This window comes from Carcharodon carcharias, chromosome 18 (genome assembly GCF_017639515.1).
Source record: "Carcharodon carcharias isolate sCarCar2 chromosome 18, sCarCar2.pri, whole genome shotgun sequence".
Taxonomy (NCBI): Eukaryota; Metazoa; Chordata; class Chondrichthyes; order Lamniformes; family Lamnidae; genus Carcharodon; species Carcharodon carcharias.
The window spans coordinates 29,633,964-29,922,321 of NC_054484.1; the positions used below are offsets into that span (position 1 = coordinate 29,633,964).

General features: G+C 42.3%; 2 protein-coding genes across 2 annotated transcripts; both read left to right on the top strand.

The window, feature by feature from the left end:
- Positions 1-177,696: 177,696 nt before the first annotated feature.
- On the top strand, positions 177,697-178,476 carry LOC121290854 (oligodendrocyte transcription factor 2-like). The gene has a single exon (XM_041211860.1). The coding sequence runs from the start codon at positions 177,697-177,699 to the stop codon at positions 178,474-178,476; it is 780 nt and encodes a 259-aa protein (XP_041067794.1).
- Positions 178,477-251,153: 72,677 nt separating this feature from the next.
- LOC121290423 (oligodendrocyte transcription factor 3-like) lies at positions 251,154-251,804 on the top strand. Its single transcript, XM_041210862.1, has one exon. The coding sequence runs from the start codon at positions 251,154-251,156 to the stop codon at positions 251,802-251,804; it is 651 nt and encodes a 216-aa protein (XP_041066796.1).
- The last annotated feature ends 36,554 nt before the right edge of the window (positions 251,805-288,358 follow it).

The following is a 288,358-nucleotide window of genomic DNA, read 5'->3' on the forward strand; positions in this document are numbered from 1 at the left end:
AGAAGAACCATGGTGAGTTGAAAAAGAGTCAAGATGAGCCCCAAACATTAAATGCACATGCAGACAGGCTGGTCAGATAGCCTCAGGAATTCCACATGGCATATTATGAACCATAGGAGTGGGGAGAGTGTAGAGGTACCTGACCTGAATGCATTGTGGCCTGGATAGTTGTGGGGCTGAGGAAACATCTCAAACAGTAGCGACATTTGCCGTCAATCACAGGAGATTGAGAGGTCACATTATTGGCCTTCATTCCATAAGGAGGGGCATAAACTGGGTGGGCAGAAGGCAACATTTCCCCTTGGCGCAGGGATGAGTAACGTGGCGGCATTTATCTAAGTTGAGTGCCATGAGGTTCACAGCGAGGTGCTGAGGACCTTTTGGACAGAGTAATGTGGGGCTCACTGGCTGAAAGGGTGCTGGAGGTCCCCAAACCCCTAAGATGCAATAACTCTTTGGCAGTCCAGCAGCAATCCAATGGCACGTTAGACCATGGTGATAGTGGTCACAAATGGAATAAGGTGACTTTGGAAGGTGGTGGAGACGCGAATCCTCAAGGGGACAAGGGTCCCTTCTGTATGATCCACACATCAGAATGTCTCAGTTTGTGAATGAGCATTGTTTCAGCATTAACGATTGTAGCAACCATCAGTGGTTTGGATGGTGGGCAGACAGAGTGGATGGGACTGTGGACCTCAAGTACCTGCCCACCGGACCCCAGCCTCACCGCCCCCTGCTGACCTGACCTCCTGACTGCTGCCCAGGTCCATGGCCTGCTCTTCAAAAGGCGTGAGGTGCTGCAGGCAAGTGCGCCCACCTCCAGTCCTCTGGCGCTCCCGGGCATTGTGGTGAGTCTTTGCCTGCAAAACAGAGAAGAGGATTTATTGGGCCTGCTCGATCATGTAGTCTGAATGCGCATGCTGCACCCCAACCACAGTGGCCCATCTGAGGCCTCCAGCAGCTCCTGTCCACACCACTGGTGATCAGTCCCCAGAAGATAGTACGGCTGGTCCCAACCCCCTCCCCCAATGGACACCTTGGACACATTCGGTGTCCATCACTTTGAATATCACACGGGTCTTAGCGCCCATGGAAAGGAGGCGCAACTAGGTCCGACGCCAGTGCCACCAGATGGCACTTGCCCAAAACACCTTGAGGCACCCCTTGCACAATCTCATTACCATCAATATGACGTGTGTTGGAGTTCTGAGTATGTGTCGTGCGGCCTCCCCTACAGGTTGCCCCCAGACTACTCAAATGCCACAAAGACCAACATATGCTGCGGGGAGAACCCTTCTTCTCCTCAACCACTAAGGCTGGTGTAAGCATGGTCAGTACCCATTTGCCCACCCAGCCTGCGACAGATGCCCTCTGCAGTAACGACAGCAACACATGGTGGGGGGGGGCGGGGCGGGGCGGGGGGTCAAAGGCTAAGGTTACCTTCTGAGTCAAATGGCCAAGACAGATATGGTACTCACCAGTCCAGAGTGCAGCAAGTCATTGATCCGTTTCCTGCATTGTGTGCCAGTGCGCTGCACATTGTTATGGGCATTTACAGCATCACCTACCTCCTCCCATGCCTGGCTGGTGACGTGGGGGGCTCTCCTCCTCCCATCCTCCTCCCATCCTCTGGATACAGAAGTTGCCAACAGATGCCCACCTCTTGCAGGAGGACAGCAAGGCATGCATCGGAAAATCGGGGGGCACAGTGGCCCCCTGCTGGCCTATCCTGCAGCCTGCCCCCCTCCTCCTGCTCATGCTGCTCTGCACTCACACCTCCCTCCCTTTCTCCACAAGTGGCCATGGTGCACTGCCTCAAGCAGGTTGCCTGGCCATTCTTTATACAGACTGCCAGTTCATCATCGGAACCGGTGGTCTGAGGCCACCTGCACCCGTGACTATTTTCCTGTTCTCCATGAGGGTCGCTTACCCACAGTGCTGGCCTTAATTGGCCCGCCTGCGGAAGATGGCGGGTCGGCCCGTTTCTTCATCGGTAATCGGCCACACACCCGCTGCTGAGTCAGTCGGGCCCGCCTGCCCACCAAGCGGAAAATTCTGCCTTATTGCATTTCCGGTGGCTCTGATGTGCCACTGCAATTTCTAAGATTCAGAGATGATAGGGGCTAAATTATTAGGCACTTACAAAAATGTGAGTGAATCCCAACCAATCAGCAAGGTTTTTAAAAGGTACATTGCGTCTAACTAACTTTATAGAGTTTTTTAAATAAATGAGAATACAGATGAAGAAAATCCAGGCAGTGTGGTTTATATGGTATTTCAAAAGGCATTTGCTAATCTACGATATAAGTGAGTAGGTTTCTCTTGGAAGTTCCTAGGGCCTTCCATGGCCTCAAGGTACTCACACCAGCTCTCAGATTTCATGAGTTCAATTCAGGCCTTTTAACCATGGAATAGATGGAATTTCTAAAGGCCTGAGCAAATGGAAAGAATCCTAAAATAGCTGGGCTCTGCACCAATTCCTAGCCCTCCCCTGGCCAAAAACTTGTTTTTTGCCCTCTCTGCCTGTGGGAGTCTCTACCTTTGCTTTTTTAATGTATAAAAACAGGATAACATTCACATAATGGTGCAAAAAAAATTGTAAACCATCTGCCCGATTATTTCCTTATGTGACCCAGGGTTAAATTTTGTTTGATAACACCCCTGTGAAATGTATCACCCTTGATACATTTTACTACGCCACTCCAGTACAGTACTGTGGGAGTGCTGCACTGTTGGGAGTGTTGCACTGTCTTTTGGATGAGACATTATAACTGAGGCCCCATCTGCCTGTTTAGATGGATGTGAAAGATCCAATAATGCTTTTTCAAAAGAGAGCAAGGGAATTATCTCTGGTGTCCTGGCCAATCTCTCAATCAACATCACCAAAACAAATTATCTGGTCATTATCAGACTGCTGTTTGTGAGAGTTTGCTAAGTGCAAATTAGCTGCCGTGTTTCCTACGTTACAGCAGTAATTACATTCAAAAGGAACTTTATTCGTTGTAGAACACTTTGAGATGTCCAGTGGCCATGAAAAGCGCTATACAACAAGTCTTTCTTGTTATTCTTTTAAGGAGGGGCGGGGGGGTGGGTGTTGGGGGAGGGTGGGTGGCATGAACTAAAATTTAAGATAAACTTTTTTTTAGGGGAAATTTTTTGTTGCACTCTCAGTCATGGCTAAGTTGGAAGCACTTACATCTGAATTGCAAGGTTCAAGTCTCACTCCAGGTCTTGAGCTTAAAAACCAAGACTGACACTTCAGTGCAGTACAGAGGGAGTGTTGCGCTGTTGGAGGTGCTGTCTTTCAGATGAGGCATTAAACCTGCTTGGGTAGATGCAAAAGATCCCATGTTATATTTGGAAGAAAAGCAGGACAGTCATCCCCAGTGTCTTGGTCAATATTTATCTCTCAATTAACATCACAAAACCTGATTACCTGGTCATTATCACATTATTGTTTGTATGAGTTTCCTGTGCACAGATTAGTTGCTGCGTTCCCTACATTACAACAGTGACTACACTTCAAAAAGTACTTTGTTGACTGTAATGCATTTGAGTTGTCCATTGCAAGTGAAAAGCATTTTATGATTGCAAGTCTTCCTTTCAATGCATTTGCAGTAAGCTGGTGGAGCAGATGACCCACCTGCTTTAGAACCTGCCGGATTTTCAGTCCATTAATTTCAAAGGCCTGAAAATTGGACAGGTTTGATTAAGGTCTGGCGACCTCTATGTAGAATTTACAGCTTAGAAACAGACCATTCGGCCCAACTGGTCTCTTTATGCTCCATTAGAGCTTCCTCCAACCCTACTCCATCTAATTCTATCAGAATATGCTTCTATTCCTTTTTCCCTCAAATATTTATCCAGCTTTTCCTTAGATGCATCAATGCTATTAGTCTCAACTACTCCATGTGACAGCAGGTCCCACATTCTAAACACTGTGTAGTTTCTCCTGAGGTTTATTTTGGATCAATTAGGGACTCCCATATTTATTCCACCTAGTTTTTGACTCTCTCCACAAGTGGAAACATTTTCTCCACATGTACCCCAGTAAACCCTTCATAATTTTAAAGACTTCTATCAGGTCACCCCTCAGCCCTCTCTTCATTTTTAGAGAGGCAAAAAAGGTCCCAGCTTGTTCAGGCTTTCCTGGTAGTTATAACCTTTCAGTTCTGGTAATGTTCTTATAAATGTTCCAGCAGATCACTGCCTGTGCAGTGAAGGTGAAAATGTAATCCTACAGAGAAGAATCAATCACAACACCACTGAATATTATAGGCAGGATTTGTGAACTACTAATCCAGTTGAAACTAGGGGGATGAGTGAAGAAAACATGAGGGCATAGGGAAAAAAATAAAGCATTTTAGTTATCCAAAGTTACCAGGTTATATGTAAATACAATCACAGAAGTATGTTAATGGAAAATGTGTAAAATGAATTCAAGTAGTCCAAAAGATTAGGTTTTCGCTACATAATTGGTTTTGATTTCACACCAGCATGTGCTAATAGGGGCTTTGGATGTTAAACTGGAGTGTCCTCTATAATTAATCTAACAGCGTGCCGCATGCTTTATTGAAAGCTAAATGAAATTCCTCCAATAAAATTGTTCTAATCTGGTAGTGATTTAATTGGCACAATTGAATTTATTATGGTATCAGTCACTCAAGCTAATACTATTTAACCCCTCCTCTGCAAATAAATTAAATATGTTTCTAATTCACTTTAATTGTGCTGTCGAAGAATTGAACTGATTGCTGTTGGAAACAGCTGCATGTTAGTGGCAGATTCCTATAATTATCTGCTGCAGAGGTCAGAGCATTTATTGAATTCAGCAACACAATCAATTCAAATTGATCTTTTTTCCCTTCTTAAAGGCTGAAGTTATATATATTCCAAAGAGGTGGATACTGCATACCAGATATTTGACACAGTAGTGTTAGTAATGGTATGTTGTGAGTCACCAGCTATTGGAATTTAAGATTCAGTAACTACCACAAACGTAAGTTTCTTTTATGTTTTTGATTTACATATGAATTAAGAACAGGGGTAGGCCATTTGGCCTCTCAAGCCTGCTCTGCTATTTGATAAAATTGTGGCTGATCTGATTGTGGCCTCAATTCTACTTTCCTGTCTATCGGCTGTAATCTTTGGCTCCCTTGTTAATCAATCTACCTCTACCTTAAAAATATTCAATGACTGTGCCTCTGCTGCTCTCTGGGGAAGAGAATTGCACAGACTAATGACCCTCTAAGAGAAGAAATTTCTCCTCATCTCTGTCTTAAATGGGAGACCCCTAATTTTTAAACTGTATCCCCTATTTCTAGTCTCTTTCATAAGGGGAAACATACATTCAGCATCCACCCTGTCAAGTCCCGTCAGGAACTTATATGTTTTAATAAGATCACCTCTCATTCTGCTAAACTCCAATAAACACCTTTCCTCATGATTATCTTATCCCTTCATCACACAAATCAGTCAAGTGAATCTTCTCTGAACTGCATCTAATTCAATTATATCCTTACCTTACTTAATTAAGGAGACTAAAGCTGTACACAGCACTCTAGATGTAGTCTCACCCTGTATAACTACAGCAAAATTTCCACACTTTTATAGTCGATTCTACTTGCAATAAACGGCACCATTCCATTTGCCATCCTAATCACTTGCTGTACCTGCATACTAACCTTTTGTGCTTCATGTATCAGCACATGCAGATCTCTCTGTACCTCAGAGTCCTGCAATCTCTCCATTTAAATACTATACTGCTTTTCTGTTCTTCCTGTCAAAATGGACAAGTTCACATTTCCCACATTATATTCCATCTGCCAATTTTTTGTCCACTCAATTAGCCTATCAATTACCCTTTTCAGACTCATTCTGTCCTCTGCACAACCTACTTTCCTATCTCAAACAAAAATAAAAAATGCTGGAAAAGCTCAGCAGATCTGACAGCATGTGTGGAGAGAAAAACAGAGGTGACGTTTCGAGTATATACCGTTCTTCAGATGCTATCTTTGTGTCATCAACAAATTTAGCAACCATTTGCTTGTATTTTTTGTTATCAGTTTCGCTAAAGAATCAAAGAAACATCAAAACTTACACCATAGAAGGAGGCCATTCAGTCCATCATGTCTGTATTGGTTCATGAAAGAGCAGTTGTGTTTTGTCCCTACTTTTTGTCTCTAACCCTGTAAGTTCTTCATCCTAAACTCCCTGACCAACTCTCTTTTAAATTCATTTTTGGAATCAGCTTCAACCACCTTTCCATGACCTCTAGCTATTGACTCACTCACCAGAGGGAATGCTTTTTACTTATTTACTCTGTTGAAACCTCTCATCATCTTGAAATCTCGATCAAGTCACCTCTTAACCTCCTCTGTTCCAAGGAAAACAGCCCTAATTTTTCCTACCTCTCCTCATAACTGAAGTTCCTTATCCCTGGTTGTATCCTGGTAAACCTCCTCTGTATTCTTCCTAATGCCTTTACATCTTTCCTGAAGTATGGTGTCCAGGATTATACACAATACACCAGCTGAAACTTGACCAGTGACTTATGGGGCAGAATTTTCTTGCCGGTGTGTGGGGGTGGCTCCCACATGCTGATGCGTAAAATGATGCGCAGTGACATTGGGCATGCGTCCCGACATCACCCTGCGTCATTCCAATCTTCCTTTCGAACTGTCAAAGGCCTGTTAAGGCAATTTAAAAACCAATTAACATAATTAACAGGGCTGCCTGCCCACCTTAAGGTTGGTGGGCAGGCAAAGAGCTTTCACGTTTTTCATGAAACCTCATCCACGGGCAGGATAAGGTTTCATGAAGGGTTTAGTAATTAAATAAATATTTTCCCACACTTCATAAACATATCAAACAGGAGGCTTAGCGGAGATGTGAGGGAGAATTTTTTCATCCAGAGGGTGGTGAGAATCTGGAACTCACTACCTGAAAGGGTGGTGGAGGCAGAAACCCTCATAACATATAAGAAATATTTGGATGTGCACTTACGATGCCATGGCCTAGTGCTGGAAAATGGGATTAGAATAGTTAGGTACTTGTTTGACTAGCGCAGACTCGATGGGCCGAAGGGCCTTTTTCTGTGCTGTAGACCTCTATGACTCTATATCCCAGCTCGTGTGACACTGTCACATGAGGGAACATGCCTAAATGATTTTTACCTGTTTCTATTGAAAACTTTCATACTGAACTTAATCTCCCTGAGGCAGCTCTGGAGATGCTCGGCTCCGTGCCCGCTCCTGACCGACCCGCCCAACAGGGAGAAAGTTCTCCCCATGACGTCCAGCATGAGCTCTTTGCTTTTATATTCTATTCCTTTCTTTATAAATCCAAGTAGCCATTTGCCTGTTTAAACACCTTTACAACTTGCCTGCCGTCTTTAAGGATTTGTGGATATGGACACTTGCACTGAACACTTGAAATACCATAACATACAGGGCTACAGGCCAAATGCTGGGAAACGGGATTGGAATAAAGAGATGCTTGATGGGCTGGCATGGTCACAATGGGGCCGAAGGGCCTGTTTCTGTGTTCTATAACTCTATGACACCAAAGTTTCTCTTCTCTTTGCTTTTCAAAATTGTGCCATTTATAGTATACTGTCTTTCCATTGTCAGTTGGCTAAGACTTCACTCTATATTTTTATGAGTTATGCTTTTGGGTGCTTGATTGTGCTGCATGGACATTTTTGCAGCATTTTTGTGCTTTATTTTATTATTTGGAGGTCTGCAGCTCCCTGAGGCATCTGTCTGCCTTCAGGGAGCTCAGTGGAAGTGCTCAACAGTACCCGTGTTCACATCGGTGCCTGCCCTCATCCCGCCCCCATTGGCACTGCTGAGCCTTTCTCAGGGCACATTAATTGGCAACTAGCTTGACATCGTGGTCGGGGGCTGATTGTGATTGGGGGACCATTTCCCGTCTGCTTCCGGGCCCACCGATTGCGCGCGCCAGACGAACACAAAATTCGGGTCATGGTTTTGTATCGTGTCCTACCATTGCACAACCAATGGGCCAACGTGGTGAAGCAGTGTGTCTAACCAAGATTATTAATAGTTTTATTTGTTCTTTGAATATTCTTTTCAGCCATGGTAATTGTTTATTAACTGGCTGACAGGAGGTGTAAAGCTACCGAAATGTTCTTTATCTTTTCTGAAGTAGTTTCATCAGAGTTCAGCGTATGTTCCAGTAATTAATAAATAACAATTGGGCCCTGGGATCTTTTTCACATATTAATTCCATCTTTCTTGCTCAGAATATCTATCCTGAGAATCAACATTATTTGCTATTAAAGTAGCTTGTCTGGAATAATGATTCAAGTCCTCCTGTGCCCTGATAGATCCATGTCTATCAAGCAATCATTGTCGCCTGAACTCTGCAGTTTCCATCAAGGGTAAGCTTTGGGTCACTTATCTGAGTTAGGAAATTGGTGCAACTATCAGATTTAGTTAGAACCCAAGTTTAAAAACTTGAATGTCTGTTTGATGAACTCAGCAGTAGGCAATTACTGAGCAAGTCTACAATGCAAATCTATTGTCATGAGAACTGCAGATTTAAGGTACACATTACATAATCTCTAAGATGTAAAGTGATGTAAATGAGGAAACATGACTTGCCTTCGTTGATTCTATGTCCCTATAATTGTTGGGATAATATTATATTGAGGTATATTCCTAGAGCATAAACTAAAACAAAAGTTGGCTATAGGTTCAATTATTTTCACCCAGGCCTAATCCAAACCTAAATCAATTCAATCCTCTAGCAGGATCCTCCTTTGGACACTAAGAGAATCAAGGATTATGGGATAGGGCAGGAAAGTGGAGTTGAGGTGGAATATCAGCCATCTTATCGATTGCACGGCAGGCTCGATAGAATGTATGGCGTACTCCTGCTCCTATTTCTCGTGAAATATGCCAAATTCAGAGCGGTGTACAGGATGGTGGTGGTGTATAAAGGCATAAGTGGAAAGGGAGACCAATTTGGCATTCCCTACAGTGATGATCCATAGCCAATGGAGGAATAGAAGTTCTGATGTCGTACATAGGTCTAACTTATGTACAGTTGCTATTAAGAATTGTGAAATGGAAGTTTTTGGGAAGGGAAAGAGAAGAGATAGGTTTTTGCTAAAGAAAGTTATACTTCCAATGAGCTTTTCAAAGCTGTTCTTATAAATGTATATTGGATTTTTTACAATCTGCTCATTTTCCTGAAAGGTATGAAACCTTCTGAAAGCCAGGAGCATTTAGTGCTGGTATGACATGAAACAGACCATATCAAGCTTTTTAAAAAAAACTTGGCTTTTGGTCAGTGGGAGACAGTTCAAGACCATCTGCCCCATGCCCCCTGACATCTGTTCTTAGGAACGGAGTAGGTGAAGGTCAGGGTAAAGCAGTATCAACTGGCATGGGCAGACCACACCCTCAGCGAGGTGACTCCCTCAGGCCACTGTTTGTGGTCCACTCTGCAGCAGACCCACAGCAGGACAAGCACACGACCTCAGTCAAAGTTCAACACTCTGGCGAAAAGGACTGAGATGCAAAGCATGACCTGCAGAAAAGTTCAGCCCATTGTAAAAGAAGTGAGGAATAAAGTTACTTTTAGAAAGACTGCTGCTTGGTAAATGGAGCACCTGCTAAGCTTTGAGTGCATAAGGCTCTTAAAGATTTTTTTAGCAGACTAGCAGAGTGTATGGATAAAGCTGATATTATTATGGAACTCACGGATGAACTGTTCCCCTTTTAAGTGCAGGTTTTGTGTTTCAGGTCAAAAGTTTAGTCTGGGATCATTTGTCAAAAGATGTGTCGTATGATTTGGTTTTAGTTTATTAATCACGTTCAGTACAAAATAATGTTTGAATTTGTAACTCTGGGAATTATTTTTGAATATTTGATTGGATACATCTACATCTGACTATTTTAGCAACTACAAGTCTAAACAGCTTCAAGTATTATCTAGGGTTTGAAAGCTTTGATATCCATGTTTGGCTGAGGAACTGGGTTTTTTTCTTCTTTCATGGGATGTCGGTGTCGCTGTCTAGACCAGCATTTATTGCCCATTCCTAATTGCCCTTGAAAAGGATTTTGACCCAGTAACAGTGAAGGAATGGTGATACAAGTTCTAAGTCAGGATGGCATGTGACTTGGAGGGGAACTTGCAGGTGGTGGTGTCCCATGCATCTACTAATTTGTCTTTCTAGGTGATAAAGGTCGCAGGTTTGGAAGGTGCTGTCGAAGGAACTTTGGTGAATTGCTGCAGTGCATCTTGTAGATGGTACACACTGATACCACTGTGCTTTGGTAGTGGAGAGAGTGAATATTGAATGTGGTGGATGGGGTGCCAATCAAGCAGGCTGATCTGTCCTGGTTAGTGCCAAGCTTCTTGAGTGTTGTTGAAGCTGCACTCATCCAGGCAAGTGGAGAGTATCCCATCACACTCCTGACTGTGCCTTGGTGGTGGTGGACAGGCTTTGGGGAGCCAGGAGGCGCGTTACTCGCTGCAGGATTTCTATCCTCAGACCTGGTCTTGTAGCCACAGTATTTATATGGCTAGTCCAGTTCAGTTTCTGGGTAATGGTCACCACCAGGATGCTTATGGAGGGGGATTCAGCGATAGTAATGCCATTGAAATGCATGGGGAGATGGCTGGGTTCTCTCTTGATGGAGATAGTCATTGCCTAGCACTTGTGTTCTGTGAATGTTACTTGCCACTTATCAGTCCAAGTCTGAATGTTGTCCAGGTCTTGCTGCATTTGGGCACGGACTGTTTCAGCATCTGAGGATTTGCAATGGTATTGAACATTGTGCAATCATCAGCGAACATCCCTACTTCTGACCTTATGATGGAAGGAAGGAGGTCATTGTTGAAGCAGCTGAAGTTGGTTGGGCCTAGGACACCACCCTGAGGAACTCCTGCAGTGATGTCCTGGGACTGAGAGGATTAACCTCCTTCAACCTCAACTATCTTCCTTTGTGCTAGGTATGAGTCCAACCAGCAGAGAGTTTTCTCTCTAATCCCCATTGACTCCAGATTTGCTAGGGCTCCTTGATGCCACACTCAGTCACATGCAGCCTTGATGTCAAAGGCTTTCAGTCTCACCTCACCTGGTGAGTTCAGCTCTTTTGTCCATGCTTGGACCAAGGCTGTAAGGAAATCACGAGCTGAGTGGCCCCAGTATGAGACTGTCTTAAGCCTCCCTTGTACATTTCCCTTTCTCTGGTGCAAGGGGTTCCTTATCCTGTGCTCCCCTGCTCAGCAGTCTCTTCCGCATCCTCATCATCAAATGAAGAGTGGCAGTTGATGCAGTCCTCATTACTCATGGCCTCCCCCTCTGCAGTGCCAGATTGTGCAAAGCACAGCAGACCACCATAATATGAGAGACCTTCATTAAGGCATGCCAATGGGGTCCACCAGTTTGGTCTAGGCACCTGAATCTCATCTTCAGCAACCTAATGGTCTGCTTGGTGCTCACACAGGTGGACCCCTGGCAGGTATTTACCTCTCCCCTGCTGCAGTGTGAGGGTTCCTCAGAAGTGTGAGCAGCCATGTCTTCAATGAATAATCCTTCTCATTAAGAATCCATCCCCATAGTGCCTGGGAGGTAGGAAAAGCTCTGGAACCTGGGATTATCTTATTATGTAGGTGCATTGGCTGCTTCCTGGGAATCTGGCACACACGTGATGGATCCAATGGTCACAAACCAGTTGCACATCAATAGAATGGAAACCCTTTTTATTGATGAAGGCCAACTGGCTGGTCTGTCTCAAAGCCTTGAAGGCCTCATGTATGTAATCCATCACACCTTGCACCTGGAGGAATCCAGCAATGGCCTGAAGTCAATGGCCCTCTCTGTCTGACTGTCTGGGTTGATTTGGTAGCACACATAGTTATTGGCCCTCTTGTACATGGCATTGGGCTACAGCCTGGAAGCTCCCACACATGTCCCTTGTGGATCCCTGGAAAGATCCGGAGGTGTAGATGTTGAGAACCTCAGTGATTTTCAAGGCTACTGGCATTCAGTGTCCACTGAACCCCATGGGCATCAGCTCATCCTGAAGCATGGTGCATAAATCAGTGATGACCTGCCTGATTGGCCTCAGCCTGTGCTGACACTGTCATTCAGACGTCTATAGATGGTTCAGCCATGTATGGTTGACTCTATCCTGGGCATCGACCCTTCTATTTTGGAAAACATCGCTGAAAGTTCAATTTACGTGGAGGAATGTTACTCTTGACTGTGCAATAATTTTGCTTCTGCAGGGGATGCCCGAGTGGTGGCTGCAGCATGCCGGTTTCATTTAAATGATGCCCAATACCAAATTTGGCTCAGTCTCCAGGCCAGCATGGGTTGACATGCCAAACAATCACTTTATTTATTTGCCACCCATTTTGATGAAAAGTTCAATTTCTCCCACATTGTTTCATTTATTTCTAACGTTAAATAGATCCTGCTTTATTAATGATGTTTATGCTTTCTCCTATAAATTACCGGATGTCACTTGTTTCCACTAAATTCTCATGTGCACCATTTCCTTTGTTAGATAACTGGGATTTTACAAAAGCTCCATCCACTCACTGCTACTGAGCTGGGTTCCAGCATTTAGCACATAAATATCCCTCCTGTACCTCACCAGCAGAATTGTGGAGCGAGGTTTTTGTGGCTTTGAAGTCGAAGACTTGCACTTGTATAACATTTTTCCACCTTCAGAGCAACCTAAAGTGCTTTACTTATAATTACCGTGTATACGCATGTAAAAGTTGAGTTTCTAAAACTAAATCTTTAGCCAAGAACTAGGGGCTCGAGTAATATTTTGAGGGACTGAAATCCACCCACTCCCATCATCTCGCTATCGCAGGTTGGAGACTGCCCCAAAAGTAGAGCAAAAGGAGCCAAAAATTTATTATTGTATCTTTATTTATAATAATTAAAACCTCCATGGAGACCGATGTTAAGCTGTATAGAAAGTTTCCTCCAATCTCTAACGTTCTTCTCCAGCATTTTGAATTCTCTAGCTGCTGCACAATTATTTGTCTGATCTGCAATCTCAGTGTTTTTAAGTTCAAACTGGGCTGTGTGTCTGCTGTTCCTTTTTGATACCATGCTGCCACATTAGGGGGTGGAATTGCAGGAACACAGCACACACCAGTGAGGTGGTAGCCTTGACATCACATGTTGATGTGCGTAGACACAAGGAGCTGAACAGCTGCCTTCAATGGTGCACCATTCAATGAGTAGGTTTGCACCAGGGCGAGTATGACTTCAGCCATGAATGGATGTACAAAAAGTTCGGGTTTTTTGGCCAAAAGTCAGGGTTGACTTATATATGAAGTATACGACAAATAAATGATTTTTTGCCAAACGTCGGGGTCAACTTTTGCATGAGATTGACTATGACACTAGTATATATTTGAAGTGCAGTCACTACTGTAATGTAGGAAATGTGGCAGCCAATTTGCATGTTATAAGTCTGGAAATAATACCATGGCCCGAATTTTCCCCCTATCAGGCACCCTGGGAGCGGCCAGGAAAAGAGCCCCCAACCGTGATCGGCCCCTGACCTCGATTTTACAGGCTGGCCAATTAACGGCCAGCCAGCGTGAAACACATACTGATAAGCTCAGGGCTGCCCAGGTGGGGGTGGGAAGAGGGCGGGCGACAACATCACCGCGGGTGTGGGTGAGCGCTGTGGGAGAGCACCCTGAAGGCAGACAGGGAGCTGCAGACCTGCAAATAATGAAATAAAGCTGTAAAAAGTTGCAAAAAAATGTCCATGCATCACAATCAAGCACCTGAAAGCATACCTCATAAAAATGCTGTCCCCAGATATTTAGTTTTATTTTATTTCCTAACGGAGATTTCATCCACCATTGGATGAGGTTTCATGAAAAATGTAAAGGTCGCCTGGCTGATTCACCCACCTGCCAACTGTAAGGTTGAACGGGCCACGATAAATCACAGACAATTGCGCTGTTAGTTGGGCTAAATTGTCCCCTTAATTGTTGGCGGCACGCTTCTGACTTTTGCGCATGTCTGCTGAGCGAAACATTGCGCGAGTGTGCGATGACGTACAGGACGCTTGCCTGACGTCATCTCGCGCGATTTTACACCTGATCGGGTTGGGTGCGCGCCCATCCAAGCAACATAAAATTCTGCCCACTGGGTTATTTTACATCCACCTGAGAGAGCAGATGGGACATTAGTTGCACCCAAAACCTGACACCTCCGAGAGTACAGCAATCCCTCAGTACTGCACTGAAGTGTCAACCTGTATTATGTCCTCAAGCCTGTCACGCGGGACTTGCAACCTTTCAACTCGGAGGTGAGAATTCCACCTCTGAACTATGGCTGGCACTTGATTTAGAAGTGCATGTGATTGGAATTGGCTCAGAAATGCCCATCACCTACTACCCTAACTAAAACAGTGCCAATGTATGAAGAACCCCCCTTTATATAGCACCTAATCATATCCTCAGTATATCCCAATACTTTACAAGTGAACTACTTTTCAAGTGCGTACACTATTGTATGAAAGTACATATTGCCAGGCTACAAAAATGGCAATAAAAACATAAGTATATAACTCTAATCCTGCAATGCTGGTAGCTCCCACTGGCCCATCGACCAACCTGGTGATTTCCTGATTTATATACCTTGTTATAAACTTAGCATTTCTGTCATACCAATCAAGTGCAAATTCGCTGGTCTCTCTAATTGGGCAGTGTGATCACAGTCTCCTGATATAGCAATAAGAGTCACTATACAAAAAAATGACTGATTCTTTCTCTGACACAGCATGGCTTCCCTCCTCTCTTGGGACATGTACAAGTGATCAGAGTTTAGAGGCAGAAAATACATCTTTCTGTAACATTCCAATTTGAGGGAACTGGATCACGAGATGGAAAAAAAAATGTGAACTGTTAAAGTTTTGCTTTGAATTATGATATAAATGAACATAACGTTTCAGACCATTAAATTGATCCTGGGAAGGATGCAGCTCAATGAGATGTAAAGGACTGAAGTGAAATTAATTTGAGGTACAAAATCTAGCTGTTGTGAACTGCAGCAGATAATTAGCATTAATTGGCATCTCACTGAGAGGTCATAAGGAGTGCTGGAAATGCAAAAAATCAAACTGGTGCATGGGGTAGTTTTCTAAAGTTGGGGCCACTACGACCCAGGTTAGAAGAAGCTTTCCTGTACATCCAAACTTTTGCCAAGATTGACGTGGGAATATTTTAAGGTGAAACTAATGTTAGTTGGTAAATCCTTACTTGGGACTGTGTATTCTAATCTGCAATGCTACATTCAGCAGAGGTGCTTCATTTACATGCTGACTCTCAGCAGGGCACAGCCATGCGTGAGTAAAGTTTGTTTATTGAAGTTTGCAATTGTACAAATGTTGATGCTCCAGGCATTCTGACATTAGACTGTCAAGCGTGATGAGGTAGAGGCAATCAGAATAATTTACAAATATACCTACTCCTTTTCCATATGGCAATGATTACACTAGAAAATTATGTTATTCAGGATAAATTGCTAATTATAACTGAGCAATATACAAGGGGTTGATGGAGGGATTTGATAACATTGATTCCGATAAACTCTTTATTACCACAAGGATACTAATAATAATGGATTATAAGTTAAATATCAGAAGAAAGGAAAAAAATTAAAACTTTCTTACCCAAAGGTTGACAAGTTGCAGAGCAAGTACATCGGCGAGAACCATTGAAGCACACATAACAAACAAGTTCAAGAGATAATTGGATGTGTTATTGGAGAAAGGTAGATTGAAGGACATGATAGAAAGGCACAAATGTGAGATTGGTTTCTCTAACAGCGATGGATTTGTTCAGCGTTTTGGTATTTTCTGTTTTAAACAAACCAGTTTTTTAATACTATCTCTGAGAAGAAATTTGATACTGTGTTTCACAAGAGATATATGGTCTAAAGGAAATGTAGCAGCATAGATTAAGAATTTTTTGGACAAGAAACAAAGAGTTAGGGTAAATGGGCTCAGCCCAAACTGAAGGATGGTCAAGCCATGTCCCCAAAAGCCAATATTCAGTGCACTTTTGTTCTCAGTACATATGTATAAGCTTGCAAATGACACATATTTAGGAGGTTTGACAGGCAGTGAAGAGGGCTGTACTTCAGGAAGACATAGAGCGGGATTTTCTGGTCCCACTAACGATGATTCCCACCTCGGGAGGGACCAGAAAATCCCAGCCATAATCAGGTCAGTGTAATGGGCAGAGAAGCGACAGATGCAATTTAAAATGGATAATTATGAAGTAGTACATTATGTGGGAAAAAAATGAACGACGGTTAACAATTAATGGAAGTAGTCCAAAGGTTGTGGGTAAACAGAGTGACTTAGAATTCAACACACAATTCTCTGAAAATGAGAGGGCAGGTAACCAAAGATGCAAAATATAGAATTGGAGATTTATAAATAGTGGCATGAAGTACATAAGGATAAAAAAAATACACAAAGCATTGGTTTGGCCCCAGCTAGAGTACTTCATACAATTTTGGGTGCCAAGTGTAGAATAATCAGGATATTGTGACAGATGGAAAATTATAGTTATGGGGAAAAATTAGAGTACTTCAACTGAACAGAGAAGACTAGGAGGAGATTTAGTAGAGGTTTTTGATATTGTGAAGAACAGACTAAATAGAGAAAGATTATTTCCTTATAAGAGTCAGTGGTGAGCATCAATTTAAAATTATGATTCAGAGAGTGAGGGTGTGTTTGATTATGTTTCACCACCAGGAGTGCTGATTGCACCTTAAGTAAAATTGGAATAAATACTTGAATCAGAGGAATATATGGAGCAAACAGCTAGTAAAGTCATATTGGACTGGATGGCCCACTGTTTTGCTATAAACTTTTGCCATTCTATGTGGAGGGCTCTAATATCTCCCAATTCATGCACAATGAAAAATCACTAGATTCTCTAGCAACATTGGCATATTCATCACCCAAAGTTAAAATTAAACTTACCAGGATAATTATTTTTTTAGCTTCACACAAATTAATTGGATCCTCTGCGGATGAACATCTTACTAGCACAGAGAAATTAATACCATCAGTTGAATTAAAATCTCTTGAGTAGCAGAGACCTGAGCTACAAAATATGTTTTCAGAAGCTGATATGGAAATCTTTCATTTAAGAATACTAGACCATTAACAAGATAGTCATCAAATACTTGTGCACATACACAATATCAAAGGTAGGAGGATATTTTATCATCATTCATTAATTTGAATTGGATTGATGACCTGTTGAATGGATGTTATCCAGATCACTATAGTATGAGCTGCATATTCTCTGTGGCACATATACTGATATGGGTAGCAGCTCCAGTTAGTTGCCAGGAAAAGTTTGGTTAGAGAACAGCAATACCACGCAGGGTTGTTTCAACCAATTGGATAACAGTCTTAGAAATCAGGCTGGGGCAAACCTTGGGGCACAAAAGGCAGAGAGATTTATCTTTGATGATATGTAACTCAAGTGCATTATCCCCAAAGAACGTTGATTAGCTCGCATTTGTACTTTATGCCTCCATTTATAAATCACACAATGCCAACTACAATTTTTTATTCATTCACGGGATGTGGTGCCGTTGGCTAGGCCAGCATTTATTGTCCATCCCTAATTGCCCTTGAGAAGGTGGTGGTGATCCGCCTTCTTGAACGGTTGCAGTCTTTGTGGTGTAGGTACACCCACAGTTCTGTTAAGGAGAGAGATCCAGGATTTTGACCCAGTGACGGTGAAGGAACAGTGATACAGTTCCAAGTCAGGATGGTGTGTGGCTTGGTGGGAAACTTGCAGATGGTGGTATTCCAAAGTTGCCCTTCTAGATGGTAGATGTCGCAGGTTTGGAAGGTGCTGTTGATGGAACCTTGAGTTGCTGCAGCACATCTTGTACATGGTACACACTGCTGCCACAGTGCGTTGGTGGTGGAAGGAATGAATGTTGAAGGTGGTGAATGGGTTGCCAATCAAGCAGGCTGCTTTCCTCGATGGTGATGAGCTTCTTGAGTGCTGTGAGAGCTGCGGTCATCCAGGCAAACTTAGAATATTCTGTCACACTCCTGACTTGTGCTTTGTAGATGGTGGACAGGCTTTGGGGAGTCAGGAGGTGAGTTACTGCAGAGTTCCCAGCCTCTGATTTGCTCTTGTAGCCACAGTATTTATATGGCTGGTCCAGTTCAGTTTCTGGTAGGTGGTAACTCCCAGGACTTTTATTAACTGCTTTGTTAACCTGTCCTGCCAATGTCAGTAGATTGGTGCCCAAACACCCCTAGGTTAAGAGGAGATTAGATGAAGGTGTTCAATTTCATGAGGTGTCTAGACAGAGTAGATAGAGAGAAACTGTTCCCATTGGTGAAGCACCAAGAACAAGATAACACAAATTTAAAGGGATTGGCAAAAGAACCACGGGCGACAGGGGGGTAATTTTTATATGCAGCGAGTGGTTATGATCTGGAATACAATGCCTGAAAGAGTGATGGAGCTAGATTCAAATGTAGCTTTCAAAAGGTAATTCAATAAGCACCCGAAGGGAAATTTTTGCAGGGCTAAAGGGAAAGGCTGGGGTTGTGAGACTAGTCAAATTACTCTTGCAGAGAGCTGGATGGGCTCGGTTAGCCAAATGGCCTCCTTGGGTGCCGGAAAAATTCTATGATTTATTCCATGATTCTAGTTTTCTTTGTTCATGTACCCTCTTTAAAATTGTACTATTTAGCATGTGTTGTCACTCCTCATCCTTCCTACAAAAACATGTAATTTCACATTTTTGTGCGTTGATTTTCATCTGCTATGTGTCCACCCAACCCACCATAAAGGCAGGGGCCTTTATCCTCTTGAAGTCTCTTAATATTTTCCTCATGTTTGCTACACATTCAAGGTTTGTGTCACTTGCAAATTTCAAACCTGTGCCATGTACCCCCAAGTCACCAATGTGGACCAAAAAGAGCAGTGGCCCTAGTATTGAACCTTGGGGAACTTCACAACATACCTCCCTCCAGTCTGAAAAAACAGCCATTCACCACAATTCTCTGTTTTCTATCCCTTAACCATTTAAAAAAAATCTGTACTGCTACTGCTCCATTTTATTCCATGGGCTTCAATTTTGCTAACAAGTTAAATGTGTGGTACTTCCGAAAGAGCATATATCCAACATCATTTTGATCATCTACCCTCTCTGTTACCTCATCAAAAAACTCAATAAAGTTAAGCAAACATGATTGGCCCTTAACAAATCTGTGCTGGCTCTTCTTTAATTAGTCTATGCTTATCCAAGTGATTGTTAATTTTCTCCTGAATTATTGTTTATAAAAGCTTCCCACCACTGACATTAAACTGGCAGGCCTGCAATTGCCAGGTTTACCCTATTCTTCATTTTTTTGAATAAATTAAAAAAACCCTGTCATATCTCCCCAAAGCTTATTTTTCTCCAAAATGAATTACTCTAATTCTCTAAACCTATCTCATTAACTTAGTTTAGCCATCATCCTCATTGACTTGTTTTTGCGCCCCTTCTGGAAGCTTAATGTCTATTGGCAGATGCAGAAACCAAAAATAGGCACAAAACTTGAAGTGTAGCATTAACAAAGACCTAAGGCTTTGCCCTCAGTTTTGTACTTCATTGACACAATACGTTCTAGGAGTTGATTTGTCTTTTCTGTAGCTCCTCCACATTATTTGTCAACCTTTAACCATTGGCAAGTGATTAGCCTCAAGAGCATGTCCTTCACTGTTACTTTTAATGAGCACCTATGCATGGAATATATATGCCTTGAGTTGCTTAACCCCATGTTTAGAATATTTCTTGACATCAAATAACATTTATCATTTAGGAATCCATTCACTTATCTTATCCAAACAAGTTTTAGTTTAATAAGCTCTTCCCTATTGGCAATCTTTCGACATATTTGAATATTATCTGCAGGTTGATAATTGATCTCCTGTTCAAGAATATAAATAAAATTAAATAATAAAGACCAGCACAGAGTCCTGACAATTTTCATCCATTGCTAGCCCCAAATTCATAATTAATATTCTTGGTTTACATAATTTCAAGGAATTACATCATTTCAATAACAATTTTATGATGTGGAATAGTTTGTAACACCTACCTAAGCAGAAATTTATCAAAGACTTTTCAAAATAAATCGTAATAGGCAATATTCCTTCATCCACTGCTTTGGTCACGTTCTGAAAAATATATTAATCAAGTTACTGAGACATGACCTTTGCCTCTGAAAGCCATGTTGGGTATTAGAAATAACTCTGGCATCCTATGTTCCCAGCTTGGCCCAGTTGCAGCACTTTGGAGTCTGAGTCAGAGGTTGAGAGTTCAAACTGACTCCAGGATTTAGATGCTTAGGCTGGGGATTTAATGTGGGCAACTGTGTCTCGTCCATTGGTTGATGCCCTGCGCCACTTTTCTCCTGGAGCCCTGATCCTATTTAATTCCAATCAGGCACTTACCTGGAAAGCACCGGGCCTCCTGTCCAATTAAGTCCCCAGTAGGATGGAACTCCCACTCCCAAGAGCTGCTGACCAATCAGAGACCGGCATCTCTCCAATACTGGCAGTGTCACCAGGCAGGATAGGGTCACAACAAAGGTTGGGGGGAGGAGGATCTGAAACAAAGGCTTGGAAGTGGGTTCTTGCAAAGCTCCACTTCCCAATGTTGGGTCCATCAATTGGGCATAAGTGCCCCATGAATGAGGGAACATCCTAGTAGTCAGCAGGCAAAGCCAACAGGGATGGCAAGTCCCCCGTCTGTCGCTGGTTGAATACCAGTGGCCACATACAGATCTTGCCCCCTGGGCAGGAAAGCCATCCGCAAGCATTCCTACCCTGGACTTGATCAGAGAGAGGGAGAAGGATGACGGGATCTCCAACCCATACCCTCCCACTTGCTCACATGGCACCACCTGGATCCAAATGTGTCCAGGAAGGCTGTGCGAGGGCATTAAATTCCACCCATAATCTGGGCTGAGAGTTAATAACTTGAGAGGGTGTTAATGTTTTGATGGATGTAAAATTAAGAGACAATCTGCCTGTTCAGATAGACATAAGAAATTCCATGGCGCTATTCAAAGGAAAGAAGGTGGAACCTCTTGGCCAACATTTATCCCTTAACCAACACCACCAAAAAATGGAATGATTAATCTCTGTCTCAGGAGGTATTGTGGTAAAGTGGTCGTGTCCCTTCCTCTGGGCCAGGAGCTCCAGTTTCAAGTCCCGAGGGAACTTCAGGATTTGCTGACCATGGAAGGTATGTTCATAATGTGGCCAAACTGGTTGATTATCAGGCTGTAAATCCTTCCAATATTCTTGACGGCAGACAATAAGAGTAGAAGAGTTTCCTGGTCAGCCATACTGCAGATAGTAATGGCAAACTGCTGCAGCACTTTGCCAAACATAATCATGGAACAATCCAATGGAAGTCCATGGTCACCAATGCCCTCTTAGGGAATGGTACCTGAAGGAGGAATCTTTGTCTCATTGCTTTATGTGACACCTTTATTGTGCAAATTGTATGCTGCATTTGCCTACATAACCACTAATATCAGTGTTAAAAAGTAATTTACTAGTTATGAAGCACTTTAGGAGACCTTGATGACATGAATGGTGTTGCACAAATTCAACTTCTTTAAGGTATCAATATATAATGCTTTTTAATATCTTCACAACTGAAGTTGAGCCCACCAGGCTATATTTCCAATGGTTCAATTATTTTACTTCTTATAAGTAAAATGACACATGAGACACTTTCCAATTTTCACAACCTCATTCATGACCATTCACATTTCCTGAAGCATTCGATATTTCAGCACCATCAATCTTAGGTACATTAACTTTAATGTTACTTTCAACTTGCTTATTTGAACTGAAAACCCTTTTTTTCATTTCTTTACCTTTGTTTCTACCTCTACCAACCTTCCAATGGTCCAATGCAGTCCACATTTGTTGACTGTTATCTCAAATTAACTAAAAAGTGCTTTTGCCATTACAGTTATTATTTACAGATATTTAATTCCACATTGCCCTTCATTGTACTGCTTTTAATTATTACTTTTTGAAGACTGCTTTTTATAATATAATTTTTATAATTTTATAATTTTTATAATTACCGTTCTTGGTAATTTGGCATTTATGGAATCTCATTAGACTTATGTAATCATTAAGGCTTCCAAGAAAATAGAAATAATAGAAGATATATGACAAGAAGGGAGGTAATTTGGCAGATTGTGTCCGTGCTGGTCAATGATGAGCTACCCAGCCTAATCCCACTGCACTAGGTCCGTAGCCCTGCAGGTTACAGCTCTTCAAGTAGACACCCAAGTGCTTTTTAAATGTGAGTGTTTCTGCCTCCACCACCCTTTCAGGCAGGGAGTTCCAAGTGCCTAATACGCTATGGATGAAAAAATGTTTCCACATCTCCCATCTAATTCTTCTACCAATTACTTAAAATCTAAGGCCCCCAGGTTTTTGATTCCCCGCTAAGGCAAATAGGTCATCCCTATTTACTCTAACTTGGCCCCTCTTAATTTTACATACTTCAGGTAGAGACTGCCTGCATGTTTAAGAAGTTTACAAAAACAAAATACTGCAGTTCCTGGAAATCTGAAATAAAAACAGGAAATGCTGGAAATATACTGCAGGTCAGGCAGCATCTGTGGAGAGAGAAACACATTTAATGTTTGAGAATGAATATAACTTCTAAGAGTATTTTAAGAATGATCAACTCTTCCTCTATGCTGTAAAAATGATTACCCAACATGCCCTTCCCAAGGCTTCCTTATTGCCTTTAAATTTTGTTTTGTTCAAAGATAACTTTCAATGAAAGCAGTGAGCAAGTAAATCATGGGGAAGGGGTTTCAGGTGTGGCCCATGTTCAAATGGTGTGAAAGAACGCCAGGGCAAGGGAAGTCTAAACTTTCCTTGTTGGGCTCGGTGGAACATATCTTTTCTTTCTGGCCCCACAAGGAAAATTTAAAAAAAATGTTTTCTCCTGCTTCATTCTTTAAATTCTGTACAAATCCACTTGTCATCCACCAAGTACTCAGATCATAGTCTCCACTCAAGACCCAGCATTGCAGACAGTTACCTGTGTCAAACAATAATGGGATACAAGAACCAGACAAAAGAAAATAATCATGCATTGACATAGGGAATTTAATGAAAGTAATATTTTGTACATCTACAAAAGCAAAATACTGCAGATGTTGGAAATCTGAAAACAAAACAGAAATGCTGGAAATATTCAGTATTACAGACAGCATCTGTGGAAAGAGAAACTATTTAACATTTCAGGCTTATGGCCTACCATCAGAACTGGAAAATGTTCATGATATAATAAGTTTTAAACAAATACAAAGGATTGAGGAAAGGAGAAAGCAAAAAGAAAGTTGTGATAGACCGGAATTTGGGAGAGATTAAATGGCAAAAGGGATCATGGTGGAAGGCAAATGGGATGGTAACTGATCAAGTAAGGAGACAAAAGATGGAGTTAGAGGAATAGAAAATGGCAAAAGCAGAATCATTGACAACAATTGTCTGAAATTTTTGAAATCCATATTGAGTCCCGGTGGTTATAGGGTGTTTATTCCTCAAACTTTCATTAAGCTTCATTTGGACAGTGTAGGAGGATGAGGACAGAATGGTCAGAGTGAGTGGACAGAGAGTTAACATGACTGTCAATGAGCCTCAAGCCCCTGCTCATTGTGGTTATTAAGGAAGTGTTGCTTAGCCTCGAAAATGCATTGGTGGGTATCCTTTGCAATTTTTGGGTTTAACTTCTGTATGTAGTTGATGGTTTTAATCCTGTTGGATGATTACAGTCAGTTCCTGCTTAGATTGCATCCACCTCTCAATAATAATTAATGTCCAAATTTTATGTGCGCAAGATATACATGGGGTTGGAATTCAGCCAAAACCCAGTTTATTACTCAACTTACAGTATTCCTACATGTCAGAAAATGGGTGTTGAATCTACTGACACTGGGATGATTTTTCCCATAATCTTGGAATACTCTATACTATCTTGCTGCAGAAGCAAGCCTGCAATCTTCAAATAGATAACCAAGGTCAAGTTTCACCAAAAACAAAAAAGGGAAAGTATTTCTGCTGTTCGTGTAAACTAGTAACAACCAAGGGTTATACAAATTTTCTCTCATCCTGTAAATGAGTTTTTTAACAAATGAATTTAGAAACAAATGTTTAATTCTTTTGTGTCACAGCCTAGCTCTTTCTTTAGAATTCATTTGCACAGCCAGAGACAGAAGTTGACTCTTGAACTGCACATTGCCTGAAATCTTTATAATGATGGACAGGCCAAGCCAATGTATTGCATTTTTGGTAATTGTTGGTTTGAGTCAGGAGTCGCCTTCAAAAACTGTGTATTGGTAATGATGGACAGGCCTAGTCCATGTGGTTCTGCACAGCTGACTGCAGTTTATGCCATGCCTAATCATTAACTGAGGTCAACTGGCAGACAGGTGATAACTGTTTCAATTAGCAGTAACAGAATATTAAAGTGGGATTCTTTTCAGTGGTAAAAAATGTAAGTGGTGGGGAGGGGGAGAGAAACTCCAAGTTCAAGTCACTGTCAGCCTGAGAGGGATTAACTGTTAATATGCTGAGTCAGGTTTCACATCTTCAATTTTTTTTTGGAGGGCATTTATTCAAAACGTAGTTGGGCATTAAACCCAAATTTTTGCCTGGACCTCGTGACACCAGAATTATAAATTGAATAATTATGAAAGAATGAATAATACAAGGTAAAGCTAAACTTGTATATTATGCACCCTGTAATTTGTTTCCGTGCTCTTGAGAGGACTCAACAAGCTACATATAGACTGCATTTCCAAACATTTCCCAATTTAGTTAGAAAGGAGTGATTGCAGAATTTTAGAGCTAAAGTAATTGATTGTACTTGGTATGTGTAAGGTTCACATTATGTTGCTTGAGCAGTTGTTTAAATAGTTTTAGCAGTTTAATATTTTAAGTCAAATAGTGGATTGCCATGGTATCGTCTGGGCTCAGAGCTTTCCCAGGGGGAGGGGATGAAACTTGTTGTAATGATTCCATGTGAAATAAGTTTTTCCAATTGCAACTCATTTCCTTGTGGGCAATGAGTGAAAATTACAAAAGGCATTGGACGCCTGGGCCCGGATTCTTGGCGTGTTAGGCTGAGTCAGGAGGCCTTTAAAAATGGTTGGCAGGACAAGAAACCAAGATTTCTGCATCATTCCCATTTCTGGCAATTTTTGCTGGTGCGGGATAAGGGTGCGGGTAGTGAGCCCGCATGCGGCACTTCTACCCTTGCCAGCTCTATTGCGGGCATGAGCATTTCAAACATCCACCCCCCCTCCCCATTGCAATATTGATAGAGTTGTGCTGTTTTGTTTGCAGATGTGGTTCACAGCAACTGAGAGGATGCCGTGAACCACAGGGGAACCATAGTTTTGAGCTGAGAACCAAAAAAGAACAACCATTCAACATTCCCTTTGGAAAATTACCCTCTTACCTTCTGATAAAACTGTTTATCAATCACAGGCAGTGAAAGTCCCATTGAAGAAATCTTTAATCCACTTCACACCGCTTAATCTTGTGTTAATAAATACACAGACATCGAAAAAATAACTCTTCAAAGAAAGGTCAGGTCATTGCAAGGTAATAAAGATATCAGCCACACAAAGCTAGCACTTCCCTGCAAGCTGTGTCAACATTGCCTACAGGGCTGAATCCATTTCTATCCTTGGAGCTCAGCCAAACATTCATAATAAGGTGCTCTGGCAACTGTATCAACGAAAGCAGTTTGAACAGATGGCCAGACATCTGTGTTTTCAAATTTCAAAAGTCCTTGGTGAGATGATTTTACAGAGTAGAAGAAACTTTCCTCATTCTATGCTATTTTCTATTCAAAACTTTTGGTTTCCACCCCAATACTTATATTCTGTGTTTATGTTCAGTTATTTATTTCATTGCTTCATCAATAGATATTTAATATTTCATTTCACTGTTCTTCTGCTTAATTTAGTTCTGTTAGACATAACACCTAATTTCCTCTCTTTTTTAAGTAACAAAAAACTTTTAGTGATGTACATGGGGACAGAGCACATGACTAGCTTTACTAACCAGAGCAATGTGGTGGACAAAAACTAGAAAAATGGCCTTTTAATTTTTATAACAACACCTGGCATTTATATAGCATCTTTAAGGTAGTACATTATTTCTACGTTTGAAGCTCTGTGCACTTGCCACTTTTATGATTGATTGGGTGTTTTTTTACAGACTGGTATAATGGGAACTCCTTGGGGGCTATACCGATTGGCTGGCATCAATTTGTCAGTAGATCAGTGCCAACCCTGATTGGGCGATGTATCTGGGGTTTCTGCAAAAACTGTGACCATCAGATTGGAGAACGCCCAAACAAATTCTTGTAGCTTCTTAATGGAGGTTCAAGTTTGAGCCCTGAAATATATAATTTTAGTGTTTGGTCTATGGCCAGATGGGTGACATTTACAGAACACCAAGGCAGCTTTTCAAGTTGTGACCTTCAATTTTTTTAACGCATTCATAGGATATGGGTGTTGCTGGCTAGACATGCATTTATTGCCCATCCATAACTGCCCTTGAGAAGGTGATGGTGAGCTTCCTTCTTGAGCCACTGCAATCCATGTTGTGTAGGTACATCCACAGTGCTGATAGGGAGGGAGTTCCAGGATTTTGACCCAGCGCCAGTGAAGGAATGACGATGTATTTTCAAGTCAGGATGGTGAGTGGCTTGGAGGGGAACTGCCAGGTGGTGGTTTCCCATGCGTTTGCTGCCCTTATCCTTCTAGATGGTATCAGTCATGGGTTTGGAAGGTGCTGAGGAGCCTTGGTGAGTTCCTGCAGAGCATCATGTAGTGGGTGCGCATTGCTACCACTGTGCATCGGTGGTGGAGGGAGTGAATGTTTGTGGATAGGGTACCAATCAAGTGGGTTGCTTTGTCCTGGATGGTGTCAAGCTTCTTGAGTGTTGTTGGAGCTGCACTCAACCAAGCAAGTGGAGACTATTCCATCACCCTCCTGACTTGTGCCTTGTAGATGGTAGACAGACTTTGGGTAGTCAGGAAGTGAGTTACTCGCTGCAAGATTCCCAGCCTCTGACCTGCTCTTGTAGCCCCAGTATTTATATGGCTAGTCCAGTTCAGTTTCTGATCAATGATCAATAATGCACAATTCTCAGAAAGCTCCATTTTGTAGCTGTCAAATTGCACATTGTTGATATGTTTTTAGCTGGAAAATAATTTTTTCCTACATGAATATTGTTAATATTTATTAATATTATTTGCTGAAGAGCTTGATGATTGTGACTCTTTAAGACATGTTTCATTGTATTTGTTAGAATGGTGCCCCTTTAAGACATATTTCATTGTCCTTGTTAAAGTTTGTCCACCTGTTACATTTAATCCTTCTTAAAGCGTACAGTTAATTTTAAAAACAACTTCTAAAAATCCATTCATTTCTAAACCTATTGTAAGTAGTTTTTTCTATTTAAGTGAATCAATTTGCAATCCATGAAAACTTAGCTGAATGCTAATCTGATAATTGTTCACTTAGGTTGTTTCTTAGTATGTACTCAACTCCATCCAAGTGTCATTGTTGTACAATGTTCTGATCTTTAAATAGTATTAAACTTTACAATCTCACAGAAAATATTAAACATTAATCTAAATAACGTTTGTACCTCTCCAACATACAATATTTACATCTCTCTAAATTGGATGCACTCTGTTGTGTGAAAGAGAGACTTGCATATACATAGTGCCTTTCACAATCAGCAGACGTCTCAAAGCACTCTACAGATAAGTGCAGTCACTGTTGCAATGTGGGGTACGTGGCAGCCAATTTGCGCACAGCAAGAGCCCACAAACTGCAATGTGATTATGATCAGATAATCTGTTTTTCTTTCAGGGAATAATATTAGTGAGGACACAAGGGATAACTCACTTGCTGTTCTTTAAAATTGGCAAGGGATCTTTCATATCCACCTAAACAGGCAAAGGGGGCCTCGGTTTAACATCTCATCTGAAATATAGCACCTCACACTCCTTCAGCATGGCATTGGTTGTCAGTGTAGATTTTTGTGCTCGAACCTTGGGGAAGGACTTAAAACCAGAATCTTGTGTCTCAGAGGAGGGGGTGCTACCAACTGAGTCACAGCAAAACATAATTGTAGAAAATAAGTTACTCTCTAACAGGAGTGTTGCCTCTAGTGTTTTGTCAGCTCATTGTCAGCAGATACGTTAAGGCTTTGTTTACTTGGCAATGTTTCTTTATTCTAGAAAAGAGTATAATGAGGCAAATGTTGACGCAATGATCTTATTGCATCATCAGTCATATATGCCACTGTCAACATGTTTGTTTATAAAATATTTGTATTTTTACACTCTACTGAAAACATTGCTGGTGTTCCTACCATTGCACTGTATATGGCCACCTGTTCATAATGATATATTCTGAGCTATACACTGTGAGCTTGGCTTAGTGTTATACTTCTCATCTCTGACCTGGAAGTTTGTGGGTTCCTGCCCAATTTGATAATTTAAACAAATAATCTAGCTTGGGACTTCATTGAAGTACCGAGGGAATACTTTTTATTGGAGAATCTTAAGATACGTTAAACTGAGGTCATGTGTGTCTAATCAAGCAGAAATTAAAGATTCCATTACTATATTTGAAGAAGAATTCCCCTGATGATCTGGCTAACATCTATCCCTCAATTGGAATCAGAGAAACAGGTTAGTGAGTCACTTATTTCATTTGCTGTTTGTAAGGCTTTGCTGTGGTCAAATTGGTTGTCAATGTTGCCTTTATAAGAGCGACTACACTTCATGAATTATTCGCTATTGATTCCCTCTCCCCTTCCTTTTCAAAACTGTCATTATAATCCCCGTCCTCCAAAAAATTCACCATTCATCCCACAGACTTTATGAACTACTGGCCTATCTCCAATATCCCTTTCCTATCCAAAGTTCTTGAATATATTGTTACACCTTAGAACCATGTTCATCTCTTCCTCAACTCCATGTTTCCCTTTTTCCAATTTGGTATCTGCCTCTCAAACAACATTAAAACAGACCTAACCGTAGTCACAATCAACATTCTCTCCTACCACTGAGATGGGGTTAACTTCCATTTGTACACTGAAGACACCTAACTCCACCTATTAACTACCTCTGTCACCCCCTTAACTGTTTCTGTGTTGTCAGGCTGCTTGTACAACAACATCCAGTCTTCGATGAAATGCAGTTTTCTTCAACTAAACATTGGTAAAACTAAAATCATTATTTTTGACACACACCACAAACTCTCTACCTTTGTGACTGATTCATCCCATTCCTCAGCCACTGTCTCAGATTGAACTGCATTTTTCTTAGTTTTGGCATTTTATTCTAAAGCAAGGTAAGTTTCCAAACCTACGTTTGAATTCAAACTGCTTACTCCATCCTCCGCAAATTGTCTGCCCCTGCCTCAGTCTAGCCTCCACTTAAACCCACATCCATGCTTTTGCTAACTCCAGACTCCACTGCCCTGACTATCTTTCCATCCTCGACCCTCTTTAGCTGATTCAAATCTCTGCTACCTTTATTCTGTCCTAAACTAAGTTCTGCTCCTCCATCAGTCCTGTCAAGATGACCAAGATGAGGGATGAATTTGAGTTGAGTTAACCATTTCTCAATGGCTTAATGCACAGAACTCTGTAACATAAATTGCATCCATTGTATGATTATGAAAATATTGCACATGGCATTTCTCGCTTCTCAAACAAAGGTAAAAGGTTTTGCTGAACAAGTTGCCATGAAGCCTTTCCAGGAATGTGCAGTGTTAGACCTTAAATCACACTTTGAAACATCCCAGCTAGTCAAAGTTGTTACTTAAACAAAACTTAATTTTTTTTTCTAATTTTTTGCTTCTTTTTGTTTTGGCTTTGGGAGGTAACATAAAATGGCTCAGTTCCCTGTTTAAACACTTCTCTCATTGACTTTAATGAAAACAAATAAAGGGAGAACTGGAATAACCTTAAGTCAAAATCATTCCCACTGACTATTATTCGGCTCTCGACCCACAGGAACTGTCAACCATCAGATGCCTTACCCAGTAGGACAGGTGGTTAAGAAGGTGTAGGGATACTTCCCTTTATTGACCGAGGCCTAGAGTATGAGAGCCGTGAAGTTATGCCAGTACTGTATAAAACACAGGTTGGGTCACAGCTAACCTACTGTGTACAGTCTGGTCAACACATTTCAGGAAGGATGCAACTGTACTTGAGGGGACACAAAGGAGATTTGCGAGGATGTTGCCAGGAATTGAGAATTTTAGTAATGAGTGAAGATTGATTAGGTTGGGGTTGTTTTCTTTGGAAGAGAGGAGGCTGAGAGGAGATTTAATTGAGGTAAGTAAAATTCTGTGGGGCCTAGCTGGAGTGGATAGCAAGGACCTATTTTCCTTAGCTGAGATGTCAATCACAGGGACAAAAATTTAAAGTAATTGATAAAAGGATTAGAGGGGAGTTGAGGAGTTCATTTTCATCCAGAGGGTGGCAGTGGCCTGAAACTGGTAGAAGAAGAAACTCTCACTGTATTCAAAAAACACCTGGATATGCACTGGAGGTGCCATAACCTACAGGGCTTCAGATCAAGATCTGAAAAGTGGGATTAGGCTGGATAGCTCTTTCTGAACATAGGAACAGGAGTAGGCCATTCGGCCCATCAAGCCTGATCTGTCATTTAAGTAGATCGTGGCTGATCTGCTGCCTCAACACCATCTTTCTCAGGTGACACAAACATAATGGGACGGATAGCCCTTTTCTGCATCATAAAGTTATGTTTCTTGTGTGTGAGCCCAGAAAATGAGCATGGGGAGATAATTTGATCATGGAACTGAGCCTGACCCCACCCTGATTCAAGGTACACACATCTACCTTCCTACAGACATTGCTGAAATCCAGAATGAGTGCAGAACCTTTGGTGGACTTTGGCCCTTCCTAACCCAGGGACTAATTGTCAATCTACAATTGGTGAGCTACAGAGTCTGAACCACAACCAGTTGACTCAAAACAAAGTCTGTAATGAACCTGGTTGAAAACTATCTCTAAATAGCAAATTGTTGACTTTTTTTGGAAAACAACCTAATTTTAAATGAGGTGCGTTATTAGAATTTCATTATGGTTCACATATTTCCCTTTCTACTACATTATTTTAGATTGTTTTTTTGGCAGTTTATTTGTATAAGTAGAACTGGTAACTTTATACTCGATTCACAAATAATCAAATTATCCAGCTAATGAAGAGAATTGTTTAAAAATAGCTTCAAACTCTGCTTACTGCTTCATAGCTTCTTTGTTGCTTATGATTAATGAGAAATATAAACAGGTCTTGCAACATTTTCTTGCCTGGAAATATGACAGATCATTGAGCTAATGGCAACAACAAAATCTGTTTTGAATTAGATTAAGGATAGTGTTTCTGCTTTAGGATAGAATGGGTTAACTTTAGCTCCTGCAGCCACAATCCTACTACCCAACCCCCAGCCCCCACCTCTATCCCAACCTTCCACTGTTTCTCCAGAATCCCTCTATCCAGACGTCAAATCAGCAAACCCTGTTGCCTGTCAGAGAGTACAATGTCGGACCATTAGTATGTTAATAAGGTCTGAGGGTGACAGGTGGCCTACTAGACAGCTCAATTAAGCTGCTCATTAAACACACGCTAACGAACAGGCATGGTAGTGCCTGAACAGCACCATTCTGTAATGACATGATGTCAGAGTGAACAAACGAGAAAAATAACAAAAACATTACAGCAGTGACAGACGCCACTAATAAGGACCCTTGCACTACATCAGACCTCAAATCAATGAGCAACAGGATCAAAAAAACTCAATCGAAACTCCCTGAGGGACCCAAACTGGGAGATTTTCATGTCAATTTTTGCAGAAATTATCATAGAATAACAAGCAGAATTATTAATACAAACTGCCATCAGTCGACATTCAGTTTAGTTTCCCTGCACCAGTATAACACGCTATGAGTGACTTAAATTAAACTTCCCCAAGGGCAGATTTTGATGCAGTTCATTATTTAATGGTGTCATTTCCAAATTGAATTAATTCTTTTTTTCCGAGACTGAAGGCTGGCTTTCCTTGTTCTGTGTGCCAGCCCCCTATAGTTTGGGATCATAATTGCATCTGACAGCTCCCCGCACAATTACAAACTAAATGGCGTGTTTGTGTCATGTCAGGGAAGATTCTGATTCTCAGTGTGGTTTAAGATTGGCAGCTGGCAGCAGCTGACAAGTCAGCTCTTACTTAGCTCCAATACAGTGCTTACAGTGTAATGTATGTTGGTAACTGACAGTTGAGGAGTCGTTATATGACTAAACAGATAGGTTGGCTGGTTATTAAAGGGTCATGACCATAATTCGTCTTATCTGCCAAAACTGACTAGTGTTTGCTGTAATAGTGTACAGACTTGAGCGCCATATTGGACCTATTTCAATGAAATATTTACCAAAACACATGGTGAAGACTAGAGGGGAAATAAAACAGCCAGCTATCGACCTGTAAGTACATCACGAAGAACCCCTTTGCTAACAATGTTATTAAGGTGACACATGAGTTGGTATATATTCCTTTCAACTCTACAAGCCAGGCTCACATGATGATTTTCTGTACACATTCGAGAGAGCCTAAGAGTTTGGCCAGTCGCACTCCAATTCTACACAAAACTGTCAATAATTCAAAACAATTTGGCAATCTTATTTAAGGAAGCCACATAGACAACTTGTATGGTGAATGGAAACGTCACATTGATGCAATAGAAGATGCTATTCTGACATTGGAGCTAAAGTGCAAATTTACAGTGGTGTAAAAGTGTTACGTGACCTGTAAGTGCTTTTACTAACATTCAGAGTATAAGCTGAAGTGTTCCATTCTGCAGTATACAAAACCTTGGTGAGCACAAAATGCAACCAGAAAATAAAACTAAGCAGCAACAAATTGATTTATGTAGCACCTTTAGCATAGAAAAACGCTCAAAGGCATTTCACAGAGGTATAATCAGAACATATTGGATGAGGAGCCAAAGCGGGAAATATTAAGATGGGAGACTAAAGCTTAGCCCAAAATGTAAATTTTAAGGAGGGACAAAGAAGTGGGTGGAGGGTGTGGGTGGGTTAGGGGAGGAGGTGGGAAGGTTTAGAGAGAGAATTGCAGAGCATGATATCAAAATGACTGAAGGCATAGCTGCCATTGGTAGGGTAAAAGGGAGAATCTAAATTCAGAGCATTAGAACATTTAGGGCATGTAGAACTGGAGGAGGTTACAAAGACAGGGAAGGGGCCAGGGCATGATTTTAATTTTGAAGATGGGAATTTTAAATTGGAGGCACTAGGACACCAGGAATCAAAATAAGTCAGCAAGAGTATGGGTATTGTATGAACAGGACTTGGTGTGGAACACATTAGAGGTAGCAGAGTTTTGTAAGATCTGTGGCTTATGGAAGATGTATGATGGGAGGTAAGCTAGTGGAGCATTGCAATTGAGATGAAGTGATGAAGGCATGGTTGAGGGTTTCAATAGCAAACCTAGGCCCAACCTGTGCAAACTATAGCCTGTGGGTCACATCTGGCCCACTGGAGCTTGTAATATGGCCTGTGGCTGCACCAGGAAAAGTACACAACTACCAGTTAAGTGAGTTACTGACACCAACGAACCATAAGATGATACATCTGAGCCATTGTTTTCATTCTCCACTACAAGCTCTCTTACGAACTCCATCCCTCTCCCTGCCAACAGTCTGAGATTAAGCCCATCTGTTCGCAACTTTGGTGTCACATTTGATCCTGAGGTGAGCTTCTGACTTCATTTTGTGCCATCATTCAGACTGCCTATTTCAACCTCCATAACATTGCTCAGCTTTGTCCCTGTCTCAGTTCATTTCTGCTGAATCCCTCATCCCTGCCTTTGTTACCTCAAGGCTTGACTATTCCAATGCACTCCTGGCTGGTGTCCCACATTCCACCGTCCATAAACTTGAGGCCACCCAAAACTCTGTAGCTCAGGCCTTAACTCACAGCAAGTCCAATTCCCCTATTGCTCTTGTGCTTGGTGACTTTCATTGGCTCCCAGTCAGGCAATGTCTTGATGTTAAAATACTCATCCACGTTTTCAAATCCCTCATCCTTTTCCCTCATCCTTTCCTATTTCTGTAATCTCCTCCAGCCTCACATCCCTCTGAGATATCTGCATTCTGGCCTCTTGAGCATCCCCCAATTTTAATTGCTCCACCAATGGTGGCTGTGCCTTCAGTTGTCTAGGCTCTAAGCTCTGGAATTCCCTCCCTGCACCTCTCCATCTCTCCCTTTTTTCCGCCTTAAAAACACTTCTTAAAACCTACCTCTTTGACCAAACTTTTGGTCATCTAGCCTAATAGCTCCTTATGTGGCTCAGGGTGGAATCTCCCAGATTTGCACTAAATGCGGTGAAAAACGATGTTTTACCCGCAGGCCGTAATGGTGGGTTTTCGCGCCATATCACCTGCTCCCTGCCTCATTAAGTATCCAGCCACAGGAAACATGACATCTTACTTGGGACCGGCCTCAGAATTGCCTGACACATGATTACCTCACTGTTCCCTCACTCCAGGTGCCATACCTAAACTGCAGCCTGGCGCACAATTCTCAATTCTTGCAGCCCAGGTCTGCTCCAATGAAGACAGGGCCCTGAAAGCCAAGAAGTGTTCAGTGGTCCGTCCCTGGAATGCCTTTTGGAGACCGCCGTGATGTCCTCCACCCCTGCTCTGACCACAGGAGGTCTAGCAATCTCATCACTCCAGCTTGGGAGGCAGTCGCAGTGGTGGTCAGTGCCAAAGCTGCGCAGAAGAGGTTGGCCATCTAGTGCGGAAACAGGGTGAATGATCTCATCCGTGCCGCCAGGGTAAGTCAACCATGTCATCGCTCTCAACTCACACACTCACAAGACGATCACACATTCAATGGAATCTCACTCACTGCCAGCTCAAGGGACATCACCACTCATTCTCTCACACATACATACCCTCATATCTCCATCTGGCCTCATCTCCTCTGGAGACTGCCTCCTCATCCCTCACCATCCTGAGGCCACTGATCAACATGTGCCCACACACATCCTGGGATACCGCCCTTCCCCAGTTATGCCTCGCCCTGCAGCCTCTTTCCTTGCCTAAGGCCACTTCTCCTCCTTCCCCAAGCAAACCCTTGCCTCGTAGCCATTGAAAAGCCACCCCCCCCCACCACACCCCCCCCCCCCCCGCCCACCCCTTACGGCTGGTCTGTTTGGTAGAGACCTGCCCGTGAGCCCCTAAATGTGATGTGGTGCTGCCTGCAAGGCCTGGCACTGATGACTGTGAGTGCTGCCCAAAGCAAAGTAGGCAAACAAACCTCGAAGTCACGAGTGAAGCGCAGCTCGCCAGGCGCACGTTGCTTATGTAAAGTTGTGAAACATGTTGGCGTACAATCACGCTGATGTACTCTCATGATCCAATGTGGGGGGGATGACTCCATCGAGCAGGGCTTATAATGAAATGCTAAAATATTGAAATTAGGTTCCAGATGTGTGGTGTTGGGAAACATGGCCTGCCATTGACGGGTGGAGCAGATGATCGCAAACTGTTTTCACAACGGCGTAAAACCGCTTTTAGCTTCCCTGCCACATTGTCTGCTCAACCCCGCCATGATGTCTGCTGTCAATGGGACCAGATGATTCCGTGATCAGTGTCATACTTTACTTTATAATGCTCCTGTGAAGTGCCTTGGGACAGTTTATGATGTTAAGGGCGCCATATAAATATAAGTTGTTGTTGTTGTTGATATCTATAATGGACCTGAAATCGTAAAGCAGACATTCAGCTTGAATAGACTAGAAATGAATTGCACTATAACCACTTTTGGCTGGAGGGTTTCCTGCTAATATGCTTCAAATCAATTGTAGACACCAGTGGGAGATGAGAAATCAAACCACATAGGAAACTTACTAAATCTAAAAATAAATGCAAATCCAATGGAGAAACTTTTCCCGGTAGGTAGGAGTTGGCCTGACCATAGATCGGAGCCAGGCTTTTCTTGGGGCATGTGTGCAGCCACCATGTTAGAGGAGGCAAGCGTACATGGAGGAGTGGGATGAGCAGCCCAAAGTAAATATGCATTCAAGATTACTTGTTAGATTACTGCAGTTTTGTTTTGCATCTTGGTTTAGCAAGCATGTACATAGTAATTCCAAAACTTCAACTTTCACATAGGTTTTAACACTCTTTATGAAATGTCAAGTCAACTCTTCGATTGTTTTATTTCCCCATTTTTCTCATACCCTCCCTGGCTGCGGTCAGGTGCCGTTGGTGGTGGCAGCCCAGCTTTGAACCTGTGGGACATTCAGGTCTGCATAAGTATGGTAATACACCTTTACCTACAAGATTGGTGGTGTACCTGGAATCTATTAAAACATCTTGCTTCTGTATATAAGCCCTGCCCACTTTTTACATTATAAATCCCTAGAGCCACATGTGTAATGGTACCAGGGATGTGGTATCATTCTGGAACTTCAGTCAAGTGGGGAGATGAGAAAGCTGAGGTTGTTCTTCTTAGAGCAGAGAAAGTTAAGGGTAGCTTTAATAGAGGTGTCCAAAATCATGATTAGATGAATAAGGAGAAACTGTTCCTAGTGGCAGAAGGGTCAGTATACAGAGGACACAGGTTGAAGGTAATTTTCAAAAGCACCAGAAGGTAGCAGATTGGTAGACCCATCAAAAACATGATCTACAATTCTACGGGTAGGCAAGGGATTGCAATATCGAAGCATAAACGCTGCTACCTGCAGCAAGTTGCAAAATATGCATGATTGAAGGTCTCCACAAGCAAACTTGGTTCAACGTTTTGAGATGGGCATCTTAGAGATTTGTTGTTTATGCACTTCCACAAATTAGAATTTAAAAACATCTGTTCCTACCAGAATTGCAGCTAATAGGTTTAGATTTTTAGAAGAAGAAGAATGATGAATGTTATATAAAGTGAAGAGTGTGTGGTTCTAAGTTAGGGTTTTGGGTTTTGAGAAAATTGAAAATGAGCAACTAACAGATGTGGAACAGATTGCAGATGCACTTGGCAGCACCTCTTCTAAAATGTAATGTGCGATTATTAAATCCCATTCTGGGAATCAGAGGTAGAGAAAGGATACAGGTCACTGTATTCCCCACAAAGTATGGGGACTGCCTCTGAGGTGCCTTTTGGTCTCTCCACATTTTCTTTCTCTTTTCTTGGTGGTTCTTGCAACACTGTATTGTAAATCACAGTAAAGCAGCTTTTATTGGTGAGACAAAAGCAAAACACTGAGGAAATTGGAAATCTGAAATAAAAACAGAAAATGCTTGAAGTACTCAGCAGGTCAGGCAGCATCTGTGGAGAGGGTAAAGGAGTGACATTGGACTTTAATGCTATTGTAAACATACAAACATAAGAACAAGGAGCAGGAGTAGGCATTCAGCCCATCGAGCCTGCTCTGCCATTTAATAAGATCGTACTGATCTGATAGTAACTTGAAATCTGCAACCCACCTACCCCGATAACCTATGAGCCCCTTGTTTATCAAGAATCTATCCACCTTTGCCTTAAAAGTATTCAAAGATTCTGCTTCCACCACCTTTTTAGGAAGAGAATTCCAAAGACTCACAACCCTCTGAGTGAAAAAATTTCACCTCATCTCTCTTTTAAATGGGCGACCCCTTATTTTTAAACAGTGACCCCTAGTTCTAGAATTTTTCCACAAGAGGAAACATCCTCTTCACACCCACCCTGTCAAGACCCCTCAGGATCTTATATGTTTCAATCAAATCATCTCTTACTCTTCTAAGCTCTAGCGGATACAAGCCTAGCCTGCCCAACCGTTCATCAGAAGACAACCACCCATTCCAGATAGTAGTCTTGGTAAACCTGCTCTGAACTGCTTCCAATGCATTTACATCCTTCCTTAAATAAGGAGACCAGTACTGTTCACAGTACTCGAAATGTGGTCTCACCAGTGCCCTGTACAACTGAAGCATAGCCTCCCTATTTTTGCATTCAACTCCCCTCGCAATAAATGATAACATTCTATGAGCTTTCTGAATTGCTTGCTGTAAAGTGGCATGACCAATTGCATTATTCACTTTAAGCCAAGAGAGTGTGATAAGGAGTTTTGTTATTGTATGTAATGCATCTTTATTATGATATAATTAGCACAATAATAAATGTTTATCGCTGAAAAGAGAAACATATTGCTGAAACTTTTTGCCTTGCACTCATCAGGACAAACGCAAAAATGACAAATTTCAAATGATCACAACAACTTGCGATGAAGCATTAAAGGTTCAATGTTTATTAGTACCACAATTTATCTTCATGATAATTGTTCATTTATTGAGCAGTTATAGTTGGCCCCCCCCATGCAATTTCCATAACCAGATATGGCCCTCTGGCTGAAAAGTGTGCCCACCCCTGGTTTAGGCTGAGGTGGTGTTGGATGATGCTGTGGAGATGGAAGTAAGGATAATACACATTGGGCACAGTCACAGAAGATGTTGTTTTTGTGAATTTAATTACAACATTTCAGTACTGTGGCAGAGAGGGAAACTTGATTGGTGATATTCAAAGAGAGTTTTGTGGGAATAATAACTTAAGAGGTGACATCATGTTCATATTCAAAGCAATGCAACACCATCCTGAATGGGATATCAAAGTGCTGCACAACATATGATCACAAAGTTGCTACCGAGCCGCTCAAATCCTGTGGTGAAGTTTGACCATTTAACTCTGAGGTAAGAATATTGTCAACTGAGCAGTGATGGCACTAGAAGTTCTGGAAGAAGGTACATGGGACTAAGTATAATAATGGGTACACAAATACCTAGGGTGTGGTGCCTACCATGATTAGTTTGCAGAGAGGCAAGCTCTGCTGTAGTTACACACATCTAACTGGTGGAATCAGTGTGCCTGCACTGCGGTCTGGATGATGGCAACACATTCATGCATTTAATGGTGAATTATGCTACATATACCATTTGACTTCTGCATTTGCTGACAAAACAACTGACTATGCTTCAAAGGTAATCCAAAATTGATTCTGAATTGCTTTGGATTGTCCTGAGGAAGTGAAATACTTATATAAATACAACTTTTTTCTTCTTGCAAATATGAACAAACAATTGGAAAATATGCCCCCATCTTGCCATCAGTGCCCCTCTTGCAGCATCCACCTTGTATTCCACTGATTAGCATAGTATTTAAATGGCAGGCTGAGGAAGCAAGATCCCCAGTTGAATCTGCCAACAATACCGTTTCTGAGAATAGAAGCATCAAATAACTTCCTGAAATGCCTGGGATACTGGATAACTCCCAAATCTTATTCCCATGGATCTTTAACTTCACAAAGAGAGATTCAGCCTAACAGCTCATTCAAAGAATAGGTTCTATAAAAGCACTCCCCTGGAGCCTCAGCCTACATTATTTGTTCAGCTCTTGGAATGAGCTTTGGACTCAATATCTTTTGGGTCAGAGGCAAGAGTTCCTACCAACTCAGTCAAGGTGACACCTAATGTCTAACTTCATAAAATACTGAAGCTTTCTGAAATCTTTCCCTTAGAAAAGTTACTGTTTTCTTATGTGTTGAATTTATTGAGGTGGCTTTTATTTGGTAGTTTTTGTGCATCACATTACACCATTAAGGCAGTGGAAGTTCAAAATGCATGCTCACTGCTTCCTTCTCAACATTTGCAGAATAGTTTACCTTCTGTCAGTCTTTGTTACAATTATTTGCTTTGTTCTGGTCCACTTATTCCTATAATCAGCCGTGTTTATGTTCTCCTGATATTTATTGAAATAAATTATTTCTTCTCATATTTCTGTTTCCATTGTATTTCTGATTCTGCTTACTCCTATCTTGCTCTTGTCTTCATAACTCCTCTCTGTTATCCTTAATTTCTCTCTGTCTTTCTTTCTCTGCACCTGTTCCCACTAAAGAGATCCCCAATGTGAACACTGGCTCCCACTAGCATACACTCAGAGCCGAAGGTTCTGCCAATCCCCAATAGACCATATCACAACATATGGCATGTGCCATCTGACTTGCACGAGAAAATAAACATGGAATGGCTGAAGATAAATAAAAAAATGAGGATGAACTTAATTACATGTTATGTATTTTTTGTTGCTTCAATCAGGTTTCCTTGTTAGGCCCTGATGCCCTACAACAGAGCAGGTAGTCCATTTGGCTGCTTTCCGGCTGCTGCCAATGGAGCTCTAGGATGGCTCCCTGAGGTTATGAGAGTTGAGCCCTGTAGAACCATCCCATCCAATCTTCTCTCCCCAGAGGCAGAAGACTAGCTGCTACCTGGCATCTTGCTGTGCAGTGCAGCTGAGACCAGTAGTTTAGTGAAGCAGGGGCTTAATACTATATTTCTTCGATCCAACAAGCTGCATTAATACCTAGCCATGCAATACCACTGTGATATCAACATTAAGTTTTTTCTTAATGTTCACATATATTAGAATAAATGTTGGATTCCAATGATTTATTAGGATACAAAACACAAATGAAAAAGCCAAAGTAATTCACCCTATGCATTTGTCTTTATGCTATTGATCATTTATTTACTATAATCAACTTCTGGCTTGAGGTGCATTTTCTATATACTTGATAAAAATATATGTGGTTTTGAAACATTTACAGCTGAAGATATTTATTACACAGGGTGGAAAATAAGACCTGAAATTTCCAACCCAAAGCAGCCAACATACGGCATCACTTTTTTCCAGTGTCCGATACAGTTAAAATTTTCATTTATGTTAAAAATGGCAACTGTTGATTTCTACTGTATTTTAATTGTTCCTTTGAAGAGGTGGAACTAAAAGAGTTATGTTTTCTTGTCTGTTGGGAATACACTGCCTGTAAATTTGGACAGACACAGTCTGTATGAAGACAGAAGATTTGCTTTGCTGTATGCTGAAGGTATTTAATAACTGATAATATGAAAAGTGCTCAACAGGATTCTTATGGCATATCACAACATCTCAGTAACACATCTGTACTGTATGTTGTAGAGTACAAGCAGAACAATGCCAGTACAATGAGTATGGCGATGCCAAGGTTTCAACATGTTCTTGGAAGGTAGCAATTCTGCTACATTATCAGCAACATTTACAATTAAAAAGTATATCTAATTCTACATTAATTTTCCATTTATTCCTATCTACAAGCATGCAATTAGTTTTTGGTGGATTTGCCATGAACAGATAGATCATTAAATTGTCAGCTATATAATTAAGTGGCACTGATTTAATTCCTCTGGTGAGGAACCTTCAGATTCTCTTGGGAGTTACGTCAATGTAATGTCACCTGCATATTAGTGTCGGTCAAGAGCTTATTGAAGATATGTCATACATTGATATAGTACCCATCAGTGATACTATGGTGAAACTGCAATTTTCATGCTAAAAATACACAGGTAAATATTTTACTTCAAGTGGGGTAACACTGGGTATGCTGCCAGGCTGTTATTTTGGATATAGTTGGGTTGAATAGACATTTTCTGTTTTCCTATTCACCTGTACCTGATCCTATTTTCTACAGAATATATAATGTACAATTTTAAATGCAATAGACTCATTGCCAGATTCATCACTCCAAGGTAGAGGGCAGGTGGGACTGACTGAATTAAGGACTCAATTCCCTAATTGCACATATGTAACACAATATAATTTTGGAAAAAAATGTAATAAATTTACATTAAAAAAATAAAGCATAGCATTCCTTTAAAACCCTGACTTTCTGTTGACTGATGGCAAATGAGACAGCCACTAAACTATCTCAAGAATCTCAACTGAGTGAAATAGCTGCAAGTAAGATACATTTATCCCCATTGTTTTGGAGGTGCTCTTGCAGGAGGACAATGGAGTGCTTCCCTCTTCGGGGTTGAAGATGATCCCATTCTAAAGCAAAGAATCAAGCCCCTTGGGATGACATCAGCAATGAGTCAATCCTGTGCTCTAGATCAGGTGGGTCTGCGAACAAATGAAGAAAAGTTCTGTTACATCAGAAGTGTCAAGGTAAATACATTCGCTGAGACTTAAATTCAATCTGGTCCTCCATTCAAGATGTGTCCCAAATGTAACTGTCATTCTGCAGACCTCCTGAAAGACTATTGTCAACAATTCCTCACTGTACTGACACCTTAATATTACATTCCTTCATTGTATAGAAGCTACATTTTGCATGTCATCAAAAGGGGCGTGAGGGAGCAAGATCTCCATTAACAGGACTCTTCAAAGGACAACCAGAAAAGACAATCTGTGATTAAAGCAAAATGCTAAAATTAATGTGGAATCAAATGCCCTGTTTTCATTGCTCATTCACAAATTAACATGTTCATCAATGTGATCTATTTACAGGCCAACGCTGCCCAAAACTATTGGGGAATGAACGAGTTACTGGAAGTTGCCCAGCCCTACTGACATAATTAACAACTTATGAGAAGATGACGCTTAAGGAGAGCTGTAGAGGGAATTGGAGAATCAAGTTTGGAGTTAAGGTGGCACCATAAAAGAATCTTCCATTTGTATGATACTTATCACCGCTTTTCCCAACAAGATCAATATATATATTAAACGCTTAGCTGCATGAAACATTCATGTTTTTTGCCATATCTATTTTGGAAGCCATTGTGTGCAGGCTGAATTATCAATCTTAATCCTTTTTTTCTGGTCCTTCCTAAGATAATGAGGCCAGACTGAGTGATACCACTGCCCTGACTTCTCACAGAACATTGTGACAAGCATCAAGCTGCCCCCACCACTAGTACAGAGTCCAATCCCCAAAGAAGCACAATAAATGAGTTGGAGGAAGGTGCATTGGGTGAAGTACAGAGTACAACAGAGGAGGAACTAGTAGAGATGGCATGAGAGGAAAATGAACTCATTGACCAAGCTGCATGTCAGCATAGTCTGCCAGCAACATTGATAAGGGATTGGCATCCTACTGCTCTTGCCTTCAGAAGGAAATTAATGCAGAAGACTTTCAGAACTACTTCAGCGTTCATCTCCACAAATCTGTGTTATCTGTAAGAGAATGAGCAGCAATGCACCTCTAACATCACTGCAGTTTTGTGGAAGAATTTACTCAAATGCAAAGTACAATGAAATGAGTGGCATCTTCACAGTTCTTTGTAAGTAAGCCATAATCAGTGACAGATCAAGTGCGGCCGAGTTCTCTCATGCTTGATGTGGCTCAGGATTTGTTGCCCATCCCTAATTGCCTTTGAAAAGATGGTGAAAGTGAGCCACCTTTAACGGCTGCAATCCATCTGGTGCAGGTATACTGACAGGATGACTGGGAAGGGAGTTCCAGGATTTTGATCCAGCGGCAGTGAAGGAATGGTGATTATGTTTACAGGTTAGGATGGGGTGTGACTTGGAAGGGAACTTGCAAGTGGTGGTTTTTTTTAAATTCATTCACAGGATGTGGGCTTCGCTGCCCATCCCTAGTTGCCCTTGAGAAGGTGGTGGTGAGCTGCCTTCTTGAACCGCTGCAGTCCATGTGATGCAGGTACATCCACAGTGCTGTTAGGAAGGGAGTTCCAGGATTTTGCCCCAGCGACAGTGAAGGAACGGCGATATATTTCCAAGTCAGAATGGTGAGTGACTTGGAGGGGAACTTCCAGGTGGTGGTGTTCCCATCTATCTGCTGCCCTTGTCCTTCTAGATGGTAGTGGTCATGTGTTTGGAACGTGCTGACGAAGGAGCCTTGGTGAATTCCTGCAGTGCATCTTGTAGACGGTACTCACTGCTGCTACTGTGCGTTGGTGTTGGAGGGAGTAAATGTTTGTGGATATGGTGCCAATTAGGGGGGCTGCTTTGTCCTGGACGGTATCAAGTTTCTTGAGTGTTGTGGGAGCTGCACTCATCCAGGCAATTGGGGAGTATTCCATCACACTCCTGATTTGTGCCTTGTAGATGGTGGACAGGATTTGGGTAGTCAGGAGGTGAGTTACTCTTTGCAGGATTCCTAGCCCCTAACCTGTTCTTGTAGCCACAGTATTTATATGGCTAGTCCAGTTCAGTTTCTGGTCAATGGTAACCCCCTGGATATTGATAGTGGGGGATTCAGTGATGGCAATGCCATTGAATGTCAAGGGCCGATGGTTAGATTCTCTCTTGTTGGAGATGGTCATTGCCTGGCACTTGTGTGGCGCAAATGTTACATGCCACTTGACAGCCCAAGCATGGATATAGTCCAGGTCTTGCTTCATTTGGACATGGACTGCTTTGGTATCTGAGGAGTCACGAATGGTGCTGAATGTTGTGCAATCATCAGCGAACATTTCCACTTCTGGCCTTATGATGGAAGGAAGGTCATTGATGAAGCAGCTGAAGATCGTTGGGCTGAGAACACTACCCTGAGGAACTCCTGCAGTGATGTCCTGAAGCTGAGATGACTGACCTCCAACAACCACAACTATCTTCCTTTGTGCTGGGTACGACTCCAACAGGTGGAGAGTTTTCCCCTGATTCCTATTAACTCTAGTTTTGATAGGGCTCCTTGATGCCATACTCTCTCAAATGCTGCCTTGATGTCAAGGGCAGTCACTCTCACCTCACCTCCAATTCGTCTGCTACCCTTCTCCTTCTAGCTGATAGAGGTTGCAGATTTGGAAGATGTTGTTGAAAGAGTATTGGTGAGTTGCTGCAGTGCATTGTGTATATGATAAACACTGCTTGCTACTCTGCATTGGTGACGGAGGGAGTGAATGTTGAAGTTGGCAGATGGGGTGCTGATCAAGTGGGCTGCTTTGCTTTGTATGGTCTCAAGCTTCTTGAGTGTTTTTGGACCCGCACTCATCCAAATAGTGGAGAGTATTTCACTACACTCTTGACTTGTGCCTTGTAGATGGTGGACAGGCTTTGGAAGGTCAGGAAGTGAGTTACTTACCTCAAAATTGACAGCCTCTGACCTGGTCTTGCAGTAACTATATATTTGCTGGTCCAGTTCAGTTTCTGGTCAATGGTAACCCCCAGGATATTGAGAGTGAGGGATTCACTGATGGTAATGCCATTATCAAAGGGAAATGGTTAGATTTTCTCTTGATGGGGATGGTCATATCCTGGCACTTGTCTGGCATGAATGTTATTTGCCACTTATCAGCCCAAATTGTGAAGTCAGGTTGCACAAACTTGGTTTGGATTCCTTTAAATTTAGAAGTTTGAGGGGTGATCTAATTGAAATCCTTAAAATGCTAAAGCTATTCGCTAGGATAGATACAGGGAAACTATTTCCTCTGATGGAGACCCCAGAACAAAGGAACATGGGGAAGAATTTTCCGGTCGGCGAGTGGGGGGTGGGGCCTGCGTGCTGATGCGCAAAGTGACGCGTGGCGACATTGGGCGGGCGTCCTGACATCACCTCACGTCATTTAGATTGTCAGTTCAGCAGGCGCGCAGCCAAACTGTCAAAGGCCTATTAAGGCCAATAAGGAAGTAATTAAAGTTGTTAAGAATGCTGCCCATCCAACCTTAAGAATGCACGAAAGAGTGCAGGCCCCAACTCAGGGAATCCCCCCCGCCTGCACAGGGAGCGCACAGCGCTTCCGGGTGTGACCATCCACGTAAAATGGCAGCGTGCACCCGATTGGGGGTGCCGATTGGGTTCGCGCTCGCTCCCACCCGCCCCCCCCCACACAAGGAGGTTATTTAGGTCACTAGGTCATCACTAGGCCATTTAGGAGTGAAACTAGGAAGCACATTTTCACTCAAAGGGTAGAGGAAATTTGGAACTCTCTTCCCTAAAAGGCTATGCATGCTGGATCAATTGAAATTTTCAAGATTGAGAAAAATAGCTTTTTATTAGGTAAAGGCTTCAAGGGATATGATACATAGGCAAATAAATGGAGTTGAGATACAGATCACTCATGAACTAATTGAATGATGGAACAGACTTGAAGGGTTGAATGGCCTACTGCTATTCCTATCTTCCAATTTTTCTATGTCACTGAAATCATGGGCACCCATTTTCAGGACTCTGCCACTGGTAGTGCTTGACAAGACAGTGGGCTTCAGCTACATTGGATACATGCTAGGAACTCTTCTCATGCAGATCACAAGGTATCCAGCTGGGAAATATACTTTGTGGTGGTTAAGGGTTTCTAGTCCAGCATTTCCAACATTATTTTAATGCTGCCAGTAACCAATATATTTTAGACAGATTAATGATAGCAAAATAACAGTGATTAGAAAATTTAGGCTTTCATGTTTTATAAATGGAAAATAAACTAGGTAAAATAATCCATCAATTTAAGAACATTTCTCATAACAAATTCTCATGGTATCCACTGATTTTTGCAAACTGAAAATGTTACTGGGAATAGAATGACACAGACTGCTGGCCCATTAACGCATTCAAAAACACATAGATAGGTTCCTAATTCAGCAGAGAGACATGGACATACACAGAGAGCTGGAGCAAAATGACCTGCATGAGTCCTGAATTTGATCCTTAACAATGATGTTAGCTGCTGGGTAGACCATTAAATTATCTCTCCTTATTCCCAATTTCTACTGCTCCAGGTATGCTTTTCTGTGAAAATCTATTATTTTCTTCTTTAGCAGTAATGACTATATCATGAGCAAATTAAAGATTAGTGAAAACTGAATTATAACAGAAATGTATCTCAATCACATTGCTTGTTGATGAAAATGTTTTGTCATTGTCTGCTTTTTGCTTACAGCATGCTCAGCCAAGGGTACTTTACGTCAGAAGAAGAGAGAGAGCTTTACTGAAAAAGATATTTTGAAATGTACTTTTCTCCATTTGCTAACATTAACAAATAGTTCAACCTGTGTATAAAACAGAGAATCAACTGTTATGAAAAAGGATTTTGTTACCATCCAAATTATAAAGGCATTTATATACTTATAAGATCTGATTGGTCATTTTAAATCTATTTTATTGTAGGCTTAGGGTCTTTAAGATGAGGGTAAAATCCACTGTTGCTAGTTATGGTTCATAACTGCTTTTTGAGGAAACCTTGGTCCAAAGACTTCCACGGTGGCTGCAAAGACATTCCGATCAAAAAAGCAAAATAGTGCAGATCCCGAATATATGAGACAAAACTAGAGGGTGCTTGGAGACACTCATCAGGTCAGACAACATCCGTGGAGAAAACACAAGTTCATGGTGTTTCAACTTTGGAATTTGAGAAGGCTTAAACCTGAAACATCAATTGACCTGTGTTTTTTGTGACATGCTGCTTGAAGTGTTGGGCATCTTCAGTGTTTTCTGTTATTGTTGCAATGATGCTAATTGGCCTTGATATATCAGTATTTATTATTACAAAGCCATTACTGTTTACCTCCAGAATCATATATTGGTGGTTATCTACAGAGTTATCTGTCAATGGAATCTGGCTGATTCTCAGTTTGTTGTCCTGGTTGACCAAAGACAGATTATGTGATATCAGCCCCAACTGAACCAACTGTGAGAAACACCTGCACTTCTTGTGTTATTCATCTTTTCAGTTTCCAATCTTCTGAGTAAGGAAAAGATTGATACCGTTGAATAGGTATCTAAGCAGAAAGACACTGACAGCTTCAAGACTAATTGACAGTCCCATAGCTGGAAATTACTGATTTTCAAGACTTAATGAGAAGTCTTTTCCCTGTTCTTTTGGGATCATCAAGTTAGAGATGAGTGTATGAAGACTCTATGGTGGTGAGACAAAAGCTCATATATTGGTTTATGTCATGGACACTGACCTACATTTTTGTTTTTCTAAGAAAGTCAGCAAAGTGGCACAGCTTTTATTATTTTTGCACTCCTGATGAACTGTAAATTAAATATTCTGTAATCCAATGAAATTCGTTTTGCTACTGCCCAACTGTTGCTTTTACCAAACCTTATTCCTAATTCATTGGCTATGACACAATGGACTGGATTTTCACGGAGTCATAGAGGCCCCCAGCCCTTTAAAAATGGTAGGTGCAACGCGGATCCAGAAGTTCTGACCCAGTTTTCAACCAGGATGGGAAAGGGGGCGGGCTGTGATTTCTACATAAGGGAAATCAGAACTCAGCTGGGCCATTTGAATTCAGTGCTGAACTCTTTTTTGCTGGGGCAGTGTGGGAGCATGCATGGGATTTATAAATCTTTACAGACCTCAAACATGCTTTTGAAGGACAGATAAGTTCTGCAGAACTGTCAAGCTATCAAGTTATTTAAATGGCCATCCCTTTAAAAAATTGAAAAAAACTGCCTGTTTCTGTGAGAAACAAAATCTATTCTATCAGTTTCAATAGCTGTTTGTTGATATGACTAAGAGTTTTCATTATAGCATTAATAATGCTTGGCTGTTTTCCACAACCTATCATCACACTGTGGGTTTGTAAGTTCACAGTTTGATTGATAGCTCAAAGAGGTTATTAAAGGATTAGTTGTCTTTGATGTGGGGTTATGAATACACATGCTTGTTTTTATAAAGTATTAAGTATTTGAGGAGATTTAATTGTATTGAATGCACTTTCATGAATGGGACTTTTTTATGTAGTGAATTCTGTAATTTTTATTTAGATAATCACTGGGCATTAATCGCCCATTTAAGGACCTCAATTGATGGCAGGGCGACCACAGGACTTCCCGCCATGGACTTAATTGGGGTGGAGGTGGGAAGGTGGCAGAGTCCCCACCCATCACCCTTCCATCTGATTAATTGCCTGCCAACTGCCAAACTTGCCAGGGGGAGGTCATAAGATTCTGCCCATCATGTCCAGTTTTAGCACTTTTTGTTAGAGAAAATGGCAAGCAGTGGAAAGGTTACAGAAATGATTCACTGGAATGATACCAGAGATGAATGGCTTTCATTATCAAGAAGGGTGAGAGAAATTGTTGCCTTTTTTTGTTAGAGTAAGGAAGGCTAAGAGGAGATCTGAGAGAGGTTTTCATAATTTGAAATGTTCTGATAAGATAACTATGGAAAAGCTATTCCTACGGGTAGCTGAACAAGTAAATGGATACCATACCATTTGAATCATCACCAAAAGAATTACGAGTGAGATTAGGAGCATTATTTTTAAATGTAGACCATTGTTAGAACATTGGATAAAACCCTCTCAGAAATAATGATGGCAGCAGAATCCAAAATGCTTTTAAAAGGGCTGAGGAAAAATATTTGAAAAGGAAAGTGGTATTTGATTCCAAGGCAAGAATACTGCCAAAGACCCAAACTGACATTTCAGCACAATAAAAGCAGGAACTTAAAAAAGAAACAAAAAAATCAGGCTATCTGCAATTGTGTATTAAAACAACAGCAAGAAGTCTAGTCATACAATGGGGACTGTACAATAGATACTCCAGCAATAGCCTCAGTCTGCAGGGGGTTTTTTGCACTAGAAAGCTGGACACCGCCTTGTTAATTTCTGTGCAAGGTTATGTTATCTTTCGTTTTATTGTCACAATTAAACGAAAATTCACATAAAAGAAATCTGCTCCTTTACAGGAAGGAGTGTGAGCCAGTGAATTCTCCTGTTGGTATGTGCTGCCTGTTACTGGGGAAAGGGTACAGAGCTGGAAATAAGTTTACAATAATAGCTGAAAGGCAAATTGCTCCTCTCTTAAGTGGAGGTTGTTTGCCTCCGATTGCCAGTTTGTTTTTTGATTTTCCATGGTCAAACCCAACATTTACCAAAGAAAGAAAACATAAAAAGACCAGTTTTAACAGAACAGTAATAATAAACCATCAGGTATGAAGCTCTTCACAAACAGCTATAGTTCACACACATTTGCAAAAATGTCATAAAATATAGACTACTTTCCTGAGCCCACTTTTCAGGAAAATCATTGCTTTATTGCAGTTATTGATTTGTTAAGAAATTATTAACCCTCTACTGATAAACCCGATCAGATTTTAAAACAGAATCAGAGCTTTAATTACTAATTCAGTTACCAATGATTAATTTAATCTTGTAACAGAGTTTACAGCATTTCTGAATATTATAATCAGTTTGTTATTTTGCTAAAGATAATAGATCAATAGCACACAATGCTAATATGAGCTGAGATAGCAATCAGAAATAGTACAAATGGCACCCTTTAAGAATATAATTCAATCATTGTTTAAACTGTTGTAAAATGTAAACCATGTATATCTTATAACTACAAGCAGAGTGTGTACTTCCAAACCTTTGCATTGACAGCCAAACAACTTTCTTCTATAGAGTACATATTGTCTAATCTTCATACTACAAGGTTGCTGAATATTACAAATAAATGCTTGTAAAGGAACTTCATATCAATAGAATAATTAGTTTACATGATGCTTCCAGAACTAAAGATTTGGAAGTTAAATTTATTACTTTGATGCTTTTAGAAATGAACAGATCTCCGATGATATTGCTTATGTGTTTGAGACTGTGCTGTAATTATTATGGTGTTGGACAAGGTGGGGTGCTGATTGTGAAAGTGAGGAAAAGGTCGAATCTCCACTAAGAGAATTTGGAAAGAAGTCCAATATATGGCAGATGGAATATAACATGGGAAAATGTGAAGTTGTTCATTTTGACAGCAAGAATAAAAACAAAAATTACTTAAATGGAGAACAGCTGCAGAATTCCAAGCTGCAGAAGGATCTCGGTTTTCTAGTGCATGAGTCACATAAGGTTAGTATGCAGGTACAGCAAATAATTAAAAAGGCTAATGGAATGCTATCCTTTACTGTAAGAAGAATTGAACATAAAAATAAGCATGTTATGCTTCAGTTACAGAGAGGCATTGGTGAGACGACATCTCAAATATTGTGTGCAGTTTTGGTCTCCTTATTTAAGGAAAGTTGTAATTGCATTGGAGGCAATTCAGAGGAGTTTTACTAGATTGAGACCTGGAATAAGCGGGTTGTCTTATGAGAAAAAGTTAGACAAATTGGTCATGTTTCCATTGGAGTTTAGAAGCGTGAGGGATGACCTGATTGAAGTACATAAGATCCTGAATGGTATTGACATGGTGGACATGGAAAGGATGTTTCCTCTTGTGGGTGAGTCCAGAACTAGGGGGGCACCGTTTTAAAATTAGGGGTTGAACTTTTAGGACAGAGACGAGGAGAAATTTTTTCTCCAAGGATTGTGTGACGTTGGAACTCTTTGCTTTAGAAGGCAGTGGAGGCGGAGTCATTGAATATTTTAAAGGTGGAGATAGATAGATTCTTGTTAGGCAAGGGAATCAAAGGTTATCTGGGGCAGATGGGAATGTGGAATTCGAAACACAAACAGATTAACCATGATCTTAATGAATGGCAGAGCAGACATGAGGGGCCAAATGGCCTACTTCTGCTCCTATTTCGTATGTTTGATTGTCCGGGAACTTCTCAAATACAGCAACATATGTTACGAATGATTGATTTCTAAATTAATTGATAGATATTAAAGAGTTCTAGAAATGAGTTGGGGCTGGTTTTTGCACATGCTCAGTCTGTGCTGGAAGTGCATCGCACACCTTATTGTTGAGGACACGAAGTAGGTAGTGAGCCCATTGCGAATCAAAGGCCTGTCCAATCGCTAAGGTCCCTTAAACTAAGTTGCGATTGAGCTATCATGCTCCGTGCTGGCTACTTACTAGTTTTTGCAGGCACATAGTAGCCACATCAGGAGTCCTGAAAGGGACTGTTGGAGGCTGAAAATAAAAAAAAGGCTTGCATATATATTGCCCCTTTCAGGGTGTCTCAAAGTGCTTTAGGGCCAATGAAGTACTTTTGAAGTCACTCTGTAGGTAACATGGCAGGTATCACAACTCACTGGTATCAAGCCACACTGCTCCCCAAGCCGTGACAAATGTGAAAAGTTTGATCAAACTAACTTATTGTTTAATTTAGGTTAACAGAATATGAGCTCCAAGTTTGTAAACTTAATAAGTAAATAACTGTTTATTGAACAAATTGTCTTCAACCAGTGGCAAAGGAAAGAAATATGAACTGCTAATTTCTGACTCTACAACCTAAATTCTACCCCTACTTAAATGTCTATACACACACATACAAGACACGTAAGACGCACAAAAACATGGATTTTAAGGGTGGGATAAAACAGTTCAATAGCACCAATTCTGGAGTACAAGATTCAATGGGTTGATTTTGATCAATATCCTCCAAAGGTCCTTTCAGTTCTTTGTTGATGACATGAGGTGGTCTTCCCGGCACTTTCAGTCTTTAGTTCACTGGTTGAGCACTTGCTTTTCAATGTTTCTAATGGTGATTTTCCCCGTTTCCACTTGTCAGGGGTTTTTCAGAGATTGAGCAGGTTATAGAGATATGAGGAAAAAAACAGCTTACTATTATTGTAGAATTACTGGAATCTTACACATAGGAGAAAGAGGTTTTAGGTCTTTTCTCTTTTCAGGCTAGGAGTTTTTTTCCCCCTGCTGCGCTGCTCTCACACAAACCCTGATCACCTGGTTAGGAGCCAATTCAAATTTTGTTGCCAGGCAGTTCCCTGTTAGACCAGAATCCTCCTCAGCACCATCCTGTCTTTCATGGCACTCTCTGTTTCAGGTCAGCAACATTGTGGGCAGCATTTTCCCCCTGTCAGGGGGGTTTATCTAGATGTGGGCCCAAGTGGGCAGGTTCCTGATCAGCGCCCCCAGTTGGGGGCATGCCACCATTTTACATGGGCGGGCCAATTAAGGCCTGCCCAGCATGACGTCAGCCCAGAAGCACTCTGTGTTCCCTGTGCAGGTGGGGGTGGGGGGAGGGAGGGGGGAGGGGTTGGGAATTCCCTGAGCTGGGGGTGCGCTCTCTCATGCATGTGCACGAAAGAACACATAGATCTCCCTAAGGCAAAGTGCTGCCTCAGGGAGATCAGTGTTACTTATAAAAAGACAATAAAGAAGGAGAAACACTGTCACATGAGCTGGGACATGTCAATTACTTTTACTAAAAATGTAACACAAATTCTAAATCCCTCATAAAACCTCATCCCAAGTGCGCTGCCGAACTGTTAATCTAACTACGTGTGGTGACGTTAGGACACATGCCCGACATCACCTTGCATCATTTTACATGTCGGCGAGCGGGTCACGGCCCTAATTGCCAACCGTAAAATGTTGCCCTGTATATATCTCTCACACTGTTCCAGTAGACATGTCTTTCAAACTGCAGCCATTGTAATTTTAATCCAAAGTCCAACAGAAATGAAACGATATGCTCTTTATGGCAGTCCTACAGAAATAAAAAGATATGTTCCTTACGCAGCCAATTTTTTGTAAAGCAAGTTTTGACAAACTACAATGCGATAATGATTAGATTGCCTGTCTCTTTGATGTTTACTGAAGCACAAATATTGGCCAGGGCACTGGGAATCACTCCTCTGCCCTTCTTTGACCTGAGAGGGCAGATGGGACCTTGATAATGTCTCATCTGAAAGACAGCACCTTCAACAATGTAGCAATCCATCAGTACTGGAGAGTCAGTCTTGATTCTTGTGTTCAAGCCCTGAAGTGGGAATCTCCAACCTTCTGATTCAGAGGCATGGATGCTACCAACTGAGCCAGGGCTGACATGGTTACCATCAAAAGGTATGTCATTATTTTTATATGCTTGCCTGAAATGTGGAGACAGGTGGAGCATTAAAGCTGTAGGCTGCTGCCAACACATGCTTAACCCCTCACTTCCCCTAGAGAAACTGGCCGGGTTTCCCTATTGTTGGAAAACTCAGCTGACCAAGGTTAATGTTGTAAAGTAGAATAACAGTGACACTCGTAGCGTTACTATAATATTTAAAATTCCATCCAGCCCCTTTGCCATGGATTAGCTGCCTGCCCATCTCCTGGCTTCCATCAAAGCCAGAAACCAACAGTTTGGGAAACAGATTTTTCAGACGATATGCATGTTATCCACACCCCGTGCTCCATGCTCCGCGCCCCGCACCCACCCACCCCCTCCACTCACCCCAAACCAGTTTGATTTTTTAGCTTAAAATTCCCTCCACAGAGGCTAATCACTTTGTATTGTCAGATCTTAAGCAAATTGATATAGGGAGTGACAAGGTGTTGGAGGTGTTGGCAGGCTTAAAAGTGGACAAATCTCCAGGTCCAGATGATTTGTGTCCCAGACTGCTGAGGGAGGCAAGGGAGGAGATGACAGGGGCTCTGACCCAAATTTTTAATTCCTCTCTGGCCACGGGGGAGGTGCCAGAGGACTGGAGAACAGCTAATGTGGTTCCGCTATTTAAGAAAGGTTGTAGAGATAAGCCAGGGAACTACAGGCCAGTGAGTCTCATGTCCGTGGTAGGGGAACTATTGGAGAATGTTCTGAAGAAGAGTACCTATCTCCACTTGGAGAGGCAAGGTTTTATCAGCGATCATCATAATGGCTTTGTCAGAGGGAGGTCATGCCTAACAAATTTGATTGAATTTTTTGAGGAGGTGACCAGGTGTGTAGATGAGGGTAGTGTAGTTGATGTAGTTTATATGGATTTCAGCAAAGCCTTTGACAAGGTCCCACATGGGAAACTTATAAAGAAGGCAAATGCATATGGGATACAGGGTAATTTGATAAGGTGGATTCAAAATTGGCTTAGTTGTAGGAGACAGAGGGTGATGACTGAAGGATGCTTTAGTGACTGGAAGCCAATGTCCAGTGGCGTACCACAGGGATCTGTGCTGGGTCCCCTATTATTTGTCATTTATATAAACGACATAAATGACTATGTGAGGGGTAGGATTAGTAAGTTTGCGGATGACACAAAGATTTGCTGGATGGTTAACAGTGAGGTTGAGTGTCTTGGGCTACAGGAAGATATAGACGGGATGGTCAAATGGCCAGATAAGTGGCAGATGGAATTTAACCCTGAAAAGTGTGAGGTGATACACTTTGGAAGGAGTAATTTGACAAGTATCCAATGAACGGCATGACACTAGGAAGTTCTGAGGAACAAAGGGACATTGCCGTGTGTATCCATAGATCTCAGAAGACAGAGGGGCATGTTAGTGGGGTGGTGAAAAAGGCATATGGGACACTTGCCTTTATCAATCGAGGCATAGATTACAAAAGTAGGGAGGTCATGTTGGAGTTGTATAGAACCTTAGTGAGGCCACAGCTGGACTACTGTGTGCAGTTCTGGTCACCACATTATAGGAAAGATGTGATTGCACTGGAGGGGATGCAGAGGAGATTCACCAGGATGTTGCCTGGGATGAAACATTTAAGTTATGAAGAGAGGTTGGATAGACTTGGGTTGTTTTCATTGGAGCAGAGAAGACTGAGGGGCGACCTGATCATGGCGTACAAGATTATGAGGGGCATGGACGGGGTGGATAGGGAGCAGCTGTTCCCCTTAGTTGAAGGCTCAGTTACAAGGAGGCATAAGTTCAAGGTGAGGGGCAGGAGGTTTAGGGGGGAATGTGAGTAAAAATGTTTCTACCCAGAGGGTGGTGACGGTCTGGAATGCACTGCCTGGGAGGGTGGTGGAGGCGGGTTGCCTCACATCCTTTAAAAAGTACCTGGATGAGCACTTGGCATGTCATAACATTCAAGGCTTTGGGCCAAGTGCTGGTAAATGGGATTAGGTAGGTAGGTTAGGTCTTTCTCACATGTCAGTGCAGACTCGATGGGCCGAAGAGCCTCTTCTGCACTGTGATCCTGTGATGTCGTCAGTGGGAGGACCGTCGAGCTCCTACAGCTGATGACACTTCATAAATGTGAACGCTTCAAGATGCTTCACCTGCAGTCTTTGTTGCTTATTGTGATAAAGTTGGCTGGAAACTATTTACATGTTTACTAAATTCTGGTGGAAGGGTGGAGAACCAATGGCAAAATGAGTGAAAACTTTGTTACACAGTGAATGGTTACAATCTGGACGGCACTACCTGAGAGTGTGATGGAGGCAGATTCGATCATGGGATCGGAGGGAATTAGGGGGATCGATCAGGAGGGAATTAGATAAGCACCTGAAGAAAAGAAATGCAGGGCTATGTGGAAAAGGTGGGGGAGGGGGACTAGCTGAGTTGCTGTTGCAGAGAACCAACACAGACACAACCGGCTGAATGGCCTCCTGTGCTGTAGCCATTCTATGAGTCTGAGGTCAGATGGAATAATGGCTGGCATTCCAGTCTTTCAGTTTGAACCCGGAGTTAAAAGAAAACCAGGTTGAAGAGATTAAAATGTCCTCAGGGGTCGTACATGAAATGAGTTGTTGTAGTCTCAATGAAATTCTTGGACCCCCCAGTGCTGAGGGCAACTGTGGCACCCGAATAAGATCAGCCAAAACTACACAAACCAGAAATCAATGGTGAGACTTCCTGCTCCATTGAGATTAGTATTCCATCAAGGGGGTTACTCACTATGCCATCAGGGAAGCTTCAGAAGCCGTACATAGTCAAAAATTACTTCCCATGACAACATTTCATTGTGTCAGGAGGTTCATTATACTGGGAGTTTCATTCTCCCAGACGCTGGCTGACTGAGTGTTTTGGATGAAGCAAAGAAAGCAACAAGTCGCAATCCTGCAAATACATCGCAGCTCTGGACGTAGTCACACAGAAGCTTACTTTTGAACTGTAGCTGAACTTGAATTCACTCCGTCCTCAACTTCTGCAGCTTGACGTCATCTTCTACACAAAAACAAAGATGATCTTGAATGTGTTTTTAAAAGTGTAATCAGCCAATGTATAGATGCAGATTTCCACCTTACAGCATACAGGCTTTTGAAGTGTAATCTTGCTTCACCCAACTACCATACTCTTTTAAACCTTGATGGCATCTGCACAACCAGTCATGGTTATTTACATCAGTTTTTAAACAATCTATAGCTGAATGCATGGTTTCAATTTATCTGTCAGGTGTGCCTCACTATTTTTATATCACTGAATTGTTACAGTGCAGAAGGTCATCTGGGCCATCATGTCAGCTCCGGCTCTCCAAACGAGCAACTCAGCTATTGCCATTCCCCCACCTTCTCCCCATAACCCTGTACATATTACCTTTTCAGGTAACAAGCTTTTGAATGCTTCAGTTGAGCCTGCCTTCACCACACTGTCAGGCAATCCACTCCAGACCCTAACCACTCACTGTATGAAAATGCTTCTCCTCACTTCACTTTTGCTACTTTTACTAATTACTTCAAATCTGTGTCTTCTTGTTCTCAATCCTTTCATGAGTGGGAAGAGTTTCTCCCCATCTGCTCTGTTCAGACCCCTCGTGACTTTGGATACCTCTATCAAATCTCCTCCCAGCTTTCTCTTCTCCAAGGAAAACAGTTCTAATTTCTCCAATCTACCTTCATAACTGAAGTTCCTATCTCTGGGACCATTCTTGTGAACCTTTTCTGCACCCTTTCTAATGCCTTTGTATCCTTCCTAAAGTGTGATACCCAGAACTGGACATAATACTCTAGCTGAGGCCGAAATAGTGACTGATTCAAGTTCAACATAAGCTCCTTGCTCTTCTACTCTATGCCCTTAATAATAAAACCAAGGATTCAGTATGTTTTATTAACTGTTCTCTCATGTAAACACTAAAATTTTCACAAGATATGAGCATTAATTTCATTATAAGACATAGGAGCAGAAATTAGGCCATTCGGCCCATCAAGTCTGCTCCAGCATTCAATCATGGCTGATAAGTTTCTCAACCCCATTCTCCCGCTTTCTCCCCGTAACCTTTGATCCCCTTACCAATCAAGAACCTATCTATCTCGGTCTTAAATACACTCAATGACCTGGCCTCCACAGCCTTCTGTGGCAATGAATTCCATAGATTCACCACTCTCTGGCTAAAGAAATTTCTCCTCATCTCTGTTCTAAAAGGTTTTCCCTTTACTCTGAGATGTGCCCTCAGTTCCTAATCTCTCCTACTAATGGAAACATCTTCCCCATGTCCACTCTATCCAGGCCATTCAGTATTCTGTAAGTTTCAATCAGATCCCCCTCATCCTTCTAAACTCCATCGAGTATAGACCCAGAGTCCTCAAATGTTCCTCATGTGTTAAGCCTTTTATTCCTGGGATCATTGTCGTGTACCTCCTCTGGACCCTCTCCTTCCTGAGATACGGGGCCCAAAATTGCTCACAATATTCTAAATGTGGTCTGACCAGAGCCTTATAAAGCCTCAGCAGCACATCCCTGCTTTTACATTCTAGTCCTCTCGAAATAAATGCCAACTTTGCATTTGCCTTCCTAACCACTGACTCAACCTGCAAGTAAACCTTAAGAAAATCCTGGACTAGGACTCCCAAGTCCCTTTGCACTCAGATTTCTGAATTCTCTCCCCATTTAGAAAATAGTCTATGCCTCTATTCTTCCTACCAAAGTGCATTACCTCACACTTCCCCATGTTGTATTCCATTATAATAGATTAATAGTCTATTTGAATTTAATATTAAGTTTTCACTATAGACAGAAGCTTTTCCATATGATCTTATTGGAAATAAGTTGAATATCAGAGGCAGGGACCAGGGCTGAACTTGTGTTCAACATAAATCCTGAAACTTGGACAGCATCATATTTTACAGACTTTTGAAATTGATTTAAATTTTTGTCATTGTATCTGCTGTAGTTTTGTTTCAATTGAATGTTAATTTTTTTGACTTGCATTTATATAGCACGAAACTTGAAGGTGTGGCTGACAGTGATCATCCAATCAACTGCAACAGGGCATAGATAGGCTAGCAGAATGGGCAGACAAGTGGCAGATGGAATTTAATAAAGAGAAGTGTGAGGTGATGCATTTTGAAAGGAGGAATACAGACAGACAATAGAGACTAAATGGCAAAGTTCTAAAGAATGTACAGGGACAGAGGACTCCATGTGCATACCTCTTTGAAGGTGACAGGATATACTGTAGGAGCAGATAGCAAAGCATATGGAATCTCAGGCTTTGTATATTAAGGTATTGAGTACAATAGCAGAGAAGTTGTGCTAAACCTGTATAAAGTTCTGGTTAGGTCACAACTAGAGAATTGCACCCAGTTCTAGTCACCACACTTTAGGAAGGATGTGAGGGTCTGTAAGAGGGTGCAGAGGAAATTTACCAAAATAGTTCCGGGTGAGGAATTTTAGCTACAAGCTTAGATTGGAGAAGCTGGGGTTGTTCCCCATGGAGAAAATGGAGATTTGATAGAGGTGTATTGGAGCATGACAGGTTTAGATAAGATAGACAATGAAAGGTTAATCTGATTAGTTTATGAGGAGGCGGTGCCATAGAGGTAATGTTACTAGACTAGTAATCCAGACACCAATGCTCTGGGGATATAAATTTAAATCCCACCACGGCAGCTGGTGGAATTTTAATTAAATTAATTAAATAGTCATTTGATAGTACAGAACTTGGGTATTGCTGAGAAAAGAGACACCTCAAAGCTCTTTATCTTGCATTCATCAGGACACTTCACAAGAATTCCAGTATAAGGGGAAAACAACAATTTATACTGTATGTGAAGAGAGTGCTGATTGATTGGCAAGTGGAGTCTGATTGGTAGAGGCATTGCCATGGCGACTGACAGCCAATCATTGTTTGAAATTTAAACCAAGCAGCTTGATCCTGATTAGTCAAGGCATTGCCCTGAGGAATGAGCCAGCGAATGGCTGTCACTTATTTTGTTTAGTGAAACAGGAGCAATGCTGTACATGTTCTTTATGTCTGTAAAGAACAGGACCCTGTAATATGTGTAGTTTCCAGTGCACGCAAATGTGCCACATTGTGATCCCAACTGACAATCTTAAATTGATTGTCAGCACAATTCTCAGCACACTGAGGATTATTTAACTAATGTTTTGCAATTGCGGAATCACATCTAATGTTGGACACTGAGTTTTGGGTTTTGCAAGCATGCACTGGTTGGGTACGGTCTCTACCTTGCCCATTGCGAACAGCGGCTGGGACATGCTGTTTGATACGATCCGCCAGTCTTTGGGACATGCGGCCTACATACCTAGCATCACACTGGCACTGAAATTCATATACCACATTACTCGTTTGTGTGATAGGCAGAACATCTTTTCAGCTTGACGGCAGCATCCTGTTCGTGGTAAATATATTTGTGTTGCTACTGAATAGTAGCAGTGTGAAACAGCTAGCTTCACCTGTTGCTCAAATTTTTGAGATACCATGTCCTTCCAGGGCAATCTGAGGTACATTAGGCACTTCTCAGGGTCGAAAATGATGGCCCGTTCATGAGTTTGCGTGATATACAGTGCAAAATGATCTGATCAGGGTAGCCATTATCCTGCAGGATTTAAACACAAAATGCTGCAAGATCATAGACCTGAAACGTTCACGCTGTTTCTCTCTCCATGTATGCTGCCTGACCTCCTGAGTGTTTCCAACATTTTCTGTTTGTAACCTTTTTATCCTGATTCCATGTTAAATTTCTCATCATGCTTGTAAGTTTTTCAGCTGTCTTAAAGGGAAACTGTCCTTTTTTTAAACAAAAATTCTGGGAAATCTAAGAAAAAATTGTTTTGAAACAAACAACATATGGGGAAATATTTTCGATTGGTGCCTCAGGCCACCTATGGTGTCACTGCCGTAACAAAAATGATCTGTGGCTCTTCTTCTCAGTGCAGAGCTTGGCCAGAACCTTTTCATGAAGGCTTGGCCCCTTTAACAATACATAAAATGAAAGCAGGAAGGGGAAAAGGAGATATTTGAAAACCTGCTGAAGAATTGCAGAACCTAAAGAGTTAATTGTACTGTTCTCCCTCCCGAAGCCTTCATCCATTAAAATATATTGAAAGACAACAATAAATACTGCACAGACATCAAATCTTACAAAATGTTTGGAAAGTAAGTTTATCATTATTACTATGAAAGTAGAGCTGTACAGACTGCTGTGTAGTGGGCCATTTTACTGTACTTTTCTGAAGTTTCCTTGAAGCATGTCTGCACCGCCCAAATACACAATCCAGGATTAAACAGCTCAACCTACCACTAAGTTCTTACGCCCTCCCACAATCATTATCTTAAATCCGCCATCATTTCAGATTCATTTTTCCCTTATTCATCTGTCCAACTAATTCCTGCTGCATTCACTAAGCTTACATCTTAATCTTTTCTGTTACATAGAGAATACAAAATGAAAAGCTGCATTTTCTGGGTACATGCACACATTTGAAACGGATGAACCATATGTGAAGTGACATACAATACTGAATGGCGACTGAATGGTGTCCGGTGCTAAAGACAGTGCAAGCCAGGAACAAAGGCCCAGTGAACAAGAGGGCTGCAGTGGGGTTGCTTCAATCTAACACTAGGGGATTGGCCAGTAAAACATGGGTATAATTTCACTGTTTTCACTCGCACAAGCTGTGGGAAAAGAATCACCATCTGATGTTTGATTGTGGCAGATATTTTCCACCAGCAGCCCTAGTATTGCAGCTGAAAAAGAGAGAATGGGGCTACATTTGCCTCTTTGAATGCCACGTCTGGCAGAGGCACAGCTGATCGACTCTGTGACTTCAGGAGGTTGGTGGCGGCCAAAGTGGGGGCTGGGGGGGGGGGGGGGGGGGGCGTTGGTGGGGAGGGGTTGAAGTGGAGGAGGGTAGGTTAGAATATTAGACGATGTGTGTCGTCGATTCATTTGACATACTGAGACGTGATATGATTATTTAATCAGTAAATCAACCATTGTTTTAAGAGTTCAGTAAAAGTTTTGAGGCTTCCTTGTTGGAAGAACAGTCAAATCAGATGAGGTCACTGCTTCTCAGCAAATAGTGATAATTTAATCAAATGTTAGAATACTTGTAATTAGCAGGGTTAGCTTCTCTTTGTTTGTTTGTGTCTCTCATCCAGGTTATGAGAAGCAACTATTTTTTTCTACTTTGTCTTGATGTGTGTGTAAAATCCAGCCCTGGGGTCAGGCATCTTAAAACAGGTACTCATTTATCACACTTAATTCATCTATTTTTCACCGACAGAGATCGGCTTTTCAGTCTGTTCTTATCACTAAATAATAATTCAAATTTTTCTCTCAGATTTAATTGTGAAAAGGCACACGATCCTTTTTTTTGCGTTAAGTCTTCAGTCCATTTGTAGCGGATTGATGTTTCCTGATCTTTCACTTTTTTTATCTGTACTCTGGACGTTGATGGACAAAACAATTCCACACCCCTCGCTCCGCACCACCCCCCCCCCACCCCCACCCCCCAACGCCGACCGCCACCCCGCTGCCACTTTACTCCTGAAAATGTTGCCTTGTATTTATGTACAGTTCCATGGGTGCCGACTTTCCTCTGTTCCTCAGCCAAGTGACCATTTTCACACTCGAGCTCAGGAAGTGAGTGTTATCAAGTTGTTTGGTCATGGGGGTGGTGGGGTGTGTGGGGGAGTCACATTGGAGCTCAAGTCTAACCTTGGCTAATAGCCACAGGAATGCACATGAAACCAAAATCACTGGGTATCAACCAAGAAGCCCAGATAGTTATTTCCCACCCGCTACCACCGCCCAGCACCCCCCCACCCCCCCTCCGAACCCCCTCATGACCCTCCCACTCCTGCTGAGTTTCAGAGATGTTGAAGGTAAGTGTCCATTGCTACCACCCTGGCAGTTAATTCAACACAGACAATGCACTGAACCGGAGACTTTCTGGTCTGTAGGACATTGCCTTTACAAAATAGGCCTAATGTAGAGTTTAATATCACTTTAATACCCTGGGACTGAGCTGGGTGATCTTTTATTTAACAACTTTAGATACATCTTTTCAGCACAAGCCTTCTTTCTTTTTCCCTGGATGACATTTATTCCATCATCCATTTTTTTTTCCTTTATGAAGAAACCTGGGATTTCTCTTCATTAAAGACCCCTTATTGAAATGTATAAGATTCTGAGGGGGCATGACAGGGTAGATGTTGAGAAGATGTTTCCACTAGTGGGGGAATCTTGAACTAGGGGACATAGTTACAGAATAAGGGGACACTCATTTAAAACTGAGATGCAAAGGAATTTCTTCTCTCAGAGGGTAGTGAATATCTGGAATTCTCTAGCCCAGAGAGTTGTGGAGGCTAGATCACTGAAAGTATTTAAAGAGGTAGATAGATTTTTGAATAACAGGGAGATGAGGGCTATGAGGAGTTGGCATGAAGAGGAGTTGAGGCCTGGGGCAGATCAGCCATGATCTTATTGAATGGTGGAGCAGGCTTGAGGGGCTGAATGGCCTACTGCTGCTCCTATTTCTTATGTTCTTATGAGTGCAAGTTGTTGTTGTATGAGATATGATATACTCAAGCTTCTTAAATCAAGTTTTTCTGAGTAAAATTGTCAATTCTCCAGAAGACATTTTAATTTGAGTGGGTTTACAGTTTATTTATTTAGCACAACAAAAGGTAGAATTCCCCAGGCGGATGCATGTGCATGAAGGGAGCCCAATCCCCAAAAAAAGTGACGTTGGGTCAGAATTCAAATGTCATCCTGCCCTCTCCTGGGTTTCACTGAGACAGGATTAAAGGGAGGCGGGGTGCCCCATTGGACCTGACTGGTAAACATTCAAGGTGCTAACAAAGCCAATTAGGAACTGTTTTAACACTCAACTCTGGATTTCCCAACTAGGGCACTTGTTTCCCAACCCGTCAGCAACTTGCCAGCATCATGGAGGTGACTGCACAGCAGGAAAAGCTTCTTCAGTGAAAGTGACCAGCCAGGAAGGCGTTGAACAGTTACACTAAAGAGCTCCAGCCATGGCCAGTTGAGAGGCTGCTGCACAAAACACTTATCCTTTCACGGTGTGCTGGCTATCACTGCTCGATGGATGATTTTCAACTTCTTGGAAGGTAGTTCACTCGCCTTCAGCTGCACTTGCCTGCTGTCAGCTTTCATGGGAGCAGCATATGCAACTCTACCTTGCACCTCTGATGAGGGACAAGCAACACCAACACCAAAAGCACCAGCGTCAGCAGGAGTAACACCAGCTGCTTTCTCCTCAGCCATGGGCCTCTCCACAGGGCAGAGGTGCTAACATGGAAATTCAGCTGGAAGGAGGCGATACGCACTACATGGGGTTTACAGGCAGAGGTTCAGCTCACTCAACATGTGTGAGCATCAGTGCCTCAGGAGGCTCAGGCTGATTGTTGGTGACATCTGCAGCCTCCTGGAACAAGACCCCCTTTCCAAGTAGATGAGATTTAAAAAAATATTCTTTCATGTGATGTGAGCATCGCTGGTGAGGCCAGTATTTAATGCCATCCTTAATTGCCCTTGAGAAGATGTTGATGAGTGCCTTCTTGAACTGCTGGAGTCCATGTTGTGTAGGTACACACACAATGCTATTGGGAAGGAAGTTGCAGGACTTTGACCTAGTGGCAGTGTAGGAACAGTGATATAGTTCCAGATCAGGATGGTTAGTGGCTTGTGGGGGGGACCGTGCAGGTGTTGGTGTTCCCATGCATCTGTTGCCCTTGTCCTTCTAGATGATAGAGGTTGTGGGTTTGGAAGGGGCTGTCAAAAAAGTCTTTGTGAGTCACTGCAATGCATCTTGTAGATGGCACACACTGCTGCCATGTGCTCGGTGGTGGAGGGAATGTTAGTTGAAGGTGGTGCATGGGGTGCCAATCAAGCAGGCTACTTTGCCCTAGATGGTCTCAAGCTTCTTGAGTGTTGTTGGAGCTGTACTCAACCAGGCAAGTGGAGAGTTTTCCATCACATTCCTGACTTGTGCCTTGTAGATGGTGGAACAGACTTTGGGAAGTCAGGAGATGAATTACTCGCTGCAGAATTTCCAAACACTGACGTGCTCTTGGAGCTACAGTATTTATATGACTGGTCCAGGTCAGTTTCTGTTCAATGGTATCGTCTAGGGTGTTGATAATGGGTGATAATTGTTGAGCCTCATCTTCCAGTGAGTTGTTTAATTGTCCACCACCATTCACGACTGGATACGGCAGGACTGCAGAGCTTTGGTCTGATCTGTTGATTGTGGGATTGCTCAGCTAGCAGTTCTGCTGAAGGGTCATGAGGACTCGAAATGTCAACTCTTTTCTTCTCCGCTGATGCTGCCAGACCTGCTGAGTTTTTCCAGGTTATTCTGTTTTTGTTCTGTCTATCGCATGCTGCTTCCGCTGTGTGGCATGCAAATATTCCTGTGTTGGAGCTTTACCAGGTTGACATCTCATTTTTAGGTATGCCTAATGCTGCTTCTGGCATGCCCTACTGCACTCTTCATTGATCCCCCAGCTTGCTGGTTATGGTAGAGTGGGGGATATGTCAGGCCATGAGGTCACAGATTGTGGCTGAGTAAAATTCTGCTGCTGCTGATGGCAAACAGTGCCTCATGGATGCCCAATTTTGAGCTTCTAGATCTGTTTGATATCTACCCATTTAGCACACATCATGATGGATGGTACCCATCAATGTTGAAGGCATGACTTTGTCTCCACAAGGACTTGTGGTGGTCATTCCTGCCAATACAGTCATGGACAGCTGCATCTGAGACAGTAGATTGGTGAGGACGAGGTCAAGTAGGTTTTTTTTATTTGTTAATGGGATGTGGGCATTGCTGGCTAGGCCAGAATTTATTGCCCATCCCTAATTTTCCTTGTTCAGAGGGCAGTTAAGAGTCAACAACATTGCTGTGGGTCTGGAGTCACATGTAGGCCAGGCCAGGTAAGGATGGCAGATTTCCTTCCCTAAAGGACATTAGTGAACCAGATGGGTTTTTACAACAATCAACAATGGTTTCACGGTCATCATCAGACTTTTAATTCCAGATTTTTATTGAATTCAAATGTCATCTTCTACCATGGTGGGATTCAAACCCAGATCCCCAGAGCACTACCCTGGGTCTCTGGAATACCAGTCCAGTGATAATACCACTATGCCACCGTCTCCGCTTCTTGTTAGTTCCCTCACTACCTTCTTGTTGGCTCCCTCACTACCTACCACAGATCCAGTCTAGCAGCTATGTCCTACAGGACTTGGCCAGCTTGGTCTGTAGTGGTGCTACTGAACCACTCTTGGTGATGGACATTGAAGTCCCCCAACCAGAGTACCTTCTGTGTCCTTTCCACCTTCAGTGCTTCCTCCGAGTGCTGTTCATATTGCATACTGATTCATCAGCTGAGGTGAGGCAGGGTCCAGGAGGATGTGGGTTGGTGGGAGGGAGGGAGCGGTGTGTGGATGGTAATCAGCAGGAGGTTTCTTTGCCTTGCCCATGTTTGACCTGATGTGGTGAGACTTCATGGGGCCAAGGTTGATATTGAGCTTTCCCAGGGCAACTCCCTCCTGACAGTATACCACTGTGCCGCCACCTCTTTCTGGGTAGAACATACCCAGGTATGGTGATGGTTGTGTCTCGGACATTGGCATTGCCAGTGGCCAACCAGGTGGCTGGGTCTTTACCTCTTGCTAGGTCTTCTGCTCTATTCTCCTGCAAGCAGAGAAAGCAGAAAGGAGTGTGTGTTTGGCATGTGTGGAGAGAAGGTTGACTGTCATCCTTGAGGGCAATAGGTGAGGGTGTGTGTGAATGCTGGCAGTTCAGATGGGGGTATGAGGTACTGGAGAAAGAGGAATGAGCGGAGCTGCAGGGGTTGTTGTTCTGAGGAGCGCTGTGCAGGAAAATGCTGGCCAATTCAGAGTGTGGGGCTTTACACCCAAAAGTGTTATGTCCTCCTGAGGTCTTGGATCCTCGGTGTACTCTCCTTGGGTTGAAGGGACCACATATCTGTTGCTGACTTTCTTGGCGATTTCTGTCCACACTTGTTTGGTTAGATGGCTTGTCTTCTTCCTCCCGTCATTGAGCTAGTTAACCTCACTGCGGCCCCTCAGATCTCATCGGTGGACTTCCAAATAAGAGTGAAAGACCAGGGGAGCAGCTTTGTCAGGTCTCCTCTCCATTCTGGGTTGCTGCTGTGTCTGAAATCCAAGTGCTGGATGGATCCTTCAATTAGAAATCCTTCCTTTGAAAGAATGGGTGTGTCATCTTGCCCATGTTTCCTGATTGGTCTAGGAATCTGGATTTGGAATGATAATGTTGTGGCTCTGGGAAAGAACCAAACAAGGCCTGCCAATTCGTAACTTGAGTGCCTGACCCGAAGGTGGTCTCGTTGTTATGGCAGGGACAAAGTTCACAAAATTCTACCCAAAATCTCGGGGTTATGCAGAGAATACCAGATAGGCGAAAACATGTTAAATAAAGAACAGGTAGATGAAAAGTACTTAAAGTCACTTAATATGAATTACTGGATAACATGGTTTCAAATTATACCAAAATTTCCTCTTGTGCCATTTTAGTTCAAGAGTTTACTTTAAATTAATGGCTAATTCCATTTTGTTGTTGGGGGGTGATTTTGAATTCTCAAACATGGATTATATAAAGGGATTAAAGGATGAGTGACACATCTCATCCCAGCAAGTGTTTGTTTAGTCCAGATTATCTGATTATATCACACTGCTGTTTGTGGGAATTTACTTTGTGTAAATTGGCTGCCACATTTCCTACATTACAACAGTGTTTACATTTCAAAAGCACTTCATTGGTTGTAAACTGTTTTGGGATATCCTGAGATCATGAGAGGCACCATATAATCCAAATTATTTCTTTCTTTCCATATTTATAGGGATTGCTGAAGCATACATGTGAAATACACAAATATCTAGTTCAGATCACAAGGTGGTACTATTGTTATTCTAAATACTAACATATAAGTATATATGAGTCAACTCTCATAAATGACACTCAAACCAGTTACAGGAGGGACTCACACCACTCACCTTAAAGAGGTAGCTACAGTAGACCTGAATTGTAGCATTAGGATTGGTGGTAATATCGATTTCTCTTCCGTTTCTTACTTACAACCCATACCCAGGTTCTGTCACTCATCATGAATATAGTAAGAATGAGGAACTCACTACCACATAGAGTGGCTAAGGTGATTATCTTGATGTATTCATGAGAACTTTCAAAATCCCAACTATCTAGATTTAGGCTCTCTGCTTACCACAACTTTTCTACGGCTACTGATTTGCTCAACTGCACCCTTACCTCCACCTCGATGCCCTGGTCATAAATAAAACCAATACTCCCTCTCTTCTCTCTGACTGCTCCCCCTGGTATGGCCCTCATCTCCATTTGCTTAGGTCCAAGGGATGCAGATTTGAAAGGATATGGCCATCCACTGCCATTTTATCTCATCTGCTAAAACTGCTCACTATTCCAGGATCATCCTGGAATGCACAGATAACCCCTGGGCTCTTTTCTCTACTGCAAACCATCTCCTTAATCCCTTCTCTCCTATCCCTTTCACCATCGCCTCCAACAATAAGTATGAGATGCTCATGGGCTTCTTTGTCACTGAGATCGAGACCATTTTATCAGCCACCTCTACTGCATCCCCCCCTTCCCCTAGCCCTTTGGGCCAAACCTCCTATAATGCTTCCCCCGCCCTAACCATGAACTTACATCTTTCTCCAGTTTCTCTCCTACCTTTCCTCATGCTCCCTTTGAGCTCATCTTGCCCAGGAGACCAGTCTCTTTTTCCTTGATCCTATTCCCATAAAACTGCTGAGCACCCAGCATCCCATCTGGCTCCTATGTTAGCTGATATTGTAAACACTGCTCTCTCTTCAGGTGTTGTCCCTCTCTCCTTTAAATCTGCTGGTATCACCTCTCTCCTCAAAAAAAAAACCCTTGACCCACTGCCCTTGCAGATTACCATCCCACCTCCAACCTCATTTCCTCTCCAAAGTCCTTGAATGTGTTGGTGCCTCACAATTCTGTTTCATCTTTCATGGAACACTATGTTTGAATCTGTCCAATCAGCTTTCCACTCTGTCACAGCTCTTGTCAAAATCACAAATGACCCCCCAGGGAACTGTGACAAAGTTAAACTTTCCCTCTTTGCCTTTCTTGATCTGTCTGTAGCCTTTGACATGGTTGACCACGCCATCCTCCTCCAACGCCTCTACACTTTCTTCCAGCTGGGTGGAACTGCATTCATCCTGTTTCATTCTTATCTATCCAATCATAGCCAGAGAATCACTCACAATGGCTTCTCTTCCTGTTCCTGCACCATTACCTCCTGTTACCCCCAAGGATGTATCCTTGGCCCCATCCTATTGCTCATCTTTACACTGTCACTGAGCGCCAATCACCCTAAAGCACAGCATTAGTTATCACATATATGCTGATGCCACCCAGCTCTACATCAGCACCACCTCTCTCGAATTCTCCACTGTTGCTAAATTATTAGTACTGGATTATCAGAAATGTCTTCCAATTAAATGTTGGGAAGACTGAATTGCTTTTGCTCCCTCCTCCAAGCTCCGTTCCCTAGCTACTGACTTCATCCCTCTCCATGGAAACAGTCTGAGATTAAGCCAGTCTGCTTGCAGCTTGTTATCACATTTAACCTCTAGGTGAACTCCCGACTTTGCTGCCATCACTAAGATCATTTATTTCCACCTCCATAACATTGCCTGACTTCACCCATGTCTCACCCCATCTGCTGCTGAACCCTCATTCAGATCTTTGTCACCTCTAGACTCGACTATTCAAATGCATTCCTGGTTGCTCTCCCCCATTCTACCCTCTGTAAACTTGAGGTCATCCAAAGCTGTGCTGGCCAAGTCTTAATTCCCCATTCCCCTATCACCTTGTGCTTGCTGACCTACACTAGTTCATCGTCAGGCAACATCTTTATTTTAAAGTTCTCATCCTTGTTTTCAAATCCCTCCATGGCCTCAACTCTCTCTATTTCTGTAATCTCCTCCACAACCCATCAATATATCTGCAATCATCTCATTCTAGAATCTTGTGCATCCCAAATTTTAATTGTTCCATCATTGGTGGCCATGCCTTCAGTTGCCGAGGCCCCAAGCTCTGGGATACCCTTCTTACACCTCTCTGCTTCCCTACCTCTCTGTCCTTCTTTAGGACACACCTTAAGCCTACCTCTTTGACCACGTTTTTGGTTATCTGACCTAATATCTCTTTATGTGACTCAGTGGCATACTTTGTTTTATAATGCTCCTGTGAAACACCTTGGGACATTTTATTGCGTTAAAAGCACTATATTATTACAAGTTAGTGTTGTTGTTGAAGCTGGATACATACATGAGGGGGAAAGGAAGAAAAGACATGTTGATAGGGTGAGTTGGATATAGTGTATTGAAGTAAAGCAGGAGGAGGTTAAAGTGGAGCATAACCACTGTTATGGATACATCTGTTGGGTTTAATGACTTGTTTCTGTGCTGTAAAATTTTATGTAATCCTTGCTTATAGAAGTCTGAGATTACCTATTTTGAAAGCTTTATAGTGTTATCATAATAAAAGAAAATCTGCATTTATACATGTTTCATGTCTTTAAAATGTACCAAATTGCTTCACAGTCAATAAATAACCTTTGAAGTGTATTTGCCATTGTTATGTAGGAAAATGTATCAGCCAATTAATGAACGTAAAGGTTCACAATGGGGTAGATAAGCAATTGATATGTGTCTGATAAAAGTATAAGGGCAGGATTTTTAGGTTGGCTTGCGAGCCTGATTGGTGGGCCCGGAAGCGGCTGGGGAACGGACCACTGCCCACGATCAGCCCCCGGCCGCAATTTCACACTGGCTGGCCAATTAATGGCCAACCAGTGTGAAACGTGTGCTGAAATGCTCAGCGCTGCCAAGGTGGGGACGGGAGGATGGCGAGCGCCGATGTCAGCACGGGCATGGGGGAGCACGGAATTAAAGCTTCCTGAGGGCAGCAAGTTGCCTCAGGGAGCTGAAGGATTTAAATGCAATAAAAATAGATCTTAAGATCCGGAAAAAATGCCCACGCATCAAAATCACTCACCTGAACATATACAAGATGAAAATCCTGTCCATACATTTTTACCTTTTTTAAATTTAATAACAGAAGCCTCACCCACCCATGGATAAGGTTTCCTGAAAAATGCAAAGGCCGCCTGGTCAATTCGCCAGCCCACCAATCGTAACATTGGACGGGCAACGAAAAATCTCCATTAATTACAAATTTAATGGCCTTAATAGGCATCTTTATTGTTGGCGGGGCGTGCTTCCGACTCTCGTGCACACCTGCTGATCAAAATATCACGTGAGTGCGCAATGACATCAGGATGCTTGCCCGACGTCATCACGCGCTATTTCATGCTCGAGCGGGTCAGGCACGCACCCGCCACCAAGTGAAAAAGTCTGGCCCTGAATGTTAGACAGGCCACTGGAAGAACTTCCATATTTAATTTACTCATTGCTACTACACAACAATATCCCGCTCACTGATGCTCAGTTTGGGTTCCGCCAGCGCCACTCAGCTCTTGACCTCCTTACAGCCTTGGTCCAAACATGGACAAAAAAGCTGAACTCAAGAGGTGAGGTGAGAGTGACTGCCCTTGACATCAAGGCAGCATTTGACCGAGTGTGGCGTCAAGGAACCATGGTAAAACTGGAGTCAATGAGAAAAACTCTCCACTGGCGAAGTCACACCTAGCACAAAGGAAGATGGTTGTGGTTGTTGGAGGTCAATCATCTCACTCCCAGGATATCACTGCAGGAATTCCTCAGGGCAGTGTCCTAGTGTTATGACATAGCAGTTGGTAAAAGCTGAGTTATTTAAATCCCAGGTGGAAACTTGAACAACTGTCATAACCTATGTTTTCAAAATGTATGTTTGAGATGCAGCTCTGAATTCAGGAATATGACCACCAAGTCTCAATAAATTTTTTATATAAAACTAAATTAAACATTTATTAATTTAACAACAAATGAAACATATACACATGCCTACAAATTACTACCATTATAACTTTTAAACTAATCCCCAAATTAATCACTCCCAGGTGAATCTTCACCAAGGCAACAGTAACCCATAGACTTTAAACACACACCAGGCGAAGCACATTTGACCTTATGAATTCAAAATGAGGCTTCTTGCAATTTAGTTCCTTTGCAGGCAAAGTTGTAGGCTTACAGACTGGTTAGGTCTTAAATGCCCCTGCCTTACACACACAAACTCCTTTCTGTTTATACCTAGCTTTCCCTTTGAATGTAAATTTTCCATTGTATTACCAGGCTTTTAACATTACATCTCATAAAAATAATATTTTTTCATTCCACCAATTTTATTAGTAAGCTGAGAAAAAATAAACACATTGCTTGGCATCTTCTGACTAGGTGCAAGATTTTACTCTAGCTCTTGAATGCTCTATTCAACAAATGCAAATTTACACTTTACTTCTATCCTCCTTATGCTTATCTAATTAACATCTCAAAACTACTATACATCAAAGCACCCAGACGAGCTGGCTTTAATCCAATAAAGACACACACAGACACACACATATACACATTCCACACTACAATTCCATTTAAAAAATAATTTCCAATAACATTACAGACATTAATATCTCTTAGTGACACTAGGCCCAACCATCCTCAGCTGCGATCTTCCCTCTATCATAAAGTCAGAAGTGGGGATGCTCACTGATGATTGCACAATGTTCAGCACCATTGACAAGTCCTCAGACACTGAAGCAGTCCATGTCCAAATGCAGCAAGACCTGGACAACATTCAGGTTGGGCTGATAGGTAGCAAGTTATATTCTCACCACAGAAGTGCCAGGTAATGACCGCCTCCATCAAGAAAGAACCTAACCATTTCCCTTTGACATCCAATGACATTAGCATTGCTGAATCTTCCACTATTGACATCCTGGGAGTTATCACTGACCAGAAACTGAACTGGCCTCACCATATAAATAAGTGACTATAAGAGCAGGTCAAAGACTGGGAATTCTGCAGCGAGTAACTCACCTCCTGACTCCCCAAAACATTTCCACTATCTACAAGGCACAAATCAGGACTGTAATGGGATACTCTCAACTTGCCTGCAGCTCTAACAACACTCAGGAAGTTCAACGCGATCCAGTGAAAAGCAGCCCGCTTGATTGACACCCCATGCACCACCTTAAACATTCATTCCATCCACCACTGACGCACAGTGTTTGCAGTGTGTATCACCTGCAAGATACATTGCAGCAACTCACAAAGGCTCCTTCGACAGCACCTTCCAAACCTGTGACCTCTGCCACCTAGAAGGACAAGGGCAGCAGCTGCATGGGAACACCACCACCTGAAAGTTTCCTTCCAAGCTGCTCACCACCCTGGCTGAGAAATATATCGCTGTACCTTCACTGTTGCTAGGTCAAAATCCTGGAACTCGCTTCCTCACAGCACTGTCAGTGTACCTACACCACATGGACTGCAGCAGTTCAAGAGGGCAGCGCACCATCAATTTTTCAAGGGCAATTAGGGATGGGCAATAAATGCTGGCCTACCCAGCGATGCCCACATTCTGTGATAAAATGAATAAAAAGTAAAATCTTCAAACAGTACCATGGAGTCTTTCACAAGCACTCAAAGAGATAGATGGTGCCATGGTTTAACAACTCACCATTCAATAATATGGCATTCCCTCAGTAGAACTTGAATCCATAACCTAAGATAAAAGCAAAACACTGCAGATGCTGGAAATCTGAAACAAAAACAAAAATTGTTGGAAAAACTCAGGAGGTCTGACAGCATCTGTGGAGAGAAAGACAGTGCTAACATTTTGAGTCTGTATGACTCTTCTTCAGAACTAAAGAGATGTAAAAATGTGATGAAAATTATACTGCTTAAGGGGGGTGGGACATGTGAATCTGGATAGAAGGCCAGTGATAGGTGGGGGCAAAGGAGGGATTGCAAAAGATGTCATGAACAAAAGGTTGAAAGGGTGTTAATGGTGGTGATACTGGCTAAAGGAGGTGCTAATGGTGACAATAAGAGCAGAAAACAGGATGAGCAGGATGGCCCTAGTAGGGATGGGGTGGGGGGAGGGGACAGTGTGGGAAAAAAGATTGAAATAGGCTAAAAGGTGGGGATAAAATAATGAATGGAAATACATTTGAAAAAATAATAATAATAAAAATAGGTGGGAAAAAATATATAAAAATTTAAAAATAAATATTTGAAGAAAAGGGGATCAAATAGGGGTGAGGATGGAGGAGAGGATTCATGATCTGAAGTTGTTGAACTCAATGTTAAGTCCAGAAGGCTGTAAAGTGCCTTGTCGGAAAACGAGGTGCTGTTCCTCTAGTTTGCGTTGAGCTTCACTGGAACATTGCAGCAGGTCAAGGACGGACATGTGGGCATGAGAGCAGGGTGGAGTGTTGAAATGGCAAGCGACAGAGGTCTGGGCCATGCTTGCAAACAGACCGAATGTGTTCCGCAAAGCGGTCACCCAGTCTGTGTTTGGTCTCTCCAATGTAGAGGAAACCGCATTGGGAGCAGCGAATGCAGTAGACTAAATTGAGGGAAGTGCAAGTGACGCGATGCTTCACTTGAAAGGATTGTTTGGGCCCTTGGACAGTGAGGAGGGGGGAAGTAAAGGGGCAGGTGTTGCACCTTCTGCGATTACATGGGAGGGAGTTGAGGAGTTGAAGGTAATGGAGGAGTGAACCAGGGTGTCTCAGAGGGAGCAGTCCCTACGGAATGCCGTCGGGGGAGGGTGAAGGGAAAATGTGTTTGGTGGTGACATCATGGAATCTATAACCATTTGACTCAGAGGCTAGAATGCTATTACTGACCCAAGCTGACACGAGGGTCAGAATATAATGGGGAGGTGGATGGTTCACTTGCCAGGAAACAAAGTCGGCGTGGAGCCGACCTGTTTCAAGCCAGCCCACCCTGCAGCCGTATCACACTGCGGGTGGGTTAAATAGAGCAAGTGTGGGATTCCTGTGCCTCACTGGGGATGAAGTCCTGCTCTCGGGATCTGCCAGCCAATCTGATTACTTGGCAGCTCCATCAGTCCCGGCAGCACCATGAGCGCATAAATGGGCACTGCTGGGACTTCAGCCAGGAAGAAGAAGGTCCATGGATCCCAGAGCCAGGTAAGTCCAGGGTCATAGGCAGGGAGAGTTTGGGCAAGTTAGGGAGTGAGATGGCGGTGGGTAGGGTTGGTGTGTTTAATGGAGCAGGTGGTTGGGAAGAAAGTGGGGGGTTCTACCTTGGGGAGAGCTGGAACCAATCTGCAAAGGGCATCCCCAGAGGATAGTACCCCACCTTCCTGCCCTTTCAATTTTTTTTTAAAAGTGGCCTGCCCACTCCCACCTGACTGCCCACACCAATGATTTTATGGCATGGGCAGTATATTACCAGGGTCAACTGGCTTGTTAACAAGCTCAATTGACCCTTGATTAGTTATTTAAATATGACTTCCGCACCCATCCACCCCCATGCATTATGGAGGTGAGCTCGGGGGTGGGTGAGAAGGTGGTGGGGTGGGCCTCCACCCTATGTTATGTGCCCCGGCACTGGAAACATGCCCAATGTAAAATGCAGCCCTAGGCCCAGGAGCTCCTGATACTGGGTGAAAGGGCGGAATCGTCCCAGATTTTCACTAATTGCGGTAGCGGGCGGGAAAAAGGATGTTTTACCCACCAGCCACAATGTGGCGGCTTTTCAGGCTGTATCGTCCCAATCCCGCATCATTAATCATGCATTCCCGGGAATGGCAGGCAGGCTCCCATTTGCCCACCACATCCTCACCTCGCCGCATCCTCATGCCGGGTGCCATATTTAAAGTGTAGCCTCGTGCACACCTCTCAGCGCTTCCAGCCCAGGGCTGCTGCAAAGAAGACATGGCCCCAAAAGAAAAAGGACTGCTGCATCCCAGTTTGGTGACACGTCCCTCGAGCACCTTTTGGACACCATTGAGGCCCGCCATGATGTGCTCTAGCCCCGTTCTGCCTGCAGGAGGGGCATCAACATCACCAATCAGGCTTGGGAGGTGGTGGCAGAGGTTGTCAGTGCCAACGGCGTGCAAAAGAAAACAGCCACCAAGTGCCGAAAGAGGACGAATGATCTCCTTTCTTCAACCAGGTTATGTCACGCTTCTTATCACTCTCATCTCATCACACATCCACAGGGCCTGCACTCACTGCCAGTTCAAGGGATATCACCATTCACTCTCACACACACACCTTCATTGTCCTCATCCCATCCATGGTACCACTCGTTACCCACATATACCAGGCATACTTATCATCTGGCCTGGCAGGCATCCTGCTTACACTCTTGCCATCTGTCTTCATGCAGGACAAGCTGGCACACAACAAGAGGGAGAGATCGCAGACTGGTGGAGGAATGCCTGAAATCAAGGTCCTCATGGACTTTGAAAGTAGAGTCATCCAGCTGGCTGGCAAAAATCTGTACTGTTCCTGTGCTGATGGTGAGTTCAGCGGTGCTCAACCAAGTGAGGATCTAGCAGTGCAACATCCATCAGACAACCAAAGTGATGTGTCCTGTTTCACAAGCCACTGCTATGCACTAATTATCTCTCCTTGCTTCTGCAAGCACATCTGGGAAGCCATCGTGTGGCTCCACGAGCCAGGTCCACGATTCCAGCCCCAAGGACACCATGGAAGAGGAATCTACAGACCCAAACATTGAAGGCCCATCACAGCATTCACCCACACCCTCCACCAGCGCAGAGACAGACTCCTCGGCGGGACCTAGTTCTAGACTAGCTTTGGGGTTAAAATCTGGTGAGCACATTGCACTGTCCGATCCACAGCAGGCAGTGTCAGGGACATTCCTAGTTTCTGGCACTCGGAGGACTGCTGGAGGCCAGAAATTTGCTGAGTCTGAGTCAGCTGACGAGCCTCTGGACTCGGCCATGTCACGGCTGCAAAGGCAAGCTCAGGAACATCAGGAAGGGATATCTGCTGCACTCCTCAGGTTGCAAGGCACAATGGAGGAGTCCGTCCATCTTCAGCCTGAGGTGCTGGCACTGGCATGCCAACTCACTGAAGTTAACACCAGGAGAATGACGGCCACCATGGAGACCTTGGTCCAGGACATTTGTCCTGCACTGTTGCGTGGGCTGAACTCCATCGCTGCTACCATAATTGGCCTTCAACAGCGTCAATGCTTGAGGGGTGCAGTGTAGCTCAATCTTACTTCGGCTTCCCCTTCTCCTCAAGGAGTCAGCCAGGGGCCCTTGGGCACCTATAGGGAAGAAGATAAGCAGGTGTCTCCCTCTGGGCCATCCATCCAGGTGACTCCAGGAGCATTTGGCCCATCCAAATTCCCTCTTCCTGTGACCCCAGCAGCTCCAGCTCCACATGCCAAGGTGGGAGCCATTGCCACAGTGTCACAGGAAAGTTAAGAAGATGTAGTTGCATAGCCTGGGCACGGGTGTTAATCGCTTGTACATAATGTTCACTATTGTAAATAAACTCCCAAGAATTTCTCCTTTCCTATGGCTCCTTGTTATAAGCAGTGTTATTGGCACTCAGATGTGAAACCTTTCTGCACAAGGTAACAGCAGGTGTCTCAGTCCTGGGCCTCTTCCCGGTCCAATGTGTAACCTTCAGACCAAAGTGATGGTCCAGCCTCACACTCACTGGACACATCAGTGATGCCTGCAACTAGATGGTGCTTGTCATTGCTGCCAGAATGTCATGAGCAGGCGTCACAGAGTTCCATCATTCTCTCTGTGTGCTCTCAGCATCTCTAAGGTGGGGCTGGCCCCCCCATCTCTTCAGCATCTGTGACTGGTGATGTTGTGCTCCTGAAGGGGTCAGGTGCTGAAGGCTGACAAAAGACCAGGTACATTTAAAGTTTCACAACTGTGACTCCGTGATATGACCCTGATCACAGAGTGCGAGTGAGCTGCCCTCAGCTAGACAGGAGTCAGGTATTCACAGAGTCGGTGTGAAGATGTATGAAGTGTCCTCACTACATGTTGTCATCATCCTCCTGGAATCTAGCAACTTGTAGGGCTTCCACTGTGTCTCCACGACAGAAGCATTATCACAGAAGGTATGTGCGCTGTTGTCAGCCAGAATAGAGTCAAGCGTTCAAAGATGAAACGTGAGGGTGTTTGGTGTCTCCTTACTGCATTACATCATCATCTTCCTCAAATCGAACAGCGATGAGGGACTCCCAAGCGTACCTACCTCGTCTGGCCTGTGTGATGGCCTCATTGCCTTCATCGTCATCTTCAAGGACATCATTGCCCTCATCCATGTCAACGTTCTCTTCATTGGAGCAGATGTGTTAAATCTTCCATCTCCTCCTCAGCCAGCTCCTCTCCCTGTTGTAGTTGCAGGTTGTAAAGGGCTCAGCAGGTGACGACAATTCATGGCATCCTCTGTGGACTATATTGCAGGGCCCTATCAGACTAGCCCAGGCACCGGAAACTCATTTTCAACATCCCGATGGTTTGTTCCACTGAGGCTAAGTCGCAGCATGAGTGCCATTGTACCTTCTCTCTTCAGCACTCTGAGGCTGCCACAAGGGTGTCATCAGCCACATTCTCTGCAGGTAGCCCTTGTTCCTGAGGAGCCAACTCTGCAGCCTCTGTGGGGCCTGGGAGATGTCAGGGATCTGAAACTTGCTAAGGATGTAGGGGTCATGGACCCTCCCTGGGAACTGTGCATAGATCTGTAGGATGCATTTGTGGTGGTTGCACACCAGCAGCACATTCAACGAGTGGACACCCTTGCGGTTCACGTAGTTGACCGCTTGCTACTATGGAGATCTGAGCGCCACATGAGTGCAGTCGATAGCACCCTACATCTGTAGCAAACCTGAGATCTGGGCAAATCCCAGCGCTCTTGCATCCTGGCTTTCCTGGTCCTGGGCAAAATGCACAAAGTTAGCACTGTTAGCTTGAACCAGGGGGAGACTGGTATAAACTGGGATGATGACATTGCAAGGGGCTGTGAGCACCTCCAGCAGTGACTGCTCCATGGCCAGCTTTAGCAAGGAGATTGTACAATGTGTGCAGTCGTCCAACTGTTCTGCAGTCCACTAAAACCCTCATTAGTTTGCTGTCTGTGCCCGAGGAGTGAAGAGCTCTGGAGCACTTGGTGGCACTTTCATGCCTCTGTGTTGCTTGAGTGGGCAGATAAGGTAGAGGCCCGACTCCAAGCATGTCACCATGCTGCGTCTGAACTGTCTCAGCTGCGAAGGAATGGTCATTTTATAGAAGGTTTCCCTATTGCATGACCCCTTCCCTTCCACCCATCACCCCCCACCCTATCCCCACCCCCTCGGCACCGCACTGTCAGCCAGCCAGGAAAAAGTAACTTGTCTGTGCCCTTGCCTGAATGCACTGCGTCTCAACCTTGAGATCCAACAGGCCACCCTCACAGGTGCTGCACAACATTATTGTGCACTCACCTCCGAATTCCCATTAAAGTGCAGCTTGCCGGTTGCACGCCTTATAAATGCTTTCGTGAAACACACCAGCATCATCTCAGATGATCCGGTGTCGGGGGATGATTCCGATGAGTTGGGCTTATACTGATATGCAGATATATTACAATGAAGTTCCCGATATGCAGTGGTGGGAAATGCACCCCACCACTGACAGGTGGAGCGGAGGTTGCAAACATGTTTCACAACAGCGTGAAACTGACTTTTGGCCTACCCACCATATTGTCTGCTCACTCTGTCAAGCACGCCTGCCGCCAACAGGAACGGTCGATTCCAGCCAAAGGATCAGTGAAGATAATCCACTGATAATCAGCTCAGCACTTTGGATAGCATACTATAACTTCTCTCACACATCAAGCAGCTAGACGTACATATCATACCTTTAATCTTTTTGGTTTCTGTACATTCTTTCAAGAGGTGATTTCCCTTTTGTGAAAGTTCGTAATCACTGATCTAATGGGGATTTGTTCAACCAGACTGAATGATACTGTCGAGATTTACTGCTCCAGTCATCCATTTCATTCACTGGCGTTTTTTCAGTGCACAATGCATCAGTTTGACCATTGTAGATGGTATCAGATTTTGGAAACATCGAAGACATGTTTCCTGAATATTAAAAGGACTGCCAGTGCAGCTGCGTGCTTCTTAAAGAATCCATTACTTTCTGTTTCAAAGGCTTGTTTGTCTGAACCACCTGAGTGATTTTTGCTTTTGTCCAGCTCTTAAAGAGGTTGTTCAGTGGCTAGCTACAAAAATGTGCCATGAGTGATTTTGCTTTTCTCTCCTTGTTCAGGTGCATACGGAGACAAGTTCAAACACTGAAATGCCCATAGTGGGATACTTACACTTCAGATAAACAAACCATTTATACTACTGCAACAAAAAATGATTTTGTATTGCCTGATCTGATTTGTGTAGCTGAGCTGGCATGACCAAAGTGACATTAATTATTTTGTTGTTGGAGCTGGAAGCAGTACTAACAGGTAGGTATAGTAATATGTGGGAGTGCAATATTGCTACCAATAATGGTGCCTTATGAATAGCATTGTGCAGTAGATCATATTCATCAGGCACTATATCAACTCATTTCAACAAGGAACATTTCAGTTAGCCTATAGAAGAGGCTTTTCATATCATTAATCTGGTTGTATTTGACCCCAGAAAAGAAAGGTCAGTACAATACCACAAGTTACTTTTTATCCCAAAGGCCGTGTTAAAATGTTGGTCAGAAAGTTCTTGGAACAGCCTTACGTGAAAACTCAGTTTAAGTCACTCCAGCAGTAGTACTTGGCCATGTACTTGACAGTGAAGAGAGTAGCTGTTGTCTCCAGAATGATACCAATGGTTTGGTTGAGTGGGCAGAAAAGCAGCAAATGGAATTCAATCCTAAAAAGTGTGAGGTCATGCATTTGGGGAGGGCAAACAAAGCAAGGGAATATTTAACAAACGGGAAGATATTGAGAGAGGTTAAGGAAGTGAGAGACCTTGGAGTGCAAGTCCACAGGTCCCTGAAGGTGGCAGGACAGGTGGACAAGTTGGTAAAGAAAGCAAATGGAATGCTTTCCTTTACTGGATGAGGTATTGAATACAAAAGCAGGGATGTAATATTGGCATTGTATAAAATGTTGATTAGGCCACAGCTGGAATTTTGTGTACAGTCTGGTCATCACATTACAGGAAGGACATAATTGTTCTGGAGAGAGTATAGAGAAGATTTACAAGAATGCTGCCAGGGCTTGAAATTTGCAGCTATGAGGCAAGTTTGGATAGGCTAGGGTTGTTTTCTTTAGAACAGAAGAGGTTGAGGGGTGACCTAATTGAGGTGTACAAAATTATGAGAGGCCTAGATAGGGTAAACAGTAAAAACTTGTTTCCCTTTTCTGATTGGTAGAAGGATTAGAAGGAACATGAGGAAAAACTTTTTCATGCAGAGGGTGGTGGGCTTCTGGAACTCACTGCCTAAATTGGTGATTGAGGCTGAAATGCTCAACTCATTTAAAAGGTACTTGGATCTGTACCTGAAGCATTATAATCTGCAAGGCTACGAACCAGGTGCTGGAAACTGGGATTAAAATGAGCAGCTAGTTTCTTTTTCATCTTTTTCTGGCTGTCACAGACATAATGGGCTGAATGGCCTCTTTCTGCACCGTAGCTTTTCTATGGTTCTATGGTTCTAACTGTACCTTCAGTTGCCTAAGCTCTGAAATTCCTTCCTCAAACCTCTCTGCCTCTCTACCTCTCTTTAAGACACTCCTTAAAACCTACCTCTTTAACCAAATTATTGGCCATCTAACCTAATGTCTCATTATGTGGCATAATGGCTACATTACTAGGTTAGTAATCCAGTGCCCTAGAATAATGGTCTGAGGACATAATTTCAAATTCTATCATGGCAGCTGAAAAATTTAAATTCAATTATTTAACTAAATTTGGAATAAAAAGTTAGGCCAGGATTTTCCCCTCGGCAATTTGGGGTCGGGGCCCGGTCGCCGAGGGGAAGATGATGCAGGATGACGTTGGGAGGAACTCCCGACGTCATCCCGGTCCATTTAAATCTTTAGGAAGGCGGGCGGACAGTGAAATCAGCTGTCCACCCGCCGACCAGTCAATGGCCAATTGAGGCCATTGACAGGGTAATTAAAGGAATTAAAGACCTGCCCGTCCAACCTTAAGGCTGGTGGGCAGGCCCGGAGCCCCAGTGGGCTCCAGATTATTCATGAAACTTCATCCACTGGCGGGATGAAGTTTCATGTCCGCTTTGTGAAAAATTAATAAAGTTTATGTGTTCTTTATTAACACGTCCCATCTCGTGTGACATTGTCACATGAGCGGGACATGTTAATAATTTTTTAATGTTTCTATTTTTAAAGTTTTTTCCACTGTAAGTATTCCCACTGAGACAGGACTTTGCCTCAGGGGGAAGTGTGCTCTTTCGCACACGTGCGCTCCCCGTCGGGAATGCCGCTGGGCGGGCCTTAATTGGCCTGCCCATTTAAGATGGCGGCGGGCCCCATTTCAGTGGTGGGGGTCAGCTGGCTGCCCGCTGCCAAGCTGGTGGGACCCGCCCGCCATCCGAGGGCAAGATTCTGCCCTTAGTATCAGCCATGTTACCATGAAACTACTGGGTTGTCATAAAAACTCACCTGGTTAACCAATGTAATTTAGGGAAGGTAATCTGCTGTCCATACCCAGTCTGGCCTCCATGTGTCATGATAATATGATAATTTTCTATGGGCTGCTTCCAGAGACGCACACACATCAGCTACTGCAGGAGGACCATCGACTCGGTGAAAGATGCTCTTTGGTTTGCCTGAAATCTGCTGGTCTTCTGTTGCGAAGAGCTGTTGACAACTGAGTGTTCGAGACTGGCACATTCCAAGGCCTGGGACTAGGTGCTGAGGGACGCACTAAAGCTTTGGGCAGCCACAACAAAGTCTCAATAGGGAAAGGACACTGGCTACCGAGGGGCTGGAAACTGCGCAAAATCCTAAGGCTGTATGCACCAATGTGTGACAGAAAATGTACATTGTAAATATAACCTTTAATGGCAAATGTAGTGAGGCACCTCGTGTAATGCTTTTTTAAAATATTTGTTCATGGGATGTGGGAGTCGCTGGCTGGTCAGCATTTGTTACCCATTCCTAATTGCCCTTGAGAACTGAACTGAGTGGCTTGCTAGGTCATTTCAGAGGGCATTTAAGAGCCAAACACATTGCTGTGGGTCTGGGGTCACATGTAGGCCAGGCCAGGTAAGGATGGTAGATTTCCCCTTCCCTAAAGGACAGATGGGTTTTTACGACCATCGACAATGGTTTCATGGTCATCATTAGACTTTTAATTCCAGATTTTTTTACTGAATTCAAATTTCACCATCTGCTGTGATTCAAACCCAGGACCTGAATTTCACACACTTGGCGTGTGCGCCAAGTCAGCGGGAGCGGAAGCGGATGTGGAATCCTCTCCTGGCTGTGGTTCTGTTGCAAACGCGATTTCCCGCTGGATGGCCAATTGAGGTCCGCCCGGCGTGAAATGTGTGTTCTCGACGGTTGGGAAGGGCCTGGTGGGGGCAGGACCCTGTCGGGCGATGGGTCCAACTGGCAGAGGCAGCTCCCTGAAGACTGTCAGGGGTGAATCTTTGGAGTCTGCCCAAGAAACCATTTCATTTGAACAGTGACCTCTCCAGTGGCTGGAGACATCAGGCGGGAAGGCAGTTTGGGTGGGCACTTGGCCCCCCATTTCTCGGACAAGTGCCTCACGGTCCTTCTGAAGGTGGTCAGTGTCAGGGGGGACACTCTAGAATCCAGATATGGCAGGGAGGCCACCGCACCTGACCAAAAGGCATGGGAGGGGGTGGCTGCCGAGGTCAGCGGCCACAATGTTGTGTGATGCACATGGGTGCAGTGACGCAAAAGGCTTAATGATCTGCTGCGTTCGGCAAGGTTGAGTACCCAGTTGGCATGGATCAGTGTGGAGAAATGTTAAGGTCTGGCCATTCCCCCTGTGGAGTTCAGGGGCTCAGGGGTGTTAGAGTCTGAGTGCCAACTGTCACTGATACCAGTGCCGGCCAAGGGGGTGAGCCTTGGCTGCTTGGCCTGAGTGCCTTGTGGGTCGAGGGCCATGACTTGGATGTGTCCTACAAGGTGTTCTAGAGGTGGGGGGGGTCGGGGGGGCGGGGTGGGGGGGGGGGGGGGGGGGGGGGGGTGACACGGGTGGAGGGGTGGGGGGCTTGCCAGGCTGCAATGGAGTTGTCGATAGAGAGTGGACAAATCAATGCTCCTCTGTCATTTCAGGAGAAGAAAAGTCATAACACCAAGGTATGAATTAAGACAGGTGGAGGCCCCCCAAACCTCCTCATTCTGATGAGGTATGAAATGGAGCTGGAATGCTGCCACCCACCTTGGTCAGCTGGTCACGGAGAGGCAGGCGTCTCTTATGAAGGTAAGAAGGCAGTGCATAGAGGTGCGAGTGTTGGATTGTGCAAACATGTCGTCTTATCATTAATGGGAGCCTCAAACCTGGAAGCCCCATTGCTCATTGAAAGACGATGACACCATGATGCAGATCCCCATTATCTCACCAGGGTGCCTGGCATGCACAGTGACAGTGTGCTGACTTAAACTAATGACATTTCGTTGTTGTCCCCTATAATTGCCAGTTCACCCACAGGACCCTGAAGAGCAACCTTTGAGGTCAGAGGACCACTGGGTTTTAGATGCACCTGTGTCACACTGCCTCCCTGCACCAAGCACCAGCGCAGATACCAGCACCTCGGTGGGCATTAGATCGTCAGCTAGAATGTCGGTGCATAGGTGTGAGGGCACTTCACACTCGCTTGAGAAGCAGGCAGAGGCAGAGAGTGCCCAGGGCACCAGCAGCTGGAGGACTGCTGGAGACCAGGACAATGCTGAGTCGAAGGCAACTGATGAGCCTCTGGAGCTGTCCATTAGGCAGCTGATACTGGATGTCCAGCAGGATTTGCGGGAGGATCTGGCGGAGATCCATGAAAGTATGCGTGCCATGGTCTCTGTTGTGGAGGAGTCCATGCGTAGCATGAGCACTGCGTTGACCCTCACGGGGACTCTCGCCTGATGTCATCTTGTGCTATTTCACATCCATTCAGGTCGGGTATATGCCCACCCGCAAGATGCAAAATCCTGGCCTAGGTCCCCAGAGCATTCCCCTGGGTTTCTGGTTTACTAGTCCATAGACAATACCACTATGCCACCGTTTGACCTGCAGTGCATTTTATGTAATGTCAAATGTGAACAGTTGTGTAATGTACTTTTACAAATTTTATGAGTCATATATATTTTTTGAAAAAAAATGTGGCTCACCACCATTTCAAGGAAGTAGAATGAACAACAGATGCTGATCTTCCAGGATCACCCGTATAAATAAACTAATAGAGCATGTACTATGATAAATAACTGGAAGTACTCAACAGTTCAGGCAGCATCCATGACATGACACAGAGTTAACCTTTCTGCTTGATGACCCTTCATCAGAACTGAGGAAGGATAGAAATGTGAAAGGTTTTGAGCAAGTAAAGGGGTGAGAATGGAGGAAGAACAAAAGGGAAGTTTCATGATAGTTTGGAGGCAAGCGATATTAAATGGCAAAAGATTTCTTGATACAAAACCAAAAGGGAATGGTAATGGGTAAAGTAAAGAAACAAAAGATGTCCCCAGACAAGGTGTAAATGGCTGGATAGCAGCCACCAAATGCAAAGTGAAGGAATAAGAAAAGTAACTTGAAACAAAATGAAGACAAAGGTTGTGATCTAAAATTGTTGAACTCAATGTTGACTCCAGAAGGGTGTAGAGTACCGAGTTAAAAGATGGGGTGCTTTTCCTCATGCTTGCTTTGGTGCATGTGCTACTGAGTAAACATTTAACTTGTGTAGTTTAGGACTTTCCTTCCAGTTTGCTTTACTTTTATGGTAAGATACAATGTATTCTGGGTAATGCCAAAAATTAGTGCAGTGGCACCAGTCACACACATTTCATCATGCATCAGCCAAAGTGGTAGATCCCTTTTCAAATAGAACATGAACAGTTGTCAGGATCCTCCTGCTTGTCCACTATAACTTTGGTGGAAGAGCTGGACAATCTCAGGATTTTTAGTGACCTTCATGATTTACAGTGATTGAATGAGAGAACCCCCCTGCCCCATAGAAATTCGCCACCTCTGGAAGAAGCAAACAATTCCAAACAATTATTTCTACAGTTTAAAGTGTAGACAAGTTTCCCCAATCATAAATGACTTTTTCATTTCTAAACATAAATGGATTACATTATTTTCTAACAATGTCATGGTGAGTTCTGCATGATGTGTTGCCTCACTGGTGCCAGGGTAAAGGTCATCACGGAGAGGGTGCAGGATATTCTGCAGGGGGAAGAGAGTGAGCCAGAAGTTGTGGTACACATCGATACCAGCGATATAGGGCTGGATTTTACACACTCGCTGATGGCTTTGAAGGCAGGGGGCTCATTAAATCCAGTGGGCGGCCTGCCCACTGCCCTCATGACAGCCCCTGCCACCACCACAATTATAACAGTGGCGGGGGTGGCGTTGGCCTGCCAGTGGCCAACTAAAGCCCTTGTGGGCAGTTAATGCCCCCATAAGTGCCTCAATCTGCCGCTGCTGGGATTTAACCAGTGGCAGAAATCCATGCCAAGTGCCAAACCTGGTCAGTTTCCCTGCACAGGCTGGTGGTGGGTGAGGCCCCTGGGCCCATCACTGGGCCCCACCCCACCCAAGATTTACATCTCTCCGGGTTGCCCTACCCCATGCATCTCAGCCCCTCCCATCTTCCTTGCACTATCAACCTAACTACCAGGGCCTGCCAGCTTAGCACCCAATGAGACCCCCTGTACACCTACCCAAATCTTGATCCAAAGCCATCCAGCTCTGCTCCGATGCTCTGGACAGCTGCCAGACTCTGATTAGCTGACGGCTCTCTGAGTCTGGGACTTCCTGATCCAAAGGACGAAAGTCCTGTCTCAAGCCTATTAACAGCTATGTTAAATGGCTGTGGGGCAGCCAGTGTTATCCTTGAGGGGCTCCTCCTTGACTTTTTGGGGAGGAGGGTGGAGAATCCAGCACCTCAGCCCATAGAGGTAAGAGATGTTGAGGTCCTGCAGTCAGAATTTCAGGAGCTAGGGAGGAAGTTAAAAAGTAGGACTTCAAAGGCAGTCACCTCTGGATTACTCCAGTGCTACCTGCTCCCCAGAGTAGAACTTCGAAGATAGGGAGGGTCAATGTGTGGATTAAGGCTTTGTACAGGAAGGAGAGATTCAGATTCCTGGTGCATTCGGACCTGTTATGGAGCAGAAGCACCTATTCAAAAGGGAGGGGTTGCACCTCAACAGTTCACAGGGAAGTTCACTTTAAGATCCTGAGGGGTCTTGACGGAGTGAATGCTGACAGGATGTTTCATCTTGTGGGAGAATCTAGAACTATGGGTCGCAATTTAAGAATAAGAGGTCACTGATTTAAGACAGTGATGGGGGGAATTTTTTTTCTCTCAGAGGGTTGTGAGTCTTTGGAATTCTCTTCCTCAAAAGGCAGTGGAAGCAGAGACTTTGAATATTTTTAAGGCAGAGCTAGATAGATTCTTGATTAACAATGGGGTGAAAGGTTATCGGGGGTAGGTTACAATCAAATCAGCCGTGATCTTATTGAATGGCGGAGCAGCCTTGAAGGGCCGAGTGGCCTACTCCTACTTTAGTTTGTATGTTCGTATATATATATATATATATGAGGGATTAAATTAAATTGGCATGGGCTGGGCACCAGCATATAGAAGTAGAAAAGAGAAATGAGTTGCATAAAGTTAGCTTAAGAACAGAAAATAGCAAGTCAAGGTAAATGGTTGTTTTTCAGACTGGAGGATGGGTAGACTCTGATGTTCCCCAGGGGTCAGTGCTAGGACTGTTATTTTTTTGATATATATAAATGACTTGGATACTTGGATATTGGAATACAGAGTAAAAATTCAAAATATTCCAATGATATCAGACTTGAAGATGTGGCAGACAGTGAGGGTAATACAAATTGACTGCAACAGGACATAGACAGGCTAGCAGAATGGGCAAACAAGTGGCAGATGGAATTTCATAAAGAAAAGTGTGATGAAGGTGATGCATTTTGGCAAGAGGATTAGGGAAAGGCAATATAGACTTAATGGCACAGTTCTAAAGAGTTTTCAGGGACAGAGGGACGCATGGGTAATCTTTGAATGTGGCAGGTTATATTAAAGAGTAGTTAGGAAAGCATATAGGATCTTGGGCTTCATAAATAGAAGCATTGAATACAAAAGCAGGCAAGTAATGCTGAACTTTTATAAAGCAGAAGAAGCAGAAGCAGAAAAAGAGCTCTGGATAGACCAGAACTTGTATACAGCTCTGTCATCTTTAGGAAATGATGTGAAGGCCCTTGAGAGAGTGAAGAAGAGGTTTACCAGAATGGTTCCAGGGGCATTTTAGTGACAGGGTTAGGTTGGAAAAGCTGGAGTTGCTGTCCTTGGAGCAAAGGAGATTGAGGGGTGATTTGATAGAGGTATACAAGATTATGGGCAGAATTTTGCCCTTCATGGGCAGGCGGGCTCCACCAGCTCGGCGGCAGGCGGGCAGCTGATCGCCACTGCTGAAATGGGCCCTGCCGCCATTTTGAGTGGGCAGGCCAATTAAGGCCCACCTAGTGGGTCACCCGATGGGAAGTGAGGGATTCCCCAACTGTCAAACTCTTTGTCACATGCGCGAAAGAGCGCACAACACCCTGACACTAAGTGCTGTCTCAGGGAGAGCGCTGAAAGTGTTATAAACTTAAAAACTAGAAAAATGTCACACGAGATGGGACATCTTAATAAATATCACGTAAAGTTTATTAAAGTTTTTTAAAACAGACATGAAATCTCATCCCACCAGTGGATGAAGTTTCATGTATTATCAGAAGCCCGCTGGGGCTCCTGGCCTGCCCACCAGCCTTAAGGTTGGATGGGCAGGGCTTTTAATTGGCTTAATTATCCTGTCAATGGCCTCAATTGGCCATTGACAGGTCGGCGGGCAGACAACTGATTTTGTTGTCTGACCGCCTTCCTGAATATTTAAATGGGGCGGGATGATGTCAGGGGTTCTTCCCGACATCATCCCGCGTCGGTGAGCAGGCCCCGCCCCCAGCTTGCTGGCAGAAAAATTCTGGCCTATGACAGGGCTTGGATAAGTAGACAAGGGAAAACTGCTCCCATTAGCTGATGGCACAAGGATGACAGGGCAAAGATTTAAAGTTTTGGGCAAGAGATGCAGGTGGGAATGTGAGGAAGAACTTTTTTAAGCAGCGAGTGGTCATGAGCTGGAATGCACTGCCCATGGGGGTGGTGGACGCAGAGACCATTTATGATTTCAAAAGGAAATTGGATGAGCACGTGAAGGAAATTAAACTTACTAACTTAAACTGGGGATAGCGCGGGGGTGTGGGGCTGACTGGGTTGCCCCAAGGAGAGCCAGCATAGACTCAATGGGCAGAATGGCTTCCTTCTGCATTGTAATGATGCTATGACTCAATGTTATTTCATTTTTGTGCTAATGAGTATCCTTACCAATGTACTTTCTATGTCTAATGACTGACACAATTTTACTGATCCATTCTTAGGACAGCAAATGGTTTTCAATCAGGTGGGATGATGCAGTGCGATGAAATGGTGGAGCTGGTTATTGAAACCATAATGTTCTAATGCCATGACAAAACAGCAGACAAAAATACAAGTGGCCAAAGCAGGAGATTGTACCTACACCAACAGAAGTTTAATACAATAATGAAAATGACTTCATAGTGACATTTTATGGAAAAGGGAACTTAGATAAGCACAGGATTAATTCCTAGGGATAATTGAGTTTTTTCCACCAAATTAGCCTGGATTTTTACCTGTTTTTTCCCCTTTCCCAGGGTATCACATGGTTTGGGTGGGATGGACCGTCTTTGTACTTTGATACACCAGGTGTTCGGGACAGGATGAGTGACCAATGAGTCTTTGCCTGATTGTTTGTATGTTTGTAGCTCATTATTTTAAATAAAGAATCTTATTGAATAAAGTTGCATTGATTATGACATTTTAATATATATTTACAGGATGTGGGCTGGGCCAGCATTTATTGTCCATCCCTAATTGCCCTTGAGAAGGTGGTGGTGAGTTGCCTTCTTGAACCCTGCAGTCGCTGTGGTGTAGGTACACCCACAGTCCTGTTAGGGAGGGAGTTCCAGGATTTTGACCCAGCAACAGTGAAGGAACGGCAATATAGTTCCGACTCAGAATGGTGTGTGGGTTGGAGGGGAACTTCCAGGTGGTGGTGTTCCCTTGCACCTTATCCTTCTAGATGGTAGAGGTCATGTGTTTGGATGGTGCTGTCAAAGGAGCCTTGATGAGTTCCTGCAGTGCATCTTGTAGATGACACACACTGCTGCTACTGTGTATCAGTGGTGGAGGGAGTGAATGCTGAATGTTGAACATTGTGCAATCATCAGTGAAAATCCCCATTTCTGACCTTATGATGGAGGGAAGGTCATTGATGAAGCAGCTGAAGATGGCTGGGTTAGGTTGACTTCAAAATCCTTCTCCTTGTCTTCTATCCCTCCATGGACTTGCTTTAACCTTCCTTAGTGATCTCCCGTTTTATGTCTCCACATACAATCTGCTCTTTTAAAAATCAAGCTTTCCTTTTTACTGTGCTTCTTCTGCACCTCTAATAATGGCTATTCTATCAGACTATATTCTCTCTGGAACTCCCAGCCAAGTTCTTCTGCCACACCAGCTCACTCCCTACAATCGCTTTAATAGCCTTCTCTTTAACTGTGCCTTTGATCCACTACCCTAACCATCCTCAGTCTCCCTTTTTCCATCTTTCTGTTTGTGACCACTGTTTTTCCTTCCTTGATTTAAAGAACTGTGCACGTGGAGAATGAAGGGGTTAAGTTGTTTTTATGAGTATGGCTGGGTCACAGAGATAGTGTCATATTTGTAATGACTGGAAGCAGCCGTCTTTCGGGCACTGTGGACAAGTTGGAAATGCTCACCACTCACACTTAAATATCTTACCAGCGAACATGAAAGACAAGCTACTTGACAAAAACTAACTATGAGAGGTGGACCATTCACTTGAGTGCAAGTGACATTTCCTGCCCCTAATTAAATGCCATGAGTTTTGCAACATGTCCCAGATCAATGGGCATTTACCAGCATTGCTGCTTTCTCACATCTGCTGTGAGACTTGAATGACTTGCACAATGTGCTCTGTTCACTCAAACGAACGAAACACATGTGTTACCCCATTTCCATATTTAGAACTTGGAAACTTTGCTAATTGTATGATCAGGATTGCAGTGAGCCAACAAAACTGTGATGAAAGGAGAGGAGAGGGAAGAGGCATTGAAATAGGAATTGAAGGGAACAGCCACAGCGACAGAAGGTGCTTGAGGTTATGGCTGCCCAAATTCCAATTAAACATTTAAGGAAAAGAATGTCAAAGAAATCTAAAATATTTGGGGAGTAATTGCTCTAGCAGCCTATGGTAAGATAACTATTGCTCTGTCTTCATCCTCAGGTATATGTATATTTTTTAATTAGTGCTCTGTAATTATTGAAAAATTAATGCAAAACTAAAAGTTAAACAGTGATGAAAATGTCCTTTCAAAAAGCACTTTTCTATAACAAGATTCCATGAACTGAAATGGATGTGAAGTTGGCAAAGGAGTCACAACACCAGGAGTTGGAAGGCCTGAAACACTTTCAGTTCAGAGGTCATTTGAGTACCACTGGATGGTAAATAGACACCCTACTGCCACTCACTGTGTGTTGAAGGTTGGGAAATGACCAGGTTTCCACGTTGAGCCGGCCAGCATATCCGGAATGGGGAGTGGGAGATGATCCTGGGCTGCAGAGGTTGGAATTATTTGTGGGCTGCAGTGTAGCCTCTGTTATATGTTTTGCTGTGGGCCTGGGAGTAGCAAAAATCAATGAAAACTTTTCCGGCCTGTTCTGTGAACGGTCTCCAGAAATCAGTCCCCACAAGGACTACCAGTTAGACCACAAAATGCCTGATGTAACTAGACAGAGTATCCATGACACAAGCTCTGCCCATTTGCACCTGAAATTGAAAATGGGGTAGGCCAATTGGCTTTTGAGCCAGCTCTGCCATTCAGTTAAGACCATTTCCACTGTCTTGCACTATTCCTATATCCCTTAATTCCCTTAGCAACCAAAAATCAATCGCCCTCCCTCTTGAATATACTCAACAACTGAGCATCCTCAGCTCACTGGAGTAGAGAATTCCAAAGTTTCACAACTGTTTGAGTCCTAAATTCTAAGACTGTGATCCATGTTCTAGATTCCCCAGCCAAGGGAAACATTTTCTCAGCAGCTACCTGTCAAGACTCTTAAGAATTTTATATGGGTCAGTCAGATCACCTCTCATTGTTCTGAATCGCAGGGACTACAGGCCTAGTCTGGGCAGTCTTCAGGCACGGTGGGTAGCGTCTGGGCTGGAAGCTCTGGTTCATGGTTAGCTGTGGATGAAAAAGCAGTTCAGAAGCATACAAGCCTGTTGTGTCTGCTGAGTCCTCCCCAGTAAGGGATTAACTATAGAGGATAGGATTCGTCCCTGTGCAGAAGACAAGATCAGCCTCCCACAACAAGCCAGTGAAGGTGCATCCAATGTACATTGACAACATGCAGACAATGACTGTACGTGATCTATAATGTAGGAGCCTGCCTAGTCAATCACTAATTCTCTCTTCCAGGTACCAGTGAAAAAAGGTGAAGGATGTCCACCTCCAGATGACTGTGGCCCAGTCCCCAGACCACCTCAGATGAAGAAGCAGATGCCCTATTAAATGAAGACCTGTCACTGCGTTCACCTGGACCCTCCGCCAGCACAGGTATACACACCTCAGTGGGACCTAGTTCTATAGTAGGCTCAGGTTCACAATCTGGTGATCACCTCACAGACATGTGTCCACAGCAGGCGGAGACAATGAGAGTTGGGGCCTCTGACACTCATAGGACTGCTCGAGACCGGGCATCTGCTGAGTCCGAGTCTGATGTCGAGCCTCTGGAATGGGCCCTAGGACAAATGTTGGAGATACATTGAGAGGCAGGGGAACAACAGGCAGAGTTGTCAGTGTGGGTTTGGAGTGAGTAGAGGTTTCACTTACCCTGGCGGAGTGCGGCACTGTAGGGTGGCCCTTCTCTGGGTTCCATGGGCGCTAACCTTCCCAGTGACTTCCTCCCAGGTTGGGGTGGTTAGGTGGGAAGGCCTCCTGCTCAAATCCCTCCGAAAGAGGACCTCCTGCATTTCTTGGATGGACAGGAAGCAAATCCCCAGGGAGGCTTCGCTGAAATGTAGTGCCGACAGTTTGGATCTCAGTGCTACGGATTCCCTGTGCGACACAACACCTGGGCTGCAGTGAATGAATGTCTGTCCAGGTGTTTTTCAAATATGGCGCCAAGACCTTCGACCCCACGAGGTAACGGCAGGGTGGAGGAATCCCTGCCCCTCTCAGCCACAAGATTCGCTGAGGTCCTTGCTTATGCATAATTAATGAGCTGAAAAGTGGGAGATTGCGCATATTCAGCTGACCAGCCACCCAATGGGAGTCATGCCGACTTCTCTACCCGCCACCGCACTCAGGGACAGAATTGTCCCAGATCTGCACTAAGTGCAATAGTGTGCATGAAAAAAGATGCCTTACATGTCGGCCATAGTGGCAGGTATTTGTGCCATATTCCTCCCTTCCTGATGTGTCCCACCTCATTAGTAATGCATTCACGGGAAACACTCTGGATCGCTGGTGGGCTGCCTCTGATTCACCCACCTCGCCATCACCTCAGGCCTTCAGTAACCTGGGTGCCTTATTTAAAGGGTGCCCATGCACAGAGCTAGCAATCTCTAAGGCATCGCGGGCTGTTGGAAAGTCATGGCTGCCAGAGGGAGGAAATATGCTGCCCCCAAATTTAGTGAGGCCTCCCTCGAGCACCTACTGGATGCAGTGGATACCCGCCATGAAGTCCTTTACCCCCATTCTGGGCGATGACCAGTAAGCAAGGTGACAAATCCAGCATGGGAGGCAGTGGCAGTGGTGGTCAGTGCCAACACCCAACAAACGAGAACAGCCACCCAGTGCCGAAAGAGGATGAATGACCTCCTCCTTTCTGCCAGGGTAAGTCACTCTTCTCATTACTCTCCACTCACGCACTCAAACCCATCACACATTCACAGGGATCTCACTCACTGCTGGTTCAAGTGACATCACCAGTCACTCTCACACACACACCTTCATCTGGCCTGCGGATCATGTCCTCATGCTGTCCATGGCACCACTCACCACCCACACATTCTAGGCATCCTCATCATCTGGCCTGGCAGGCATCCTGCTTACACTCTCTCCATCTGTGCTCATGCAGGGCAAGCTGTCATATAACAAAAGGGAGATGTCGCAGGCTGGTGGAAGAATGCCCAACATCAAGGTCCTCACAGACTTTGAAAATAGAGTCATCAGCTGGCCGATCACAATCTGGACTGTTCCTGTGCTGACAGTGAGGTAGGCAGTGCTCAATCAAGTGAGGATCCAGCAGTGCAACATCCATCAGACAACCATGCTTTGAGTGAGCTCCCCTGTTCCTCAGTCCCCTGCCATGCACTAATTATCTCTCTTTGCTTCCGCAGGCACATCTAGGAAGTAGCCAAGGGGGCCCACAAGCCAAGTCCTCTACTCGAGCCCCAAAGTAACCTCGGAAGAAGAATCTGATGACACCCTCATTGAAGACCCATCACAGCGCTCACCCACACCCTCCACCAAAGCAGAGACATACACCTCGGTGGAATATAGTTCTAGAGTAGCCTCAGAGTGACAATCTAGTGAGCACATTGCACTGTCTGATCCACAGCAGGCGGATGCAGGGATTTCCCTAGTTTCTGTCACTTGGAGGACTGCTGGAGGTCAGAAATCTGTTGAGTCTGAGTCAGATGAGGAGCCCCTAGACTTAGACATACCTCAGTTTTCTGGAGCTGCAAAAGCAAACTCAGGAACCTCAGAAGGGGATATCCGCTGCAGCCCTCAAATTGCAAGGCACAATGGAGGAGCTGGTCTGACTTCAGCCTGAGGTGATTGCATCGGCATGTCAACGCACCGAGATCAACACTGGTAAGATGGCAGCCATGGTGAAGATTGGTCCAAGACATTAGTCCTGCACTACAACAGAAGCTGCAATACATCACTGAGGCACTTGCTGGCATCCATAAGTGACAACATGAGGGGGGGTGTGGGGCATCTCGAGCTCATTCCAGCCGCCCCTTCCTCTCAAGGAGTCAGCCAGGAGCCCTCGGGCACCCATAGGGAGGAGGATCAGCAGGTGCACACCATGGGGCCATCCACCCAGGTGACTCCGGGATTGTCCAGCCCATCTGAATCCCCTCGTCCTGTGACCCCAGCAGCTCCAGCTCCACAGGCCAAGGAGGGTGCCACTGCCACACAGCAGGCTGGGGCCCTCTGGAGTACACCCATCAAGGTCATCACAGACAGGGCGTAGCAGTCAGCAGGCTGCCTCCACCTCTGCTGTGGATGTCAGGGGAGTATCAAGACGTGGTGGCAGGGTTAAGAAGTTTAGGAAGATATTGTTGCACATGTGGGCACGGGTGTTAATCACTTGTAGTTAATGTTGACCATTGTAAATACGTTCCCAAGAATGTCTCCTTGTCTATGACTCCTTGTTATGTTAAGCAGTGTTCGTGTCAATCAGATGTAAAACCTTGGTTCCATCTCATGATAAAGGCAGGTGTCTCAGACAATGGCCTCTTCCCTGTGCAGTGTGTAACCTTCAGATCAAAGTGAAGGCCCAGCTTCACACTCACTGGACACGTTAGTGATGCCTGCACCTCAATAGTGCTTGTCATTGCTGCCAGAATGTTGTGGGCAGGCGTCACAGAGTTCCATCATTTTCTCTGTGTGCTTTAAAGTGGGGCTGGCACCCATCTCTTTAGCATCTGTGACTGCTGATGCTGTGCTCCTGAAGGGGACAGATGCTGAAGGCTGACAAAGGATCTGGTGCATTTAATGTTTCACAGCTGTGTCTCCATTATATGATCCTGATCACAGAGCACAAGTGAGCTGTCCTCAGCCAGACAGGAGTCAGGCATTCACAGAGGCAGATGTGAGGATCTATAGAGTGTCCTCACTGCATGTCATCATCATCCTCCTGGAATCTAGAAACTATTAGGGCCTCTGCTGCGTCTCCATGACATGAACCTGATCACTGAGGGTATGTGTGCTGCCATCAGCCACACAGGAGTCAAACCTTCACGGATGCAAGGTGAGGATGTCAGGACTGTCCTCACCACATCTCCTCATCATTCTCCACGAATCTTGCAGCTATAAGAGCCTCCTGAACACACCTGCCTCATCTGGCCAGTGTGATGGCTTCATTGCCGGTATCCTCACCTTCATGGACCTCATTATCATCCCCTTCGATGTTCCCTTCATTGGAGGAGACTTGCAGCTCCTCCATGTCCTCTTCAGCCAGCTCCTCCCCACTTTGCAGCGCCAGGTTGTGCAGAATGCAGCAAGCTAAGATGAGGCGCAACACCCTCAATCAACTGTATTGCAGTGCTTCACTGGACCTGTCGAGGCAACGGAACCTCATTTTCAAAATGCCTATTGTTTGCTCCAGCAAAGTCCGGGTTGCGCCATGAGCCTCGTTATATCGTCGCTCTGCTGCAGTCTGAGGCCACCACACAGGCACCATCAGCCACATCCTGTGTAAGCAGCGCTTGTCCCCGAGGATCCAAACCTGTAGCCTCTGTGGATTCTGGAAGATGTCAGTGATCTGAGACATGCTAAGAATGTAGCAGTTGTGGACGCTCGCTGGGAATCATGCAAGACTTGCAGGTTTGTCGTGGTCGCACACCAGCTGCACATTCAGCAAATGGAATCCCTTGTGGTTGATGTAGTTGACTGCTTGTTGCCACAGAGATCTAAGCACCACATGAGTGCAGTCGATGGCACCCTGCACCTGTGGAGAACCAGAGATCTGCGCAAATCTCAGCGGTCTTGCTTTCTGGCCTTCCTGATCCCAGTCAAATTGAACAAAGTTCTGTGCCTTTGTGATGATGACCTCCTGGACACACTTTTGGGTGGAGGATTGTGAGATCTTGCATAGGTCACCTTTAGAGCCCTGTAAGGAGCAACTGGCTTAAAAATTGAGCGTCGTGGTCACTTTCACGGTCACTGGCAGTGTATGTCCCCCATGTCCCATATCACCAAATCCTGCTGCAAGTGGCATATGTGATCAACCAGTTCCCTAGACATGCACAGTCTTCAGTTCTCAGTCATCTGCAGGAATGACAGGCGCTGCCAATAGACCCTGGGTCTAGCAAAGCACCTACGAGTGACGGCTCGCTGTGGATCTCCAGCTGCGTGCGCAGCAGACCTGCTGCCCCTTCATCTTGAGGGAGGTGCTCCTCCCTTTGCCTTGCCAAGTGCCTCCAGTGCTTTCTTCTTCTTCTTCTCTGTTCTCTGTAAGCCAGGAGGCATACTGCTAAATCACCAGGCTCCATAACCCTGATGTTCTCCTCCTTCAGGATTAAAGAGAGAGACCCATGGGTTAGCATATGTGCCCTAAGAACCTCTCTTGGTTAAGTCTGAATGCCCTTCGCGCATGCAGGAGAGTGCTGGCCACCATTTGGATGGTCAGTGTGTAGTGTGCTCATTGGCTGTCTGAAACCCCACCCACCTCCACCCCACTCCACTTGACCAATTGGCAGCAGCTTCAGCCACTGGACTGCATGCTGTGCTCTCAGCTGAGGCGCAGGCATTCTCCTAACCCGCACTGCAAGGCTGCACTGTTAGCTTGAACCATGGGGGAGGTTGGTCCAAACCTTAATAAAGACATTGCAAAGGGCTGTGAGCACCTCCACCAGTATCCTCGCCATGGCCACCTTTCACAAGGAGATTCTACAAATTGCCCAGTTGGCTAATTGTCTGCTGCCCCATAATCGCACATTTATTTGCAGTCTGTGCCCAAGGAGTGAAAAGTTCTGGGGCATTTGGTGGCACTTTTATGCTTTTGTGCTACTTGAGTGGGCAAAAAAGCTTCAGAGGCCCGACTCCAAGCATATCAATGAAGCAGCTGCTGAATGGTCTCAGCTGTAGAAGAACACTTACTTTCAACAAGCTTTTCTAAGCGTGTTGCTGCTTCCCTCACTGTGGTAACTATAGCTTTATGTAATGTGTAGTATACTTTTAAGAAGGATGTTATAAAGGAAGATCAGATAATCTTATGTAACCAATGGAGGAATAGCACTGGCTACCTCTGTAGTCAGTAGCCTGTAGTGAGTAGTTAGAAGTATGGAGATAGGGTTTGAGTTGAAAGCACACACGTGTAGCTGCTGAGTACCTTTGTAAATAAACAGAATGTGTTCCACCTAAGAAGTGTTCCATCTAGAAGAGCTGATCAACTCTATCTATTGTACCAACTTGGCTATCCCACAACAAGTGTGCAACCAGGATCCATACATCGCAACAAGTTAGTGACTAGGAGCCAACAAACTGGTGACGAGGAAAAAGCAAGGAAAAGGCAAGAAAAAAGTGAAGATAAAGTCAAGATACGATAAACTGGCTTTGAGAATAAAACAAGTTAACAGAAGAAATCAAGAGAAGCGAAATTGGGCTGTACCTCTTATGGTAATTATAAGTAGAATTTCTGTCCTAATCGTTGAAGCAATCCCCTCACAGAATGCTGCAACTTGAAAGAATTGATCCTTTCGATCCAGCCCTGGACGATTAGTCTCATTATATTGAATGTCTCATGTTCTTTTTCCAAGCGAACATTATGGGGGAAGAGAAGAGGCAAGCGATCCTCTCATCGACATGTGGGAATAAAATCTATGGCTTGATTTGAAGCTTGATGGCACCTGGTGCTCCAGATTCGAAAAGTTTTGTTGAATTGGTGGACCTCGTGAAGGGTCATTGCCCTCAGTAATGATGCAACGATTCGAATTTAATTCAAGAAATAGAGCCCCGGGGGAGGGAGTTGCTTATTATGTGACAAGTTTGAAACAGTTAACAGAACATTGCAAGTTTGGTTTGTCTTTAAATTACAAGCTCAGAGATCGTTTAGTGTGTAGTATGACTGAGGACACAATTCAGAAGAGATTACTTTCTGAAACAAATTTGGATTTTAAGAAGGCACTAGAGATAGCACTGGCCTTGGAAAACACAGTAAGGGATTCAAAAGCCATTCAGGGAGTGCAAAATGGCACCATCCTCCAGATTGGGTGGGAAGTCCCAGCCAAAAAAGGGCACAAAAATGCAAGATTCTGCCGAGAGGTGGGAAACAGCTACCACTAGCAGAAAATTAAAAAAGAAATGACTTAGCAGCGAAAACAATGAATAATTGCAACAGAGATGGAAACAAACCACCCTATAATGATTGGCAGTTTATAAAAATCGAATGTTTTCATTGTCATCGAAACAGACACATAATGAAACAGTGCAAGGAAAGAATCTGGCAGCCTTTCAAACAAGAGAAAAAAAACCCAGTGAGATCTACAATGTAGAAGAGCCTGAAGCAACAAATTCAGATATTTATTCGTTATTTAATTTGAAGGTTGGAAAGACAGAACCAATACATGTAACAGTGAAGGTAAAAGGCAGACTTATTAGAATGGAAGTTGGCACGGGAGATTCCACTAACATAATTGATGAACACACCTTCAAATATCTGAATTATGGTGAACAAAAATTAAAGTTGGAAGAAACTGATGCCAAATTAAAAACTTACATGAGTGAAGGCAACCAAGTCAAAGGCATAAACAGAGTTACTGTCCATTAGGGAAGCCAGTTGGTAAAACTACCCTTGATGGTGGTAGCAGGCGAGGGGTCAAGCCTCCTTGGATGAAACTGGCTCAAGGAGATTAAGTTTGAATGGGGCTGAAATTTTCTAGCTGAGAGCAAGTGGGTTACCAGAGCTACTACAAAAATACACCTCAGTCTTCAAGGACGAACTCGGGAAGATCCAGGGGTTGCAAGCAAAAATTCATGTGGATCCAGATGCAACCACCCTCCCTGATTCATGAAGGCAAGATCAATACCTTATGCACTGCAGGAAAAAGTCAACACCAAACTGGACAGATTAAAGAAACTGGGCGTTATACAGCCTGTGCACATCTCAGAATAGGCAGCACCAATAGTCCCCATCCTTAAACCCGACCAAAGCATTCGAATTTATGGAGACTACGACTGACAGTTAATTAAGTGGCTAAGCTGGACAGACACCTCATACCAAAAATCAAAGACCTGTACTCTAAGCTGGCAGGTGGAACTACCTCACGAAGCTTGATATGAGTTATGCTTATCAACAATTAGTGTTAGAGAAGGCCTCCTGGAAATTTGTCACAATTGATACACACAAAGGGTTGTACCAATACACCCATTTGCCTTTTGGTGTCTCCTCAGCCTGCGCCATATTCCAGAGAACAATGGAAAGTTGACTACAGGGATTGCCCCACGTTGTAGTTTATTTAGATGATGTTCTGGTGACAGGACTCACTGTAAGGGAGCATTTGGCGAACTTAGAAGTCTTAAAATGTTTCTTGCAGACTGGAGTGTGTTTTAAAAAAGAAAAGTGCGTGTTCCAAGCAAGGGAGGTAGCCTATTTGTGTCACTGAGTAGATTCACAGGGCCTTCACCCAGTTGAGGAAAAAGTGAGAGACATAAGAGAGGCACCTGCACCAAAGAACACCTCAGAGCTCAAATCATTCTTAGGGATGATCAATTATTATGGGCAGTTCTTATACAATTCATCTATAGAAATGGCAGCCCTGAATTATCTACAAGAAGAACCAGCCTTGGTCTTGGCAGACACCATAGAAAGGAGCTTTCATAAAGGTGAAACAATAGTACATTATAACCAGGGGAAAGAATTGGTGTTGACATGTGACACATCTCCCTATGGAGTGGGAGCAGTGCTCTCCCAATGAAGGGACGATGGCACAGAACGGCCAATAAAATATGTATCAACAACGCTCACCACAGCGGAAAAGGGATACTCACAGGTTGCAAAAGAATATCTGTCAATCATCTTTGGTGTCAAGAAACCTCAGCAGTACATACACGGCCGTCATTTTTAAAAAATTCATTCATGGGATGTGGGCCAACATTTATTGCCCTAGTTGCCCTTAAGAAGGTGGTGATGAGCTGCCTTCTTGAACCGCTGCAGTCCATGTGGTGTAGGTACACCCACTGTGCTGTTAGGGAGGGAGTTCCAGGACTTTGACCCAGAGACTGTGAAGGAACAGCGATATATTTCCAAGAGAAGAATTTTCCCGTCGGCGAGCGGGGGCGGGCTGGGCCTGCTCGCCAACACGTAAGTGATTCACAGTGATGTCGGGCGGGTGTCCCAACATCACCGGGCATCATTTAGATTGTCAGTTCGGCAGATGCTCAACCACGTCAGCTGCGCGCCCGCCGAACTGTCAAAGGCCTATTAAGGCCTGTTAAAAACTAATTAAAACAATTAAATGAGCTGCCCGTCCAACCTTAAGGTGCCCTTGTCCAATGTTAAGGTTGGGGGGCAGGCGAAGAGCTCAGGCGGCCTTCGCATTTTTATGAAACCTCATCCATGGGCGCGATGAGGTTTCATGAAGGGGTTGTTAATTAAATAAAATTTTTTGAAAAAATTAATGGACATGTCCCAGCTCATGTGACAGTTTCACATGAGGGGACATGTCCTTAAAATTTTTTTTGACCTTTATTACATTTTTCAAGACTTACACTAATCTCCCTGAGGCACCTCCGTTGGAGGTTTCTGCACTCATTCGTGCGCACGTGCGAAAGAGCCCAGGCCACGACTCAGGGAATCCCCCCCCGCCCACACAGGGAGCTCACTGCACTTCCAGGCGTGTGTCATGCTGGACAGGCCTTAATTGGCCTACCCATGTAAAACAGCGGCTCGTACCCGATTGGGGGTGCTGATCGGATTCACGCTCGCTCCTGCCGGCCCCCGCACAACCCTCCCCCCCAGAGGGGGGAATATTCAGCCCCAAGCAAGGGTGGTGAGTGACTTGGAGGGGAACTTCTAGGTGCTGGTGCTCCCATCTGTCTGGTGCCTTTGTGCTTCTAGATGGTGGTGGTCGTAGGGCTGGAAGGTGCTGTCAAAGGAGCCTTAGTGAATTCCTGCAGTGCATCTTGTAGATGGTACACACTGCTGTTACTGTGGGTCGGTGTGGAGGGCGTGAATGTTTGTGGATGTGGTGCCAATTAAGCAGACTGCTTTGTCCAGGATGGTGACAAGCTTCTTGAGTGTTGTGGGACCTGCACTCACCCAGGCAAGTGTGGAGTATCTCACCACACGCCTGACTTGTGCCTTGTAGATGGTGGACAAGTTTTGGGGAATAGGAGGTGGGTTATTTGTTGCACTATTCCGAACCTCTGACCTATTTATACGGCTAGTCTAGTTCAATTTCTGATAAATGATAACCCCCAGGATATTGATAGTGGGGGATTCAGTGATGGTAATGCCATTGAACATCAAGGGGTGATGGTTGGATTTTCTCTTGTTGGAGATAGTCATTGCCTGATACTTGTGTGGTGCGACTGCTACTTGCCACTTGTCAGCCCAAGCCTGGATATTGTCCAGGTCTTGCTGCATTTGGACATGGACTGCTTCAGTATCTGAGGAGCCACGAATGGTGCTGAACATTGTGCAATCATCAGCGAACATCCCCCATCTGACCTCAGGATATACCTGGGCAATTTTCCACATAGCCTCAGATGCCACCAGTGTTGTAGCTGTACCGGAACAGCTTGGCGAGGGGCGTGGCAAGTTCTGGAGCGCAAGTCTTCAGTACTATTGCAGGAATATTTTCAGGGTCCATAGCCTGTGCAGTATCCAGTGCCTTCAGTCATTTCTCGATATCACATGGAGTGAATCGAATTGGCTGAAGACTGGCATCTGTGATGCTGGGGACCTCCGGAGGAGGCCGAGATGGATCATCCACTCGGCGCTTCTGGCTGATGATTATAGCAAATGCTTCTGCCTTATCTTTTGCACTGATGCGCTGGGCTCCTGCATCATTGAGGGTGGGAATATTTATGGAGGCTCCCCCCCACAGTGAGTTGTTTAATTGTCCACCACAATTCACGACTGAACGTGGCAGGACTGCAGAGCTTAGATCTGATCTGTTGGTTGTGGGATCGCTTAGCCCTGTCTATCACTTGCTGCTTATGATATTTGGCATGCAAGTAGTCCTGTTTAATAGCTTCACCAGGTTGACACCTCATTTCTAGGTGTGCCCGGTCCTGCTCCTGGCATGCTCTCCTGCATTCTTCATTGAATCAGGGTTGATCCCCTGACTTGATGGTAATGGTAGAGTGGGGGATATGCTGGGCCATGAGGTTACAGATTGTGTTCGAGTACAATTCTGCTGCTGCTGATGGCCCACAGTGCCTCATGGATCCCCAGTCTTGAATTGCAACATGTGTTCAAAATCTATCCCATTTAGCACAGTGGTAGTGCCACACAACACGACGGAGGATATCCTCAATGTGAGGCCGGGACTTCATCTCTCCTACCAATACTGTCATGGACAGATGCATCTACGAGGATGAGGCCAAGTATGTTTTTCCCTCACCACCTGCCACAGACCCAGCCTAGCAGTTACGTCCTTTAGGACTCGGCCAGCAGTGGTGCTACCGAGACACTTTTGGTGGTGGATATTAAAGTCCTCCACCCAGAGTACATTTTGCACCCTTGCCACCCTCAGTGCTTCCTCCAAATGATATTCATTTAGCTTCCTCCAAGCGATATTCAACATAGAGGAGCACTGATTCATCAGCTGATCAAGGGCGGATATGTGGTAGTCAGGAGGAGGTTTCCTTGCCCATGTTTGATCTGATATCATGAGATTTCATGGGATCTGGAGTAAATGTTGAGGACTCCCAGGCCAACTCTCTCCTGTGTACCACATCTGCTGGGTCTGTGATGCTGGTGTCCTGCCGATGGGATAGGACATACCCAAAGATGGTGATGGTGGTGTCTGGGACATTATCTGTAAGATATGATTCCGTGAGGATAACTATGTCAGGCTGTGGCTTGACTAGTCTGTGAGACAGCTCTCACAGCTACCAGATGTTAGTAAGGAAGACTTTGCAGGGTCGACATTGCCATTATCATTTCCAGTGCTTAGGTTGATGCCAGGTGGTCCATTCAGTTTCATTCCTTTTTTGTGACTTTGTAGCAGTTTGTTACAACTGAGTGGTTTGCTAGGCCATTGCTGTGGTTGGTTGACTCACATGTCAGAGCAGGTAAAGATGGCAGATTTCCTTCCTTAAAGGACTCCAGTGAACCAGATTGGTTTTTACAATAATCGACAATGGTTTCATGGTCATCATTAGACTTTTATTCAAATTCCACCATCTGCTGTGGCAGGATTAAAACCCAGGTCCCCAGAGTATTACCTTGGGTCTCTGGATCACTAGTCCAGCGAGAATACCACTACACCATCGCCTCTCCACTATCATTTCAGACGACAAGCCATTGCTAGGATTGTTCAGTGAGTACCAGGCTATACCACCCATGGCCTCAGCAAAAATACAAGAATGGGCGTTGATCTGGCAGCATATGAGTAGACTTTCATCCATAGTCCTGGAAATCAAATTGCAAATGCTGATGCACTTGAGTTGTTTGCCCTTACAAGAGAATGATGAGGATGTTCCAGTTCCTCAAGAACTCATTGTATTGTTAAATTTCTGACAATCATCACCGGTGTGTGCTAGACAGATCAGAGACTGGACAAGTCGAGACCCAGTCTTATCTAAAGTACAAGAACAAGTGCTTCATGGTTGGTCATAAGTGCCTGTGTCTGACAAAATGAAACCATGCTTTAGCAGAAGATGTGAAATAACCAGCCAGGATGGTATCTTATTGTGGGGAGCACGAGTGTTTGTTCTTGCAAAAAGAAGAAAGCCACTGTTAATTGAACTACAAGGTGCATGTCCAGGAATATCCCGAATGAAGACCATAGCACACAGCTATCTATGGTGACCTGGGATGGATGGAGAAATAGAGAGATTAATGAAAAAATGCGTGCAGTGTCAACAATTTGAAAAAGTTACCTTCAACAGTTCCGTTACACCCTTGGAGTGGACAGAAAGACCATGGGTGCGGTTACATATTGATTATGTGGGACCTTTATTGGGAACAATATTTCTGCCTATTGTTGATGCCCACTCAAAATGGATGGACATATATGAGGTGAAGTCACCAATGTCTTCTGCTACAATTGAGAAGCTATGTCAAAGTTTTGGCATTAATGGACTACCAGAATTGATTGTATCAGTTAAAGGCACAACAGTTACGAGTGCTGAGTTTCAATGGTTTATCAGCCTCAACAGTATCACCCATGTAAAAACTTCACCTTACCACCTTTCCTCAAATGGACTGGTTGAAAGAACTGTTCAAACATTCAAGTCAGGCATGATAAAGTTAACTGGAGATTCCTAGCAGCCAAGCTAACATGCTTTCTTTTTCATTATAGGAACACCCCTCACACAACAACAGGTGTCACATGCAGAATTATTGATGAAACACTGTCTCAGGTGAAATTGTGCTTAATAATGCCGAATTTAGCGGGGGAAGGTGGAAAGGAGTCAGGGAAGTCAGGAAACTAGACACTACTGGCATAGTTGTGACTGGAGGTTTACTGTGGGAGAGACGGTATATGTGAAGAACTTTGGAAGAGGGCCAAAGTGGTTATCAGGTGAAGTAGATGTAGTGAGTGGACCTCTATTTTACCACATGAAGGTGGAATGCTGAGTCATACGGAGACACGTGGATCATCTAAGGAAGAGAGAAATGAATCACCAGTGCTCATGACTGGGTCAATGTTTCCTGTTGAGAGAACTCAACCTTGTATAGATGTGTCTGTTGTACCTGCAAAAGTTGAGGAAACAGATTTGTAGTTGCCTGTCAAAGAAACTGATGGTCAGACAACTCTAGAGAAGAAGGTTCCTGACAAAACACCTGAAGTTGTAGAGCTGAGATGTTCTCTACACATAAAGAAATCCCCAGAAAGACTTGAATTGTCAATTACTTACCTTTATAAATAATTTGCTATTTTGAGAAAATTGTACTTGTAAATGTAAAATGTGTTTCCAAGTAAAGGGGTAGGGATGTGGAGATTATGGTTTTATGTAATGTGTAGTATTCCTTTAAGAAGGATACTATAAAGGAAGATCACATGATCTTATGTAACCAATCGAGGAGTAGCGTGGGCTAACTCTGTAGTCAGTAGTCTGTAGTGAGTAGTCAGAAGTATGGAGATAGGGTTTGGGTTGAAAGCACAAAGTGTAGTTGCTGAGTACCTTTGTAAATAAACAGAATGTGTTCCACCTAAGAAGTATCTGCTGATCAGCTCTGTCTATTGTACCAACTCGGCCATCCCACAACAAGCAAGCAACCAGGATCCATAAGTCCCAACAAATTGGTGACTAGGATCCAACACTTACCAAATCCCCACCTCCCACCACCACCCCAACCACTAACCACCACCACCACTACCCCACCTTCCCCACACCCCGGCATGTGTTTGTATACTTCTTTCAGTCTGTGTTGCCTTGCCCCCCACAAGCCCCGCCCCCCCCCGCCCCCAACCCTCCCCTACTCCGGCCTGACCTGCATTGGAGCCCTTGCCCTGGCACTGCACTGAAAGCCAAGAAAAAGCGACTTGCCTGCATCTCCCACCGAATGCGCAGCACCTCTTTCTTGATGTCCTATAGGTGATGCTTGCGAGGTTGTGTGCACTCACATCCGCGTTCGCCTCAAAGTTCAGGTCGCCAGGTGCACGCCTTTTGAAGGTAGTCATGAAGCATGTCGATCTGAAGTCTTGCCTGCATGGACGGTAAATTTGACATGGGGCATGATTCCGGTGAACAGGGCTTATATTGAGATGCTAAAATATTAAAAGTAGGTTCCCAATGTGCGACGGTGGGACACAGGGCCTGCTGCTGATGGGTGGATGATCGCAAACCGGTTTCACGGTGGCATGAAACCAATTTTTGGGCTTCTTGCCATATTGTCTGCTCATGCCCACAATTGGGACTGGACAGTTCTGCTCTTAGTCTCCAGAATAGAAAAATCTGCCCAATATCTTTCTAATGTTTATAAAGCACTTGAATGCATACCTTTTGCACATTTTGAAGTATGTTGTTTTGTTTATAAGAATTGAATTCTCCATGTCTTTTACATTCAAGGATAAAAATTATTGGATTATTTCTGACCCTTTCCTCAAATACATGGCTTGATAGTTATTGCTGATCTACCAGCATATAGGAAAACACAAGCTTTGATTATTATCAATCAATAAGAATTTTTATTGCAACAATATCTGCTGCAAAAATTCAGATTGATTGCAATATTATGTGAAGATCGGGGTCAGAGTTTGTCACTCGGGTGATATCTATTTAAGCTGGTTATACTTTGAAATCAAAATGACTGAGATTTACTCCAGAAATGTGAGATTTTACAGCTTTACTTTTATGCCAAAACAGGTATCATTCACATGGCATTTAATGGCATTAAACTTGCCATCAGTTAATTTATCAATGCATATTTACAATTGCTTCTGAAGCAAATTCTGATTTAGTTGTAGTTTCTCAAAAACTTTAAAAGGATGATTTGTATTACATCATTTTAAGATTATATCAATCCAGATGCTGACATAAGAGCTTTGGATTTGTAGAATCGCTACTTTGGATTGCAGTATAGGCACGGAATGTAAAATATCACAATAACTTTGACGGGAGATCAGCAAAGGCCCAGGGAAACAATATACACATTTGTTTATGCCACTGTGGAAATTCTACTTCTTAGTCTTTCTTTGCATGTTTGTCTTCTTAAAATGTGTTCTTTTCTTAATGCTAAGTAATAAATTCCATTAGAAACCACTGTGTTTGACTTAAATGATACAGGCAACATCAAATACTGCCCTTCCATTGAATTCAGTTTAGTACTCTTTTAAAGATGAAAAGGAATAGTATTTGCACTTGTGTTTTTTTTTCCTCTTTTGCACAATGGCCTGAACATTAACAGAACAGGTTATGGAGGTGGGGGGACGAGTTTCAGAAGGGAAATATGAAAGTCCACGTGCTGTGGAGTTTAATTCCACAGTGTCTTTTGTCTTTGGTAGGTTCCTCGTCTGGATGCCAATCTGATTGTCAGGCCGGGCTTCCAGTTGGGCAGGGAAGACTCTGGAGCAGGCTGCAAGAGCAAGTCGCAGGAGCAGGTAGGTCTGACCGATAACCTGGGCAAGGGATGCCATCTACGACCCCAGGGGTATGTCCTGACACAGTGGTACAATCCCCAAACACAGTGGGGGGAAACAGTGTTTGATAGTGGTGGTCTCCTTTATGTCGGTATTTGGTCTGATTGTTTGTGTTGTTGGGTGGATGGAGAACGTGGTGTGGAGACTTGCGGAAGCAGGAAAAAACACCTCTCTTGGCCCAAAGGAGTGCTGTGGAGGCAGTTACCTTTACCCGGAAGCTGCTCTCTCTTCACCTAAGCTGCTAAGTGTCCTAAGACCTGGAAAACCCAGCTGCCCAGTGTAAAACTGTTAAAGCAGGTTGACTCAGAGGTTGCCATTCCCATTGAGATTCTTACATTGACTCCTATCCTAGCTGTTGTCCTGCCCCCTGAGTTAGAGAAGGATTGGGGTCGGAGTTCATGTTTTTAAACCTTTAACATCAGTCCTCAACCCAATCCATTCTAATTTCATTATTTCATTATTCAATACTACAGAAATTAAAAGCCGATGGTGTAGAGGGTAATGTATTAGCATGGATAGAAGATTGGCTGGCTGGCAGAAAGCAGAGAGTACACATAAATGGGTCTTTTTCTGATTGGCAGGATGTGACAAGTGGAGTCTCACAGGGGTCTGTACTGGGGCCTCAACTTCTTATGATTTACATCAATAACTTAGGTGAGGGGAGTGAAGACATAGTAGCTAAATTTGCAGATGACACAAAGATGGGTAGGAAAGTATGTTGTCAAGAGATCATGAAGAGGTTGTAGGTGGATATAGATAGGTTGAGTGAGTGCGCAAACATCTGGCAAATGGAGCTTAATGTGGGAAAATGTGAAGTTGTTCACTTTGGCAGGAAGAACAAAAAAGAACAAAAATGGAGAAAGGCTGCATAATTCTGAGGTGCACTGGGATTAGGTGTTCTAGTACATGAATCACAAAAAGTTAGTATGCAGGTACAGCAAGTAATTAAGAAAACTAATGGAATGCTATCCTTTATTACGAGAGGGATTGAACATAAAAATATGAATGTTATGCTTCAGTTACACAGGGCATTGGTGAGACCACACCTTGAATATGTGTGCAGTTTTGGTCTCCTTATTTAAGGAAGGATGAAAATGCGTTGGAGGCGGTTCAGAGGAGGTTTCCTAGATTGATACCGGGAATGAGTGGGTTGTCTTATGAGGAAAGGTTGGACAGACTGGGCTTGTTTCTACTGGAGTTTAGAAGAGTGAGGGGTGACCTGACTGAAGTGTACAAGATCCTGAACGGCCTTGACAAGGTGGATGTCAAAAGGATGTTTCCTCTTGTGGTTGTGTCCAGAACTAGGGGGCACTGTTTTAAAATCAGGGGTCGCCCTTTTAGGATAGAGATGAGGAGAAATTTTTTCTCTCAGAGTGTTGTGCGACTTTGGAATTCTCTGCCTCAGAAGGCAGTGGAAGTGGGGTCAAAGAATATTTTTAAGGCAGAGGTAGTTGGGTTCTTGTTTGGCAAGGGAATCAAAGGTTATTGGGGCTAGATGGGAATGTGGAAATCGAAACACAAGAAGATCAGCAGGCTCGAGGACCGAATGGTCTACCCTTGTTCATGGTTTCTTATGTTCTTATGTTCATTGTTAAATTTAATCCCAATGTGTCGCTCAGAATGAAACTCTAATTTGAAACCATGTAGTAAAAGAGCCATTGAATAAATAGATACGAACATATGAATGAGGAGCAGGAGTAGGCCATACAGCACTTCAAGCCTGCTCCACCATTTAGTAAGATCATGGCTGATCTGATAGTAATCTGAAATCTGCATCCCACCTACCCACGATAACATATCACCCCCTTACTTACCAAGAATCTATCCACTGCTACCTTAAAAATATTCAAAGACTCTGCTTCGACTGTCTTTTCAGGAGGAGAGTTCCAAAGGCTCAAGACCCTTTGAGTGAAAAGATTTCACCTCATCTCTGTTTTAAATGGGCAACTCCTTATTTTTAAACAGTGGCCCCAAGTTTTAGATTCTTGCACAAGAGGAAACATCCTCTCCACATCCACCCTGTCAAGACTCCTCAGGATATTTTAAAAATTCATTCGTGGGATGTGGGCTTCGTTGGCTGGGCCAGCATTTATTGCCCATCCTTAGTTGCCCTTGAGAAGGTGGCAGTGAGCTACCTTGTTGAATTGCTGCAGTCCATGTGGTGTGGGTATACCCACAGTGCTGTTAGGAAGGAAGTTTGCAGGATTTTGACCCAGTGACAGTGAAGGAACGGTGACATATTTCCAAGTCAAAATGGCGAGTGACTTGGTTAGAAACTTCCAGGTGGTGGTGCTCCCATCTATCTGCTGCCCTTCTCCTTCTAGATGGTAGTGGTCGTGGGTTTGGAAGGTGCTGTCGAAGGAGCCTTGGTGAATTCTTGGATCTTATATGTTTCAATTAAATCACCTCTTACTCTTCTAAACTCCAGCGGATACAAAGATAAAGGCAAAATACTGCGGATGCTGGAAACCTGGAACAAAAACAAAAACAGCTCTGAAGAAGAGTCATATGGACTCAAAATGTTAACTCTGTCTTTCTCTTCACAGATACTGTCAGACCTGCTGAGTTTTTCCAGTGGATACAAGACTAGTCTGTCCAACCTTTCCTCATAAGACAACCCACACATTCTAGGCATTAGCCTGGTAGATCTGCTTTTTAAAAATTTATTCTTGAGATGTAGGTTATTGTCTATCCTTACCTGCCTGTGTGCATTAAGAGTAAATTCTGTTGTGTGGAAGTGGAGTCATGTTAGATCAGATCATGTTGGGCTAGCAGAGTCTCTTCCCCAAAGGACATTAGCGAACCTGTTAGAATTTTAAAAATAATCCTGTAGCTCTCACGGTCACTTTTTTACTCTTGGTGCTAGCCTACAAATGACCCAAACATATTGCATTCAGATTTATAAATTGCCATGGCGGAATTTAAATTCTTAGAGTTGCAAAGACTCAGGGCAGATGCAATAAACAGTGGATGAGCAAAGAACTGCAGCAGAAGTACCCCACATGGTTTCAACTTGTGGTGATCCATTTTGGCTTTAGGGTGGCTAAACAGCAAGTGAAGTGCTCCAGCTACCTGCCCATCCAGGCAGTAAAGGGAATGGCCATGATTTTGAGGCCTTGATGTCATTTACTTCAATCAGTAAATTGTGGCATGCCAAACTGACAACCCAATCCAGATTGCTGTTGTGGCTGGCAGCAAGGTAAATGCAGGGAGGAATTGTTATTGTGGGGGTTGTGGGGGTAGGCATCTTCTAGAAGTGACCCACATTATTTTTATGGGGCCCAACTGAGTAACATTATACTTCTTGATCTCAGAAAAAAATAATTTCAAACTTAGCTTTGCTGGGCTTCTCCAGATCTATTGCCTGTGAAACTCATTGAATACTGCATGGAGTGCATTATAACTAGTTGTCTCCTGAAGTGATAATCAGGCTCCTATGCATACTGTGGGACCACTTGTTACATATCTAAAAAAAGGCCAATAGAGGCATGTGCTTCGATGGGTCAGGGTTAAGACTCTTCCAAGACACCGGTAGCTGCAATGGAGCAGGAACATAACCACATTGCCAATTTAACTGCCTTTATACCCAGTTTGCACCTGTGGCCTGTGTCAGAAGTGTTCGCATTTATGAAGGTAATGTTGTTCTAGTGTAGAAGTAAGCTAGCACATTTTGGCAGTGATGCTGTTGTGAAAATGTTGACATTGGTGTCCTGGCACTAAGGGAAATTGTAGAGTGGGGGATTCAGTAGGGCAAAAGTTCCAGCTTCCAATTGCTAGTCAGTGACCCTTACTAGAGAATATACGCATGTAGCTGTTCAATATGTGCATCATGAGGCCTAGCCATAATGTTCTCCATGTGAGTCATTTTTATTGGCCTCACACTTGAAGACTATATACTTGGGTGAGGTTCCAGAAGTCTGACATTCCCTCTGTGATCAATAGTCATCAATTTTAGAAAAGGAAGAAAGAAATAGGACGAAATGTGGAAAAGCCTTAAAACGAAAATGAACCCTACTCATATGATAATTCCTTACTAACAAAGCAGATCTCCGTAGCAAGCAATTTATTAAAGTGACCTAAGCATTGGCAAACAAATTGTTGATAAGAAAACTCCTTTAAAAAAAGAGAAGAAAATTCAAATTATGCTATTTTGGTTTTCAGCTAAAGAAACAAAAACAAAATCTCACTCTGTCTAGCTGAATTTGCATTATTGATAAATACCTAGGGCCAGATGAGATATTTTGCTGCATTTGCAGGGCCTGTTATTGTTGCTAAGGTTCCTAACAATGTTTTATTTATTGGTTATAGACAACCACACTATTAAAACATCTTCTGCATGCATAGGGTAAAGCATCTTGAAATACAAGGAAGTAAATGTTGTTATATTAATGTTAAAAGTATATCAGGTTATTGCTATAGTGTGAATGTGGGTTCTATTTTAAATATGCTTTCTAGAGAAGTAAATACAATTTTGCTGAAGCTGGTTATTTAATTAACAGAAATTGTCTGCAAAGAACTCCAGTCTCTTCAGAATTACCATCACAGAACTTCATTTAATCTTTCAGAGGTTTTTTTTGTCGGCTCTAAATGAGCACTAATATCTCATCATAAGTGAATGGGTCTGTGTTGATCATGTCTACAAAGGGGAGAATATTGAAAACACTTTGTTCTGCGTTCGAGGAGTGTGCACAACAGCAGGGTTTAACAGCAGGGTGCCCTACCTGCCACTGTGCAGCATGAGCCAAGCCTTGCATCTGCCAGCCTTGCACCACACACGACCAAAACAATGGCTTCTCAGTTGTTCTTCTTTTATTCAGCCATCGTTAGAAAGAGAGAGAAAAAAAACCTGATTAATTAAGACCTGTCAGATGTTGCCAGTCATAATGGTTCCAAAGTTGGTGTTCCAACTGTCACCATAGTGTACAGTGAGAGGACAAGAGCTTTCAATCAGTTAAAGGCTAGAAAGCAGCAATTCACGATAGACAACTGTTTATTTATCCCCATCTTCTTATAATAATAGCATTGTCTGGTGGTGTTAATTGCATTCTGTTTTCTGACAAACTTTGTACTGCTTGCAGTTGTCCTGAAGGACTCTAGGCATCCTCTTCAGTTAGAAGCAGAATAAGAAATGGAAGGCCATTTACTTATAATAAAATAAAGGAAGCGGCGGGATTTAAAATGCCAGACGTTTATTTTTGAATTTTAATTTGCTTCGCTGAAAGATTATAAAGCCGAGGTAATGAAGTGACAGCTAATAGGAGTTTTCTCGGTTATCACCTATGACCTGTTTAGCAATGTCTTGGAATTATTTTACCATTCATTTCAGAAATATAAACAGGCAACAAGTAAAAAGCATTCATTATATCAGATTGTCATTGCAGCTGCTTTGACATACGTAACTTCTTTTTCTTCTTCCCTCCTATCAGTTTTTTTTCTCTGTTCTGACGCTGGAAGCAGTATCATTTTCTGAGTAAAAGCACTGTTTGTTAGATGCAGCTGCCTGTCAAAGGTACATTGTTACCATTTAATTAATTTACATGTTTTTTTTAACAGAATAGCACATCGCTGAAGGAAACAAAATGCTTTTCTGCTTTTGGCATAGATGGGCCTACTTTCTTTCTGCCATTTACAACCCCAGAAGTTTTTTGATTTTTCATTTTTCCCCCTTCCCTAACTCCCTTTCACAACCAGCTCTGCTTTTGATGGCACATAGTATCACTGCCATTACCAGCAGAATCCCAAGCCAGCCAAAACCAGCAGCTGCTCCTATCATGCCTGCACTCAGCTAGGCTTATTCCCTTGACAACAGGCCCTTGTTTCAAGCGACTCTTCTTCAGTAAATCCTACCACTTTCATACATACTAACCCTGAAGGGAGGGGTGATGGGGGATGGAGTGGGGGTGGGGGGGGGGTGGGGGTCGGGGAAGAGAGGTTGAACTATAAATTACGCCTTCCATCTCTTATTGTTTTAAGGGAATACATTCTGCTGTGTTACGCGAACTCACCCTCTGCCCTGCCCATCCTTGGTGTTCAAAATGGAACACCTAGGTGGTCAAATGAAAACCCCTGACCTCTATATCCTGTTCTTTTCTCTGTGCTTTTCTGCAAGTGTTCTTGATAAAGGAAGAGAGTAAGAGATAATGAACAAAACACATGGCCTTCAAACAATAGAACAACTGGCCTTGGCCTGGAAGAAATTTATCCTGGTTTCTTGGAGAATTTTCTCCCATCAATCTTGCCTTTTTTTAAAAAAAAATCCATGTTGGTTGAAGCAATAGACACACCCCCTCCCTCCCCTGAGCAAATGCTTTATTTTTTTGCACACAAAAAGGATCGGAGGGGAATGCTGGCTGAGGTAGAATCTGGGTGGTATTGAATCCCAGCACAATGCCACCACTGTTTAGCTGGCACTAGCTTGTGTTTTACAACAGGGGAGGGGAAACGATGAATAGCCTGATGATGTGAAACAATCCTCACAATCCACGCTAACAAAAACATTCTCTGTTCTATAGTGATTTTAACAAAGAGCCAGAAAGAAAGAAGAGAATAGGACAAAACAAAACAAGGCGAATCTAAAACCTTCCTTATCCTGGATACATTTATCTAACATTCCTAGAATAAGGACGATTATGATCCCCAACCAAAAAAAAAAGGAGTAGGTTTCTCTCTCAGCCTTGAACACAGGGTCTGGTGGATTCTTTGTCTGAAGGGATAAACCACAATAGCCACAAGTGGTAACTTCTTCTGGATTGCACTTAAAAGTCTGCTGTGGCAGTTAAAAATGGTTGGTACGTGAGTATAAGAGGCATAACAATACCCATCCACTTCACGTCCTGTAAGAGGGCATTATAGTTAGGGAAAATATTTGTGTTCTGAAGATGACACTCTCCATTTTCTTAATAGCTCTCATCTCGTAAGTGATAATCACACTAACTGCACTCCTGTCAATTGTATTTTGGGTTACAATTAATGGAAATTGGGTGAAAGCCATAGCCCAGTTCCTTTAGAAGAGACAATCACATTGTGTTCACCTACTTTAGAAAATAAGGTGAATATGAGGGCACTCATTATTGCAAATTATTTTTAAAACCAACAAAAAAGGCCTATAATAAATTAGGAGTCAGTCTTTATTTCAACAGGGTTTGGGAATGGCTGGCAGGCGCTGACTTGAAGAAGTTCACACGTAAAATACTAAATCCCTAATTATTTTATTGCTTGAAGAAGATGCCAGAAAATCCCGCAGTAGATCACTGATTCAAAGAACTGAAATACTTAGGATCTCATCAATGCCTTCTGATGACAAGTTGCACTTGTCAATGCAGCATTTGTAAATTGATTTTTCTGGGGTTTCCTCCCAGCAGTTGAATGCAGGTACTTCTGCAAAGCACAGTGTTGGGAAAGATACCAAGCAATATTACCTTTTGCAGAGTCAGAAAGCTATGGATAGATTGTAAGTACTTGCTTTGAGTGCAGATTCACTCGGGTCTTCATAAAGGGACTGACGCAAAAGTAGAATACTGCAGATGCTGGAAATCTGAAATAAGAACAGAAAGTGCTAGAAATACTCAGCAGCAACTGTGGAGCGGTAAACAGAGTTAATATGTTTCAGGTTGATTGTCCCTAGTTCAGAAAGTGAGCTTGATATGTTTCTGTGAGTGAAGACATCTCAAGTTATATATGGTTGCTGGTTAACTGAGATTAGTAATATCAACCATCATCATGTCATGGCACTGGAGAGGAATTTCAAGGAAAATTGATGTCAGGTTCCCTTGTCCAAAAAAAATTAATGAACCAGTTGGCAGTTTACAACAAACCAACAACTCCACAGTCATTTTTACTGATATCACATTTTTTGCTTAGACTTTTAAAGAAGTGAATTTAAATTCATAAATTGCCATGTTGGGATTTAAACTGATGCCTCTGGATTACTGGCCCAGTAGCCATAAACCATTATGCGACCATAACCATTTATAGGAGTAGTTATTAGTGAAAATCCCATGTGAAATGAGTGTAAATTGCTGCACTGCATGAAACCGGATTCAGCTTTTAAATGACAGTTCAGCCAGTACACTGTAATAGCCTAGGAGCCAACCAGGTAAGTCAGGAGCAGTGCTTGGCTCAATAACTTGACTCTAAGACAACTTAATGTTTCATCAGTATTTGTTCTCATACTTTTCAAAAATGTATAGTAGGACCCCTAGGACTAAGCAGCCATACGAGGTCGCAGGGCTTAGTACATAGAGACGGAAGAATAGTACTGAATGTTCGTGATTTTGAACTTCCAAGTACTGCTCAAGAAAATTAAATTAAGAAGGTGCAGCCTCCTGCTTGTCTTTGTACCATCTCTAAGGAAGTGGCATTGAAAGAAAAAAAAGAAATATACAGGCCGAGTATCTGTTATCTGAAACCCTTGGGGCCGATTGCATTTCAGATTTCTGATAATTTTGGCTTTCAGATACCACATATAGGACTAGGCCTACTTACATTACAATAACCTAAGCCTAGGTTAGCTACAGTCTAAAATCAAGAAAGTGGCTAGAAAAGTAAGATGTATCACTTAATAGTAAATACAGGGTATCTGTAATAAATTCCCACCCATGGCACCATCTGCAATTCTGTTTGTAGAAGAGGGTTCAGAGTGTCTATGATCTCTGCGGGAGGCATTCCTGAATAGTTCTTCCAGCTTCATCTGCCTCAGCAACATTGGTTTTTGTTTCATAAGTTTGTCTTTTATTTTATAGATTAACATTACTTCTTGCTCACTTGTAAATGCATATTGTTCAAATGTATCTATTAACCTGTCACACATCTTAATAATATTGTCTGCGTGCACTTTCTCTGCCGTATTCATGATGTCATCCTTGTCATCACTGTTTTTATCAAGTTGATCTTCATGTAACAACATTTCTGTTATCTCCCCAGCAGTCAAAGAATGCATGATGGAAGCACTGTTATCAATGTTAAATATTTCCTCGATATCCTTGGTCTCCAGCATTTTCACAAATTCCATTGATATACCTTTTCCATACTCAAGGAGCTAGTCTGCCAGATCTTTTTGCTTGTTCACACGAAAATCTTCAAAGTCATTGTCTTCTATGAACATTGTTGTGGGCCAAGGGTTGGTCAAGGTGTCTTTATCAACAAGGCACCAGGCATTAGCAGATGCGTAGATGGCATCCTCAACTGTAAACTCCTTATGGAAGCCTTCCACTCTCCAAGCCTCTGTTCACAGCACCAAGTGTACTATTCAAGAAGGAGTCTTTATATTTATATTTCCTGGTCCGAAGAATGCCTTGTTCCACTGGCTGAATTAATGACGTTACTCACAAGGAGTTCAGCAGGCGTTGTGCTGAACAATTGTCCAGGAGCAATATGATTTTAGTTTTCTTCAAGTCCAGTTACCTGACAACGCGCACATGCCTCTGGTACAAAACAGTTGTGACAAACCAATCAGAAAACATGTCCCTGGTTAGTCAGACTCTCTTATTGGCATAATAGTGAACAGGTAATGTCCAAATATCCTTGAAGCACCTGGGGCATTTGCTCTTCCATTTTACAGCCAACTTATGTTTGTGTGTCAGCCACATTGGCACAACCAAGCACAGTCAACCTATCCTTAGCATCCTTAACACCCATTGGTGCACTCTCCTGAGCCATTGCTAACGTTTTCCTAGGGACATACCACCAGAACACACTAGTTTCATCAACACTGTAAATTTGTTCAGTCAAAAGGTTTTCATCTGAAATTAGCTTAGCAAACTCACCAATAATTTTTCAGCTGCACCATGTCTGCAGATGCTTTATCACCACAAATTTTCAAAAATTTGATATCATGACACTTCTTGAATTTCTGCAGCCAACCTGTTATGTATTCACAAGCACCTTCAAGCCTCAGTTCTTTGTGGTAGATCTTGGCTTACTGCATGATCAGTGGGCCAGTCAGGGGAAACCTTTCACTCCTGAGCTGATGAATCTACTCGATCATAACGTGATCATGTTCATCATTTTTTGACCTTTGCAAAGTTTTCCTTTAATTCATTAACTTTTGTGGCTTCAACAATTTGCCTTTCTGTTTCTTTAAACTTTATATGCTGGTGATAGCCATACATACTCCTCACTCAATTGCCTCAAAGACACACATGGTCAAGTTTCTGCAACAACTCTGCTTTCTTAGCAATTGATAACAAATTATGTTTCCTTTACTCATACCATAGGGTATCTGATGGTCTTTTTAACACTTTCACCACAAGAACGCAAGGTAAATAGTGCAGACAAACAACTAGAATTCCCTCACCAAAGGTAGGGTGCAGTTGGCAAAGTTCTTGTTGGCTCGGTTCATGTCAGCTGGGGTCAAGGACTTCTGTGCTAAAGGTCACGTGCAGTTGGTGAGGCTCATGTTGGCACGGGTCGCATCGGCTGGGGTCAGGGACTTCCTGCGCTAAAGATCGATGAGGTTCAAAAGAAGTGCGGTTTTTGGATTTGTTCGGTTTTTAGATTTACAGATAAAGGACACTCTACTTGTATTATATTTATATAACGCTTTTAAAATCTAAGGACATCCCAAAATTCTTTATAGCCACTTAAGGTCACTGTTGTAACATGCAGCCAAGATGCACGTAACAAGATCCCACAAATGACAATATGTGACCAGATAATTTGTCTTTAACTGTTGATTAAGGAATAAATATTGACCAACATTAAATGACAACTCTATCACCCCAAGAATTAGTGACCAACGCTGCAAGAAGTTCAACTCACAAGCGGGGCAGGGAAGGTAACTCTCCCTTTCGTTCTTTGCCCATCTTGGGCACCCACACATTGAAAACAATATTTGTACATCTACCTCATTACAATGTGCCCTGGTTATGGGAGGCTCTAACTGAAGAGATATTGTACAATAACTATTAAACTCCCATAACAATCACTTGTGTGCAAAATCCTAAAACCTCTTCCTCTACTTTAACAAACTGATAAATCCACATCCCTTGCTTCAGCTCTCTCATGCCACCTGGCAGACATAATGCAGCTGCTAATCATCCCCAAATGTAGTCAATCTTCATGCAGGAAAAATGAGTGTACAATAGGCACCAGAGGCAAACCATTTAAATGGAAAGCACCACCTTTAAAGCCCTCATCCTCTACGAGGTGAAGGCCACATTGCTCATGGTGAGGCATTCTGCTCTTGGAATGGGAGATGGTGAGATTGAAGACATAGCGTTGGTTTCAGGTTAGTGACTGAAAGCCTTCACTGAAACATTGGCATCCTTGTGAAGTACCGCACACAGGTAACTTTCAGCTGCTTCTCTGTCCCAGCACTGCAGCTTGGATTGTTCTCACGGTGAACAAGGCTATAATTGGAATAATTGCCTATAAGGTTATAGTATAGAGATGGTGAGCATTTGTTATTTTTTTTGAGGAATTACTAAAGTATAATAGCTTCTGTAAACATCTGTGTATGATACTACTGTTATTTATTTGCTTATTCAACTATTGTTCAATAAACCTGTTTGATAGTTAATGTCTGAAATGAGGCCTAATGTTGTGATGCAATATTGCATGTGGGGCATAAGATCATTCCCATAGCCAGAGAAAATTTGAGCAAGTGTATTTGGTTCCTGGGCATATCACCAAAATGTATCTAGATAGCAGAGATCGTGAAAGCGTTCTTGAGACTGCAAAGAACCAAGAATTGACCTATGCCAATAATTTTAAGGTATAGAAGGTAAGTTATCTAGGCTAAGAAGTTTGAAAAGATCTAAAAATAAATGAACCTGCTTCCATCTTCACTATATTCATGAAAAACTGTAACATACAGTAATAGAATTTCCCCTATTTGTAAGGGGATGAAATGATTGTTCGTCATCTGACTCCACCCCTTACGAACCCAGCTAAAATGGATACTCTTTGGTGTTCTTATGTGGTGCATGCAAGAACCTGGACATTACCCTGTACAAATGAACTGCTCTGAAAAATTGGACATGTCTTTCCAGTCAACCATAAGAACATAAGAACATAAGAAATAGGAACAGGAGTAGACCATTTGGCCCCTTGAGCCTGCTCCACCATTCAATAAGGTCATGGTTGATCCCCTTGGGTAGAATTTTCCCCCTGCTGGGGGGCTCTGCGGGGGCAGGCATGAGCGGGCACGGATCTGATCGGCATCCCCGATCGAGTCCGCACCATCATCTTATGTGAGCGGGCCAATTAAGGTCTGCCCAGCGTGATGTGCACCTGGAAGCGCTGTGCGCTCTCTGTGCGGGCAGGTGGGGGGGCCGTTCCCTGAGTTGGGAGTGTGCTCTTTCACGCATGCGCGCAAAACAGTGCAGAAATCTCTGTGAGGCACCTCTGCGCCTCAGGGGGAATTAGCTTTAAGTTTTAACAGTTTAATAAAGTGTTGAAAACATTTTTATGACATGTCCCCTCATATGAAACTGTCACATGAGCTGCAACATGTACATTAATTTCAAGAAAAATTTTTGAGAAAATTTAAAATCATTCGGGAAACCTCATCCCGCCCAAGGATGAGGTTCCATGAAAAATGCGAAGGCCACCTGGGCTCTTCGCCTGCCTGCCAACCTTAAGGTTGGACAAGGGCAGCTCAGTTAATTATTTTAATTGTTAGTTAAATGGCCATATTAGGCCTTTGACCGTTTGGCGGGCACGCAGTCGATTCGGCTGCGGACCGCCGAACTGAAAATCTAAATGACGCACACCCAACGTCACCCCACGTCATTTTACGCCTCAGCAAGTGGGCCCTGCACCCGCTCGCCGAGCCAAAGGTTCTTCCCTTTGTGTTTCGATTTCCGCATTCCCATCTAACCCCGTTAACCTTTGATTCCCCTGCCTAACAAGAATCTATCTACCTCTGCCTTAAAAATATTCAATGGCCCCGCCTCCATGGCCCTTCTAAGGGCAGAGAAGCCCAAAGTCACACAACCCTCTGAGAGAAAAAAATTTCTCATCTCTGTCCTAAAAGGGCAACCCCTAATTTTAAAACAGTGCCCCCTCGTTCTCGATTCACCCACAAGAGGAAACATCCTTTCGACACCCACTTTGTCAAGGCCGTTCAGAGTCTTGTATACTTCAATCAAATTATCCCTCATTCTTCTACACACCAGCAGAAGCAAGCCCAGTCTGTCCAACCTTTCCTCACAAAACAACCCACTCATTCCAGGTTTCAATCTAGAAAACCTCCTTTGAACTGCCTCCAATACATCCTTCACATTTTCCCACATTAAACTCCATTTGCCAGATCTTTGCCCACTCACTCAACCTATCTATATCCATATGCAACCTCCTCATGTCCTCTTCACAACATACTTTCCTACCTGTCTTTATGTCATCTGCAAATTTAGCTACCATGTCTTCACTCCCCTCAGCTAAGTCATTGATGTAAATCGTAAAAAGTTGGAGCCCCAATACAGACCCCTGTGGGACGCTACTCGTCACATCCCAAAATCAGAAAAAGACCCATTTATACATACTTTCTGCCTTCTGCCAGCCAGCCAATCATCTATCCATGCTAATATATTACCCACTACACCATGCATTTTTATTTTCTGTAATAATCTTTGATGTGGCACCTTATCAAATGCCTTCTGGAAATCCAAGTATAGTACATCTACAGGCTCCCCTTTATCCACTGCGCATGTTACTCCTTCAAAAAACTCCAATAAATTGGTTAAATGCAATTTTCCTTTCATAAAACCATGCTGATTCTTCCCAATTGCCTTGAGCTCTTCTAAATGCCCAGATATAACCTCCTTAATGATCAATTCTAATAACCCCCCCATGACAGACATCAAGCTAACTGGCATTTAGTTTCCTGTTTTTTGCCTCCCTCCCTTCTTGAATCGAAAGGTTATATTTGCTACTTTCCAATCTGATGGAACTTTTCCAGAAACTAGCGAATTTTGGAAAATTAATATTAGTGCATCGACTACCTCATTAGCCGCCTCTTTTAAGACCCTAGGATGTAGTCCATTGGGACCCAGAGACTTGCCAGCCTGCAGCTCCATCAATTCACTCAGTACCGTTTCTCTAGTGATTTCAATTGCACCAAGTTCCTTTCTCCCGTTCACCTCCTGATTTGCAGCTATTACTGGAATGTTTTTGTATCCTCTATAGTGAACAGAGAAGCAAAATATTTGTTCAGTTCTTCCGTCATTTCCTTATTATCTACGATTAACTCCTCACTGTCACTCTCCAGTGGACCAATATTCACTTTACTTACTCTTTTCCATTTCAAATACCTGTAGAAAGTCTTGCTATCTGTTTTTACATTTCTAGCTAGTTTCCTCTCAAACTCTAATTTCTTTCTCCTGGTTAACCTTTTAGTCATTTTCTGTTGTTCTTTATATTCTGTCCAATCATCTGTCCTGCGACTCATCTTTGCAGAGTTGTATGCTTTTTCCTTAAGTTTGATGCTTTCCTTAATATCTCTCGTTAACCATAGATGGTGGGTCCTCCCCTTAGAATTTTTCTTTATGGTAGGAATTTACTTATTCTGAATACTCTGAAATATCCTCTTAAGTGTCTGCCATTGCTTCTCTATTGATCTATCCTCTAGCCTAGTTTCCCAGTTCACTTCAGCTAGCTCAGTTTTCATCCCCACATAGTTGTCCTTATTTAAGTTTAAGATATTAGTCTTATACCCATTCTTCTCCCTTTCAAACTGGATGTAAAATTCAATCATATTGTGGTCGCTAATACCTATGGGTGCCTTTACTCTGAGGTCATTAAGTAATCCTGTCACGTTATGCAATACCAAATCTAATATAACCTGCTCTCTGGTTGGTTCCAGAACATGCTGCTCTAAGAAACTATCTTGAAAGCATTTGAAGAACTCCCCATGCAGGATACTACTGCCAATCTGATTTTTCCAGTTTATGTGTGGATTAAAATCACCCATGATTATTGTCATCCCTTTAGCACAAGCACACAGTATTTTCTCTTGAATACTTTGTCCTACACTGTGGCTACTGTTAGGGGGCCTGTAAACCACTCCCACTAATGACTCTTTTCCCCTATTATTCTTCATCTCCATCCAAACCGATTCTACATCCTGATCTCCTGAAGCAAAGTCATCTCTAACAATTGCACCAATGCCCTCTTTGATTAACAGTGCTACCCCTCCACCTTTGCCTTGCTTCCTATTCTTCTTGAATGTTATATACCTTTCAATATTAAGGACCCAACCTTTGTTGTCCTCCAGCCACATCTCCGTAATTGCGATCAGATGGGACTGCACTCGTCTGGTTTCATTTTTGTCTTTACAGTTGTAGCCAGAGAATCACCTGCAATGGCCTGTCTTCCCACTCCCACTCGAATACCATTACCTCTGGTATCCCCCAAGGATCTATCCTTGGCCCCCTCCTATTTTTCATTTACATGCTGTTGCTCAGTGACACCATCCATATATGCTGATGACACCCAGCTCTACTGGCTCTCTCGATGCCTTCACTGTTTCTAAATTGTCACATTGCTTGTCCAAAATCAGGACTGGATAAGCAGAAATTCCCTCCAACTAAATATTGGAAGACTGAAGCCATTATCTGATTCCCACCACAATCTCAGTCCTCCAGCAAGGCTATTGGCCCAGACAACATCCCAGCTGCAGTACTGAAGACTTGTGCTGCAGAAGTAGCTGTGCCCTTAGCCAAGTTGTTTCAGTATGGTAACAACACTGGCAATAACTCGACATTGTGGAAAATTGCCTAGGTTCTCTCCACAGAAAACTGCACAAATCACATGTGGCCAATTACCGCCCCATTGGTCTGCTCTCAATTATCAGCAAAGTGATGCACTGCTGGAATTCACCAAATCCCCTCAGACAGCACTTTCCAAACCCATGACTACTACCATCTAGAAGGACAAGGGCGGTAGACACAAGGGAAATCAACCACCTGGAGGTTCCCCTCCAAGCCACTCACATACTGACTTGGAAATATATCACCGATTCATCACTATCGCTGGGGCAAAATCCTGGAACTCCCTCCCGAACAGCACTGTGGGTATACCTACACCACAAGGATTGCAGAAGTTCAAAAAGGCAGCTCTTCACCTTCTCAAGGGCAATTAGGGATGGGCAATAAATGCTGGCCTAGACAGTGACACTCCCATCCCATGAATGAATTTAAAAAAACCTCATTTACAGTTCTATCAAGCAGCACTTGCTCACAAATGACCTACTTCTTGATGCTCTGTTTGGTTTCTTTCAGGGCCACTCAGCTCCTGACCTCATTGCAACCTTGGTCCAAACATTGCTAAAAGAGCTGAACTGAAGAGGTGAGGTAAGAGTGACTGTCCTTGACATCAAGGCAACGTTTGACTGGCATCAAGGAGCCTTAAAAAAATTAAAGTCAATGAGAATCAAGGGGAAATCTTTCCACTGGCTGCAGCCATATCTGGCACAAAGGGAGATGGTTCTGGTTATCAGAGGCCAATCATTTCAGTCTGAGGACAGCATTGCAGGAGTTCCTTAAGGTAGTGTCCCAGGCCTAACCACCTTCAACTGCTTCATCAATGATCTCACCTGTCATAAGGTCGGAAGTGGGGATGTTTTCTGATGACTGCATGGTATTCATTTCCATTTTCTCGACTCCTCAAATACTGAAGCAGCCTATGACAGCATGCAGCAAGATCAGGGCAACATACAAGCTTGGACTGACAAGTGGCAAATAACGTTTACGCTGCACAAGTGCCAGGTAATGACCATTGCCAAAAAGAGACAATCTAACCAACTCCCCTTAACCTTTAATTACATTAACATCACTGAATCCCCCAGCATCAATATCCTGAGGGTCACAACTGACCAGAAATTGAAATGGACCAGCCACATAAATATTGTAGCTACAAGAACAGGTCAGAGGATGAAGATTCTGCAGCAAATAACTCCACTCCTGCTTCTCCAATGCCTGACCACTATCTACAAGGCACAAGTCAGGATGGAATACTCCCCACTTGCCTGTATGAATGTAGCTCCAAGAATACTCAAGAAGCTCAACACCATCTGAGCAAAGCAGCTGCTTGATTGGCACCCCATCCATCACCTTAAACATTCACTCCCTCTGCCACCAATGCACAGTAGCAGCAGTGTGTACCATCTACAAGATGCACTGCAGCAACTCACCAAGGGTCCTTTGACAGCATCTTCCAAACCCACAACCTCTACTACCTAGAAGGACAAGGGCAGCATAGGAACACCACCACCTGCAAGTTCCTCTCCAAACCACAAAGCATCCTGACCTGGAATTAGATTACCGTTCCTTCACTGTCACTGGTCAAAATCCTACAATTTCCTTCCTGATAGCATTCAGGGTGTATCTATGCCAGATGGACTATAGATTTAAAAATAAAAACAAAAAAACTGCGGATGCTGGAAATCCAAAACAAAAACAGAATTACCTGGAAAAACTCAGCAGGTCTGGCAGCATCGGCGGAGAAGAAAAGAGTTGACGTTTCGAGTCCTCATGACCCTTCGACAGAACTTGAGTTCGAGTCAACTCTTTCTTGGACTCGAACTCAAGTTCTGTCGAAAGGTCATGAGGACTCGAAACGTCAACTCTTTTCTTCTCCGCCGATGCTGCCAGACCTGCTGAGTTTTTCCAGGTAATTCTGTTTTTGTTATAGATTTAAAAATATGGCTCACCATCACCTTCTCAACAGGCATTAGGGTTGGGCAATGAATGCTGGCCTTGCTATAAAAACCCATATTCCATGAATGAACAAAAAAAAAAAATACAAGTTGTTGTTATTGAAAACCACTTCACTGGACCGGCCTGGTGGTTATTCAATTTCTCAGTGCCTATTCAAGATCACATCTATGCTCTGTATCCTTTTGCTTATACTGTCATTCCTTTTCTTCTTGCTTATCATTCTGCTTTTTCATTCCTCCTATTTCTTCAAGTTTACACATTTCAGATTTATGAACATACTAGGTTTCCTCCATAGCTTAATTTTAATTCTAATAGCTGCTATTTGCTTTTGGTAAGTTACTTCAATTTAACCTTTAAATGGCATGTTAGTCTCATGGTGATTTTATAGTTGTAAACGATCAAGCCTTCATCCAGCATTTTTAACTTACACTCATAGCTGAGAGGAAGTTTTTGTATGAAGATCATTTTTAAAATATTCTTTCACAGGGTGTGGGTGTCACTGGCTAGGCCAGCACTTATTGCCCATCCCTAATTGCCCTTGAGAAGGTGGTGGCAAGGCACCTTCTTGAACTGTTGCAGTTCATGTGGTGTAGGTACACCCACAGTGCTGAATACATCACAAGTTAAAAAATGAATGAGTACAATGAGTGGAGGAACATGCCTCGAGCCTAATAATAGCCTCTTAATTACAATGCAACACACCGACATATAGGATGCCACGCTCATTCTTCTTCTGACCTGTCTGAATGACAGCAACTATCATGCTGCCACATCATTACATTCAGGCTAATACTAATAGTCCATTTTATTTACAAGTAATACACAGGAGCCATAAGATGTAGAAATTTACTGAATATCCAAATACTTAGACTTGTGATAAAAGCAAAGCTTATATTAGGTAGAAAATAAGAAACATATCTGTGTTTCAGATTATAAAGCTTGGAAAGAAAGGAGGAACTTGCATTTATACAATACATTTCACAACTTCAGGACACCCCAAAAGATTTTACAACCAATGAAATACTTTTGAAGCGTAAATTTGACAGCAAATTTGTGCACAGCAAATTTTCAGCCATTTTGATTGTGGGATTAGCTCGGATATTGGGAGTATGTCCTTGCTTTGCGTCATACAGTGTCATGAGGTGTTTTATGTCCACATGAGAAGGTGGGTTTTAACATTTCATCATAAAACACAGCACCTTTAACAAGTGAAGTGTCAACTTAGATCACATGGTCAATTCACTGAAGCAATACTTGAACCTACAACCTTCTGACTGGGTGGTGAGTGTCCTAGCACTGAGCTAAGGCTGACACTTAACTGCTTCAGACAAAAACGGACTTCTCTTGCCCAACTTCAAGTTGGCAGCTTTGAGGTAAACGGACAATGGGAGCAGCTCAGGTTATTTGATCTGCAATTTGTTTCAGCACAATATGCTCTACGGGGAGCCCCTACTGTAAGCCAACAAAAAGAGGTCTGCATTGATAGTAATGGGATCAGCTTCTGTAGTTTTACTGAGTGAAGAGGTATCTTGAGGAGAAACACATTGACCACAGTTAGTCAATTAGGCAAACCCAATCAGACAGCCCATAATCCCTAAATAGATCATGAAAAGTTAAGGTGTAAAACAATAAGATTTAAGAATAGTCCCATGCCATATTTCCCCCACACAATGGATAAACTCTAATGACTGTTAAATTTTGAACCCAATAAGATAAAGACACTAAGTTAATCATTAATACATTATTTTTCTTTGCTCTATCATTTATTGTAATTTTGCATTTTATTTTCAAAAACAACTGATTGTAATGTATATCTTAATTTGGCCCTTTACTGTGACAAAGGTTGATCTTAAATAAACCTTTGATGATGATGATGATAACATGGGGCAGAATCTTTAGCTTGGTGGGCGGGTGCGAGCCCTACCTGACCAAGTGTGAAATGATAAGTGTTGACATCGGCCGAGCGTGCCGATGTCAACAAGTAGTCGCACGATAATTCGATCAGTGGGCGTGCGCCAGAGCCAGCAGTGTGCCCGCTGACATTTAAAAGGCCTATTAAGGCCATTAACTAATCAATTGTCCTGAATTTTTCACTGCCTGTTCAACCTAATGGTTGATGGGCAGGCGACAAGGCCAAGCGGGCTTTGCATTTTTTTGGAAACCTCATCCAAGGGCAGGATGAAATTTCCAAAAACAAATACAAATGAAATAAAAACTTTAATTCTTAATTAAAAACATGTCCCTGTTCATGTGACAGAGTCACAGGAGGGGACATGTTTTATTATTTTTTTCTGTTGTTTAATAATGTTTTCAATATATTCTTCACCTCCCTGAGGCATCTCAGTGCCTCGGGAGATTTGTCAGCGCTCTTTCACACATGCGCATGTGCGAAGTGCACACTAGGCCTGCTCACCCTCCTCCCCCCACCCACACAGGCAGTGCTCAGCGCTGCCACTCACATATCACGGGCCAATTAAGGCCCGCCCACATTAAATCACGGTGCGCTGTCAATCGCGGGCGGCGGTAAGCTTCCCACCCGTCCCCCCGCCAATTCTGCATGCCAAGCAAAAAATTCTGTCCATAGACCTTCTTCCCACAGTTATACAGTTAGGAACTGTAAGTCTCTTAATCTCATTAAACATATTCAAGTATTCAGGGATCTTAGTGCTCCAATTCTTAGTTAGCCACATTATGGCCCCCACTCAAGTTATAGGCCTATTGATACCCCATTTATTGTTATCCCATTAGAGGTTTGCCACTGTAAAACCCGTCACCACCATTTCGTTTTTACAGTTGGGGATTTAGGGAATACAAATTGAGGGATACCTCAATCAAGTGTAGGATTCCAGTATCTCACATCTCACTGATCCAGTTAAATCCCACTGATCCGTTAATTACACCATGTCTGCCTATGTTATATATTGGGCCCTGCCATGTTCGTGGTTACTTATGACGCATTTACACTGCAAGCACAGGATTTATATGAAACGAAACACTCCTTGGAAGAGATGGTCTCACACTGTTTTGGTTTGTTGCTGCATGGGGCATATATAAAACTCCAGTGCCAGTTCAAATTTGCTTTGCGAAGCTCATGGCGGGGGTGGGGTTTCAGAATCTGAATGGCCATCACTTAATTTTTTAAAAGTGTAGATATTCTCTCTTTGCTGTTCTCTGAACATTTTCTCTGGATACTAAAAAGGTAGAGGTGGCTAAAATGGGATTTTAAACTGCAATGTTGGTTTAGTCTGTGTATAGTGCAAGATGCCATCATGATAAAGGGATTAAAGTCAGCACTAGTAATGGCTGCACTGAGGATCATTGAGAGACTGATTGACAATTATATTGTCTGCTAGGGCTCACTAAATAAGTTGCATGTCATTTTGGCAAATAATATTTCATTTAATGATCTCCTCTAACAGAGACCAGCTGAACAGAGATAAACTAGCCATTGCTGAAAATTTCAAGCACTACCTTAACTGTTTACTTGTTGTTGGAGGCTTGAAGATGACTTTTGATACATATCGGATACACAAAGCATCTAGGATACTTTGTCAAGACTTCATCATGGAAAGTCAACTTTGGCTATTTAGCCTCTCAAACCTCTTCCACCATTCAATGAGATCATGGCTGATTTGTGACCTAATTCCACACATCCACCTTTTCTCCATATCATTGGCTAACAAGTATTCATCAATCTCAGATTTAAAATTAACAATTGATCTAGCATCATTTGCTGTTTGCAGAAGAGAACACCAACACTCTTTCAACATTTATTCTGGAAATTCTGTGAGGATTTCACCTAAAAGAATGAGGTCTGTGCTACTTTCCCTCAGTGGACACATTATAGAACTCACGAGGAAAATGGGAGTGCTTGATCACCGACAACTTGCCAAGGGTTCTCCTTGGTCTGGATGAAGAGTGGGGAGAGGAGGTGAAGTCAGGCAAAGCATGACCAACAGCAGAGGGGAAAAGGAGGGAGGGATGGATGGATGGGGGTTACAGGATGTCCCTTTGCCTCTGGACCTCCTCCACCTGAACATCCAATGCCACATTCAAGAACATGTGTACCTTCTCCCATGGTCCTTGAACCATCCTGAAACCTGCTGCTGTGATGTCAGTCAGCCCACTCCATGCCTTCAGTGGAAGTGAGTTCTACTTGAACGCTAAACCTGCAGGTATCTGGTTTAGCACTTCCAGGCAAATTAAATGACAATAATCAGCAATTGGGACCAGCATTATATTGGAAAACCAGATTTTCAAACAGATGTGCCTTGTCAGCACAGCATCTATTTTGTGCCTGTTTTCACCAAACTAAACCCCCCAATTTTTAACTTTTAGGAGATTACTGTGATCAATCATTTTCTCAAGTGTGTACAGAGCTTTTTCTCAAGTGTGACAGCTCCAACCAGACGGGTCAAGCAATGTTGAGACTATGATTGAACTATTCCTACAGATCTCAGTTTTTTTTTGGAAAAATATACTTTATTCATAAAACATCTGAAAGAACACTACAAAACATTTCTAAATGGCCATCACAAAAAGTGCAATCAGATTCACGTTTTACACATGGATCACGAGGTGCTTCAATACAATCAAAGAACATTACAGTCATTTCCATATGGTTGTCACAGACACAGACAGTGCCATGGGATTGGAGTTTTCGACATACATCATGTTGCACTCTGAGGTGCTTCAATACAATTATAATACATTTAGTATTCACTACTTACATATATTGTGAGTTGTACAGCCCAAGGGTTCTATATAATTCCCAGTCCCTCGGTGCACTTTGGCAGAAGGGCCTTAGACAGCGACCTTTCCCCATTGCGCCTTTGTGGTGGCTGCCCCAAGCTTTAGTGCATCCCTCAGCACATAGTCCTGGAGCGTGGAATGTGCCAATCTGTAATATTCGTTCGGGGACAACTATTTACACTGGAAGACCAACAAGTTTCAGGCAGAACAAAGAGTTGATGATCCTCCAGCTGCAGTTGATGTTTGACTCAATGTGTGTCCCTGGGAACAGCCCATAGAGCACAGAGTCCTGTGTCACAGTTGTACCTTGACAAAAACCACTGCATCTCTCTTCAGACCTTCTTTGCAAAGGCACATTCTACAAGGAGGTGAACAACGGTCTCTTCATCGCCACAGCCACCTCGAGGGCAACGTGCAGAGGGGGTGAGACTCCTGGCATGTAGGAAGGATCTGACAGGGAGGGCCTTGCTCACCACCAGCCAAGCTACATCTTGGTGCTTGTTGGAAAGTTCTGGCGATGAGGCATTCTGCTAAATGACTTTGACAGTCTGCACGGGGAACCAGCCGACAGGATCCACCATCTCCTTTTCCCTCAAGGCCTGTAGGACATTACGTGTACACTGCCTGATGGACTTGTGGTCAAAGGTGTTACTCTGCATAAATTTTTCCACAAGGGACAGGTGGTACAACTACTTGGAGCATTCCATGGTAGCGTGGCCAGATTCATCCTTCGCAACACCGGGGACAGGTGGAACCTCAGCACTTATTGACACTTCGTGTTTGCCTACCGAGGGTCTACGCACAGCTTGATGCAGCCGCACACAAAGGTGGCCATCAGGATGACGGCGATGTTGGGCACGTTTTTTCCCCCTTTATCTAGAGGCTTGTACATCGCATCCCTGCGAACACGATCCATTTTTGACCTCTAGATAAAGTGAAAGATGGCTCGGGTGATCGCCATCGTGCATGAGTGAGTAATGGCCAGACCTGCGCCATGTACAGCAACAGCGAGAGTGCCTCACACCTGATGACCAGGTTCTTACCCGCAATGGAGAGGGACCGTTGCTTCCACATGCCCAGTTTTCTTTCCACCATAGACACTCGCTCCTTCCAGTTTCTAACGCATGGCCCGGTCCCTCCGAACCATATCCCTAGCACCTTCAGGCCGTCTGACTTGACTGTGAAGGGGACAAAGGATCAGCTAGCCCAGCTCCCAAAGAACTACTGATCTCAGAGTCACAATTGACATTGTCTACTTTTTACTGCCTGGCAGTGAATCTAACCTAGACTGCGGTAGAGAGCCATGCATCTGAACACACTTTCAATTCATTTACATTTCATGGCCTTTTGGGCAGTGAGCTCAAGATTTCCATTAACTTTTCTGTGAAAATGTGTTTCCTGATTTCACTTTTAAATAGTCTACTGTAATTTTAAGATTACACACTCTTGTTCTGGATTCTTCCACCAGAAGAGATAATTTATTTGCATCTACCCTATCAAATTGCTTAATTATTTTAAATATCCATCAACCTTCTAAACTCAAGGGAATGCAAGCCAACTTTATGCAATTTAACCTTTTGGCCCAAGTATCATTCTGGTCATTACCACACTTGGTTACACCATTCCTCCAGATTTTCCACAGATCTTACACCCAAAGTAATAGTGGGAGACCTCCAGTCATCTAATGATTAGGCATGACATCAGTTTTCCATTTATTCTGTGAATGACTTAAAAGAGAACTACCTTTACTTCACAAAAAAATCATGAAAAGGATAACTTATTCTTTTCTATCCGTCATATCAAGTCATGCATTTGTATAATTTTTCCCCTTTTGGCTCTGAGTTTTCTTTCAATCATGATGATGGTTTAATGGCTGATATTTTTATGGAGGGAGCTGTAGCTGGTTTGTTAAACTGGTCTTAATAATCTGAAGTCATGACTATTGAGTTATAGGAAATTTGTGCCTAGTTGAGATTGTATCAATGTCAATTCAGTCAGCAGGAGCCATGCATTATGTTAAAGGATAAAAGTGATGGCTGTGGGATATGTTGGTGCAATCAGCATATTCTTTAAAGGTAACAGTGGGCCATAGGGCTGTGAATAGTACTGGTGGCAACTTTAAAATGGGATGATTCCCAGATGCTCTTTGGAGGTCACAAGTATCTCAATAGGTAATTGTGGATACATAGAAGTTATAACAAGAACCAGGCCATCCAGTTCAACTAATCTCTGTCATCCTTAAACCACCATGTGAGCAAATATTCCTAATCACATTTACCTGTCCTGTTCCATTTCCCCTTTCCCTTCATCTACCTACCAATCTATGAATTACATTGGATGTTCCAATCAAATGTAACTGTGGTTTCAGGGGAGAGAACTGGTTGATAATCTCGCTGCTTCATTTTGCATCATGTTAATTGTTTCCTGATCAATACTTTGAATTTTAGATGTTTGCCAATTAATTTTAAGTCCCAATGGAATTGGTGTTGTCTCAACTGTATTGAGACAGTTCACTAAATGCTGCACCAAATACCTTAATCAACACTCCTGATCCTCATGTGACGCTGAAATTCATATCCTTGCTCTAATTATAAATGCGTTCCAATTACTTGTGTTTTATCTTTTTAATACAATGACTTGATTTCGCCTAGAGATAAAAGTACTTGCTAAATATCCTTAATCCTGTTATTAGGAAGAGAAATAGGAAGAGAAATAGATTGAATTAATAAGGCTGCTACATTACAGAGTTCTTTCTAGCCCTGCCATGCTGTCCAGATTCCGTTTTATGTCAAAAAAATGTTATTCTTCTATTTTCTTACTTTTTTTATTAAAGACCTCCCATGCATTTTCTTTCTAGATGACAAGAATGGTAACTAACAGGTAATACACTCACAAGCCTCTTCCTGTGCTTTTCCTGACCAGCAGTAAATCTATAAGAATATGCCAAGGTGGCTCAAATGTTGAAATTCCCCTTCTTTTCCCTGTGGGAATTTGCGAATCCTCAAGTCTATACTTGCTAAGTGTCACAGAATTGAATCAGTGTTCTTTCATTCAATAGCACTGAGATTTGAAGTATCTCAACCAAGTGGTGGTTCCTTATCTCCAATCGTTGATATGAGTATCAGCAGAATATTTGACTGTGGGGTGCATAATTGCCAAGCACAGACCAATCTTCATTTGCCATACATACGGACATGCCAGTAGTAACTTGACGGTGAACAGGAATAAGTACCCTAAACAAAAACAGAATTACCTGGAAAAACTCAGCAGGTCTGGCAGCATCGGCGGAGAAGAAAAGAGTTGACGTTTCGAGTCCTCATGACCCTTCGACAGAACTTGAGTTCGAGTCCAGGAAAGAGCTGAAATATAAGCTGGTTTAAGGTGTGTGTGTGGGGGGCGGAGAGATAGAGAGACAGAGAGGTGGAGGGGGTTGGTGTGGTTGTAGCGACAAACAAGCAGTGATAGAAGCAGATCATCAAAAGATGTCAACAACAATACTACAATAGAACACATAGGTGTTAAAGTTAAAGTTGGTGATATCTAAACGAATGTGCTAATTAAGAATGGATGGTAGGGCACTCAAGGTATAGCTCTAGTGGTTTTTTTTTTTTTTTTTTATTTTTTTTTTATTTTATATAATGGAAATAGGTGGGAAAAGGAAAATCTTTATAATTTATTGGGAAAAAAAAAAGAAGGGGGAAACAGAAAGGGGGTGGGGATGGGGGAGGGGACTCACGACCTAAAGTTGTTGAATTCAATATTCAGTCCGGAAGGCTGTAAAGTCCCTAGTCGGAAGATGAGGTGTTGTTCCTCCAGTTTGCGTTGGGCTTCACTGGAACAATGCAGCAAGCCAAGGACAGACATGTGGGCAAGAGAGCAGGGTGGAGTGTTAAAATGGCAAGCGACAGGGAGGTTTGGGTCATTCTTGCGGACAGACCGCAGGTGTTCTGCAAAGCGGTCGCCCAGTTTACGTTTGGTCTCTCCAATGTAGAGGAGACCACATTGGGAGCAACGAATGCAGTAGACTAAGTTGGGGGAAATGCAAGTGAAATGCTGCTTCACTTGAAAGGAGTGTTTGGGTCCTTGGACGGTGAGGAGAGAGGAAGTGAAGGGGCAGGTGTTGCATCTTTTGCGTGGGCAAGGGGTTGTGCCATAGGAGGGGGTTGAGGAGTAGGGGGTGATGGAGGAGTGGACCAGGGTGTCCCGGAGGGAGCGATCCCTACGGAATGCCGATAAGGGGGGTGAAGGGAAGATGTGTTTGGTAGTGGCATCATGCTGGAGTTGGCGGAAATGGCGGAGGATGATCCTTTGAATGCGGAGGCTGGTGGGGTGATAAGTGAGGACAAGGGGGACCCTATCATGTTTCTGGGAGGGAGGAGAAGGAGTGAGGGCGGATGCGCGGGAGATGGGCCGGACACGGTTGAGGGCCCTGTCAACGACCGTGGGTGGAAAACCTCGGTTAAGGAAGAAGGAGGACATGTCAGAGGAACTGTTTTTGAATGTAGCATCATCGGAACAGATGCGACGGAGGCGAAGGAACTGAGAGAATGGGATGGAGTCCTTACAGGAAGTGGGGTGTGAGGAGCTGTAGTCAAGATAGCTGTGGGTGTCGGTGGGTTTGTAATGGATATTGGTGGACAGTCTATCACCAGAGATTGAGACAGAGAGGTCAAGGAAGGGAAGGGAAGTGTCAGAGATGGACCACGTGAAAATGATGGAGGGGTGGAGATTGGAAGCAAAATTAATAAATTTTTCCAAATTTTCCAAATTTTTTGGAAAAATTTATTAATTTTGCTTCCAATCTCCACCCCTCCATCATTTTCACGTGGTCCATCTCTGACACTTCCCTTCCCTTCCTTGACCTCTCTGTCTCAATCTCTGGTGATAGACTGTCCACCAATATCCATTACAAACCCACCGACACCCACAGCTATCTTGACTACAGCTCCTCACACCCCACTTCCTGTAAGGACTCCATCCCATTCTCTCAGTTCCTTCGCCTCCGTCGCATCTGTTCCGATGATGCTACATTCAAAAACAGTTCCTCTGACATGTCCTCCTTCTTCCTTAACCGAGGCTTTCCACCCACGGTCGTTGACAGGGCCCTCAACCGTGTCCGGCCCATCTCCCGCGCATCCGCCCTCACTCCTTCTCCTCCCTCCCAGAAACATGATAGGGTCCCCCTTGTCCTCACTTATCACCCCACCAGCCTCCGCATTCAAAGGATCATCCTCTGCCATTTCCGCCAACTCCAGCATGATGCCACTACCAAACACATCTTCCCTTCACCCCCCTTATCGGCATTCCGTAGGGATCGCTCCCTCCGGGACACCCTGGTCCACTCCTCCATCACCCCCTACTCCTCAACCCGCTCCTATGGCACAACCCCTTGCCCACGCAAAAGATGCAACACCTGCCCCTTCACTTCCTCTCTCCTCACCGTCCAAGGACCCAAACACTCCTTTCAAGTGAAGCAGCATTTCACTTGCATTTCCCCCAACTTAGTCTACTGCATTCGTTGCTCCCAATGTGGTCTCCTCTACATTGGAGAGACCAAACGTAAACTGTGCGACCGCTTTGCAGAACACCTGCGGTCTGTCCGCAAGAATGACCCAAACCTCCCTGTCGCTTGCCATTTTAACACTCCACCCTGCTCTCTTGCCCACATGTCTGTCCTTGGCTTGCTGCATTGTTCCAGTGAAGCCCAACGCAAACTGGAGGAACAACACCTCATCTTCCGACTAGGGACTTTACAGCCTTCCGGACTGAATATTGAATTCAACAACTTTAGGTCGTGAGTCCCCTCCCCCATCCCCACCCCCTTTCTGTTTCCCCCTTCTTTTTTTTTTTTCCCAATAAATTATAAAGATTTTCCTTTTCCCACCTATTTCCATTATATAAAATAAAAAAAAATAAAAAAAAAAAAAAACCACTAGAGCTATACCTTGAGTGCCCTACCATCCATTCTTAATTAGCACATTCGTTTAGATATCACCAACTTTAACTTTAACACCTATGTGTTCTATTGTAGTATTGTTGTTGACATCTTTTGATGATCTGCTTCTATCACTGCTTGTTTGTCGCTACAACCACACCAACCCCCTCCACCTCTCTGTCTCTCTATCTCTCCGCCCCCCACACACACACCTTAAACCAGCTTATATTTCAGCTCTTTCCTGGACTCGAACTCAAGTTCTGTCGAAGGGTCATGAGGACTCGAAACGTCAACTCTTTTCTTCTCCGCCGATGCTGCCAGACCTGCTGAGTTTTTCCAGGTAATTCTGTTTTTGTTTTGGATTTCCAGCATCCGCAGTTTTTTTGTTTTTATTTTTGTTTTTATCTTAGGAATAAGTACCCTGATGTTCTCCAAACACCTCTCCCCACCATCTTCATCCTGGATGTTGTGGCCAATGATAACATTCCTTAACAGCATCCTTGCTGAGATCTGGCAATATCAGCACAGGCCAGAGTTCAAATATAGGGTCTTCCTGATCTTTATGACTTAGTACCACTTTGGCCATTGCATTCTTCCACTGAGGCATCCAAAGATATTACTTAGAATCACAATAGTGGACTCATGATTCTAGATCAACAATTGAAATAGCATTTTGTTGAAATGATTTTATCTTTGACGTTTTTTTCCCACCAATGATTTCATCTTGTATCAGAATTTCCTCTGAAGTACTCTAACTTTCAAATTTTGTCTGTCAATGAAAACAATGGCTTCCTGGATAGAACCTTGGTAGATAAATGCAAAAGTAAACTTGTTGTAGTTTCAAAGGTGGAACCCTTGCAGATTCTAATATTGACAGCCTTGCTTCTCTATATATTCACAGACTCCGATTAGCAAGAAATGTGTTGAGAATGCTGACATGTTTCCTCTTGTCACAAAATAAAAACTATGACATCTAATTAACTCTATCAAAAATATTTTGATTTAACTATTGTTTAGCAATCACATACACTTGCATATAATACCAGTGTTCATTCTGGTACAATATAACGTGGGTGAATGGAGTTGAGTTATAGATCAGCCATGATCTAGTTGAATGGTGGAACTGGCCTGAGGGCCTGAATAGCCTAATCCTATTCCTATTTCCTAATCGTGTTCTCCACCTGTTTGGATACAGTTATGTTAAATGCTCATTGTCGAATAATCACACAATGTAATTAAAGCCTGGACCAGACTGTAACTTCAGAAAGTTTTGTTAAATTCCTGTTATGTCATTTTTAGGTTATCAACTGAAAAAGTGACAATAAGATTGGAGAGGTAGAAACAAGATTTCACAGTTACATGATGCTACTTCCTTCATAACGCAGTTGATGCTAAAACAATTTAACAATAATAGTCATGTTACAGTTTTAAGGGAAATTCTGATTTCAACTGTAAGAAAAGAAAATTTGCAAGTGCTGGATGGTAAATGTACAAGCAGAAAACGTTGAAAATACACAGCAGTTTGTTCAAAATGGTGAAGCTTTCACTGGTCTCTCTCTTTCTTCTAGATTATCATTGACCTGCTGCGCACTTACAGTATTTTTCCTGGTTGCAGATGTTGTCAGAGAGGGCTGCTAAGATTTGCCAGTGTGAGGAGAAAAACAATAAACAAATCCAATGTGCATGGAAATTAGGCTGTTAAAAAAAATGATCAAAATTCAATGGACAACATCAAGAGATGATAAAGAACAAGGGTGTCTTGCAAAGCTTGATTAATTTTTAAAATCGCAGTAAACAGAGAATGAAAATAAAACAGAGGAATTATTTGCCTTAGGGGCTTACCTTCTTCAACACATCAACCATTTCTTACCAATCATTTAGGAAAAGCGAGGATGTCTATGTTAAAAACTGTAGCTATCCCATCTGTTTTTCTTTGCAGCCCCAGTTACTCTACTTTGAATTTATCCATCAAGATTTGGGTATACAATAAATATAAATGTGCTTATGTCATGCCACATACATTGTTTTCATATTCCAGATGCAATTTCTATAAAAATATATGATAAGGTAATGATTTTGAAAAACTCCTTTCCCATACTCAAACCTATGTGCTACTCTCTAAAATCCTTATTATTCAAGGAACAAAGTTTGCAGTACTGTCTATAATACAACCTAGAAGATCCATACGAACACACAAACATATGAATTAGGAGCAGGAGAAGGGCACTCGGCCCCTTGAGGCTGCTGCACCATTCAATAAGATCTGATCTAAATGTAACCTCAAATCCACATTCCTGCCTATTCCCAATAATCTTTCACCCCTCTGTTAATCAAGAATCTATCTAGCTCTGTCTTAAAAATATTCAAAGACTCTGCTTCCATCGCCTTTTGATGGAAAGGGTTCCAAAGACTCACAACCCTCTGAGAGAAGAAAATTCTCCTCATCTCTGTCTTAAATGAATGACTCCTTATTTTTAAACAGTGATCCCGAGTTCTAGATTCTCCCACAAGAGGAAACATCCTCTTCACATCCACTCTGCCAAGACCCGTCAGGATCTTAAAGGTTTCAATTAAGTCACCTCTTACTCTTTTAAATTCCAGTGAATACAAGCCTAATGTGTCCAGCCTTTCCTCATAAGACAACCTGCCCGTTCCTAGTATTTGTCCAGTAAACCTTCCCTGAACTGCTTCTAACACAGTTACATCTTTCTTTAAATAAGGAGACCAATACAGTAGAGAATACTCCAGATGTGGTCTCACCAATGCCTTGTACAACTGAAGCTAACCTTGCTACTTTTGTAATCAATTCCTCTCAAAATAAATGGTAACATTTTGTTAGCTTTCCTAATTACCTGCTGTATCTGCATACTAACCTTTTGAGATTCATGCACTAGGACACCCAGTTCCCTCTGAATCTCAGAGCTCTGCGATCTCTCATCATTTAGATAATAAGCTTCTTTTTTATTCTTCCTGCCAAAATGAATGATTTCACGTTTGCCCACATTATATCCCATTTGCCAGATCTTTGCCCACTCACTTAACCTATCTATGTCACTTTGTAGCCTCCTTACGTCCTCTTCAAAATTTACTTTCCTACTTATCTTTGTGTTGTCAGCAAATTTAGCAACCATTCCTTAGGTCCCTTCAGCCAAGTCATTTATATAAATTGTAAAAAGTTGAGCCCCAGCATTGATCCCTGTGACACACCATTCATCACATCCTGACAACCAGAAATAGACTAATTTATGCGGCCTTTCTGCTTCCTGTTAGCTAACCAATCTTCTATCCTTGGCAATACATTACCCCCTACAACATGAGCTTTTATTTTTTGCAATAATCTTTGATGTGGCACTTTATCAAGTGCCTTATGGAAATATAAGTACAGTACCTCCACTGGTTCCCCTTTATCCACAGCATGTGTGGCTTCTTCAAAGGACTCCAATAAATTGGTTAAACATGATTTCCCTTTTACAAAACTCTGCCTAATTGCCTTGAATTTTTCTAAATGCCCTGCTATAACATCTTTAACAATAGCTTCTAACATTTTCCCTATAACAGATGTTAGGCTAACTGGCCTATAGTTTCCTGCTTTCTTTCTCCCTCTCTTTTTGAATAAAGGAGTTATATTTGTTATTTTCCAATTTAATGAAACCTTCCCCAAATCTAAGGAACTTTGAAAAATTAAAATCAATGCATCAACTATCTCACTAGCCTCTTCTTTCAAGACCTTAGGGTGAAGTCCATCTGGACCTGGGGATTTGTCAGTCCGCAGCCCCAACAATTTGCTCAATACCACTTCCCTGGTGATTTTCCTGAGTTGCTCCCTTCCATTTCCAGGATGTTACTTGTGTCCTCAACAGTGATTACTGAAGCAAAATTCCTGTTTAGTTCATTCACCACCTCCCTACTTTCCATTATCAATTCTCCAAACGCTCTTTCTATAGGACCAACACTCACTTTGTTTACTCTTTTCTTATTTAAATATCTATAGAAACTCTTACCATCTGTCTTTATATTACTAGCTAGCTCTCTCATACTCTAATTTTCCCTCCTTATTAATCTTTTTGTCATTCTTTGCTGTTCTTTATATCCTTTCCAATTTTCTGACCTGCCACCAGTTTTTGCGTAATTATAGGCTTTTGTTTTAAGTTTGATAATATCTTCAGCTTTGTTAGTTAACCACAGATGGTGGGCCCTCTCCTTGGAATTTTTCTTTCTCATTGGCATGTATACATTCTGTGTATTCTGAAATGTCCCTTTAAATGTCTGCCATTGACATATCCCTTAACCCCATTTGCCAGTTCACTTCAGCTAGCTCTGCTTTCAAAACCAAGCTACCAAATGCTAAACTACTACAATTCCCAGATAGCAAACCCATCTGCTTGTGTGTGTGTTTTGTGCAGATTAGGATCAGAAATTCCTCTTTTAATCAAAATAAAACCGAGTAATACCTTTTTTCTCCATAGCTACTGTAAAATCATGAGAATGCTTGCTTTTGTTACACACAATGTCTTGAAAATCTGATTTTATCAGTAGGTTATTAATTACAGGAACTTGTTCATTAAAAGAAAAATTTCATGCTATTGAAATTCATTGATCCTGTGCTCCCAATGGAGAGTTACAGTCCAAGAGAATGCAGGGCAGAGCTAGGGTTAAAACACATTGGCACTCATTCTCTAAACTCATGGTGAATTTACTTTCCTAAATTAAGATCCTAATTTTAATTATTCTTGGGGAGAGACATACAAATACCTCTTCATTTGACGGGCGTGACAAAAATTAATAATAAACTATATCAAATTAATTGTATAAAGCTTGCTCCATTGTGTTCAGGCAAACTGTACAAGGCCACTATTGAAAAGTACCACCACATCTGAAAATTCAATAAAGGAGGAAGAGATGATAAGAGAGAATAACATCATGACACTGAATGGCTGCTCTGATCTTTGACTGGAGGCTAATGCAGAAATGCAGGCATCCTGCTGCCAGAGCGATGAGAGCTTAGTTATCCACATGGTGAAAACATACTGTTATATGAAGATCGTCATTAGCTTTAGAAATAGAGCCAGGTGCAACAGATGAGCTATACTATTACTCTTGACTAAAGTTATATTTTGGTAGACAACTGGATTACAGAACCATACTATCAGATTCAAGAAGTCAGAATGAAATTAAATGCCAAGGCAAAATTAGTATATTCTTTTCTAAATGGCTTGTCTGTACCTTTTAGGCTTAGGCTGTAAAGATGTGCGTTGCAAATGGCCCATTGCAATTCTGTTCTTGCTTTACTGGACGCAGGAGAATAACATTACATCCAGGATGATAGGCTTCACAGCACAATAGCCTCACTGCTGTTAACAAGAACACTAATCAAGATTGAAAAAGTGAGAATGCTAATAGCGCTGATTTACCCTAGTCTTGCCAGTGATTCTGAGGTAACATGCTGCAAAAAGTCCCCATAACTTTCACATCCAGATGAAATTTGAAGGAGAAAAATCAGTAAAGTCTATTCATTTTGTCTAATCAGTGCAAAGCCCTTGTAAGAACCTAGCTACAATTGTGCCGCTGGTAATTCTGTGTCACAACTAATTACTGCTTAATAGTCGTCATTGGGACAAAGCCTCCTGTTTTAAAGAGAAGTCTATTTCGCGCACCATTCAAACTTAATCTGACACTGAATAGTGGAGATTACATGAGGTAATACAGCGGTTATTTCTACCTGCTGTAGTTTATAAACTCCATCTCCAGCCGAGGCACTCCTTTACAAAGATTATTTGTCATTAAAATGCTCAGTAGCTTTTTAGATCTGGATGTTGCCTACACTTTCAGAGAGGTTTTTTTTGAAGGCAGATTAGCAGGATTAAGAAAGGCTCACATATGTTCGGTTTCACTATTGGTATTCAGGACATCACAGCGTTACCACCACCCAGGAAGCTTGTGGAGTCCCTGGGCGAAGTCTGAAATCTGTGACGAAGGGAAGCACTCAGCTAGTGAAAGAATTGCTTCATCAAATTCAACACTGAGACCTACGAAGGATAGGCTATTTGCCACTTCACCTCCCTGCTCCTCAGAAAAATTGCAGCTTTCTCTTCCCTTTTTTGGGGGGGCAGTCCGATTGTATTCGGTCTTACTGCAGTGTACAAATTTATTGACAGAACTACTTTCGAAACGTGTTGGAGCGGCTTAACTGGTTTTATGAAGTTGACCCCAAACTGACACAGATTTTGGCGGGGGGGATAAAAAAGAAAGCTTGTGTTTTAACAGTCTTATTTTACTTCTATTTTCTCCTATCTTGTCTCGGGATGTAATTGCCAGAGACGAGCTTCAGTGACTTTTTTTTTCAAATTCCAAAATTAATGAGGTGACAATGAAAAGGTTAGAAAATTGAACGCCTCGCTATAGGTTGTCTCTCATTGGGAAAGTCGACAGCCCAAGCTTATTGTTGGGGTGGGACTCGGGATGTCAAGGCAAACTCTCGCAAAGGAAAATACACACAAATCAGAAACATTGGGGGAACCAAAAGAAAAAAAAAATTGATTCAAATACCCAGTAACATGTCCGCCCAGAGATTGACATTGTCACAACTGCTTTGGAATTCTTGTGTTCAAATGTACAAGTGACACACTCAATTACAAGGAAGCATAATCGTTACTGCAATATAACTGTGTGAATTACATGTCCTTTAATGTAGTGGAATCAAGAGGTTTGTATGATATCACAAACAACCAAAATGAAGTAGCAAGTGCTTTATTTAGAATATTGGTTGATCTCCCTTACTATTGCAAATTAAGAGAAATTAATAAGTATATTAATAAGAACTTTGTCATATTTTTCTTTCAGTATTACAGTGAATGGGAACTATATAATTAATATATTCTAGCAGCATGAAATTGTCAATGAAGAGTAAGCCAAATGAGAAGAAAAATGATTCCGCCACAACGAAATGGCATGATTCAATTCTCAGGGGTAGCAACCATGCAATCAAAGCTGATCTCAGAGATTTACAAAGATGTTGCGAGGGTTAGAAAATTTTAGCTAAGAGGAAAGATTGATTAGGCTGGGATAAAAGCAAAGTGCTGAAACGAAAACAAAAAGTGCTGGAAAAACCCAGCGGGCCTGGCAGCATCTGTGGAAAGAGAAACTAGAGTTAGCGGCTGGGATTTACTGGCCCCGCTGTGGTGGGACCCGCCGTGGGCCAGCCATTGGCTTTCAGCAGGACTGGAAGAATGCAGTGGGCGGGGCCAGAAAAATCCCAGTCCACATTTCGAGTCCAACATGGAACCCAGATTCCGAAGAAGAGTCATATTGGATTCAAAACGTTAACCCTGTTTCTCCCTCCACAGATGCTGCCAGAGCTGCTGAGCTTTTTCGGCGCTTTCTGGTTTTATTGGATATGCTGGAGTTGTTTTCTTTGGAACATTGAATTCAATTAAAATCTGGAACTAAAAGTCTAATGATGACCATGAAAACATTGTCGATTGTTGTAAAAACCCATCTGGTTCACTAGTGTCCCTTTAGGGGAGGAAATCTGCTGTCCTTACCTGGTCTGGCTGACGTGTGACTCCAGACCCACAGCAAAGTGGCTGAATCATAAATACCCTCTGAACAAGAGCAAATAGGGATGGGCAATAAATATTGGTCTAGCCAATGATGCCTACATCCCAATAAAAAACACCAATGCCATTGGCATCATTCTGAACTACATGCTCGCTAACTGTGCTAACCAGCCCCCATTTGTTAGTATCCCATAGTATAATTACAGAGATTAAAGAATGAAAAAAAGCCTCTAAAATTGAGGAATCACTTCACCAATCTCAAAATGAATAATAATTTTTATGCTAACTCTCCCTTTTGATATTCAGTTGTGGAATCACACATGCCACTATGTTTTTGTCATTGTAATTCTGTTAATGTCAAATAGTAAGTAGAGAAGTAGACTGCTCAAGAAGGAAGCTTTTGTAGTTAAAAATGTTTAAGGACCTTGTTAGGAAATATGTATTCTGAAATTTGAGTTAATATATTCTTTTTGAAAATCCCTTAGAACGTATGATGGCTAAAGGTATAATGTCGCAAAGTTTCTCTGCCATAAAGAGATTTTTAAAGGCTTTCACTGAATCACAGAATCACAGTGCAGAAGAGGTCCTTCGGCCCATCGAGTCTGCACCGACACATGAGAAACAGCTGACCTACCTACCTAATCCTATTTACCAGCACTTGGGTCATAGCCTTGAATGTTATGACATGCCAATTGCTCATCCAGGTAGTTTTTAAAGGATGTGAGGCAACCCACCTCCACCACCCTCCCAGGCAGTGCATTCCAGACCGCCACCACCCGCTGGGTAAAAAAGTTTTTCCTCACATTCTCCCTAAACCTCCTGCCCCTCACCTTGAACTTATGTCCCCTTGGGGAACTAAGGGGAACAGCTGCTCCCTATCCACCCTGTCCATGCCCCTCATAATCTTGTACAACTCGATCAGGTCACCCCTCAGCCTTCTCTGCTCCAACAAAAACAACCCAAGTCTATCCAACCTCACTTCATAATTTTAATATTTCATCCCAGGCAACATCCTGGTGAATCGCCTCTGCACCCCCTCCAGTGCAATCAGATCCTTCCTATAATGTGGCGACCAGAACTGCACACAGTACTCCAGCTGTGGCCTGACCAAGGTTCTATACAACTCCAACATGATCTCCCTACTTTTGTAATTTATGCCTCGATTGATAAAGGCAAGTGTCCCATATGCCTTTTTCACCACCCCACTAACATGCCCCTCCGCCTTCAGAGATCTATGGACACACACGCCAAGGTCCCTTTGTTCCTCAGAACTTCCTAGTGTCATGCCATTCAGTGAATACTTCCTTGTCAAATTATTCCTTCCAAAGTTTATCACCTCACACTTTTCAGGGTTAAATTCCATCTGCCACTCATCTGCCCATTTGACCATCCTGTCTATATCTTCCTGTAGCCCAAGACGCTCCACCTCACTGTTAACCACCCGGCCAATCTTTGTGTCATCCGCAAACTTACTAATCCTACCCCCCACATAGTCATCTATGTCGTTTATATAAATGACGAATAATAGGGGACTGAGCACAGATCCCTGTGGTACGCCACTAGATACTGGCTTCCACTCACTAAAGCATCCTTCTGTCATCACCCTCTGTCTCCTACAACTAAGCCAATTTTGAATCCACCTTATCAAATTATCCTGTATCCCATGTACATTTGCCTTCTTTATAAGTCTCCCATGTGGGACCTTGTCAAAGGCTTTGCTGAAATCCATATAAACTACATCAACTACACTACCCTCATCTACACAGCTGGTCACCTCCTCAAAAAATTCAATCAAATTTGTTAGGCATGACCTCCCTCTGACAAAGCCATGCTGACTATCCCTGATCAAACCTTGCCTCTGCAAGTGGAGATAGATTTTCTCCTTCAGAACTTTCGCCAATAGTTTCCCTACCATTGATGTGAGCCTCATTGGCCTGTAGTTCCCTGGCTTAACTCTACTACCCTTCTTAAATAGCAGAACCACATTAGCTGTTCTCCAGTCCTCTGGCACCCCCCCCATGGCCAGGGAGGAATTAAAAATTTGGGTCAGAGCCCCTGCGATCTCTTCCCTTGCCTCCCTCAGCAGTCTGGGACACAAATTATTCAGACCTGGACACTTGTCCACTTTTAAATCTGCCAACACCTCCAATACCTTATCCTCCCTATATTAATTTGCTTAAGAACCTCACAGTCTCTCTCCCCGAGTTCGATACCTTCATCCTCATTCTCTTGGGTGAAGACGGATGTGAAGTATTCATTCAATACTCAAGAACACTCTAGCTATGTCCTCTGGCTTCACCCTTAGATTGCCCCCTTAGTCCCTTATGGGCCCTATTCTTTCCCTGGTTATCCTCTTTCCATTGATATACTTGTAGAATATCTTGGGATTTTCCCTACTTTTACCAGCCAGAGCTTTCTCATATCCCCTCTTTGCTGTCCTAATTGCTTTCTTAAGCTCCACCCTGCACTTTCTGTACTCCACTAATGCCTCAGCTGATTTGCTTCCCTTGTACCTGCTAAAAGCCATCGTAACCTGAATATCTCTGGTCATCCATGGTTCTCTGGGCTTGTTACTCCTTCCTATCACCCTAGAGGGAATATGTTGAGCTTGTACCCTCCCCGTTTTCTTCTTCAATGCCCCCCACTGCTCCTCTGTAGATTTCCCCACAAGTAGCTGTTCTCAGACTACCTTGGCCAGATCCCGCCTTATTTTACTAAAATCCACTCACCCCAATCCAAAACAATTTTTTGCAATTTGTCTATTTCTTTGTCCATTACAAGCTTAAACTGTACCATGTTGTGGTTGCTATCACTAAAATGCTCCCTCACCACCACCTCAGCCACCTGCCCGACTTCATACCCCAGAATTAGGTCCAGCACTGTGCCATCCCTTGTTAGACCTTCTACATATTGACCTAAAAAGTTCTCCCGTACACAATTCAGGAAATCCACTCCATCCAAGCCCTCAACACTACATCTATCCCAATTAATGTTGGGAAAGTTGAAATCACCAAATATAATCACTCTGTTGTTATTGTTTTTACACACATCCGCAAATTGTGCACGTATTTGCTCCTCAATTTCCAGCTGACTATCTGGGGGTCTATAATAAACACCTAACAATATGGCTGCCCCTTTTTTATTCCTAAACTCTACCCACAAAGCTTCATTCAATGTCCCCTCCAAGATATCATCTCTCCTTACTGCAGTAACTGACTCCTTAACTAATAATGCAGTGCCTCCTCCTCTTTTATCCCCTCCCCTGTCTCACCTGAAGATTCTATATCCTGGAATGTTGAGCTGCCAATCCTGCTCCTCCCTCAACCATGTCTCAGTGATGACTACTATATCACAATTCCATGTGTCAATCCTCACCCTTAACTCATCCGTTTTACTTGTAATACTCCTGGCATTAAAGTAGAGGACATCTAGCCTTGCCTTACTCCCTTGAAACTTAATGCAGCTGTACTCCCTCTGACTTGAGTGTTTTACTGTATTATGATGTGTCCCTATCCTGCTAACATTCTGTGTCCCTTCCCCCTGCCGAATTCATTTAAACTCCTCCCAACAGCATTAGCAAACCTGCCCGCAAGGATGTTAGTCCCGCTCTGGTTCAGATGTAGACACTTGTACAGGTCCCACCTTCCCCAGAAATGATCCCAATGATCCAGGAATCTAAAACCCTCCCTCCTGCACCAACTCTTAAGCCACGTATTCATCTGCACTATTCTCCTATTTCTGAGCTCGCTAGCACATGGCACTGAGAGTAATCCAGAGATTACAACCTGAGACTTCTTGCTTTTTAGTCTACTGTGTAACTCCCTGAATTCTTGATGCAAGACCTCATCCCTCTTTCTACCTATGTCATTGGTACCAACATGTACCATGACCCCTGCCTTATCCACCCTCCCCCTTCAGGATGCCCTGCAGCCATTCAGTGACATCCCAGATCCTGGCACCAGGGAGGCAACACACCATCCTGGAGTCACGTTGATAGCCACAGTAGCACCTATCTGTTCCCCTAACTATAGAATCCCCTATTACTCTTCCTCTCTTCCTCCCCTCCTGTACAGACAGGCTGCTTGTGGTGCCAGAAGCTTGACTTTGTCCGCACTCCCTGGAGGAACCTGCACCCTCATCAGCCTCCAAAATGGAATACCGATTTGCGAGCGGGACCCCAGGGGACTCCTGAACTACGTGCCTTTCTCTTCAACTGCCTGGTGGTCACCCATTCCCTTCCTTCCTCAAGTCCCTTCAGCTGCAGTGTGACTACCTCTCTAAACGTGTTATCCACAATGCTCTCAGACTCGCTGATGCTCCACAGTGTCCCCAGCCTCCGTTCCAGCTCTGAAACCTGAGCCTCCAGGAGCTGCAGCTGGACACACTTTCTGCACAAATGCTGGTCCTGGGCACTGGAAATATCCTCGGCTTCCCACATGGAGCACGAGGAGCACACCATGGCTATGAGCTCTCCTGTCATGACTTATCCCTTTAAATTAAACCTTTTAAATCAATTACTCTAGGGCCCTTCTTTTCTGATCCTCGTTACTATAGAATATACAAACTATAAACCACAAAAAGACCTTAAACTATAAGTGATTATAGTAGTAAATACTTACCCGACCTTACCCACTAGTTACCTATCATTCCTTACCCTTGTAGCCTCTATTGCTGCAGCAGAGCAAGACCACACTCTGAAGATTTAAGAAGTTGGATAGCAAGGAAAAAATGCAAAGAGCACCTCTTCCCTCAGCACCAAATTCCCACTGTGCACCAAATTGCCAATACCCACACTCACTCTGGCTGTGTCTCACTCAGGATGAGCTCTCTCCCCTGTTCATGTGCAAGCAGACTGTAGTGTATCATGTGTCAAATTTTCTTCAATGTGATGATCTGCAATGCTACTGATAAATTGTTTTAAATAAGTAAGTGTGGACAGAAAATAAAATAGCAATAGGAATAGAGAGAAGCATGCCTGATGATCCACAAGGTAGCAACAGTTTGCGGCACCATATGAATGGTGTGAGGAAAGAAATTTAGCCTGAGAGACATTACAAATTAAACATGCCCAAAGTATCCAAAATTTGAAAAAAAGCAATCTGGGTTTTTCATGTTGTGAATTGAACCCAATCTACAAGGCTGTAAAATAGCTCAGCAAACCAAGAATTTAGCCTGGGAGTGATGAATACAAGAAAAGCTCAATAAAATTTAACAGAAAGATCAATTAAATTTATGATCCTCAGAACCTTTCAGCTAAAGAAGAAGCATACCACAAACAAATCATTACTCAGTAATCACTTCCAACATTTTTGGCAGTCTTGAGAATCTGTTAAACATGTAATTGGAGAAAAGAGCAATTTGTAGCCAGCAGCCAACAGAATGAGATTTTGCAGTTATGTGGTTCCCACGAGCGATGGCCTTATTACAAAGTGATGCCACACCATAAATGACATGCTCAATGCTTTTAATAATATAGATGCATGAGCTTGTAGGCATCAGTTTTTACTCAGTGCTAGCACTCTCACCTTTGTGTCAGGAGGTGTTGGATTCACATAATCTAGGCTGACATTTCAGTGCAGTTCTGAGGGAGTGCTGCACTATTGTAGATGCTGCTTTTCCAACAAGATGTTAAACTGAGGCCTCCTTTGCCCTCATAAGTCCCATGGCATTATTGCCTTACCAGCAGTGGCCTTCAATTGTTCTTTTAAGGACCATTGACTGGGCCACAAGTAGCACGTTTCCCTGAATGTAGCCAACTCAGGCAGACCAATTTTGTAATGGCATTTCAAACATGCTTTAGGTCCGTCATTTGTATATGCAACCCATTGCATACCTGAAGAATGGGTGCAGTACCAATGTATTTCTAGGACCTAATGTTGCTGTGCAAAGATGATCAAGTATCTTCATTAGTTTTATTTGTTTTATGTCAACTTTCCCTTAAATTTTTAAGACTTCACACAAATTGGTTGCTGTCTTTTCTTGCGACTAATTGTCCTGGAATTTGCAATAATAATGACAGTGAGAAGAGCATTGAAATTGTATTGAGGCCCCTCAGAGAGGATCGTGCTATACAGAGAAAAGTTGAATTCTAAAGCATTTTCTGTAATTTTTCAACTTGAAGTGTTTTACCCTCAGGCTGCATGCCTGACCTATAATATATTGTAAATATCAAGAGTATTACATTTGTATAGAGGCACCTAGGAGTGGGACATACTGTATGGACATGTCTAATTTTATTGCACTTCCTGTAATTTTCAAGTTGGAATGTTTTAAAATGTATTTTTACAAATTTTATGAATAAAGTATATTTTGGGGGAAAAAGGTGACAGTGAGACTGTCAGCATTCGCTGTCATTACTCCTTTGAAATTGACAGCAACTGCAGGAGTACAGATATTGGCAGTTAAATGTAGAAATTCAGAAGATGCCGTCGGTGATTCTATGCTTGTCCAGAGGGTGTGCTATTGAGGCCCTCCAAAATGCCATCAATTAGAAATCAACTGAAGAGATCTTGCTCTTATACCCTTATACTTACTATAAAAGTCCTTAAGAAAGTTACATGTAGATGAATGGGGTGTAATTGGACTTTTAATGGCATAATAAGTTCATAATTATAGCAGAACAGGCTCACTAGTCCTGAAAGTGTAATTTTGTATTTGTTGAAGGTCAAATTTCTCTGTTATGATAAGAAATTCCATATATTTTTAAAATAATGCTTATTTTGGGGTTTGTTTATGATATTTAGCTTCTATTGCAATCCCATATGCATGCTCCAGGCATTTATTTCACTAATTGTAAAATTTATAATTAAAACTGAAGGAATTCAGGGGATTTTACTTCCTGATTTGCTGTAAGTGAGAATACTTCAATGTGAGATGTTGCTTACCCTGCTTAATGACACCACTGCTGCTGGATGCCTGGAGAGCCCCTTGACTTGATACCAAATTTAAATTGACGTTGGGAAAAGTGCAATCCATGCCACAGAGGTCGCTGGATCTTTCTGGGCAGCTTTCTTTGAGGTCAGCAGCAAGTGGCGTAGCTTTGCCACTGACTGCAAGATCCAGGCCTTTGACTACATTTCGAAAGAGGTTTACTGGCCGTAAAGTACTTTGCAATATCCTGAGGATGTGGAAGATGCTATACAAATGCAATATTCTTCTTTCTATTTTCCATACTGTTACGAGTCAGACACTGTTCTGATTTTAAAATGTTATGAGACTTCTACACTGATGGCATATTAAATTTGTGGCATTGAGCCGCTATTATTACAAACTTTTGCAATGAATCATAGCATGTAATGTATATTAAACATAAATTGAATTCCATAGAGTGCTTATTTCTATTAATTTGGTGTTAATTTTGCAATTATTTTGGTAGCGCTACATTTGTCTTTTATCAATGTTTTCTACTTTTCTTTAATTCATGTTAGATCAGATAAAATCGAGCACACAAGCTATCAGTCTTAGCTCAATTAGTAGTACTTTTGCCTCTGACAAAGTGATGGCTCATGTCACACTCCAGAGACTTGAGTACATAATCCAAACTGACACTTCACTGCAGTACTGAGGAATACTGTTGGAGTTCCCAACTTTTGGATGAGATGTTAAACCGAAGCCCCGTTTGCCCTCTCAGGTGGACGTAAAAGACCCCTCGGCACTGTTCAAAGAACAGCAGGGTACTTCTCTCCAGTGTCCTCCTAGTAGCTTTCCCTCAAGCAGCATCATTACAGCAGATTACCTTGTCATTAGCTCATTGCTCTTTGTAGGACCTTGTTGCAAACAAATTAACTGCTGTTTTCCTACTTTATAACAGCGACTACACTTCAGGAATATACCATTGGCTGTTAAACACTTTGACAGATCCTAAGTTGACAACTACATACGCAATTTTTGTTTAATTCTGGCTTGGGTCCATTTCAGCATTATCCAACATTGGAACATTGGTATTGCTGGATGAAAAAAGACTAAAGCCTGGGACAATTGAGATCAGCAATCGGTAAGAGGAGAGGCATATGTTCAGGGTTGTGGGATTAATATCAGAGCCATTGTTTCCAGATATTCGTTTTGAGTTTACCCCCCCCTTTAAATGTAGGCCATATCCTCTGAGCCTACTGTTCTGGAGAAGGTGAAATAGTTTGACATAGTCTTTTTGTTCCAAAAAATATTCTTTATTCATAAAAAATTGTAAAATTATATTCCATAACAGTTAAAATTGGACATTTGATGAATTGGACATCAGATTTTTCCAAACGAGGGAAGATTTAACTCTCACTAAGGCAGTGAAAATAGCGTGACAGACCGAGCTTAGGAAGCAAAACAAAGCGGTTGTTTGTGGGGAAAGTGATGGCCCTTGGAGAAAAATAAGTGAAGCCATTCGATAAGAAAAAGACAGTGTAGTGAAGCAAAAGCCCAAGAACTCAGGAAAAAGCATGCCAGCCGCTATCTTGAGATGCTCTTGGTGTGGTGGGAAAACCGTACACAGGCGGGAAGAATGCCCAACAGGGGGAGCAGAGTGCCACAACTATGAGAAGTTCAGACATTTTAACATAGTCTGCTGATCCAAATTTCTTATAGCTCATAGGAAGCAAGAGAAAATAACAACTAAATCAAATAAAATCCAAGAAGTGGAAGAGCCACAGAAAGGACAAATAACTTTTCCATGAGAAGTTAATGAAACAGAAAATAATTACTGGAGCATTAAATTAAAAGTTGCTGGTCACCCCACAGAATTCAAGCTACCTGTGGGAGAAGGTGTTTCAGTATTATCAGATGAAGTAAAATGGCTTAAAGATATCAGATTACAGTCATGCTTCATCTGGTTATAAGGTCCAGGAGGGACAGCACTAAAAGTAATAGGCCAACACTTTGCAAGATTAAGATGAAAAGACAAAGAAATTGCGGAATCCTTGTATGTAATTAAGATCTAGGCGTCATCATTACTGAGCAGAAAAGCATGCTTGTAGCCATGGCTCATTTACAAAGTTTATGAAATTGCTGAACAGCAATCCAGTAATTTATTCAGGAAAGCTGAAAACAGAATATCAAATAACCCTAAGGGTGGATGCTAAGCCTATATGTCACTTCACAGTGAGGCAGGCCCTCACCCACTCTTAGGCAAAGACAAGAGCAAGATTGAACACAAGTTACAATGTTAACTCTCCAGTAACCATACCAATGAAGTGGTGTTCTGGATGGCCACTGTACCAAATCCTACAGGTTCAATTAGAATCTGTGTGGACTTGATTCAATTAAACAAGGCAGTAGAATGCAGGAGCTACCAAATGGCATCCATGGATGATAGACTCGCTAAATTAGCAAAAAGCACCCTCTTCTCAAAATTTGGTGCTAGCACGGCCTTTAGCAGTTGCCCCTGGTCAAAGAATCCACTTTGTTAACCACTTTTATCACCCCATTTAGTTATTATTATTTTAACAGCTAAGCATTCAGAATTGCTTCTGCACATGAGATATTTCAAAGAACGATGTCTCAGACCCAAGAATGCGTGGAAGGCGTAATATGCCAAATGGACGGCATTCTCGTACATGGTACATCAAAGAAAGAACACAACCAACATTAGGAACAGTCCTTAAAGTTCTAAAAGAAGCATGATTGACATTAAACAACAAATGTGAATTTGCAATGCCTATGATAAAATTCTTAGGGCACATTGTGCAAGCTTTGGGAATTACGGTCGACCCACAGGAAACTAAGGTCGTGAGAGAGTTTTCACCACCTAAAACTATCATGGAATTACAATGATTCCTTGGCATGGTAAATCAAGTAGACAAATTCCTAACAAACTTGGCAGAAATCAACGAGTTATTATGACAGTTGTTGAGACAAGTTCAACAGTGGTGCTGGAATGTGGACCAGCAAAATCCTTTTGACAAGATCAAAAATCCCTTAAAATCACCAGAAATTCTAGCGCACTACGATCCAGAGTTGCCAACAATTGTAGCAGCTGACGCCTCACCGACAGGCTTGGGTGCAGTGCTGTTTCAAGTTAAAAAAAAGGACAAAGAAGACCAGTTTATTGCACCTCAAGATCTCTTACAGACACAGAGAAAAGGTATGCACCCATTGAGAAAGAAGCATTAGCAGCCACATGGGCCCACGAGGAGTTCTCTGATTATGTCATGGGATTAAGGTTTAAGATTGAAACAGACCACAAACCTTTGGTTGCTCTTAACCTAAAGGAAATTGCAAAAATAACTGCCTAAAATTCAACATTTTAGACTGAGACTCATGAGATACGATTTGTTTACTGATCACTTTCAAGGGAAATGCTAGGCAATAGTGGATGCATTATCAAGAATATTAGTGGAAGGAGTCAAGCTGAAAGACTTAAATTTTATTGGGGAAGTGGAAGCATATACTTCACTCATTGCCAAACACGTTCCAGCCACTGAGAAATTAAGCAAAGTGCAACAACAGGATGATGAGTGCATCAAAATAAAAGAGTGTTGCCAGAATGGAAGGCCAGAGTAAACTCTAAATAATCTAGTACTTTGTCAATGCTTCAAACAAAGAAAAGATCTTAAAAGTTTTTTTTCTTAGTTTTTAGTGACAGACTAGTCATCCCAAAATCACTTTGACTAGACATTCTTCAGAAAATCCATCAAGGTCACTGGAGAATAGCAAAATGCAGAACAAGAGCCCAATGGTCAGTTTGGTGGCCAGGTATCAGTCAGTCCATTGAAGAGTTAATCACAAAGTGCCTTACATGCGCAGTTATGGACAGTAGCAAAGTGAACCACTTGCACTATCAACATTTCCTATGTGGCCATGGGAGCACATCGGAATGGATTTATTCAAGTTTCAAGGCAAAGTTTTCATCATCATTATTGATTATTACTCCAGATGGTACCATGATCATACCATGGCAGAGGCAGCCATTACATCACTTAGAAGAATTTTTGCGACATATAGCATCCCAGATATTTTGGTGTCAGACAATGGACCTCAGTTTGCTAACAAGTTATTTTATAATTTTGCACAAGAATATGGTTTCATGTACGTGACTAGTTAGCCTAGAGATCCCTAGTCAAATAAAGAAGTGGAAAGAGGAATTCAAACAATCGAAGAATTGATTAAAAAGAATGAAATATTAACTTAGCCCTTCTTAACTACAGAATCTCACTGCTAAAAAATGGGTTCTCGCTATCAGAACTATTAATAGGAATATGGCTGCAAACACAACTCCCAGCTCTTCAACAAATACCACAACCTAATGTTATTGCAGATGATTTTGAGAAAGTTAGGAAGCATGAGGAGCAACAAAGAGACTGTCAAGCTCGTAACTTCAACTTTCAAGACTTGAAAGTGCTACAGACCAGAGAGAGAGTGTGCATATGAGCCCCATGAAGTACCAAACAGTTTATTGACAAAGTTGTTAGGCAAGCTACCGGAGAGGGTCTGTACTCCAACCCAAGCCTGCCCTTATACATTGACCTCCTCAACCCATTTGTAGTGTGCCTTCTCTCATGCCACCCTCAAGGTTAAACCTACCATGCCAAGGTGTAACTGAGGACCTATAGCAGGAGGATTAGCAGGGGAAAACAGCCACCAGAAATCATTCTCTCATTTGTACACCCCATTCCTCATCCACCTGGCTTTGATCACCCATGGCGACAGTCAGCCCTTTCAAACCGTTTCCGGACTGGCCAATGCCTCTGTGCAGCCACCCAACATCAGTGGGGTCACCAAAACCATTCAGGCTGCAGCCAAACAATGACTCATATTGTCAAGGCGTGTCCACTGACTAAGTATGGAGGTCGCCTTAAAGAACTTCATCTAGCCACTGACAAGGCTATTGCTGGGCTCTGTAACTATGCAAATGCTAAATAAATATATAAATTGTAATTGTAATTGTAGCCCGGAGTTAAATACTTTCAAATTTTGAATCATGGATAAAAAGTAATTTTGACATAAATAGCTACTATTGATGCAAAAGTTCTAACTTATGTTTAACACTGAGATAGGAGAGCTGAGGTGCAACCCTCATGTACAAAAGTTTTGAATTTCATGGTGCTTAGTCTGGCAATGAAACTGCCAGAATTTAGCTGAATAAACAAACCAAGTTACCAAACCAAGCATTAGAACTATGTTGAACATACTAGCACATATGTTGCTAATATTAGATGAAATTCAAAATCTGTAATGAGCATATTACAATATAATATGATTATGAAAGAGAATGCTCGTACAGTTGTCGAAGTTAGCAAGGATAAACCTCTCTGAGACAATATTTCACAGGCTGATAGTGAGAAGCAAAGGAATCACAGGAACATGGACAGGATGCTTGAATCCTTCTGAATAGACAAAAGGTTTTACTCATAAGAAGACCAAGAAATTCGAGGAACTCCAGTCTTCCTTAATGGAAGAGGGATGCTGTTACATCACTGTAATTGCTGACACTTTTGGGAATGATGGCCAAGCCCCAATTCCATGTTTCACAAATCTATTGCTTTACCTTCAGACGCTATTCAGGAGATGCATGAGGCTGATTCTTCATTCTTTTTGAGAGTGAACCGTCATAGGTTGTACAGACACACAGCAGCGCAAGCCTTTGCATTTTGCTGAGCCTCATTAAAGAGTTAGTTGGTTTTTCAACAGGATTATTTACAACTCACAAGTGAGCATGAGCAGGAATTGGTGGCAAGGGCAGCTGTGGACAGTCTGCTTTGGGGGTACAGCTCTCTCCAAGCTCCATGGACACAGATGCTGAACCCTGGGGCACTGTTTGAAAGGAGAATGATAGAGGTGCCTCAACAACTTTGCAAGGTACTGCACACACTCTCCACAATAGTGGAGGAGTTCAACTGGAACAGTAATGGATTGCTGGTGCAGGTAGTTGCAAGATTGTGTGCCAGAGTGGCCACTTTAATGGAACTTCACACCCGCCTGTAATCCCTGTCCATGCAATCCATAACCATGCACATGCACACTTTGGATGTCAACATGTCCCTGTAAATAGAATGACAGATACTTTAACTGTAGCCTTCCAATGCATCACTGATTTTTTTTATTCTTTCATGGGATATGGGTGTCACTGGCAAGGTTAGCATTTGTTGCCCATCCCTAATTACCTTGAGCTGAGTAGCCTGCTGGTGCCTTTCACATTACTGTGGGTCTGGAGTCAAGTGTAGACCAAACCGGGTAAGAATGGTAGATATCCTTCCCCTAAAGGATGTTATTGAACCAGGTGGGTTTTTACAGCAATCAATGATAATGGTCACCATTTATATCCCAGATTTATTAGTTGAATTCAAATTCCACCAGTTGCCAGAGTGGGACTTGAACCCATGTCCCCAGATTATTAGCCTGGTCTTCTAGATTGCTAGTCCAGTGACTTTACTACTATGCCACCATCACCCCCAAAGCTAATCTAAGCTAGTTGGCAGCAGAGTGTTGGAATAATGTGTGGTACTAGCCCAGGAGAGGAATGACAATGAAAAGGAATATGGAATTTGAATGTCCATTTAAAGCACACCAACTTCTCACCCATTACCCTCAGCCAGTATCCAGCAGGCTACCTCATGTCCCAGTGGCTAAATCTATCCTGGCACAGCTGCAGATGAAGCAGTTATTTTCGGGCCCTCAAGAATTCCAAAACCCAGTAAGCATAGGTCAAAAGCACCTCAGCAGTCAGGGCAGAATTCTGAGCAGGCAGCCTCTAATTCTTCTGAAGCTACACAGGATGCACCATGTAGAATTGGTTAAAAGCATAAGTTAAAGCAATTGTAATTCACCAAGGGAGATTGAAAAAATGATATATAGTTAATTTCCCTTTTTTTTAATACCCACATAAAATTTACTGATAATCCCCATGGTCCATTATTACATGCCAGTGTTAACTCACCCTTTCATTTGTTTCATGATAAATGTCAATACCATTCAACGGCCAGTGGATGAATAGTTGGGCCGTTTGGTTCAAAGGGAAGCAGGTGGTCTTGGTGGTGGGAGCAGGCCCAATCCTGTGTGATGAACGTTAATCATTTAAGGGCATCCAAGGAAGCCATTTAAATGGCTGATCTGGTGATGGGTATCCCACCTTCATCTTACTTCTCTTCCTTTATATTCTCCTCATCCAAAGATGAGTGATGAGCCCCTTCATCCTCCTCCAGCTGCACTCCTCTTTGCCTGCAACACAGTGCAGAACACGGCACATCATTATTATTGGTGAAAGGTGCCTCCAGATCTACCTAGACACATCATCACCATGCTGATGGCTTGCACACCTAGTGGTCAAGTGGCTCTCATTGTAGCACTTGTGTGACTCATTTGTGCATTCCCTCACAGGTGGCATGAGCCAAGTTTGAAGGGAGTAACCCTCATCTCCTACAAACTAACCCTGAGGTCTGGTCATGGAATGAAAAGGTCTGCAATGTTGGCCTACTGCAGTTTGAAAGCATCAAGGCAGATCTGAGGGAATCCGATGCAAATGACCCTCTTCTCATGGTGCACACCAGCTGTGCATTGACGGAATAAAATCCTTTGCAGTTGATAAAAATATTTGGCTGCTCTGGTGGCCCCTAGATAGCCACATGTGGGCAATTGATGGCACCCTGCACCAGTGAGAAACCAACCAGAGAGGCAATTGCAAGCCCCAGCTTGTTCCGGTTATTGTCACTACAGGTGCAGTTGATATAAGTTGATGCTTTGGCAAAAAGCTCCTTCTGTGACCTGCCATATATAGCTATAAGCAGCCAGCAGAGATCCTTGAGATGACTTCAGGGATGCATTGCAAGGTGCCAGAAGCAAAGAAATTGAGTGTGGTGGTGACTTTGACAATACATAGCCACCAGGTCCAATAGGGGGCAGTCCTTCATGAAGGAGATTGCAGATGTTAGTGGCTACCTGTTGTGGTATTCTGGGCCTGCAGAGGCACTGCTTTTCTGAAAGATTTAGCAAGATCCACCTCTGTTAGTACACCTTCTCACAGCGTATGGACATACAGATTAGGGGCAGGTGTAGGCCATTTGGCCCCTTGAGCTTGCTTTGCCATTCAGTAAAATTATGGCTATTCTGATTGTGGTTTCAACACCACTTTCCTGCCTACCCTCCCCCTCAAAATCTGTGGCTCCCTTGTTAGTCAAGAATCCATCTATCCCCACCTTGGAAATAGCCAATGACCCTGTCTCTAACACCCTCTGGGGAAAAGAGTCTCACAGACACACGACACTCTGAGAAAAAAAAATTCTCCTCATTTCTATCTTAAATGGAAGACCCTTTAATTTTAAACTGCGTCCCCTAGTTCTAGTATCTCCCACAAATGGAAACACCTTCTCAGCATCCACTGTCTCAAGTCCCTTCAGGATCATACATATTTCAATAAGATCATGACTCATTCTTCTAAACTCCAATCAACACAGGCCCAACCTTTCCTCATAAGATAACTCCCTCATTCTAAGAATCAGTCGCGTGAACCTTCTCTGAGCTATTTCTGATGCAATTACACTCTTTCTTAAATAAGGAGGCCAAAATTGCACACAGCACTCTAGATCTAGTCTCACCAATGCCTGTACAACTGTAGCAAAACATCACTATTTTTATATTCCATTCCCCTTGCAAAAAACACCAACATCCATTTGCCTTCCTAACCATTTGCTGTACCTGCATACTAACATTTTCTGATACATCTGGAGTACCGTATACAGTATTAGTCTTCTAATTTAAGGAAGGATGTAAATGTAAATTAGAAGCAGTTCAGACAATGTCTACTAGACTAATACCAATAATGGGCAGGTTGTCTTATAAAGAAAGGTTGGACAGGCTAGGCTTATACCCACTGGAGTTTAGAAGAGTAAGAGGTGACTTGATTGAAACCTTTAAGATCCTGAGGGGTATTGACAGGGTGGATGTGAAGAGGATGTTTCCTCTTGTGGGAGAATCTAGATCTAGAGGTCACTGTTTAAAAATAAGTGGTCATCCATTTAAGACAGAGATGAGGAGAATTTTTTTTTCTCTCAGAAGGCAGCTCATCACCACCTTCTCAAGGGCAAATAGGGATGGGTGATAAATGTCAGCTGAGCCAGCAAAGCCTACATCCCTTGAATAAATAAAAAAAGGTTATTGGACCGTAACCTCGGGCTAGCATTGGAAAGTGCTGGCCCGCAGGAATTCAAAGAAATAAATACCCACTTACCTGGTCTTGGAAATTACTTTGCCACTTCCGTTTGCCGGAGCTGCTTGGGGCCTGCATCAAAAGGCTCCTCGCAGGCCCCAGCAAAGTGTAGCTCCAGTGTATGCAAGGAGGCCACGCCCATTTTTAATGGCACTTGCTGCTGTAAAACAGGTAAGCTTAAAGGCCAGGGAAATTGACAGGCCAGGGAGAAGATAAGTGTCTAAGGTAAATCGATAGGATTTAGGGGGTGGGGGTGGGGGTTTCTGGGGGTGGTTCGGTGGGGGGGGGGGGGGGTGAATCAGAGGTCTGGGGGTTGGTCTCATGTTGGGGGGGGTGTCTGAGTTGTTGGGTAGGGGGTGAAGGAGTTCGGGTGGTGGCTGTTGGAGATCGGGGGCGTGGGGGATGTTGGAGTTCATGTGGGAGGTGTTGGAGTTTGGGGGGTGAGGGGGTGGAGGGTGTGGGAGGTTGGGGCGGTGTGGGAGGTCGGGGGGCTGGGGGGTGTCGGAGGTCGGGGGTGGGGTGTCGGAGGTCCAGGGGTGTTGGAGGTGTTGGAGGTCAGGAGGTTGGGGTGTGTTGGAGGTCGGGGGAGTGGGGGCTGTCGGAGATCGGGGGTGGGGTGTTGGAGGTCCGGGGGAGTGGGGGTGTTGGAGGTCCGGGGGAGTGGGGGTGTCAGAGGTCAGGAGGTGTGGGGGGTGTTGGACGTCAGGGGGTGCAGGGTGGGGGGATTGGGGTTGGGGTTGGTTGGTAGGTGAGGGGTTTCGGGCATGTGGGAAAGTCCCGTGGGGTCGGTCTGGGTCTTTACAACAGTTTCTCAGAAGCTAGAAGAGCTTTTTATTTCTTCTAACTTTCTCTGAGTAACTGTTGGTGGATCCATCCATAGTTTGTGATTTAAACCATATTTTCGGATGGTTCCCAGTGCAGTGCAATTGTCCAGAGGGAGCTAGCATTTCTGGACTTCTGGGCAATTGCCGTGCAAACCCTTACCTGGGAACTTCCCACAAGGATTCCCCAGTGTGTCTTTGGAGTACCCCCAAATCCGATATTGGGGAGCTCGGAAGTTATGGGCCAGCAAGTCTTTGGAATACCCTCCTCGAAAAGGCAGTGGAAGCAGAGAATTTACATATGTTTAAGTTAGAGGTAGATAGATGACTGATAAACATGGGGGTGAAATGTTATCAGGGGTAGGCAGGAGATTACAATCAGATCAGCCATGATCTCATTGAATGGTGGAGCAGGTTCAAAGGGCTGAGTGGTCCACTCCTGCTCTGAATTTGTGTGTTCATATATATGCATGTTTCTATGTATGAAGACACCCAGATCCCTCTGTACCTCAGAGTTCTGCAATCTCCCTCCATTTAAATAATATGCAGCTTTTCTATTCTTCCTACCAAAGTGGACAAGTTCACATTTTCCCACATTATATTCCATCAGTAGTGCCCCCTACAACCCTCAGGCCCTCTTTTGGCCTATCTGATATTCTGCACCTCTCTCCTGTGCACCTCCCTCCTCTGCACCTCTCACCCTTGTGCATGTTCTGATCCCACTGGAGCACACTGTCCATGCTGTCGATGGTGATTGACTTCCTTGCCTGAGATTTTGTCATAAACACCCAATGGCACCTCCCATCCTGCTGGTGTCTGAAATCCTCTAGACTTCTCAAAAACCTCAGTGCTGACAAGAATTGATGAGCAACTATAAACACTGAGCCTTTTATGAGATCAGGCTGTCTGAACTTTAAAGACCTCCATGAAGATCTTCTCCTTTTCACTGACCTGGTTCCCAAGCCTCAGGAAAGTTGTGGTAGAGGCATTAAATTCAAAAGAATATTTAAAGCATTTGGAACTCTCTTCATTACCATGTAATTATGATATTAAATGCTGTATTAATTGACCACCTACCTGTGTTAATGACCACATTTTCTCACGCGCAGTCAAACACTCCTCAGTTAAACTTGGAAATGGCCACATTGGAACCAAGTTTCAGTGGTGCTCAATTTTCTTGTTTTTCACTTCCCAACCAACACCAACCCACCTGTTTTTGGAAATTAAAACTCCCCCTTCTGCCCCTAAAATCCAGCTAGGGAGCCAATCTCACTGCGTAAACATCAATTGACTGATATTTCTTGCCCAATGTGCATGTATACTCACTGTTGAGAAGGGCATTAAGGTGGTACTGGACTGTTTCCCCTCTCTTTTTCCTTCTTCCCTCAAACTGCAGTTCTCTAATCTATACTTGTTTTTCACAATAATGCAAACCTGAAAGCTGCACCTTTGTCCTGTGTGGTGCCACGAGTTTGGTATCTAAATCCAAACCTTCCAACGGCACACTGTTATTTCTGCAGGTCAGTTATGATGTGGAAATGCATACTGTCCATGGGCTTTAGATATAAGGGAATTATGAAAGGAAATGGTTTTACTATGAATACATTCAACTTATATTTTCATTAAAATGGATATGATACCAAATGCTAAAGCTCTTAGCATGTAACATACTATACAGGATACAGAAGATTGTTTACTGATATTGTGAAAGAACCCAAAAGTATAAATCTAGAGATATACAAGAGTATTTTGCGCATCTGTCCATGCAGTCATTGTAATAATTGTGCAGTTTACAATAACCTCAAATGAGAGATACAAGGCATGAGATTGTTGGAAGTGCTTGCCTTTCAGTTTCAAAATCCAACTTCCTGTATTGAAAAAAACATAACGGACAAAATGTAACAAGGAAATAAAAACTTGCATTTATACAGTGCCTTTCACAACACTTGGACAGTTCAAAGTGCTTAAATGGTCAATGAAGCATTCCTGAAGCGTATTCATTGTGATGTAGGAAATGCAGCAGCCAATTTGTGCACAGCAAACTCCCACTACAGCAATGCAATAATGACCAGGTAATCTGCTTTTGTAATGTTGAGGGATAATTGTTGGCCAAGACACGTGCGACAACCCATCCACTCTTCTTTGAAATAGTGTCATGGGATCTTTTACATGTACCTGAGCAGGCAGTTAGGGCTGCATCTCATCTGAAAATGGCACCTCCAACAGTGCAGCACTCCCTCAGTACTGCACAGTACTGGAGTAGAGAAGTGACTGACAATAATATAAATTCAAGGGTGTACTTTTAAAAATGCCCTTTAAGCCATCCCACACCCCCTCCAGATCCCCCAAAAATTAGTGGGAGGTGGGTCCTCAGTACCTGGATTCAAACAAGATGATGGGCTATTTCAGTGAGGAGGCGAGAAAACTGCAAGAGAAAGAATGAAGAAAAGTCATGCTTAGACATTATTATTCTCCTGTTAAATTGTTTCCATGACTGTTTTAACTATATGCAGGTACACTGTAACATGGAATGAAAATAAATGCGACATCACTGCAGGTCAACTGACATTTACTCAAATCATGGGATTTAATTGCGGAGTCTTGATGCCTGTTGATGGTCACCTATCATTCACTGCTCAATGAAAAAACTCATAGAATATCTCAAAATAAATTGGATTTAAGGATCAATTTTACATATTTTAAAGTGAGTACACTTCTTGGAACAAACTGTCATTTTCTATTTGATCAGAGGTTTATATATTACCCTCCTGTGAACATTGTAAGACACAAATACAGCTGGGAGTCGAGTTGTAAAGTAATATATCTTTTTAATTTGTTATGTCCTCTATGACCACGTGTATCCTTGTTACTGTTAAAACATAGAAAAGCTGGTAGCTGGATAGCACAGCAGGTTATCGCACAGTGCTTTCACCTCTGAGGTCTTGGGCTTGAATCCAGCTCAAGCTGAAGGAAAGAAAGTCTCTCACTGTCAGCTATAAGCTCTAAGTTAAATAAATTTGGCTGGCTCAATCCAGTTCCTACTGAGCATGGGCTCACAGTGACAAGCTACTAAATTTCACTCTGAATAACTGGAATGAAAACAGAAAAATGCACTTCAACATAAGTGAACTATCAGGATATGTAATTTTACACTCAGCTATTCCAACCCAAATAAATAATAGAATTTTGGAAAACAACTTAAAGAAATGGGCATTTTTGTAATTTATTACTGTATTTTTTAATTACATATTAGAAATGTTAATATACCACATTTTTTATCCCTGGTGGGATCAGACATGGTGAGAGCACCGCAACTTTACTTTTGTAAAAGTATATCACAACACCTTGTATTTATATAGCACCTTTAGCATAGGAAAATGTCTCAAGACACTACACAGGAGTGCAATCAAGTAGACAAAGCAGGGAATGTAAGGGCAGGTGACTAAACGTTTGGTCAAAAGGGTAGGTTTCAAGAAAGGCCTTAAAATCAGGAGAGGAGGTGTGAAGCAACAAGGCCAAGGGAGAAAGCCTTTTAGGTTGAGCCCTAATTTACCTCCAATCTCATTACCATATGCCTGAATGTAAATTGAGTGTTGTGCATAACTATGGTTTGAACAATGCCACAGAACTCATCGGCCTTAGGTGCAAAGGTGGAGGATTATAAAGTGTGAGGAGAAAGTTCCTTCAAAGTGATTAAATGAGTTGCGCCTGCTTCAGGTGACTGTAGGGGCCTGTGCGTCTGAAGATATCGTCGCAATTTGAAGAAATCCATCAAACAAGCAGAGGAATCTTTCATTTGTAAGTTGGGAACAGAACCAATTTTATGGGCGGATGTGTTTGGTGGGGTGAGTGATTAATAGATGATTGTAAAGGAGTGAAGAAATTTGGGTCTATTGTACTTACATGCAAAACTCTTTTAGGCTGTGTATTTGCTTTACACCTTCATTTTCCTTGTCTCTTGCTGTAAATATTTGGAAATTCAAGGCCATAATGAATAATTATCTTACATTGAATAAAGGAGCATTTTGTAGTGCAAGTCCAATTTATAGTGTTTTCAGATTTAAAGAAAAAGGTGGAGAGACTGTTGCCAATAAAGATAAAGAAAGTAAAAAGACAGAACTGCCTATCTTGCTTTGGAGAGTGCCATATTCTCTGAATATTGAGATTTGAAATTCAGTTTGAATTCCTATGGGAGATAGGTTGGCTTTTATTGAAACCAATTACATGAGGATCCATGAGGAATATCACATGTATCTACACACATTTGTGTATTTAATCAGAAATGGATATAAATTGCACAGGGTGGGTAAAGGTGGGCTGCCGAAACTCTAACAGCAGAATGCTTGTGGAAGGCAATTTTCCTGTGCTGAGACCTAAAAGACCACTGAAGGATCTTTTTTTTCCCTCCTTGATTACTGCCAAACTCTTTTTTTGTGTGTATTTGATTCATCTTCACTTGCAGAATTAATGACTAAGTGAGTTGAACAGCAAATGTTTTGCAGAGTCTGCTACAATACTAATCAAGCATAATCCTGACCTCCAAGCATTTCTTAGCGGACTAAGTACATGTGTTTCCCCCACCCCTTCCCTCCATGACTCATCTTCGCTATAACTTAACATAGAAAAAAATACATATTCAAATCAGTAATATAAATGTTACAACAAATAAACTAAAAATGACTTTGAAACAAACATTGCGTGCGTTAAATTAGAAGGAGTGTCTCAAAGTCATAGCAACATTTACAAGGACTTTTTTTTTAGATTTTTAACTAGCAATGTGCATTAATAAATATGCTACATTCTAGCTCAAACCTGTTTGCTTGGCATTTAAATCGAAATGCAGAATTTAAAACTATTTTCATGTTTGTCTTTTTCATGTTTACATGCCTCAGATATTAGACAGTATCCTTTGGCATTTATTACCATTTGCCTCACTGACAAGTGAGATTACAAGAATCCTAATGAAGTCTTCCAGAGGAAAAGCCTTCTGATTAAAATGCCATAATACCAGTTACATGCATTTATGTACTTCATTAGCATAATCTATTTAGCACAAGTAAACATATAAACTCAGAGAGAGAAAAGGAAGGATTGACACCACAGCTAAAAGAGGGTTTAAAGCACACAGAATGAACACAGTAACAAACAGTGTGAAGTTACCCCTTCCTGTTGGCTGCTGTGGCATCCATGTTTAATTGTATGTAGTTTCTTTTTGACTGATCTGAGAAATATTTTTGGCCATCTGCTGCGATACTTGCAAACAATGCCACCCAGAAAGTGGTGCTGGTGTTTACGGAAGCATTTTGGCATTGTGTGATATAAGCGTCCTTCTTGATGTCTTTACATATCACTGGTTATAAGGACTATAATCAAGTATTCGCTAAATAATTTCACTATTCAAGTGTATGTGGTCATAATTTGGTCTTATTTTTTAAAAACATTAATTGGCAATAATAACATTGAATTAAAATGAACATCATTTTTTGTGCTAGGCATATGGTATTTTCTATTTATTCAGCAGGGTGAGGGTTAACATATTCATATTTATGAGGACATCAGCTTAAATCCGCTGAGAAACCAGAAGGTTATTTCACATGTGAGGAAAACCAAAGAACACATTGACTGCCACAAGCCTAGATTGGTTCCTGATGGAATACTGTCTCTTTAAGAGAATGTGTGGCTGGCAGCTGGGGTGCATAATTATTTTTTAAACCACAAGTGTATCTGATTATGTAATGTTTCAGCAGTTACAACAATCAGATTCCTAAGTGATATATCATAGCTGACAGTCATGTTATAAAATAGCTCCTATTTTATTTTTGTGTTTTGTAGATTAGGAGAACTCATGTGTGGCATAACAACCTTTATTTTGCTTTTTTGTGCTTACATAGGGCTGCCATGTTTTAAGATGAGGTCTTCCTATTTCATGCACCATTTGTCACCACCAAGTGTTCCGTGACCAGGTACAGCATGTTTAAATGCAGAGATAAACATCCATGTGTGGCAGTTTTCCCTTTACAACTATCCTAGAAGGTTATGTTAATAGGGTGAGATGAAGTGAGGTGGGAAGAAGCTTGGGTAAAACATAAATATCTACATAAACTTGTTCGGCCAAATGGTCTGCTTCTGTGCTGTAAATTCTGTATCATACTCAGGCCATCCTGTTGCATAAAAGGTAAATTACTAATTCAATGCTAATTAGTGTCAATTTTGTGCACTAGGAACTGGCCATACACATTTCACACTGGATTTTTGTAACCAACAGAGAAGAATTTGCCTTCTTTAGTCTGACCTTGATGCTGATTTCAAACGTTAAGCACCTTTAATCATTTTATACCACAGGTCAATAATGATAAATTTGCCTATAATTTGAATCAAATATCTGAAACAAAACATTAAAAATAATTGTACCAGAAAAATTTCAATAATGATACATTAGATGATGTGGCTCGCAGATAGTGAAGGGGAAACATCTGGATAAAGTCTACTGGTGACTTTATGAACAATGGTTTAGAAAGATTTTTCTTAATGCAGAACTAAAGGAATAGATCCAAAATTCTATTCTGTATATCTATCATTATCTTAATCAGTTATAAAGAGTTAATCTGAACACTAAGAGTAAATTTTGTGAGACTGCACTCACATTGAGCATCTATCAGGCTAGAAGCACAATTTCAAATTTCTTACTGCTAATGCTTTTATGTTCTACATCTTCCATGACTGCAAAGTGACTTCTACTTAATGCTATGTAAGGCAAGCAATATCTCTTTAGTTGAATCAGAGTTATGTTCCACATTGCACATCCGGCATGTGGTCACCTTACAGAGTTAGCCTCATACCTTTTTATCTCATAGAATTTACAGTAAATATTAAAATATTTTAATTCATTAATACCAGGTTTAGGTGGGCGTCAGGCCTAACTTCTTTAAAATGACCCGAACTTCACGTCAGTGACCCAGAGTGTTCCTGATGCTTGCCCCACTCACCTCCAGTTAAAATTGGAGCTAATGTCACAAAAATTCTACAATTCAGACTTGCTATTTCTTTGTGGTCCTCATTGATCTCTGGTAACCACTTAACAGCAATAATTAATTGCACCAGAATGAATGTGCCTTTGTGAAACATTTCTAATTAGTTTTTTGTGAGCAGCAACAAATCCATTCAAAACTAACTTATCACAATGTTAAAGGATCATAATAAAGTGAGAGTTTCAAGTTTTCTTTGACATTTATTACATAAATAATAGAGATGTGTGCTGGCATGTGAGCAATAGAATAGCTGAAAGCTTATATAATATATTAAAAGTTTTACCTTGAGCATTGTTTCATGTTTGCCACATTTGCTTCCTTTAACACTATGCTTTGTTGATCACACTTTTACTGTCAAGACCTTGCTAATTGTCTCGAAGTGAAACAGCAGCAATTTGGAAGTGTAATTACAGGCAATTAGAAACATATCTGATTAATAGTACTGGTGATTTCTTTAGACATTTAGAAAGAGAAAAAATGTTCATTGAGAATGGATTTGTTTATCTCAGTTAAAAGGTTAAAGGGCACATTGGTTTGTTTTTCCAAGTATTTCAATGTAAATGGTAAACTAATTTGTTATTGGGTTTCTTTTGATTGACTGTTGTTCATGTCAGTTAATAAGCTCCTCATTCTTCATCTTGGGTGCAAATTCAATTAAAATATATATTTTCAGAAAACAGCAGTAAATCATTTGGGTGCTTTTTTTGTATAAACACTTAGACATTTTCTTAAAAATGTATTGTTGCCATTAGTTTATTTTTTATGGAAACCTATGTTTATTGAAGACTTTTTAAGTCAGCAAATGCACAAATAGTGTATTAAATGTTTTAGGTAGCAAAGGTAGAAACTGGGTTGCAATGGGGAATGTGGTCAGACAAGGTCCTAAATGGCAGCTGAGCACATTCTTCTGGTTCCAACCTCCCTCATGGTTGTAAGATCCTGCCACCAAAAACTGCAAGTCCTTGCAATGCTCAATACGGCCAGGCCCTACTCCTCTCTTTAATCATATACCCGTACAAAGTCTGCCGGGGTCCTGCAGGCTTCTCTCCAGGACTTCCTTTTTAATCACAGCTTTCGGGAAGCCCTCCTCCTTCTCTATCCTCATAAGTCCATGAACCATCCCTGGCCAAGCGATCATCTCTAGTGTTATTGATCGGAAGATCACCCCAATCCAGCAAACCCCTTTTCCAATAGTGCCAGATTCCAAGACTATTATCCCGATCTCAGATCTTAATACCCACTACAATATGCTCACAATGTTCCTTAAAATGCTGCTAGACCCTGTGTCGCAAGAACTCACCTCATGGTACTGTTGGACCCTTAGACACCATCCCAGTATTGCAGGACCTCTTTCCACTGGTCTCAGGTTGCAAGGCAGTCCTCAATGCTGATAAATCAGTCTCCCTGATAATATTTAGTATAACAGCCCTTTCCTTATGAAGCCTCCAACTCACTATAAGAAACACCATGGGGCATTAATTGTTAATCTGAAAAATAAAATCTCTTATACAATCAATTGTGTGTGAGGAATACCAAGGGAGATCTACTAGTATTTAAATAATAATGAATGTCCCATGGAGCTGTTCATGGTAAGTCAGAGAATCCACTGATCTATATGGACATGAATATAATGTGATGCAAGGTAGGCTTTATATGTGAGTCACTTTAAAGTTACAAAGTGTAATTTGTCTGCATTCTTGAAGTGAATATGCTATTGACTATAGGCCATGTAACAGATTAGAATCTTGGTTTTAAATAAAAACAGAAAGTGCTGGAAAATCTCAGCAGGTCTGTCAGCATCTGTGGAGAAAGAAACAGAGTTAATGTTTTGAATCTAATATGACTCTTCTTTGGAACCTGGGAGTGGAAAGTTATCAATGAATGACTATTTTAAAAGCTTTTTTATACACCCTACTGTCAACTATAGGGTCCGTTGCTTCTATACAGTGTATAGTGGATGAATGGGCATGGGAGTGCCATAGCTTGGCACGGGGAGGCATAAGGGTTCATAGGCATTTGTTTGAGGGCATAGCTTGGCATGGGGGCATGAGGGGCCATGGGGGTGGGTGGGGGCATTGGCTTGACATGGGGGGATATGAGGAGGACCTTTTGAACTTACCTTTCAAAAGGTTCTCTCATGCAGACTATGGTTCACAACACCTCTGAGGCGCAGTGAACCACGACTTATTGAAAAACTGGCCCAACTCCATGAAAATTGCTGAGGGTTAGGGCATACCTGTCCCACAATGGAGCTGGCCAGGTCAAAAGTGCAGGGTACGGGCTTTTGACCTGAGCCAGCCTACACCCTCAGAAGGCACTCCTGAAAATTGAAAACCCTAGGAATGGGGTCAGGAATCCTGAAATCGGGTCCTAGCTGTCATTTTTAAAGGGCTCCCAAGTCATCTGACAAGGTGAAAATCCAGCCCTATGTGTCAGACTCAGGATATGATATTGGTAGAAGACGTAAATAATGTGGTGCAAAAGTGTGGAAAAATGTGTTGCACAAATGGTAAAGAACAATTGGCATCCTTAAGAGAGCCACCTGGCCCACTGAATGTTCTTCAATGGAAACAACAACAAAATCAAAAATACTCATTGAAGAACATCAGGAAATGTAACAGTTGAATAGGATCACCACGAAATGTCTTGATTTTGGCTCAAGAAGGAAGAACTTCTAACTTCTATCATAAAATATTTAATGTTTCAACAAACACTGAAAATGTTTTCCGTGTCATTGAAAATATAATGAGTGATATAAGTGATAGTGCAAGTGTTCCCTTTAACAATAATGATGAAATATTCAGAGTATTAACAAACATTGAGAAGCTAGGTGTAGAAGTAGGTTTTGATCCTGAGGATTTTGAGAATGACTGATGTAGAGAATGATTAAGAAAATTTAATTGTTGGGGAAGGGCAAGATATCTCAAAAATTTGAGCAACAGGTGAAGCTAGCTGTTTCATGCTGCTACTATGCAGTAGCAACATGAGTGGTATTCACTGCTTATAGGATGCTGCCATCAAGCCAAAAGGGCGTTCTGTCTATCACTCTATCACACAAATGAGTAATGTGGTATATTAATTTCAGTGCCAGTGTGATGCTAGGTATGTAGACTGTACATCCCAAAGTCTAGTGGATCATATCAAACAGCATGTCCCAGCCACTGTTCACAATGGGCAGGGTAGAGAGTGTACCCAACCAGCCCATGATTGCAAGGCTCAAAACACAGTCTCCAACTTTAGATGTGATTCCATGATTGGACAACATTTCTTAAGTAATCATCAATGTGCCAAGAATTAAGTTGACAGCCAATTTAAGATTGTCAGTCAGGCTCACAATTTGTCGCATTTGCATATCCTGGAAGCTACATATATTAATACATGGGGCCCTGTTCTTTGCAGACACAAAGAACCTATATATACACTGCACCTGTTTCAGCTAAACAAAATAAGTGACAGCCATTCGCTGACTCATTCCCCAAGCAATGCCTTGACCAATCAGAGTCAAGCTGCCTGGTTTAAATTTCAAACAATGCTTGGCACTTAACTGTCAGTCACCATCAATGGTGCATTCTCCATGAAAACCACTTGCCAATAAATCAGCAATCTCTTCACGTACATTATAAATTGGTTTTCCCCCTTAGATTGGTATTCTTGCATGTCCTGATGAGTGCAAAGTGAAAAGCTTTGACATGTCTCTTTTTTCAGCAATGCTCAAGAAATCATTTAGTACAAATTATAAATCTAATTAAACTAGAGTCAAACCAGGTAAAGTAAAGCAAATGCATGTAAATTCACTGTGAAATGAATTTTTGTGTCAAATAGTGTTTTTATAATAATTTTGATATGTTTCATATTTGTAGGATTAATTTTTTTCATTAAAATAATTGTGAAAGAACATAATTAAATGAATTGTTGAGTGAAATATGTTAGCATTCAGTCAATATGCTTGTAGCATGAATATCCCAGCTTATTCTTTCATGAAAGCATTTTTATCTTATTTTTTCAATCTTATTTTTAACTTTCATTCCTTTATTTCTCAAACATAGGATGGGTAGCCCTGCTGGCTCAATAATAGCTTTCAAAAGGAAATATAAATATTTGAAGGGGAGAATATATATGTAGGTCAATGGGGAAAGAGGGGAAGGGCTAGTTAGAAAACTCTAACAAAGAGTTGGCACAGGCATGATGGGTCTCCTTCTGTGCTATAGCATTCTATGAGTCAACATTTACCCCCTAGCTTAGAGCTGTTCAGTTGCTGATAGTTTGTTTTAAATTGTTTGCCCATGGTTTGCTGCAACCTTGAGGAAATGAAAGTCACGTCTGAAAGATAATCATGTGGGCAGGATGACCCAATCTGGTGTGGTAGAATAAATCTGCCAATTAAATTTGCCTGGATTAAAATAAATTTGCCTATGATTAGGAGTGATACAGAAGCATTACAGGAATGCGACACAAAAGTGTTACAGAAAATGTTCTACAGACATTTTGTATGAAATGTGTGAGTGTGTGTGCTAAACTGAAGGTTTAGTGTAATTGTAGATCCAATGTATCAGGTTAGTCTGAGCCCTAAAGTTACCCAGGAACATAGAAACAGGAATTAACCATTCAAATCCTTGAGCCAGTTTCACCATTCAATTAGATAAGGGCTGATCTGCGACCTACTTCATAACACTTTGCCCCATATCTCTTAATAGGCTTGAATGACAGTAATCTCATATTTAAAAATTACAGTTGATCAATTGCCATTTGTGGAAGAGAGTTCTAAACTTCTACCCACTGTTTGTGTCTAGAAGTGTTCACTAATTTTACTCTTGAAGGCCTGGCTCTAATTTTAAGAATATACTGCCCAGTACTAGACTCCACAATCAGCTGAAATAGTTTCTCTCTCTATCTACCCAATCATTTCCCCTTAATATCTTGAAAACATCAATCAAATCACCCCTTCACCTTCTAAATTCTAGGGAATACACCCCTACTTTGCGTAATCTCGCCTTGTAATTTAATCTTTGGAGACCAGATATCAGTTTGGTAAATCTTTGCTGCACTCCCCCCAAGGCCAATATATCCTTCCTAAGGTGTGGTGTCCAAAACTCCTCACAGTACTGCTGGTGTGGTCTAACCAGGGCTTTGTATAGCTGAAGCATAGCTTCTACCCACTTGTTTTCTAGTCCTTTAGATATAAAGACCAAAATTCCATTAAACTATTTGATAATTTTCTGTACTGGTTAATGACATTTTAAAGATTAATGTACGTGAATCCACAAGTTCCTTTGGATCTCCAGTTTCTAGCTTTTCCCCATTTAGAAAGGATCCTGTTCTATCTATTTTTAACTCCACATTTGCCTACATTGGAATTAATTTGCCCAAATTGTGTCCATTCGCTTAAACTATCTTTTTAAAAATATATATTTTTATGCTTCTATCTTGACGCTTTCTCTCCAGACCAGATGGTCTACAAAAAGTCAGATCAGATCATGTATCAGGCTAGTAAAATTCAGGGATTCCAGTTTCTATTAAGTGGCCATTTCCTGATCATGTCCACTTGTTTATATCAAATATCAACTTGTCTCAGTCGGCATTGTTGTGATTTCTAAATCAGTTGGGTTCAAGCTCCACTGCAGGATGAGCACTTAATCTAGATTGCCACTTGAGTGCAGGATTGAGAGGATTCTGCATTTATGTTGTCCTTTGGTTGAAAAGTTAAGTCTCAGGTGCATTTTAAAGATTCAGTGGCACTATTTGTCGATCTTGCTATTCTATGTGCTGTTTGCGGGACCTTTCCATATTTCCCTGCATTATAACAGCTTCCTCAAACTAATTTATTTCATGTGAAATGCTTTGAGCTGTTTGACAGCTGTGACAGGGTGCTAGATGAATCTTTTCATACCTGAATTGAAATCCTGTTATTATAATGGTGATCTAGCAAACCCTGTGCTCTATGTGTATCAAAATACATGAAGGAAAATAACATAGATATAATAACCGTGAATTCTTGTTCAGAGTCCACACTTTCGAAGATTCAACCAAGTCAAGCATTGCAACACATCATGCCTTTTATGATATTTGCTGCTATTTATTAAACTTGAAAGCGAGCCCTTAAAGTTTGAATTGGAAGCTATATTATACCCCTTGTAGCATCAAAACGTATTTAAAGCAAGCATTTAAAAAGCTATAATGTGTATGGAATAACCATTCATGATAGATACACTCACTAGCCAATTAATTATAGTTATCGAGACAAGTTAAAACTACGCTAGCCATAATCTAAATCCTGAAGTCAAATGCCAAATTAATTTGAATGGGAAATCACTTTTGGAGAAAATAAACGGAGTTTTAGAAAGAGTCATAATGCAGGTGCAAATGCAGATTATTACGGAGCAGCATTAGCTGCCTGATCATTGTATTACTGGAGTGTAATAGCAAACTGAAGATCTTATCATGCCAACATTTTCAATGCCTTCTCAGCAGCGGGACAAGCGTGTTATGCTATCACCAATAGGGCATCTTTAGCCATTATAGAGGTGCACTGGGCGAGCAACTTCCATCATAGGTAACGTTTGAAATATAGGAAAATTACGGACTTTCATGATCCTGGCTAACGAAAAATAACCTACATTTCTTCATAAGCCTGAGTTTTTCTTATCTTACTCTACTTTTCCCCAAGTGTGATAATTCAAAACTCTCAGCGGAGTTCAGTCAGAAAGTACAAGAAATACCCAATGATGAACTTTCTAGATTCTAATGGTGCTTTATAGTATACGGGCACTGTTCCACAATTGCTCTCTCCCTCACATATCGCTATAACTACGCAGAGGGGGTCTCGGGTGTGCGAGTTTTTAGAACAGAATACAACTGAATCAGGTTCGAACATCTTCTGGACTGTAGCCTTTTCCACGTTACTATTCTACCTCAAGAAAGTTCGCAATTTCTCGACGTACACCACTGTCTTTCTGTCATACTCTACAACTTGAGGGGGTTCTGGGGAAGGCGACCAAAGAAAAACAATCAATCGAAATGGAATTTAAAAAGGGGAATCGTTGACACCAAACAGCAGCCACCCAAATGGAACTAAATGGTTCCGTCAAAGTTGAGAGTGAAAGGCAGGCGAAGGAAATCTCACGAAATCTGCCAAACGAGGATGAAACAAAGGGGTAGAAAGAATACCGAGCTGTAGCGAGAATCGCAGACAATGGAAAATGGGTGAGCGGCTCTTAGGGGTGAATGTGTAAATGTGTAAATTCTGATCATTATTTGACATGGGCACTAGGTGGCGTGTTGGAGGACGATCCTTAAATGAGTTTTGAGCCGCCAGGTGTTGGGAGTGCAACCGCCAGACATGCAAACTTCAATCACAGCAAAGAAATGACACTGTTACAAAATCTGTGCACTGCTACATCGCTACACATATGTTACTATTGTACAAACCAAGCTGTAGATTTCTCATTGTCCATTTTTTTTAATGCAGCTTTGTCCGAGAGGCAAAGATTCCCCACACCCAACCCTCTTTTTTTGCAGGATTAAATCTAACAGCTTGACTAATCGAACCGTCATGGATCATAACCGTTAAAGGACAATTACAACGCTTTAATACGCAACTTCTTTCGACAACTTCTCAACGGTTCATTACTGCTTGTGGAGTCAGCTGTTAAACAGAGTGGGGCTGAGCGGAGAGCGGGTCCTAGCAGTAAACTATACCATATTGTTAAATGCGGATTCCATTTCCAAACATTTTGTAGCCTGCCATGGACAGTCAGTCATAGACTTGATATTTCTTTAAATCGGTCGCATGGTTGTCATGACCAGTGAATCAGGACAGGCAGAATACAATGGGTCAATTACTATTTAACAGGGTTAAAAGAAATGTTTAAAAAGCACTTTTTAAAAATAGGTATTCCCTTTTACGGTTCAATAACTAGTTGACAAAACGCAACCGAAACTCGTGAAGCCAGTAAATTATGCAATGAACGCCTGCAACTCATTTCACTAAAACAGATACAATTTCCCCCCAATCCCTCATTTATCCATGATAGAATGAAACACATCCTATTCCCTGTGCGGTTCTATCTTCGACTCCTGAGAATTGAAATGTTTCGGGGTTTAGAGACGGGTTTCCTGTGTGTTCATATATCAAGCGGTGCACTCACTCGAGGCTAGAGAGGTTGACAGAATCTAATATATGTATGTCACAGGAAGCTGATAGAGAATGCATGTTATATATATTTGTTACAGGAAGGCTGACATAGAATATATGTTACCTATGTATGTTACAGGAAGGCTGATAAAGCATGCATACTATATATGTATGTTACAGGAAGGCTGACAGAGAATGCATGTTATATATATTTGCTACAGGAAGGCTAACATAGAATGTATGTTACATATGTATGTTACAGGAAGGCTGATAGAGAATGCATGTTATATATTTATGCTACTGGAAGGCTGCCAGAGAATGCATTTTATATATATATGTTACAGGAAGGTTGACAGAGAATGCGTGTTATATATGTATGTTACAGGAAGAATGATGGAGAATGCATGTTTTATATGTATGTTACAGGAAGGCTGATAGAGCATGCATGTTATATATGTATGTTACAGGAAGGATGATAGAGAATGCATGTTATATATGTATGTTATAGGAAGGATGATAGAGAATGCATGTTATATATGTATGTTACAGGAAGGATGATAGAGAATGCATGTTATATATGTGTGTTAAAGGAAGGATGATAGAGAATGCATGTTATGTATGTGTGTTACAGGAAGGATGATAGAGAATGCATGTTATATATGTATGCTACTGTATATAAATAAAAAGAAAGGTTTTCTTTTCCATTTCCAGGCCAGGAGATTGTATGGATTTACACAGGCTTATTAAGAACCTGAGTTTTTTTGTACAATATCCAGATAAAGAAAGGACTGGGGCGAAAGATGTTTTAAATATTGGTTTGCAAATTGTAGTTTACATAATTGAGTATCTAATTGAAATGTTAGTGTGGGGTGGGGTGGGGGGGGGGGTTGGTTGTTGCCGTCTTTTAATACGGGATTCCCGTTATTTAGTTTCGATCTTGGCTTCCAGTCTGTTTAGGGCTTCGGTCTATTTGTCCGCTGAATGAAGATCAGTGAGTGAGAGAGGCAGAAAAGAAGTATTCCTTTTGAAACTTGATGTGCGGGTGTAGTGCTGCTGTGTGTGGATTTGAAGTGTTATTGTTCTTGGAAGGAGTGCACTTTGTTCGAGTTTCTTGTTTTAGCAGATGTCCCAGCCGCTGACTCTGTCTATTGTTTTTCTCTCTTCTCTCTCTATCCCCCCCCCCCCGCCACTTCTTGTGTTTTGTTGTCAAGGGAAAGCGGCACCTCCCACATCTCCCGGCATTGGAGGAGACTCCCATTCAGCACTTCGTTACCTTGTCACGATTGGACATCCCGGTGCCAGAAACAATAGAAGATCTTCTCCGAATGATCTCCGATCCGCCCTATAAAATTCAGAAAAAGCCCCAAAGGCGGCCAGGCAAACCCTGATAACATAGAATCTTACCTGGGAGATAGGCAGAGGGACACACTCTTATGTATGAGCGGCTGGGGCGTCCGCAGTAAGTTTGAACGTCTTGCTCCCCCACCTCCCACCCCTTCTCAAAACTGACGAATGGATTCCGATACCAGTCTAATATCCAGCCAGCCGTCCTCCCCGGATCTCTTTCTGTCTGACGAGCCCTCCTCGGGCTTCTCAGGCACCGTGTCCTCCACACAGAGCGAGTGCGGCGCCGAGCTGTGCGGCGAGCGAGGGGGTCAGCTGAGAGCCAAGGACAACCTCAGGTTAAAAGACAAGAAGCAAATGAGCGAGTCGGAGCTCCAGCAGCTGAGGCTGAAGATCAACAGCCGGGAGCGCAAACGAATGCACGACCTGAACATCGCCATGGATGGGCTCCGGGAAGTCATGCCTTATGCACACGGACCTTCGGTGAGAAAGTTGTCCAAAATCGCCACTCTGCTCCTCGCCAGAAACTACATCCTGATGCTCACCAACTCCTTGGAGGAGATGAAGAGGCTGGTGAGTGAGATCTATGGTGGCCACCACAGCAGCTTCCACCCATCGGCGGCCTGCGGGACCCTCGCCCACGCCGGGGCGCCTCTGCCGGGCCACCCGGCTTCTCACGCCCCTCACCCGGTTCACCATCCCATTATGGCCCCGGCCGTCACTTCGGCCTCCCTCTCGGGCGGCGGCAGCATCTCGGCCGTGAACAGTATGAGAGCCCCCCACGGCCTCCTGAAATCGGCGGGCACAGCCTCGGCCCCGCTGGGCAGCAGTTTCCAGCAGTGGGGAGGGATGCCCTGCCCATGTACCATGTGCCAAGTGCCGCCACCTCACCACGTGGCTAGCATGACCACAGCCGGCATGTCGCGGTTATCCTCGGACAGCAAGTGAGAAACAGTGAGCCCGGACTCTTTCAGTCGCCTTTAATCATTTAGTCGAGGTGAGAGTGTGTGACTCACGGGCAAGTAGGTTGTTGTTATCCCTATCCTTGCACAGAGGTAAAACTTCACTGCGGTTCTCTCGTTTTCTTTGTGATGAATTTTTTTTTAATGATGTATCCGTGTGAAAGTTGCAGTAACCCTTTTCCAAACCAGTCCTTCGCCTCGTGTTTATTTAATCACCCAGACATCCTGCGAACCGAGTAGAATTTAGGGAAAATATCCCTATTGAAATTTACTGTCTTTTAAGGACAACTGGATGTGTTATTTCCACATTACAACCGAAGGTCAAAGAACACGCAGGAAAGGGGATACTGTAGCTTGGTTTAAGGTGAATTTGACTGTAAAATGACCCATCAGCAAACGTGATTATGACTTTCAACCGTAGCGAGCCTTGGGGAATATTTTATGCAGCGTCCCGGTGATAGTGTTACATTATAATGAAGTGTCTAAAATCACATGTAGGAAGGAGATTGCTCTTCATAGACTTCCGTGAAACGACCACACACAATGGATAAAGAGGCGATAAGATCACAAGGAAGAACAGCCAAAAGTAGAGTTTATCTGCAGGAAAGAAACTCGACTGACCAGCTCCCCGGAGCTGTAGATAGGACTATGTGTAAAGAGTTCGGGACTTGCTTTGCTCTGTGGTTTTTGCAGAATTGGAAACTTTGATCCACGCGTTCGACTAGAAACGAATGCACCCGGCATATTTACTCCAGGCCTGAACACGCAAATGTTTACACCTTTACTGTATAACGGCCGTTCAGCATAAGGGTAACCGATGTGTGTTGCCACCGTTAGAAAAAAAAGTACTTTTCATGCCCCCCAGAGCCGTTTGTGAATATATCTGCTTGTGTTTCGTTTGTTCTTGGGTTGAGTTCGCCCAAACGTTTTCTGTGAATCTTTATATGATTTTCACTGCAAATCCTGGCTCTCTTTAGCTGTTTAACCTGCTTCAGTTCACTGCAACTACTCTCCTGCGCTTCCCAACTTCTTAAGCAGCTCGTATGTGTGTGTGTTTTTTAAGAGCCACCTGTAACGTCTTACCGTAACAGTCTCTTGTTTTTCATTCGCGAGGGGAAAAAATGATGAAAAAATATAAAGCAAAAATTTGCTTTCCATCTGTTTATTTTTGTAAAGAAATGTGCTAAATAATATTTATTACTTATTTCGTTCGAAGGAAAAAGGTGTGATCGAGTAACTGTGGAAATTTTAAAATTAATAAAAAAAATCATAAATACATATTGTGCGTGTTTCAATTTCAAGTTACTGCACACTCACGGATTAATGCCCCAAACTCCCATCGACAACAACAACAAAAGCACTGGTATAAATCTCGTTCAGAACACATCGAATGTCCCGTTTTATGGGTTAGGGTCTTGCTGTCCTGCTTAACCCCCGCTTAAATGTCTTTGAAAGTATCATTCATTCAGGGCAAGAGGACACCGCTCCCACCACTTCTTGGACTACAGGCATACATTTATGCCTTTTATATTTTGTGTTTTTATACGATGTAGTGCACTTTTGTCAACAATATTTTCTCATCGTACAGAATAACATTGTCTTATCGAGGAGTCAGTTGCCGTAAAAATTCTGATAAGTGACAAGAAACGCGCACAAGGAATCGTGAGGCTTATGTTCCACCACAGTTCCTGTTTTGTGTGTGGGTGTGTGTGAAATACATTTCAATGAAGGAGGAGAGAGAATCAAAGCGTCCGACTAAATCCCCTATCAGTAACAACCTCAAGTTTGGGGCTCAGGGCCGATAGCGGAATCTAATATTTTCCTTTTTTTGCAGGGGGTGGTTGGGGAGTTATATAAATATATATGTATGTGTGTGTGTGTGCACTTTACGCTACCAACGCGCGCTCTTTAAAATGAACACTCAGGAACAACTCCTCAGTTATTTTAAATCCCAACCGTAGCGCCGAAGAAGTTCAAATGTTTCACTTCTGTAACTGAACAGCTATTATTAGCCTGACTGGGAGAGCTCAGTTTCTAGGATTAGTGGAGTCAATTCACACTCTGCACTAATGTATCTCAATAGGTTGCCATGTTGAAATCTAAACGAATGGAAATTCCAGGCGGGTTAAATGCAAAGAACATACATTTTACATTCCATTTGATGATTTTGCATTTGTTTGTCCTTTCCACAATAAGCGAAACCCAGTAAGTATAACAAACAGCCATCTGGCCAAGTGGCTAGTTTCGAAAATATTGAACGGCATTAATCGTTGTCGACCTTTCACTTGTTTTTCGCTAGTTCGGATTTCACTGCATAGCGACGGCTGGAGGGCAATGCACGGAGCAAAAATGCATGTCTGCCCCGGTGCCGAACTTACAGCCCCCGTCTAACCAGCTCAACCGAATGGGCGCAATCATTTGTCCCCGTGGTTCACGTTTGAGAAGGGGAATGGATGGGGAAGTTAGATCGTGCACAGGCATTCCCAGGGTCGCCAGTGCCTGGGGTTTTGCGCTACAACTTGGTGGGAAACCAGAGTGAAATTGAATGTGAACGCGCAAAGAGGAGTCGAGCGCAAGATCCCGCCGTCAGTAGTCCCGAAATTTGCATGGGTTTTAAATAAATCTAACCTTTTAAACTTCAAAACATTTGCATAACTGAAGTACAGAATAGATTGAGTTAATTTGACTTGCTCATTTTTTCTCTAACCGTGTTTTGAATACAAGTTACCAACAAAATCTGAACTTAAACGAACAATTTAGGACATTACGTTTCATTGTTATCTAATGCTATTGTACAAGTTAGTTCCATAAGCATGTACAATATAATATAGTTCAATATAAAATCTAAATATATGTCACATAAAAGGTGGTGTCGTTTTCTTGTAACCCGAGTTATTTGGGTACGAATTTGTCCTGAAAGGGCTTGGTGTGTCCTTTTCTCGTGAAACGATCAAAGTTTTTTTTCCCAATTAGAGGCAGACAGTCTAACAAAAGGCACATAGGGTTACAGGAATATGCAATCATTCCAGCATCTTTTCCCGAGTTATTTGTTTGCAGCAGAATATTTCGATAAATAAAACACTGGTTGCACACTTTGGAACAGCCTGTCTAAAATAATATAACGTTAGTGGGATAAGACTTGTAGCGAGGTAGAACAGCGTTTTCTTCAATGAACCTCACCATCTGAGTGAAGAATTGGGTGACGCGCTATATAGTAACGTTTGGATTTTAACTTAGAAAAAGACTTGCTTTTCTATAGCGCCTTTCACGACCTCAGCACGTCCCAAAGCGCGTTCCAGTCTAACTACTTCTGATAGTGAAACGGGGGAAGGGGGGGGGGGGGGGGGGGGGGGTAGGTGGTGGACAGGCAACCCATTTACACACAGAAAGCTCCCACAGACTGCAATGTAGTAGCGGCCAGATATTTTACTGATGTTGATAAGGGATACATATTAGCCGCGACCACAGGGAGAACTTCCCTGCTCTTCAAAATACCCTTTTCATCGCCGTGGGAGAACACTGGGGCCTCAGTTTAACATTTCACCTAAAAGGCACCTCCGACAGTGCAGCACCTTCTCAGTCCTATACTGAAGCTTTGAGTTGGAAATCAAAAAGAAAGTATAAAAACAGGTTGTGAAAGCTTTGAGAGATCAGAGGGACACAGTACTAGGGTGAAGTTGCTGTATTTATTTGGGTTCCTTTGCTTGTGTCAGAGAAATGAATGCATTCAATGAATAATCTGTGTAGGGTGAGAATGTGTTTGAGGACAACGAACTGGTATTGAAACGTAACAGTACAACTTGACTATAGAACGCAGGTGATCCCGTATTGAAGTATATCGTTCGTTTGCTAATTCATTGCTGTATCTAATCCACACCTTGTAAAGGATCCATTATATCCCAAGACTTCTTAATTCAAGATTTATTTGAATTTGTATTATGTGATTAAGTGAACCGATGTTTACTGGAGGCTCAATAACGTGATGTTTGACCATGTTGACAGGGCGGTCATATGTGAGAATGTTTGGGACGGAAAACACTCCTGCTAGATCATAACTGCGAACATGAATGCAATTTTCACAGCAGTGTAATGAACAAACCGCTTGATTGATCATTGTATAATGCACGACCCTAGTAAATGTGAACTAGTGTAATAATAAATGGTAATTGTAATTAACTTAAATTTAACTTAATTGTTAGGGCCGCTGGCTGTAATTCACATTATTAATGCGGGACTGGGGGCACCTGAAATCCCTGAACATTTGTTTTAAAATGGGATCTCGTGGCCTTAGAGGTAAATCATTAAATTGACTCGTGCGCTTCAAGTGCTTGTGTGGAACGTCCGGGCCTCAAGTTTCTGGGTAATATGTTACTCCTGGGGATGAAACTTGAGCCCCAAGCGCTTTCTAATTATCCGGAAATAGTCGCCACAGTTTCAGAAATTCGACCCTACCTGCAGAAAATTCAGAAATGTGCACATTCAGACATTACATTGCATAGGATAGGACAGTCGCTGTGGTCAAAATCATATCTTAAGAAGGGAACACTTCACTTGTGTTTGTATAGTATTTTGTTGTATCCCCCAAAGATCCCGAAACACCTCGTGTTTTTGTACATTAATGTGATAATAAGATGTTAACTGAGAATTCCACACTAGGCAAAGATACTTTGCTATCTATTAAAACAACTTAAATTACATTGACCAGCCGGCCAGGCTAAGTGTCGCTATAGATGAAGCAGGGTTAGAGACCAGGTTGTACCAGGATGTAGATGTAATCTATTTACCTATCAAATCTCGATTTTTTGGGGGGGGAGGGCGGGGTTGGGGATTAATGCTTTTATTCCAACATTATAATTTGTATATGTTGAACGCTGGAAAATGAAGTGATTCTATCCGTGAAATTCCAATAATATTGTTTTTCTCAAGAAAATCGCTGACTCATCGGTAAGGCCTGGCCATTGCTGCATACAATTAACATTTTGTGCCTTATTTTAAAGAAATAAATACTTAACAATATACAAAGCTAAAGGTCAGGACTGAGATTTATTTGATCATAATCATTGCAACCATTTAAATATCCGATGATGTTCATCACCAAGCTTGACAAGGAGCTTTCAATGGACAACTCCACATAAGGTAAACAATGTTTTGTTACCTATTAAGGAAAACGTCGAATTGAGTAGATTTATACACTAATAATAATATCTTGTAGCATTGCACAGGCAGCCAAAACTAAGTGTCACATTCAGGTGAAACAGGGCTAGTAACCAGGTGATGTTGCAACAGGGTTTGTAGATGTAATTTCGTCTTCGATTTTAAAATTATATATCCTCTTCTTATTTTTATATTCCCATAATAAACTTCAAAGTCACACTTTCAGTTGAAACTGCTTATGTAAACTAGTCATCTGTAATACATTTTCCTACCTGTGGCGACGCTGCAGTGCCTTCAACGCTCGGAAGGAGCAATTACTTAATGATAAACCTGCATTGATGGTTTCTGTTATACACATGCACATAGGAATTTCTAATCGAAAAAATACCAGATGTGTGAACACAGACTTAAGATTTTTAAATTTAGTTTTCATGTTTCAGGATTTCTTTCTAAGCCACACGTCCTCTTGGTCTAAAATATGTCACAAACACAGCTAACTACTGGGTTAAATTTCGCTCTCAAGAGGTTAAGATCATGTAACGATAATGCTGGTACATATAGTTTAGAATGAAAAATAGTTTAACATAGTAGTGACAATTCACACTTACTGTTGCTCTGACAACTGTTTATTTGAATTCAACTCGGTCATTGCCAAATTAGGCTGGAGGTTCTGTTGAAGGGTCATGAGGACTCGAAATGTCGGCTCTTTTCTTCTCCGCCGATGCTGCCGGACCTGCTGAGTTTTTCCAGGTAATTCTGTTTTTGTTTGGGGAATTCTATCCTTCGGTGGGGGAAGGAGAGAGTTTGACTACAGGTTGTCGCTAGGGTCAAGCAGAATGAGAGAAAAATACAGAATACTGCAGGAAGATCAGACTTATGAAGAATCCAGAGAAATTATTCTGTTTTAACCAAGAGGACTCAATAATGTGGGATAGTGTAGTGTGTCCATTATTATGTATTATTAAGCTTGGCCTAAATAGCCAAGTGGTATTGGTACTGGGTTTATACCCCCAAGATCAAGTGTTCAAATCTCACAATGGCAAACTATGAAACAATATAACTTCATTGTATATTATTTCACGAAAATTAATTTCATGTGTGTGAAAGACATAAATATCCAATGCAAAAGGATACATTTGTCATGTCCCTATATTATGCTTTCATATAGGTAGATATTGGTATTGCAAGTTAACTCCCGTAAAACCCCAGAGCACTCTGAATACCTTCACCATTGATAACCTTTGTTACTTAGGTGAATACGGCAGTCATTTTATACACAACAATGTCTCACAAACAGTAATGAGGTGAATGTCCAGTCAATCGATATTTGATGACATTGATTGAAGGAAATTGTTAGCCAGGACATTGGGAGAGATTTACTCTTCTTTGAATAGTTTTAGGAAATCTTTAATGGCCATCTGAATCACTGGATAGGATATTGTTTGATATCCTATGAAAGAAATACTTAAATTATATATTGCTTTTCAAGTCCTTTAGCTGCCTCAAATCACAAAATCACACAAATTTCACAGATAATGGATTACTTTGGAAACATAATAATTGTTATTATGCAATAAGGTTGCCAATTTACACACATCTTTTGCATTTACCTGGTCAGGCAAACAAAATCTCAGTTAAATGTCACCCAGAAAGGTGACACCTTCAACAGTGCAGAACTCCCTCAGCCCTCAATGAAGTGTTAACCTTGATTATATACTCAAGTCCTGAAGTGGGGCTTGAATACATGACCTTCTGACTCAGAGTTGACAGTGCAAAGAGCTGATAATGCACTGAAGTGTTAGCTATGGTTATGTGCTCAGCTTCTGGAGTGGAGCTTGAACCAATAACCTTCTCTAATTTAGTGACAAGAGTGTTGGGCCCTGTGTGCTAAAGCAATAGCCACCTTAAGGTTTGAACTGAAGTAAGATTATTTTTAAGCATGAAAGTTTAAATTAGTTATAAGTGGATTCCTACAAGTGAATCAACTAAAACTTGAGGGTACCAAACCTATGCATAACTTATGGTCAGGTTAAATTAAAAATACATTAAATATGTAATGTGTTCAATGATTATTGCTGTGTTAACAATTAAAGTGTGGTTTAGTAGCTTTTTAAAATAATTCTCCATCCCTGCATTTTCTGCTTTTTTCTTGTCAGGTCTTTTGACCTCAGGCATATCATAGAGGTAGCATTGCTACCATTCAACATCCACATGAGTGCACAATACTGCTAGTGTTCAAGAGGGGGATTGTTGGTCAATTTATCTTCTCATTAATCCAAGGGCTATAAAGTCAATTGTAACACTCTCACTGTGGTCCTGGGTGAGATTAACTAACTTGACAGAGATCAGGGATCAATCATGGGACTTTTTTGATCCGTATAGCTCAATATCATATCAAGTAAAGCATTGAACCATCAGAGGAAATGGGGGTGGGGGGGGGGTTGTGTGTGTGTGTGTGTGTGTGTGTATGTGTGTGGGGGGGGGGGGGGGGTGGGTGGGAGGGGTGGGGGGGGGGGTTGGTTTAAACTACTTTGGCAGGGGGGTGGAATACAAAGTAGAGGTACAGTAGGGGTTGCTGCATAGCCAAATATAGAAGAGAAGTAAAGTCAGCCTGGAAGGCAGAGCAAATATAGACCTGTTAAGGCACAAGGGAATAATGCAAGGCTGAATTGCATCTATTTTAACACAAGAAGTCCCACAAGTAAGGCAAATGAATTGAGCACATTGATTAACACATGGCAATATGATATTGTAGCTGTCACAGAGACATGGTTGAGGGAAGGGCAGACTGGCAGCTTAATATTCCAGGGTATAGAATCTTCATGCATGAAAGGGAGGTACTGTAAAAGAGGAGGTGGCATGCATTATTGATCAAGGCGTCAATTACTGCAGTAAAGAGGGATGGGATCTTAGAAGGTTCCTCAAATGAGGCCATATGGGTAGAACTTAAAAACAAAAAGGGGGCAATCACTTTGCTGGGAGTGTACTTTAGACCTCCAAACAGTCAGGCAGAAATAGAGGAGCAGATATGTACGAAAATCTCAGTGAGGTGTAAAAATAATAGGGTAATAATAGTAAGGGATTTAAATTTCCCCAATATTAACTGGGGTAGTCTTCATGTGAAAGGCTTAGAGGGGACAGAATTCTTAAAGTGCATTAAGGAGAGCTTTTTGAGCCAGTACATAGAAAGTCCCTCAAGAGAAGGTGCAATACTGTACCTAATCTTAGAAAATGAAGCCGGGCAAGTGTAGAAGTGTAAGTGGGGGAGCATTTCAGGGATAGTGACCATATCTCTGTAAGATTTAAGATAGTTATGGAAAAGAACAAAGATGGACCAGAAATAAAGGTCCTAAATTGGGGGATGGCTGATTGCAATATGATAAGACAGAATCTGGCCAATGTGGACTGGCAGCAACTACTTGTAGGAAAGTCTACATCACACCAGTGAGAGTCATTCAAAAAGGAAATATGATCAACATGTTCCTGTAAAGGTGAAGGATAGGACCAACAAGTCCAGGGAACCCTGGATATCAAGGGATATAGAGGATTGGATAAGGGAAAAAAGGAGGCTTACGGCAGATACAGAGGGCTGAAAACAGCAGAAGCCCGAGAGGAGTATGGAAAATGTAGGGGGGTACTTAAAAAAGTAATTAGGAGAGCAAAAAGGGGGCATGACAAAACACTGGGCAAGATAAAGGAAAATCCCAAGGTATTTTATGAATATATTAAGGGCAAACGGATAACCAGGGAAAGAGTAGGGCTCCTTAGATAATATCACCATCTTCAACACCTCTTTGTCCTTTTGTCTATGACAGCTTTTGGCTATCTCCACCTATCACTGGCCCTCTATCCAGCTCGACTTATCTCACCCCACCTTAAACCAGCTTATATTTCACCTCTTTTCTATTTTTCCTTAGTTCTGTTGAAGAGTCATACGGACTCTAAACGTTAATTGTGTTCCTCTCCGCAGATGCTGTCAGACCTGCTGAGTTTTCTAGGTATTTTTATTTTTGCTTTGGATTTCCAGCATCCACAGTTTTTTGCTTTTATATCAAAGAATAGGGGTCATTAGGAAACAAAGTGGCAATCTGTGCGTGGATCCAGAGGATGTAGGTAAGGTTTTAAATGATTACTTTTCATCTGTGTTCACTATGGAGAAGGACGATTTAGGTGTAGAAATCAGGTAGGAGGACTGTGATATACTTGAAGAAACTAGCAATGAAAGGGAGGAGATATTGGCAGTTTTAGAGGGCTTAAAAAATGGCTAAATCCCCAGGCCCAGATGAGATGTATCCCAGGCTGCTAATGTGAGGGAAGGAAGGAATTGCAGGGGCTCTGTCACTAATTTTCAAATCCTCTCTGGCCACAGGAGAGGTGCCAGAGGACTGGAGGACTGCAAATGTGGTACTGTTATTCAAGAAGGTTAGTAGGGATGAACCAGGTAATTACAGGCCAGTGAATCTAACATCAATGGTAGGGAAACTATTGAAAAAATTCTGACGGACAGGATTAATCTCCACTTGGAGAGGCAGGGATTAATCAGGAATAGTCAGCATGGCTTTGTCAGGGGGAAAACATGTCTAACAAATCTGATTGAATTTTTCAAGGGGGTGACTAGTTGTGTAGATGAGGGTAGTGCAATTGATGTCATCTACATGGACTTTAGTAAGGCTTTTGGCAAGGTCCCGCATGGGAGAATGGTCAAGAAGGTAAGAGCCCATGGGATCCAGGGCAATTTAGCAAATTGGATCCAAAATTGGCTTAGTGGCAGGAGGCAGAGGGTGATGGTCAAAGGTTTTTTTATGGTTGGAAGCCTGTGATGAGTGTTGTGCCACAGGGATCAGTGCTGGGACCCTTGCTGATTGAAGTATACATTAGATGTGAATATAGGAGCTTTGCAGATGACACAAAAATTGGTGGTTTCATAAATAGTGAGGAGGAAAGCCTTAGATTACAGGACGATATAGATGGGCTGGTAAGATGGGCAGAGCAGTGGCAAACAGAATTTAATCCTGAGAAGTGTGAGGTGATGCATTTTGGGAGACTAACACAGCAAGGGAATACACAATCAATGGTAGGACCCTAGGAACTACAGAGGATCAGACCTTGGTGTACATGTCCATAGATCCCTGAATGCAGCAGCACAGGTAGATAAGGTGGTTAAGAAGGCATATGGGATACTTGTTTTTATTAGCCAAGGCATAGAATTTAAGAGCAGGGAGGTTGTGTGGGAGCTGCATAAAACACTAGTTAGGTCACAACTGGAACAATGTGTGCAGTTCTGGCTGCTACACTATAGGAAGGATGTGATTGCACTGGAGAAGGTGCAGAGGAGATTCACCAGGATGTTGCCTGGGCTAGGGTGTTTCAGCTATGAAGAGAGACTAGATAGACTAGGGTTGTTTTCCTTAGAGCAGAGAAGGCTGAGTGGGGACTTGATAGAAGTATACAAAATTATGAGGGGCATAAATAGGGTAGATAGGAAGAAACTTTTCCCCTTAGCGGAGGTGTCAATAACTAGGAGGGATAGATTTAAGGTAAGGGGCAGGAGGTTTAGAAGGGATTTGAGGAGAATATTTTAACCCAGAGAGTGGTTGAAATCTGAAACGGCCATCTCCTCTGCCTGAGGGCTGGTAGAGGCAGGACACCTTACAACATTTAGGAAGTATTTAGATGAGCACTTGAAACACCATAGCATACAGGGCTTTGGCCAAGTGCTGGAAAATGGGATTAGAATAGATAGGTACTTGATGGCCAGCACAGACATGATGGGCCGAAGGATTTGTTTCTGTGCTGTATGACTCTATGACAATCTTTAGCAGAGATGCCAAGCTAATCATACTATCCTTACTGCATTAAAACTTTGATTTTGAGGCATTGACTACAACAGCCAGTACAACAGAGATATCGAGATATGATTTTCTTTCTCCTATAGGAGCGGAATCTTGATATCAGTTAATGATTGTAATGATTTGTGTAGGAAGTCTTGTGGCTATGTAGATAGTTCACTTACATCTGATCCAGAATCTCTGGGTTCAAGTGCCACTGCGGGACTTGTTAGCCACAAAAGAAGCATTCATGGTATGGTTCAACAGGTTGATAATCAACCTACTAATCCTTCCAACACTTCCCTACTATTCCACAAAGGGGAAAAAGTGCATGTGAAAATATCAAACAAACATAGCATTTAAGTGAACAAGTAGGAGAAAAAAGTCACCTTGACATTGGTATGGCAATTGTAAACAGGACGAGGCTGGAATACTTAATGATTACTTTATATTCGTGTTTAGTAAGGAAGAGGATGCTGACAAAATATTGGTAGAAGCGGAAATGTTGGGGTAATGGATGGGATGAAAATTGATAGGAAGGTTTACTAGAAAAGCTGGCTATGCTTAAATTGCATAAGCCACGTGGTCCAGATAGTTTGCATGCCAGGTTTCTAAAGGAAGTGGGAGTGGAGATAATGGAAGGGCTTGCCATAATCTTTCAACTTGCACTAGATATGGGAACAGGTTGGCTGGCAGCGGGCACTCTGCCAATGGCACAGCACCTTATTTTATGGGTCCAGTCCTTTGCTTTCCTACTTGTGGGTGGCCTGTAAAATCCAGCCATGGATTCGATGAACATGAAATACAAGTCTTAGTGAAAGTGTATTTTTTAAGAATTGTGTTTCTGTCATACAACCCGTGAACTTGGATTGCATTTTTTAAAATCTATTAATAAGATAGAGATTACTGTGTAACATTCCTAACAGATGCAACCTAACTGAGTTCTGATTATGTAGGTATTACCAGAATGGCGCTTAATTCTGGTAATTGGGCTGTTCTTCCCAACAGTCTGTATACTCTTACACAAACTCATTACACAATCAAGGCAAGTGAGGAATGGTTAGGAAAATACTTTAAAGTTTGTTTCCAGTAAACTGTTCAGCACATCCTGTCCATAACATAAATACACTACAGTACAGTTAGACTAAAGCCCTCTTTTAAAGTGTTCTAATACATCCGAGCTGGAAAATTATCTGTAATATTCTTCTGTCTCTGCTTCTCAAGTTGTATCGCCCTGCAACCAATTAGTCTCATTGCTTGCAGAATATTTAGGGGATACAATTGACCTCAGTCTTGGTCCTCTAAGAAAAACATGATGCCAGCTGCAAGCTTGCAATGACTTCTGCACATGATGGAAGAGGTTTGGATTTAGAAGATGTCAGGAGCTGTGCCAGGTCCCCTGAGTTTTCTGAATTAGTGATTTGTTTAGCTATGGCTATTTAAGGGCTTACTACATTACACGGTACTTTGCCACTGCAAGATATATCACAGAGAGACAAAGACACAGCCCATTTTTGCATAAATACCTTTCACAATCATTTATTTTTATAGTTCACCACACAAACGATAGGTCTCTCCTATATTTCTGTTTTTTGGTGACAATTGTGAAAAAATATACTCAGGTTGTGGGTCTTTCTCCTGTGCCACAACAACAGCTTGCATTTATGTAGTACTTTTAACAAAGTAAAATGGCTTAAGGCACTTCACAGGAATCTTAACAGACAATAATTGACACTCAGCCACAAAAGGAGCTATTAGGACAGGTAGCCAAAAGCTTGGTTGAAGAGGTAGGTTTTAAAGAGCAACTTAAAGAAGGAGTGCGTGGTAGTGAGGCAGCAAGGTAAGGAAGGGGATTCCACAGCTAAGGACATAGGTATTTGAAGGCAAGCCCACCAATGGGGGAACAAATGGAATTGGGGGTGCAAGAAGCCAGAATTGGAGAAGTGTAGAGCGTAGAGATTTTGAAGTGTTGTAGGACTGGAGGAAGTTACAGAGATAGGATTTCACACTGATCTATAACTTTTTTTACTTTCAGTTATTTATTCACAGGATTATGGGCATCACTGACAAGGCCAGCAATTTGTTGCCCAACCTCCTTGAGAAAATGGTGATGAGCTGCAGTCTCGAACTGCTGCAGTTAATATGATGAAAGTACTCCCACAGTGCTGTTAGGTAGGGTGTCCCGGGATTTTGACTGTGCAGCAATGAAGGAGCAGAGGTATAGTTCCAAGTCATGATGATGTATGACTTGCAGGGAGAGTTGGAAGTGGTGGTATTTCCATCAATCAGCTACCTTTATCCTTCTAAGTGGTAGAGGTCACAGGTTTGGGAAGTGCTGATGAAGAAGCCTTAGCACGTCTCAGCAGTGCATTTTGTAGATGGCACTCACTGCAACCAAGGTGTACCAGTGCTGGAAAGATTGAATGTTTAAGGTGGTGGATGGGGTGCCAATCCAGTGAATTGTTTTGTCATGAATGGTGTTGAGCTTCTTGATTGGTATTGGAGTGTTGTTGGAGCAAGTGGAAAGCATTCCATCACACTTCTGACTTGGCCTTATAGGTGGCGGACAGGCTTTGGAGATTCAGGAGCTGAGTAACTAACTGCAGCATACCCGGCCACCAGCTTGCTCATATAACCACACTATTTATGTGACTGGTCCAGTTAAGTTTCTGGTCAGCAGTGACCCTTAGGATGTTGATGGTTAATGATGGTAATTGAATGTCAAAGGGAGGTTGTTAAATTCTGTCTTGTTGGAGATGATCATTTCCTGGTCCTTGTGTGGCATAAATGTCATTTACAAATTATCAGCCCAAGTCTGGATGCTGTCCAGATCCTGTGCCATCGTCAGTGAACATCTCCATCCTTATGGTGGAGGGGTGGTCATTGATATAGAAATTGGAGATTGTTGGGTACAGTAGTCTAGCTTCTTTTTGTAGGCTTGCAGCAGCAGTTTAAAGGGGTGGTACCTTCTCTTGGGGGAATCAGAAACATGCAGCAACAGGCAACATGAAAGAAAAGAAAAAGGAAAGACTTGCATTGTTAAATGACTTTTCACTACTTCAGGACATCACAAAATATCTTACAGCCACAAAGGATTCTTGACATGAAGTCACTATTGTAATGTACAAAACACACCAGCCAATTGTGTACAGCAAAGTCCCACAAACAACAATAAGAGATATGACCCGATCTTTTTTTTTATATAATGTTGGTTCAGAGATAACTCTAGAACTCACCTGTTCTTCTTCAAACTAGTACCATGGGATCTTTTACCTGCACCTGAGAGAGAGCAAATAGGACCTCAAGAAACGTGATTTCTAGCAGCTTTCCTCAGCTACTTCATTAATGATCTTCCCTCCATCATAAGGTTAGAAGTGTGGATATTCACTGAAGATTGCACAATGTTCAGCACCATTCAAAACTCCTCAGATACCAAAGCAGTCCGTGCCCATATGCAGCAAGACATGGACAACATTCAGGCTTGGGCAAAGTAACATTTGTGCCACACAACTGCCAGGCAATGACCAACTCTAACAAGAGAGAATTCAACCATCTCCCCTTGACACTGGCATTACTATCGCTGAATGCCCCACTCTCAACATTCTGGAGGTTCTCATTGACCAGAAACTCAATTATACCAGCCATATAAATACTATGGCAACAAGAGGCTGGGAATTCTACAGTGAGTAACTCATTTCCTGACTCTCCAAAGCCTGTCCACCATCTACAAGGCACATGTCAGGAGTGTGATGGAATACTCTCCACTTGCCTGGTGAGTGCAGTTTCAACAACACTCAAGAAGTTGACACCGTCCAGAACAAAGCAACCCACTTGATTAGCACCCCATCCACTATCTCCAATATCCACTCCCTCCACCATTGATGCACAGTGGCAGCAGTGTGTGCTAGCTTTTACTTTTCTTTATTTTTTCATGGGAAGTGGGTATTGCTGGTAAGGCCAGCATTTGTTGCCCACCCCCAATTGTCCATAAACTGAGTGGCTTGCTAGGCCATTTCAGGGGGCAGTCAGGAGTCAACCACGTTGCTGTGGGCCTGGAGTCACAAGTAGACCAGGTAAGGACAGCAGATTTCCTTTCTAAAAAGAGGGCATTAGTGAACCAGATAGGTTTTTATGACAATTGACAATGATTTTACAGTCACCATTTCTGAGACCAGCTTTCAATTCCAGATTTATTAATTGAATTTAAATTCCAGCAGCTGCCATGTTGGGATTTGAACCTATGTCCTCAGGATATTAGCCTCAGTCTCTGGACTACTAGTCTAGTGACATTAATACTACGCTATCATCTCCCCATCTACAAGATGCAGGGCAGCAACTCACCAAGGCCCCTTTGACAGCACCTTCCAAATTCGTAACCTCTACCACCTAGAAGAACAATGCAAGTGGATGATGGGTACACCACCACCTGCAAGTTCCCCTCTAAGCTGCTCACTATCCTGACTTGGAAATACATCACCATTCCTTCACTGGAACTCCCTCCCTGACAGCACTGTGGATGTACCTACACCACATGGACTGCAGCTGCTCAAGAAGATGGCTCACCACCACCTTCTCAAGGGCAATTAGGAATGGACAATAAATGCTGGCCTAACCAGCAATGCACACATCTGTGAAAGAATAAGCAGGGCCTCAGGGTTTTCTGATAGTGGTAGAGATGCTGTTAGAGCAAATTATCAAGAAGGAGGTCCTCTACGCCTTGCAAAGGTCAAGGGATACCAAGGCAAATTATTGAATAGGCACAAACAGAGGTTTCACAAAATATTAGTTTCATCAGAATCAGTCTACGGCACTATAAAAAATGAAATGATCTGACTCAGACTGCCAAAGTAACATGCCTCTTTACATTTCTAATGCCCTTCTGTGCAGGCTTGGAGGAATCTACCCATGACAGTACAAACAATCATCAGTTTCACCACTCTTTATGCTTCTCCATAAATTAGCAGGGAAGACTTCACGGTGTCTTTATTCTGCTTGCACTCACACCTTGAAAAGTTGCCCTCACAACTAAACTTCCCTTTTGGCCTCACCTGATACATTTCTTGTCATTGTTCTCCCTCTAAACGTCTCCACCTTTCTATTTTTTCTTTCTCCCTTAAGATGTATCTTAAAACTTACCTCTTTGACCAAGCTTTCGTACATTTGTCTTAATTCCATTTGTAGTGGCTCAGTGTTAAAGCCCATTTAACAATGCTCCTGTGAAGTGCCTTGAGGCATTTTATTTACATTAAAAGCACTACATAAATACAAGTTGCTGTTGATATAATGCATGCTCGGATAATCTTCAAACACTGGCACCAATGGAAGGGCAATGGGGGGAGGAGTGAGGAGGCATACAAAGAAATGACCAGAGATGAACTTGTCTGTGATTAGGAGGATGGAAATAGAGAAACCGCGTGAGATGGCAGGTCCCAGAGGGTGGTCATAGGCACAAACAGAGGTTTCACAAAATATTAGTTTCATCAAAATCCAGAGGGTGGTCATGTCTATGGTCAGGTGAGCTTATATGGAGGAAAAGATTAAAATAGGACAGGAGGATAGTGATTTCAGAGGGTAGAGCAAGGTGGGTTTAGATGCAGGTTGAAATCACAGACATTTTCTGTTTTAGTTAAAATTTGCAACAAATTATGGATTATTGTTCTTTATGTGAAATTCTTTTGTTTAGGACACTCTTACTGTAATGCATTAGGTCACACTTAGCATTTGTACCCCAACATCTTATAGTATTGCTTTATTTGTTATTTCTAATGATTTTTACTCCATTGAAGTTCTAATGATTCACCTAACCATCGTTTTACAAGTTTAACATACTAATTAATGCGGAGGATATCTGAGCACAAATGCATTTTAACTACAGCAGGAACAACACATTAAACACAAGAAAGCATCCTGATATGACAGACAAGATGAAATTTATAGGAATACATTTTAATATACAATATATTTACCAAACTGATTCAAATAGAAAAGGGGTTGCTTTCTCAATTTATTATTATTATTAGTCAGTATTAATTATAAACTTAAATCCTTATGAATGAAATACATATGAATGAAAAATAATATTAAGTACCAAACGATACAGCCTTTCTTTAGGTATAATGGATTTACTCTTTTATTTCCTAAGTTCCTTTTAGTAGGTATGAAGTTACCTCACCAAGTGCCTATATATTCGAATCACAATCTAATGGGTCTTTGGTTGACACTACTTAGTTTCTTTCCCACATCTGTGTAGGTGAAACAAGCTAAACATTTTACCAATTAGCCCAGTAATACAGTAACAGAACTGGCTGAGGTGACAATGATGGGTGAGTCACAGTGAATGGCTTTTTAATCGCTATTCGAGATGATGATTGCGGCTGCTGACAGATGCAACAGATCAGTTGAAAGCCTCCAGCTACTGGACAGGCGGCCGCACAATAGAATTATACATCAGCCTAGGGGCTGATTAGGGAATTAACGGTGGAATGTGGGAGGGCAAGGAAACTGTACTCTGCAAGGGGCTGCAGATATATAACCTGGGATACTTCACCACAGCTTATGGCAGTTTAGAAGAACAACTACCCTCTTCCACCCCCACCACCACCCTGCTGCCAACCCACCCAACACATTTTCAATTTAGAAACAGGTTCAAAAGTGACTTAAGGCTATGAGGAAATACATTAGTATATGATTCATACACCAATTGTACTTACAAAGTTTCTTTAACATAGTGATGGTGATCCTCTGTTGGAGGATTACAGAAAGGAAGAAATCAAACAGAAATTAGTAGGAGTTACCGAAGGTGTCCATGATTTCAACAAAGAGGTAGGTTTTGAGGAAGCTTTTGAAAGTTGGAAGAGACTTAACAAGGGAAAGGATAGGATAATGACTGAAGGAGGGGGCATTTCTCAAAGTTGTATTGCAATAGTTACTGCCACTCCTCCAATCTTTGCTCCTGATTTTCTGCTTGCTCTTTTCCCTCACATCTTTGGTGACAAGGTGCACAGAGAGAGCAGGAAATGCCCCTTGGTTTGACAAAGTCTGTTGTTTAAAGATCCGGAAGGTATAAGATTGCTAGGCGAGGGCCTATTCAACCTATTGCCCACGTTTTGCTTGCTGGTACATGCCAGTAGTGTAACCATGGAGTATAACCATGTGGTGCCCATCAGTTCATTTGAAGCCTCTGAAACTGCTGGGTACTGACGGACACTGGCTATTTTATTAGCTTAAATTACCTAGGGCGGAATTTTACGATGGCGGTATTTTATGGCCAAAGTCAATGGACTTTTGAACGGCTCACCCCCCGTCACCACGAGGCCATAAAATTTTGCCCTAAATTATTATTTAAATTCTTCCTCCTCCAGTCCTGCTTATAGCTACTCCCACCAGGAGATCTGCTGTCATGCTATGTCATGTTCACCTGTCTTATGCCATCCTCACACATCCATTGTAGCCCATCCTGTCTGTCTGTCATCCAGCTACACCTAGGTTGACCCCTCTTTCTGCTGCCCTCCACTTTTCCCTCTGGAAGAGACCTTTGTAAATTTTTAACTCTGATTAAATGGCCAAAATACTGACATTTTCTTTTCTATGTGTCACTTCTTTAGAGATTTTTTGCTCTTTGCAATTTCTGTGTATATGGAATTTTAAGCATAAACATTTAAGTTCAGTAGTATGCAAGTTTCAGCCAGAAAAGGTGCTCTATTTTTCTTATGTCCACCCCCTTCAGTGGTTGCACTCTCTCTTCTCATTGAGAAGATTGTGTGTCCAAGTTCCACTCCATAGTCTTAAGGGTGTAATTTAGGCTGACAATGCAGTGCAGTACTGAGAGAGAGCTGCACTGTTGTTAGTACTGTCTTTTGGATGACCTAAATGTGAGGTTTTGTTTGCTCGCTCAGGTAGATGTAAAAGATCCCAAGACACTATGTGACAAAAACCAGGGAGATTCTCCCCAGAGCCTTGGCCAATATCTACCCCTCAACCAGATGACCTTGATCAGGACAAATTGGCTGTCATGTTTCCTTACATTACCATAGCAACTACATCTCAAAAATACTGTGAAGGGCTTTAAGGGCTTTGGGATGTCTTGAGGTTGTGAAAAGTCCTATATAAATGTAATTTCGTAGCTTCCATATTACTCCTTTTCTACCAAGTATTAATTATATTTTAAGTTCCATACCCTTTCCTCTGAATCTCCACATGCCCAGATTTATGTGTAACTTCAAGGAAGCAAATTGGAGGCAAATAGGGTGAGGAGGTTTCCCTCACTAAAAACATCAGTGAACCAGGTGGGCTTTTTTATGACAATCCAATAGTTGCGTGAAAATTTTTACTGATACCAGTTTTATATGTCCAGCTTTAAAAAAATAAATCACTGAATTCAAATTCTCAAACCATTGGATTGGTCTCAAGTTTCCCTGGATTATTAGTCCAGTTTCTTGAGTACAGTTGCACTTATGCTGAAATTATGGTGTCTAAAACAAGCTTGCTGCTTGACAACAAGATGGGCTCATTCAGTATTTGCATCAGGCTGAATCAGGAGTATGTCACATGCAAACTGGACTTCACGCAACACTTAGATTGTACTGTCTACTCCAGTTTCTGAACAAGAATCTAAAGTAGTATTTTCAAATCTTGCATTAACAAAACCTGGAATACTGTTTTGGATGGTTCTCCACTACATTAAATCAGGGAAATGGGGCCTATGCCAGTGCAACTTTGTAATCAGCTAGAAGGAAAGAAAGGGAAGATGTTCACAATGCTCCATCACTTCAGCCTAATAAATGTGCTCAGTGCTGTGCTGACAAATTGTACAATTTTAATGGAGGGTGGATGCTCATCCCCCACCCTAGCCACTATCTCAGGCTGAAGGAGGCTGTTTGCAGTCTTGGCACCCTATTAATCATGAGCTGAGCTTCCAATGCCATATCCTTTCCATCACCAAGTCTGTCCACTTCCACCTCGGTAATATTGACCAACTCTGCCCTAACTCAGCCCATCTACTACTGAAACACTCATCCATGCATTTTCTACCTCCAGATGTTCTCTTATTCCAGTATTTTCTTGGCCAGCCTCCCATCTTTCACACTTAATAAACTTGAGCTCAACCAAGATTTTGTACTCATGACATGAAGTGACAATTGCTGTCCTTGACATCAAGGGGCTCTAAAAAATATTAAAGTCAATGGGAATCAGGGGTAAACGCGCCACTGGTTGGAGTCAGACTTAGCACAAAGAAAGATGCCTGTGGTTGTTGAAGGAAAATCATCTCAGTCCCAGAACATTGCTGCAGGAGTTCCTTAGGGGAGTGTCTGAGGTCTAACCATCTTCAGCTGCTTCATCAGTGACCTTCCCTCCATCATAAGGACAGAAGTGGGGATGTTCACTGATGATTGCACAATGTTCAGCACATTCACAACTCCTCAGATACTGAAGCAGTCTGTGTCCATATGCAGCAAGACCTTAGCATTATTCAGGCTTGGGCTGATAAGTAAATGGCAAGTAACATTCATGCCACACAAGTGCCAGGCAATGACCATCTCCAACAAGAAAGAATCCAACCACCTCCCCTTCACATTCAATGGCAATACCATAAATTAATTCCCATTATCAACATCTTGGGGATTACCATTGATCAGAAACTGAACTGGACTAGCCATATAAAAACTGTAGCTACAAGAGCAGGTCAGAGGCTGTGAATTCAGCAGTGAATAACTCACCTCTTGTCTCCTCAAAGTCTGTCCAATATCTATAAGACACAAGTCAGGAGTGTGATGAAATACTGTCCACTTGCCTGGATGAGTGCAGCTCCAACAACATTCAAGAAGCTCACCACTATCCAAGACAAAGCAGTCTGCTTGATTGGCACCCCATCCGCCACCTTAAATATTCATTCCCTCCACTGCCAATGCACAGTGATAGTGGTGTGTACCATATCCAAGATGCAATGCAGCAACTCACCACGCCTCCCTTGACAGCACCTTCTAAACCCATGACCTCTACCACCTAGAAATATAAGGGCAGCAGATGCCTGGGAACACCACCACCTGCAATTACCCCTCCAAGCCACACGCCATCCTGACTTGGAACTACATCACTGTTCTTAACTGTCACTGGATCAAAATCCTGGAACTCCCTTCCTAACAGCCCTGTGAGTGTACCTACACCAGGTGGACTGTAGTGGTACAAGAAGGTGGCTCATGACCACCTTCTCAAGGGAAGTTAGGATTGGGCAACAAATGATGGTCCAGTCAGCAATGCCCACAACCTGTGAGAATACCTGTAGCCCAACACACACAATCACCCCTTGGCTGGTTGAAACACATTGACTCCCGGTCAACCAATGCCTTGCACTTGAAATTCTTATTTTTGTGTTCAACAGCCACCACCCCCACCAGGCCCCCGCAATGCCACCGCCCCCCCACCACTCCCCCCCCACCATGGTCTCATTGCTCCAGAGCTCTATAAACTACTCCAGTCCTGCAACTTTCCAAGAGCTCTGCATTCCTCCAATTCTGGCCTCTTGTGCATGTTTGACTTCCTTCGCTCCACCGTTGGTGATCATACATCTAGGCTGTAAGCCCTGGCATTCTCTCCCTAAATGTCTCTTCCTTTCTGTTTCTCTGTTCTCCTTTAAGGTCATCATTAAAACTCACCCCTTCAACCAAGATTTTGGTCTCCTGTCCTAAAGTTCCTTCTCTTGCTTGGTGTCAATTTTTGTCTGATTACGCTCCTATGAATGCCTTGGGACATTTTCCCCTGGTAAAAGTGCTAAATAAATGTAGATTGTTCTTGCACTTAAATTCCATCTGGTCAATGCCTCTCCCTTATGGTGGAATATATCATGCCAGGAAAATTGCCCATTTTGTCATTCTTTCTTATGTTATTTTCCTTAAAATGCATTCTCAAAAATAACACTCCTTCAAAACAGAATTGAAGGAAATTAATTCTGAAGACTTAGTGACCACTAAGTGCCAGATTTAGGAACATATGCACCAGTATTCAAATGAAACATTAGCTCAAGCAAATTTACTCATCACCTATTACCTGCATGCAGCATATGTGTTTGCTGCAACATCACATAGTGACAGGTGCAAATGACAGACAAAAGGGTCATGCTTCACAGATTGTATGTTAATTTCCAACACTTCACATCCTGTGCATAGGGTTGAGATAATGCAATGAACATAACTGACTGATTTTGTCCCTATCTGAGTACCCACCCTTGGGATATGGTAAATTTCTAAATAAAATCTGGCTTGACACCCTCAAGTTTCCAAAAGTTAGCGAAAGATAATATGGGGCTGCTCAGCAGTGAATCTCATGTATGTTACTTTGTACAGTTGGTGGTGCAGCAGGTTAGTATTTGCAAGCTGTGCAAAGGCTAGGCTTAGGATTCAAATTTGAATCAGAAAGGTCCAGCATGATGGTTCACATTTTGCAGCTATAATGATGATGAAACTGTCAGCAGTCACCATCATTACAACAGTAAAACTGACAGTAACATCTGATATCTGCATATGTGCAGTGAAACACTAAAGCCCAGCAATTCTGACAGTGATTCACCACACCCCCACAGCATGTGCTGCTGGAGTTCTCACAGATGGAAATTTTTAAAACCATTTGATTTGATATGGACATCACTTTTTGTGCTATTATTCTCACTGTAAAAATCATTGAAAAAGTTATGCCATTTGAATGAGGTATGGCTGAGTTTTAATGGTGTACTAAATCAGAATTACTGATGACAAACTCTCTGGCCCTGTAAATCTAATTTTATATTTATGGAGTGTCATTTTTTTCTATAATGATAATAACTTCTACAGACTTTTTAATACTAAAAAATAATGGCCCTGAATTTCCAATCTCTGGATGGTTGTAGCCCAAAAGTACCCACCAAGATGTGCTGGAGGCCCCATCAGAAGCCTTGACACACTACACGGGAATTGTCCAGGATGTTTGGACTTCTGATGGGCTATCCTCCTGCACCTTGAACCCTCCAAAACTCTGTGTTAGAGTCGGAGGCTTCGGATGGTTCTGACAAAATAGTTATTCAGAAAAAGTTAGAAAGATTAAAACCAGTTCTAACTCCTGGCTAACTATACTACTGAGCCCTTGACTCCCTGCTGGACACCCCAACAACACCCCCGACCCCTCGACTACTGCCCGAATACTTGCCAGAGCCCCCCGACTCTCCTGACAACCCAACTACCCCCCCGAGCTGACTACCCTCCTGACCAGTTGATTACCCCAACTACCTGACTATACCCTGACCCAACAACTCAACTGAACCCTGACCATTAACTACCCCCAACCCATGACCCTGTCATTCTACCCCCACCACCTGCCACACTAGCCTTTCATCCATCCAGCTGCCACACTACCCCCTCACCTACCTACCTGCCACCCTGCCCCTCACCCACACATACAACCTTACCTCCCACCCACCCAGCTGGCACCCAACCCCATCACCTGCTTACCTTACAAATTTACCTTCTCTCCATAACTTCTTGAAGTGGCTTTGGGACCCTTAAACTCTCTACTCACTGGAATATAGCAGCTAGTGCCATAAAAGATGGTGTGGCTTCTACAAAGATTCTCTGCGCTGCTCCCTGCAAGGATTGCTACACTGTCTGAGTTTAGAAGGACCCTCCATTGGAAGATGGGCCTGTAAAATCCGAGAAAGGTAAGTAGATAACTTTTTATGTAATCTGGATTGGAATTGGGGATTCCGACTCAGATTGGAATTTCTGGGCCAATTACTTTTAAAAGTTTGTTTGTGATATTTTAGCTTCTACCATAATTGCACATATATGCCTTAATATTTAGTTTGCTATCTGTAAAATGATTAAAAAGTAAAGGGTAATTAGTGCTTTTTACTCCTGTTTTGCTGTTTGTGAGAATTCTTCATTGTGGTTGGCTGCTTGACCTAGGTGATGACATCCCTGTTGCTGGATGTTGGAGATTCCTTATAGCTGACAATGGAATCAGGAGTGTGATGGAATACTCCCCACTTGCCTGGATGAGTGCAGCTCCCACAACACTCAAGAAGCTTGACAACCATCTAAGAAAAAGCAGCCTGTTTGATTGGCACCACATCCACAAACATTCACTCCCTCCACCACCGACGCACAGTAGCAGCAGTGTGTACCATCTACAAGATGCACTGCAGGAATTCACCAAGGCTTCTTTGACTGTACTTTCCAAATCCACAACCACTACCATCTAGAAGAACAAGGGCAGCAGATAGATGGGAACACCACCATCTGGAAGTTTCCCTCCAAGCCACTCACCATCCTGACTTGGAAATATATAGCAATTCCTTCACTGTCACTGGGTCAAAATCCTGGAACTCCCTTCCTAACAGCACTGTGGGTGTACCTACACCAAATGGACTGCAGCAGTTCAAGAAGGTAGCTCACCACCACCTTCTCAAGGGCAAGTAGAGATGGGCAATAAATGCTGGCCCAGCCAGCAAAGCCCACATCCTGTGGATGAATTAAAAAAAGATAGTATGAGGTTGGTTATTAAAATGAAGCCATCTTTTAGAATTATGACAGTTCATTTTTCAACAGGGAGGGGGGATGTCATGAAGCTATTAATGTATATAATATTATTGGAAAACATTTTTGTTTTAAAATAGAAGTTTAGTTTGTGGATGTGTCTTAATTGGATTAAAGCCAGATAGTCTGGGTGTTTTGATGTGTACTAGTTTTGAGATTTAAGAGAGGTAGGGTGCATATGCATTTTTTTGAATAGAGCATTCAAGAAGTGGGGTGAAATCTGGCACCTAGCTAGCAGAGAACCAAGCAATATGCTTATATTACTAATAAAATTGATACTATGAAAGGGGTTTTATTGTTGGAAGGGGTGGAGTTCAAAGAGGCTAGTGATACAATGAAAATTCACATTCAATGAGATGTGCTAGGTATAAGGATAGTAGTTTTATGTGTGCAGGGCAGAGGCAATGTAAGATTAAAGTAGCTGTAAACCTACAATGGTCTCCACAGGAACCACAGTGAATTTGTAAGGTGAAAATGCTTTGCCTGGTGTCTGGGTAAGTCTGTGGGTGCTTTTGCCTTAATGGAGATTAGTTTGGGAATTTGTTAAAAGTTATGATAGTAGTAATTAGTAGCCATGTATATATATTTAACTTGTGTAAATTGATAAGATGTTTCATTTAGTTTAATATAAAACCTCGAGAACTGGTGGTATGAATAGATAGAGTGGACAGGACAAAATTGTTTCCCTTGAAGGAGAATTCTAGAACCAGGGGACATAGATTCAAGATAAGTAGCAGAAAGTGTAGGGGGACATGAGGAAGAACTTTTTTACCCAGAGGGTAGTGGGTGTCTGGAATTCACTGCCCACATTGGTGGTAGAGACAGTAACTTTAAATTCTTTTTTAAAGTACCTGGATCTGCACCTAAAGTGCTGTAAGCTGCAGGGCTATGGGCTGGGTGCAGGAAGGTGGGATTAGAAAGGGCACCTGGGTTTTCTCGGGTTGGCATGGACAAGATGGGCCAAATGGCCTCCTTCTGTGCTGTAACTTTTCTATGGTTCTATGGAATGAAATTAACATTGAGAAAGGTGAAAGTCACACCACAGAGATTGCTAAATCTTTGTGCACAGCTTTCTCTGAGATCAGCGACAAACACTGTTACTTTGCTGCGGTCTGCAAAATTCATGCCATAACGTTCTTACTCAGAACTCGAGCTGCCTTTATTCTTCTGAAAAATGCACTGTTTGGAATTGAGAACCAAATCAATTGCTTGCACCCACCATCTACCAACCAATTTTCAGAACATTTTCAGTATGGCAGGCTGTTACCAGAGAAGATACTGAAAGGATCAGCACATGGGCCTCAGTTATTTACAATCTATATTAGTGACTTAGATGAGGGAGCTGGGTGTAGTGTATTCAAGTTTGTTGATGTCACAAAGTTAGGTGGTAAAGGACTCAAAGAAGCTGCAGAGTGATATAGAAATGTTGGGTGAGTGGGCAAGAAATAGCAGATGGAATACAATGTGGCAAAGTGTGAAGCTTTCCACTTTGGTAGGAAAAATGAAAAAGCGGAATATTTTGTGACTGATGATGTACTGGGATATTATTGCATTGAATGGTCCCTGAGTGTCCTTGTATATGATTCACAGGAAGTTAACTTGCAAGTACAACAAGCAGCTGGTAGCCAAATGGTACATTAGCTCTCATTACAAAGGGATCAGAGTTTAAGAGTAAAGAAGACTTATTACAAACATACGGAGCATTGGTGAGGTTGCACCTGGAGAACTGTGTACAGATTTGGTCTCCTTACATAAGGAAGGACAAACTTTCCCTAGGGGGAGGATGAGAAATGCAATAAAAAAAGGCAAATTTTTATTTGTTTCTTTTACTGCTGAAATGCATTTCATACAGTAAATCCTTAAAACCAAGAGAGCAATAATACTTTTATCACATCAGTTAGATTCAGTTTGAAACATTGAAAGACAGTTGTCACAAAATTCAGCTCTCTAGCGTCTTTATTTTCAGCTCCATCCATGCTGTTTCAGGTCCAAAATGATATCCATGCCACATGTGCCCACCTCTGGTACTGGCTGCGCTGGATGCCATTTTGGATAGGTCATTAGTGTGGGTGCTTGGAGCAGGCAGGAAAGTATGCAGGTCAGGCAGTGGAATGCTAATTTGACTCTAGTGGTGCAATTTTCAACTGAGCACACCAGCGAAAGATCTAATGCTGAAGAACAACAGAAGGACCAGTTTATTGTGAGAGAAGTGAGGAAGTAAGAGCTTTTTGATAGACCATCTACAGCTTATATATCAGAAGACATTGTGGGATGAAAGAGGTATGGGATATCAGAAGGAGGACTAAGTACGAGCATACTGTCATCTTCGATACTTTCATCCTTTCCGCTGGCCACAGCCTCAATCATGGCCACTCCAATGATAGTGAATATCATCTCCTCCATTGGGCTGAGTGGATGTATCCTTCTGGTTAGCTACTGCTGCCTGCAGTTATCCACCACCTTGTCCTGCAAGAGAGAGGGAAGTGTACTGGTGCATGTGGTACAATACGTTTGGATGATGTGGCTGTCATAGTTGAATAGCTGACAGTGTGTGTAAGCTGTGAGATGTGGATGTGAGGCTTTCAGTAGTGTTAATGTGTGAGGGTGATGGGAAGCTGAGTTTTAGGTATGGGTCATGGTTGTTAAATATTGTTGGTAGGTGAGTGATGAGAGGTGGTGCATTGTGCAAAGTGTGATGCTCATGGTCCAATTGGTGGGAAATGGCATTTGAGGATGAATTAACTGATATTGGCCACTTTTATTAAGCCATTGAATTTCTTGCAAAACTACACCCAGGTCCTTTAGGTTATACTGTTGGCATTGACTGCAACAGCTTTCTGCATCCGCTGCCTTCACAGTGCCTATCATTGGGCCTCTTGGACTCCTGTGGATGAAAGAGCTCTCTCCACCTGTCCAACTCGAACGCCAAAGCCTCCAATGCTGCACCATAGAATATTGGAGCATATTCTCTGCCATGATGTGTCATTCTCACACCTTTCCTGTGTTGAACTCACTTCTAGAATAAGTTCCAGCCAAAAAGTATCCATTGTTTAAGAAGTATAGGCTGGTTTAAAATAGTGCAGGCTAGCTTGAACTTGTGATAGTGTCTCATGATTTTCCGATCCCTGCTCATGCATGCAGCTGCACAAGACCAGGTTTAGTGCTCGTTGCACACTGTACTCATGTAAATAAACAAGCAGCATGAAGATTGGGTGCTGCCTACATCAGATGCAACAGGCAGAGTTTAATCACGCATTATGATCCCTGCATCTGCTTCTGGGCCTTATCAAATTTTGAAGCATCATCAAGGCACCATAGGAACGAGTTTTAAATACTGTACCACACTACACTTTAATAAGCTCTTTTTGGATAGAAGTTTATTTACAGTTCATATGTTAGGAGAGCGAAAACTGATTGGTGTTTTGTTAGTGCAATAACATAGCAAAAATCCATAGATATTTTATTTCTCATATCTCTAACAATGGTATCCCTATAGGTAGCAACATCTTGAAATTTCTGCCCTCGGATCTATTAAAAAATGTAGTTATGAACTATGAACTGAGATTGATTATTGTTTAAACAGACTTCTGAAATAAATGGAGAAGAGGTATAGAGGGAATGTTGCTATGGCACCTTATTCTAAAGAGCAATGACTTTACAGCCCCTAACTGTGCTCTGTTTAATGATTCGCTTAGTGCCTACTGTTGCTTAAAATATTCTGGAACAACTTTAAATCTAACCAAGAATGAAGCGCATAGGACAGGTACAGTATTATACTTGGTACCAGTGAGATGCCACCACCGTGTCAATTCTGAGGTGATTTGGAAGATTTGAACTAAATAAATCCTCTGTGGCAGAGTTGGTAACTTGATCCAAGCAAGTCCACACTACTCCAGGGCAGTGTTGATGATTGATTAACCAGTGGTCCATTTATGGGACCTGTCACTTGGAGCTAGGATTCTCGCCCTTGATTCTAGATAACTCTTAATTTCAATGCTGAATGTGATTCTAGCCAGCAAGAAGCTTATCAATGCTCTGAGCTAAAATGCTGAGTTTTAAGGTTAAACTTTAGAAATATCCTCTAAGACGTGGAGGGGTGCCTTGCTAAGTGATACCCATGAACTCTGAATTAAGTGAGATGTGCCCCCAAATAAAAAAAATAAACAATTAAAAAATAGATACTTTGCTGAATGGATTCATCAGCAACTTGACTTGGAACCTTTTAAACATTGTGATGGCTTGTCATTCATTTGAAATCCAGCTGATTAAAAAAGCAACTATACTGTGACAAAACACTAATGATAAATCTTTCACATTAATTAAAAACAAAAGTGATGCCTGTTAAAGCAAGATTTTGCATATATCTGTAAATAGCACATTATCACACTCCAGTGCATAACAAATTAACCAACTGACATGATAATTTAGACCTCCTGATCTTTCATTTATTGCTGCCGTAGATCTTTTCTCCCATATGTGAGTTACACTGCAATGTAATACTTTTCACCCCTTGTAAAGAACAGAATTGGCAACAGGAAAATTTATTTCCATATGGAGACCAGCAATAAATTTGATTTTTCTTTTGCTTTCCTAGCTCCTGTACTCATGGTTAAAGTAATAGTTTTCATGGCTCAAATGACCCAGTGAATTTAACAGATAGTCCATTGCATATGATTTATTAACAGCTGATGTCAACAACTGAGATGTAGGGGCATACAACAAGAATGTCACAATAACTTCTGCATTTGTAATAAATTCCATTAAACTAATTTGTTTAGAAACAAATCACCATATAAATTATATAAACAGAATATAGAAGGGGGGCATTAGAATATTTTGAGACTTGCAAATTATGAGGCATTTCTCATGAGCCCAATAAATTGGGTATGTCATGGATCACAATGTTGCATCCTGTTTTTCATCTAAATGCCACAGAGCTAGACAAATCTTTGCTCATCTTTAAAGCCTCAAGCATCAGTTAGAATACCCTCATCCTTATTTCCATATAGTTATATATGGAACTGACAGCACATAATATGAGACATAAATCTGTTCTCTTTAAGACAAAAAAGTCCTTTAAATTTTGCCTTGAAATTTAGTTGATTAATTGGTCATGGAACCATTTGTTTGCAAATGGTGTAATGTTGATAAACCAGAAGATGTTTGGCTTCTGTAGCTGAGAGGAACAGTGTTTCAGTTCATTCTTATTGGACAAAAGTCAGTTTTTAATAATTTCTAGTAGCTGAAGAAACATGTCAAAAGTTGATAGGAACAATCTGTTCCTGAGGTGGGCAACAGAACAAGCCTATGTTTAAGAATTGATACACTACTGTACTTTGGAAATCAGAGCAGTTCCTATTTATATTGTGATAAAAGCAAAAAACTGCGGGTGCTGGAAATCCAAAACAAAAACAAAAATACCTGGAAAAACTCAGCAGGTTTGGCAGCATCTCTGGAGAGGAGCAGAGTTAATGTTTCAAGTCCGTATGACCCTTCAACAGAACTAAGTAAAAATAGAAAAGAGGTGAAATAAAAGTTGGTTTAAGGGGGGGTGGTGGGACAAGAAGAGCTGGATTGAGGGCCAGTGATAGGTGGAGATAACCAAAAGATGTCACAGACAAAAGGACAAAGAGGTGTTGAAGGTGGTGATGTTATCCAAACGAATGTGCTAATTAAGGGTAGAAAGCAGGACGAGCAAGGTACAGATAGCCCTAGTGGGTGTGGAGTGGGGGGAAGGGATTGAAATGGGCTAAAAGGTAGAGATATAAATTATTGGAAAAAACACAAAGGAGGGGGAAAATCAGAAAGGGGGTGGAGATGGAGGAGAGAGTTCATGATCTAAAATTGTTGAACTCAATATTCAGTCCGGAAGGCTGTAAAGTGCCTAGTCGGAAGATGAGGTGCTGTTCCTCCAGTTTGCGTTGAGCTTCACTGGAACAATACAGCAAGCCAAGGATGGACATGTGGGCAGGAGAGCAGGGTGGAGTGTTGAAATGGCAAGCAACAGGTAGGTCTGGGTAATGCTTGCGGACAGACCGCAGGTGTTCTGCAAAGCGGTCACCTAGTCTGCGTTTGGTCTCTTCAATGTAGAGGAAACTGCATTGGGAGCAACGAATGCAGTAGACTAAGTTAAGGGAAGTACAAGTGAAATGCTGCTTCACTTGAAAGGAGTGTTTGGGTCCTTGGACGGTGAGGAGAGGAGAAGTAAAGGGGCAGGTGTTGCGCCTTCTGCGGTTGCATGGGAAGGTGCTGTGGGAGGGGGTTGAGGTGTAGGGGGTGATGCAGGAGTGGACCACGGTGTCTCGGAGGGAATGATCCCCGCGGAATGCCGCCGGGGTGGTGGTGGGGGGGGGGGGGGGGGTTGGTGGTGAAGGGAAGATGTGTTTGGTGGTGGCATCATGCTAGAGTTGGTGGAAATGGCGGAGGATGATCCTTTGAATGCAGAGGCTGGTGGGGTGATAAGTGAGGACAAGGGGGACCCTATTATGTTTCTGGGAGGGAGAAGAAGGCGTGAGGGTGGATGCACGGGAGATGGGCCGGACACGGTTGAGGGCCCTGTCAACCACCGTGGGTGGAAAACCTTGGTTAAGGAAGAAGGAGGACATGAAAGAGGAACTGTTTTTGAAAGTGGCATCATCAGAACAGATGCGATAGTAACTGGATTCTAGGACTGTAAGCCATTTGAACTATTCTGAATGAGTTCCAAGCCGGTTTTTGATAGACTTGTGTTTGCACAAGGATTCTAACAGTTTCTATCAAATTCATTTCTTTAGTTGTGTTTATAATTCTGTGCATTTATAATTCATGGTGAGAACAATGTGATGATTCTGTCCACGACATTTGCAACTGTTGATAAATTTTAACTTCTGGGATCTAAAGTGACCACAAATGGGGATAGCAGCACCGAAATCGAGCCAAGGATAGGAATTGTACAACTTCAGAAGTATGGAGGGTATTCATTATTGTTCTGCACTTGAAAAAAAACAACTTGCAAAACCCCTGATTTGGAGCATTGTGTTTGTTGTATGGTGGCAAGGGCTGAACACTCAATAAGGCTGAGTAGAAGAGTGTTACAGCTTTTGAGAAGGGCTCTGGCAAGGATCCTTACAATCAGGTGGGCAGAGGGAAGAACTAGAGAAGCTGTCAGCTAGAAAGTCAGAGTCCCAGCATCTCATGGGCTTTTAGCTGAAGTGTAATGAAAATTGAGAGAGTCTGAGCACTGGAAAAGGCAGGGTGAGAGTCTGGTGTCGACGACTGTAGAATGTAAGACACCAGAAAAGAACAGGCCAGTTTGAGAAGGAATGGTTGGATGGACAATATCAGAAACTGGATGGAGGGAGGAATGACAATAGCGCACAGAATGGCAGTGATCAGGGGGAGATGTCTACTCCTCTTTGTGGACTATGGCCAATCCTGGATGGGCAGCTATTTCCGTGCGCTGTTGCTGCACGATGTCCCTGAACTCTGGCAGAAAGTGGATTAGGCTGCTCTCTCTTCAATTGGTACAAACTCAGAGCCAAGACCAGTTGAACATATTTCAATTCCATCAAAAAAAAACACATTTTGTAATTCTACTGAAGTTGATAATCAAACATTATTGCTACACTAATGAGAAGCAGTAAGTAATTAAACTGTTAAGATGTTACATGTACACGTACTAAAATAACACAGTTTATCAATTTTGGATTTTATATTTCTAAAAAAAAAGCTGTTTGGAGCAGACTTGTTGTTTGCAGGCACTGCATTATATTGAATTAATTGCGTGAACCAATTCAGACATGAAACCAGAACGGGCTAAGCTTTCATCTGCACCTTGAAGCGGTACAATCATGTGGTAAGGAGCCAATGGACGGAATTTTACCATCTTTGATTACCGTCGGTGACAGATGCGGGCCCCAAGCCTGACGGTGTGCACTTACCGCACAATGTGGCAATCTGAAGGGAGGCAGCCAATTAAAAGGCCGCCTCCGTGCTTACCTTCCAATTAAGCGCAGTGGGCGGCATCCTGAACGGAAAGTCCGATCAGAGGACCGATGCCGTGGACGGATAGGCGATCGTGGAGGCTCCTCAAACTGGAGGTGCTCGCTGCAGCATTGTAAAAAAAAACACAATCAGAGCCACATCTATCAAGCCATCAGCATGGAGGGGAACCTTGCCACAAGATGGCTTGTGGCCGCGACTCTGGCCCTCTCATCCTAGCGGCCCCGTGCTGGGATAATGAAGAGGAGATGCCGAGAGCTCCCCAGCGTGACTACAGGAGACCACCTCCATTTACCTGCTGGGCTCCAGTCTCATGGTGAGGCAGGGATGGGGGCGGGGGGAGGGGGGTGCTGTTGGTGGTGGTGGTAGTAGTGAGGTGATGAAGGGGAGGCGAGGCATTTGCCGTCGGGAAGATCCCGGCTGTTGCATAACCATGTCCCCTGTTGGCCCCTGAATGGACATAATGGCCTCCCCGCAGCTGTCGGGTACGTAGCAGTTGAACCCCCTGGGAACGTTCCGCCCAAATATGTTACAGGTTCTGTACTAGACCTGTAGCACTTATTCCGACTTTTAGAAGAGGTATGCATAGTTAATATTACGTCTACATTATCTATAAACCATATCCTATTCCTCATTGGCTACTTGATTACCAAACACTAAGAAGGGAGAGATATTTGTTTAGTCCATTTGCAGAATCCTGTATCAAAAAGCACGCATTTTTGATCCCTAACTCTAAAGCGTAATAGAAACTGGTGCATCTTGGACAAGGGAAATATCATTTTATTCCACAGGTCTTTTTCAGGAAGCTTGAAGCACTTTGTATAATTGGAAGCTACAAGAGGACGATTCAAAAACATTTCCCTGCTGGCACCTTTATTTAGGTTGTATCACTACTTGTAGAATTGGAGACTTATGTGGTCTTTCTCCTTGTTGAAAAAGACATGAAATACTTGAGATTGATATATCAAAAAGCTGTAACTTGCCCGAGCATTGTTCTGGGCTCTTCAGAATTTCCCTTGATAAATTGTCCCAACAGTTTAACACCATTAGGTCCTTTTGTCTTTCTTGTCCAATGTCTTCTGGTGTATCTGAATCATTAAAGGAATGTGAGATATGCTCATTAGGTAATCAATGTTGTTCCTTTTTCATATTTGACTCAAAGGGCTATCTTAAAAGGATCTATTTCTAGAAGAAATAGTTTGACTTTACAAGACTTAGAAAGATTAAGTCTGCAAAAGGAAGGCGGCAAGCTTGGAAAAGGTAAATATATTGTTTGACGACCTCAAATCAAGCAAATGATTAATTATTGTGTTCTATAATTCTGTCAGAGGGTCCACACCTGAAAATGTTAGGCTTTATTTTGCTTCTTAGATGCTGATGAATATATAGCATCCCTTCAACGATGCTGTTTTTATTTTATGTTCAGCATTTGCAATTTAAAAAAAAAATTCCTGTAATTTGACTATCTCCTTCTTGTGTCTTTCTGAGAATCGCTAGTGATTTGTAAAAAAAAATCTATCAACAATTTAGCAATGAAGAATGACAAAGAAGTGCCTGTCCAACGCCTTGTGCAATACCCTGAGAAAATAAGGCTCTCTGACAGGTATGTTATCAACATGCTGGGGGGGGGGAGGAGGGGGGGGGGCGGAGGGGTCGGAAGAGCATCTTGTAAAGTAATATGGAGTCTCCCCAAAGCTGATATCATATAATAGTTGCCCCACTTCATACGATGTACTACCGTGAACGTGGGTATCAAGAAAAAGTAATTAGGTGACGCAAGTTAAAATGTTTCACTGTTTGCCATATGAGTCTAAAGGTTGCAAACAAACTTCTTCCCATTCTTAATGACAAATTAATTAATTTTGATTTTATTCCAGATAACCTCTGAAATTAATCTGCTTCTGCCCTTCACTTCTGTTGTTTAGCCAGAGAAATTTTTAATATCTTTAACTTGGATTTTAGTGCTGGGGCACATCAATTGATTTGCCTTACCAACAAAAAACATCAATGGTTTTGAGATACGCGGTACAAACATCTTATTATGCTCTGCGGGTTACTTTGTCAGATAAACTCTTCCAAGTTACTTCATTTCACATGAAAGATGTTAGTTAATCTTTAAGAATTAATGGAAATTACACAGTACCAAAGGATTAAATATAGAATTAATTAACATTAAGTTTTAATCCCTTTTAATTAGGTACTTTTCCAGAACAGCAGGAAGACTAATGATTATCGCAACAATGAGGAAGTAAAGATGTTTTGAGTATTCTAGGTAGAATAAGTGTATTTTCATCTTTATTATATTTTGTTAGAAATGCACTATAACATGAACATCTATAATCACGTTCTTCTAGATGATGGAAGAGTGTTATTGGTCTGTGGATGATTGATGGTATCTGTAGCATAAATTATGGCTCTGTATAAGTTAGTGAAGATTGTTCTTAGACCCTGAGAGATGAAAGTGTGATTTTGCATGAGCAGTAAGTGACAGATGTGAGCACTGTTTAGACTGATCTCCAGGGAGGAAGGACTTTTTTTTGGCAGAATCTGATTTCTCATTCAATAAACAAAGAGTCACATTGATGAAACGTCAGGAGACGATTAGAGGATGCGTTTTGTATTTCTGCCTCTGTGTACTGGGATAAAGGTAATTACACAAAACAAACTGAATATGCATGTATGTATTGCCTGGCAATAACTAATATAACTTTTGTGGACAAAAAGAAAATAAATCTCCATTTTAATAGCTACTTTGCTGAATTTTATATAATGCAAAAACAGCAATTTCCCTTTCTTAAACTTGCCATAAATACTAAGATACATATAATTAATGGATTGAGATCTGTTGAAGAAACCAGACAACTGAGACCTTTATCCTAAACTCCAACTCTCTGAATGAAAGGTTATTTAAGATTGTGCTAAATTTACATTGTTATCTTTGGTAGTCATCAAAAAATTATTTCTCTGAAAAATATAACGATTATTACTCTCTGAAAAGGACAATATACACAGAGTATAGACCACGCCAGTCCCTATTGAAGAAAGATAAGTTCATCGATTTTGATAAAAAAATACTTAATTTGCTCCAAATTGTACTGGAACTTTCATTTTTTGAGGTGCATGGAAGTAAATATTACGTCAAATATTGAAGCGATTAGTAAAGCCTGAATTTTGGCCACAGTCGACTTACGGTTTATTAAACTAAATCAAAGTGATGATTTTTAAAAGTAACGGCTGTCTAATGCTTCGGGAAACGCAAGTAAAGGGAGACAACTTTCAGATCTTAAAATAATCTTGTATGCAAGCACATTTGGAAACTGAATAAAAGAAATTAAAAGTTTTCAGCTTCCCTTTTAAAACAAGTTAATCTGCTGTCGACAGATATCTTTCCTAAACTGATCTGTTTTCATTGAGGTCAATAGTTTGTTTCATTGCGAATCAATCTACAGTGCGTGGCATGAACACGTGGCGAGAAAGGGGGAAACCCTTCACAAAGGCCATCACATTACATATCTATAAAATAATTGTCTGGACCTCCCTGACTATGCTTAGTGCTGTACATAATTTTTTAAGCAGTATAACAAAAGCTTTAGTGATGAGTTGTCAAATGTTCGCATCAAGGGATCCCTACAAAATTTGATCTCACCTGCCTAAGGGTAGGAACGAAATGACAGACCAGCAAAGAGGCGCTCTCCTCTGCATGTACCCGATAATCATGAATGTAACTTTAATAGTATACGAAGCAACCTAGCATAAATCTTTCAACCAGATTTCAACTATTCCTCAGGCAGGCTTTGCTAGCTGCTCTTAATGTTATCGCTGCATGTTCTCTTATGATTTTTTTTTACATTAAATTCTATCTAAAAATTGGATGTTGAATCTCATTTATTTTTAAACCCAAAATGCAGCGATTTGAGTGAACAAGCTGACGCCGATTCTACCTGCTCAGCAGCCTTGTCAGTAAATATAGTCTGCAACGTCATAAATGTTTATCACACCAAAGATTCTTCACCATTTGTGAAAACGACACTAAATTTTCAAAATACATTGCTGCTGAAGAAACATTTTGGATCTGCCTATTTACCTTGTTATTAGGTTAGAAAACAAGTATTGGCAACGAAATATTGTAGAATATGGGAACATTAATATGGTTATAGCACAAGTCAATAGTAATAAAATGTTATCAGTGTTGAAGAAGCCAGGGTGGATTTTGAACAATTTCTACAAGGCAGTGTCTCTGAAACCGAATGTTCGCTTTAGAAATAGGCTGCAGTTTGTCCTTTTTTCAAGAGACACGTATCAATACAGGTCGTGAAGATTCTGATATGAACTTGCCAGCTGTGAGTTAATACCTTTGTCCGAAGAACTTTAAGTGTGTTTGCGTGTTGGGAAGGGTCTCAGGATAAAGGATTTCTATACCTTGGACATCCGCGTCCCAGCTGTTATCCGCCACCCGCCCCTTCTCTCTGACAGACACATTACCTCACCCATCCTTCAATCTGATCCCAGATGCAATTGCGACCAGTCGTAATTTTAATTTTGTTCTGACTTATGGCGATACTGTATGATGTTCGAATTGTTCCCATATGTGGACGTTCAACCAACAGACGCCCGGTAACATTGGGCGGTCCATTATGTCATTTGCAGTGCATTAGAGAGATTTAGCACCTGTTATCATAATGCTGCCATACGTTGACAAGCACAAGTGCTTCTTAAATGTCACTCTCTTTACCGTTTTACTATTTTACAACAAGTAAGGCACATGATATTTTATTTTGTGTTCTCAGGTCAATTCTGAAATTAAATGCGAAACATTTTTTTTAATTGCACACAACTATATCTGGCAAGAACAGGATATCTTGAAAGTTTGCGATTAAAATTACAGAATTCTCAGAAAAAAAATCTTACAGTGGCCATCATGCTGCTTTTTAAATTTGTATTATTTGATATGCAATGCAATATTATAGCTTTTTTTTATTTGAACAAATGGAAATACTTAAAAGATTTCCCCCAACAGGTTGCTGTATTTGTGTCACGGGCTGGGGTCACTGCCTCTTAGGGTCTGGGACCTAAACTAAGTGTTGTAGTTCCATGCTCTGTTTTAAAGCTGTTTACTTAGCTCTTGCTTCGGGGGAGGAAACAAAAATCCAACAAAATCTATAACATTACAGGAAGGAACCTGTTAGAGAGGAAATCCTCTTACGGAGGCACTCAGGGCGCATTGAGAAACCCTCACGGGAGGAGTTCAAATAGGATCTTCAAAAAAAAAACCTGGATGATGGCACAAATCTTCCACTATAATCATCAGCAGAAGGGGTTTTTTTAAAAAATGCACTGGAAGCTTCTCTACAAACGCGAAAGGCTTCTTCACAGAACTCCAAACCTATAGCTACGGTCAATAGGACTCCCTCTGCAATGTTCGCTTAAATTAATTGAGGAGGGAAGACACAGAGGTCTGTTTTGGATTTGATGTCTCCAATTGTCTCCAAATATGGCGTTTAAATGCTAAAATCTATTTACTAACTTTCATAAGCTTCAATATTTCCCATAGTATAAATTATGGGAAATGTTGCACCTGTAAAATAAATGGCTTAGTTCTGCATATTTGAATTGGTATCATTAAAAAGTGACGTTATACCATTACTTTCACAGAATTTGGCTAGGAAGTGCGATCTTAACTGTGATCTTGCTTTCAGATGCATCTACCTAAGCTTTGTGGGCTACTGTAACCAGGGGGTTTACAGATTCACACACAACCAGAACTGATAAAGTTGCCCCGCTCTCTCTCCCTTTCTGGCGCCGATGACAAAAGATAATTCAAATTAATCCACCGGTGAAATGTAATTCCCTCTACGTGATGATGTAATGTGTGGAAAGTGATCTGTTTTCATGAATGCGCATCACAGCTTTTGTCACACCCAGCACTGTGTTCCTGCGGTAACATTTTGAAACCAGGGAGTGTGGGGGGGCTAAAACAGCGCAGAATGGAGATTTTACTGTGTGGGGGACTTAATTGACTTTGGAAAAGAATTTTAAAAATCGTTCTTATGGTTGTTTATAAATTATATGTATATGTAAAATACGTTCAGATAATAAGTAGAGATTGAACTGTTAACATTAAGTCTGTACAAGTTCGGTGTTTGTTTAACAAGGGTACAATAGTTCGTAAACGTGGGCATTCGTACTTTGATCTTAATGTATATCAAGTCGGCAATGCTTGTCTTAAAGCAGAAATGAGAGAAGTCCATAAGGTTGATGTACCATCTTCAAGCATCTTTTGTGGCCAACGAGTTAAATCACCTTTAAGTATCCGGCAATGTTCTGTGCATTCCGCGCGATAGTGAGTATTTCCATTCCCTATATTTTCTTTTATTAAGAACATAGAGTCAAAGTTGCATTTAAAGACCCAATAATTTGCTGACTGAAACCCGTAATAAATGTGACCCATAATGAATCAGGTCGTCAAGAAGAAATTGGAACGTCACTTTGACAATTCTCTGTCATTTTACAGGTTCTGTTAGATGTGACCCTTTTATAAGTATTATTTCACTTGCAAGCAGATCGGTTGCATTCTACCATTCACCCCATCCTTGCACACTTACCCCTCACCCTGTCACCTGCAATGCCACAATAGTGCACAATTAACCCATGGCTCACCTATCCACACACAGAATTAAATCACTGTATTCTACTTTATGACATCCATTCTTTGCCACCACACAGCCTCCTGGCTGAAGGAATAACATCTAGTCAATAAAATAAATTTTGACGGAAAGATTAGATGTGATGTAATAATTTGTTTTTAATGTTCAGTGAACTAAGTACAGAAAAAGAAACGGCCACTCAAGCTATTGTGTCCACTTCGTACTACATCCATTATATAGATTGCTTTGTAGTAGGCTTCTTCTGCGATATGAATAAGCATTGATAACATTTTCCAGAAAATTATATTCTGGGATTACTTCACAAAAGGTAATTAATCAAAACTCTATATTTAACAATTTAATGGCACAATTTCCATTATTCAGCCTTGTTTACATATCAATGATTTCAAAGTATTGAAAACAACATAGGGTAAAAATTGTTGTAGTAATGTTAGTTTAAGGCATTAGCATAACATTTCTCTGTCCATTGTTTCAAAAAAGGCTTTAACTGGCCTGCTAATATCAGCAATGATAACATTTTAGTCCAATGTTCCACAATGTATTTAACACCAATGTCTTAATGAAGTGTGCAGGAGGGCATGTCAGGAGCAGCACCAGGCATTCCTAAAAATGAGTTGTGAACATGGTGAAGCTACAACTCAGGACTACTGGCATGCCAAACATCGGAAACAGAATATGATAGATAAAGCTAAGTGATCCCACAACCAATAGACCAGTTCTAAGCTCTGCAGCCTTCCTACATCCAGCTGTGAATGGTGGTAGATAGTTAAACAACCAACTGGAGGGGGAGACTTCACAAATATCTCCATCCTCAATGATGGGGAGGCCAGCACATCAGTACAAAAGACAAGGTTGTAGTATTTGCAACAATCTTCAGCCAGAATGCTAAGTGAATGATCCATCTCAGTCTCCTCCTGAGCTACCCAGCATTACAGATGCCAGTCTTCAACCAATTACCCCATCAATCTACCCTCAGTCATCAGCAAAGTGATGGAAGGTGTCATTGACAGTGCTATCAAACAGTACTTACTCAGCAATAACCTGCTCACTGATGCTCAGTTTGTGTTTTGCCAGGCCCATTCAGATTCTGACCTCATTACAGAGTTAGTTCAAACATGGACAAAAGAGTTGAACTCTAGAGGGGAATATGACTGCACTTGACATAAAGGCAGCATTTCACTGACTGTGGCATCTAGGAGCCCTAGCAAAACTGGAGTCAATGGGAATCAGCAGGAAAACTCTCCACTGGTTGGAGTCATGCCTAGCACAAAGGAAGATGGTTGTGGTGGTTGGAGGTCAAACACCTCAGTCCCAGGATATCACTGCAGGAGTTCCTCAGGATAGTGCCTTAGGCCCAACTATCTTCAGCTGCCTCATCAATGAACTTCAGTACATCATATCATCAAGTGGAGATGTTCACTGATGATTTCACAATGTTCAGCAATTTTCTTGGCACCTCAGATACTGAAGCGGCCTGTGCCCAAATGCAACCAGACCTGGGCAATAGCCAGGCTTGGGCTGATAAGCGCCAAGTAACATTCAGGCCACACAAGTGTCAGGCAATGATGATCTCCAACAAAAGAGGGTCCAATCATCTCCCCTTGACATTTAGTGCCATTACCATTGCTGAATCCCCACTGTCAACATCTTAGGTGTTACCGTTGACAAGAAACTGAACTGGACCAGCTATATAAATACTGTGGCTACAAGAGCAGGTCAGAAGCTGGGAATTCTATGGAGAATAATTCACTTCCTGACTCCCCAAAGCCTGTCCACCATCTACAAGGCACAAGTCAGGAGTGTGATGGAATACTCTCCACTTGCCTGGATGAGTGCTGCTCCAACAACACTCAAGAACATCCACACCATCCTGGTCAAGGGAGCCCACTTCATTAGCACTCCATACACCATTTGCAACATCCACTCCTTCCACCACTGATGCAAAGTGGCAGCAATGTATACCTTCTACAAGTTGCACTGCAACAACTCACCAAGGCTCCTTCAATAGTACCTTCTAAAACCATGTCCTCCACCACAAAGAAGGACAAGGGTAATAGAGGCAGGGAACACCACCACCTAAAAGTTCCCCTCCAAGCTACACACTATCCTGACTTGGAACTATATTGCCGTTCCTTTACTGTTGCTGGGTCAAAATCCTGGAACTCCCTTCTGAGCAGTACTGTTGGTATACTTACACAAGATGCACTATAGCGCTTCAAGAAGGTGGCTCAGCTACACCTTCTCAAGGGCAATTAGGGATGAGCAATAAAAATGCTGGCTTAACCAATGACACCCATGTCCCATGAAAGAATTTTTTAAAAAATCCCCTTATAATACTCAATCTTGTTCTTAATAGATAGCCGTCCAATTTCTTCTTAAAGGAACTAATTGATGTGGCATTAAATGCTTTTGATAACCTACCAGCTGGCAAATGGCACCAAGATACAGCTGCACGTTTTAGAAATCATCTGTTTGTGAGAAGTCTATGTTTTTATTGAATGCTTTCTGTTGTTTGTTTTGGATTGAATTGGATAGATGATCAGATGTGTTGTGGGACAAAAATTGAGTTTTTTTTGTCTATTGTTTGCAGGAAATGTGATGCTAATTCAAACATGAAACTTCTAGGGAACTAGATATGTGTTTCATAGGATTCGCCTGGGCTGTAACTTCAAAAGACACCCATTTAATAAGATGATTTAGAATGCTTTGCTATTTCATCTCTTCTTCCTGCTTCTTTCCTGAAAATTATTTTTTGCTAAATATATGTCACAATGTGACAATTATTTTCTGTTACCTGCAGTCTAACCTGAGACCCACTGTGCTATTGTTCCAGTGAGGCTACACATAAGTTCTGAAGAAGAGTCATGTGGACTCAAAACGTTAACTCTGTCTTTCTCTCCACAGCTGCTGTCAGACCTGCTGAGTTTTTCCAGCACTTTTTGTTTTTGTCTACACATCTACTGTTCTTCATTATGCTACTTCATCTATCCACCCCAGCAGAAATAAAAGTACAAGAGAAAATTACTGGAGATGCTGGAAATCTTAAACAAAAACAGAAAATGCTAGGAATGCTAAGCAAGTCTGACAGCATCTGTGGAGAGAGAAACAGAGTTAATATTTCAGGTTGATGACTCCTCATTGTCCATCAGGAACATTCAGATGCTTTAACTGTCCTTTGCTGGTTCGGCTTGTGTGTGAATAAGTAGCAATGGAAGAAGTGTGTAAATTAGAAATAATTTCCTAACCAGTAAGATATTAAAATTACAGGTGGATGATGTAACGGGTTAGAAAATAGAACTTCAGCTGGTTTCATATGCAGCCCGATTGAAGAGCTAAACATTTCCTTTATCTGCTGGATGTTAGTCCTCCCTGAAATTAGTATGCACACTTACAATCTAGTTCTGAAAGGGCATTGGCCTATAGGAGAACATACTCTCCAATTGATAGTCTCAGTCAGAAGCTATCGGTTGGTGTTGGGGCATTTTGTTGGGCATAGTATAAGAGCTTTACTCTACATTTAGTTGTGTGGTATGTGACTGGTGATGCTTGATCATGATGCTGAATGCCTCAAACATATTTTTCCACAGCACTATTATCTCTCCTTCATGAGCAGAAAATTCACAGAAATGGATAAGACAATATTCTGTAATTAATTTATGCAATGTCATTTAAACTGTTTTTATAATTATCCTGTCATGAATACACTGACTTCTTTAATATAACAAGTGATGTTAAGCTGGGGTGTTTCATGGCCCCCTGTGTTCTTCACTATATTCTTTGCTGCCATGCTTTCTGAGCATTTTATGGAAATGTTGATGGAATTTAGATCCAACTCTGAATAAATGGCAATCTCTTCAACCTGAGATGACTGAAACCCTCTACTAAGGTTTTAGAGATAATGGCACAGGAATGGCTGTTTGCCAAAGATTGTGCCCTTGTGTCACACTCTGAACATGATGTTCAATGCATCATGGACTGTTTCTCAAAAGTGGCTGACTATCATGGGATAATTATCAACTTAAGGAAGACAGAGGTACCTCACACAAAATTTGTAGGGAACCAGATATGTGTTTCATAGGATTCATCTGAGCAGTAAATTCAAAAGTCACTCATTTAATATAATGATTTAGAATGCTTAGCTATTTCATCTCTTCTTCCCTTTTCTTCCCTGAAAATTATTTTTTGCTAAATTTATGTTACAATGTGATGATTATTTTCTGTTACCTGCACTCTAACCACCAACAGACTCTGATTATACCCCCGCTACTATAACTATCAGTGACACAACCCTGAAGGCTATAGATAACTTTACCTATCTCAGAAGCACAATCTCCAGAAATGACTACATTAGCAGTAAAGTTGCAAGTAGAATTGCCAGAGAAAGCTCAGCATTTGCCCATTTAGAGAAGAAGCTGTGGAGGAAATGAGATATCAAGCTTACAACAAAACTTACTGTGTACAAAGCCGTGTTAATACCTACCCTCCAAATGGCTGTGAGACGTGGATTACCTAATGAAGACGTATTAAACAGTTGGACAGGTTTTACATGAGATGCATTTGGAACATCATGGGCATCAAATGGGAAGGCGAAATGCCCAAAATTGATGTATTTCAAAGAGCAGAAACGTCCGGAATTGAAGCACTCATGATTAGAGCTCAGCTGAGCTCATTATATAAATGCCTTGGATGAAGGGACCAAAGGTATGGTTTTGCTCACAACAAAAATATAGGTAGGAAAGTAAACTGTGAATAAGGAGGCTACTAAGTGACACAGATAGGTTAATTGAGGGGGCAAAGATCTGACAAATGGAATATAATGTGGGCAAATGTGAAATCATCCATTTTGGCAGGAAGAATAAGAAAGCTTATTATCTAAATGGTGAGAGATTGCAGAGCTCTGAGGTTCAGAGGGGTCTGGGTGTCCTAGTGCATGACTCACAAAAGGTTAGTATGCAGGTATGCAGGTAATTAGGAAGGCTAATAGAATGTTATCATTTACTGTGAGGTTAATTGATTACAAAAGTATGGAGGCTATGCTTCAGTTGCACTGGGCATTTGTGAGACCACATCTGCAGTATTGTGTACAGCAGTGGTCTCTATATTTAAAGAAATTTGTAAATGCATTAGAAGCAGTTCAGAGAAGGTTTACTAGACTAATACCTGGAATGGGCAGGTTGTCTTATGAGGGAAGACTGGACACATTAGGCCTATATCCGCTGGAATTTAGAAGAGTAAGAGGCGGCTTAATTGAAACCTTTAAGATGCTGAGGGGTCTTGACAGGGTGGATGTGGAGAGGAAGGTCCCTCTTATGGGAGAATCTAGAACTAGGGGTCACTATTTAAAATAAGGGGTCACTCATTTAAGAAAGAGATGAGGAGAATTTTTTTCTCTCGGGGGTTGTGAGTCTTTGGAACTCTCTTCTTCAGAAGGTGGTGGAAGCAGAGTCTTTGAATATTTTTAAGGTAGAGGCAGATCCTTGATTCACAAGGGGGTGAAAGGTTATTGCAAGTAGGCAGGAATGTAGGGTTGAGGTTACATTCATATCAGCATGAACTTATTGAATGGCGGAGCAGGCTCAAGGGGGCTGAGTGGCCTACTGCTGCTCCTAATTCGCATGTTCTTAGCTCAGATGGAGTGGACATGTACTGCGTGTGATTGACAATAAAACCCCCAAGGACACCTTGAAGGAGAGCCTCAAGAAATGCAGTATGCCTACCATGGACTGGGAGAAAAGTGCACAAGAAAGAACTACTTGGGGACCAGTCTCAAGTAGTGGCATTGCTTCCTTCAATCATCAAAAGCACAGGTAGCTAACATCAAATGGCAAACTAGAAAGACCAAGCAGTCCCAGCAAAATCCAGCAATTTATCCTTGCCCGCATCATGGGAAGCCATGTAGGTCTGCAGTAAAACCCCAAAGCCAGATTAGAATGCACAACAGATGACTCTACACATACAAGAAATGGCCACCTTCAATTACAAAGGGAAACCAATGATGGCAATATAATTATCAATAGTTGTCCCTCAAAAGTAACTATAATGCAATTAAATGACTTGTAGGCAAGTCTGCTTCATGTGATTAATAGATTACATTTACAAGCTTGAGAAACTTATAGCAAATGATTATAAGCACCATAAGTATAAACAGCATATAGAGAATGATCCAATTTAATAAATGTACCGTTTTATATAATTGTACATCAATAAAATAAGAAGTTGCAACTGTGTGTTAATGATACTGCAGTAAAACCAGGTCAGAATTAGGTTATAAATTATTCTGTACAACATTATTTTAGCAAAAGAAGCCACAGCGACATGAGGAAAAACTTTTTTATACAGCAATTGTTCGGATATGAAATGCACTGCCTGAGAGTGTGTTGAAGGCAGATTCAATTGAGGTCTTCAAAAGAGAATTGGATAATTAAGAATACAGGTTGAGTTTCCCTTATGTAAATTCGAAAACCAAACATCCAAAAACTGCACTTTTTTGAACCTCATTGACCTTTAGCGCGGGAAGTCTGTGACCTGAGCCGAGCCAACACAAACCTCGCTGACCGCACCAAATCTTTAGCGCGGGAAGACTAGTTGTTTGACTGCACTGTTTACCTTGCGATTTTTGTCTTCACTGTTTACCTTACCCTCCAACAAGCAGAATTGCCGATGGTGCCACAGGTGGGAACTTATTACAGGTGCCCTGTATTTGTTATTCAGTGGTACATCTTATTTTTCTAGCCATTTTATTGACTTTAGACTATAGCTAGCCTTAGCTTTGGTCATTGTAATGTAAGTAGGCCTAGTCCTATATGCAGTACCTGAAAACCAAAACAATCTGAAATCGGCCCTGAGGGGTCGCATAAAGGATACTTGACCCGGAATAGGAGCAGGAATAGGCCACTTGGTCTTGCGAGCCTGTTCTACCATTCAATAAGGTCATAGCTGATCTGATTTTGGTTTCAATTCCTGCCTATTCCCATTACCTTTGAGTCCCTTGTAGATCAAATTATCTGAAGAGGAAAAATTTGCAAGGCTACAGGAAAAAAGCAGGGGTAGTGGGACTCAGTGTATTGCCCTTGCAGAGAGTTGGCCTGGACACAACGGGCCAAGAAGCATCTTTCTGTGCTGTAGCCATTCTTTAATTTTACAATTATCTTGACCTCTTTTGTAACTAAATTGTAATTCAATAATAACAATTTATTATTGTATTTTCAGTAAATATCAGTTATCAACCATAAGGGCCATTACAGCTCATGATCATTTCAATAGGATTACTGGATAGCAATCAAGAGTAGGAACCTTAACCCAGGACTGTAGATAATAGAGAGATTTTGTGCTGTTAGAGTGCATGTGTGTCATCCAGTCTTAGGTGAGCCACAATTTCCATCAATTAAACATAGGGAAAGCAAATCCAGTGTCTTTAGCCCTGCTACAAATTCTGGACCTACATCATGTCATCAATTTCCTTTCTCAGCCATTGTTTCAAGCTGAACCAGATTGTTCACAACCTTGGCATCTGATTCAACCGTGAACTGTGCTTTTAACCTCATATCCTCTCCATCATACAGACAACCTGCTACCATCTTCATTGGCATTGTCTCCTTCCATTGATTTCCAATGCAAATTGTAGGCCTGATCTCCTAAAAGCCACTCATTTTTCCACTTGGGAGTTAAAAATAATACACATAAACTGCTTAGGAATAAAAGCAGCGTGGATCCCCCTTGGACAATAAGCAATGATGCAAAAGTGGTCTCAAACCACTTGAACATTTAAAGAGTGATAACCCTTCCTGTTCATGCACTTCACACGTGGAGCCTTGATGGGCACAGTAGCTCCATCAATGATGCCTTGGACTCTTGGGAAATCTGCCAAATTTTGTACTTGGGTGCCTCCCTTCCACTGGAAAATGAAATAAGAGTTTCTCCAGTAAATACAGGATCAATCACTTGCTTTATATGGCTATAAAGTTCAGACCAGTTTATGCCCTGTGGTGGCCTGGAGATATAACTTGTACAGAGCTGAAAACTATAGTGACCTGCATAGTTCTGGGAAGAGATGTGTCAGTCCTTGAACTGGCTTGTAAAGTAGGCTGGAACAGATGACGTAGCTGCATCTGCAATGAAGAGAAAGTGGCACGGTGAATACTGCCCGAAATATCATTAGACATGAGGTCTTCTCAAGAATTGATCCTCCTCATTTAATTCATGCAGCGTCATGGGAGCACCCAAAGGTATTCCCATCTGGCAATTTGTTAGCTGAAATGTGTACTGCAGAAATAATTGGCAGGACTTCAAAAATATATTGCTTAGCAAAATGAAAGTGCCAAAGTGAAGGCAAAAATATACAGGGATAAAGTATGCAAGATATTTCAGTAAACCAGATTGCAACAGCAACTGAAATAACAGCAACCATGTGTTAAGAAACATTCCAGAGCAGGCCAAGCCCATGAACCAAGATTAAAAAGGCGAAGAGCATGTAGGTCTCAGAACTTTGTCCAAAGTTGTGAAATTCTGCAGTGCCATCGGATTTGCACACACCTTCAATTTAAGTAAGATGTAGATATACATTCAGTGTGGTCTCCTCCTTTGCTCATAGTTGGAGCTTAGAAATGAGGACATTGTGGAGTGAAAATTCCAGCTGGGTGGGAACCAAGAAATGTAAGTAAAATCCTAATGAAAGATCATTGACCTGAGGCAAAACTATGAAGTCACTGTTTAAAAATAAGGGGTTGCCCATTTAAAACAGAGATGAGGTGAAATTTTTTCCCTCCGAGGGTTGTAAGTCTTTGAAGCTGTCTTCCTGAAAAGGTGGTGGAAGCAGACTCTTTGAATATTTTTAAGGCAGCGGTGGATAGATTCTTGGTTAGCAAGGGGGTGAAAGGTTATCGAGGGCAGGTGGGGTGCAGATTTCAAGTTACTATCAGGTCAGCCATGATCTTATTAAATGGCGGGGCAGGCTTGAGGAGCTGAATGGCCTATTCCTACTCCTTGCTCGTATGTTGTATGTTCATAACTCAATTTCTCTCTCATCAAAAACAGCCCGACCTGCTGAGCATTTTCCTTTTTTTGTTTCAGATTTCCAGCATTGGCTGGATTTTGCTGCTGTAAACAGTGTTTCGCCTGCCTGGAATATGAATTGTAGCTGTCAATCTTAATCTTAGACTCAGGCCTCAGTGTAACTGCAGTTTAAAAGACCCACAGATATAAATTTTGGAATAAAGAGTTCTTATTTTGTATTTGGCACTTTGTAATCCTTAAAAATAAAAATGATTGAATATAGTTTAATTTATCTCCAGCAATGATCATCTTGTATCACATTCTTTCTGTAAATATTGGGAAGATTTTAGTTACTGCACCCAGTTCATATTACATTTCTGTAGAACTTCACCATAAACAGAGACTGCTGAAAATGCAATTCAGACAGAATGTAAGGAGAGAAAAAGCAAGTTAGTGTTTCAGACAGAGCACCCCCCACCTTGTCCAACAATTTTGTTTATTATTTCAGATTTCCAACCAGTTTTTATTTATTTTTTATTACTTACTTCAACCAGCTTGCATAGCAGATTGTTAAACTGTTTAGTTCCGCAATGGCCAAAATTTGAACAACAATAAGTTTCCATTGTTGCAGTTACAATGCTAGTAGTTTAACTGCGCCCTGCTGGGACCACCAATCTAAGAGCTTATCCTATATTGTCTACTAGTTGTTTGCTATTGGGAAAAGCACTCGGTGCATGTATAGTTGAATCACTGTGTATACCTCTGCCACATTTTTTAACAGAAGAAGCATAAATGTGGTTCAGTGGTTACCTGGTCTCTTTTTAAACTTTAGTTTTAATCTTTTTTTAAAAAATGGGCTAAATTGCATCTAGTGCAAAGCTGAAACAACGTGGCATTGCTTTTTGAGGCAGCCTCACATCTGACACCAAATCCTAATCTAACAAAGATTTCGATATGCTGCACATTTTAAGCAACTGAAACTGCTTCTGTAAAGCAAAATGTGCAGTCCAGCTGGCCTGGATTTTGGAGAGCCCCAGTAACTCAGCTGCTCTTTTTTGTCGGACAAGGGCAGCAGATGCATGGGAACACCACCACCTGCAAGTTCCTCTCCAAACCACACACCACGCTGACTTGGAAAGATATCCCCGTTCGTTCAGTGTCATTGGATCAAAATCCTGGAACTCCCTCCCTAACAACACTGTGGGCATATCTACACCACATGGACTGCAGCAGTTCAAGAAGGTGGCTCACCACCACCTTCTCAAGGTAAATTAGGGATAGGCAATAAATACTGGCCTAGCCAGCGATGTCCACATCCCATGAACGAATATAATAAAAAAATCTTCCTTCACCACTGTTCCACATCTGGCTCAAGAGTCAGTTCTTCAGGACTGTATGGTTCTGGAATAGAGGGAATTCTAGGAGACATTCCATTATTTAGGATGCCTCTCTGCAGTCACAGTCAACAGAATTCATTTGGCTGTATCCCCATTTCTGCATAAATGATGGACACTAGTCCTGAGGTGATTGAGACACAGTTAAGTAGACCGTGTTTCACAGGCTCCTGATGGGAGATATTGCTTTGGGTCATTAGACAACTCATGTGCCGTCGTCAGCAAGATGGCAGCTGTGGGGGTTACAGTCTAGGGGCTGGGCAGTATATTAGAAAGTGCCCCTTGACTTGATTCTCTTTGATGCTGGCTCTTTCTGGAAGAGAGTCCTTTGCCTACTTATGAAGGGTGCAGCAATACCAGCAAGCAGGTACAGAACATCCACTTTATTAGACTTCAGGCAGGTAGTATTAGCTCTGCAAGCTACTTAAGGTGGTTCATAACTAAAACTTAGAGACCAGGTTTGATCCCTGGACTTGGATGACTTATCTGGTGTAAGTATTTCTTATTTATTTATTCATGGGAGGCGGGCATCGCAGCCTAGGCCAACATTTATTGCCCATCCCCATTGCCCTTGGATAGGTGGAAATGAGCTACCTTCTTGAACTGCTGCAGTCCAGGCAGTGTAGGTACACCCAAAGTGCTGTAAGGAAGGAGTTCCAGGATTTTGACCCAGCGACAGTGAAGGAAAACCATATGTTTCCGAGTCAGGATATGAGTGGCTTGGAGGGTGGTGGTCCTCCCAGCTGTTTCGTGCCCTTGTCCTTCTAGATGGTAGATGTCATAAGTTTGGAAGGTGATGTCCAAGGAGTCTTGGTGAGCTCCTGCAGTGCATCTTGTAGATGGTACACACTACTGCCACTGCATGTTGGTGGTGGAGGAAGTAAATGTTTGTGGATGGGATGCCAATTAAGCAGGCTACTTTGTCCTGGATGATATTGAGCTTCTGGACTATTATTGGAGCTGCACTCATCTAGGCAATGGAGAGTATTCCATCAAGACTTGTGCCTTGTAGGTGGTGGACAGGCTTTGGGGAGTTAGGAGGTGAGTTACTCGCCACAGGATTCCTAGTCTCTGACCTACTCTTGCAGCCATAGTATTTATATGGCTCATCCAGTTCAGTTTCAGGTCAATGGTAACCCCCAGGATGTTGATAGCGGGGGATTCGGTGCTGATAATGCCATTGAACATCAAGAGGCAATGTTTAGATACTTTCTTGTCAGAAATGGTCATTGCCTTGCACTTGTGTGGCACGAATGTTACTTGCCATTTGTCAGCCCTGGATATTGTCCAGGCCTTGCTGCATTTTGACATATCTGTTTCGGTATTTGAGTAGTCTTGAATGGTGCTGAACATTGTGCAGTCATCAGTGAACATCCCCACTTCTGACCTTACGATGGAAGGAAGGTCATTGCTGAAGCAGCTGAAGTTGGTTGGGCTGAAGACACTGCCCTGAGGAACTCCTGCAGTGGTGCCCTTGAACTGAGATGACTGACCCCCAACCGATCTCTGACCTTCCATTTTGCTCCAGCTGCTCCACCCCCTCTTAAACAGTATAAAATCCATCACATTTCTACTTCTCTTTAGCTCTGAAGAACAGTCATATGGACTCGAAACATTAACTCTGTTTCTCGCTCCATAAATGCTGCCAGACCTGTTGAATTTTTCCAGCATTTTCTGTTTTCATTTATTATAGTGGAGAGTTCAGACCTGATTCCTAATGATTCCAGTTGTGCTAGGGCTCCTGGATGCCACACTTGGTCAAATGCTGCCTTGATGTCAAGGGCAGTCACTCTCACCTCACCTCTGGAGTTTAGCTCTTTTGTCCGTGTTTGAACCAAGCTATAATGAGGTCAGGAGCTGAGTGGCCCTAGTGGAACCCAAACTGACCATCAGTGAGCAGGTTATTGCTAGGCAAGTGCTGCTTGATAGCATTGTTAATGACCTTTTCAATCATTTTACTGATGATCGAGGGTAGACTGATGGGGCAGTAAATGGGCCGGTTGGATTTGCCCTGCTTGTTGTCTACAGGATGTATCTGGACAATTTTCCACATTACTAGGTAAATGCCAGTGTTTTAACCATACTGGAACAGCTTGGCTATGGGTGTGGCAAGATCTGGAGCACAAGGCTTTAGCACTATTACCAGAATATTGTCAGGGCCCATTGTCTTTGCAGTATCCAATGCCATCAGCTGTTTCTTGATATCGCGTGGAGTGAATTGAATTGGCTGAAGACTGGCATCTGTGATGCTGGGGACCTCCGGAGGAGACAGAGATGGATCATCCACTCTGCAATTCTGGCTAAAGATTGTTGCAAGTGCTTCAAGCCTTGTCTTTTGCACTGTTATGCTGGGCTGCCCCATTATTGTGGGCGGGGATATTTGAGAATCCTCCTCCTCGAGTGAGTTACTTAATTGTTCACCACCATTCATTACTGGATGTGGCAGGACTGCAGAGCTTAGACCTGATCCGTTGGTTGTAGAATCATTTAGCTCCGGTTATCACTTGTTGCTTATGTTGTTTGGCTCACAAGTAGTCCTGTGTCGTAGCTTCATCAAGTTGACACCTCGTTTTTAGGTATGCCTGGTGCTGCTCCTGGCATGCCCTCCTGCATTCTTCATTGAACCAGGGTTGATCCCCTGGCTTGATGGTAATAATAGAGTGGGGTATATGCCGGGTAATGAGGTTACAGAAAATTGTGGTTGAGTACAATTCTGCTGCTGCTGATGGCCCAAGATGCCTCATGGTTGCCCAGTCTTGAGTTGCTAGATCTGTTCGAAATCTATCCCATTTCACGCAGTGGTAGTGCCACACAACAAGGTGGAGGCTATCCTCAATGTGAAGATGCGATTTCGGCTGCACAATGACTGTGCGGTGGTCACTCTTACTGATACTGTCATGGACAGATGCATCTGTGGCAGGCAGGTTGGTGAGGATGAGGCGAAAATATGTTTTTCCCTCTTTTTCGTCTCCTCACCGCCTGCCACAGATCCAATCTAGCAGCTATGTCCTTTAGGACTCGGCCAGCTCAGTCTTTGGTGGTGCTACTGAGTCCCTCTTGGTGATGGACATTGAAGCCCCCCACCCAGAGTACATTCTGCATCCTCGCTACCCTCAGTGCTTCCTCCAAGTGGTGTTCGACATGGAGGAGCACTGATCCATGAAGCTGAGTGTTGGGGAGGGCGTGGCATGTGATAATTGGCAGAAGGTTTCTTTGCCTATATTTCATCTGATGCCATGAGACTTCATGGGGTCCGGAGTTGATGTTGAGGACTCCCAGGGCAACTCCCTCCTGACTGTTTACCAGTGTGCTGCCACCTGCCGTTGAAACAGGACATACCCAGGGATGGTGTTGATGGTGTCTGGGACATTATCTGTCAGGTGTGATTCTGTGAGGATGGCTATGTTGTTTAACTAGCCTGTGAGACAGCTCTTCCAATTTTGCCACAAGCTCCCAGAAGTTAGTAAGTAGGACTTTGCAGAGGTGACAGGGCTAAGTTTACCATTGTCATTTCTGGTGCCTAGCTCAATGTGGGTAGTCTGTCCAGTTTCAGCTCTGGTAGTACATCCCTTGCTTAGGGAGAGAAGCTGCAGCTACTGTTCACACTCTTGATCTGTAGAATGTTTGCCATGGATCATTGGGTAGCATTCTCCTCTCTGTAAGTAGGTTGTGCATTCAAGTCCCACTCCAAGAGACTTCAGCAGAAAGATCTCGGCTGGCACTGCAGTGCAGTACTGAGGGAATGCTGGACTGTTGCAGGTTCCATCTTTCAGGTGAGAGGTAAAATTAAGGCCTCATCTGCTCTCACAAGCCAACGTTAAAGATCCCATGGGACTATTTAAAAAAAGAGCAGGGGAGCTCTCACTGGTTCTCACTCCTCACCAATACTTATTCCCCAATCAACATCACTTAAACAGATTATCTGATCATTATCATATTGTTGTTTGTGGAAGCTTGCTGTTTGTAAATTGGTTGCCATTTGACTACACTTCAAATGCATTTAATTGGCATCAAAGCATTTGGGATGCCCTGAAGTCATGAACGGCGCAATAAAATGCAAGTCCTTTCTCTCTATATGCAATTCTGAAAGTGCACCAATGGAGACTAATTTTCCCATAGGTTGACATTATGCAGTGACAGATGGTCTGGTTGCACTACTTGTCCAATGTCCTCAGCGAGGGGTCCAAGCTATTTCGGTAGCCAGTTTGATTTGTATAATTCTGGTGAGCTGCAAACGCAGAGCTAACTTCATGGGCAGTTTGTTGGTTAGGGTAGGAAATGCAGAACATCAGTATTAAATGAGGGGAGGAACTTGCAGAGTGGGGCACAGATTTGCTATCAATGGGCTGAGAAAAACAAAGACATAGCTGTTCCCAAAGCGCCATCCCTTTAAGAACTACTGATGAGTATGTCAAAATTGCACTGTTGTTCTATAACCTGTGTAGAACCCAATTTGTATATTATAAATATATGGCAGCTTGAAAAAGTCATGTGATTAAACCACTCATATAAAAGCCCCAACAAAAATGCCAGAAGCCAATCAGGAGTGCGATCAAATAAATTGAGGCTGTATTTGCTGCCAACGCCACGCATGCACAGTTTTATTCTGTGACATCATTACGAATGATAGAGTAGGCAGCGACCAGAAGCAGAGATGCTTATCAAATACCTATTAAAGGCACTGATTTAAAAAGCCCCACCTTCTCTGAGTCAGTGGAGTGGCGGGGAAGATTGAAGCCAGATATCAGGGTGGGGATGGAGGGGAGGCTTCTGATCCACCTGGTGATAGCTGTAATTTTTTTATTATTCATTCATGGGATGTGGGCTTCGCTGGCTGGGCCAGCATTTATTTCCCATCCCTAGTTGCCCTTGAGAAAGTGATGGTGAGCTGCCTTCTTGAACCGCTGCAGTCCATGTGGTGTAGGTACACCCACAGTGCCGATAGAAAGGGAATTCCAGGATTTTGACCCAGCGACAATGAAGGAATGGCGATATATTTCCAAGTCAGGATGGTGAGTGACTTGGAGGGGAACTTGCTGGTGGTGGTTTTCCCATCTATCTGGTGCTCCTGTCCTTCCAGATGGTAATGGTCATGCATTTGGAAGCTGCTGTCAAACACGCCTTGGTGAATTCCTGCAGTGCATTTTGTAGATGGAAAAACTGCTGCTTATGTGCATCGGTGATGGGAGTGAATGTTTGTGGATGTGGTGCCAATCAAGCAGGCTGCTTTTTTCTGGATGGTGTCAAGATTCTTGAGTGTTGTGGGAGCTGCATTCATCCAGGCAAGTGGGGAGTATTCCATCACACTCCTGACTTGTGCTTTGTAGATGGTGGACAGGGTTTGGAGAGTCAGGAGGTGAGTTATTCATCACAGGATTTCTAGCCTCTAACCTGGTCTTGTAGCCACAGTATTTATATGGCTAGTCCAGTTCAGTTTCTGGTCAACAGTAACCCCCAAGGATGTTGGTGGTGGGGGATTCGGTGATGGTAATGCCATTGAACATCAATGGGCAATTGTTGGATTCTCTCTTGCTGGTGATGGTCATTGCCTGACACTTGTGTGGTGTGCATGTTACTTGTCCAGGTCTTGGTGCATTTGGTTATGGACTGTTTCAGTTTCTGAGGAGTCGCAAATGGTGCTGAACATTGTGCAATCATCAGCGAACATCCCCACTTCTGACCTTACGATGGAAGCAAGGTCATTGATGAAGCAGCTAACGATGATTGGGCCGAGGGCACTACCCTGAGGAACTCCTGCAGTGATGTCCTGGAGCTGAAATGACTGACCTCCAACAAACCACAGCTATTTTCCTTTATGCTAAGTATGACTCCAGTCAGCAGAGGGTTTTCCCCCTGATTTCCGGATTACAACCTCCATACCTCACATTTGCAGTTCCGGGGCTTCTTCACCGTGACAAGCCTGCATTACGGAAGATTTAGTAACTATAGGAAAGCCACGACTGGATGGCCTGGGGCTCAGAAATTGGGTCCACTGTTTCAGGATCTGAATAAGATCCAACAGCACTGTGTCTCCTACAAATGACATCATTGGTTTTCTGCGCATCAGTGGCCATCTTGCATGACCATCTTATGTTGGCAGGAGACAGAGTGAAATTTAGCCCATGTTGCTTCATTTGCACCCAAAAACAGTGATGTTCAGACTTGACTGTACATTCACTCTGGATGAATAGTCAGTGAACGCTTACCGTTCAGACTCTCAAGTGAAGAGTAGCCATTTGTTGAGATACTGGACCAGTGGCTGTGGAAATTTACCCAAGAAACAATTCAATGCCTTCAGGAAAGAAGAAGGTATAAATTTACTTGCAAAAGAAGGAGAAAAAAGCAGTAAGATTTTTACATAGTTTTATATCATGGCTAACTAAAGCTCTCTATTAGCACATATGAGCATTTATATTTTTTATGTAAACATTTTATTTAATACTCAAAAGCAAGCTGTAAAATATATCGGCTCATTAATAAAGAAACAAATAAACTTTTATTGGACCATTTATAAAATTAGATTGTTTGTGAACAGACATGTTTTCGAGTCTCAGTGGTTACATTCCTTTTCAAACTGCATTATGCTAACACTTGAAAATGTATGAAATCTACTTCATTTAAAAATACATCAACTTGAAGAGAACTATAAAAATCAGTGTCATATCAAACTTGTCAAGTTTTTCCTTACAACTATAAAATAATTATCTTTGTTAGTTCTGTAACAATGCAGACTTGGAAACTATTATAGATAGGATCAGAAATATATGCAGAGCCTACATATCTGAGCAAAATGAATCACTTTGGTTTACTTCTTAAGACTACTGAACGATAATAAAAACACGTCTATTTTTGCTTGAACTTTGTAGGGAACAGTTGTGAAGTGGGACCAAGATGCAAGGAGGCCCCCAGGATGGATGTCAACAAACTTGAGCTGATCTCTAGTCCTGTCCATTCATACTTATTCTAATGTTTAACTTTAGAAATTTTTTCTGTCATTTGTCTTCACTTGTTGGAGGTGTCTTGACAAACTCCTCAGAATCATTTTCACATCAGCATTAGCCCCAACTCATGAATATTGGGTCAGCCTTAGAGTTTAATCCTCAATGCATCATGTGATTATTATCTGGGCCACCCTGACACTTTGTTCTCGTATCCCATCCCACCAGGGGACTCAGTGTCATGCACATGGCTGGCCTAAAGGGGGATTAAACTCTCCTGTTTGCCAAATCTGAAGTCTGTCGCATCATCCATCATTTTCTAGTCCTGCCAAAGTCAATACAATTGTTTAGGGCTGATTGCATGGCTTTTCCTCTTTAACCAGAAGTGTGTCCCTAGCTTTGAATATTCCTTAGTTTGTCCTATGGAGAAGAAAATCCATCAATGTCAGATGTAAAAAAACAGCTAGAAGACAAACTGACCACAGTCTCTGAGCTGTTTTGTGATTTTTTTTGAAGAAGTGAAAGGAATACTTTCAATATCAGTTTGTTTGCTCATCTGTCAAGTTTCTTGCATCTTCTAAAATGCTTCCTGTGTGTCCACATTTTATTTAAAAAATGCTTTACCACAGAAGGTTTGGCGCTGAAATGTGTCTATATCTAGAAGAGATAACATAATTATTTCTCCATGGGCATGGCTGGTATTTTCACAGCCCCCAAAAGGTGATATTTCATGTCAGAGTAAATGAAAACAATATTTATACATTTGTAGTGCAGTTCAAAGCTGTGCTTTATCACATTGTCGTCTGGAATGATTGGAACCCCACTCTCGCAATATTGTTGTAATAAATAATTGCTACACTAGACGGTAGTGCACTTGAGTTACTCATTTGGAGAAAGATCTTCCTGAGTCACTATCAGTGGTAAAAGTGTAAAGCTGTATAGCAGAAAATAAAGCCCCTGTTCATTATTAAGCTCTCAGTTATGACACATAAGGCTGCAGGAATTAAACCCCTAACGTTTCCCTGATGGATTACATGATGTGTTAGAAAATAACTTGCACCTCACTATAGCATGTAAATCAATCCTCGGTTTAAAAGAGCCATGTTTTCCCAATCATGGGATCATTAATAATTTCAGATAATTTCTACTAATCATTCTGGAGCTGTCATATTTTTCACTTTCATTTTAGTGAATTTTCATGCACCATTTGCTGTACTACATTTTGATCACTTTAACGGAGATGGTCAATTTGTGTGAAATTACGGGAAACTTGGTGCCATACCCATAAGAGCATGCATGGAAACTACCCAAACTCATTTTACGTGCGGGGCGGTACTTGCAACTTCGACAGGAGGTGCTTGAGGACTGGCCTATCTGATATCGCCCGTTTCCCAGACCCTGCCGAAGTTGAAAGTTCCACAGATAAGGCCATTCTTACAGAGACAGAACGCCTCGCCTCAGTCATCATGCTGGGCTAGATTCTAACTCAGATTTTCGGAGTGAACGGACAGTATATTGACCAAAGAATCCCTGCCAGCCCTTGAACTTTGTTCTAAACGACATGCTCCTTTCATCACAAATGATTGGCTTACATACAATTTATTAACGCTTACAGAGGGCTGCATTAATATTGTGGAAACACACATGCATGAGTAGGGCAATATGTTAAAATAAATATTTGTTTTTTAAAATGTTACTTCCTTTTGCGATTAGTTAAACCTTCTCCAGAAATATGGCACGTTAAAAAAATATTTGACAGGTTTGATACGCTTTGTATTTTTAAATTGCAATATTGACATTTTAAATAAACGTGACAATATTGGAAACGTCAATCGGTTAGAATGTAATATCTGCTATATTTATGCATCACCATATAATGGTGTGCATTTATAATTTGTTTCAAAACATGAGTGAGTGTGTGTGTGTGTTTGTATATTAATATAATCTAAAGCCTTTCTTAAAAGTGACAGTGGTGTATGAAATAAATCCACATGTTTCCGTTCATTGCAGAGTTTGGATTATAGGATTAGCTAAAGTACTTGGCAAGAATGACAACCTGTGCTAATGAGGACATCGTGTGGATTTTATTTGTGTGTATTCCTGCTATCTTGGAGGAGAATTTAAAAATCGAGACTGTGCTAAAAGGTTTGAAATGTAGAAATCTCCCTTGGCACAGTTTAAAGTGCAGTCTTCATTTTCAGTGGGGCTGGCCTGTAGATCACCTCTGTCTATATAGGCCACAGTATTACATAATTTGCATATCAAAACTTGCCTTGGAAAGCAACTTTCAGATAGATAATGTCAAATAAAGCTGAAAATTTGATTTGGGCCAAGATAATGGAAAACATTTTAAATCTGTACAAAGGAAATAAAGGTGCAAAAGCAATAACCTGTGGATGCTACAAGGCTGAAATAAGAACAGAAGATGTTGGAACTACTCAGCAAATCAGGCAGCATCCATGGAAACAGTTCACATGGTTAACAGGGTTAACAGTTCAGGTCTGTGAATTTTCATCAGAACTGAGAAAAATTACAAAGGTGAAATGTTTTGAGCAACTGAAAGTATGGTGGGGGCGGTGGGGGGGGCAGTGGGAGGAAGGGGAAGAAGAACAGAAGGGGAGTCTGTGATAGGGTGGAGGACAAGGCAGGTTAAATAATAACATATTTCATGGTTCAAAGCCAAAGGGTAATGAGTAATAGAGCTGGTAGGAGAAAAAAAAAAACATTAATGTTAAAAAGCTAACCGAAGCCTGTGGATTGCAGGAAAACTCAGGAGTGGGAAGGATAGAGCAAGAGAGATCAAAAAGCAAAAGAAAGACAAGGAAATCCTGTTAAATCATTTGTAAATGTATAATGCGGCGCTTTTTAAAAACAATCTGAGAAGAACCAGCTGCACTATGATGATCTTTGTCATTCCTGCAGGTTCCAATGCTCCTAACAGTCTTTTCAGTGGAAACAGAAATAGGGGCAGTAAAAATGAAAGGAAGAAAAGAGTAAACAGGATTCAGAAATTGAAGGCAAACCATGGATCAGTTCCAGCTCATGTTATTTACATTTTTATCTGCAAATTATTGAAAGTGTACAAACAGCCTTTACTTGCTGAAGGTTGGGATGCATTGCTAGAAAAATACAAGGATGTTTTGCATGCTATCAGTGGCATGATTGTAATTTCATTGCCTTAACTGAATACACTGTTCCAGCAGTATAATGATTAAATGTTTTTGCCAGTTAAATGTCCTACCCTACTAGAAAAGAAAACACAAATAGGTTTTGGGTAGCAGGCTTATATAAAGGGCCAAATGCTGGCAAGATTCAGCCAGTGGGCAGCTGCATGTGTCACAAAGAATAAAATGAAGAATGAAATGAAACTTGCCTTTTATAACTTCCAGAATGTAGTATAGTCTCGGGCTACTCCACATGTCCATCCTCCAAGAAGACTACAGGAATTTTAATGAATCAAATGAGCCGAAGTCAGCTGGCAGGTGTTTGTTGAACAACAGTTTTGTTTGTTTTATTAGCTGTACTGTAAAAGATAGCACGATGCAACAAACACATTTAAATGTTCCAGCTCATGCTTTCTATATAATTCAAATTGTAGATGCAGCTTTTGTTTCATTTTTGTTTTTGGAAAGGAGATGAAGAAGGTCCTTTGCCTTGTTTCACAATGCAATGTCACATATCCAACTCAGTTAGGATTGAAATATGGACAGATATGCAACCAGATTGGATAAGTAAATGAATGTTAAAGGTGCAATGCCCTACTTATTATTTCATCACCCTAAATCATTTAGTCACTACATCAATTGGTAGCATAACATAATACATAGGAATTACTGAACTCTAAGTTTAAACTTATATCATACAGCTTTTTTGATTGCCTGTGCTCTTATCTGGCTAATTTAGACAATTTGGCATTGATGATGTTTGAAAATATGCTCTGCCACTGTATAGCTAACTTTTTTTAAAAGAAGGAACTAGCCTGTTGCATTATAGATAACTAGTTTAAACTCTGTGGGCAGAGGCAATGTTCAAGATTTCAACTTATTAACCAAACTATGTGGCAGCTTATGTCCTTGGTTAGAGCATTAGGAATGGGTCTCTACATGAGGGAAATAAAGTCTCACACTGTTGATGTTAAGTATGTACAGATTTGGAAGGATCACAGTAGTTCATCTAATCAATCCCAAAGTTCAAAAAAATGTAAAAGATGTTTTATGGTGTTCTATTAAGGGTACAAACCCTTCATGTCTCATCAAAAACACCAGGATAGCATGTAGAAATCATTAAACAACATCTAGAATTCACTTAATTATATACAGCTCCATGTTGTAAAAACTTGATATTCCCTCATACATACAGTAGGGAGTTGATGAGTGTAAGTGAAGTGATATGAATGGTGTAGGGGTTTGGAAATTAATTGGTCCAAAACTCGCTGATGTAATTCAAACTCATTTAAAGGTAGGACCAACTTACGCCTTTCTGATGTACAAATATGCCTTATTTCTTTTGACATACTGGCCTCCAGATATATTTCACCCAGATGTGCTGAAGAAGCAGGAACTCCCAACATTGAGAGATCCTGCCACAGACCCCGCCCCCTCCACATCATTGGAATTTTAAGGCCAAGCAGAATCCCCAAGTTCGTCCAGGACACAATCTATCAAGTGCTGACATTTTTCCAAACCATTCTGCTGGACTTCTGCTCAAGTTATGCCAGGAGTCTGGTAGAGCAGTCATTTCAGTCTTCAATTATGTGCAACTATGTGCAATTATGTCCCAACCTCTTCTATCATAAATTTGTATGTCCTTATTTAGAATGGAAATTGGCCATTTAAGCTTCTCCTGCTGTAATTACAGCTTCCACAGTGTTAGGGTTGCAATTCTGTAATTGTGAGTTTCCTTGTTTTGACCAAAAAAAGAGATGAAGTTCTCAAAGTTTTATTTCAGGTAAGTCTGACATTTATAACACTTCAATCTGTTTCTTTTATGTTGTGAACTGCCCACAATCAGATGACACCTGTGATTAACACTCATTAGGAAACACAGTTTCTTTTTATCAAGAATATATTTCTTATTCTCAGTTCAAATGTGGATGTTCATAATTCAATTATATTCCATTTATTTTTCCAAGCGATTTAAGTCTAGCTGGAAGGCATATTTGAATTATTGGGTTCTTCCTGCTTGACAAGAAGTCAATGTCAGCCAAGGCAAGTCACTCCTCTCTTCATTTTGGTTGAAAATTCAATCTGACATTTTTTATCACCACCATTTTTGATGCTCATTCATAATCTGTTTAACTCAAAAGTTAATAGATGTATAAGTGTCATTTTTTTCATCAATATAAGGTATGTGAAGTTAATAGAAAAGAAAATGGAGAGAATTATACAACACCCAGCTGACTGATGCCATTCATTTTACACTATCAGCAGCAGTTGATAAACTGCACCCAGAGAGAATAGAGGGAGGCAGAAAGGGTATAAGACAAAATCATTGGAATACATGTGGCGATGTTTATGTGAGCAGTGGGAAAAATTTGATTTTTATATTTGTTTGTGAACAATGCAATAGCAGTAAAGCAATCAGTTACATGTGGAATTTCCATTTCCTCTCCTGTAATTGATTCTCAAGGAACACTGTAGTAACTATAATACAAAATTACTGCTCTGAATACCACAGGACATGACAATAAGATGGCACCAGTTTTTTCAAATAATGGTGAGCATGACAAGTTACAAGTGTGAACTATTAAAAAACGTATACAGAAATAATCAGTATATAAAAAATATTATAAATTATTAGATACCAGAGAGCAATTCCAACTCTCTAATCTGACATTACATTTGGTGTAGTTTATAAACCAGTCAAGTTTATAAATCCCTTGATTAGACTGAAGTCTTGTGAATTATTCCAATCTATTAGTCAATGTTGAATCTAATTTGTGTGAAAAGTTTTCATTTTTGCCACCAAAGTTGCCTTCCTCTCCTGAATCACAGAAATTACAGCACAGCAGGAGGCTGATAGCATGTGGGCTTGTGTCATTTCTCAACTTATAAAGCTAAATGCAAACTTTCAAAAGCATCACAATTAAGAATAATACAGCTGCGTGGAATAAACTTTAACCATTTTAGAAGGAGCCAAGAAAGAGAGATCATTGTGCTTTTAACTTCCCAGGATCTACTTAAGCAGAAGCAAGTGGCAATATTTTGCCATTGCCTGTGGCATCACTCTAGGAGCTCTGACATTAATCAGGACTGTATGATAACATAATTAGTAATAATATATGGAGACATCTGTGTGACAAACAGAATAATAGTATTGCGATAATCAGATGTCTCTGACAGGGCGACAGCCTTATTGTTGCAATCTCCATTTTCAGCATTGTCATGAAAACTGGCCAAATGGAGGTTCTCCCAAAGACCTGCAGCCCCCTGACTGCATGTGTTCTATAAGGGGTATTCTTCCAGCATTTGTTCCACTTTATTAACAGCTTGTAAACTTCTCATTATCTCCTAGGGGATATTGGGGATGGGGTAGCAGGCTGCTGTCTGCATTCCCAGTGCCTGCACCTGCCTTTCCCAAACAAACACTAAAAGCCTGGAGATCTGGATCGGAATTATGTCATACATTTACAATATTGTAAAGAATAATTACTTAGAGGCTAAACATACAAATAACAAGCAAAACCACCAAATTTGAATTAGGGAGCTAATGCCCAATTCCTTTTATTTATTCTTAATTGTGCTGCATTGAATATAAACGTTTAGACTAATTTGTTGCTTGGATCATTTTCATTTGTAAATTTTGGAAATCAAAAAAAGTTAATTCCTAGTAATTTTACTTCCGAATGCTACACCATTTTTGATACCAGGATAAAACTGACACCATCAATCATTTTTTCAGCTGAAAAATTATTAAACATTATCATTGTATTTAAATGAAATATGTAACACAAGTAAAAGGAAAAGGACACTTAATTAATTTCTTTTTAAAATAAATTTCAATTAACCCAATTGCAACTTTGTTCCCCATGGACTGTTTTGTCAACCCTCTGTACAAATGAAACAGATCTTTCTAAGTCATCAATGCCACCAGTTTTAGAGCACATAATGTAAGTAGAAAATATGTACTATAGCAAAGTAGAATATGGTCCTTACTACAAACTTTGCTCCCTAGCCATGAATTCCATCTCTTTCCCTCACCATCTTTAGAGGCTAAACTGGACCATTTGCAAATTTGGCCTCCTATTTGTCAATGAGTTGTGCTTCTGACCTTATATTGTCACCATCACCAACTGTAGTTACTATAGTACACCTCTGTAACATTGCTCATCTTATTATGTTAATGTTGTTACATAGATTGTTGTTGATATGGCGGCAAAAGCTCTTTGAACACATAGTGCAGGCAGCAAAGTTAGCACCCTGGTTCTCAACAACTTTACGCTAACTTCAAAAGTAAAAACTAGACATATTAATGGGAACCTAGTATAAATTGTTATAGATGCTAGATATGGCTTTCCTGATCCTTGACCCAAGGAACTCGCATCTCTCCAGAAGCAAAGATGACGAAAATTTGGCAGATTCATGTAAATATCAATTATGTGGAATGGATGACACATGTGGCAGTTTCAAAGCAAATCTTGAAGTGAAGAATTTGGCAAATGCATCCAAAGAAGAGAGCTATGAGTTTTAAAGATTCGGTGGGGGTGGGGAGCACAACATTTTTATCTGATAAATCTCAGGCATTCCTGCACCAAATGCAGCAAAGAGGAGACAAACTGTTGAGTGTTCATGGAGAAAAGGTCTTGACTGGCACATGGAGGTGGGAAGGAGGCAGAATGAACACTACCTGCCATCCTCCTAACTCCAGGCCTGACGTATGCAGGCAAGGTAACACACTGGTTGCTGTCCTTTTATTTCCTTAGCCATTATGGTCAACAACACACTGTTCACCCTCTAAAATGAATAGCTACACACATGTTTTTGCTTTTGGACAGAGCTATTAATTATTCCGCCAGCACACTCACTCTGGACAAATACTTTGTTTCTTTACTACAACCATTACCACTCCCTTCACCTTTTGTTCCATGACATCTTTGCCATTTAATCACTCCCACCGTCTACCCTATCCAAGACTTTGCCTTTTGTCCTCCCTTCTCCTCGTCCCCCACTTCAACAGCATAAAACTCATCACATTCCTACCTTCGTTCAGTTCTGAAGAAGTCATATTTGACTTGAAATGTTAACTCTGTTTCTCTATCCATAGATGCTGCCATTCCTGCTGAGTATTTCCAGCACTTTTTGTTTTTATTTCAGATTACCAGCCTCCACAGTATTTTATTTTTATTCATAATGTGTTTCCATCTCCGTTAACAATAATTACTTGTATAAAGCACCAAAAAGCCCCTTTCTCCACATTACTAGAGTAACACTTGGAAATCTATTACATTAAGAAGATATCACTTAAAAGCAATCTTCATTTAACTCACCCAGTCTTGTTACAGGAGCAGGGCATAGGATCAGAGAGGGCATTCCAGATATTATAGACCTGATCCCCTATGTGGAGCACGCCATAAAACTGCTGAGAAAGCACTTTGCTCTAGCCATGGGAAATAGCTAGCTCATTAAGACTATGCAGACAGTAGAAGCAATCTTAGACAGACATGGCATGCCTGTAAAGAAGCAGATAGCTAAAAGCTTCCATATCCTTCCCTTTCTCCTTTGTTCCTTGTGGGTTATGCTCACGCAAACTTTTCTGAGCGCCATAACAGCAGTGAGAGGTGTAGCATAATGAAGAAAAGGAAGGTGAGATTGAGGAAGAGCAAATGAAATTTTATTTTTGATGGGCTATGAAGCTGAGGAGAATGATAATGATAATGATGATAAGGAAAAAAGACGTTCAGAAAAAGAACACACAGGAGTCCCTGAGCTAGTTCCTGCCTCATTTTCCCCTACCCCAACCCTCTTGATCTCATGCTCGCATCGCCTGCTTTCCTACTCTCATGTACCAACTGAGAAACTTTCAGCTGGTGAGAATTCATTTTTTAAAATTTATTCTTTCACAGGATGTGGCCATCGCAGGCTTTATTGCCCAATCCTAATTGCCCTTAAGAAGGTGGTTGTGAACCACCTACTTGAATCATTGCAGTGCTGTTAGGAAGGGAGTTCCAGGATTTTTTCCCAGGGGCAGTGAAGGAATGGTAGTTCAGTTCCAATCACAATGGTGTGTGGCTTGAGGGAAACTCTGAAGGCGCTGGTGTTCCCGTGCATATGCTCCCCTTTTCCTCTTAGGTGGTAGATGTCATGGACTTGGAAGGTGCTGTTGAAGGACCTTGGTGAGTTGCTCCAGTGCAACTTGTACATGGTACACACTGTTGCCACTGTGCATCGGTGTTTGAGGGAGTGAATGTTGGAAGTGGTGGATGGGGTGCCAATGGGGCGGGATGCTTTGTCCTGGATGGTGTTGAGCTTCTTGAGTGTTTCTGGAGCTGCACTGATCCAAGCAAGAGGAGAGTGTTCCATCACTCTTGTGCCTCATAGATGGTGGACAAGCTTTCTGGAGTCAGGAGGTGAGATACTCCTGGCAGGATTCCTAGCCTCTGACCTGCTCTTGTAGCCACAACATTTATATGGCTAATCCAGTTCATTTTCTGGTCAATGGTAACCCCCAGGATGTTGACAGTGGGGGATTCAGTGATGGTAATGCCATTGAACATCAAGGAGAGATGGTTATATTCTCTCTTGTTGGAGGTGGTCAATGCCTGGCACTTGTGTGATGCAAATGTTACTTGCCACTTATCAGCCCAAGCCTGAACATTATCGAGGTCTTGCTGCATTTGGACATGGACTGCTTCAGTATCTGAGGAGTCACGAATGGTGCTGAACATTGTGAAATCATCAGTGAATATCCCCACTTCTGACCTTATGATAGAAGGAAGGTCATTGATGAAGCAGCTGAAGATGGTTGGGCCGAGGACACTATCCTGAGGAACTCCTGCAGTGATGCCTCGGGGCTAAGATGATTGACCTCCAACAACGACAACCAATTTTCTTTGTGCTATGTATGACTCCAACCAGTGAGAAGTATTCCCCCTGAGCCCCATTGACTTCAGTTTTGCTAAGGCTCCTTGATGTCACACTCAGTCAAAGTAAGCACCTAGTGATTTATAAAGCATAAGGAATCTGCAGGACAGGGCGAGGTTGTATCATTCCTCAGCAGAAACAGAGGAATGGGGTGTCCATGGCTTTGGAGTCAAGGGACCCATTTGGTGAGTACACTCACCAAAAAAGCTGGATATTTGAGCAAAATTACACTTGTGTGCAGGTACAGAGGTCAGACTCCAGCAGCTCCTCACACCTGTGGCTGGAGCCTGCGACTAAGTTGTGCAAATGTCAAGGAAGCATTTTGCTTGCTGCAGGAATCAATGGAACAGATGGCAGCTGCAATGGAATTTGTGATGCTCTACCTACCTCAAAAGTAGCCAGGAACCAGTCAGTGACTCTGTCTCCATGGAAATGCTGGCTGCTGTCATCATTGGAGTTGGGGAAAGAATAGATAGGACCCTTTATGATGGTTGTCAGATGCTGGGTCCAGAATGCAGGGACTGTCTCTGAAGGCTTTTAGCATATGATCATAGCCATAAAAACAGTCAGCCCACTGATCAGTGGTGATTAAAGTTCAAGGCTCAATAGAATGGAGAAGCATAGTAGGCTGTCATTTGTCATGACCACATTACATGAAGTTACCTGACCTTTCACAAAGCATCATGCAAGTGGCATGAAGACAATATGTAGCTGCCCAGGCAAAAGATCCAGCAATGCAGCTATGTCTCATTCTTTTTTCAATGACACAGATGTGCAGAGTTCAGCAAACAGCAAATATGAAGGGTGTATGCTCTTGAATATTGCAAAACCCCTGTTATTCTATCAAATCAGTCAAAGCATATTATTAGACCCACATAGTTCTTTCAATCACAACTCTGAGAAAGACTTGTCGTAGAGGATGAAATGTTAAACCAAGACCCAACTGTCCTACAGAGGTAGCTGTAAAAGTTCCAGCTGTAGGGTTCCTCCGGTGCTTATTGTTCAGCCAACATTTCCATAATTTCTAGTCTTTTATCTCATTGCTGTTTGTGGGATATTGCTGTGCAAATTGGCTGCTGTGTTTGTCTGTGTTAGCAGTCACTGGACTTCAAAAATAATTAATTAGCTGTAATGTGCTTTGGGACATGCTGTGGATGCAGAAGGTGCTTCAATTTATTATCTATTGTCTGACTAATGCGAATAAATGGTATTTAAGGTCAAGGAGTGAATGCAATACTCTATGCCTAATTTCTTTTTGTTCCTCATGTATTGCTCATATTTTTTGCTTTGTGGTAGATAATCCTTATTTTTGAGCAGATGTAATGGTGCTCCTTTGATGTGTTGCGTAAGAAAATATAGGGTTGTTGTCCAGCAATATTGACGGAACGGTGACATATACCCACATCAGGCTGGCACAGGACTTGGAGGTGTTACTGCTCCCATTACATTGTTAATTATAAAAACAAAAAAACTGCGGATGCTGGAAATCCAAAACAAAAACAGAATTACCTGGAAAAACTCAACAGGTCTTCTGTTGAAGGGTTATGAGGACTCGAAACGTCAACTCTTTTCTGCTCCGCCGATGCTACCAGACCTGCTGAGTTTTTCCACATTGTTAATTATGTCTTGCGTGATACCAGACAACATGGGGGGAGGGAGGTCTTATCAACATTTGTGAAATGCTGTGGTGTATTCTGTAGATAATACATGTCACAACCAAGGTGTGCACGTGGTGGAAGGGGTGGTTATTGGCAGCCATTATTGTGGTGTTACAAATAAGGTTCGCATGAGAATTTATGTGTATTTTCAAATGTTTGGTGTAAAACAGCTCAATGCAAAAACACTTATCCAGGAAATAGCGTTTGTATGTTATTATCCCCGTACCTACACCAATAGAATGCCAAATAACAATGTACTATACAGTTTATTCTGCCTGCAAAGCAAAGCTTTCAATGCGCGTTTGTGAATTCTCAGCATGCAGCCTTAATTGATGGCCCCATACTCCGTGGTAAAGTGGAAAAGGCATTACAAACAGAAAGAAGTAAACTGCTCCAAATGAATGGATGTAGGTGCTCTGCATTTTAATGAGAACTAGCGGAGCGTCCGGTGGCATTGCTCATGTGAGCCATTTGATGCACTGCTTGTATTTCTGTTCGAATCAATTATTAGATTTATCATTCAGAACTCAAAGAGTTTTGATGTATGTTTGGCGGAGACAGATGCAGGCAAGCAAAATGCAGGGGGCAACGCCCGGCCGCACAGGGTGTTCAGTCCATGGTCTGAGGGCAACGTGTGTCTTCTGAAACTGAACAATTTGCCCCTGCAGGCCTAGGGAGTTCTTATTGGTATGTTTCATAGTTCTTGATCTGTTCTGTTTAGATATTGTAGACTTACCGGTTTGGAAAGCACTATTCTTCTTAATGCTATTGCCTCGCGGTTGGATAAATTTTAAATCAGAGCGCCAAGATGTGTTATTACCAACGCATATTACATATATGTAAATGAATAGCGATTTTATATTTAGTTCAAAATGACAAAAGTTTCAACGTTCTTGACATAAAGGCAATAGGACCCATCCCCTTGAACTAAAATCTCCCAACATGCCAAGTGTAAGGCAGCAGTGATGTACGACGACATAAGCATCAGTTCGCCAGTAACCCGCGTTATTGTCCGAAGGACAACTCACGTTTCAAACTTTCATCACGTTGTGGAATGAGTGGCAGGTTAACAACGTTTCTTTTTTACACAGCTTGGACACAGCTTCACTTATGGCCAGCTTCCGACTTTGGCTTTTTACTAAATTGTCTCAGTTAAGTAACAAATATTTAAAAAGGCATTTTCAAATATTCTGATACTTCTGATAACTGAAGATCAGTAGAGGCAAACACTCAACAGTGACAATTTATTTATACATTCAGCTAGATCCTTTTTAAATCAGAAATGTTGTTACGGTGTTAAAACGAGTGAATAGCAATTGAAACGCGGATTTGCCACCCACAGTGGAGATTATCAAAGTGTATTTATTTGCTTATTTACATGCACTTTTTATTTATCCTGGTTCTTAGGTCTTTTTACGGGAGTCTCCTCCCAAAAGTAGTCTCAGATTTTTATTTAAATCTTTCTATTTTTCTCATTTTTATTTAGTATCTTCCGAAGTCACCTTTACTGGCGCCCGAAGTATTCCATAATTCATCACAAGCCTCTTTGTGAGGCAGACAGGGAGTCAAAGTGGAGCAGAAATCCGCTCATGTGCCACCCTCTCTCCTCCTCTGACAGTGCATTGATGGTTTTCCCCCTTTAATTCTCCATCTTCCTGTGGCATTCTGTCCCCTCAATGGGGACATGGAGAAAGCGGATGGCTGGACCCAATGCAGGGAAGTGACTTCACTGGCACCTTTGTTTTCCCTCAGTACACTCGCTCTTCTGTGCCTTTCAAAGGCTTGTTTTTCTTTTTCAGGTTAAATGCGCCCAACATTGGAGCCGGCTTCTCTCAGAATGAGAAAACGGGAATCTTTTCAAGTCATCTGAAACGCTCTCTTCGCCTGCCAGTTGTCCCGTTTCCTCAAAAATAAAACCGCGGCTGTGGCTGTTATAAATTAACACGGTTTAAATAAAAAGCTTCATGTGTGCCAGCTCGCTTTGCTTTAGCTTCTTTGGAGGGTGCTGATGTTTATAAATTGCATTGTAAACTCAGAGCCGATGGTCAATTTATAAAAGATAGCACTGCTTGTTCTCCACACTATTGATTCAGTGTGGCGCGTTTCGCTGCTGTAGATGCAACATTTAGGCTAATAAAATGGTGGGATGATGTTCACCTGCACCTGCCAAACTCTGCTTTTGCTCAGATAGTTCTCTGCGCCCGGCGAGCGGTATCTTTTTTTAAAAAAATGTTTTTAGCATGTCCTTCCCAGAACAATTCTTTTTAACTTGTGCATTTGGCAAGATTATTTTCAATTACCCTCGGCAGCGACCATGGGTCATCCGTGTTTTCGTTCAAAATGTCAATAGGATTGCATTACCGGTCACCATGGCGGGCTGTCCGAGGGCTTCTGGCTCATCATTTTAACCTGTTCAGGCGCGGACTCGGACCCCACACACAACTAATAAAGCAACACAGCCCTAAATGGCTCCGGACCCTATGAAGGACATTTAAATATAAAGGTACAACACCACCACCCACCCCGCCTCCCCCTCTCCGCCCCGATTCGTTTTTGTTTTTAAACAATCTACAAATTGGCGAAATGACTATCATTATAAATTACCGCCACTACTATAATTTCATCCACTATGACCAAAGCTGTTGTATTTCTGCAGCTCCCCTACGGAAAGATCACTGATACCCAGAAGCACTGCAGCTTCTGCTCCTCTGTGTGTGTGTGTGTATTTGCTTCATGCGGCCAGCGCGTCCCAGGGACTTGGCAGCGGGTGAATGTATTGAGAGAGTTAGTTATGGGTCTGCTCAGTCACCTTGTGGTGGTGCCGGGGAGGGAGGGTGGTATCACCGAGACCTCTGCAAGAACTAATATTGTTGCTGGACATTATATCATTATTTAAAAAAAAATACTTAGAAACTGCAGGTCCCCGTTGCGTTACAGACAGACGCGGGCCATGAAGATTCTGCCTCTGTACTTTTCCAATGACTCACCATTAAGCATAAGTTCTGATGAAAGGTCATCGACCTGAAACTTTTAACTCTCTTTCTCTCTCCACAAACACTGCTTGACCTGCCGAGTGTTTCCAGCATTTCTGATTTTTGTTTTTAGATTTTCACCGCAGTATTTTATGTAATAACATCTGTCTTTCATTTTAAAAACCTTCCCTTTAAGTTACACAAGAACCCAACACATTTATTACAATATAGAACACTGTCGAGTTTAAAGGCTGTTCTGCAGAGAATTCCATACGCATTAGGAATAACCTTTTAATGAAGTGGCTCCACACTTTGTGATCTCGGCTGAAATCGATATATTTAAAAATATTAATATATACTAAAGCATTTGTACGCGACGCTGACCGGCACCACGATTGTTTGGAGTTATGTGGAGATTTCCTTTCCTTATTAGTTCCCAGTGTACTCGTGTGTTTTCGTCTAGCGGCATGTCTTTGAAGGCAAGTTTTCCCTTCATACTTTTTCAGCATTTCAAAAGGATGAGACAACACCGGCGCCGACGTGTATCCACCCGGGCTGTTTTCAGTCAAGTGCCCGGGACACTGTAGGAAGCTTCGGGCAACCACCTCCGCGGTCACCGCCATTCGCATCTTCAACTGCAAAGTAGCCATCGAGGGGGAAACAAGTCCGGGGTACAATTCTATCTTTCCCCCTTATCTGTTAAGTGACTTGCCATACATTCCAGCAAAAATGTAGCACGGAGTCTGGAACTGTGCCGTTAGTATAAATTATATGGCAGATCGATGCAATCAATCAATTTGATTTTATAACAAGAGTTTAATATTTAATAGACTGGGTCACGGCAAAGGTCAACATCAGGATCAACATTCCGGCGGTTTTTCATCAAAAGCAAGGGGGGGGGGGGGATGAAAGGTAAAAGTGGAATGTGAAATAAAAAAGAAATGCAGAAAGTACAAGGCAGCAAAGAGGAATAAGGAATTAAAAGGCACACAGCAAAGAGGGAGGAGAACGACGAGACTTTGGAATGGCGGAGCAAACATTTAAAAGGGCTTTAAACAAATGAAAAAGATAAATGAAGATATCTAGAGACAGAGAAGGGGGTGGCGAACGTACAGACTTAGTGAGGCTTTCCATTGAAGAGCTTGCACCAATAGCGTTGACAAGCTACAGGGTCCACACTTGCAATTGGCTGAAGCTTGTCCATTCCCAGATAAATACCTACACTCTTTCGCTGTTTCCAGGTTCATTTTAGGTCCGACCGAAGCTGAACTCCTCCAGAGACTTTCACACATTGAACATAAAGCCTGCAATCCCCAGCGGCAGGAATCCCGGACCCCCGCCTCCCATCTCTGTGCCCACCAGGATCAAAGAAGAAAAGCACATTCCAGACTTATTCGCGCGTTTATTCATTCCTTCTTCCCGGGACGGACTCCGGACTTCAGACCATGAGCGAGTTGCTGAAGTCGCCCCCGAACGAACTGCTCTTGGTCACTTCCACCCTGTACAACATCCCTCACAAGGTCGATCCGAGCGATCGCTCGCATTCTCCCGACGAATCCCCCAGTCCCACCCCGTCAGCCAAATCCAGGAGTAAGAAGGATCTTACCGAGGACGAGCAGTTCCTACTGAGGAAGAAGATTAACAGCAGAGAGCGCAAGAGGATGCACGACCTGAACGTGGCCATGGACGCCCTGCGGGAAGTTATGCCTTACGCCCACGGGCCATCGGTGCGGAAACTGTCCAAAATCGCCACTCTGCTGCTGGCCAGGAACTACATCCTGATGCTGACCAGCTCCCTGGAAGAGATGAAGAGACTGATCGGCGAGATGTACGGCAGGGGCGGCTCGGCATCGAGACTGGGCCAGCTGCCCGTGCTAACAGCCGGAGGCTCGCTGCTGCTGGGAGCCGCTCCGTCTCTCTTGACCCTCGGCAGCCCCAGGCACTCGTCCCCGACCGTCAAGTGCCCTTTGACTCCGGACGATCAGCCTTGCTTCCAGCAGTGGCCCGGCTCTCCCTGCGCTTGTGCTGCCTGTAGGTTTCACTGCATACCCTCCAGTCTCAGTGCGCAGAGTCACCAGGCGAGGTTCCCCAAGTGATGCTGGAAGTCACCGTAGGAACTCCGCACCAGGACATTTGTCGAATTGTTACGAATATTGTAAAAAAAAGTGTACGAATGATTTAAAAAAAAAGTTGACGCGTACGAATCTGAGCTAGAATAATGATATTTTCTCTACATTGTAAGCACTATTACCGAATTTCACTGTTGACATTAATGCTTAGGATTGGTAGGTGGATTAGGGTTAGGATCCCATTGATGTTATGGCCAAAGCTACTTACTGTTTTAGGATTAATGAAGGAATACACGGATAGTTTTCCAGTCTGAATATCTCCTTGCGGTACTTCATCACAGAGCCCTCACAATGTAAACAACAGACTTTGTGTGTATGTCAGTCTGACGAGACAGGAAGGACCAAGTGAACTATTTGTTTCGTTTATGTAATAAAACATTGTTTCAGTCTAATTGTCGAATAACAGCGTCTTTACAAAACTTTGAGCTTTTCTTAACAAGTGAATAGCTATTTATTGTCAACACCGCTCGTTTTATACTTGATCTCATAAATAAACCTTTTTTTTAAAAAAAATCTCCTTGAGAACTGAACTGTTTACTGATTAGTGACTGTTGTTTTGTTGCCAATTGTCATAATCTAAATTACATGCATTTAATGTATTGTACAGTTATATATATATATGCAATAAATGTTTTGATATGCACATTTGGAGCTATCATGATGTTATTTTGCACGCTTATTTCATATTTCTACCCTTCGTGCGCAACTCGGCAAAGCACTGATTTCTTTATCAGATCTCCCAACGTTACTGGCCTGTTATCTGTCAATGAGTTTATTCAGGAGGGATTGACCTGCCGAGTTTTTATTTCGGATTTCGGAAATATTTCAACTGGTGCCTGTAATGGGGCATTTCTTTTTACAAGCAGTTAATTCAATAAAGAATTTGTTTTTAGTAACTAATATTCCAGAGTTTGCTTTCGATGAATACTCTGTGGAATTGCAATTAAGCAAAGAGAAGGCCAAATCCTTTAACTGAATTCCGGTGTTAATCAGAAGCTTCATTAATTGAAAGCAACACACTATACTGAGTCCAGATTAACATCGAAAGTAAATGCGCTACTATTCACTAAACTTCCTAACCGAGGGGATTGACTAGTTTCATTTCCTATTTATTTGTAAATGAATTCCTATGTAAGTGTTATGCTTCGTTTCTTACACACGGGGAACATTGAGCGATGTGTTGCATTTAACTTAAAGCTAAATATCGTAGTTTGGAAAGGTTATCTTTTCCCAGTAGTTTTGAGAATGCTGCAAAACCATGATTTGAATGGTTTTGTGTACCTATGGAAATACGGTATTGCATCAGACTAATAAAACGGTTGAAAAAATTACCAGCATTGGGGCAGTTTGGACCAAAGGGTGGGTTTTTCTCGCAACACCTTGGTTTCGCGTCAAGGCTGTAATTATGTTTAACTCCAGCAGCCCAGAGCCTGGAGTGAAGCACGAACTGAAAGTTAATGGCAAATCTTTATAACAGTAATACCCTTCGTGTCATTCTGGGCCAATCAAGTTTTGGCCTGTTCAGAGATGTCACCTTATCAGTAGTTGCGTCCACTGAAATTAACACTCGCTGCAAAACTATGGAATTGCGGGGAGGGTCGCCATTGAGGTCCTTTCAACCTATGGCTCTAATAGTATTTGTAAACTGGAAGGCCCATCATCTGCTTGTATTGGGTAGGTGAGGCTCGCTGTAATCAGAGATGAGGACATTCCATGCTTGCATGTGTCAGCATGATTTCCTCAGCAAGGCCCTCCACCTCTCTGAATGACAGGGTGTGTAAGCAGGCGATGAGAATCCCACTAACGATGAGCATTGCAAGTTTCGCCTAGAATAAGGGACAAAGATTTTTTCCAGGATGTTCCATACAATACTTGTGTATGCGGTCAGTTCCTGTGAATGTTCAGTTTTAGCAGCTTATCTGTTTGGAATAACCTGCAGTGCGAAAAACGGGCAGGGTCCGGAAATGTCAATAAATGGGTGGTCGGATTTTTCCACTAAATAAGCTAATAAAAGGGATAGTAGCAAAATGGATGCGAAATTGGCTGAGTGACGGAATCACTGTTCCTCCTTCTTTATATTAATGACCTAGAGCTTGGGGTGCAGGGCACAATTTCAAAATTTGCGGATGATACCAAACTTGGAAGTATGGTGAACCATGAAGAGGTTAGTGTCAAACTTCGAAAGGACATGAAGAGGTTGATGGAACGAGTGGACAAGTGGCAGATAAAATTTAATGCGGAGAAGTGTGAAATGATTCATTTGGTGGGAAAAACAGGGGAGACAATATAACATAAAGGGTTCAATTCTAAAGGGGATGCAGGAGAAGAGGGACTTGGGTGTATATGTGAATAAATCAGAGGCAATTGTATCTTTAGTACAAGTTGTTTAATATAATTTAGTGTTACCCCTACCTTTTCACTTAAACAAATGATTATTGCAAGACATGCTGTACAATTCATGTTAAGTTTTGTAAATGTTTTCTTTGGATTTCCTAATTCTTAAACCCCAAATACAAAACACTATTGCACGATATCACAGACAACATATATAATGCAAGTCCTATAGAAACATGCAGATCATGCACTGGAAGCTACCTTAATATCAGTGTAAGTACACAACATGCAGAAGAACCATGTTAACATATAATGATACATCTTACTGCTTACATAGCTGCCTTTGTACATCAAGTAAATAGCCTAATAAGTTATCTATAGCTCCATTTACATGACAGCTGCTAATTCAGTGTTGTACCAGATTTCAGCTGTTCCACATTAAAATGCACCATGCAAACACTGCACATTTGTTGACTGTTCTTACTGTGAAGCACAAACACTCACACTGTCAGTTTCCATGCAGCTGCGTATCACAGTGATTAGAATTAGGCTCATATAAACATCCTGCTTGAATTGCCTGCTAGTTTATTTTCCATTCTACAATGCAGAACATGCATTGGGCATAAATGTGATGAAATCAGTCCAATGCACATTCTGCTTAGGGGCGAAAGGTGCCATGGAAAATGTTCGGAATCAAATTCAATTGGTATTAAATTGGATTCTTGGCTGGTTTTACACCTATTCAAATACATTACAACCAGACTCACTGATACATCTAAGAGTCAATTTAACTACGCATTTGTTGCATACATGTACTCACTCATGATTGTCGACCAAACTGAGAGCATCATCGCACAATATATGACAGTGCATTGTAAATCCAAAGGGAATGTTGGAACACCTGCACCTATAGTCAGTCATTCTAGTGATTATACATATATCCTCTTTCAGTCACCATGCTTACAAAGTACTACAGTGCAAAAAATTCAGAGGATGGCAGCCCTGTATCAGTTTACTACTAGAGAGAAGTGGTTTACAAGAGAAAATTCTGGCCTCACTGGTTCAAAAAAAAGGTTTTTAAAATAATGAACTGAAGTAATAAAATAATTGTTGAAAAGTTTTGTAGAACCTAGGGGCATGACAATAAGCCTAAGAAACCACAAAATAAATTTATTGTGAAGCAATGTCTTCATATTTTGATCTGTTGCCTTAAGAATAGGCTTGCACAGTAAATGTAGTCAAAAGAGAATTGGCGAGTTTCTTGATTCGGCAAAAGGATATAGTGTTGGTGTAGAAGATATGGAAAAAAAACAGCCACTGATCAACTGTGATATTTTCCATTCTCTTCATACTTATGTTGCAATGTATACTCTAACCAAGTATCATTTGTGCAATCACATCAATTCGGTTTCACTACATTCAATGGTAAAACACATGCATGAGATAGAACAATAACACTCAAGCAGCTACAGCTTGCATTCATTACACGCTGTACTTAAGTTCTTACTTAGGTTCTTAAACCAGTTAGTGTATATAGGTATCAATGTCAACCCTGCAACTATAAATTATCAGATTGATAGAGAAACAATCCAAATTTACAGAAGTGTCTATTAGAATGATTTATTCATCAAAGTGCAGTAGTGACAGTTTATGCATCAGCTCTCCCAGAAATGAAGTCAAAGAAAGTTGCTGGATTAATACATGAATGAAAAAGAGGGTGGATATGACAGATAAACACAGAGGTTGTAAATTTCTGATATAGTACATGAGAAGACTTAAAATATATTGAAACATGAAACAGTAGAATCCCTTTAACCAGCATTTGTGGAAGAGAATATTGTTTTTAGATAGAAATTTGTCTAGAAATTGTTATGAATGTCTCATTTTATGATTCATATCTTTTAGGAGTGCAACTTTTAGTTTGGAAATTGAAAATTTTAAATTTAAGATAAATTAAAACACTTGGTTTGAGAAGTTGTTAAACAAACCAAAAGTAATCGCAAATCAAATTGTGGCTTATGTTTATTTTTTAAGGTCATGGTGGGAAGTATTGGAAACTAAACAATGGGCTATCTCTCTGAGCTTCTTGGTGGAGTCAGGGTGTCTACAGCTGCCTCAAAAAGAGAGTTATATTATTCGTATGGTTTCCCAAAACAAAGGGAAGGTTTGAGAGTTGGAAATTATTAGTTTAAATCACTATCTGGAACTTCCCATACATGCCATGTTGCTGTGGGGATAGATCACAGGCATTTCTTTTTTTGGTTTTGTGCTTTATCTGGTTGTAATTTCTCATAGAAACAGTCTGTCAGCTTGGGAGCAGCTTTGAAACAGGCAAAGAGACAGTCTGCCAGGAGTTCTAAAGCAGCTGTGGAGCCAGTAGCAGAGGGCTATCAGAAATCAGGGGTGTTTCTGATTTAGAGTCACTAAGCACAAATGCAGTGAGGTCCATGCTTGAGTTAGGGAGTCCACAACTGTGAGATGTTGGAGGAGAGTTGGAGGTTTCACCTAGCCAGATACTAGTGGAAGAACCCCAAGAAATCTCATACTTCAGAGAGTACCAGGAACACTGAGGGTGTTCAAAGTGAATTACTGGGAGCTGTGACACACCGTATTTTGGTCCCAGCAGGAATAAAGAAGCTCTCAAGGTCCTATAAAATACGGCGGAACTCTTGGGTGGAAATAAAAGTAAAATGGGGAGTGTTTGTTGAGATTTAGGGGTTTTAAGTATATGTATTTACAAATATAGTGATAAGCTAACAGTACTTGCTTTGTTTAACTCTTGTACAGTAAAAGTTTTGTTTAAAATATGAAATCTAGTGTAACTCTTTCAGTTAATGACTGGGAGTTCAAACTTCTTTTTAAAAGTTACCTTTGTCTCTACCAGGATTATAACAATGTGAGAAAGATGCAAGGACCTTCGATGCCAGGAAAGGTTAGACAGGGTGGGCTTGTTTCCCCTGGAATTTAGAAGAATGAGCGGTGACTTGATTGAAGTATATAAGATCCTGAATGGCACTGACAAGGTGAACGAGGGAAGGATGTTTCCTCTTATGGGTCAGCCCAGAACTAGGGGCCATTGTTTAAAAATTAGTGGTTGCCCTTTTGGGACGGAGATAAGGAAAAACATTTTCTCTCAGTTGTTTTTTACTCTCAGAGAGAGCAACTTCGGAACACTCTGCGTCCAAAGGTGGTGGAGGCAGGGTCATTGAATATTTTTGAGGTAGATAGATTCTTGCTAGGCAACGGAATCAAAGGTTATTGGAGGTAGAGGGCAATGTGGAATTCAAAACACAAACAGATCAGCCATGATCTTATTGAATGGTGGAGCAGGCTTGCGTGGCCGAATGGCCTACTTCTGCTCCTGTTCCTTATGTTCGCATACCCTCAAATAACTCAGGTTTTAGTGGTTTTGCTCTTCATCAAATGCTTCTAAAATTATTGTAGTCAGTCATCATTCAGTACTATCTGTTTTCAGGTAAATCATTCCCCCTAAATTTTATTCACATTATTAATGCAGTAAAGTCCTTCAAGGATGAAGACAGTTTTCCAACAATCACTTAGAACTGTTTTACCTGGAATTTGTACTGCACATTCTAATTTCCTGTTCTTGCATTGAGCCATTAAGCGATAAAGCAGAGCACAGATCTTTTCCATGGTGAGAGAAAGGAAATTGACGCTGACTATTCAGGAAGCTCTCATTCATTTCCCAGTATAAACAGGTCAAGAAAGGAATAGGACTCCTCAGAGGTCTGAAGGATAACACAATTTTTAAAATTCTTTCATGGGATGTGGGCATCATTGGCAAGAGCCTTTGTTTCCCATGCCTAATTGCCCATGAGAAGCTGCTGATAGGCCACTTTCTTGAACCACTGCATTCTATGTGGTATAGGCACACCCATGGTGTTGATATAAAGAGAGTTCCAAGATTTTGACCAAATGACAGTGAAGGAATGGCAATATAGTTCCAAGTTAGGATGATTTGTGGCTTGGAAGGGAACTTGCAGGATGTCAAGTGACCAGGTGATGGAAGATGTGTGAAACAAATTCTTGCAACTGGAATTTCCATGCAAGTTCTCCTTACTGGATGTTGTAACTTCAGCAGAAGATCATTGGAGCCCCTTGGGAAATGGCATTAGTGGGTGATTTTGCCATTTCTTTGGGATTTCTGCTAATTTTCCATTGATGTTGCAGTGGATGATCAGTAAATCTTTTCTGTGCTAGTGATCATGGAGGAAACAATGACTGTTTTCCCAGAGAGGATAGAAATACCATTAGGAGTGTTAGAAATCTTAAATAATGAAAGAATTGGTAGATTGGGAGCATGAAAAAAGACAAGGTTCCCAGTCCAGTTTGACTGCATTCTTGCATATGCACTGAGGAGCTCAAAGAAATCAATCATATCCAGGCAGGCATTTTTAGGGATTCACTGGAAAGAGGAATAGTGCCAGAAAATGTCGAAGACCAATGTAATTCTTGTGCTAAATGAAATATCAAAGTACACTGTAAAGATGGAACAATGAAGCACCTGACAAATATAGTCCAATAAGATGGAGTAGACATGGTTCTATGGAAAGGAGAGTATAGATAATGACATATTGGACTTCCTTAAGGACCTAACAGACCTGTTACATAATGGGAACTTATGAAATAAGATGGGTTGAGATTTTAGCAATTTTTTGACACTATGGGGGTAATTTTACGGTCATCCACCTCCTACCTCCACCAATTCATGTGGCATTAAGAATTAGAGAAAGGCACTGATATCTGTAATCCTGGGTGCCCTTTCAAGCATAATATGAATTTCCAGTAGAAACATGGGTGCTTAGAGAAGGTTCCTGCCCAGACCGGGTAAGAGCTTCATCATTGCATGCTTGTAATGAAGGAGGAGACCTTGTAGCCATACATATTCATCGGAGCCCAATGAAATGGTGTGTTCTGAGGAGCTTGAAGAAATCAATCATATCACATTTTTCTTCCACCATCTGCATGAACTGAACTATGATAGCCGGACTTTTAACATGTGTCTGTGAAGGTGTCTGCCCAGAACATGCATTCAACATTAATATGATACAGTCATTCCAATGCACAATCTGTTTAAGGGACTCTTAGCAGGGACTTTCTCGTGAACTGAAGTGGTGGTGATTCTTGCTGAGCTGATACTCCTAGCTGCCTGTGCCTAGATTTGGCAGTATGTGGCCTAAAGAGAGAGAGCCAAGTCCTTGCTGTACAGTCAGGAATGTAGTGGAGTAGCATCAATGTTGCTGGAGATGTTAACTGCCCAAATGTTCTGGAATTGCATCATCCTACTGCAATAACTTCCAGGAATTAAAACCTGCACTTGGCCCTGTGCATTGAGATGGCCCCAAAACAAGGAGCTGTTCCATCCAAGCTCACAGCTATTTAAATAGAACTACTCATTGTGAGAACTAAGATCCCTCAGGAACCTCTGCATCACAGTTTAAGGTTGCAGAAATTCCTGCCATGCCCTTCCATCTTGTGCAGAAGTATTTTGTCTATCATGAGATAAAGATAATAATAACAATAATGTCACAATAGGACATGACCTCCATTTCTCCATCTTTGTTTTCCATCCTGAAACCACTTGGTGGCACACCATGTTGACTGGCAAGGACAAGCATCCCCAGTGGAAAGTCCTGTATTTGGGGGTTTTCCTGATGCTGTTGGTGTCCTGCAATGGAGACAGTCATATCTAGTGCATTGATGTCAAAGGAGTATTTGAGCTGCTTCTCTGACACATATCTATTTTGCAACCAAGGCAAATCAGTGTTCTGCATTTATATACTGCGCCAGAAGGGGCAACAGTTATAAAGGGGCCCCATTTCAACCTCTGGCTACATTATTCACCCACATCCTTTATCATCGGGGACCTGGTGTGCAATGATGTGACGAGATTGGGACTCCTGATGGGTATGACTCTGAGCATGGCAAAACCCACTGTCAATAGGTTCTGGGTGCATTAGTCCAGTAGTATTGGCTTTTGTTACTGTCACTCTATTGACCCAGAGTGAAAATAATATTTGCACTTCATTTAGTTAAGGCAGTTATTAACCACTGCAGTTTGTGCTTCACCTTGGGCAGAATTTTTCGCTTGGCGGGCGGGTGCACGCCTGACCTGCTCGAGCATGAGATAGTGCGTGATGACTTTGGGCAAGTGACCCGACGTCATCATGCACTCGCGTGATATTTTGGTCAGCAAGGGTGTATGAGAATCGGAAGCGTGCCTGCCACCAATTAGGTCTATTAAGTCCATTAATGTAGTAATCAACCATGATTTTTCATTGCCTGTCCAATGTTACGGTTGGTGGGCAGGTGAATCGGCCAGGTGGCCTTTGCCTTTTTTGAGGAAACCTTATCCAAGGGCAGGATGAGGTTTCCGATATTAATTTAAAAGAAAAAGATAAAAATGCTTGGACAGAATTTACATCAGCCATACGTTCAAGTGACTGGTCCTGATGCATGGACATTTCTTTTGGCATTTTAAAATCTTTATTTGTTGCTTTTGAATTCTTCAGCTCCCTGAAGCAGATCTCTGCCTTCAGGGAGCTTTCTGTGAGTGCTCTCCCGCGCCTGCGCTGACTTCAGCACTCGTCCTCCTCCTGCCCCCACCCTGGCAGCACTGAGCATTTCAGCGCGCCTTTCACACTGGCTGCCCATTAATTGGCTGATCCTGAGCCCACCGACTGCCAAACTCAAAATCCTGCCCCTTGTGTGTTTAAAACAACATTATCAATCTAACCAGAATATGCACCAGCTAGCTGGTCTTACTCTGTGCTCATGAATCCACTTCAGTTTGGATATAATTTGTTCATGATCTCATTTATATTTCACTGCAACATCACTCACATCATTCATAAATGTGGATTAAATCACAAAATTGGAATCTCAACTATTAGTCAAAGAGAGATAACATCCAATTTGCTTATACATTGAATGAATTTTGTGAATTGCGAGACATCTTCAAGTTCAGATTCCAAAATCATGCCAATTGCACCTGAAGTCTAGTGAGAATAAGATCACATTACCATGATATAGGCACTAGTGATAATCTTCCAGCCTTCCTTAGACACAGGACGGGCCAGAGGACTGGAGAACTGCAAATGTTACACTCTTGTTCAAAAAGGGGTGCAAGGATAAAGCTGGCAGCTACAGGCCAGTCAGTTTGACCTCAGTAGTGGGGAAACTTCTGGAAACTATAGTATGGGATAAAATCAATAATCACTTAGACAAGTGCAGGATAATTAAGGAAAGCCAGCATGGACTTATCAAGGGGAAATCATGTTTACCAAACTTGCTAGAGTTTTTTGAGGAGGTAACAGAGAAGGTTGATAAAGGAAATGCTGTTGATGTGGTGTATATGGATCTTCTAAAGGCATTTGATTCGGTGCCACACAACAGACCTGTGAGCAAAATTCCAGGTCATGGAATAAAAGGGAAAGTAGGCACTTGGATAAGAAATTGGCTGACTAACAGGAAATAAAGAATAGTGATAAATGGTTGTTTTTTCAAATTGGAGGAAGGTTTGCAGTGGAGTTCCTCAGGGTCAGTGCTGGGATCCTTGCTCTTCCTGATATATATTAATGACCTAGGCTGTGGTGTGCAAGGCATGATTTCAAAATTTGCAGATGATATGAAGATTGGAAATGTTGTCAACTGTGGTGGGGATAGTTTTGAACTTCAAAAGAACATAGACATGTTGGTGGATTGGGCAGACAGGTGGCAGATGAAGTTCAATACAGAGAAATGTGAGGTGATTTGTTTTGGAAGGAAAGATATGGTGAGACAGTATAAAAAAAAAGGAGAGCCTCTAAAAGAGGTGCAGGAACAGAAGGACCTCGGCGATTATGTACATAGGTCATTGAAGATGGCAGGGTATGTTGAGAGAGCAATTAATAAAGGATATAGTATCTTAGGCTTTATTAATAGGGACATTGAGTGCAAAAGTTAGGAGGTCATGTTGAACTTGTATAAGACATTAATTAGACCCCTCTGGAGTATGCCCAGTTGATAAAGGATATGAAGGCATTGGAGAGAGCACAGAGGAGATTCACAAGAATGATTCCCAGGATGAAGAACTGTAGCTATGAGGATAGGTTGGAGAGTTTGGGACTGTTTTCCTTGGAGAAAAGAAGGCTCAGAGGAGACTTGATAGAGGTATTCAAGATACTGAGGGGTATGGACAGGGTAAATAGTGAGAAACTGTTCCCACTCAAGAGAACATCAAGAACTAGAGGGCACAGATTCAAAATAATTGGCAAAAGGAGCAAATGCGATGTGAGGAAAAATTTTTTCACCTGGAGGGTGATCGGAACAAACTTCCTGAAAGGGTGGGGAGGTAGGTTCGATCGAGGTATTCAAAAGGGAATTGAGCTGCTACCTGAAAAGAGAATGCACAACGTTATGGGGATAAGGCAGGGGAGTGAGACTAGGTGGGATGCCCTTTCAGCGAGCCAGTGCAGACTTGATGGGCTGAATGGCCTCCTCCTGCACAGTGGTGATACTGTGATGCTGTGATATTGGATTATGATGCTGAGAACAGAAACTTGGAATGGTTCTAGTTCTGTTCCAGTTGTACCAATTGCATAACACTTTAGACAGACTGCCTCTACTAAAACTTAAAACAATTAGAGTGGATGCATAGATTGTCTTATAATGCATCACACAGCCATTCATTTATGTTATCCCATCGTGCTGCAATCTGGAGCAGAAATAATTTTCAACTGTCCAACTGTAATGGTAATTTAGAGTGCAACCAGCAAAAAATGTGAGGTTATTTTTTAGGTTGGCCCCACATTGGAATACATTGGGAATTGGTATATTCTAATAGTGAAGACTACATTTCGGCCCAATTCAGAAACGTTTCAACTTGCATTGTCCTATACAACTTGGATGTCATTGCGCTAATAATTGAAGTCAGATTATGTTACAATCCCTGTAGAGACTGTTAACTTTTAAAAAGTGAAATTTGAACTTTCAGTTAATAGTTAAAAGAATGACGCAACAAGATTTTACGTTTTAAGATGTTTACTGTAACAAAATACTAAATGTTCCATTGACTAAGCACCATCTTTGTAGGCAATTTATAACATTAGATGTTGGTGTAGGTGTCAATCTTTGAAGCCAAGAAAGACCTCTCAAAAAATGAGAGTCAATTTATATACCGAGTATAAATGTGAACTACCAGCATGTGTTTGGGTGGCCTCTATTTTTGTTGTTCACCACATAGGGTCTGCTCTTAAACTCCTGCACATCTTTGCAACACAGCTATATAGCCTGCTTGATCCCAAGTACCCAGATATAAGGCACTGATAAGTAAAACATGCATTTGTGGGGTGAAAAATTGAGGTTGACTACTAATGCAAATTAGCATGTCGTGGCTGAAAAGGGGGACTGACTTATACACCAAGTATATGTAAAAGCATGATTTTTGAGGCCAAAATATTGGGTCATCTTATGTACTGGGTCAACTTATATGCAGCAATCTATAGTACTTTAAACCACAGAACAGAACTTATCCCTTTTTACTTTTAGCACAACTGAGAAAAAGCATTTCACAAGTATACTTTCCACTATCACTTAAGTAAACATTTAATTCTCCCAGAATCCATCCAAAACTATTCTTAGCTTCCGAGGGTTTACTTCTTTTCTTTTCCTTCCTCAGCCTTGTAACTTCTAATCCCAGAACTGTCCTTCATGGTGAGAATATTACTGGAGATTCTCTCTCTCTATCACAAGCTAGGTGATTCTTCCAACCTCCTTTTAACTCCTCACAAATTTGCTCCTTTCAATCCGAGTGCAAGCTTCCGCCCACATTCCAGCCCAGTGAACTATAAAGACTTTCCGCCTCTAGCTGCTCTCCCTCTCCTGGAACCTGGCAGACTAAACTACCTGTCTGTGATATGCAGTGGTGTTTTGGAAAGCCTGTAATGCAATGTTTACAATGGCTTCCTCTGTACCCTTCCTGATATGGCATTGCAAATCACATGGGTCCCTGTATCCAGGTGGAAATGCTGATTAGCTATCCTTGAGAGCCCAACTCTCTTTCATATTGGAAATAAAAGGACAGTTTAAAACACAACTGTTTATAGCCTGATATTCTCAACATTTTTCTGGGACTCAGAGACTCACAGTCTGTCCACCAGCTTCATAGCTGCCTTCGACATTGTCTGCAAGAGTGAATAATTGTGCCTATTTCCAGTAAAACAATCTAGGCCTTGCTTTAACCTTTAGCAGCCCAATCACCCAGACCTGTTGTCATGTCAGATGTCAGAACAGGTCACATGGTCCCCTTCATTTTACCCTAAATTTAAAGACACGGTCCCAAAACATAATAATCTTACAAACCTGATCATTGTAAAAATTGGTGAATTTGGAAAAAGTTCCATATTATTTTCAGAAGTATTTACCAGTATGAGGCAAATTCCATTTCAATAGGCCACAATGTTAGCAGAGAACCAACATGCAGATAAATCCTCTGTTGGCGTACTCTGAGCAGTTTACATGAAGACTAAGGTATAGGTTGCTTTCCTGTCCATTTGAAGCCCAAATGAAGCACTGAGAGAACAGTGTGGAAGGGAAAAAAAACAATTTAAGGGATGTATTCCCACAAAACAACAGAAAGAAAACCATAAAACTGTAAGTACAAGCAGAGTGAAACTGCTCCTGCAGGTCAACAATTTATCTTTCAGAATAGAAGATGAATTTATGACACTCAAGCTATGAATGTATGTTGTAAATTAGCAAGAGTGTAAATTTGGCTAAAATGTAGGCCTCAGTGTAAAATATTAGAATTTCTCTTTCCATGTCCTAATTAATTGAAAATCAATTATTAGTGATAACAAATGACAAATGAATGCAACATGATTTTGTAATGAATGTTGCTGCTAAATATGGCAGCTTATGTAGCAGCTTATCATATCATTGAAATATCTGAAAGTGATTGGGTAGTGCTCTGGGCACAACCTGCGATCAGCTCGAAATTTGGCCTCATTAACGTTTTATATGCAAGTTGCCAACACCACTTACGTTTCCACAGCATGACCAATGTCAGGCCACATGTCTCACTGGCTGCGATTGTTATGCAGATAGAGGTGTTAGTTATTTTGTCTTGAGTAAGATTTCACAATGGCCAATGAAGTTAACATGAGGTGGTATTGGTTAAGTGAGGAATAATGGCCAGGGTGCCAGCAGAACTTGGTGCTCCACTTCCAATGGAGCTTCGGAATCATTAACATTCACCTGAATGAGCCAATGGAGCTTGGTTTAATGTTTTCTCTGAAAGAAAGATATAGGCTTCTCTTTACATTTTTTTCACACAATGAAGTCCTGATGTCAACTGCATGGTCTTCTTGAAGCACTGGTTGCCAGGTACCTTCATGCAGGGTATGAAATTGTTGTAGAGATCCCACAGCTTCAGGCAGATTCCTTGAGCATAGCTTTGGGGCAGCTTGTCTGCCCATCCTCTTGGGCACAGGTGTGTTTCAGGATTAGTGCTGAAACCACTTATAATTCTGCCAACACTTCCAACAGCATTATTGCTGTATAAGGAGCCAAAACATTACAATGCTCATGACAAAAGTAATTTAGTAAGAAATCATTAAAAACACCCTGGGCAGAATTTTGTCTGTGGCGCATGGGATGGGCCCCACACTCTCACACATAAAATGACACATGGTGACGTCGGACGAGCATCCCGATGTCACCACGCGCCATCGCGACACTTGGGAAGGCAGGCGCTATAAGTTTGGATGCACACCTACCATCAATTAACGGGCCAGTTAAGGCCCTTGAGGCAGCAATTGAATACAATTTTTCGCAGCCTGTGTGATCTTCAGGACATCGCACGGGTGCAACGGGCAGGCGAGTAGGAGACATTTGTATAAACCTCATCCACGGGCGGGATAAGAGGGGTGAGTTGGGTCGCGAATGTGATGTCTGAGGTATTTAAGTGTGAAAGTAAATTACACTTGCCTGTGTGAGCAGGAACACTTCAAAACTAATACCAGCTGCTCAGCAAAAGCCTTGGGCAGGACTCTACAGTAAAGATCATTCCTGGGGCCTGCAGCTTTCAGGAAGCCTTCCCGTAACCTGGGAATGGGAGTTTTGCTCTCCACTGGAGGCACCACCTCTGAGGAGGGAGAGGGAGGAAGTCAGGAGTCCACATTCAGCCTGCAGGGGAGCCACCTTTGGGAGGAGAGGCGCAGACACAAGGGGCGCACGGCCAGCAGGAAGTACAAGGTGGAAGAGGCTGCAGAAGATACCAATATCCTGCTGCCAGGGTTTACAGGTGGCGAAGCAGCTACCTCAATATGTCTGAGGTTCAGTGCCGAATGAAGCTCTGTCTCTCAATGGAAACAGTTACCTCCATCTGTCAGATGATAGGCCCAGAGATCTCCGCAAACTGTGTGGATGGGCACCCCATGCCAGTGGCTCTAAAGGTCTATGCTCAACTTCTATGCCTCTGGCTCTTTCCAGGGGTTGGTGGGTGATCTCTGTGGGGTCTCCCAATCAGCTGTTCACACTTGTGTCAAGCAGGTGACAGAAGCTCCATTCAGGCGTGTATTGACTTTCATCCACTACTGCTGGGATGATGCCAGTCAGACACAGTGAGCCAGAGGCTTCGCGGCCATTGCTGGCTTCCCCCGTGTCCAGGGTGCAATAGGCTGCACACGTGTGGCCATCAAGGCACCAGCAGGTGAGCCTGGTGCCTTCATCAACAGGAAGGGCTTCCACTCCATGAACGTGCAGATAGTGTGTGATCATAGGATGCTGATTCCACAAGTCTGTGCAAGGTACCCAAGGCAGCTCCCATGACACTCATGTACTCAGACACTCCCAGGTGCCGAGGCTCTTCAGTGCTCTAGCCAGGCTGGATAGATGGCTGCTGGGTGACAAGGGCTATCACCTCAAAATCTGACTCATGACCCCTTTCTGCCATCCAAGAACAGAGGCTGAACAGTGGGACAATAGGAGCCACTCCTCCACAAGTTCTGTGGTGGAGAGAACCATCGGCCTTCTCAAGATGCTCTTCTGATGCCTGAACCGCTGAAGAAATGCACTCCAATACCCTTCAGATCGTGTGTCGCTGATAGTGGTTGTATGCTGCACTCTCCACAATCTGGCACCGGAAAGGAATGACGCAATGGATGAGGAAGACGTAGACACAGTTGCTCCAGATGCACATGATGAATCCAGTAGTGAGTGCGAGGATGAGCATGCACAGGAAAATGCTGAGGAGGTAGATAGGTAGATGCTGACCCGGGCATACTCCAGGGAGGCAGGGACACCCGGGATGCTTTAATCCAAAGAACCTTCAGCTAGCTCACCACGGAAGGACCTTCAACACACATCAGGGCTGCTCAGTGATACTTGAGTGCTAAATCAGCCTGGATACTAACATTAACTAAGGCCCTTATCAATAAAGCTCGATGTCGAACAACTTGCTCATAACATCATGAGTTCCCTTCCACTTGCAGAAGTAAGGAATCACCCTAAGGCATGGCAACATGTCAAAATTTATTGAGTGAACAAATGTAATTTCATAAAGCAAAACAAAAACAGTGTTGGACATCACACCAAATCTTCCACAAAATACCATGGGCCAACATAAAAGCACCAGTGATAAACCCGTGGTGTGCCTAGGGTGCCTTAAATTTACTTACGGGTGCTACGTCTAGGTGCTATCCTCTCACTGGCACTGGCATCTGGGACAGCCTGCTCACTGTGCTGTCCTGTTGGCCTCGATGACCTTGGCAGACGTCCTCTGGCCCATGGAGCATTGATGGCCCCACCTGGGAGGGAGCAGCTGGCTTCTCCCCAGTTGTCATAGCTTCATCGGATGCCACGGTCATGGGCAGAGGGGCGGAGGAGCTGCTGCCCTCATCTGGAGCGCACTGAGAGGTGTCCGCAGAGATGACAGGCAGCTGCTGCCCCAATGTGAGGTCACTTCGGACCTCCCTGCTCACCGTAGGTGGATGGGCACCGAGCTGGGGTATTTGGTGCCCAAATCATCTCCAACACTGGCACTGGCATTGACCAGCTGTGGCCAATGCTACTGTGAGCACTTGAAGGTTTGAGCACAACCTCAGGAGGGCCCAATTGCTCCCCTGGAAGTGCCTCTCCATGAGAGTCACCACTCACTCCATGGAGGAAGCATGGTGCTCAGCCATGAGGCTCATTGCATTGGTGATGTTCCGTGTGGACTCCTCCAGCACGGACACCATGCCTCATGTATCTCTGCCAGATCATCCCGTATATCCTGCTGCATTTCCTGCGTTTGCTGCCACATGGACAACTCCAGGGACACATCATCAGCCACCAACCGAGCATGTGCCTGGTCCCCAGCAGTCCTCCAACTGCCTGTCTCTGCACGCACCTCAAGCGAGTGTGAAGTGCCCTCACTGCTGTGCCCCAGGACACTAGCCAAAAGATCTAATTCCCACCCTAAGTGCTAGTATCTGCGCTGGTGCCTACCTGGCTGAGATGGTGTGACATTGGTGAGTGCATTTGCTCAGGGGCTTCAGGGGTGAGAGGTGGGTCCTCTGCCTCCTCCTCCAGGCCCTGTTCCGGTGATGCTGAAAGGAAGTAAAAGGAAATTTTATTAGTTACAGTGCGGACAATGTCAATTTGCATGCTGCTCCCCCATTATGCGCTAACCCTTCCATAATCAATGGTAAACCCATGTTGCAAACTTCAATCACTGAGCATTCAGCAGTGTCATGGCTTTTGGGACAAGCATGGTGACCTGAGTGCTCGCCAAACATACCTCCCCGTGGCACCCAGCCTCACCGCTACCGGTGGCCTCTCCAGATCCACGGCCTGCTGTTCAAAAGCCAATAGGATAGTCAGCTGGGCCTGCCCTCCACCAGTCTGCATTTGTTCAGATGCATTGTGTGCAGTCTTCTCCTGAAAAGGAGAGAGGAGCATTGATTAGTCCAGCCTGCACCTGAATTCCCATTGCATCCCAGCCAACCCAGGCAGAGTGGGACATTGCAGGTCTCCAGTTCTTCATCACCCAAACAAGCTAGGGCTGACCCTCCCCACATTGCCCAAATGCTGCCCCCTTCACAAGGTGTCACTTTGCTGAGCAAGGAGGCACAAGCATGTGGAGCGCAAACACCAGCAGATGGATTGGTGCCCCACCAACTGGAAGCTCCCCTCTCAGCATGTTAGCACCCTGACTTCAACATGCTTCGCAGTTCCAGCACTCTGCCTGGGTGCAGACCCTTGACTTTCAACCCCACTCTATACTCTGGGTGTCAGTGTCACACATGCTGCAGATGCAGGACACATCCTAGCTCAACCCTCTCAGGGTAAATTGGGCATGGGCAATCTTTGCTGTCACACCCAGCAATGGATACATGCTGTGAGGGATTCAATGATGTTACTGTACTCAGAGTTGGTGATTGGTGGGGTGGGGGGTGTGGGGTTGTGGGGGGGGGGCGGGGGCGGGGTGGCGGGCGGTTGGGGGGGTGGGGTGGGGGGGTCTGTGTGGGGGTTAGTGGTGGAGGTGGTTTGGTGGTGGTGGGTTTGGGAGAAAGGGTGATGGCTACATTTAGTGACCTGAGCCAACATGGTACTCACCCTTCCTGAGTGAAGCAGATCATTGAACCTTTTGCGGCACTGGAGTCACGTGCACCGCACCACATCACAGGAGCTCACACTTTCGGCCACCTCCTCCCACGCATGTTTGGTCAGGTGGAGGGGCCTCTGCCTCCCTTCCCTTGGAAAAAGGACGTCCCGCCGCGCTGCCACCTCCTCCAGGAGGGCAATTAGGCACTCATCTGAATAACGAGGGGCACACTGCCCCGCTGGCCTAACCTCTGGCCTGACCTGCCCCGATGGCCTACCCTCTGGACTTGCGTCACCAACATTGTCCCACTGCTGAGCCTTTTTCCCAGCCATTGTAAGCAGCCTTTCTAAGGTTGCCAGGCCTTCATTTATACAGACCGCCGGGTCGCTATTGGACCTGGCGGTCTGAGCGCGCCCGCCACTGCCCGCCTACTCCCGCTATACACGGGAATCGTGAACTACGCTGGACAGGCCTTAATTGGTCCACCTGCGTAAAATGGCATCATGGACCTAATTGCAGGCGGCGATCGGGTCCATGCCCACCTGTGCCGCTCCCACACAGCCTGCCCGACATGGGGGAAAGTTCTCCCCCCGATTTTTTTAATGCATAGAATTGCATAAGGTGCACAATATCAAAATGGACCATTCAGTCAAGCTGCCCCATGCTGGTGTTTATATTCCACATAAGCCTCCTCCCAGCCCTCTTCATCTAACACTAACAGCATTACCTTCTATTCCTTTCTCCCTCATGCGTTTATGCAGCTTCCCCTTAAATGTATCTGTGCTTTTTGCCTTAACTACTCCTTGTAGGAAGAAGTTCCACATTAACCTCACTCTCTGGGTAAAGAAGTTTCTCCTGAATACTAATCAGATTTATTAGTGACTATCTTGTATTTATGGCCTCTAGTTTTGGTGTCCCTTCAAAGTGGAGATATCTTCTCTAAGCTTTCCCTATCAAATACTTGCATGATCTTATCTAATTTCTAGACAGAACAGCCCCAGCCTGTTCAATATTGATAGATATAATTGCTCAGTTCTTGTATAATGTATAATTATTTTTGTGCCTGCTTCAATGCGTCTATAGATTTTTATAATATGGAGACCAGACTGGGCACAGTACTCTTATATCTGATCTAAGTCTTGTCTAACATCTCTGCATTTCAATTTTATCCATCTAGAAATGAATCTTCATTGTGTGCTTTTTTTCTTATGAACTTATTAACCTGCATTTCTACTTTTAGTGATTTGTGTATCTAAACCCCTACATTCCTCAGTTCCTCAATTCTATTTTGATTCTTAGGCTGGAATTTTCCAGCCCCTCATGCTGATGGGATCTTCCGGTCTTGCTGATGTGAACAGAGATTTCAGTGGCTCACTGGGGACCCGGTTGTGGTGGGGGTGGTGGGGGTGGGGGGGGTTTGCTAAAATGTTCCGGCCTTACTTTCCAAGAAGTATATGGCCTCCTTATTCCTCCTACTAAAGTGCATCACTTCACACCTATTTATATTGTAGTTCATCTGCCTAGTACACCCACTCTGCAATTATTAGGTGAATTACCCTAAGTAGCTTACTAATGGGTACATTTTGAAATTTGAGTCAATCTTTTTTTGAAGTTATTCTTCTGATTGTTACTTCTTTGCAGTATCTAACCTATAACAAGTTAGGCCCAATGTTAGCACTTATATTATTATGTCTACTTGTGAACAGTCACAGGTACATTACTTTATAGTTCTGTATTACTAAATTTGAAGACTGAGGCCAGTTACAGTCACTTACAATGAGAGCTCTATTATACACTAGGCATCTGAACTTTCATGCTCTGTGCTGCTTAGTTGTAATATCCGAGCACTGCTACACAGAGTGCTGTGGTTTCCACAGTATCCCACTTTTTTGGCATCTTGCTGTTCAGGTTATCACCGTGGTGACACAAACACATTCTCCCTGCGTTACCACATGCTTCCTTTATAGAGGGGGCAGCCATCTGAAAAGGAGCCTGGAGACAGCCTTGATTAATTTCACACTCTATCAGCAGTACAATACTGCCGAGAAAAAAATTACAGTTCTGAATACACAAGCGGAAAGCTTTCATCCTCTGTTATTTTTGACTGTGGAAAATGAAAACATAAAGGCGTACCACAGTTTAATTCTCATTCATTGACAGGACATGCAGTGAATCAGAGCATCCTGGCACTGCCTTAGCTCTCAGCGGCTCAGTAGCTTTCATGTGCAGCCCATCTGAGTTCAGTGGGTGTTTTATTGAGAGCTTTGTTCATAAATAGTCATATAGAACAATTTCTACGACTTGCAAAGCTAACTGCACATTGTACATCTATGATACAGCAAATCAATTCATTAAATACTTGTGGCTTTGCAAGCCTATTTATGTATTATTTATAGAGAAGGGGTACATACATATGAAACAGAATGCCTACCGATTTAAATTGAATCAAAATACAGACAACTTACTAATTCTATGATAAACTTGTAGTGAACAATCATTATTTGTTCAGAAACCACTCTGCACGCCTTCATGCCAAAAGCATCCAGTAGGTCTGCTTTTGACTGCTTGATTCCAGTTCCTAGCTGTCACTGAGAATTTGATGGCTTACATTGTTAGAACTAATTAGTTGATAAATTGGGAAGCCTTTGCCTCTTTAAGTACTTAGAATGCTAATGTATTCCATATCATAAAAATGATGGAGCCGCATATTTGAATTATTATACAAATTAAAAGAATTGCTATTCAACCAGTCAATGTTCTTAAGTAGACCTAGAAATTTGATTACGCCCAAAATTGGGCACTGAGGGGGCGGGGTACGTGCTACAAATGCCTATTCACATGGTCACAGGCAGCACGTTAAAGACGTGCTGGGGCCTCATTAAAATGATTCAGGCTTGCAGCCAATGGTACCATTGGCCACATGCCAGCTTTGGGGGCACTGAAAATCGTAAAGCAGAGCTTAAAGGGAAGGTGCACTTGGCTTCAGGGAAAGCTTCTGAAAAAGAAATTCCTACTGACTCAGGCTCAATCAGACTATTCGCAAGCTCAGCATCCTATTTGACTCTGAATTGAGCTTCTAACCTCATATTCTCTTCATCAAATGATCATTTACTTTCCTATTCATAACATTGGTCATCTCTGCCCCTGTCTCAGCCCATCTGCTGCTGAAATCCTTATAGGCGGTCTTTAAAGGGGCCACTATAATCATCACCAAAAAGGTAAATTTGTTAAAAATACTCAACTGAATCGGCAGACAGGAAGAGCATGAGTGCTGCTATCAACCATACGTTAAAAGGCTGGACTGCTGACAGCTGTCGCTCACACCTCCCCTGATCGAACCTCGGCTCCCTCCCCAATTGTTGTCTCTACCCTTCCACCTAGCCATCACTATCCTTTCTCCAGTAAAATGATCAAGTCAGAGGGAGTACAGCTGCATTAAGTTTCAAGAGAGTAAGGCAAGGCTGGATGGTCTCTACTTTACTTTAATGCCAGGAATATTACAGGTAAAACAGATGAGCTAAGAGTGAGGATTGACATGTTGAATTGTGATATGGTAGCCACTGAGATGTGGTTGAGCAAAGTGCAGGATTGGCAGCTCAACATTCCAGGATATAGAATCTTCAGGCGAGACAGGGGACGGGGTAAAAGAGAAAGATGTGTTGCATTATTAATTAAGGAGTCAGTCACTGCAGTATGGAAAGATGATATCTTGGAGGGGGCATGAAATGAAGCTTTGTGGGTAGAGCTTAGGAATAAAAAAGGTGCAGCCACATTCTTAGGTGTTTATTATAGACCCCCAGATAGTCAGCGGGAAATTGAGGAGCAAATATGTGCACAATTTGTGGATGTGTGTAAAAACAATAACAATAGGGTTAATATTAGGTGATTTCAACTTTCCCAACATTAATTGGGATAGACATAGTGTTAGGGGCTTGGATGGAGTGAATTTCTTGAAATGTGTACAGGAGAACTTTTCAGGTCAATATGTAGAGGGTCCAACAAGGGATGGCGTAGTGCTGGACCTAATTCTGGGAAATGATGCCGTATAGGTGGCTGAGGTGGTGGTGGGGGAGCATTTTAGCGATGGTGACCACAACATAAGTTTGTTATGGGCAAAGGAATCAACAAGTTGCAAAAAAATGTTTTGGATTGGGGGAGAGTGGATTTTAGTAAAATAAGGCAGGATCTGGCCAAGGTAGACTGGGAACAGTTACTTGTGGGGAAATCTACAGAGGAACAATGAGGGTGTTCAAAAAGGAAATGGGGAGGGTACAGGCTCAACATGTTCCCTCTCAGGTGATAAGAAAAAGTAACAAGCCCAGAGAACCATGGGTGACCAGGGTTACAATGAGAAGGAAAAGAGAGGCTTTTAGCAGATTAAAGGGAAGCAAATCAGCAGAGGTATTAGTGGAGTGCAGAAAGTGCAGGGTGGAACTTCAAAAAGCAATTAGGAGAGCAAAGAGGGGATATGAGAAAGCTCTGGCTGGTAAAAGTAGGGAAAATCCCAAGATATTCTATAAGTATATCAATGGGAAGAGAATAACCAGGGAAAGAGTAGGGCCCATAAGGGACCAAGGGGGCAATCTATGTTGGAGCCAGAGGACATTGCTAGAGTGTTGAATGAATACTTCACATCTGTCTTCACCCAAGACAATGAGGATGAAGGTATCGAACTCGGGGAGAGAGACTGCAAAGTTCTTAAGCAAATTGATATAGGGAGTGACAAGGTATTGGAGGTGTTGGCAGGCTTAAAAGTGGGCAAATCTCCAGGTCCAGATGATTTGTGTCCCAGGCTGCTGAGGGAGGCAAGGGAGGAGGTTGCAGGGGCTCTGACCCAAATTTTTAATTCCTCTCTGGCCACGGGGGAGGTGCCAGAGGACTGAAGAACAGCTAATGTGGTTCCACAATTTAAGAAGGGTTGTAGAGATAAGGCAGGGAACTACAGGCCAATGAGTCTCATGTCAGTGATAGGGAAACTATTGGAGAAAGTCCTGAAGGAGAGTATCTATCTCCACTTGGAGAGGCAAGGTTTGATCATGGATAATCAGCATGGCTTTGTCAGAGAGAGGTCATGCCTAACAAATTTGATTGAATTTTTTGAGGATGTAATCAGGTGTGTAGATGAGGGTAGTGCAGTTGATGTAGTTTATATGGATTTCAGCAAAGCCTTTGAATTGGCCCCACTGGGAGACTTATAAAGAAGGCAAATGCACATGGGATACAAGGTAATTTGATAAGGTGGATTCAAAATTGGCTTAGTTGTAGGAGACAGAGGGTGATGACAGAAGGATGCTTTAGTGACTGGAAGCCAATGTCCAGTGGTGTACCACAGGAATCTGTGCTGGGTCCCTTATTATTTGTCATTTATATAAACGACATAGTTGACTATGGGGGTAGGATTAGTAAGTTGGCGGATCACACAAAATTGGCTGGGTGGTTAACAGTGAGGTTGAGTGTCTTGGGCTACAGGAAGATATAGACGGGATGGTCAAATGGGCAGATAAGTGGCAGATGGAATTTAACCCTGGATAGATTGAGGTGCTACACTTTGGAAGGAGTAATTTGACAAGGAAGTATTCAATGAATGGCTTGACACTAGGAATTTCTGAGGAACAAAGGGACCTGGCTTGTGTGTCCATAGATCTCCGAAGGCAGAGGGGCATGTTAGTGGGGTGGTGAAAAAGGCATATGGGACACTTGCCTTTATCAATCGAGGCATAGATTACAAAAGTAGGGAGGTCATGTTGGAGTTGTATAGAACCTTAGTGAGGCCACAGCTGGAGTACTGTGTGCAGTTCTGGTTGCCACATTATAGGAAGGATGTGATTGCACTGGAGGGGGTGCAGAGGAGATCCACCAGGATGTTGCCTGGAATGAAACATTTAAGTTATGAAGAGAGGTTGGATAGACTTGGGTTGTTTTCGAAAGAGTAGGGAAGACTGAGGGGCAACCTGATCGAGATGTACAAGATTATGAGGGGCATATCAGGGTGGATAGGGAGCAGCTGTTCCCCTTAGTTGAAGGGTCTGTCACAAAGGGGCATAAGTTCAAGGTGAGGGGCAGGAGGTTTAGGGGGGATTTGAGGAAAACCTTTTTTACCCAGAGGGTGGTGACGGTCTGGAGTGCACTGCCTGGGAGGGTGGTAGAGGCAGGTTGCCTCACATCCTTTAAAAGGTACCTGGATGAGCACTTGGCACATCATAACATTCAAGGCTATGGGTCAAGTACTGGTAAATGGGATTAGGTAGGTAGGTCGTGTTTCTCATGTGTCGGTGCAGACTCGATGGGCCAAAGGGCCTCTTCTGCACTGTGATTCTGTGATCATCATTCTATCCTGGCCATCAACATGACTCCCTTTCCACATGACCCTTCATGATTGCTTCCCTGTTAAAATCTAAAATTTTGTAGCATCTTTCTAGGCGAGCTGCCTGGGGATAACCAACAGGTATCTGCAGCTCACCATCCTCATTTTTATGAGGCTCAAAGCTCAACATTTATTTTCCCTTATGCCTACCCATTCAGGCACAGGGACTGTTCTCCGAACACAGTTCAGATCGGTTGGCAATATTTCCTTTGGTGATGTTTTTGTTCTTTAATTTAAGTTTTCTGAAAACATTTAAGTGACAAACACCCATCAACATACAGCACCAACCTTCTGCACCAAATCCGTATATTGTAGATGTAATGGATCCTAAGTTATAAAATACGTTATGTCAACTTGAACATCAGCGGAAAAGAAAATTATGCTGAGTGTAAAATGGGCTACCAATGTATTATCACCTATTTTGTACTGTCGGCAAAGGTGAATTTTACGCCCAAAGAGTTCTTGGAATTATTTTAAAACTTTCAGCAAGGAAATCTGATGAAACTACAATCACAGAATGTTATATTGGAAACTGTTTGGTATCACAGTACAAATTTGAGTACTACTTTTTCTTTTTAATCTTTTATGGGGTGTGAGCATCGCTGGCTAGGCCAGCATTTATTGCCCATCCTTAATTAATATTCAGAAGTTGATGGCCAGTCACCTTCTTGAACCGCTGCAGTCCATGTGGTGTATGTACATTCACAGTGCTGTTAGAAGGGCAGTTCCAGTATTTTGACCCAGCGACAGTGAAGGAACGGCGATATATTTCCAAGTCAGGATGATGTATGGCTTGATGGGAACTTGCAGTTGTTGATGTTCCCATGCACCTGCTGCCCTTGTCCTGCCAGTCATAAATGGTGGTGGACAATTAAACAACTAACCGGAGGAGGATGCTCCACAAATATGCCCATCCTCAATGATGGGAGAGCCCAGCACATCAGTGCAAAAGACAAGGCTGAAGCACTTGCCATGATCTTCAGCCAGATGTCCTTATCCTTCTCAGTGATAGAGGTCACAGGTTTGGAAGGTGCTGTGGAAGGAGCCTTGGTGAGTTGCTACAGTGCATTTTGTAAAGGGACACACTGCTGGCACTGTGTGTAGGTGCTGGAGAGAGTGGATGTTTATGGTGGTGGACAGGGTACAAAACAAGCAGGCTGCATTGTCCTGAATGATGATGAACATCTTGAGTATTGTTGGAGCTGGACTCATCCAGTTAAGTTAAGGGTATTCCATCGTGCTCCTGAGTTGTACACTGTAGATGGTGGGCAAGTTTTGGGAGGCAGGAGCTGAGTTACTCACTGCAGAATTCCCAGCCCCTGACCTGCTCTTGTAGCCACAGTGTTTATATGGCAAGTCCAGTTCAGTTTCTGGTCAATGTTAACACCCAGGACATTGTTGGTGGGGGATTCAGCAATGGCAATGCCATTGAATGTCAAGGGGTGATGGTTAGATTCTCTCTTACTGGAAGCTAGGAATCCAGTGGAGAGAAACTCATCTCCTGTCTCCCCAAAGCCTGTCCACCATCTGTAAGGCACAAGTCAGGAGTGTGATGGAATACTCTCCAACAACACTCAAGAAGCTTGACACCATCCAGGACAAAGCAACCGGCTTGATTGGCACCTCATCCATAGGGGGAGGCTGTGGCGTAGTGATACTGTTGTTAGATTAGGGACCCAGGGTAATGCTCTTGGGGACCCGAGTTCGAATTTGAATTCAATTAAAAAAAAATCTGGAATTAAAAGTCTAATGATGACCATGAAACTATGTCGATTGTCATAAAAACACATCTGGTTCACTAATGCCCTTTAAGAAGGAAATCTGTTGTCCTTACCTGGTCTGACCTACATGTGAATCCAGACCCACAGCAATGTGGTTGACTCTTATTGCCCTCTGAAATGGCCTAGCAAGCCACTCAGTTGTATCAAACCGCTAAAAACAAGTCAATAAGGAATGAAAACGGACAAAGCACCCAGCATCGACTGGATGTGGAAGGATTACAGAGCTTAAATCTGATCCATTGGTTGTGGGATTTCTTAACTCTGTCTATTGCTTGCTATTTCTGGTGTTTGCCATGCAAGTAGTCTTGTGTTGGAACCTCATTTTTATAGGCATGCTGCTCCTGGCAGCTCTTCCTGCACTCTTCATTGAACCAGGGTTGATCCCCTGGCTTGATGGTAATGGTAGATTGGGGGATATGCTGGCCCATGAGGTTACAAATTGTGGTTGAGCACAATTCTGCTGCTGCTGATGGCCCACGGTGCCTCATGGCTGCCCTGTTTTGAGCTGTTAACTCTGTTTGAAATCTATCCTGTTTAGTACTGTAGTGCCACAGAACATGATGGAGGGTATCCTCAGTGTGAAGATGGGACTTTGTCTCCACAAGGACTGTGGGATCGTCACTCCTACCAATAGTGTCATGGATGGATGCATCTGAGACAGGTAGATTGGTGATGATCTGATCAAGTTGGTTCTTTCGGCACTGCCATAGGCTCAGTTGTTTGCACCCTTTGGCTAATACGCAAGTTGAAAGTTTTCTTTGTGGTATATTAATACACAGGCAGGGGTAGGTCAACCCAGTCCCCACCTGACTCCAGTATAGAGTAGGAAAATCTTGGCCTGACCTTAGATGAGGTACTTTTCTACAAGGAAAAGGACGACCCCCTAGGTGAATTCCTCTTTATATTTCTTTATAAGGCACTACTGATAAATGCCTCTTGAACCTGACCCTTGGCCAGCAAATGGCATTTGATGCGAGGATGAGGGGAAAAATAACAGCAAATTGCGTTTATGTAGAGCCTTTAGTGTCATAAACATTCCAAGATTCTTCAGAGGAGTAACATGACTAATATTAACAGAAAAGCTGGGGGAAATCATCGGAGGGATGGAGGCTTCTGAAGGTGAAGAGAGAAGTGGGTTTCAGAGAAGTAATTAGAGTAGCTGCCATTCTCCAAAAAGGCAGGCACAGGAGGAAAAAATCAGAAACAATTTAAAAGGAAGTTACCAGAATTGAGAGGGTGATTCTATTGCGAAATTTTGATCAGGCTAGGGCTCTTTTTGCTAGAAAAGAGGAGATGGTGAGGCGACCTGATAGACATCTCTAAAATTATGAAAGGATTTGATGTGGTAGATAGGAATAAACTGTTTTCACTTGTGAGTGAGTCCAGAACAAGGGGTCATGAGCAATGTTCCCTCCAAATTGCATAGCTGCACAACCACGCAGCAAGCTGTAACTTACCAGGTAAAGCACAGAGTCCACAACCAATGTTCCTTTTAAGATAGCCACATATGCTGCTGTGCATCAAATGTAAGTGCAACGGGGAGCAAATAAACAAGCAATCTAAAAATGCAATAAAAAAGCCACATACAGTGAAGCAAAGTTAGAGAGAGCATTGGTCAAATAAAGCATTTAGGCAGAATTTCTTTACTTGGAGGGTGGTGAGAATGTGGAACTCACTGCAGCTCGAGTAATTGAATCAGATAGTCTTGATGCATTTAAGAAGGGCCTTGATGCATACATGAGGAAGAAAGGAATAAAGGGGTACTTAGGCAGGATGAGAAGAGATAATTAAAGTGGGAACGGGCTTGTGTGGACCATAAACACCAGTGTAGATTAGTGGGACATGATGGCCCGTTTCTCTAGTGTTGATTCGATGTAATATACCTGGTGACAGCTGAGGTGAGATGTGGAAGAAGCTGCAAGCTGATGTGGCCAAAGCTAGAATAAGGGAAGGACTAAGGGGGTTTGAACAGGGGAGTAGGAAATGGATGCTGAGGTAATGGATAGTCTCAAATTTGAATGCAGAAAACATCCATGAGCTCCTCAAACTTGGTATTGAAAATGATGGCGCAGGAGTAAGAGGGCAAGGAAGCCTACTTTCTGGCTAAAGGTATCTTAACCACCCCTAACCCTATAATTTTTTGAGTGCATGGCCTGAATGACTTGCCCAGAAACTGATCCACTTCAATCATACAGGAGCTGTTGAATATTGAAAGGCCACTCTCAAGCCAAGAGAATGATTGTTTATGGACTATATTGTTAGCTGTAGTGCTATTTGACCTAAGGCTCTGTTCTGTCATAAGTAATGGGAACAGGGCAAACACAAAGAAACCATGGAGTGGTCACTGGGGAAGACAGAACTCGCTAGTTTTCATAGTAAGAATGAACTTGTATTTCATTCTGAGGAACTGCCGAATTCTTGAATTATTTATTAAACAAACTAAATTGAATAAAAGACTCTGTAGTTATTAAATTTTCCCACGCAGTTGGCTATGAGAAATTAGAATTCACTTGCATTACATGGCCTTTAAAATCAAAATTCTTTATTTAAAAGGGTTTCTTTTAGTGAATTTTATGGCTGGCTTTTCATTAGACCCCAATCAGAAAGTAATTTTTCAAAGCTCTTTTTCTCGCATTGTTTGCCCTAGCTGTTGTGACTGACCTCCACTGGCTCCCTATTCTCTAATACATTGAGTTCAAAACCCTTCTCCTCTTTAAAGATTCTTTCACTGCTTCACCTTTTCAACCTCTTTCAGCTTTAGGTTCCAGCCTGCACTCTCTGGCTCTGGCCATATAGGCATCGTCCCCTCCCTCTATCCTGCCATCAGTGACAAAGCTTTCCACCGTCTCAGCCCCATGCTGTATAAGTCCTTCACCCTAATCTCCCCACTTCCTGCACTGTGTAACAGTTTTTAATTTAAGCACAACATTAGTTTATAGAATCAAAACTTTTATTTAAACAAGAATGCTTGGAAGGGAAGAAACCACTTGAGGCTCGGGTGCATTAATGAACATGACTGCCTACTATGAGTTACACATACTTCTCCCTTAGAGAAACTTTTAAGCTTGCATACAAATACATTAATGGGGTTGTTACTAATGTTACACAGCATGATTTCAACTCTGCTCACAGGACGTTCTTGTTAATTTTCAGCCTGACTATAGTGTACATAGGTATGTCGGTACCTAATCGGGAACACTGCACCTTTTAATTGTCTCAAGTCAGGCTATTGTACCTACGTTGCCTAATCAATTGCTGAATCACTGAATATTAATGAGCCACCCCTTTTGTATCGGTGTCATGGAATTTTGTACGGGTTGCAAAAGATCAGTGGATGAGTCACCTGATGATGCTTATGCCCACCTCCTAGCACACAGCAGACACATCTCTATTTTAGGACCAGATTTGTAACTGTGTTCTTACCTGTTTCTCATATTTTTAAGCACTGGTCACAATTTACAACTAAAAGGCAAACTTGGTCCTGTCAACAATTTTAGCAAAAAGTGCCAATTTTAGTGCTGAAGTTCTTTGTGCAAAGATTGCTCAGTAGATGAAATAGACTTCCAGTAGGATAGCAGAGGAAAAACTCTGGAATCATGTAGGCAACAGATGCTGTGACAGGGCTATTGTAGGTACTTTCAGAGAATTGCTCACACTAAGTGAGGAACTTGTGGATGAGTCTTGGGAAGGGTGATAAATAATCCTCTGCCTTGCACTGATGTGAAATTTTCAATTAAAATTATCAACGTCACCTAAACCATTCCATGCAAAGGTCAAAGCAGAGAGAAAAACAAGTTTTTCTTTGGAAAAGGCAAATCTGAAATACAAATGGAGAAACTCTATGCATTTTAACCATTATGGATCTACATCTAGGAGTTTAAAATACTTTGTGAAGGCTGGGACAGAACTAGAGAACAGAAAGCTCTTAGGGCAAGCAATAAATAATAACTGAGCCTCCTGCCATTTTCAGTTTAATTTTGGAGCCTATCCTAGAGCATATTGGCATGAGATTGTTTAAGCAAGTCGTTGGCTTCTTCCCCATACCCACAGACAAAAAATGGTGCATTAACTTGGAGGATGTAAAGAGGAGGAAGAGAGGGACATTTGAAAATTTGAAATTTGAGACGGAGGACTCTCAAAAATAGTCCATCTGATCAAAGTCTTGTGACTACCCCGATAGGGCAAGTGTCCAAGTTTTTGCACTAGATATTTATAAGACCAAACACATGACTTGTTTTCCTCACTGATGTTGACTACAAGGTAAACTACTTCTTGGCCAAAAAAACCTTACTTTACAAAGAAAGAAAAAAACTTGCTTTTATATAGTGCTTTTTAGGACTTTGGGAGTCTCCAAAGCACTTCACGGCCAATGAGGTTCTTTTTTTTAAGTGCAGCAACCATTGTAATGTAGAAAACACAGCAGCAATTTGCACACAACAAGGTCCCACAAAATCCCAGCAATGGCATGGGACCTGTTGCATTCACCTGAGAGGGCAGAGAGGGCCTTGGTTTAATGTCTTTTCCAAAAGGGAAAATAAATAAGATTCTAACAAAAGCAATTAAAATCATGAGTTGTGTTCTCTGAATAGATTTTTTTTCACAAGACGTTAATTAAAAATTTAAAAAGCAAGCTTGTTCTAAGCTATCAGTTCTGTGAAATAATACTTAACATGCATTTTCTTATCTTCAAATATATGAAGTGTTGATGTAAAACTTATTTGTTTTTGCTTATGTTATTTATTGGGAAGACTGAAACCATTGTCTTCCGTCCCCACTCCAAACTCTGTTCCCTAGCTACTGACTCCATCCCGCTCCCTGGCAACAGTCTGAGATTATGTCAGCCTGTTCGCAACCTTGATGTCACATTTGATCCTAAGATGAGTTTCCTACTTCACATTCACACCATTACTAAGACTACCTACTTCCACCTCTGTAACATTCTCAAATTTTCACCTCTCTCAACTCATCAGCTGCAGAAACCCTCATCTATGCCTTCATTTCCATTAGATTTGACTATTCCAATGCACTTATGGCTGTTCTCCTATATTCTACTCTCCATAACTTAAGGTCATCCAAAACCCTGCTGCTCATGTCTTAACCCATAGCATGCCTAATCCCCTTATCATCATTGTGCTCACTGATCTACATAGGTCCCCAGTCAAGAATGTCATGATTTTAAAATTCTCATCCTTGATTTCAAATCCTACCATGGCCTCACCCCTCTCTATCTCAGTAATCTCAAATCCCAAAACCCTCTAAAACATCTGTGCTCCTCTAATTTTGGCCTATTGTACATTTCCAATTATAATTGCTTCAACATTGGCTGCTGTGCCTTCAGTTGCCTAGGTCCTGTGCTCTGGAATTCCCTCCCTATCCCTCTCAACATTTCTACCTCACTGTCCTCCCTTAAGATACTTCTTAAAACCTATCTCTTTGACTAAGCTTTTGGCCATCTGACTAACATCCCCTGACGTAGCTCTATGCCATACTTAGTTTTATAATGCTCCCATGAAACACCCTAAAGGCTCATTGTAAATAAAGTTGTTGTTGTTACATATGTTATTTAATTACAATAAAATGACCCACTGCCCTTCCAGACCATTTCTCTTCCACAATAAAAGATTTTCTGTCTAGTTTAAAAATGAAGCGCATGTCCTTTTAAAAGCTTACCTTCTGATTTTCATTGATATGAATGCAAAAAAGCCATTTCTCACATTATGGGTTGCGGAAGCGGATGAACTCACAATTTCACGACACTGGCCATCTTGTTGGTCTCTCACCATCATCCCAGCTCCAGGCAATTTTCATTCCAGGAGGAACGGGATGGTGAATGCTTTCCGCCCACAATCCCAAGCCAATTGATGAAGTATGAAACTAGACACTGTTACTTTTCCTGATAATAGGTTTATTCACAGGATGCAGCATTACATGTGTCTGCTTTCTATCTCCAAAACCAGTGTCCCAGCAGTCTCTCTTTTGAGTACCCATATAATAAAATAGACTAATTAATCAAATAAATCAATTAAACATATAGATGGCTCTTTAAAGGGGCTCTGGAACAAAAGGACAAAACATTAAAGAAAGCTAATAATGTTTTCAAAATAACATTGTGGGGGTTGATGAAGCACTCCAGCCTACCTGTCGCAGAAAGTTTTCTCTCTTTATACTCATACCTCTAACTAGATTTAACAGGTGAACAGATCGAATTAAATAAACAGATCACATCAAATTAAAGTGTTATTCCCTTTTTAGGGGAACTGTAACAAAGGAATTTTTTTTTTAAGGAACCTTATTAAATCAAATTAAAATTTTGTTTTGCGGGCTGAGGAACACTCTAGCCCCTATACGTCCCACTGGCTGTGGAAGACAGTCTCTCTTTATAAGGTAAAAGCAAAAAACTGCAGATGCTGGAAATCCAAAACAAAAATAAAAATACCTGGAAAAACTCAGCAGGTCTGGCAACATCTGCGGAGAGGAACACAGTTAATATTTTGAGTCCGTTGGACTCTTCAACAGAACTAAGTACAAATACTGCCAGACCTGCTGAGTTTTTCCAGGTACTTTTATTTTTATTTCTCTCTTTATAAGGGTTCTGAGTACTTAATTAAATAATGCCCTTCCATTCACCCATGTATCTTAACTGTAATCAACATACCATTAACAAATAAAGTGGCAGGTAGCCCATTAGGACAATTAAATGGCCTATTAAGGCCACGTAGCCAAACTTAACTGGTATTATCCATATGGCAGGCTGAACCCCCACCATGGCTGATAAACTGCCAAAGGATGGAGGTGGCCTTTCAGCTATATCCCACTAAGGATCCCCACCCCCTGCACCACCACGGCCTTTGAGACACAGCTGTGGCCACTGGCCGTCTAGTGAAGGGGTTACCCATCCACTATGACAGCCTGGCCTTTTTAAAGATGAAAAATTTAAAAATCTGTTCATAAGGTGCCCTCTCCCTCTCTTACGTCCATCAGCAGCTCACCTCAGACAGTGGGGCTGTTAATGTGTCATTGCTGGGGGGCCTCCTTTTGGCCCTCCAGCCTCAGGAGCCTACCCGCTACCCATAATTGGATGACATGCACACACCCCGGCCACTAATTGGCCAGCTGGGCAACAATCATATTGAGTGGCAGGCGTTTTCGTGGGGTTGAGACCCGGAAATTCACTCGGTGTTGGGTGCATCCAGTCCTATGTAATCCCTTATAACTGGACGAGTTTCTACATAATCTGACACAGTTATGCATTGCTGTGGTGAATGATGGAGGCTAAAGCTTGACACAAAGGCACAAAGACCAATTTTAGTGAGGCTATTAGTCAAATATTTTCAAATATAACTATTATCAACATTTGGGATTCAAGAGAAAAAACATTGCTCTTTCTGCCCCCTTCAGGCTCCAGTTTTCAGCAACAATATCCATTGTTCTTAATGTCTAACAAAGTTCCTTTAAACTGCAAAGTAAGTAGATGAAAGCTGATTCTGATGGCTGTCCTGAAATGCATCAAATGCTTTAAATTTTATAAGGAGGCTACAATATATCAAATCACCTTCATAATTAGCTCAGTTTTTTCTATGGATTTTAAAACTGCAGCACAATAATCTGCCTGAACAAGTTGTAATTGACTCTTCGCTGCAGGATAACTCTGAGCTCCATCTGGTTCGCATGAGAGTTGTGACTGCCACCTTAATATTTTCTGGGTCAGTTCTAATCTTGTAATTTGTTAATAAAACATAAATTACACAAATAAGAAGCAAGTAAGCATGGGTTTAAATTTACATATGCAGCGGTATTACTAACCATTACAATTTTATTAAAGTTGTGCACTATTGTTTCAATGCACCTGATTCACAAAGATAGAAGGTAAAGAGATCATAGGTGCACAGAGAGTGGTGTGTATCCCAAGGAATCATAACCCAGTAGACAGCACCTTCAGGAAAGAAGGGAAGAAAATCAGAGGGGTAAAAAAATACGACCTTTCTGCATTTTCAATTGACAAAACACGCTACCTAATCGAGCTGGCTGTGGCCCTTATAATGCTGGGATAAACAGACCAGTCAGGGTATTAACTGATGATAGTGTTTGGGCCAGTTAAGGTTTTCACTGAACAACTTACAATATGGTCACATGCCCAGAAAAAACAGACAGTCTGGTAAAGTGCACTGAGCCAATGAAGAAACCCCAAAACACATCAAGTATTAAGTATAGGAGAAGAATAGTTCCAATCAGTTGCCTGTGATTCATGCACAGAGAATTTGGAGATGAAGCAATTATCAGCCATCAAGGATTAAAAGAATAAGTGCGAATGGCAGGCTGTATATGGTGGTAGAGAATATGTTGGATAAATAAAAGAACAAAGAGTGTTGCTGGATATTAAGTAAGATTAAGGATAATGCTCAATTCCACCTCTGAAACTGAGCAGAATTAAGATACCTACTTCAAAGTAGACGAGGAATGTGCAATCTGCCAAAGCATTTACATATAGCTGCTTTAAGTGGACATTCTATATGAAGTATTAAACTTTCTTCAGCTACACTGAGAATGCATTTATTAGAAAATGTAGGATTCATATTGTGGAGCAGCAGTAGTGTATTCTTTTGGTGCATTTCTTCTGAAGTTTTTTTTCACAAAGCCACCTGGTGAGCTTCAGTAGGGTTTAATATTGCAAATCCCCAAAGCTTTATTCGGACAAACGTTTATCGCTTTGGTTGCTGTAGTTATGTTCTGAATCGAGCTGATTGTTATTCAGGTGGGATGGCCTGGGCATGAACTGTGCTAATCAAAAAACAAACTGCAGTGAAACACTGTGTCACAGACATTTGCAGAGGCCTTCTTCTGACCTTTGTTACTAGCAGGGTATAATGGCCCAGTTGCAGGTTCATCTTCTGGATTTCTGCACCTTCCACAGTTACCAGACATCTGTGTAAAACCCCCATGTTGGACACAAGGGTCAACAGTGTGCATCAATTCAACGTGGGAAGTCCTGCTGAGGAAGTACCAAGCCATAAATTTCACCCAACAAGAGCAAGCTATCAAACAGAGGCAGCTCCCAAGTTATTAATCACAATGCTGAGTTCATGTACTGCTGCTTGGAACTTTAAGCTTGCTGAGGAAGAAAAGTACCCATCAGATCTAATCAGGCTTATTCCCATTTTAAAGTAAACATCCACAATTTGCTTAAATATCACTCTGATGTAGCTAACTTTCAGAACAATGCAAACGAACTTGGGATAAATCAGTCATGAGGCGGATTATACGGAGAAAGATAACCTAGAAAATAAACAGAGGAAAAAAACAATAGAAAAATACAAAGAAAAGGGACATAAGAACACATTTTTATGTGGATTTCTTTATTTTCATAGATGCAATAAAGGAAAATAAAGGATATTTCTGGCAATGTCATGTTGACAATCAACATTGGGTGGAGGTAGATGCCAACAAGACAATGTAGAGCTTTCATTGTGGAGGAAGTCATTGCTTGCTACTCTTCCAAAAGTTATATGTTCTTCTCAAAATAGCTGATAAAGTAGAACGAGGCATAGTAGGCTTCAGGTTGTGACAAAAAACAAAGTTTAACCCTTTGTTTCCAGAGACAATCAATAAAGATCATAACAATTTCCTGACATTTGTCCTGGTGTATTCTCAATTTGTTTTGGAGCCAGTTTCAAATAAGTGACTTATATAATGTAAATTCTTATCGAAACCTTACAATCAGCTTTGGAAATATTTGTGTGGCCTGGCAAATAGAAACATTGGATTGAATTTTCCGGTTCCTCCAGCAGTGGGAATCGTGGCGGGCAGAAGCAGAAAATTCAGAGTGAGGCCAAAAGTCAGATTTCTGTCGGTGGGAAATCAAGTCGTAATTTTCCCCTAGACACTTTCATGGCAGCCTAATCGCAAGTCAGCTTCCCACTGATCCTATCTGCATGCATTAGCACGTTTGAATACTCATTAAAAACGCAATTCACCGGAATCATGTTTTCCTTCCTAAGTATATTCCATGCTAGCGGAAAATTAGACCAGTCTGACTCACGACCGGATATAAATGGTGTGCACCTGCCAACCCTCACTTCACTCGTAACTTCGAGGTGAGTGCAACATTCAGAGCCTACCTGCAACAGCACTGAGCCGAGTTCTCACTGAAGCCAAAGGAGCTGTGTAAGGTGCGACTGGTGGGTACAGCACTTCACAGGCAGGGCTGCTCACAGTGGCTGCTGCAGGTCTTAGGCAGGGCTACTTATAGTGGGTGCTGCCAGTCTCAGACAGGGCTGCTCATAGTGGGTGCTGCACTTTGCAGGCAGGGCTGCTCATAGTGGGTGCTGCGCTCCGCAGGCAAGGCTGCTTACAGTGCATGCTGCCAGTCTCAGACAGGGCTGCTCACATTGGGTGCTGCTGGTTTCAGGCGGGCCTACTGACAGTAGGTGCTGCAGGTCTCAGGCAGTGGGTGTCG

Bases quoted from the DNA above. Each gene is read 5' to 3' on its own strand.
- LOC121290854 (XM_041211860.1), top strand. From the start codon at position 177,697: ATGGATTCCGATACCAGTCTAATATCCAGCCAGCCGTCCTCCCCGGAT.
- LOC121290423 (XM_041210862.1), top strand. From the start codon at position 251,154: ATGAGCGAGTTGCTGAAGTCGCCCCCGAACGAACTGCTCTTGGTCACT.